The sequence below is a fragment of the Schistocerca piceifrons genome, chromosome 1 (genome assembly GCF_021461385.2).
Source record: "Schistocerca piceifrons isolate TAMUIC-IGC-003096 chromosome 1, iqSchPice1.1, whole genome shotgun sequence".
NCBI classification, from domain to species: Eukaryota; Metazoa; Arthropoda; class Insecta; order Orthoptera; family Acrididae; genus Schistocerca; species Schistocerca piceifrons.
The window spans coordinates 926878877-927167234 of NC_060138.1; the positions used below are offsets into that span (position 1 = coordinate 926878877).

Genomic DNA, 288358 nt, shown 5'->3' on the forward strand with positions numbered 1-288358 from the left:
TGACTGAAAGAAACTTTTTCATTTCGTTAAGTACAACATCTCAGCCGAAAATCAGCTCTACAGTAGTGGTATTAATTATGGACACTTTGTAGAGATTCACTGAAAATTGCATTCAGAGCTTTATTTTAGTTGAAATATGCAATACAATCCACTACAAATTTTCATAAGACGTGCCTCAATGTCCGCTATTTGAAAATTAAAGTTCAAATATAAAAAAATCATTAAAAGTTTTTAAAAAATCAAAAGATATTTTCACAATCGAACAATTTCAGAAAGTTACAAATTACGTGGCACAAAAGTTATTGCAATATTTCTTAGTATTTTGTTGAATGTCCTGATTAATCACTGTCTTCACCCTGCGAGACATCGAGTGCACCAAATGTCGAAGGTCTTCTCGTCTGATCTTTCTGCTCCATGAGCTGACAATGGCTTTTACGAGCTCCTTCTTGTTACTGGGATTCCGTTGTCAAACCACGATTTTAAGCCTTAACTACAAGTGTTTAATTGGATTGAGGTCGGTACTGTTGCCAGGTCAAGGCAGCATGCTAATCTGCTGGTCGCCGAACCATTTCTTGTCGATTTTCGCGGTATGATATGGCGCACTGTCTTGCTGAATGATGCACTGGTCGTTGTTTCCTTGAAATTGCGGGTAGACGGCAACAATTTCAACACTAAGACTTCGTCTTGGTACTTTCTTGCGATAGTACTGTCCTGTAACACTGCCAGACGCCCAGTGCCATGACTTGCCATGCAGCCCCGCACCATGACACCGATGAGACGCTCCATATTGGCAGTGGCGTACTGGATTAATAAGTCTTCGCGTGGTCGACGACGAACGAACTTAACTCCACCATATTCAAAGATCCTGATCTTAGCAAAAGATTCCAGGCCAACCTGCTTTCATCCATTCCTTGTGTGCTAATGCCCACTGCACACGTTTCTCCCTCTCCATTTTGTTCAGATAACGCTTCTTCCTTGGAGTTCTCGCTCGTAAACCATTTTCGAAAAGTTTCTGTCTGACGCAAATGGCTCTGAGCACTATGGGACTTAACATCTGAGGTCATCAGTCCCCTAGAACTTAGAACTACTTAAACCTAACTAACCTAAGGACATCACACACATCCATGCCCGAGGCAGGATTCGAACCTGCGACCGTAGCGGTCGCGCGGCTCCAGACTGAAGCCCCTAGAACCACTCGGCCACACTGGCCGGCTGTCTGACACATTTAGATCAGAATGTTTAACCGCCGAAGTCTTCATGACTGCATTTATGTACTTGGCGGTACGCCGACGATCCTGCAGTGAAAGACAGTAGATTCTACGACCGTCTTGATTAGTCAGTTCTCGTTTTCGGTCTGTTTTTGGAGCAGTTTTGATTGACTCAGTTTCTTCATATCGGCTACAAACTTTCCTCACACCCGACTTTGTAGCGCTATTTCTGCAAACGTATAACCTTCTTCACGGACTGTAACTGCTTTAAGCCGTTAACTTGACGACCAATCAGCACGTTTCGGTGCAGGGGACATTGTCTTCAATCCCTCATCCATCTCAACTCAGCTCACTCAAAGAGAACCTTACATTTCAACAACAACAATAGTGCATTGCTACTACTGGAGTTGCAACAATGATCAGAACCCTTTTTCTCTGTGGATAAGGCAACAATAACACGCTTCTCTTGATTGATTTGTCGGAACAGACCAAATTACAAACAGCTGCACAAGCAGATAAAACAGCGAAGTTCTTTAATCGTTTTCAGCTAAGTCTGTTTATTCATTTGTAATAAAAAAATATAGCACCACATTCTGTAAAAACGACAAATATTCAGTAGGACATATTATAACAAAAAATAAAAGCATAATTTATTAATTTAGCATACCAAAAATTACTTACATATCTCGTGATGTTAAAATGAATGAACATTTCAGCCAAGTGCCCAGAATTAATGCCAATACTGCAGTAAGAGTTGGAGTACCACTGTGTGGTTTCTTGCGTGTGAAAACCTCTCCCTGCATTGCGAGAGGCATTGCGAGAGGCAGTGAGGGCTGCGCGCCGTCACTCCCGTTAAAGACGTGGCTGCTCAGTCCGGCCGGGGCTTTCAGTGTAAGAGGGCCGGCCGCCCAGGGCCGATAATTTAGTGCGACCGGCGAGGTAGCGCATTACCGAGGTCGTACATCACCCGCTCCGCCCGATCCGCCGAACTGCGGAAACCCACAGGGCGGCGCTGGCGCGCTGAGATACAGTAGTCCGCCCGTGGCGGGGCAGGCGAGCGGCTTGTAGCTGCCCAGCAAAGGCGTCACATCGTGACACCCACACCTGTTTTCAGCGTATGGCAGTTCGGAGCAAGTGCAGCATTGTAGACAGAAGCGTACAGGCTGTTATTAAACCTGGATCATGAATGCCGGTGAAGTACACTACTGATCATTAAAATTGCTACACCAAGAAGAAATGCAGATGATAAAAAGATATTCGTTGGACAAATATATTGTAGTAGAATTCACATGTGACTACATTTTCACGCAATTTGGGTGCATAGGTCCTGAGAAATCAGTACCCAGAACAACCACCTCTGGCCGTAATAACTGAATTGATACGCCTGCGCTTGGATGGCGTGACACGTACAGCTGCCCATGCAGCTTCAACACAATACCACAGTTCATCAAGAGTAGTGACTGGCGTATTGTGACGAGCCAGTTGCTCGGCCACCATTGACCAGACGTTTTCAGTTGGTGAGAGATCTGGAGAATGTGCTGGCCAGGGCAGCGGTCGAACATTTTCTGTATCCTGAAAGGCCCGTACAGGACCTGGAACATGCGGTCGTGCATTATCCTGCTGAAATGTAGGATTTCGCGGGGATCGAATGAAGGGTAGAGCCACGGGTCGTAACCCATTTGAAATGTAACGACCACTGTTCAAAGTGCCGTCAATGCGAACAAGAGATGACCGAGACGTGTAACCAATGGCACTCCAAACCATCACGCCGGGTGATACGCCAGTATGGCGATGACGAATACACGCTTCCAATGTGCGTTCACCGCGATGTCGCCAAACACGGATGCGACCATCATGATGCTGTACACGGAACCTGGATTCATCCGAAAAAATGACGTTTTGCCATTCGTGCACCCAGGTTCGTCGTTGAGAACACCATCGCAGGCGCTCCTGTCTGTGATGCAGCGTCAAGGTTAACCGCAGCCATGGTCTCCGAGCTGACAGTTCATGCAGCTGCAAACGTCGAACTGTTCGTGCAGATGGTTGTTGTCTTGCAAACGTCCCCATGTGTTGACTCAGGGATCTAGACGTGGCTGCACGATCCGTTACAGCCATGTGAGTACGATGGCTGTCATCTCGACAGCTAGTGATACGAGGCCGTTGGGATCCAGCGTTCCGTATTACCCTCCTGAACCCGATTCCATATTCTGCTAACAGTCATTGGATCTCGATCAACAGAGAGCAGCAATGTCGCGATACGATAAACCGAAATCGCGATAGGCTACAATCCGACCTTTATCAAAGTCGGAAACGTGATGGTACGCATTTGTCCTCCTTACACGAGGCATCACAACAACGTTTCACCAGGCAACGCCGGTCAACTGCCGTTTGTGTATGAGAAATCGGTTGGAAACTCTCCTCATGTCAGCAAGTTGTAGGTTTCGCCACCGGCGCCAACCTTGTGTGAATGCTCTGAAAAGCTAATCAATTGCATATCACAGCATCTTCTTCCTGTCGGTTAAATTTCGTGTCTGTAGCACGTCATCTTCGTGGTGTAGCAATTTTAATGGCCAGTAGTGTAGTTAATTGCCTTGGCGATCAATTACCGTGGCTTTTCATACGTGGTCTGTAATAGGTTGACAGTTTGGTTTAAGGGAACGTCTTGTTCTGTCTCTTACGAGTACTTGTTATACCGAGCGAGGTGACGCATCATGAAGACAGAGGACTCGTATTCGGGCGTAACAGGTGTCAAATCCCAGTTTGGCAATTCAGATTTAGTTTTTCCGTTATCTCCCAAAATAGCTTGAGGCAATACCAGAATGGTTGGTTGGTTGTTTTGGGGAAGGAGACCAGACAGCGAGGTCATCGGTCTCATCGGATTAGGGAAGAACGGGAAGGAAGTCGGCCGTGCCCTTTGAAAGGAACCATTCCGGCATTTGCCTGGGGCGATTTAGGGAAATCACGGAAAACCTAAATCAGGATGGCCGGAGGCGGGATTGAACCGTCGTCCTTCGGAATGCGAGTCCAGTGTCTAACCACTGCGCCACCTCGCTCGGTTACGAGAATGATTCCCATGAAACGTACATAGTCGATATTCTTCCATGTCCTTCGCAGTCCGAGTTTCCGATCCACCTCTAATGAACACATCATCAACGATATGTGATACCCTAACAATTCTTCTTCCTTATAGTTGTGTTCTTACAGCATCAGTCCATGATATGTGCTTCACAGTGCAGCGAAAGGACTTAAGAACAATGTTATAACAATTCGCTAGTGATACTGTTCATAGGTAAAGAGTTTTGGGACATTATGAAATAGTTGACTGGACGAGCCAAAAGTACTTCTTAAATTTTTGTTTTAGTGACGTAACCGGTTTCTAGCTACGATACTCATCTTTAGATGGCTAATATTTTCAGTTACATAGGTCTTTTCATCAACAGCATGTAATCTGCTCCTACACTGCACAAGTATATTAGAATATTTAGTGGCACTTCATAACTTGTTTGATGAATAAAAACAAGGTGAAGTGCTTGCATCTACTTAGATGTAATTTGAAATAGTTGTATTCACTTACGTAGGTTCCAGTAGATGGCGTTTTGTTTTGTTGTGGTCTTCTTTGGTGCAAAATGGTTCAAATCGCTCTGAGCACTATGGGACTTAACATCTGAGGTCATCAGTCCCCTAGAACTTAGAACTACTTAAACCTAACTAACCTAAGGACATCACACACATGCATGCCCGAGGCAGGATTCGAACCTGCGACCGTAGCGGTCACGGGGTTCCAGACTGAAGCGCCTAGAACCGCTCGGCCACATCGGCCGGCTCTTTGGTGCAAATAGACAGCGGAGCAGCCATGATTAACAGCACGGCAGCGATAACGAAACTAACCTAGCAGCTTGAAAATTGCAGCAAATAAACAAAGCATGCGTCATGAACGTAAAATGACAGTACTACCAAAATAAACAAAAATATAACTAAATTGATTGCAATAAAATTTTATAAATACTTTGCGGATAATAATTGATTTACCGTCGTATAATGTTCTTGTGCAGTGTAGGAGCAGATGGCATGCTGTTGACTAAAACATCTGTGTAACTGAAAATATTAACCATCTCAAGATGGGTATAGTAGCCCTAAACCAATTATGGCACTAAAATAAATCATTTAAGCCGTTTTTGTGGCTGGTTCCAAAATTCACCTACTATCATTAATGACAACACGGTTCACAAGATCCAACAGGGATAAAATAAAATAATGAAATAGTGTTTGGAAACCCTAAGGTGACTTGTCATCTATGATTACTATTAGCCAAAATATTTGCCTGTTACCAACCATTTTTATGTATCTTTACTGTGCTGACTAAAAGGCATTTCCAAAACTTATTCTATTCGACGCAAACAGCCAGAAATTCAGAAGCGAACAGCGTCTGCCTCAAATTACAGAGTCGACTTAAATGATTTATCCAATCCCGACATGACACTGCTCAGGCACACGGGGTAAAACTTGTTAGGATTTAGTATAATTCAAAAACATCCTTAAACCAGATCAGCGCAGCGTTGAACAGGTACTTACAAGTAGAGATGACGTGAATTAGTGCGGATTGCAGGTGACAGTTTAAGAATATGAATCCCTCAGCGGTTCTGAACGAGTGGGGGAGTAGTATTAATTGAATATAGTTGAAATTAAGAGGGATCCGTCGGTATTAGAAACGCCCTTAGAACTTTCGTAATTTGCTATATTGATATAGATATTATTGAAATCGAAATTAAAGAAAAAAGAAATGAGAAGCAGTTCACACACATTTCATCAACATACATACTCCGCAATCCACCATACGGCGCGTGGCGGAGGGTACCTCGTACCAGACCTAGCATCTTCCCTCCCTGTTCCACTCCCAAACAGAACGAGGGAAAAATGACTGCCTATATGCCTCTGTACGAGCCTGATCTCTCTTATCTTTGTGGTCTTTCCGCGAAATATAAGTTGGCGGCAGTAAAACTGTACTGCAGTCAGCCTCAAATGCTGGTTATCTAAATTTCCTCAGTAGCGATTCACGAAAAGAACGACTCCTTTCCTCCAGAGACTCCCACCCGAGTTCCTCAAGCATTTCCGTAACACTCGCATGATGATCAAACCTACCAGTAACAAATCTAGCAGCCCGCCTCTGAATTGCTTCTATGTCCTCCCTCAATCCGACCTGATAGGGATCCCAAACGCTCGAGCAGTACTCAAGAATAGGTCGTATTAGTGTTTTATAAGCGGTCCCCTTTACAGATGAATCACATCCTCCCAAAATTCTACCAATGAACCGAAGACGACTATCCGCCTTCCGCACAACTGCCATTACACGCTTGTCCCACTTCATATCGCTCTGCAATGTTACGCCCAAATATTTAATCGACGTGACTGTGTCAAGCGCTACACTACTAATGGAGTATTCAACATTACGGGATTCTTTTTCCTATTTATCTGCATTAATTTACATTTATCTATATTTAGAGTTAGCTGCCATTCTTTACACCAATGACAAATTCTGTCCAAGTCATGTTGTATTCTGCTACAGTCACTCAACGACGACACCTTCCCGTACACCACAGCATCATCAGCAAACAGCTGCATATTGCTATCCACCCTATCCAAAAGATGATTTATGTAGATAGAAAACAACAGCGGACCTACCACACTTCCCTGGGGCACTCAAATGGTTCAAATGGCTCTGAGCACTATGGGACTTAACAGCTCAGGTCATCAGTCCCCTAGAACTTAGAACTACTTAAACCTAACTAACCTAAGGACATCACACACACCCATGCCCGAGGCAGGATTCGAACCTGCGATCATAGCGGTCGCGCGGTGCCAGACTGAAGCGCCTAGAACCGCTCGGTCACTCCGGCCGGCCTGGGGCACTCCAGATGATACCCCCACCTCCGATGAGCACATTTAAAAACATATTCGTTCCTTACATGGTCGCGGAATGGGCAGGTGCTAAACTTATGTCGTCTAATATATAACCCAGGAAGGGTCGGACCTCGCTTTGTCGAACCGTTAAAGTTTGAGCGAATATCAGGAACAGTTAAGTGAGGCAAACAAGGGCCGCCCTTCCTTCCTCTGTATATTGGATACACTGGCTGTGTTTAAGATCGACTGACGGGGCGGCGCTCAGATCCCAGCTGGTGGCTCGAGGAGGAGCCGGACGCGCCTTGTAGGAGGCGCGGGAGCGTAACCGTAGCCGCCCTTTGATGGCCTTTGTGGTTATCTCCCAGCGGCACCAAGTTGCAGCGGAAGCCGCCGCCTGCAGAGAGGCCGTGCCGTGCAGCTCATCCCCGTCCGTCCACATCACAGGACGCCCCGGCCGGCTCCGGTTCCCTGCAGGCGGCGGGCTGCTGGCCGTCTCACCAGACGCTCACCCTGTCCTTAAGTGCTGGCGCTTTGTTTTAGTGGCTTACAGTCAGCACATTTTTCCAACAGCAATTAAATGTGCGGCTAGCAGAGAACACGCGGCCAGAGAGTTAGTGTGCTCTGTGTAGAATACTGCTCAGTTGTGAGAGACCCGCACCAAACAGGATTAACGAGAGACATCGAACGAATACAGAAAAGTACAGCACAAATGGTCATAGGTTTGTTTGACCCTTGAAAGAGTGTGCACGGAAACGCCGAAAGAATTGAACTGGCCGTCTGTTGAAGACAGGAGTAAACTATCGCGAGAAATTCTATTTAAAAAGATTTAAGAACAGGAATATACTGCAACCGCCTACGTATCATTACCGCAGGGAACGTGAGGACAAGATTAGATTAATTGGGCACGCACAGAAGCATTTAGACACTCATTTTTCGAACGCTCGATACATGAGTGGAACGGGACAAAGCTCTAAAAACTGGTACAATGGAATGTACCATCTGCCATATGCTTCTCAGTGGTTTGCAGAGCATGCGTGTGGATGAAGAGTATGGCTTCTTCATGGAATGTCGTTGTCCTAGCACAAGTGTAGTACATTGGTCATGGTACGTTGCTTTTTATAAGAGGCTTTTATGGAATTGCAATGAAACAGCTTTTCTGTCGTCTACATAATGAAGTTGATAAGTCATAGGAATGGCAGCTAATTTTTGTTATGAATATATTCCGTCAAGGAAATATCTATTCTACAACGTTACACAACCATACATACGCTTATCAAGTTCATACAGTTAATAATTGTTCTTTGGTACTAGTCTAAATTCGGTCGCTTATCACTTTCTAACATATCAGAATACAAAATAAACAACTCTGAACTCATAACATAATTTGCTTTGCTCGTAGATGGCCGAGCTTAACCGCACACTTTCTATATACACTACTGCCCATTAAAACTGATACACCACGAAGATGACGTGCTACAGACGCGAAATTTAAGCGACAGGAAGAAGATGCTGTGATATGCAAATGATTAGCTTTTCAGAGCATTCACGCAAGGTTGGCGCCAGTGGCGACACCTACAACGTACTGACGTGCGGAAAGTTTCCAACCGATTTCTCATACACAAACACCAGTTGACCTTCGTTGCCTGGTGAAATATTGTTGTGATGCCTCGTGTAAGGAGGACAAATGCGTACCATCACGTTTCCGACTTTGATAAAGGTCAGATTGTAGCCTATCGCGTTGCGGTTTATCGTATTGCCTCATTGCTGCTCGCGTTGGTCGAGAAATAATGACTGTTAGCAAAATATGGAATCGGTGGGTTCAGAAGGTTAATACGGAACGCCGTACTGGATCCCAACGGCCTCGTATCACTAGCAGTAGAGACGACAGGCGTCTTATCCGCATGGCTGTAACGGATCGTGCAGCCACGTCTCGATCCCTGATTCAACAGATGGGGACGTTTGCAAGACAACAACCACCTGCACGAACAGTCCGACGACGTTTGCAGCAGCATGGACTATCAGCTCGGAGACCATGGCTGCGGTAACCCTTGACGCTGCATCACAGACAGGAGCGCCTGCGATGGTGTTCTCAACGACGAACCTGGGTGCACGAATGGCAAAACGTCATTTTTTCGAATGAATCCAGGCTCTGTGTACAGCATCATGAGGGTCGCATCCGTGTTTGGCGACATCGCGGTGAACGCACATTGGAAGCGTGTATTCGTCATCGCCATACTGGCGTATCACCCGGCGTGATGGTATTGGGTGCCATTGGTTACACGTCTCGGTCATCTCTTGTTCGCATTGACGGCACTTTGAACAATGGTCGTTACATTTCAGATGTGTTACGACCCATGGCTCTACCCTTCATTCGATCCCTGTGAAACCCTACATTTCAGCAGGATAATGCACGACCGCATGTTGCAGATCCTGTACGCGCCTTTCTGGATACAGAAAATGTTCGACTGCTGCCTTGGCCAGCACATTCTCCAGATCTCTCACCAGATGAAAACGTCTGGTCAATGGTGGCCGAGCAACTGGCTCATCACAATACGCCAGTCACTACTCTTGATGAACTGTGGTATCGTGTTGAAGCTGCAGGAGCAGCTATACCTGTACACGCCATCCAAGCTCTGTTTGACTCAATGCCCAGGCGTATCAAGGCCGTTATTATGGCCAGAGGTGGTTGTTCTGGGTACTGATTTCTCAGGATCTATGCACCAAAATTGCGTGAAAATGTAATCACATGTCAGTTCTAGTATAATATATTTGTCCAACGAATATCCGTTTATCATCTGCATTTCTTCTTGGTGTAGCAATTTTAATGGCTAGTAATTATGCCACCACACTTAACACAAGCTAGTAGGACGAACCATTTCGCCGAGCTGTCATTCGTTACACTGCCGATGTCGCACGAAGTGATTAGTGCCTCCATGGTATATCATGTATTTATCTAAATTTACTATAAAAACATGTTTTAACTACTACATAATACTTAAGTGCCGAGAACGTCTTCTATTATTGCCGGCCTAGGTGGCCGAGCTGTTCTAGGCGCTTCAATCTGGAACCGCGCGACCGCTACGGCCGCAGGTTCGAATCCTGCCCGAGGCAGGGATGTGTGTGATGTCCTTAGGCTAGTTAGGTTTAAGTAGTTCTAAGTTCTAGGGGACTGATGACCTCTGATGTTAAGTCCCATAGTTCCCACAAGGGAACCTCCCCATCGCACCCCCCTCAGATTTAGTTATAAGTTGGCACAGTGGATAGGCCTTGAAAAACCGAACACAGATCAATCGAGAAAACAGGAAGAAGTTGTGTGGAACTATAAAAAAAATAAGCAAAATATACAAACTGAGTAGTGCACGCGAAGATACGCAACATCATGGACATTCCGAGATAAGGAGCGCCGTGGTCCCGTGGTTAGCGTGAGCAGCTGCGGAACGATAGGTCCTTGATTCAAGTTTCCCGTTAAGCGAAAAATTTTTCTTTATTTTAGCAAAGTTATGATCTATACATTCGTTCATTGGCGTCTCTGTTCACTGTAATAAGTTTAGTGTCTGTGTTTTGGCGGCCGCACCACAAAGCCGTGCGATTAGTAGCCGAAAGGACGTGCCTGTCCAATGGACACCGAAAACATTTGATCGCAAGGTCATAGGTCAACCGATTCCTCCACAGGAAAACACGTCTGATATATTCTATACGACACTGGTGACGGCTTGTGCGTCACATGACAGGAATATGTTGTCGACCCATCTAACTTGAACACTTGGCGAATGGTTAAAAAGATTCTTCTACGTTGCCCGATTTAGGTTTTCTTGTGGATGTGATAATTACTCCCAAAAAAGTGATGAAAACATAAGAGTTTGTCACATAAACTGCAACAAATGAATCCAAAAGTCTCACACTCGCACACTTTTCCCTGTGCTCTGTCAAAGCATGTTTTTTACGTTTTCAAATTTTTCCGTGTGTAGACCGTCAAATCCTGCATATATCCAAGCAAATCTGGTCCTGGAATTTTCGAGAGCGAAGTTGATTATGTGTGAGTGCCTGAACTTCGATAATTGTCTGAAAATAAAAAATTAAACTTTTTGCTCGAAGGAAGACTTGAACCAGGGACCTCTCGTTCCGCAGCTGCTCACGCTAACCACGGGACCACGGCGCTCTTTTTCTCAGAATGTCCATGATGTTGCCTATCTTCGTGTGGACTACTCAGTTTGTATATTTTGCTTACTTTTTCATAGTTCCACACAACTTCTTCCTGTTTTCTCAATTGATCTGTGTTCAGTTTTTCAAGGCCTATCCACTGTGCCAACTTATAACTAAATCTGAGGGGGGTGCGATGGGGAGGTTCCCTTGTCAGAGCCTTTTGAGCCATTTATTTGATAAGTCCCATAGTGCTCAGAGCCATTTGAACCTTCTATGATTTTTGGACTATATCTGGAAATTAATGTAGTTCCCAGTAGTAAAAGAAAATTGGCGGTTTGGTGCGCAGACAAGAGGATAACTTCCTCTAGCTTTCAGTACTGGCGTCAGTCAGAACGCAAGTTTGCTTTGGCACAGTTTCCCACGAGCGCTGCAACAAGGTAGCGATAGTTGCTTTATCCGACATTGCGACATCTTAGATCCTCTATTTCAGGTTGTCTGTACTTAGGTGAAATGCGTTGGAATAAAGTAATGGCTCCAACAGCCAGAAATGCTACAAGCTCCTCGAAGCAGATCGTTAGTTGCGAACACGTCTTAAGACTGCACCTCATTTGCTGTTTGCATAATACTACATGTCATTAAAACCACCAGTGTTGTTGGCCCTACTACTTACTACCTGCAATTGAAACCGAAAAGGTTACAAGACCGAAATCGTCTTCGGACGAAGCAATGTTCAAATCCAAGCCCTGACATAAAGATTTAATTTTTTTGTTTTCTTTGAGTCACTTCATGAGGATGCAGACAGTGTGGTGCCACAAGAGAATGGGCAATTCCTTGTCACACCCAACTGAGCTGATCTTTCGACAAAACAGTCGACTCAAACGTTGTTCTGTCATCTTCCTTACGAATTATGTTCACATATAAAAGCGCATTACTGTGTATTGTGTCTTCTTCTCCATTAAAACGAATGCTTATTTCTGTGCTTTCAACGAACGACATGTTTATCTCTAGAATATTTCGATCAGCACAGCATATAACATTTCACAAAATGAATTCGATTTCTCTTCGGTTTTTAATTAACGTAGCTTTCAAAGTTACCAGTTTCCTATTAATTTGAATTAAAAGATGTAAAAAGAGTGGTACGAGAAACGCGTAATAATGGGAAAGAGTGGGTCATTTCGGATATTGGAACTGGTGACGATAATATGCAGTTCAGTGAATTTTAATCTTGACTATCAGAGTATCTCTTTCCGTATGCCATAAATTTTTGAAACATATTGCGCTAGCTGCCATAATAAATACAGTTATTAGATAAATAACGAAATCTCTTCTTAGGAATCTGTTCCATTTGTTGCTTAGCTAGATCATATTCTCCATTGAAAAGTTAAATTGGAAAACACTGATTTTTTTGTCGCTGAGCCTATAGGCAGAATTCGAATCAGTTGTTCCATACATCAATTCGACGGATACACCGGTGTGTAAAACGTCACGACGAAAGTATGTTTCGCATGATAAGTCACCGCTCAAAAACATAGCTCGATGAAAGTTGATCCATACGTAGAAATAACTGCTACACTATAGTACAGAAGGTAACTGGAAGAAGCACGGTACTCCGGACATTATAAACAGCGGGGCATGGTTCTTGATAGGGGGTGCGGCGCGCATACGTACGCGGTTAGAGAGCGTTCGGCACAACCCGCAGCCAGCACATTCACACTCCAAAGATGCTGACATTTACGGGCAGCATTGGCACTACAGTTCGCGATGAATTTGATAACCCTCAATAATTTTACTGTTAGGTTTGACTGACCACTGTGGTTGGCATAGTCGCACAACAACTTCACTTACATCCCAAGCATGAATGCAGTCACTGTTGTCGAGTCGCGGAATTGAATCAGTTAAAATTCAATACTTTAGAGAGCTGAACTTACCATCATGTGCTTCTCTTCCTGAACTTCGCCAGCCCTATCACCTCAGTTTGGTATTGTTTTGTTTTTATTATTATTTTCGTTGCATCTGGAGTAACTTTTACTGAATTATTTGGCAGTGTGTTTGACGAAATCAACTTGTGCTAGCAAACTCAGGGATGTATCGTATCTTCCATTTTCATTTCATGTCAGTCATCCCTGTGGACAATTAAAGAAACTATGTGGTTACCCCCCCACATTGATCCACTGCTGAGATGAAAATTAGCGTTTATTAACTCCGTTGCGCACAGTTTAATTAGCGTGGTTCATTTGGGGAGAGATCTAGATAGATAACTAACTAACGTAATTACTCTCTGTCTAATAGCGGGGGGAGGGGGGGTGAATCGCAAACGGAAACTAGTTGTTTCTGCCATCCTAGGTACTCTTGTATCCGAACTAGAACTCTTTCACTGCTTCCAAATTTTTTTATGTTTTCCACTGCCGTCTCGTTGTCACTTTTGATGCAAATTATGCCGTTAGTTTCGTTTCTGATACTCTTCATCACCTTCATACACTGCCCGGCAGAATAAGTGAAAGGCTTAGAAGACATGGTCGCACGTCAGTGCTAAGATCGTACACGCACACCCCACCGGAAAGTGTGTAAATTATTAGAGCTTCAGTTCTCTGTGACCAGTACAACGACCACCAGAGTCCATTAGTGTGATTTGTGTTTAGCGTTGTTACCGGGGCCTGGAAAGGTACGTAAGCGGGCGTGAACAGGGTCAGATGTAGAGTGGTGATTGTGAAGGACGTGGATGTACCACGTACTCTTGTGAGACAATGTTATCAGCACCTGACACTTTGAAAGAGTCCTCATTGTGGGCCTTCATTTGCCCGACCGGTCAAATGGTAGAATTTGTGGGAATTATTTCAACGTTACAGTGATCCGACGTTGACTTCATAGGAAAATGATGGCAGGCATATACTTCGACGGGGTTACAGTCACGTGTGACCACCACAATGGAGGATCACCGTGTTGTGCACCTAGCACCCAGTGACTCCTTCACATCTGCACTTGCCACCCGAATACGAATAATGGCCTCCCTGCAACGTTGTGTGTCAGACACCACAACACAAACGACTACGTCTGGATGGTGTCGTGATCCCCGGTGATCATCGCCGGCTAGTGTGGCGGCGACCTGGGGAGAGATCTAATTCTTCCAATGTTTTGGAGAGGCACAACTGTGCTACCTCTGGGATCATGATCTGGGGGAGCCATGAGGTGTGATTTCAGGTCACGGCTGGTAGTGACTGAGGGAACTCTAGGACACAAAGGTACGTCAGGGACATCCTGCGTCCTCACGTGTTGCCTTTCACGTGGCAGTATCGCGGTGCAATTTTTAAACAGTTCTGTGGTGTGTGATCAGTGTGCATGATGCTGTGGCCAGCAAAATTGCCACATCTGTCCCTGATAGAACACGTGTGGGGTCAGCTTGGACGCCAACCTCGTTCCAGTTCCAGTATCTAGAATATCATGGAACAGTTACATCAGTTGTGGGTCAGCTTGTGACGGCTTTATGATATACTTCGCAACCAAATCGGTCCATCATCCAGCCAGAGGGGGGTACAACGCCATACCTATAAGTGGGCTCATACTGCCAGTGGTTTTGCAAATTTTAGTCGATTTTGCGATCACAGGAATAACTTCACACATCCTTTCAATCTGTGATGTTTTATTTCGTTTCCTCCTCCCCTTCAGGGTGCTTCAACTCTTTTTGTCAGACAGCGTATTTCCTTTATTTATGCTGAAGTGATATTCTGCTGTAAGTGTGACGTCCATTAATTTTTCACACGTCATCTAAGTCATTCTTATAAGGGAACCTCCCCATCGCACCCCCCTCAGATTTAGTTATAAGTTGGCGCAGTGGATAGGCCTTGAAAAACTGAACAGAGATCAATCGAGAAAACAGGAAGAAGTTGTGTGGAGCTATGAAAAAAATAAGCAAAGTATACAAACTGAGTTGTCCATGCGGAAGATAGGCAACATCAAGGATAGCGTGAGCTCACGTGCGCCGTAGTCCCGTGGTTAGCGTGAGCAGCTGCGGAGCGAGAGGTCCTTGGTTCAAGACTTCGCTCGAGTGAAAAGTTTAACTTTTTATTTTCAGACAATTATTATCTGTCCGTTCAAAGTAGCGAACAGTCAACTGCCAGCCAGGGAGCCTCGTTAGCAAGAATACTCTCTCTTCCGTGCGCTGTAATCGACTGACGTTGTGTGTTTCGATGTTTGTTTAGGTGTAGCGTCCTCATACTGCAGCGCAGTTACCTCGCATCGTGCGGACGGACGGACGGACGGACAGATAATGATTGTCAGTCGAGGGAAGTCTTGAACCAAGGACCTCTCGTTCCGCAGCTGCTCACGCTAATCACGGGACCACAGCGCACCTAAGCTTACGCTCTCCTTGATTTGCCTATCTTCCGCATGGAGTACTCAGTTTGTATATTTTCCTTATTTTTTCATATTTCCACACAACTTCTTCCTGTTTTCTCGACTGATCTGTGTTCAGTTTTTCTAGACCTATCCACTGTGCCAACTTATAACTAAATCCGAGGGGAGTGCGATTGGGAGGTTCCCTTGTTAGCTCCGATCAGAAGGGCTATGGCGTCTGCCTACTTAGCACTGCAACCTGTTTCCACTACGCATTTCTTCCTCTTCTAAAACTTTCTTTCACTGTCCTCTTTGCTTGTCTGACTTGCAAGCTCACCAACAGTGGTGATAAGTAGAAATCCTCCTTTACAGCCGGCCGGAGTGGCCAAGTGGTTCTAGGCGCTACAGTCTGGAATCGCGCGACCGCTACGCTCGCAGGTTCGAATCCTGCCTCGGGCATGGATGTGTGTGATGTCCTTACGTTAGTTAGATTTAAGTAGTTCTAAGTTCTAGGGAACTGATGACCTCAGAAGTTAAGTCCCATAGTGCTCAGAGCCATTTGAACCATTTTTGAACCTCCTTTACACCCTTCTTAACACGCTTGTTTTGACCTTTCACCATTGTTACTCGTCCTTGTGTAGTGCAGATTTCGATTGGTCACTGTTTGTGCTTTCGCATTCTCTCTACAAAGAATTGTGAAACTCTAACATTCGACCTCATCACGAAGTTTGATATACTGAAGACACCTTAGCTCTTTTCATTATGTTACTTCAAATGATTAAGAGAAATTGTTTTGGTTCCTCATCATGAATGTATTTCCTAGCTAATGACTAAAAACTGTTATTAACTCGAAATATAATTTTTAGAATGACTCAGACGTTTTGTTCTTCAACTGTTCGTAAGTATAACCATGTGACGGAACTAGAGTGGGGCCTCTTATGAGAAATTAATTATCACTCTTAGTCAACAAAGAAATATGACAGCGTGGAGCAGCTGTAAAGCCAGGAATTTCATTTGTGTCGTAAACCGTACGTCGCGTCAATGGAGCGGCGTGGCGCGGCGCGGCGACTTAAGGCAGACGGCCTTAATTTGTCGTGATATAGCCGCTGTCATTTGTGGCTGCTCGGTAATCCTGGCAGGCCAGCGGCGTTGCCTGCTAAATGAAATTCTGCGCGTCGCGGGTCCGGCTGCCGCCGTCTCCTGCATCCCGCGTTCTGCGCTTTGCGCCCTCCCGCCTTCCCTTTTAATATTGGGCACAGTTATGAAAAGTTGCCGGCGAGACGAGTTTTGTCGCAGCCTCGCACGCTTAAAAATACTTTCGCACCGTCCCGGCGTGTTGCTTCAGTACCGCGTGGAACTGCTCAGCGAAACCTGGCCGTTTTCATTTACTGCGAGAGGACTGTTGACTGGAAATTTACAATCATTCTCTAGTGCCTGATTAAAATCTTCTGTTTGCTGAAATAAAAATATTTGCCCTGTAACAATTGTTTGGTATGAAAAGATGTGTACGAACAGAAATGGTTCAAATGGCTCTGAGCACTATGTGACTTAACACCTGAGGTCATCAGTCCCCTAGAACTTAGAACTACTTAAACCTAACTAACCTAAGGACATCACACACATCCATGCCCGAGGCAGGATTCGAACCTGCGACGGTAGCAGTCGCGCGGTTCCAGACTGTAGCGCCTAGAACCGCTCGGCCACCCCGGCCGGTTGTTTTGGACGTCAAAACTTCGTAACATCCCCGATTTTAGCAGACGACATGGTGTACTGAATTAGATCTGTTGCTAATTTCGGTTGGCGGCCAAAGGACACTGAAAACGTAAAATAAACGGTACAGTGCACGTATAATTTAAATAACAACAAAATATCGTGTAACATATTTCGTAACCTAAACATAATCAGTATGCGTGTATGTATGTGCTTCAGGAAAATAAAAGGAAAAAAACACTGAGGATGCCACAAGTGTGATGAAACATGGTTGTTGTTAAAACAAAACAATAATTTCTTGTACCTGCAAAAAGGCGAAACCATCCTAATTCAGCATTATTTTGTACAAGCACGGAAACAGTGTTCAGAACTCCGATATTAGTTTGAAAATGGAGGAGGAAGAAATACACACTAAGCGAAAAATGTGTCTGGGCGAAGGAAAAACGCTGATTTAGAGGACGCGGTAAATATGGGAAGAAATGGAGCCAGCAGACAGCCCTGACACTGGCTGCTGGCTGCCACTGCCCCATGCCCCGCCCCGTGCTGTCTGCATTTTACGGCCGCTTTACGCGCGCCCAGGGTATGGCCATCGATACCGCCAGCCGCCACAACTGCAGGCGCCAGGCAGCGACCTCTCTCCCCAAGTCTCTGCCTCGCCATCCTCTCTTCAACGCTCAAGGTAATAACTCCTCCAGCGCTCATCGAATAGGAAATCTAACACAACCGCGGAAAGACGGCAAAAATGAATGTCCTCCAAACTGACATCATCAGCAGTAACTAGGCCTATGTTTATTTCGTAATTATCAGCGTCAATCGTGGGCGAAGCCCCAGTCTGCACTTAAGTCTACACTCCGCAAAACTTCTGCAATACGAGTGACAAGAATCCAGACGTTATGCTTTTTTCTCCTCATTTTCTTCTTTCGTTGACATGCAGTTATGAATTGGGATTTGTCAGATTTTGTTTACTTGTGTTATTGCTAAGGCCGGTATTACACTACCAAATTTCTTTGTCAAAGATTTGATCAAAGATGTGATCAAATACTCCGTCAAATATATTTGACAAAGATCTTTGACGTAGCCCTAGAAGGCGTATTGCACTGTCATCATATTTTTCGTCAAAGTTCAAGATGGCTGACAACAACAACTTGTTATTAACCGCAGCAGTTGCATGTACCACAATTGCACTGTGTGCACATGCGGAACAGAAGCGGGGGAAAAAAAAGGAAACATACCTGGGTGAAGCCGTGGGTTTTACGACGACACGATAAAAGCATTCAACAAAACTTGTTACGTGAGCTTATAGTGGCGGACGTAAAGTCGTACATCAATTACTTAAGAATGGATGAGAATACATTTCTGTATGTGCTCAATGAAGCGTATCCTAATATCACAAAGAACAATATTCACTTAACAACTGCTACATCTGCAGAAGACAGGCTCACTGTAACACATTACAGGAGAGGGTTAGGTTAGGTTAGGACAGGTCTCCAATCTTCGTAATCTATTTTTGTATTCAGCGTGCCTCACGTTGTAAAGCGCCTCATCAGCTTCAATCATCTCTATTAATTTTGTAGTTGTCGGCACACACCAATTGTATTTACCGGCAATGCTTATAAAAACACTACAGACGACAGAATGCAGCGATGCTAGAGCTCCATGTGGTAACATGACACATTGCAGTGAACAGAAGACAAGCGACTTCTTTGATCAAATCTACAGCGAGGCCCTAGATTTGATCAAATATTGGACGACATTTGACAAAGTTCCCTATTACACCATCAAATATGTTTGACAAAGATATTGGACAGAGATATTTCACAAAGAAATTTGATAGTGTAATACCGGCCTAACGTGTACCGCAGCAATCGATACGTAAACTTGGAAATAATAGGTATTCAGTACATTGAGGTGAAAAAAAAAGTTAGCTGGCCGCGGTGGCCGAGCGGTTCTACGTGCTTCAGTCCGGAACCGCGCGACTGCTGCGGTCGCAGGTTCGAATTCTGTCTCGGGCATGGATGTGTGTGATGTCCTTTGGTTAATTAGGTTTAAGTAGTTCTAAGTTCTAGGGGACTGATGACCTCAGATGTTAAGTCCCATAGTGCTCAGAGCCATTTGAACCATTTGAAAAAAGTTATGCGATACCTCCTAATATCATGTCGGACCTCCCTTTGCCCGGCGTAGTGCAGTAACTCGGCTGTCATGGACTCACTCATTAGGCCGTGCTGTTGCTAATCTAAACTGCAAAGAGGGTCGGTCTCGACCGAGGTTATCTCTCAGATTTTCTTGACGTGATTGATTAATGGCTTCTGGGTATACAGCCGAGATACTTCCGTGTTATTTCCAGTATTTGGACAACCAAACCACTCAGTCTTCCTCAATGCTGCGAGTTCTGCTGTCCTGCGTTCTCCCGCCTGTACACCAACCAGAAAGGCCGGCGTACACGTAGATATTATGCAAGAAGATATGCACGCTATTGGTCTATAACTGCCTTTGGCAAGAATATTTTATCCATCCGGATGTACGTCATTGCTATTCCACACTTCAATAATGCAACAACACTTTCTAGTTAACGTCTGGAATTATCTGATACTACTGCACATCATTTTTTCCTGCGTAGTTACACAAATAGCGTTGAGACTCGGTATTCTCTCATCTCATTGCAGATTATGAAAATAGCAAAAAGGACAGCATGCAAATGAGAATGTTCATCTGCCTGCGTGTGCGACGTTGCTAACGGACCGTTCCTCAGTGACGCGTGACCGGGAAGCAGCTGTTTCGAACGTTAGTCATGTAAGCTAATTTATTCGTCGCAGCTCGTGTGACAGAGAAAGGGGAGACTGTTCGCCAGAAATTGCGTCAATGTCGTGGAGTAAACTCCACTCTACTATTTTTTCAGAGTAAAGGATAAAGCCCTGCCACTGATGTTACAAGACACTAAGTAAGAAGTTAATTTGGTACCGATCCGAACACCATACAATGTGAAGATTTTTTACATTTAAATGTAGCTACATGTAGTAAGCTCAGTAGCCCGTTAATATGCAAATGTATAAATTCATTTGGCACTTTCATTCTTGTCCTCAGAAGTAAGCAAAAATATTTCTTGTTCCTAAAAGTTTACAAAACTATTTTTCGGTAATATAATTGGTTCGAAGAAAATGCATTTTCATTTGATGGAAGTACGAGGATGCATTGGTAAGTCTGATAAATTTTCATGAAAGAATGCTAGTAACCTTCATTATTCCGAGGATTGTATACAGAATTTCAACAATGTACAGCATGCAGTTCATTGTTCACAGCTATCCGAATCGGTCAGTGTGTCGACTATGATTGAAAACAGAGAAAACTGAGTTTCGCTCTGTTATTAAACATTTCAATTTGAAGGTCTGGACTGCCGCACAAATCAAAACAGAATGCGATAAAGTTCACGTGGACTCTGCACCATCATTGAAGATCATTTACTTTTGGATTAATGAATTTAAAAGTGGTCGGACAAGCCCCGAAGACGAACCGCGCTCCGGCCGTCCAGATAAGGTCACCACTAAGGAAACCATTGACAGAATCAACGACATGCTAATGCAAGACCGCCGAATAAAAGTTTGAGAGATTGCTGAGATCGCAGGTATCTCAACCGAGCGAGTGCATAATATCCTGGACGGAGAATTGGTTATGAAGAACCTGTGTGCTAGTTTGATGCCACGGTCGCTCACAATCGACGCATCCTGCTCAGCATTTCAACAAACCGGTCTGGTGATGTTTAATAGCAATCCGCAAGACTATTTGGCCATTTGTGACAGTTGACAAAACCTGGAACCATCATTACACAAACGGCAGCCGAAACAATGGACAACTTCTGGTGAAAGTGTACCGAAGAAGGCAAAAACAGTTTTGTCATCCGTTAAAGTGATGGCCATTGTTTTTGTGAAATTCTCAAGAATTAATCCTCATGGATTAGTTGGAAAAGAGAGAGCCGTAACTGGATCCCATTATGTTTCTCTGTTGCATCGCTTGAAACTTGGGCTGGCCGGAAAAAAAGACCAAGGATGAACGGAAAAAAGTGCTCTTTCACTAGGATAATGTAGCAAATCACACATCAGCGGTAGCAACCGTGAAAGTACATGCACTGGGCTTTGAATTGTTTCTTCAACAACGTTCTTCATCCACGTTATTCACCAGACTTAGCTCCAAGTGACTTCTTACTATTTCCTACCTTGATACTTGGGCTTGCTGGGAATAAATTTTCATCAAATGAGGAAGTGATAGATACAGTCAACGAGTGTTTTTCAGTCTGACAGAACCTATTTTTCGATGGGATGAATAAGCTGGAGGATCGATGGACCAAGAGTATATCTCTCAGAGGAGACAATGTCGAGAAGTAGGGTGAGTTGTTCACGAAACAAACTTTTTTCTTCCTTTTTTACCGGACTCTTGAAACCACTCCCGTATGTAGTAGGTATTTCAGTAAGCAGAGCGAGAAATGATCAGAAGGAATGTAAACAATGCCTCCTCTACAGATTTTCCTGACAATTACTACGTTTCCATTTCACTAAGTGGTCTGATCTTCATTACCCCCACCTCACTTACTCGTTTCACTTCCTTTGTTCGTGTTTACCTAATCCTCTTCGTTGAAATCACTGTACGCAGAATAATTTCGGACTCCGTATGCCACCAGAAGCGTGTTTAGGTGATATGAAGGGAGAAAAACAGAAGCAGAATGGTAGTGTTTACGGAAGAACGCTGCATTATTGGTAAAAAGCAGTTACGAGGCATGAGGCGGCTGCAGCAACAATGGATGCCGCGCGTCAAGACAAGGTGGTGAGTCAGCCCCTCGCCGCACGTGACGGCCACTTGGTCGTGCCTACGCCTGGGATTGTCGGACACCGTTCTGTAGCCTAACGGCTAAAACCGAAAACAATGGAGCCGTCGCCGGCTGATAAAGGCGGCATATCTCCTCGTTAGCTGGCATGATTGCAGGAGCCGGCTGCCGGCGATGAATATTTATGCGGTGCTCGGGGCCCAGCTGTCCTCTCGCGGAGGAACTGCGCAATAGCGGCCAGTCGGTTAACGGGACAATCACCGAGGCGCCTGCCTGTCTTCTCGAGATCGCATAAACACACGGTCACGCGCGCACGTACGAGAACGAGGCACGCAATCACTCCTCGGTCAGGCGTTAACAGCCAAAGCCACTAAAGGCCTTTTCTCTGCCTCGTGACGACTGGGTGTTGTGTGATGTCCTTAGGTTGGTTAGGTTTAAGTAGTTCTAAGTTCTTGGGGACTGATGACCATAGATGTTAAGTCCCATAGTGCTCAGAGCCACTAAAGGCCACATACTGAGAGCACACCATTCAGAGTGATGTTATCTGAGAGCTTCTCCAGCATAGTAATATGCGACATTTCGCGACATACCCTTACCTAAGGTAGAAAAAATTTCACTCTCAATAAAAATTACTGCACATTTCCCTGGTTATGAAAAGCAAGATTAGAATTAACATATTCGTTACAGGAAAACTGTCTTTCGGGGACCCGCTTGAATCTTTAGGAGATGGTATTTACTTCGACGTTTTCCTATGTTACCTAACGTGTTCGGGTAACTTTCAGTAGGTTCAAATGGTTCAAATGGCTCTGAGCACTATGGGACTTAACATCCATGGTCATCAGTCCCCTAGAACTTAGAACTACTTAAACCTAACTAACCTAAGGACATCACACACATCCATGCCCGAGGCAGGATTCGAACCTGCGACCGTAGCAGTCGTGCGGTTCCGGACTGCGCGCCTAGAACCGCTAGACCACCGCGGCCGGCTCTTTCAGTAGGAACCAAGCCCGTACGTCTTGTGGTGTTTCGCATTTGAAAATGCACTACTAATGATTGCCCGGGACCTGCATTAGCATGTCTGGACCAGACTGAATTGCTAGGACAACAGTGTGGTAAATTCTCCGACAACAACCAAGCATGCTCCATGGAGACAAACTGAGATAGAGCATCGGTTTCGCGTTCTGGAGTCTAGGGTTTCAAATGCCCTCCCGAATTGTAACTCGGATTTTCCGTACTTTCCCTCAATCCAATAAGGTGATCAGGTGATGGGTCCCTAGAAACAGACGCGGTCTATTCCATTACCCATCTTACTCGTATTTTTGCACGTGCTCCGCCACCAATGACCTCATGGTCCAGGGGACGCTACACCTCAGTTCTTTCGCATTCGGTCGAATCACAGTTAAAATTGCCGGCACGTCGTGTTTTAGGTTTGCCGTGCTTTCCCAAAACCGCTTGACCTAGTTCCAGGATGATATATTAACCCGTCAAGTCTGGTTCCCATCCTCATATGAGCTTGTGCTTTGTACCAACAGAAGACCTTGTGCTTTGTACATATCTTCATCAATTCTCTCTCTCTCTCTCTTTCTCTCTCTCTCTCTCGCCGCCTCCTAAAAACAGTAAAAAACAACAAATATTTTCTGTATCAGATGTGGAGTGGAAGTTTTTGTTTCTTCCAGTCATGGGTGTCCTTTCGTATTTATTTCGAATAACGCACGGTTTTATGTACAAGATAATGTGAACCTATGATATGTAACGACTGGAGAGAGTAAAAATTTTGGTTTAGTTGCTGGGAGAATCTCGCAGAACATTAATGTGGTTTGAATATGTGTAGCAGCAACTTTCAGTGAAAGCTGGGAATCCTAACCTTCAAATATAAGAAATTAATGATTCCTTCCAGTGCAACAAGGTCCGAATTACTTTACTTTCGTGAAAGCTGATGTCCTACTGTATTTCTGTCTGCAGAAAACAAGGTGAAGGCAGCAGTGCCTGTACTCTCTGATGTCACCACAGCTCCCTCGCATTATTTTTGTCTACGGATTTACGCGGTCCAGTCATATTAATGTGACCACCGCCCATGACCGACATCAGCGTAGAATGACGACTCACAGACGGCAGATGGCACAACTAGCATTGGAGGGTGTATAAGGCATATCGGGCGGAAAATAGCGCAGTCGTTGTCATAATGCGGAAACGGAGCGGTTTATCTGACATTCAAAAGAGCATGACCATTGGCTTTAGGGCTAACGGTAGAAGCATTTGCGAAACGGTTGAGACTGTAAACTGTTTGCTTGTTGCCATAGTTAAAGCATATCGTCCATGGCAAAATGGCGCTATACAAAACCGGCGCCGAGGCAACTATTGTGCACCACGGGCCATAGATAACAGTGGTGAACGACGGCTGTGAAGATGACTCGGGTGAACAGACGTGCAACTGTTGAGCAACTGACCGCCTGGATGAACCAAAGGGCTACCAACACTGTCTCAACGAACTTTCAGCGAACCTTGATACGTATGGGACACTGCAGCAGGCGGTTGGTTCAAGCACACGTGCTTACTGCTGTTCTTCGTGAACGAAGGTTGGAATTTGCACGCCGATGCCACAAACGGCCGTCGACTGAGTGGCGACAGGTGGGCTTTCGACAAGAATCACGTTTTATGCTCCATGGGACAAATGACCTTTGGCGTGTACAGCCCTACAAAAATATTCAGATGGGTCCAGGCCGATGAGGGAGCTTGTAAGGTGCCTCTTAAGTGAGGAAGACATTTTTACCAGTTTTAATAAATTACTGTCTCTTATTGATGTATTCACGATAGTTGGGAAGTGCTGTAGTCCGTAGCCGGCCATGAGTCGGAGAGCATTTCCCACGCTGGCTGGCTAGGTGACATAGGTCGCGCGTAGTGGGGTGGGGCTCAGCGCTGGACCTTAGCAACAAGCGTCAGCCTGGGAAATACACATGACGGGAAGTACCGCCATCTTGGCGCCAAAGTCACCGATTTTGTTTATTTATATTGAATAATTAGTCATTTATGACAACATGAATACTAGGAGGAGCCTCTGGATGTTTAAAACTATTTATCATAATTTTGCCTCGTTAAAATTCACATCCGTTCATTAACAAATGCATATCATAGTAAGTACGAACTTGATCGGAAATCCACGAACTGTGACGAAACTAGTAAGAGATACGGACTGCGCGCCAAAGTCGGCAGTCGGCGTTAAGAGCTCTTCCTGTCTTGTTCGATCGTAGCCATGCTCTCGGTTACGAGTAGTTTGTGACATGAGTGTTTCATTATTGAATTAATAGGAATAAAAGTGATATTACGGCATTCTGAATGTTAATTTCGAGTGAATAGATATCCCAAAGTTGATCGACAGCAATTTCAGATAATTAGCTTCCACCGACGGAGACATCCAATGCGCCAATGAAGAATCTGCACGGGACGACATTTACGAGAGCTGTACCGCGCACAGGTAGGAGGAAATCCGACGACACGACCCACCAAGGCGGATCAAGGAAGGTCCGACTTAACACTCGCAAATTCCGGGTGGAAATGCTGACCAGTTATACTGTACGTCACATATACCACCCTCTACGGACTCACGGCTAAGCTGAGTAATAACAGTATCAGTTTAGAAGCGAGGGGATCTTGCAAGCTCTATAGTGTGGAGAATGTTTCCGTGGCATTCCCTGGGTGACTTCGTCATTCTGGACGACACAGTGGATCAACACAAGAATGTATCTGTCCTTGGGGACCACGTCCACCCCTACTTGCAGTTTGTTTCTCCTCGGCACGATGACATGTAACAGCAGGACAATGCAACGTGTCACACAGCTCGCAGAGTTCGTGCATGGTTCGAATAGCACCAGGATGAGTTTAGCCTACTCTCCTGACCACCAACCCCCGGATTTTCAGCCAATCGAGAATTCGCAGGACCACCTCGATCAGGCTGTTCGTGCTATGGTTCCTCAGCCGTTAAACGTAGCGCACTGGCCACGGCACTGCATTCGGCATAGCTACACGCCCCTATCGTTACGGGTCGCGTACGTATCACACTACTTTTTTCAAGAACTGACGTAATCGTGAGGTAGTGGGGCCGTGATGGCAACCAGAAACGGAGCTATCGATTTGTCGACCGCTATAGCACAGGGTTGAGTGTCTATGGATATGTTAGTGAGAGGAGAATAGCACAGCTGTACCGCTAACTGTTTACGGGAATGTGTTTGTGGTTGTAAAACTTGAGGAATATTTGTAACAAGGAAGAATGTGTCTGTTACTGCTCGTCGTTTCACTCGCAGCAATTTAAACTGTCCTCTTAGGTTCCTGCGTAACCACACACTCGAAAAACACTACATATTCGGTAATAAACACCCAAATACAGAGTGCGTTACTTAAGTAATGCGACCAAATCTTTTCTGACGCAACGGTACACCGCAACGTGTTGTAACCGGCTGGGCTAAACGCTCTTTGTCTCATTCGGCTGCGAGCTGCCGGACAGTCAGGACGAGCGTTTCTGTGTACCCTGTTTTCAGTTTATGTAACACGACACAATGGATCATTCTGTAGAGCAACGGTGCGCTATCAAATTTTGCGTTAATCGTGGGAAGTCCGCCACCGAAACGTTTCCATTACTTCAGCATGCCTTTGGGACTGATTTCTTGTCCGAATCACAAATTTCCCGATGGCACAAGTCGTTCATGGAGGGCCGAGAGGAGATCACCGACGAACCTCGCACGATTCGACGAAAATGTGACGCGTGTGCGCGATTGTTTGAACTCTGACAGACGGCTGAGCCTTCAATTGACAGCACAAACTCTAAACAAGTCAAAAACAACCGTTTTCCGCATTGTGACCGAAGATTTGAAAATGAGAAAAGTGTGTGCCAAACTCGTCCCAAAAGTGTTGACCGACGAACACAAGCACATGCGAGTGCTTCGGTGCCAAGAAATGTTGGAAATGTGTGAAAATGATCCTCATTTTTTTTAACTGGTAATGAGTCGTGGATTTTTGAGTACGACCCTGAGACAAAAAGGCAATGTTTAAAGTCACACACCCCATCGTCGCCCCGTTTCAAGAAGGCACGCATGAGCAAGTCCAGGATCAAAACCATGCTCATTGTCTTCTTTGACGTCAGAGGCATTGTCCACCACGAATTCGTACCTATTGGGACTACAGTGAACTCAGCTTTCAACTTGGAAGTGCTCAAAAGAGTGAAAAAGAGAGTCTCGCACTGCCGAAGCGACATCAAGGACATTTGGAAAGTTCACCACGACAACGCGCCGAGTCACAGCGCCTTCACTGTCAACGACTTCCTGGCCAGGACCAAGACCCCATTGGTTCCCCAGCCTCCCTACAGTCCTGACATGGCTCCCGCTGACTTTTTCTTGTTTACTCGGTTAAAAGGAGTCATGAAAGGAAAACATTTGGCTACAGTTGAAAGCATCCAGGCCCATGTTACATCAGCTCTAAAGGACCAGAAGTGATCGACGCAAGAGGGTGCTATTTTGATAATTTTTTATTATTTGTACGAATATAATCAACAAATGATTTTTTATGAATTTGGTCGCATTACTTACGGAACGCGCCTTGTATTTATTTCATCCTTCGTTCTCTAAACAGATGGAAATGTTAAATCAGAACATACTTGCATTACAAACCCCCAGACTGTGTTAACGCTGAGATGAAAAAAAATATTAGCGTGTTGTGGGTTGCGAACCTATGTCTTTTCACTCCGTATACGACGACATTATCCATTACACTAAGGCGTAATCGTACGACTAGTGTCTCAAGTCGTATTTATCATAATAGTTTTTCAAACCTTGTATGGTTGCTGCGTTATTAACTGACATTTAATGATAAAGGTGACGTGTTTATGATACACTTTCCTTGCGCCGTTGTTTTGAAACAGCGTACTGCAGCACACATACTACTAAGTAAATAAATAATCGAAATGCTTACAGTTCACACAGGGGTCGTTCACAGGCGCTCGCAAAAGTCGATAGACGAAAGCCCTAAAACAGTAAAAAGTGGTGGGAAGTTTACTCGACCCCTGATGGTACCGCTCACAACCTCACTGACTCTCTTTCTGCACGTCTGCTTTGCTAAAAGTGGTTATTCGGGCATACGGCGGGTGGTCACGTTAATGTGCATGGACCATGTGTTTGAATGGTGAGGTGTTTGTCGAATGTAGTAAGTGCAGAGATATTCGAATTAATGCGTAACGTACTGAACACGCCTGCGTAGATTGCTTTAATTCACAATAGGTGCCTCCTACCAATTTATACTCAAATTTTACTTGTAAAACATTTACGTATTCAATAAAATAAAAAAACTGTATTTGTTAGTTGATATAAATATTTATTTGTATGGTGTTAATTTCTATAAAGCACAATCCGAGACTGAAATAAGAAGTCGAATGGTGCAAGGTATTGATTTATTATCGTATTTCATTATTACACATCATTAATGAACGTAAACTAAGAATAACATTCATAAAGAAATACGTAGGCTACAAAACTACTTAAGTGAACTATCATTCGTATTCAAAAAGTTTTGAAACTATTCCATTAGTGAACTAGTCTGCACTGTATGCTGTATTGTCCAACTTTCTCCTCCACAGACGGAGTTGGAGAATGCTTAGTTTCCATTTATGCAACGAATCCGCTCATTTGCCCTAGTTGTTTCTCATTCGGTTTAGAGTTACCCACGATTTTCTAGGGAGATCAAAGACTGTCGAGTTTTCAGAGACATGTAGGAATTTTTTGAGATCCACAGATATAGTATCTTCGTAGGTTTTCTTCAGTATTGCACAACTGAGTTACTATTTCCTGAGCATATAGATGGTTTTCTAGAGAAGCATCATTTAATATTTATATAATCAGAGAACGAATGAAAGGAAGTTGTTGATTGCTTTGAATTTTTCCTAAATTCTCAAAGCAGTGTACGTGGCCTTCACATTGGAGGTATATGACTTAGGAATGGTAGCCAGAAGGTGGGAGTACCCTCAACCGTACCGAAAAATCATTCTCATAACGTAATTTGGTTTCTTCGATGTCTATTTTCTTGGTGTGGAAGCTGTTAAACAAGATGAGACAGCAGTTGCCTGCCACATAGCAAACAAGAGTCAAATTTGTTCGTATCGCAGACGTACCACATAGCTTCTCTCTGAGGTTTTTCTTTTTGCTGAGTTTTGCAGCTGTCATTGTCATGTGTACCTTATACCTTAATGTTCTTTCTAAAGTAACTCCGAGAAACAGGAGTTTTATTGTGAGCTACGGTGACACTGTTGAAACGAATTCTTAATTCCATGTTTGCAAATTTATTTTCAGGTGATGGCATGTAACCTCCGTCTTAGTTGAACAAGGCTGGAGCCTCCATTTATGGAAATAGGTACCCACTGCAACAAATCATTGTCAAAGTTTACGTTTTTTTAAGCTCCTTCTGTTATGTAGCTAGTTCTCACTCATCAGCTTATTGGTATTAGATATGTCGTTGCAGGCATATCAGCAATATACGTGCTAAAGAGCAGAGCTTAGTTTTAACTTACAGTTCAGAACCAATTAATTGTGTGCAGGGTCCTTACAATTCAAAATCTAATTTCGAAATCTCTGCCTTGCCACTATATAGTCAGTCTGAAACCTCCCATTGTCTCTAGTTCTCTTCCATGTATACAACCTCCTTACAAGATTCTTAAACCAAGTGATGGCAGTGCTTAAATTATGCTCTGTGCAAAATTCTGTCAGATGTTTTGCTCTTTCATTCCTTTCCCCCAGTTCTTGTTCACTTACTATTTTTCCTTCTCTTCCTTTTCCTACTATAAAAATGCAGTTACACATCATAACTAAGTTTTTCTCACCCTTACCTATCTGAATAATTTGTTTTATGTGATCACAAACTCAATATCATCATCATGTGCGAAGCTAGTTCAAATAGTTCTAAGCACTATGGGACTTAACACCTGAGGTCATCAGTCCCCTTGACTTAGAACTACTTAAACTTAACGAACCTACAGACATCACACACATCCATGCCCGAGGCAGGATTCGAATCTGCGACCGTAGCAGCAGCGCGGTCCCGGACTGAAGCGCCTAGAACCGCTCGGCCACAACGAGCGATGCGGAGCTAGTTCAGAGATAATTTATTATACTGTGGTGGATATTGGACTCGAGTCTACCTTGGGGCAGATATATCCCTTTAGTCGAAATGAGTAGCCACTAAACGTTTATTTTGGTCAGACGAAAAGCAGTCTAAACCGGACGTGTGTCAGCGAACTGTTTATTGGCAGTAATTCACGTACCCCATCTCGCCTGTCACGTGGATCGGTGATTGTGCAGTCGGCCGTCACACCGTGGCATCAGTATTCCGTTTGATTCGCAGTTATCAGTTATTTGCTTTTTCGCTGGCGTTGACGTTAATGAGATCGTCAGCAACCGCAAGTGACACGCAGGAGCAGGGCTGTATGAGTCCCTGCGCGCTGCGTGCCCGCAAATAATTACAGCCTGTCCGGCGCGAAGAGCTGTCCTGCGGTGCGCGACCTCAGGCCGCGGCCGCAATTTGTTTTATCATGTCGCTTAGTGTGAAGAGTTTGCATCGTAATACAGGAACGCTAATCGCAACCTCATATTTTTTACCTACACTCAGCTAAGAGTTCTATTGCAAGATTGGCAATCATTTTATCAGTGTCTGTAATTGCTGAAGTAATTTTCCAGATCTGTATGTGCATTATCAGTGACGGATTTACCAGCAGACTAGTACCTAGCAGACTGCCTAGGACGGCAGATTTTAGGGGCGCCAAATTTAGTGTCAATTTTTTTTATGGCTTACAAGAATTAAAAGGATTCATGTTTATAAAGGGTGAAAAGTATTTAAACCGACAAATTCTGGGAGGTTGTAGGGGACATCAACACAAATATTTTTCCCTAATGTCATTTTTTCCTATGAGGATTATTTAATTCGGTGCAGGCCGTATTACGCTCTTTAGTTGTTAGAGGCCGTTTTAAGATCTTCAGTTGTTAGAGAGCGTATTACGCTCTTCAGTTGTAGGCAACTGCTGTCCAGTGTAGTAGTGCATTGTCTCTGTTTACTAATGGAGCGATACACCTGGAGTGAGTACACTGATATGGTTAGTGCGTACTACGTAGCGCACCACAACGGACGAGCTGCACAGCGGGTTTATCAACAACAATATACTAATCGCCGTATCCCGCATCATACGACCTTTGCTGCTGTGTACCAACGTTTGCGTGAGACCAGGTCATTTAGCAGATTACCTGGACAGGGACGCCGTCGCACGGTAAGAACGCTGCAATTTGAGGAAGCTGTCTTGCAGCATGTGGGACGGGATCCTTCAGTCAGCACTTGTGCAATTGCCGTAACATGGGGACGAATCAGACGAATGTAAGAACAGTCCTTCGAGAGCAATTGTTACGTCCATTTCACTTACAGCGTGTCCACAACCTGGAACCAGTTGATTATCCACCCAGACCATTGCCAGAATTGCTGGAAGACGTCCCGCTCCCTACAAGACAACGCTTGTGGTTACAACATGACGGGGCGCCGGCACATTTCAGTCGTCGTGTGCGTCGATTCCTGGACCGACCCTGGCAGAGGTGGTCCTGTACCATGGCCTGCTCGATCCGCAGATATGTCCCCTCTGGACTTTTTTTGTGGGGAGAGATGTGCAACCTTGTTTACGCAACTCCTGTTGCATCAGAATAGGATCTGGTTGCCCGGATAGTAGCAGCAGCAGGAACGATTCAGGAATCTCCTGGGGTTTTTGTCCGTGTGAGACAGAACATGATCCGACGGTGTAACCTTTGTTTACGTGTCAATGGAGGCATTTTTTGAAAATCTACTGTAATTGAAATTTGGTTGTGTTAATGTGTTGTCTCTTGGTCATAAAAAAATGGAAAAGTGTTTCTTGGTTTAATTAATTTGCCGCCAGAGAAATCTTCCTCTATCGGTTTAAATACTCCTCATAGGAAAAAATGACACTAGGGAAAAATATTTGTTTTGATGTCCCCTACAACCTCCGAGAGTTTGTCGGCTTAAATACTTTTCACCCTGTATACCTAATGTCATTAGGTCCACACAAACAATTCAATATTTAAGATGTTTCACCAACTAGATAAGTTTTTCTACAGTTTGCGTAGTCGCATTTCATTGCGGGGTGGGAACGAGTGACCTGACCGTTCGCTAAGTGTGTCTGTGCGAATTGACTGCACGAGCGGGGAGACGACCCCCGCGGGAGCCGAAGCGGGCTCGTGCTGTTGTAGGTACCCGCCGCATAGTGGCACTGAGTACGATAGGGATGGATATAGAGCGGCTATACAAACGGGGAAGTCCTGTCCCGTATTTACTTCAAAAACAAAAGAAAAGCCTCAGTTGGTTGCATCCTGCAACTTCTGATGCTATCTGACCGTGATAACTTGACGATTTGCACTGTAGCTGCTGCGAACTGCTTTGACTCCACATTAAAGCTGTCGAGTGGAGAGAAGTGGTGAGGGGAAGGCAACGTCTTCTGCCTGCAGCAATGCTAGCACTATTATCCTTAACAACATGTACAATACCACTTCGCTTCCACTGGCAGATTAAAGTTGGCAGCGCTCGGAGACAAATGAATATCTTTCATCTAGTGTCGATTTTCTCAGCATGCGCCAGCACAAGCGCAATCTTCAAGTTATCGTGGCCAAATAATACGTCCGAATATTTCTCCGGCACATTGGTTGTGTGCTGTAATTTTTCAAACTGTTTCGTGGATTGTATGAATAACTTCATAAAATAACATCACCGGAGCGTACAAACTTATAGTAGGTAAGTATGCATAGTATATTACAATTAACCATCTGTAACGAATCTGTAAGACATAATTTAACTTGATAAACAGCTGTTTCGGAAGCTATGCAAGAACTTTAGATTTTTTTAGTTATATTGTACGTAAATAAATTTCTTGTCCTTATGTTGTGTAATTATTCAGTATCTGAACTCTGAACAAAGGAATGTTGTGTATGAAAGTTCTTGGATGAAAAATTGTTAGAATGAGTGATGGAATGCCGCGAACGTGTCTGGTGCAACAGCGTACAGGCTAAAATTCAAAGCACTTTTTGCTTCTTTCGTTCATTGCTCTGCCCACTCTTTAAATTTAGTGGCAGCTACAGCTACTGAATCTTGCATAGAAGCTTGTTGCTACAAGGAATTACGTTTTTTTTCGTAATTTCGACACGAAGATGTGAAAAATTAATGACTGAAATTGAGAAAGGTACAACGCTAAAGAGAGTAAATCTGACACGTTGGTCAGCTAGAGAGGACGCATGTAAAAGTTTGAGATATTCTTGAGACGAAGTTCTTAAAATTTTGGAATCAATCAAGGATGATTGTACCGAAAGACCTGTAACGCGAAACGAAGCGACGGGAACACTTTTAAATTTATAAAAACTGGAAACGCCGATAATGGTTGTTATTTGAATTTTTGTTTTGTTTTTAAAAACAAAGTCAGTGTTCAGATTCAGGCTCCTACCGCAGGCATTATCACTGTTGTCGATCTTTCCGAACCTTTCTGCAATTTTTTCGTAGCTCAGCGAGAAAATTTTATGTATTTAGAAGAATAGGCGATAGAATTAAGCGTGTCGAAGCAGTATACAAAAGACGTGGGAAAAAAAATACCGAAAAGGAAAGAAGATTATGACGAAACACCCGATGAAGAAATGAGAATGACTGAGAGTGATGCTTTCAGGGTTAACACATTTCTCGTTTTCATTGATAGAATCGTATCCGAATTTTAAAAAAAGGCAGAAGACTTGCGAAAGTTTTTATTTCTGACAAAAATGTGTGAATTGTCATCACCAACCCAAACGTAAAAGCCCTTTTCATGAAAGAAATGTATGCTGGTGATTTAGAGACTGTCTTATTTCAAGAACGCGTATATTTTCAATGCTACCATTCTTCTGAAAAAATTTTAGTAAAATTAGAGTCTGGATAATTGAAAAGTCTATCGTCTTCCCTGCGAAAACAGAGTTTGTAAAACGTTTATCCAAACTTATATATAGCAGTTTGCATGGCTCTATGTATTAAAGTGACGAATCATAACTAATGAACAAGATTTCATACGACGAAATAATTGATGATTTTGCGAATATACAATCGCGTAAAAAGGTATTGTAAAATTTTCGTATCTCAGTTAATTCAACTTTCTTTTAATATCTCAGAAAAATACCCAAAACTATATCTTGCGCAATCTTAACTAAATCTTTGGGTTGTAAAAAAGTCTAGGAACTGATACCTCGATCCGCTAAGTTCACAGTCACACTAATTTCGGGAAACACGTGGTGTAGTCAGGACGATAGCACACAAATCAATAAATTACAATTCACCTGACAAAAAAATTGTAATTAATATGATTGTGGTGTAGGGTATCGAACTGTAGAGGTCGTTAGGGGCGTCAAAATTTGAATAGCCTACTGGGGGCAAATATGTAAATCCGGAACTGTGCATTGTGCGTTATACTTGAAGCTACTTATTTTGAATTGATAATTTCTCGCTGCGTAGATAAAAATTCGAGTTTGAGATAGGATTTTATTTTTCAAGCTTTTAGACTGTATTGTGAAGTTTTCCTGTATCCCACAGTTGAGAGTAGTGTTTCTTGCGTGCCTTTGGTACACGAAGAGATCAAAATCTGAGAACTGCAGGTCTGGGAAGCAATTCACTGAGATTTAGTTCTCCATTTATTGGGAAACCCACGCTTCAGCAAGCCTCGTACATCAGATATAATACATGGTGTGGAGGCGTTGTGTTATGTACGTTTTGTTCTGTTAACAATAATTTTGAGCTATGTTTCACGGGTAACAGTTTCCTCGAGGAGGCAGGTGTAATCAACACGGTCATCCCATATTTCATTTAATGTCAGGACCTTATCATCGTCTCGTGAGTAATTATATGCTCAAAGGCAATTCAAAGGTGTGTGTTCATCAGAGTACCTCAAACTAGTACCTGAATTAAGAAAACCTCATGTACTCTGCTACCAGAGTAGCTGCTTCCTATTTGTAGTGCACCTCCGACCTATCATGGGGAGTCCTACAAATCCCCAACCGATAACACAGGTCTACAAATCTGCATTTAAGTATGTCACAGAGTAGACGAATCCTTTGGTTGAGATCCTTCACTCGGCTCCAAACCAAAGGATTCCGATCAAGTCTGGGAACAATGCTGCAAACTGCGAGCTCTGCTTGCACCCCGCGTGCGAGGCCAGCAGCCTTCACCACCTCCGCTAGCCGCCGGTATGACCTGAGGTTGGCCTCAGAACGCATGCGACAGATATCATTGGTTCCGACCAGGACCGCCTCCTCATCTCGGATGAAGCCCTCTGGCAGACATACCGAGTGCACATTGGCTTTGTTTCTAGCCTCGACAGGTGTCTGTCTAAGGGCTCCATAACGCGCTAATGTTGGAGCTCCTGATAACTAGGAAACCCCTACCCTCGTGTGCCTGTTCGGACCCTGCTGAAACATCGGTCACATGTCCACCCACAGGGTGAACGACTAACGCCAGATGGCCAGTCTCCACATTGGCCCTCCGCCACAAGCGACGCGAACGTGTTACCATCCGCCGCTCACTCTGCTGTGAGGGCGGATCCGCCGCCTTGAGTACACTGGGAGATAGGTGCCTCGGCAGCGAAGCCCGTGGGCGATACAAGCGACGCCTGGGGTATCCCAAGCAACGCGCCAAATTTTCCGCCACCGCTAAACCCCAATCAGCAGCCTGAAAGCTTTTAACTATAGCCAAAAGTGCCTTCAGCTGTTCGTGAACCGCGGCCAGCTCCTCCAGCGTCCACAAGCAGCATGTTCACATCCTATCAAGCCTAGCAAGACTAAAGAAGTAAACTGCAAAAGCAGACAGAAATCTAGATATGCAAATTGCTACCCTCCTGATGTGTCACCAATGGACGCTGATGCCTTAATGAGCTATGCATCTGACTGTTCAAAGGAAATGAAATCTACGTTACAGACTGGATGAATTTACACTTACAAAACGCGAGCTTAAAGCTTTTAAATAGAAAAACAAGCACGAAATTTATGAAACACATACCGTACATGGGAAGCACAACAGAAGATAAACATAAGACATGCCGCTATGGAGATGTTTATCAGCCGGAAGTTGGGGCCTATAGGCGGCTCGCGCATGCGCTTCTGATGCGCTGGCGCAACAATGTTCTGTGGTGTATTGGGAGAACGCATGAATCGTGAATGAGAACAAGGAATATTTGGATATCCAAATACAAAACATTTTTTTAAAAAACAATAGGTAGTGGCAAATAGTTACAGGTGACATTTATTTTCATTACTAACGCCTTTAAGTTACGATAACCTAAATGAAACTCTTAAACCACGGATGTTTAATGACTTAAAAGAGCAGCGCCGGATGCGTGTATTACAGGAAGCTTCGAAAGTTTTTTAAAAAACTTTTTTAAAATCTTAAAATATTTTCAGAAAATTATCGTATCTGTAGATGTCTTAGGGTTGTTATTCCTTCTTGATTTATTGTGATGGATATGTTGATCTGAAGATGTGGCTCCTAGTGCGACGAAACCGGTAGTGATCTAAAAATAAAGGACTAAACACAACTGAAGCGGGTTGTTAAACCGAATATCTTGCGAAGATATTTATAATTTAATTGTTCGTGCAGTGTGTTCAACCCAACCATAATTATTTGACTAATAACGAAAATTGTCCATTAACGTAAACTCTTCGACAAAATATGCCCCTATTTCTGAAGAAAATGCAATGAGTCGCTGAAACAAAAAGTCTTGTCGCAGAATTAAGTTAACGGATCTTAAAGTCTCTGCTGAAATTCTGTGCAGTTCTATAGAAGACAAAGAAATTCTTCAGAGACTGACGTAAAACTGACGTCAGTTGCTTTTGTGATATAAATGGTGTCCCAGAAATGTTGCGAAAAACTTTGAGGGGTTGTAGAGGGTGTCTTGAGGAACAAAGCGAGGACAGGAAGCCGCGTCTGGAAACGTCATCCAACGACGCTACATAGCGTCGAAGATATAGCCTTCGGCGCCCGCCGCAAGGCCATCCCTTCGGCGGTAAAACTGACTTTGTTCGCTGACGGACCGTATGCGGAACATCTCGTAATTTTGTCTGTTGTTCAGTTATCGGGACTAATTGCCACGATCGATGTCGGAGCTAACTGACGCATAGAAAAGCCTAGCCTGATATGAATTCGATGCTCCGTTGCCTCGGTTTTTGACGGTTTTCCCATCTAAAGTTTATTTTCTGCTGGAACCTCTCCAGTCTCCAAAGTTTTTCGGTGTACAGGAACAAAATAAACTGCATATGGAAACCCGTGTCCCAAACGATCATCCCAGAGCAACGAGCATGGCATTCATAGGAGACAAGGTGTTTCTAAGCAGTTACTGACTCCATCTTCTCCATTGGCAATCGTGGCAATTAGTCGCGATCACTAAATAATAAACAAAACTGCAAGACGTTCCGCCTACGGGCCGTCAGCGTATAAAGTCACGTTTGCTGCTGAAGGAGTGGCCTAATGGCAGGCGCCATTGCCTATAACTTCGGCACTCTGTAGCGTTGGATGACCTTTATGGATACAGATTCCTATCCTTGATTTGTTCCTCAAGACACCCTGTATGGCACCTCGAATTTGAACGCAACAGTTCCGGGACAACGGGACAACCTGTGTACTAACACTATCTGTTTTTTTTCCGGGATCTTCAGTTCATTTCAGTTTCCCACATCACAGATGATCGGTAGTATCATTTTCTTTGATTAACTCGTTGCGCTACAGGTCTCTACGTACCCTATTCTACCAATTAATGGGTTCGACAATTGATCGATTGCAGCATCGAGCAATAACAATTTGGTGACACATTAATTGATCCTTACGCATTTTACACAGTGTTGCTGTATCAGGAAAATTGAAGAAAGCTAACTTATAATTACACAGGTAAGTATGCACAGAGATTGCAACAAATTTCTTATAAATCAATAATGATTTACTTACTGTATAAAAACTAAGCTTTCTGTCAGCTGTTCATCCTATTCACGGTGCACGTTTTTTTTTTTCTTTTTAGTCACAGCGTATAAACGAAACATGGTCACAGTCTGTTTACCGAACAGCTGGTCATGGTATTGGGCAGAGACTGTGCGGCACGACATGTGCAGGGTGGTGGCCGGCTTCCGTGTGGAGGTGAGCCGCGTGGCGTGTCGAGCGCACACGCGGTGATTCACTGCTGGGGCTGCGGGCTTACCGCGTGCGAGGGGCTGCCTGTCACCCAAGGGCGCGGCTCATGCAGAAGCAGCACACACGGTGCCAACTGCGAGAGATGACTCCAAAACCCGCCCTCACTCAACGTGCTTCAGTGTATGTGGCACAGTAGCTACGAGTACAGTTTGCATTAGTGGAAGTACAATCTGTACCGTTCAGAAAAAATTCAGTGAAGCGTTTAACACTGAAAGAATAGTCCAGCCACTTTAGGAAAGCGTGAAAGATCGTTGACACATAAACTAATAGGAAATGTGGAAACGTGGACATACCTAAAGACGTAATGTAGGAACATAATATCCTGCCCGACGAAAATAGAGAAGCACGCAGAAGTGGAGTAGGAAATGAAATGAAACTTCACGGCTTGCGATAGTATGTGATGTTATTTCGGTGATTCCAAAATCAAGCCAAATTTACAACGAACTTGACAGTATGAGCCCACTTACCAGTATTACTTTGCACCCCCTCTGCCCTGGATGCATGCGCAGATTGGGTTCGGAAGGATGTCATGAGGTACTTGCCTTCTCTCTGAGGCAAGCTGGCCAACAACTGTCGTAGCAAGTCCTTGACATTCCTGATACTGGTAAAGGTACAGATTCATTCAAAATATTTGATGAGGCACGTATTTTTACGTCACGTGTAGAGGGGAGGCACAATAGTGTAACATTAAAATGTTAAATCCCCCATTTATTTGCGTCCGTAGTTACCGGATTTCGCAGAGATAAGTGTTCCTTCCCCCGAAAACCGGACAGAACTGAATGAATTCCTGAAGCAAATGCACTTATCCATGCCAACCTGATCTGATGATATCTATACACCTGATACAATAATCCTTCAACTGCTAACAACGTATATATCCATCGCTAACTTGCTCGCGTTCCCTGCTAGCGCCTTATAGGTGCGAAACGAGTACATTTTAATTTTTTAAGGCAGCATGAATACGCAACGTGACCTGTCGCGCTTCACAAAGTTGTCAGTCGTACTAATAATTACATTAATACTGCTCATATGGCAGAAAAAGTTTTACTAGTTGTCTTTCGTTCCTTTTTAAGGGATTACAGTGTAGAGGCATGTTGCGAATCAGGTTGAAGACGTACAATCGTGGTTTATCAAACAAGGCCTTAGAAATATTTCTTAAGAATAGTGATAGTGCGTATTAATTGAATTTTTCTTAATCGTCGGATGGTACACTACTGGTCATTAAAATTACTACACCAAGAAGAAATGCAGATGATGTACGGGTATTCATTGGACAAATATACTATAACTGACATGTAATTACAATTTCACGCAATTTGGGTGCATAGATCCTGAGAAATCAGTACCCAGAACAACCACCTCTGGCCGTAATAACTGAATTGATTCGCCTGGGTGTTGAGTCAAACAGAGCTTGGATGGCGTGTAGAGATACAGCTGCCCATGCAGCCGGCCGGAGTGGCCGTGCGGTTCTAGGCGCTACAGCCTGGAGCCGAGCGACCGCTACGGTCGCAGGTTCGAATCCTGCCTCGGGCATGGATGTGTGTGATGTCCTTAGGTTAGTTAGGTTTAATCAGTTCTAAGTTCTAGGCGATTGATGACCTCAGAAGGTAAGTCGCATGGTGCTCAGAGCCATTTGAACCATTTTTTCCCCCTGCAGATTCAACACGATACCATAATTCATCAAGAGTAATGACTGGCGTATTGTGACGACCCAATTGCTGGGCCACCATTGAACAGAGGTTTTCAATCGCTGAGAGATCTGGAGAATGTGCTGCAGGGCAGCAGTCGAACATTTTCTGTATCCAGAAAAGCTCGTACAGGACCTGCAACATGCGGTCGTGCATTATCCTGCTGAAATGTAGGGGTTCGCAGGGATCGAATGAAGGGTAGAGCCACGGGTCGTAACACATCTGAAATGTGACGTCCATTGTTCAAAGTGCCGTCAATGCGAATAAGAGGTGACCGAGACGTGTAACCAATGGCACCCTATACCATAACGCCCGGTGATACGCCAGTATGGCGATGACGAATACACGCTTCCAATGTGCGTTCACCGCGATGTCGCCAAACATGTATGCGACCATCATGATGCTGTAAACAGAAACTGGATTCATCCGAAAAAATGACTTTTTGCCATTCGTGCACCCAGGTTCGTCGTTGAGTACACCATCGCAGGCGCTCCTGTCTGTGATGCCGCGTCAAGGGTAACCGCAGCCATGGTCTCCCCGGTGATAGTCCACGTTAATGCAAACGTCGTCGAACTGTTCGTGTAGATGGTTGTTGTCTTGCAAACGTCCTCATCTGTTGACTCATGGATCGAGACGTGGGTGCACGATCCGTTACAGCCACCGGATAAGATGCCTTTCATCTCGACTGCTAGTGATACGAGGCTGTTGGGATCCAGCACGGCGTTCCGTATTACGCTCCTGAACCCACCGATTCCATATTCTGCTAACAGTCATTGGATCCTGACAAACGCGAGCAGCAGTGTCGCGATACGATAAACCGCAATCGCGATAGACTACAATCCGACCTTTATCAAAGTCGGAAACGTGATGGTGCACATTTCTCCTCCTTACAGGAGGCATCACAACAACGTTTCACCAGGCAACGCTGGCCAACTGCTGTTTGTGTATGAGAAAGCGGTTGGAAACTTTCCTCATGTCAGCACGTTGTAGGTGTCGCCACCAGCGCCAACCTTGTGTGAATGCACTGAAAAGCTAATCAATTGCATATCACAGCATCTTCTTCCTGTCGCTTAAATTTCGCGTCTGTATCACGTCATCTTCGAGGTGTAGCAATTTTAAGGGCCAGTGTTGTACCTTTCCTCATTATTGTCACTTGCGCGAATCGCATCACGTACTATCAACAGTAGCCTGTCAAAAGAAGTCACATCCATTCTGGCGAAGTTCTTAGACTTCTGTGCCTCTTCGGGCCTCAACTCCTTCATTAACAGGAAATATTTATCCCTGCCATCACCCCTTCTTCCTAGCCACGGTCGAACCCATTTCCTGTTCCTGGCGCTACGTCGTCGTTCCGCGCTTCTCCTAATAACGAAATTGAAGATTATCACGGCAGATGTTGCAAGGCAATAGCGTCCTCCCTGTTTAAAATGCTGCGACACACAAACATAGATAATCATTTGGTTGTCCAAATGACATAAAATGAACACTTTAATCCAGCTGCAAGGTAACAATAACTGCTTAATAAATACGAACCTGGAGCTCTCTTAAGTTTCATTGCGAGTAACTAGCAGCTTTACAAAAATATTAACTTTCACACTCAACGACGTAAACAAAGAACATAAGCCAGCAGTTTTGATTACAATGAGATGACGAAATCATGGGATAGCGACATGTACATATACAGATGGCGCCACTTTCGTGTACACAAGGTATAAGATGGTAATACATTGGCAGAGCTGTTATTCGTTCTCAGGTAGTTCATGTGTAAGGAGTTCCGACGTGATCAGGGCCGCACGACGGGAATTAGCAGACTTTGAACGCGGGATGGTAGTTGACGCTAGACGCATGGAACATTCAATTTCGGAAATCGTTAGAGAATTCAATATTCTGACATCCACAGTGTCAAGAGTGTGCCGAGAATACCAAGTTCCAGGCATTACCTCTCACCACGGACAAGGCTGTGGCCGACAGCCTTCACTTAACGACCGAGAGCAGCGGCGTTTGCGTAGAGTGGTCAGTTCAAACAGACAAGCAACGCTACGCGAAACAATCGCAGAGAGCAATGTGGGACGTACGACGAACGTATCCGCTGGACAGTGCGGCGAAATTTGGCTTTAATGGGCTTTGGGAGCAGACGACCAACACGAGTGCCTTCGAGCACGTATCGCCTGCATCGTAGCTCCTGGGCTCGTGACCGTATCGGACTAGGCGGCTGGATTTCACTTGGTAACAGTTGATGGTAGGTTTCGAGTGTGGCGTAGACCACACGAAGCCATGGACCCAAGTTGTCAACAAGGCACTGTCCAAGCTGGTGGTAGCTCCTTAATAGTATGGGCTTTGCTCACATGGAATGGACTGGGTCCTCTGATCCAGCTGATCCGATCATTGACTGGAAATGGTTATGTTCGGCTACTTGGAGACCATTTGTGGCCTATGATGGACTTCATGTTCCCAAACAAAGAAGGAATTTTTATGAACGACGGTGCGCCATGTAATTAGGCCACAATTGTTGACGAGTGGTTTCAAGAACATTCTGGACAAATCGAGCGAATGATTTAGCCACCCATCGAAAGTTTATGGAATATAATCGTTAAAATGCTGCGCCGGCACACTTTCGCAGTTATGGACGGCTACAGAGGTAGCATGGCTCAATATTTCTGTAGGGGAAATCCAACGACTTGTTGAGTCCATACCACGGCGAGTTGCTGCACTCACCAGGCAAAAAGAGGTCCCGCACGATAGTATGAGGTATCCCATGGCTTCTGTCACGTCAGTGTATGTGCCCTTCGGGCGCTGGTGCAGACTTGTGTAGGACAGACGTGTTGCGTAACATCAGCTTAACTCATGAGTTACTGATTTTGTTGGCTTTGACCAGCATATCTGGAATTAGAAGCCTGGCTGGACCAGTTACACTGATCCGGCCTTCGCTTATTCTTGGATTCACAAATTTGTATTCGCGTCTGGAAGAGTGCCCTCGGAATGTGGATCCTATTTCGCTGCGCTCTACGCTCTATGACATCCGCGCCGCTACCGTCCTGCGCTTTACGTGACTGTGTCAGACTGCACGGCAGGCGAGCAGGAAGACGCTGCCACTTGAGGAGATGGACGGAGCTACTGCTGCCGCCTTATCGGAGAGCGCCGGTGGCACTGCCTCCACCGTCGGCGGGGATTGCCGGCGGAAATGGAACGATTTAGTGGTGGCGCGCGTCCCCGCTGTATCCGCTCGCGCGATCGGACGCCTGCCACTCCTGTCTCAGCGCCAGCTGCCTCGTCCTCTCTCCTCCTATTCTCGCAGACACACTCGCCCAAAATTCCAGGCACCGACCCCATCTTGCGGAACATCCTCTCGCTTCCTTCGCTGCAGGACTTTCACCGTTTCCGGGCTTAATCCTCTGTTAATTAACGCGGATTCCGCGCAGCTCTTCCACTTCTGCCGACTGGGCGAGCACGGCTCTTTAGACTCGACCTTCTTTACACTGAGATATCTGGTGCTCCAGTAACTTCATTTGCAGAAACTTTACACTTCATTCTTACGCGACCCAGCCTGTCAAAATGCTATTCGCCCAGTGTCGTTAACAATACAGCGGCCAAATGGAAATGTAGTTATCGCTATTAATTTCATTACGACCATCCTTCAATTACTGAATTTCTTATCTAAATTTACTACACAAAGGTTACTGCTTCTACACCAGAGTCTGAAGTTCACCTTTCCATCCTGTTTAAGTCTGATTCTGATTATAATTAACCTTCTGTCGACTGAGAATTCAGGTAGCGGCAGCTCTACCCTTAAATATTATTACATTGGACCTAACAGGTATCACCGTTCAGATCCCCGTAACAGCGGTGCCCAGTTAGTGCAGACCACTAACCCCACTCCCGATTCTTTAAAGAATCCAGCACTAGATAAGTACAGTCTGAGTAATTAGCGCTCCGTTTTAAGAGAACCTAGCTTTCACACACCTCAATGTTTATGACGTCAAATCTCATGTACCGTGTATCGTACAGTGGCACAAAGGGCGTTCAATATCTAATGCAAAACATTGTTTTCCTATGCCAATTTCTGTTGAAAAAGTACAGAATTTGTCGTGGGACATGGTGGAATATTTCCGCTTCAGCCCCTATAGTTTCATAAAGTTCCAACAGCTGGCGACCCTTTACATAGCCTTCAAAATGGCCTCTGTAACGGAGGTGAGTTCCAAGCAGGAAGCTGTCATTGAGTTTCTTTTGGCGGAAACCCAGAGCTTCGCAGATATTCACAGACACTTGCAGAATGTCTAAGAGACTTGGCAGTCAACAAAAGTACAGTGAGTCGTCGGGCGAGGCATCTGTCACCATCGCAACAACGTTCCTCAAACGCTTCCGATCTGCCGCTTGCTGGCCGGCTGCAACAACTTCGACTCCTGAAATGAAGGAACGTGCGGGCACACTCGTTCGTGGCGATCGATATATTGCAATAAAACACCTCGGTGTTCAACTGGACGTCTCTGCTGGTAGTGCTCACACACTCGTCAACTGGCTGAGGTACTCAGAGGTGTGTGCCCGCTGGGGTTCCCACCGCCTGACAGAAGACCATAGATAGCAACGAAGGTCCGTCTGTGCGGAATTGCTTGCGCACTAGGAAGCTAATCGTGACAATATTTTGTTGAACATCGTCACAGGCGATCAGACTCGTGTTAATCATTTCGAACCGGAAAAAAACGGCAAGCCATGGAGTGGTGCTACACCGCCTCTCCTTCCAAGATAAAGTTCAAAGCCAGACGCTCAGCCGGTAATGTTATGGCGACGGTATTCCGCAAAAGTGGGGAATAATGTAGTGTATTGGAGTCTAGAATGAAACTAACCTGCTTTCAGGTAAAAGTTGTTATATTACTTATTGAACGCCCCTGGTATAATATTGCAGGTAGATTAAGATAAACACTACTGGCCATTAAAATTGCTACACCACGAAGATGACGTGCTACAGACGCGAAATTTAACCGAAAGGAAGAAGATGCTGTGATATGCAAATGATTAGCTTTTCAGAGTATTCACACAAAGTTGGCGCCGGTGGCGACACTTACAACGTGCTGACATGAGGAAAGTTTCCAACCGATTTCTCATACGCAAACAGCAGTTGACCGGCGTTGCCTGGTGAAACGTTGTTGTGATGCCTCGTGAAAGGAGGAGAAATGCGTACCATCACGTTTCCGACTTTGATAAAAGTCGGATTGTAGCCTATCGCGATTGCGGTTTATCGTATCGCGACATTGCTGCTCTCTGTTGATCGAGATCCAATGACTGTTAGCAGAATATGGAATCTGTGGATTCAGGAGGGTAATACGGAACGCCGTGCTGGATCCCAACAGCCTCGTATCACTAGTAATCGAGATGAAAGGCATCTTATCCGCGTGGCTGTAACGGATCGTGCACCCACGTCTCGATCCATGAGTCAACAGATGAGGACGTTTGCAAGACAACAACCATCTGCACGAACAGTTCGACGACGTTTGCATTAACGTCTACTATCAGCTGGGAGACCATGGCTGCGGATACCCTTGTCGCTGCATCACAGACAGGAGCGCCTGCGATGGTGTACTCAACGACAAACCTGGGTGCACGAGTGGCAAATCGTCATTTTTTTCGGATGAATCCAGGTTCTGTTTGCAACATCATGATGGTCGCATCCGTGTTTGGCGACATCGCGATGAACGCACATTGGAAGCGTGTATTCGTCATCGCCATACTGGCGTATCACCCGGCGTGATGGTATGAAGTGCCATTGGTTACACGTCTCGGTCACCTCTTGTTCACATTGACGGCACTTTGAACAGTGGACGTTACATTTGAGACGTGTTACGACCCATGACTCTGCCCATCAGTCGATCAGTGCGAACCCCTACATTTCAGCAGGATAATGCACGACCGCATGTTGCAGGTCCTGTACGGGCCTTTCTGGATACAGAAAAAGTTCGACTGCTGCCCTGGCCAGCACATTCTCCAGATCTCTCACCAATTGAAAACGTCTGGTCAATGGTAGTCGAGCAACTGGCTCGTCACAATACGTCAGTCCTAACTATTGATGAACTGTGGTATCTTGTTGAAGCTGCATGGGCAGCTGTACCTGTACACGCTATCCAAGCTCTGTTTGACTCAATGCCCAGGCGTATCAAGGCCATTATTACGGCCAGAGGTGGTTGTTCTGGGTACTGATTTCTCAGGATCTATGTACCCAAATTGCGTGAAAATATAATCACATGTCAGTTCTAGTATAATATATTTGTCCAATGAATACCCGTTTATCATCTGCATTTCTTCTTGGTGTAGTAATTTTAATGGACAGTAGTGTATATGTCGATGCTATCGGCGGAGTATATTGCGAATAGAGTTAGTAATAAAAACAAGGTAATAAATTAAAACGTCATGACTGATTCTGAAGTTTTGCTGCATGGACAGCGAAAATTTAGTACCATACATTTTTCGTTTCGTTATTTTGTGTGTTTGTGGGGGGAGGGGGTCGTCATTTGAGAAAAAGTTGCGGCTACCACGTACCGTATGAATACGACGAGTGATGCTGCAGTCGCTGAAGTTGTATTGGTATGACGAATTCACTTTCTTGAGTGTCATGTTATTCCTTTTAAAATTATTGAAGAAGCTACATGACTGCTCGATCGCTGTAACATAGCAATTTCTGGAAATCCAATATATCTGGAACGTTTCAAGGTGAAAAGCTTAGACGGGATGGAGATTAAACGCTGAGACAGTGGTTTCATTTATGTAAGATCTCATAGTCGGTGAATGGCTGATCGTTTTTTAACTGTAACAACTTAGACGTACTACGCTCTCACAGTGTTAATATTTATATGCTCCTCCTTCCACAGCACTATTTACATAATGGACTTTCCAAACCATAACATACTTTCCCTGTAGCATACACTTCAAAAATTTTCAAGTTGACCTTCAACAGTCTGCCTCCGTTTTACGCCACTTTGCACACAGATAATTAATTATTATAATTCGTTACTATTGCTTTACTGTTTCTCGTACATCATGCCACTAAATGAGCCAACAAACGACGTGACGTTACTGTCCACTCAACTATCCTTCAGCTGTCTCCTCTACCTGTTCCTCTTATTTTACATTCATTTTAATTTGTTTGGGGATAGCACTTCAACAACAGAAAATTCAAAATATACATTATTTTACATGTATTTACTTATGTTACGTAAAATAGATTGTATAAATGAAAGAAAGGTGAAAAAACAGTAAATATTTAACCAAAGAAAATTCTGCTGCAGTAAAGTGTCCCGTTGTGCTCTATCAAAATACGGTTCAGTAGTTTTGGTATGCACTTCATAAATGGCGCAGTAAATGATAGGATAGCCAGATATATTGGTGAAACTGGTAGAGAAAGAAACATAAATGAATGTGTAATAAGGAAAATGGGAACCAACGACTTATCTTTTTTTTGTTTGTTTGGTTGTTTTTTTGCACATAATTAGAACCGCACATTATTCAGTGCTAGTCCATTTTGTATCCTTACCGAATAAAAAATAGTTGCTCGTTTAACTTCTGTACTTTTATATAAGCAAAGCAATTACTATTGAAAATGGTTCAAATGGCTCTGAGCACTACGCGACTTAACTTCTGAGGTCATCAGTCGCCTAGAACTTAGAACTAATTAAACCTAACTAAGGACATCACACACATCCGTGCCCGAGGCAGGATTCGAACCTGCGACCGTAGCCGTCGCTCGGCTCCAGACTGTAGCCCCTATAACTGCATGGCCACTCGGGCCGGCAATTACTTTTGATGTGTGGACAGTTTACATGCACAAACATAAAATTATATATAATTATTGTTGTTATTTTGTACTCATTAGAACTTTCTTCATCATGAGCAAAGGCAGGAGTTTCATGTTATTATTGATAAATGCGAAAGTTTTATGACTAACAGCAACATGTTTTATATAAGTTCAACGAGGTATAGAAACATTCTTTGATATATTTTAATTTAGCCTTTTGTTGATGCAGCTGCGTTTTCTAGAGATATATAATAAAACTGTATTGTTTTCTTTATTTTTACTACAAAATCCCTGTGTTTCACGTTAAGAATCTACAATGTTCGCTGATCTCATATGTAATGGATGCGATCGTTATGATGTAACGCCTGATAAGTACGCAACACGCTTAATGTACAGGTAATGCTGGTACGATCTTAACTGGCCAAAGTTGCTAGGGAAACTACCGTAGTCTACGCTAACTTATGGTAGTTTACGGTGGCCTGCGGTATTTTTACAACTCTAGTTAAGTGTATTCTCTGTGATTGCCCCTTTTCTTGTGTTGATTTATAGCACCCAACGAACAATAGCTGAGCGTGCTGAACTGGCGTTTGTGTACGATAAGCCGGCCGCTGGTGGCCGAGCGGCTCTAGGCGCTTCAGTCTGGAACCGCGCGACCGCTACGGTCACAGGTTCGAATCCTGCCTCGGGCATGGATGTGTGTGATGTCCTTAGGTTAGTTAGGTTTAAGTAGTTCTAAGTTCTAGGGGACTGATGACCTGAGATGTTAAGTCCCATAGTGCTCAGAGCCATTTGAACCATTTGTGTACGATAGGGTTGAATTTACGATAGCAGAAGTATGCCGCAGTAAGTGTATCGTCTAGCGTGTACCCGGCTTCGTGTTTCAGCGGGAGGTCCTGCAGCGGGATGTGGACCGAGAGCGGCGGCTGCGCCTGGACACCGAGGTGCGCCTGCGGGACTGCACGGCAGAGGCTGAGCGCTGCCGCGCGCGCCTGCACGCCCTCCAGAGGGAGCTCTCCCGGTAAGCACAACCAACCACTACTGCGCACTGCCTTCTCGGCGCACCGTCTGGGTTTCACCACATATTCATTACACTGCATGTGCAGTGTATCCGAGCTACTCTCGCTGATATAATATCATGCAGTTGAAGTTTCATTGATTTCATCTCCATTGTCCATAAATTTCATTATAACAAATCTAGTTCAAGTTGCCGTTTTTTGGCAATGTGTAGCCGACGCGGCTCTGTCGAATAGACATGCAAAAATACGCTACAACATCTCTACTCGTCATTACTGTGTCCCCTATGCAGTATGTATCAGTCTTAGGTCCATTGATAGCTCTCATGTTGACTACAGTTAGGATCGCTACAAATGATTAATATAGAAAAGCCCTTTTATTTGGCATCAGATGCATATAAAGGCTGATTCAGCTGCCCCTACTCATGGGTTTTACACAACCTACGACGCCTTAAAATACCACATGCAAGATTTTCATTTTCCCTAGCTCACTACATGTAAACAGTCCTACAAAAATTACGAATAGGATCTTTTTTTGAGAAATTTAATGTATCTAAATTTTGTACTGGGATTTATTTTTCCTACAGGCCATAATTTTCGAATTAGTCAAGAGAAACGCGCAAAAGTGACTTTCAAAAAATGGCTCTGAGCACTATGGGACTCAACTTCTGAGGTCATTAGTCCCCTAGAACTTAGAACTACTTAAACCTAACTAACCTAAGGACATCACACACATCCATGCCCGAGGCAGGATTCGAACCTGCGACCGTAGCGGTCTCGCGGTTCCAGACTGCAGCGCCTAGAACCGCACGGCCACTTCGGCCGGCTAGTGACTTTAAAGCGTTTTTCTTGAATAACTCCAAAACCATGGCATCCAGCGCAAACATATCCCAGAACAAAATTTAACTACATTACATTTCCTATGAAAAGGTCCTGCAAATTCCTTTTAGGACCAAGAGTGTGCATGTAATGGGCGAAAAAATACGAAAATCTGGCACATGGTTTTTGAAAGCATTGCGGGCTGCATAAAACCTACTGTTAGGAGAAGCAGAATCGCCCTCTGTTGCGAGTATCTAAATACATTATATATAATGTGTGTACCATTTGTATTTGTATCCACTTTGCTTTATAATCATACGTAGTTGTAACAAAAATAAATAAAATCAGTTACTATTTACAGCACATGTCCGTTGTTTCTCCATGCACATTCACTCTGACACGCCTTAGAGTTTGGTAGTTCTGGGGTCTGTAAGTACTTAGTATAAGTACAACATATACAGCTGATACCAAATAAAAAAGCTTTTCTATAAATGAAATGATAATTAAATCAAGACCCTAAGCTGTAGACAGGCATTGATATGCATCAACAGGGACGGTTGAAAATGTGTAACCCAACCGGGACTCGAACCCATGATCTCCTACTTACATGGCAGACGCTCTATCCATCTTTCTTTTTTTGCATTTTGTTCCTTATTGTTCATTGTGTTTGGTCGTAGCGGACGTCACATGAAATCCGTTGCAGTTCGTTTTTTATCCCTTCATTCAGTTTTTATTTATTACAGAGAGCAGTCAGCTCTTTGACCGAGCACGCTGAGCTACAATGCCGGTCATCAGTCTCAGCCACCGAGGACACAGAGGATAGTGTGACTGCAGGGATTTATCCCTTGCACGCTCCCCGTGAGACCCACATTCCCAACTTAATGTCCACACACTACATTCGTAGTGACCCTGCCCATTACACTCATTACTCGCGGCAGACAATCGTACAGAGTCCCGTAAGAGCTCGGACAATGCATGTCCGAAAGAACAGATACCATCTTCATATATAGTTAAAGCCACCCGGCCACTGACCTCCTTCTTCTGTGCTGGATGCACACGCATTGCCCGAACTCTTACGGGACTCGGTATGATTGCCGCGAATAATGAGTGTAATGGGCAGAGGCACTACGAATGTAGTGTGTGGACATTAAGCTGGGAACGTGGGTCTCACAGGGAGCGTGCAAAGGATAAATCCCTGCAGTCTCACTATCCTCTGTGCCCACCGTGGCTCAGATGGATAGAGCGTCTGCCATATAAGCAGGAGATCCAGGGTTAGAGTCCCGGTCGGGGCACACTATTCTACTGTCAGCGTTGATGTATATCAACGTCTGTCGACAGCTTAGGGTCTTGATTTAATTATCATTTCATTCTAAGAGATCCGCATGGTCACCATGTCCAAAAGAACAGATACCATCTTCATATGTCTTCTATAAATGTCTCTCAGCTGTACCTAGTTACCTACACATTTTTTTATTTTTTAAATGTGTAATGGGCTGCTTGTCTTTTAGCAGTGAGTATTCAGATGTTTTGTAGGAGCGCCAACACGCTTTATATTTATCACGAGAAGTCTCCTAGTGTAACGTGTACCATTCATATTCACAATCCCTTTGAATCATAATCACGGGCAGTTGTAATATAAATAAACGAAATCAGTACTATTTACAGCTTGCACACCCTCTTTCTCGCTGCACGTTCACTCTGACACCTTAGACAAGCCGTCGTGTCATGCAGTTCTAGTGTCTATATTTTCGAGTGTTAGCCACAGGCTATAAAGGCAACATTTCCTTATAATGAGTATTCTGAGAGACGAGAAACGTATTTTCCAAGGACCCAGTGCCTGATCACGAGGCAATAAGTGTCGTGCAATTGAATTTATCTCATATTGCAATTTCGATATACCACATAACTTGGCTGGAATGACTTTCTTGCAATAAACCAGCATCAACTTTCAGATTTAGCAGGTATCAGCATAAGACAAGTTAGTGACAAATATTAAAACAGTTTTAACGACGGTTTGCTTGTAATGAGAACCAACCATTTTCCCGTCGACAGGAAGCATCGCATTTAACACCACTTCAACAATTTTTGTTTGGGCTTGACTCTACCTACCACGAAAACGAAACTGCATATGTATTTAAAAACACCATAGAAAAAGCACCCCACGACTTTGCCGTTGGACGTCCTGTTTGTTCAGTGTGATCCCTATGCACTATTCCCTATCCCATCCTGCCTGTACTATAGTGTATGATTACCATCTCCCAGATCACACACCAGACCGAAACATCAAATTTGATAGCCGTAGCAAACATAAAAATCCTGCAGCACGTGGGGAAATGACAGACAATTTAGTGTTACACTGTGTAGCACTATACTTGTATGTGGACGTAGTGTAGCCATAGCTACAAGAAAACAGTTCAGTCATTCTGAAGGGACAAGAGCTAGTTCAGAAATTTGTCGACGTTTCCAGAAAATCTTAGCTACTAAGGCTTTCGCCCAAATTAAGGAATCGAATTAACTCTGTTCAACCACAGAGAGTTCACAGTTGTCACGCAACGGATTATAAAAAAAATTGTCACCCGGTTATTATTCATGATGACACCGAAACAAAAGGTGATGAACTAAATGTTGCCTTGAGAAATTGTTTCACGACGTTTCCTGGTGAGCCATTAAATTCGCACTGTATTGGGAAGATCTGACTTAAAGAACAGGTGAGGCACCGTATTATGTGTACGAGGTGTGGCTATAAAGTAACGGGACTATTGCTATAAAACAACTCAGTATACTCTCTTCCTCTGTACCTACAACGCTCCATGCGAAGTTTCCCTTAATGGAAACGGTGCTGGAAGCCTTTGTCTACGAGCTCCTTGATGACTCATGCCTTTTTCCTTTCACTCCTTCAACGGACTGAAATCTTGCTCCTTTTAATGCACATTTGACCTAGGTAAATATATAATTGACACGTGCTGGTTCAATAGAATGAGGTGGGTGGTCTAGCGCTGGGATGATGTACTTCGCTAGAAACCTCTTAACAAACAACAAGATATGGCCAGGTGCGTTGTCTGGATGCAGAACCCATTATTTGTTCTTCAACAGTTCGGCTCGTTTTTTTTCTAATTTTCTCAAGGAGTTGAGCAAGAACCTGACGGTAGTAATGTTGGTTAACTGTTTCGCCTTCAGGAAGCCAGTGAAGATAAACAGTTACATGAATATAGAAAGAAAATCATCATAGAATCTTGATTTTTTTTTTTCATGCGAGTTTTTTCGCTCTCTGTGAAGATTGTCAATTCAAATGCATCGATTGGTTCTTATTTCCTGGATCATAAGTGAAAGGACCAAGATTCGTCACATATTGTCATTCTTTCTTAGAAATTAGGATAATTTTCAGGGATATTCAAAGTGTCAGTACAAACATTTTTACGATCTTCTTTTCGTTCGACCGTGGTAATTTTCGGCACCGGCTTCGCAAACACTTTACGATGTTTCAGCAATCGATCCAATACTCAGCTGATGGTCAGATAGAATCATTTTACTTATTTTTTCGACATTTTCATCCGGTTTTTTAGCCGGCCGGCGTGGCCGTGCGGTTCTAGGCGCTTCAGTCTGGAACCGCGTGACCGTTACCGTCGCAGGTTCGAATCCTGCCTCGGGCACGGATGTGTGTGATGTCCCTAGGTTAGTTAGGTTTAAGTAGTTCTAAGTTCTAGGGGACTGATGACCACAGATGTTAAGTCCCATAGTACTCAGAGCCATTTGAACCATCCGGTTTTGGTGTTGAGGGGCCTTCCTGGCAAAGGTCATCTTCAACTTCATCTCGGCCGTCTAGGAAACACTTGAACCACTCAAAAACTCGCATACACGATAAACAGTCTTCGCCATCGCTTCTTTTAGTAAAAGATAATTTTCAATACCAGTTGTTTTCACGTTTCACGTGAAACTTCGCGACAATTCGCTGTTCTGACATTACACTTACTATTTTTCCAAAAAAAAAAAAAACAACTCTTAGGCAAACGAAGGCCTCGGCCTCACTGATCTGTCTCCAGACACCGGAGAGGCAATATTCGATTGAGGAGGCTTCACAATTATTGGTCGTTTATCTTCTGTTCATACATCTTAATACATAATCTGTGACAAAATGAGTCCCATTGTTTTATAGCCAAACCTCGTAAGTCGCCAGGGATTCTCTTCTAGCAGTAGTTTATCGTTGCTTATAGTAGCTGTGCGATTGGTTGTAAGGGCAGAGACTGTCCGATGCTTGAGAAGTGTTTCCCGTGGGTGATGTCTCTTGTTTTCTCTTGAGACCGAGACTACACAAAGGAATTAAATTGCTTACGAGAATTCTAACTCTGGCCTTGCCTTCTTTGTGTAAATGAACTAGTCGATATTGTACTTGGCCCTTGCACTTATACCGAGCGAGGTGGCGCAGTGGTTAGCACACTGGACTCGCATTCGGGAGGACGACGATTCAATCCCGCGTCCGGCCATCCTGATTTAGGTTTTCCGTGATTTCCCTAAATCGCTTCAGGCGACTTCCTCCCCATCCTTCCCTAATCCGATGAGATCGATGACGTTGAAGTTTGGTCTCCTTCCCCCACATCAACCAACCAACCTAGCACTTGTAAGTTTCCTTGAACAGCTTAAACAGAACACAACTCTAAAGAAACGTATCGCAAATAACACTTGAATGCAACACAAAGTTTTCCCCTCAAATTACTATCATTTGTCACAAACGCTTTACCAAAAACTAAATCGATCAGTACAACTTCATGCTATACTTTCTCGGTTCATAATAAGAACAAACAGTTTCGTTGGCAAGTTGTTCCGTGGCTTCCTACAGAATTCTTAGAGACAAACAAGGACATTTGAGTTGTTCCGACGTAGTAGATCTTGAAACAGCGCAAAAAGTTTCTCGGATAGTTTTCATTTCTTTCCTCACTGAAGTTGCGGTTCTTTTCTTTCGAGCTGGGTCGTCTGCTCTGTCTAAGCCAGCGGAGAAGACCTACAGTTTCGACGGGCAAGTGGGATCAGGGGTAATGCTTTCACGTACACCGAGAAAACTTGGCCATAACTAACTTTTGTTCACTGAGCGGTGTGGTACACCGGCTTAAACACTGGAATTGTGTAGGAGGTAGTGTAGTTCAAATTCTCTCCTGAGCATGTAAATTTAGGTTTCCGTGGTTTCCGTAAGTCACTTCGATATGATTTCTTTGGATAGGCCAAGGGCGATTTATCGTTTCCGCCTAAATGAACAACTAATCGGCCTCCAGTGATTACGCAGACGACAGGACATTTATCTTCAATGTTTCTTTCTCCTTTTAAAGTTTGTTCCTAAGCCTTTCGTTATCTAGTCCGGCAGATGTTAATGGACGCGGAAATATCGCAGTACGTTTGTTGCTTCTAATGTTACCACGGCTTCGTTATTGTTCTTGACGCAAACGTTATTGCAATTCTCTTTGCTTTCATTGTGCTTCCTAAGGAAAATGTGCTACTCTCTGGCGTCGCTTCGCGGAATGTGTGTGTCACTGTCCAGTTAGTTCTCGAAATCTGCTTTTCCACACATATGACGCGTTCTTGTTAGCATGCTTCTATGGTTCGCAAATGCCATGCCTGTCCTCTAACAGGTTAATCGCCTGGAAGAAACCTTTCATCGGAATACGTTAATATGTATGCTAACGTGAAAATCTGCTCCCCTTTTGACATATACTGTAACAGTGTGATGGCTGGGTTCCAGTATATTGATCATTGGTTGCTGTTAACTTCATTTGGCTGGAACACTCATTCTTCTATGGCGAACCGTCGGAATTGTAGCTCAAAAACTGCGAGTAAAATAACGAAAAACTTCGCTGGCGAACGCAGATGTCAGTACAATCGCCTAGTTTCAGTCATTAGGTAACAGGCTTGGTTGAATGATACGATATTTCACAAAATAGATTACTTACGAAATGCTCGGATGATCTGTTCTGCAAAACCTTACGATGTTTGTGGGTCCTTCATCATATTGGAATCACAGTATGTAAGAATCGGTTGATATTCTGTTATATAAGACTTAGGGACCAGCATTGGGATGAGTGAAACAAAGAACATGGTAAGGAAGACAGGAATGGTAATAGTGGTGTCTTTCGGTGCACATGACTGCTCATGTCATTACATCCATTAATTGCTTGAATCAACACATATGTAGTTTCTATTCATCTCTGAAAGTTTTAGATAGGAGTTTACAACATCTATAAGAGGAGGAGCGCCGTACTGCACAAAGAACTTTGGTGGCGGGGTTCGTGATGGTAGTGGTTGTGGCAGTTCTTCGAATACTCGAGTGTATTAACCGAACTGCCGTGGCTTAGAGACGTGCAAGTTTTTAAAACTGGTTTCTATGAATGATGGCATAGTATCAAAGAAATACTGGAAGGTAAAGTGATATCGTGGTTTAAATTTTCGTTGATGTCGAGGTTATTACAGATGGAGGACACACTCAGATTGGGGGATGGGGAAGGGAATTGGCTACGTTCCTTTCAAAGGAATCACCTCAGGTGTTCGCCTTAAGTGATCTAGAGAAATCTAAATCTGGACGGCTGGACAGGTATTTGGAACATCGGTCCTCAGAATACGAGTCCAGTGTCTCACCATTTGGCCACCTTTTCCGACAGAAATGTTAGAGTGTATCTGCTAGCAGATAATTTCGATGAAAGAAGTTCATATCTTGTTGAACTATGGCTCAAAAATTTCACTTATCTGATTTTGCTGAGTACCTCAGGTCGATTCTGAATATTTACGATGCTACTTCACGCAGAGGGATATTAATTGTGCCCTATCAGCAATCGTAAACAGAACAAGGACAATCGAAACATATACTGAAAGAAAAGTTCCCTATGACAATCACGTTCCAGCACTTCCATGCAGATATAGAATATTAAGATCCCAAAATCTGAGCTTTTAGCATCTTTACAAAATTATACACTTAACCACTTAAAGACGAGATACGACACTTTATACTTGTACACTGAATCTGGTTTTGTTTAGAGGTACGTAATTGTTCTGGGCTGGAAAATATTTTCTGGGCGTCTGTCTCGCTTCTCAGGCAACAAGACGCTGGGATACGTTGCGAACTGATTTTGCAGTCGCTGTGCAGTGGAATCTGCAAGTCTGATAGCCGCCAGTTAGGCTGTCTGCTGTATTTTTGCTTGCAGATGCTACCTGGTTATTTAGCTGAATATTCCGTTTTTAAGTAAATATTAGCTAGCGCCCACACCCCAGGAAACACAGGGGCTCTGCTGTATTGAGAGAAAACACAAGATCCTCCGTTTTGTCTATTGTTGAAAACAGACATGTAAAAACAGAACGCACAAGTTCGTATTTTAGACGAAAAAAAGACACAGCAGCTAAACAGCGTTTTCAGTAGAGAATTCTGTGCTATAACTTTTTGGTACAACTGACGAATTTCAGTACCGACCCTTTTTCGACCTTTTTATGTCACGCGCGGAAGCGTGTGATTTCATGGCTCTTCTAAACTCTTCCTTACAATCGACGGATGTGAAGTTCGAGTAAAATGACTTTGGGATTGAGGCATTCCAGCGACGAGGGTATAATGTTGCCAGCATACCGATCTTCTCTCTTCCTTTTAATCCCACCTAGTAAGGTTCCCACATTCACGAAAAATACTTAAGCCTCAGTCTTGTGAGCCATTTCTTTCACAAATAAGTTACATTACACTAAAATCGGGTCTGTTTTTCTTGTAACTAGATTTACATGATCGATAGACTTTTGGTTGCTCTGAATGGATGTTATCAGATATATCGTAGATGTTACTGTCTTCAGTGATTTATCACCAAGAGCGTAATCGAATGATAATTGGGCTTTCTGTTTGTTTATGTGAAATGGAATTATTTATGTTGAGGTTCAACTGCCATTTGCTGCACCAGGAGTCGACCATCGGCGAATCTTGCTTCTTTTCGGTACAACTTCCATACATAGAACTGCTTATACGGAATAGCTTCACGGAGTTGCCTTAGTAATCCGTCACATCCTTTGTGTACATAGTGAAGAGAACGGTTCTACAGTGCTCATTTGGTACGCGTTTGGAGCTACACTTGCACCTAATCGGTTCTCGCCTTTACGGACGACGCGTTGAGTTCTGTCTACTGCGACCCTCTGAATGGAACCTAGAAGTCGAAGAACTTCTTTCACTAAGCGTCAGTGTGGATCCGTCTGGAATACTGCAAGGAACACTGAATCAACTTGGACATTATTATTTACGTTCCCCAGGTTGTCAAATCTCGCACGAAGAGAGACACCATAGTTTCACAAGATCTCTGTTTTCGGAAACCGTATTGATACCCTCATGGAAATCTTCGTTCTCCAAAAAGGCCGGTAATACGCATGCATAAAAAGTGACCCATAATTCTATAATAGAACGGCCAGTGATAATAGGCCTACAACTATGCCACTTATTGAACACGAGAATTATCTTTGGTTTGGTGATCCATGATACTGCTGTTTTACATAACATTGCGTAACGTTTCTAGCAGACAAGGAGAGCCGACAGTGGAGTATTATGTGGCGATATCGATTTATCCTAAGTCGTTCTTAGCCGTCCAGTTATCATCTGCCCAACAAGAAGACACGATGAAAAATTACCCACGCTATAAATAACACACTTGTCACGTATTACATGAGTAGCACAAGCAAAATGGCCAAAATGATTTTGTACCTTTGTTACTGTGGTACATATTATACGGCACCGCTCATGTTTTGATACAGAACTTGAAAAATATTGGATGCTTTCTCAACGGACTCACGCAACAATTTTTGAATAACCACTGTTAGCTGAATACACGCTTGAGAATCCTTTAGTGTCTCGAAATGTGATGTACAACATACTTCTGCTCTGGAAGACAAGAAAATGTTGAACTGATAAAATAAAGTGTACTTGCTACTCTCCGCTAACACGTTATCGGATAACTTAATGCAGAGCGCAACTACCACACAATCTAAGCAGACGCTGAGTAATGAATACCAACCATAAAGCACCACTTCGACTGACGATGCCCTATAAAATGAAATTAACCTATTGACTAAAGGTCACAGGACAATTTTCGAAATGAATAGAGATAAAATCCCACTTTATTAGTGATTTCTTTAAAAGTACCTGTTTGTCGTGTCCTGTTGCTTAATTGATCTCTGTGCCTTCTGTAACATGATTTACAGAGACATGAGTGACAAGAGCCACAACAGTGAAAAAAGGGAGTAGGAGGAGTGAGCGGAATTTTTCTTTGTGTGCTTGTTTATTTTGTGTATTTTTCCATTTAACATTATTTATGTTACCGGTATCTGAAATACGCAGATTTTATGTTTGTGTGTAAATGTCGTACAAGTACCTGTTTTGCAATTCCAGAGAAATTAATATCAACGCGTAATCAGAGGAACAGAGAAATGGAGACAGTTGAAGGAGAGCAGTTTGATGGACTGATTAGTGATTCGAATCGCGCAAAGGCACAAAAAGTTACATTAGATCACACTCAAAATTCCTTATTTCTGGATTTCCGGAAGGCTTTTGACACTACCACACAAGCAGCTCGTAGTGAAATGGCGTGCTTATGAAATATTGTCTCAGTTATGTGACTGGATCTGTGATTTCCTGTCAGAGAGGTCACAGTTCGTAGTAATTGACGGACAGTCATCGAGTAAAACAGAAGTGAATTCTACCGTTCCCCATTGTAGTGTTATAGGCCCTTTGCTGTTCCTTGTCTATATAAACGATTTGGGAGACAATTTGAGCAGCCGTATTCGGTTGTTTACAGATGACGCTGTCGTTTATCGACTAATAAAGTCTTCAGAAGATCAAAACAAACTGCAAAACGATTTAGTAGAAATATCGAAATGGTGCGAAAAGTGGCAGTTGGCCTTAAATAACGAAAAGTGTGAGGTCATCCACATGAGTGCTAAAAGGAACTCGATAAACTTCGGTTACACGATAAATCAGTCTTATCTAAAAGCTGTAAATTCAACTAAATACCTAGGTATTACAGTTACGAACAACTTAAATTGGAAGGAACGCATAGAAAATGTTGTGGGGAAGGCTAACCAAAGACTGCGTTTTTTTGGCAGAACACTTACAAAATGTAACAGAACTAATAAGGAGGCTGCCTACACTACGCTTATCCGTCCTCTTTTATAATACTGCTGCGTGGTGTGGAATCCTTACCAGATAGGACTGACGGGGTACATCGAAAAAGTTCAAAGAAAGGCAGCACGATTTGTATTATCGCGAAATATGGGAGAGAGTGTCACAGAAATGATACAGGATTTGGGCTGGACATCATTAAAAGACAGGCGTTTTTCGTTGCGACGGAATCTTCTCACAATATTCCAATCACCACCTTTCTCCTCCGAATGCGAAAATATTTTGTTGACACCGACTTACATAGGAAGGAACGATCACCAAGATAAAATAAGGGAAATCAGAGCTCGTATGGAAAGATATAGGTGTTCATTCTTTCCGCGCGCTGCACGAGTTTGGAATAATAGAGAATTGTGAAGGTGGTTCGATGAACCCTCTGCCAGGCACTTAAATGTGATTTGCAGAGTATCCCTATAGATGTAGATGTAGATGAAATACATGTCACGCGCATATTCCTTTTAGCGTGGAGGAACCCTTCATTGGCTCGATAGTGAAACGAGTGTCTTAATCGGAGAAGGGAACAGATCAGCAGCATCAGAAAGAACATTCGTCCTTGCAGCTCAGAAGAAGAAGATGTTAATGTGGTATTAGTTAACTGCAGGAGCGTCCACTGTGAAGTCTCAAAATTAGTCTTACTAATGGCAGTACTGTCCCCATAGTATTAGAAATACAACCCTGACTGAAACCAGTAGTGAATAGCAGGGAAATATTAAATTCCGATTAGACTGTATAAGCATAGACTGAATTCCAGTAGTGGCTGCTTATGTAGTGCTGCAAAGAACTCAAGAATATTTAGTGGGGTTAGTACAGATTTCGAATGCAAAGTAATCTGGATGAAGGTAAGAGGCTAAGGTAGGTTGAACATGGTGAAAGTATTCTTTATCGGCCACCTGCCTCAGATGGTAGAACATTTCAAAGAAAACTTGGGGAATATCGCGAGAAAATTTTCTGTTCGCGACTTTTAACAGGGGAGGAATTTCAGCTACCCGGCTATGGAATGGGAAAGCCATGCTCCTAAAAAGAGTACCAAAAAAGTGGAATTGTGTGACATTATTCTGAACGTCTTTTAGCAAGTATGGAAATAAACAAGTGGCATATTACCACTAGCTTCCTCGGTACTTAACTGGTGAGTATCTGTAGATAAAATTCGGAAGCACTGTACAGTAGACTTTATTTATTTATTTATGCATTTATTTTACCTGCCAAGATTAGGGCCTTCAGGCCCTCTCTTACACCTAACCAGGCATACTCAGATTCAACAAATTTCAGTTTCTACAGAACATTGAGGACATATAACATGTTATACAGTATTAATGTTAAAGAAAAAATAGAGATTATAAAAGTAGTACAATGATAATTATAACAATCAAAAAATAATTATAACAATCAAGAGTAATAATAATAATAATAATAATGACTATGTATATGAAAGTAAACATATTTTTCTTTTATGAATGTCAGTCCTATTGCTAGTTGGGAATTTTCTCGTTATATTCTTCTAGCTTGTGAGTTATTCTCATCAAGCAGAGACATAAGACGATAGAATGGGGTGAAAGAGATATAGAAGAGGTAGATAGGTTAGAGGAAGAGAAATAGAATGGTAAAATTCTAAGCTATGATGGAGAGGAGAAAGAAAAAGATGAGAGGGGCACAACAATGGTGGCTATACCGTCCCTAATATGTAAGTCTTGAGTTCCCTCTCGAATGTTGAGTGGTTCTGGATAAGACGCAGATCACAGGGGAGTGCGTTCCATAGTCGTATGGCTGAGATGGAGAATGACACGGAGAAAGATTTTGTGTTATGTAAAGGTACAGCCAAGACGCTAGACGTATCCGATCTGGTATTGCGGTTGTGGAATGATGATAGGTGTTTAATGTGAGAAGATAGGTATTGGGGGCACCAGTGGCTAAGAAATCGATGAAGTAAGCACATCGTGTGGAGATCGCGTGCCTTATGTGTGCGTATCCAACCTAGCTGGGAGTATGAAGGACTGATATGATCATACAACCGTATATTGCATACGTATCTAACGCAAGCATTCATCACTAGCTCGAGGCATCTCGAATTTTCACTATTTGTGCCGTGTTGAACTACATCACAGTAGTAAAGAATAGGCAAGACTAGTGTTTGGACTAATTTTTGTTTAACATGGGTTGGAAATACTTTTCTAAATTTTTGAATTGCATGTAGGGAGGAGAGCGATTTCCGGCAAGCTGTGACTGTTTGTTCTTCCCAGTTTAGGTGTTCATCCAAGATTATTCCAAGGTCTTTTACTGTTTTTTGGTATGGTAGTTGGGTACCATTGAGGAGTATTTGAGGGACTGTTTCGCGAAAGTACCGACTGATTAACTTTGGATGAGATATAAGTATGACCTGGGATTTCTTGGGGTTTAGTTTCAGACCTAGGTTCTGTGCCCATCGAGAAACAGAGCAAAGATCTGCGTTCATACTCGCTACTGCAGCAATGTTCTTGAGGCTTGCACTTATGTACAGTTGGATATCGTCGGCATATAGATGGTAGTTGCAGGAGTGAATCACTGAAGAAATGTCATTAATGTACAGTGAGAAGAGTAATGGACCAAGGACGGAGCCTTGGGGAACTCCAGAGCGCACGTTTTTCCATGATGACTTTTCCGACCCACAAATGACTTGTTGACTTCTGTTTTTGAGGTAGCTGTCGAACCAGTGTATTGCGCTGTTTGAGAGATTCAGCTGCTTCATTTTAATTAGTAATATATCAAAGTCAACTGTATCAAAAGCCTTGCTAAAGTCAAGCAGAGTTAGGATGGTAGCTTCACGTCTGTCCATAGCATGTTTAATGTCATCAGTTAATTTGATTAATGCAGTTGCTGTACTATGGTGCTTTCGAAAGCGTGACTGATATTTGTCGTGGATGTTATGAGTTTTGAGGTAATCCGTCAGCTGTTCATGGACGATGTATTCTAGGGCTTTAGATATTGCAGGTAGTATGCTGATCGGCCTGTAGTCACCTGGCGACTTAGGGTTGTCAGTCTTGGGTATAGGTTGAATTAAACTTTGCTTCCACTCAGTATGATATGTACAAGGGCAGTTCAATAAGTAATGCAACACATTTTTTTTCTCGGCCAATTTTGGTTGAAAAAACCGGAAATTTCTTGTGGAATATTTTCAAACATTCCCGCTTCGTCTCGTATAGTTTCATTGACTTCCGACAGGTGACAGCGCTGTACGGAGCTGTTAAAATGGCGTCTGTAACGGATGTGCGTTGCAAACAACGGGCAGTGTTCGAGTTTCTTTTGGCGGAAAACCAGGGCATCTCAGATATTCATAGGCGCTTGCAGAATCTCTACGGTGATCTGGCAGTGGACAAAAGCACGGTGAGTCGTTGGGCAAAGCGTGTGTCATCATCGCCGCAAGGTCAAGCAAGACTGTCTGATCTCCCGCGTGCGGGCCGGCCGTGCACAGCTGTGACTCCTGCAATGGCGGAGCGTGCGAACACACTCGTTCGAGATGATCGACGGATCATCATCAAACAACTCAGTGCTCAACTTGACATCTCTGTTGGTAGTGCTGTCACAATTGTGTACCAGTTGTGATATTCAAAGGTTTGTTCCCGCTGGGTCCCTCGTTGTCTAACCGAACACCATAAAGAGCAAAGGAGAACTATCTGTGCGGAATTGCTTGCTCATCATGTGGCTGAGGGTGACAATTTCTTGTCAAAGATTGTTACAGGCGATGAAACATGGATTCATCACTTCGAACCTGAAACAAAACGGCAATCAATGGAGTGGCGCCACACCCACTCCCCTACCAAGAAAAAGTTTAAAGCCATACACTCAGCCGGTAAAGTCATGGTTACAGTCTTCTGGGACGCTGAAGGGGTTATTCTGTTCGATGTCCTTCCCCATGGTCAAACGATCAACTCTGAAGTGTATTGTGCTACTCTTCAGAAATTGAAGAAACGACTTCAGCGTGTTAGTAGGCACAAAAATCTGAACAAACTTCTCCTTCTTCATGACAACGCAAGACCTCACACAAGTCTTCGCACCCGAGAGGAGCTCACAAAACTTCAGTGGACTGTTCTTCCTCATGCACCCTACAGCCCCAATTTCGCACCGTCGGATTTCCATATGTTTGGCCCAATGAAGGACGCAATCCGTGGGAGGCACTACGCGGATGATGAAGAAGTTATTGATGCAGTACGACGTTGGCTCCGACATCGACCAGTGGAATGGTACCGTGCAGGCATACAGGCCCTCATTTCAAGGTGGCGTAAGGCCGTAGCATTGAGTGGAGATTACGTTGAAAAATAGTGTTGTGTAGCTAAAAGATTGGGGAATAACCTGGTGTAATTCAATGCTGAATAAAACAACCCCTGTTTCAGAAAAAAAATGTGTTGCATTACTTATTGAACTGCCCTCGTACTACTGACAAGAGACAGGTTGAAGATGCCTGTGATAACTGGAGTAATAGTGTTTACGACGTTCTTAATCATGCCAATGCTCACTCCATCATTTCCTACTGCCTCGGAAGAGATTCTCATAATTGCCTTGTGTACTGTGCCGGTAGTGACATGTTTTAGGAAAAACTTGTCTCTCGAGAGATTGATATCTTGGGGCTGGTAATTTGTCGCTGCGTGGCAGTTTACAGCTGTTGAGAAGAAATCATTTAATTCTTCTGCAGACGCTTGATAAACAGCGTCAGATCTTCGCTTCCCTATACCGAGACTGCGCAGCTTTTTCCACAGTGCAGCAGGTTTTGATATGCCGCATACGACAGAGCGGGCATGTCTGATTTTGGTATTCCTCACGCTTTGCTTGGTTCTTTTTCGGGGTTTCCTATAAGCTTCGTACGCCTCGGGGGTTGGGTTACGCTTGAAGGCCCTATGTGCAGCATCACGTTTATTCATTAACTGGCGTAATGCAGTGGTGAGCCACGGAGCGGGAGCTCTCTTTAACTTGACAGTGCGTTGAGGAGCATGTTTATCATACAGTGCAATAATTTTGCGACATAATTCCCGAATTTTTCCGTCTAAGGTCGGTTCATTGCTTATATCATGCCAAGGGATGTCTGAGCAATCCTTTTGAAGAGCGTCATGGTTAACATTTTTTAGGTTTCTGTAGGTTACCAGGTGAGATTTTTCTTTGGTTGTATGTACTGAGTAATTTAAGAATATCACGTCATGAGCAGAGAGTCCTGGAGCGGATGTCTGATTGGCGCGAATTATTTTATCTGGTCGCTTTGTTGCTATTGTATCTATGAGTGTATGGCTGTGTGGCGTGTGATGTGTTGGGTCCAGCGGTGTTAAACTCATATCATTGGAGTGGAACAGTCTCCTTAGTTTTTCTGCAGAGGGAGATTTTAACTGTAAGTCGATGTTTGTGTCGCCCATAATGATTATGTGTTCATACAGTGTCACGAGCGAGGACAGGGCAGACTGAAAGGAGGACATAGCACCGACGTTTGGAGGTTTATAGATTACTCCAATTAGCAGTTTCTGATTTGATGTATTTATTTCGAAAAACAAGAACTCTGCTTCTTCTTCGCCCTTTGCATCAGATGTGCATAGTATAGTAGGTCTCAGATCAGAGCGAACATAGGCACCCACACCACCACCGCGTCGTGTTTCACGATCTGCCCTTAGGAGAGAGTAACCAGTGATTCGGATAGCGCCGGAAGAAATGTTTGGTTTCAACCAAGTTTCAGAGACGAGGATAATATAGAACAGCGATTGGCAGAACAGGTCACAGAACTCGTCGAAGTGAGCCGTTAGCGACTGAGCATTCGCGTGGGCCACAAAGAGCCCGCCGCCGGAACCGGTCCGTCCCATTGTGGCCGCCTGTAGGACCGAGCGCGCTCCGTCTACCTGCTGGCCGGAAGAGGGACAAAAGCTGGATTTCGCGGGGGAAGACATATTTACAGGTGTGTCCAAGGTCGTGACTGACTCAAGCGTCTGTGGGCTAAAGGTGAAAGACAAGCTGGAGGTATCGGAGAAGGGAGCGAAAAGAATGATGGAAAGTGGCAGTAGTGGTTACGAAAAAGATAATAGTAGTAGTGGTGGTAGTGACGGGGATGAAAATAACAGATATAGAAAGGCGGTTTTAAGGAGATTCCTGTTAATGGAGAATGTTAATTCCCGTTTGACTGACAATATGAATATACATGAGCACTTATGATAGACAAATAAAGAAGCAATATTTATGTGAAACAATTGACTGATTTTAAATAGAATACTTATGGCACTTATAGAAATAACGAAGCAATATTTACGTAAAAAAATGAAAAGAAAGAATAAAAATTAACTTATATTAGACAGAGTACAATATGAGACTTTGTGTCTCACGAGATTTCGCTCAGTCTTTCAGTTCGGACATGTTCGTCACCGTTTTCCTCCCTCCTTCCGTCTTGACTACGATCTTGCCATCCTGGGTCCATACATTTTGAAGGCCGAACTGTGTGATCGCAGTGTTCAAAACTTTTAGTCTTTCGCGCGTCAGATCTTCCCTCAGGGTAACCCCACTCTTGGTGAGTTTTCTTTTCTGAACAAACACTTCAGCTCTTTTCCGGTATGACACAAATTTAATTATTATGGGCCTGGGTTTCATCGCACCTGGTATCCTGCGCCCAACACGGTGGCTTCTGTCAACATCGGCCACGTCGATCTGCACGCCAAGTTTCTCACGCACGAGGCTAATGGCCAGGTCGTCGGTGTTTTCACGATCGTTTTCAGCTACCCCGAACAAGCGCAAGCTGTTCCTTCGCTGATACTGCTCAATTTCATCGGTGGCCGCAGACAGTTTAGCTTCTAGGTCGGCGGCTTTTTTCTCTTGTGCGGCCAGGGACTTTTTAAGAGACTGGATTTCGGTGCTGTTGCGCCCGACAGACTCTTGCAGTTTGTCCATGACCGCGGCCGTCACAGAGTCCGTGATGGATTGCACTATTACGTCTAGCGTGTCTTTACTGTGCAGCGCCGCACTCACCAGGGACCGGACGAGCTCCCCGATGTCGGGAAGCGAGGCCTCACCTGCCGCAGGAGACCGGGCGCCCGCTCTGCCTGCGCCCCTGTAGCCTCGCCTGCTGCCGCTTACTCGTGCTCTTCCCATTTTTCACTCACTTATCACTTATCACTTGTGGTAATCAACGGAGAACAACACACCACGGCAAGTAACACTTGTTCAGTCGGATGCACACGTTGTGGACTGCCGCACTTCTCTGTAACACCTTCAATGAGCGGAAAAACTCGCGAGCCAAAGAAACGCGCGTCACTCAGTGGCCGCCATCTTTAGACGTATATGTTGATAAAGACTGCGAGGGACCTCGTACCATGGATCAATAGCCGTATTATAAAGTTACTACGAAAGGAATGAGAGCTTTATCATAGATATAAACGAAATAAAATTCTTGTTGGGAAACAAAAGCCAAAACAACAGTACGAGTGCCATGCAAGAAGCCTTCGGTTAGTATGAAAGTAAAATTTTGCAGTATGAGCTGACGAAAATCTTTAAAAGTTTTGGTCTTACTTAAAGACAATAAACAGATAAAAAGCCATATACTGTTTCGCAATTCCTTTTACAGTCTTCTAAGTGTTATAGAGGGGATTTTGTGGATAAAGATTCGATCAGGAACCCATGTCCGGAAATGTATAATATTGAAGATCGGATCTCTTTCAGATCTGTACGCACGCAAACGGAGTCCCTGTTGTAATTACGACATCACGTACCATTTTAGTCCCAATACTACAGTGGCTGTGAGCAACTGGTATGTTGACAAGTAGCAGGGTTGATCGTGGTGCTCCAAGGACACGTCGTTCTCTCCACATGAGGAGGGCGTCCTTCGTCTCGCAGAAGAGAAACCGACGATGAGTAATCGAGACATTGCCCAAGCCACTGGCTTCTGTGGAGCACACGGCTCAGAACTCATTGTTCTGGCTCTGAGCACTATGGGACTTAGTTTCTGAGGTCATCAGTCCCCTAGAACCTAGAACTACTTAAACATAATTAACCTAAGGACATCACACACATCCATGCCCGAGGCAGGATTCGAACCTGCGACCATAGCGGTCGCTCGGTTCCAGACTGAAGCGCCTAGAACCGCTCGGCCACTGCGGCCGGGAACTGATTGCTTCCGCTTTGTAATTACCGCTGAGGGGAAGAGTTGAAATTGATCAGATCTTCATATTTATTTTGCATTCAAACGGTACGTTACAGGACATAGGTTCTTCGTCAAAATTTTCTGTGTTAAGCCTCGTCTACAACCTCTAGAAGCCAATAGTAAGAATTCCGAAACACTCTGTACACAGTCTCTCTTTGAATATGATAGATAGTTTTAATGAATTCAGTCTACCAAAATTGGCAGGATCGTAATACAGGTCATTCTTTCACCCAGGCATTTTTCCGTGCGGGTTTTAGGAAAGCCACAGTAGACATAAACCTGGGTAGCCGGTCAGCGATTTAAATCAGCGTCTTCCTCTCTCGAAGACGCATCAAAGGAAAAGCAAATGTACCTGATCAGATACCAGTACGATTTTTTATCGATATTTTTAACAGCAGTTTATCACAGGTCGCTGAAGAAACCAAGTGTTCCAAGTGATTGGAAAAGGCACAGATCATTCTTGTTTTTTAAGAGGTTCGTCTTGACAGACATCAATAATAGGCTTATATAAGTGACAGAGATACGTAGTGTCAAAATTGTGAAGGCCTACATTCGAAGATGTGTTAGGCAATTATTACTTCCTCCAACATACACCCAGCGATATGACCATGGCGACATAAATCACACGAATCTGATCCCAAAAAGAAGTTTTCCAAACAATAGTTTTTCCCACGTTAACATTCGCTGTCGTCCGCTACACGCGGAATGGTGGCTTACGGAATGCAGACGAATTGCTTCTGCAAATTTTCACTATATTCATTACATTTCAAACATCGTTGGTTCAGACTATCAATGCAAATGGCGTCTCGTTTGAGATGAAATTATTGATTTTAATATTTGTAGTACTGAAAAGGTCTCTTACTAGGAAGCATTATTTTAAGAGGGAGCCGTACTGCAGGTATAAGGCTACTTTAATTTTCTCTTGCGAGCAGCTCTCCTCTTCGCAGAGAGGAAATTACGTTCTGCGCTGAAACCAAACGCAGCCAGCCTCGTTCGGGAGTGGAGTTCAGCTATCAGAAGCAAACTCTCCTGTTTGTTTATTCTTTCGCAAAGTAGCGTTGAGTGTTCCGAGTTACAGACAACAGCGAGGAGTGATGTTACATCGGGATCACTACCGGTGGCAAAACAGCGCTACTCTCTGCGTTACCCGACGCGGAGAACTGGCTAATTAAAGTCTTTCTAGCCCTCTACAGTTTCTTCGTAGCAAAAGCAATTTGTAACGGTAGAACGTCTGTCGGCTACAGTTTATGGATCTTTAAACATGTCTAAAACAGTACTGCTTACATTGGTAATTAATTAAAAAATACTGGTCTAGACAACAAAGACTTCATCCTAGAGATCTTTTCGAGTATTCTGTGCCTGTATCCATTAGTGTTTGCTTCCTCATTTTTCGAATGAAAGTTGTGGAAACTGCAACAGAATTTTCGTGGAATACGTATAATTATAACAATAATTTCCGTCCCGGATATATTGCTTGTCTTTCCGTTCAAGAAGGTCGCATATTTAACATACAGAACGAAACCACACTGTTGTGATGAACTTCATTTGAAATACTATATATCTCCATGACCATTCCGCAGTTCACACGTTGTGCCAGCCAGAGTGTTCATCGAACTACCTTAACACTATTTATCATTCCACTCTCGAACAGCAAGCAGGGGTGAAACCAACACTGAAATCTCGCCGTGAGACATCTGAGTTCTCTTATTTTATTTCGATGATTATTTCTCCCTATGCAGGTTGATGACAATAAAATGTTTTTGCATTCAGAGGAGAATGTTGGTGACTGAAATTTCGTGAAAAGATCTGGCCGCAACTGAAAATACCTTTGCTTTAAAGATTGCCACCCCCAACTGGCTTATCATATCTGTGACACTCTCTCCCCTATTTCGCGATAGCATAAAACGAGCTACAATTCTTTGGACTTTCGCAATTTCCTCCGTCAGTTCTACGTGGTAAGGACCCCACACGTCACACCCCACACCGCTCACCAATACTATAGCACAGGACGGACAGGCGTAGTGTAGGCAGTCTCCTTAGTGGACCTATTGCATCTTCTAAGCGTGCTGCCAATGAAACGCATTCTTTGGTCGCCTTCTCCCACAAAATTTTCTACGCGATCATTCCAGTTTAAGTTCCGCAAATGTTTAGTTGAATGCCGTCTTTAGATAGTGTGACTTATCGTTAACCGAAATTTAACAGATTCCTTTTAGTACTCGTATGGATGACCTCACACTTTTTGTTGTTTAGCCAACTTCTACAAAGCTATCTTATCTAAATCATTCTGCAATTGCTTTTGATCTTCTGACGACTCTGCAAGACGGTAAGTGACAGCATCATTTGCAAACAATGTAAGACACCTGCTCAGATTGTCTCCTATGTCGTTTACATGTATTAGGATCCGGAGAGGACCTACAATACTTCCTTTGGGAACGCCAGATGGCACATCGTTCTGTGATTTTCGATCAATTACTACGAATTTCCTGATATTACTGCAATCGGCGGTGTATCATTAGTTCAAATGGCTCTAAGCACTATGGGACTTAACATCTGAGGTCATCAGTCCCCTAGACTTAGAACTACTTAAACCTAACTAACATAAGGACATCACACACAAATCCATGCCTAAGGCAGGATTCGAATCTGCGACCGTAGCCACAGCGGCCGGTGTTGTACAATTACTGTTCCGCCTTGCAGTAAGGAATCTAAGAGTCAGTAAGCAAAATTAATGGCAACACAGTCATAGATTGTCCCATTTATTCACAGTAACAACGTTTTTATTGTTGTTCTTATAGTCAAATGTAAAAGTATTTTCTGCTTTCGCCTTTTATTTTTAATAATTCTACTTTCATTCAGTTTTATCTCACGAAATACACTAAGCCGCTAAGAGGAGTACTTTTAGTAACCTTGCCTGCAGCTGTTCAGGAATAACGGTGAATGAAATTATTACCTGTGATTTTGCTTTTCGGCAATATGACGACTGTGTTCTGCTTCACCTTTGTCTCTTTTTTACTCCGACCACTTACAATACAGACCGTGGCTGACATCATTGTATTGGAACCAACATCACGATTAACTGATCAGTGGTGGCATGTACTTGCAGACGACTTCTCGGATGCCATATATTCTTACATACGTGCTTCGCAAGCCGTGGTACGGTGCATGGCAGATAGTACGGTTTACCACATGAGTCATTCCCTTTCCTGTTCCACTCGCAAATGTAATGAGGGAAAAGTATCTTTATCTTCGTAGCATCATTCTGAGCGGTGTTTCGTTACATCGAAAGATATGTGAAAGGAAGTAATATTTCGTTCCACACGTAAAGTTGTTTCAAGAATACGAAAAAAATGTGCGAACAGTTTTTGAAAGTTAGAATTTATATTGGTGCCCAGATTTAAAGCTCGATGAGCGACGAAGATTTTGAGACAGTAGAGTATCAATACATAAGTCTAATTCACTACAAGAGTTTTTAGTTTAACTATTGTTTTCGGATACAGGGTGTACGACAAGATGGTTTACACTTTTTCAACTTTAATAACTAACAAAAGTAACAAAAACTATGTTTTTTTTAAGTTTCGTAGATTGTCACGATATTACTGATGTTTTACTGTTAATTTTCCAAAGTCATCCATCGACAGAAATGCAGCGCCTTCAAGCTGCGGAACAGATCGACACTCATGTGTTATGCTTGCCACTGGAATGGATTCACAGGGAGTCATAATAGCCTCATCATGTCATCAAGCTTTGTGGCGTAGACGGTATCCAGCGTTCCCCACAAAAAGTAGTCTAAACGCACTAGATCATGAGTTGTGTGTGGCAACACAACACTTCGTCGTCGAGCTGTCTGCCTCCCAAAAAGTGTTTCATACAGGAATTGCCGCATGTCGCGATGGCAGTGCACGGTGCACCGTCTCGATGAAAAGAAAGTCTTCATATCATACAGTTGGTGAACAGCTGGTACAACACTTTCATGGAACATGGTAAGGTATTTTACACGTAGCACTATTCCTTCAAAAAAGAATGGCCCTACAAGTCCTCCGGCAGACATAGCACATTATACTCTAAACCCAGAAAGATTAACAGCTCGTTCTTTCGTAACATGGGGATGATCTCTTGCCCAGTACATGCAATTACGACAACTGGCGATTCCATTCGGCCTAACCGTCGCCTCATCAGACCAAACAATGACATCAGTGAACTGTTCTTTATTGCAAATCTGTTCACAAAATTCGAAGGCACCTATCCGGATTGTCCTCATTCATCGCGTGAAGCTACCTGGGCATGTACGGGTTCTACTTTGCTTGTTTTAAAATGCGGTAAAAGCTTATTTTAGCTTACGCCTGATCCACGCGCAACTCATCGTACGGACTTCTTTGGGGATCGTGTGAAAGCGCGCACCACTGCGTCCACCGCTCTTTCGCCTGCAACTGATTTCTACTTGCCACACTTCCTTCAAATTACGCACACGTCCTTCGCTCTCAAATTTGACGCATAATTTCGTTATTGTCATACGTGACGGTGGTGCAGTACTGAACTTGCCTGCCATGGTCTCTGCACTTCTTTCATGTTTTCATATCCCCAGTAACACCTCAGAATCCAGAGAGCACCACATAATCACAGTTGGATCAGGTTATCATCGACACCTCCTCACTTACTAAAGTTCAGGCAGCATAAATCTAATCTGAAGCCAGTTACTATTTCAAAAATATTAAAAGGTTTTCAAATATCGCTACAAGTAACAAGATTTATTGACCACTAAATTATTTATTTAGAGACATGTTTCGGAGTGATAAGCCATCATCAGGCAACAATGGCACCATAAAACATTAAATATAAATGTTTACAGACATTAAAGTTGCTTTATATGACTGCTGTAATTATCATGTGGAGAAAGAGAGGAACAGGGAAGCTCCAGACACAGTACCCCGAGAATTTGATGTTACATTAAAATAGCAACTTCCAAATTCTGAAACGCTTACAGATGCTGTCTGAAAAGGAATTTTGTGGGGGAAATTTCTAAAGTTCTTTAAAAATAAATACGGGCGTAAGACAAGGTGATGGCTTATCTCTAATCGTCTTCAGTTTCGAATTAAAAATAGTAAGAAATTGGAATAGAAAATTAAAAGAATATCATGTACCACCAATAAAACTGCGAAGAAACAAACAATGTATTAAGATAAATTGCCTGGCATTTGCAGACAATTTTCCTATACTATCCTAAAATCTAGCAGATACAGACATTCAAGTCGATTTCTTGGAATAGGCAGTCAGTAGAACAAGTTTAAGAATCACTACAGACAAATAATTAACAAAAAAGCTTAGAATTTTTTTTACATTCGATCAAATAGAAAAAATCGAAAAGTTAAAGGTGTCTAGGAGAGAGAATTCAAGAAAATGGATTAGAAAAACTTGCCGTAAACGATAAGATATACAAAACAGAAACGTCATATAGAATAACAAAAAATATTTATAATAATAAGTACATATCAAAAAATGCAAAAGTACTTTATTACAACACGGTAATGAAACCAGAATTCTTCTATACCAGTGACAGCCAAGCACTGAATTATAAGTTAGAGAAACTTGAAATATTACAGAGAACAATGATAAGGAAAATCTTAGATGCAATATTAATCAAAACAATCGTGAAATATATGAAAATGTAGGGAAAAATAACAGAAACAACAAGGAAAAGAAATTTGATGTTGGGGTGGGGGGCGTGTATATACAGGACGACAATAGGCTGACAAAATAGTTATTCAAATATCTCTGTGAGAAGATATTAACAAGCTGGATCCCAGAAGTTACAAAATATTTAGAAATACACAACGAATGTGAAGGCAGGAGATGTAGCAGAAAGAATTATATTCAGAACTAAAGTGCTACAGTTAGAACAATTCAGAGGCAAAAACAGAAAGAAAATAGGTGTGAAGTGGTCTGAAGAAAGAAAAGAAAAACTTGGTGGAAAAAAGATAGAAGATGGAGGAAAAGAAAATAGCAAATGGGTGGGGAGGGTAGGAAATTGGAACTGTCACAATGTCTTTAGTTGCCAAACCGGAAGGAAATAACAATAACATAATAGTAATAATAATAATAGTTATTATTATTATTATTAGGCTGGGCGTTCAGTACGGTAATAATGCTGCAGCCCCCCCTCCCGCCCCCCTCGTCACCCGTCACCCGACCATTATCTCTTCTTGACCGGGAGTCTGCTCACGCAGCAGAAAAGCTCCGGACTTCCCTTACTACTTCCTGGCTGCGCATAAACCGAGTAGCACTTTGAGCAAAGACCAATAATCAAGTTTACTGTGAAAAGTAATTACGAATACATCAATCGAATTTCGTGAGTGAATGCACAGTGGAACCTGTTACATAGTGGCAATTACAAAAATTTACATAACGAACCGGAACTTCGCCTAGACCCTCTACGGAACACTGTGAAGGAGGAACTTTGAATGCAGTCTGTTAGAGCGTCTCGAGGCAGCAGATAAAGAAATTACGTACGTTAATGAAAAGTGTTATTAGTTTGATCGTAAGAAGCATGCGTAATAGGGCGACACTATAACGCTTGTTTGTAACTTCCACGAGAAATATTTTATATATGAATATTAATGTACACATAACTCAGAAACGTGTTATTTAATTTTAAGAGAATTCAAACTTTGACAAAATTGCATCAAGTTGGAATTACTAAACAAAGAGGGCGCTGAGCTTCCAGCACTGACGGCCTGGTATTAAAACCAGTCGAAGTCGCTGATTAATTCCTTAGTCAGAAGTTATCCCTGTGCATCAAAGCATAATGGTAATATACAAGAGCAGGCTTTCATTTTTTGTGACGATTGTGCGTTTTTCAGAAGAATTTCTGTGGTCCGTTTTTCCATTTATTACGTGAAGAACCACCGGTGATTTCATTAAGGCAGGCAGACTTTTAAGGCAGCTGGTCGCACTTTTCTCCGTAGGCTTGTCTTTCGGACATTATGTCTATTGCCTGCAGTTATTGTTGCTATTACGCAGGCAGGAATGCATAATCGACATGCCTGAGAACTTACGGAGAAAGAGGTGAGTCAGAAAGGGATCAATTCGTCCTGCCAGATTAACGACAGTTGTCTGCTGCCATGGTCAGTCTGGACGTGATTTTTGGGCAGTTTCGGCAAACGACGGTTTGGTAGCCCATTTAACCCACAGAAATACAATATCGAATCAACGAAATGACGAAAACACACAGGCCAAACTTGACAGATACCGTTCACTACTGTCCCTTCTGTCTTTTGTTTAGTGATTAAAAGGCCACAGGAGCGGAAAATAAGAATTAAAATGGGTAAATGCAGAAAGGCCGACTACTCATCACATGTGGAACCAAGAAGAGACGTGTTTCGCAGCAAATGGTTCAAATGGCTCTAAGCACTATGGGAACATCGGAGGTCATCAGTCTCCTAGACTTAGAACTACTTAAACCTAACCAACCTAAGGACATCACACACATCCATGCCCGAAGCAGGATTCGAACCTGCGACCGTAGCAGCAGCGCGGTTCAAGACTGAAACGCCTAGAACCGCTCGGCCACAGCGGCCGGCTGTTTCGCAGCAGCAAAGATGAAAAAGTTCTTATAGACTTTCAGGTATGCACTTCAGAGCCCATGTTCGCGGGACAATTTTTTGTTTTGGTACATAGTACCACCTCTCAAAATATGGAAAAAAGAGCTTGCAATAGAAGACAATTGTTTCACAGTATCGAAGACGAACAATGTTCATAGCTCTTAGAACCCGTGCTTATTAGAATTTTTTGCCTCGAAGGACAGTTCCCGTTATATCCCTGAATATCGATCATTCCTCCTGGGACACCCTCTATAGTACATTAACATTAGTTGGGCTATAACATATGACTCACGTATCGCAAATATATTCTAAGCTCTGGCATAAATTATATGCTTGGAACTATTTTTTCTTCGTTTATTTAAGCTCTATCATCTGTTTTACACTGTGATTAAGTTAGACACTGTTTTTCTTGATTTGCGGGAACCGTTGTACCCTTGTCTCTCGATAACGCGCGGAAGAGTGAGAACGTTTGTGACGCAAAGACACGTGTCCACCGAGGAATGAGGGGCACTTGGTGGTCGGCAACTGCGACCGTCAGCTGTAGCAGGCGGATCCTCAGGAGGGCGCCGGCAGATTTACGGGCATTCTTTTACGAGCGGCGCCGGCTTGATCTCGCGTGTTACGGCCCGCTGATGTCGCTGCGTTCCTTCCCGGGGCCAGGGCAGCCCCGCGCAATTAAAGACCGCCGTAAAGCGAATGGCGCCGCTTCAACTTTTATTCCCGTTCTTTGTGCCCTTTGCGGCGGAATAGCTGGCGCCAGCGGGAAATGTTCTGCGCCGTCGCTTAGGCGGTCACGGAGGCGGCGCAAGGGCGGCCTCGTAGCCCGAAGCCGCTCGCGAGAGGACACTTGGCTCTAAGCAAACACAGACGACACCACGGTAGCACTTTGCATCACCGCCTGTAGTCTTGATAATGGTCTCATTTCGGCAAAGCAGAATAAATTTAAGTTTCTTCAGTTATGCCAGTCATTGATAATTGGATCCTGCAAAATAACCTAATTACGGGGATGTTAACTGCTAAGTTTAACCTGGTCTTCTAAATGTCTCACACGCTGTTCTTAGTGCGTCTTTCGCCCACCAAGGGACGTAGGCGTGCAGCTCTGTGAATTTCCGAAGAAATTCTGGTCGTATGTAAAGCACACAAGCGGCAAGACGCAGTCAATACCTTCGCTACGCAGTGCCGATGGTACTGTTACCGACGACTGTGCCGCTAAAGCGGAGTTATTGAACTCAGTTTTCCGAAATTCCTTCACCAAGGAAGACGAATGGAATATTCCAGAATTTGAAACACGAACAGTTGCTAGCATGAGTTTCTGAGAAGTAGATACCTTAGAGGTTGCGAAGCAACTCAAATCGCTTGATACGGGCAAGTCTTCAAGTCCAGATTGTATACCGATTAGGTTCCTTTCAGATCACGCTGATACAATAGCTCCCTACTTAGCAATCATATACAACCGCTCGCTCACCGATAGATCTGTACCTACAGATTGGAAAATTGCGCAGGTCGCACCAGTGTTTAAGAAAGGTAGTAGGAGTAATTCATCGAACTACAGACCTATATCATTGACGTCGGTTTGCAGTAGGGTTTTGGAGCATATATTGTATTCAAGCATTATGAATCACCTCGAAGGGAACGATCTATTGATACGTAATCAGCATGATTTCAGAAAACATCGTTCTTGTGCAACGCAGCTAGCTCTTTATTCGCACGAAGTAATGGCCGCTATCGACAGGGGATCTCAAGTTGATTCCGTATTTCTAGATTTCCAGAAAGCTTTTGACACCGTTCCTCACAAGCGACTTCTAATCAAGCTGCGGGCCTATGGGGTATCGTCTCAGTTATGCGACTGGATTCGTGATATCCTGTCAGGAAGGTCGCAGTTCGTAGTAATAGACGGCAAATCATCGAGTAAAACTGAAGTCATATCAGGTGTTCCCCAGGGAAGCGTCCTGGAACCTCTGCTGTTCCTGATCTATATAAATGACCTGGGTGACAATCTGAGCAGTTCTCTTAGGTTGTTCGCAGATGATGCTGTAATTTACCGTCTAGTAAGGTCATCCGAAGACCAGTATCAGTTGCAAAGTGATTTAGAAAAGATTGCTCTATGGTGTGGCAGGTGGCAGTTGACGCTAAATAACGAAAAGTGTGAGGTGATCCACATGAGTTCCAAAAGAAATCCGTTGTAATTCGATTACTCGATAAATAGTACAATTCTCAAGGCTGTCAATTCAACTAAGTACCTGGGTGTTAAAATTACGAACAACTTCAGTTGGAAAGACCACATAGATAATATTGTGGGGAAGGCGAGCCAAAGGTTGCGTTTCATTGGCAGGACACTTACAAGATGCAACAGGTCCACCAAAGAGACAGCTTACACTACACTCGTTCGTCCTCTGTTAGAATATTGCTGCGAGGTGTGGGGTCCTTACCAGGTGAGATTGACGGAGGACATCGAATGGGTGCAAAAAAAGGGCAGCTCGTTTTGTATAATCACGTAATAGGGGAGAGAGTGTGGCAGATACGATATGCGAGTTGGGATGGAAGTCATTAAAGCAAAGACGTTTTTCGTCGCAGCGAGATCTATTTACGAAATTTCAGTCACCAACTTTCTCTTCCGAATGCGAAAATATTTTGTTGAGCCCAACCTACATAGGTAGGAATGATCATCAAAATAAAATAAGAGAAATCAGACCTCGAACAGAAAGGTTTAGGTGTTCGTTTTCCCCGCGCGCTGTTCGGGAGTGGAATGGTAGAGAGATGGTATGATTGTGGTTCGATGAACCCTCTGCCAAGCACTTAGATGTGAATTGCAGAGTAATCATATAGATGTAGATGTACGGCTGTCGTCATCTTGAAGAGGGCATGCTTCGCAGCATAGTCATCGTGAAGATATGGAAGGAAGGTTGACACTCTAGTCATCGAGAATACTGAAATATAAGTCGTCGCTCATACGAGGTGTGGCCGTTAAATAACGGGACTACTCCTATAAAACATTTTATTTCAAAAAATACATACTTAGTTATTGTCACTCTTACTAAGCTTCCCTCCTCTGTCCCTACAATGCTCCATACTAATTTTCCATTGATGGAAACATCGGTGGAAGTCTTCTTCTGTTAGCTCCTTGGTGACGCGCACTGCTTTTTCTTTCACTGCTTCAGCGGACGGAAATCTAGTTTCTTTTAATGCTGATTCGACCTTGAGGAATAGAAAAAAGTCACATGGTGCTAGATGACACAAACATGGTGGGTGGTCTAACATTGGGATGCTATACTTCGCTAGAAAACGAACCGTCCACTATAAGTCGGTACGTTGTCTTGATACAGAATCCATTACTTGTTCTTCCATAAGTGGGATCGTTGTTTTTTTTTCTTTTCTTATTTTCTGCTGGAGTTGAGCAATAGCCACAGGATAGTAATGTTGGTTAATAATTTGACCTTCAGGACCCCAACGAGGATGTACAATTCCATAAAAACTAGAACAAAAATTAGCATCGCTTTGAGTCTTGATTGGCTCATTCCAGATTTTTTCTCTCTCGGTAAAGTTGGTTCCTTCCTCTGCATGGAGTGGCGCTTTTTCTCTCGATCATAAGCGAAACACCAAGATCCGTCACATATTGTCACTCTTTCCAAGAAATTAGGATCATTGTCAGTGGTATTCGAAGTGTGGGTACAAACATTTTCACAAGCTTCTTTTTGTCGATCGTGAGAATTTTCGGGACCAGTTTCGCACACATTTTTCTCATGTTAAACTGGTTACGTAAAATTTGCCTTGCTCATTCTTTGTCAGTTCCCTCTGTTTCAGCAATCGATCGATTAGTCAACCGACGGACAGTTCGAGTTGGATTAAATACTTTTTCCATAATTTCGCCCACTTTCGATAGTGAAGGGCGTCTCGGACGTGAGTCATCTTCGACTTTTCCTCGGCCATCTCGGAAACGCTTGAACCCATCAAAAACTCGCGTAGTGATAAACAGTCTTCGCCATCACTTTTTTTTAGTAAAAGATAGGCTTCAGTAGCAGTTTTTCCAAGTTTCATGTGAAACTTCACGACATTTCGTTGCTCTGTTGTTACACATCATTTTTCCAGCGAAACAAAATAACGGCTTTTACACAAACTAAGGCCACTTCCACACTGATTTGTCTACAGACATCAGAGATGCCGCATTCTTCTGAGAAAGCTTCACGCGTCACCGGTATTGATTGTTCCTCTTTGGCGTATGCATACTTACTCTGTGACAGCATCAGTCCCGTTATTTAATAGCCACATTTCTTATTCAGAGTAACATGAATGAGCAGGCCTAGATCTTGGTACGGGGAACGAGGTACGAGGTACGTGGTACACGCCCGATAACCACCAGCAGCCTGAACGGCACCCTCAACACACTTGGGTTTAAACGCCTAATTGGTCCGTCAGTGCACGAAGGCGAAAAGGAGAAAAATCGCTAACTGTCTCATCACAGAACGCGCTTCCAGTCAGCTACGGTCCAGCTTCTGTGTTGTTTGTCCCATTGAAGATTTGCAGCTTCATATGCCGCTGTGACCAGAGTCCTTTTGTGAGGTACGCGATTCTAAATGTCCATTGCATGTAATTCTCTTCACAACGCTCGCTCGGAAACTAATTGAGATAGCCTTGGTTCATAGACAGCAGCAATTTCTGTCGGGTGTGAAACCAGCTGTCTCTGATGAGGCGTCTCATAGTCTCCGGTCCCTGGCGGCTAGGATGTCTTGTATGATCACTGGTCTTGCGCCTCGTTACACGGCTGCAAGTGGCACACCATTCCTTGTAGACACGATGGACACTGCGCGTTGACACACCAACAAGCCAGACAACGTCAGTCACGGTGTGGTCACGGGCAAGTCCAAACAGGAGAGTCCTTTCTGTCATTCTGTCACGTCTACACGTCTACTCATCTTTCTGCGCTGGCACGTACACTCGTAGGACAAAAAGAAAAAGCACCACGAAGGAATTTTTCGATTGGGACGGTAATCAGTAGATATGATGTACAAGTACAGACAAACCAATGATTACAATTTCAGAAGAATGGATGACTTATTCGAGAGAAGAGCTTCAAAAATTGAGCAAGTTATTAACACGTTGGTCCACCTCTGGCCCTTATGCAAGCAACTATCCGGCTTGGCATTGGTACAGATTATGGGTTCCTCCTGAGGGGTATCGTGCTAAATTCTGTTCAATTGACACGGTAGCACAAGTTTGTTGGAGTGCTCTGCCTATAATGTCCCAAACATTCTCAAATGTTCTATTGTCCGTGGGATCAAACTGCTGAGGTCACCGGTCCCTACACTTACGCACTACTTAAATTAACTTATACTAAGAACCACACATGCACGCCCATGTCCGAGGGACGGCTCGAACCTCCGACGGGAAGGGCTGCGCAATCCGTGACATGGCGCCCTAGACCGCGCGGCCACTCCGCGCGGCGACATTCTCATTTGGAGAGAGATCCGGCTATTTTGCTGGGCAAGCTAGGGTTGGGCAAACACGAAGACTAGCAGTAGTAATTCTCGCCATGTGCGTGGCGGGCATTATCTTGGTGAAATGTAAGCCCAGGATGGCTTGCCTAGAATGGCAGCAAAGTAGCAAAATGGGACGTAGATTATCGTCGACGTACCGCTGTGCCGAAGGTGACAACCAAAGGAGTCCTGCTATGACTTGAAATTGCACTCACACCATCACTGGTGGCTGTCGGGCCGCATAGCGGGCGACAGTCGGGTTGATAGCCCACCGCTGTCCGGGACATCTCCAGATACGCCTTCGTTGATCACAGGGGCTCAGTTCGAAGCCGGATCATAACTGAAGACAATTCTACTCCAGACAATGAGATTCCAGGCCGAATGTGCCCGACGCCACGGCAATCGGGTTTGCTGGTGTACAGTGGTAAATGGTGGTCGGTGCAGGGGACGCCGTATACTCAACCCCGATTCTGTGAGCCGCCTATTAGGAGTAATGGTCCTTGTGGTCACTAAGGCACAGCTTACACGTCGCATCGATGATAACGATGAATCCGGGGCTCTGAGTGCCTCTCCGACGATTGCTCGGTCATCGCGTTCTGTCGTCTCTCTAGGTCGACCGCTTGACCCATTCCTGTCAACATCGTCCAATAGTGACATAACTCCTGTTCAAACGTCGAGTGATTCTCTGGTTACCCGAACCGGCTTCCTTAAGCCCAACTACACGTCCTCTCTCAAATGCCGACATCTGCGTGTATTGTTCACCCGCCTGCCTGCGAGGCATAGCTACCGTACAAGTGGGTTCACGTAATGTGATTCGCAAAGACTTCATGCCGTGTCATCGACAGGTCCCCTGTTTACTATCGTTGCCACATGGCTATAATATATATGGCGTGTGAGCCGGCCGCGGTGGTCTCGCAGTTCTAGACGCGCAATCCGGAACCGTGCGACTGCTACGGTCGTAGGTTCGAATCCTGCCTCGGGCATGGATGTGTGTGATGTCCTTAGGTTAGTTAGGTTTAAGTAGTTCTAAGTTCTAGGGGACTGATGACCACAGCTGTTAAGTTCCATAGTGCTCAGAGCCATTTGAACCATATGGCGTGTGACGAGGGCCTCCCGTCGAGTAGACCGCCCGCCTGGTGCAAGTCATTCGATTTGACGCCACTTCGGCGACTTGAGCATCGATGGGGATGAAATGATGATGATTAGGACAACACAACACCCAGTCCCTGAGCGGAGAAAATCTCCGACCCAGCCGGGAATCGAACCCGGGCCCTTAGAATTGACGGTCTGTAGCGCTCACCACTCAGCTACCAGGGGCGGACGCTAGAAGACTTCACTGTATAGTATTTACTGCCAGTAACTTGTGTCACAGGTCGTCCAAAGTAAATTGTAGGATATCTGTCCATTTGTATGTGATAGAGAGAGCTTTCCTGCAGTTATTCACCCTGTCGCTACCTCTCTTTGGTTTCCAAAGAGTCTGCAAGATATACGACGCTCCCCTTCTTTGCAAGAGAGTTGCGAACAGTGCACCAAAGTGTTACGGTGGTGTTGACCCCGTTGCAGACTGCAGACGTGCAAAAGACTCGAAGTGACGTCAGGTCTATAGGTGGGTAATATACCATTTAATCTAAGTATCATACAAGAGTCTTCTTGCATTTGCAGGATTACAAATTTGGACACTTCCCATAAAGACAATGCTTGGCCTATAGCAGCCCCAATGTGGTGATCAAAACACAGGCACTTTCTCCGGTCTTTGTGCTCGGATGGTACATCGAAGGCCAACGTCTGGCAACTCCAGCATTAAATTCTAATGTCTCACAAGCCGTCGCGGTTCTCGAGTATTTTGAATCATTCTTAGCAGTTTTCGCTGGTCTCTACCTTGATGCTGGCGTGATACTTGGCTTATGTGTCCACCATTTCCTTTCATACGTGACACTGTGGATTCAGAAATGTAGAGCAACTGGGGAGGATGCGTTCGTTCGTAAGCTGTAGAAAGGCGAAGCCCAACACTTCGACTGTTCTTTGCCATTTGAACTGTGCTACCTTTCGCAGCCTAAGTACCTTCACGTGTCCTCTGCGTCTTTCCTACTTCATTATTATTAAAAGTCAACTATCCTGATGCCTTTACTTTGGTGGTCGTGGTTTGTGCTGAGACACATACGTGTAGCTTTCGGATACAAGCGGGAACTGATGCCACCATTTTTCTTTTCCTTACGATGAAAATTCCGAACTCGCATTTCTCCGAGTCGCAGGCTTCAGTACAAGCGAGTTAGCGACCGTGGCTATTTTGAGACACATTCGGTTACTTTCTATTGAGGAGTAATTCATTTGTGAAAGAACTTCCGTGTCTAGCTAATCATGGCGAACTAAATGCAATTATACAACCAGTGAAAGGCATTGTGGACAGTATACAGTTTTTAGACGTAAAGCTTGTCTGTCTTCCAAAAGTGTTTTTCAAATAGGCGGACTGTAACTATACTTCTCGTTTTGTTTCTTTGTCGTTTTGCGTCAAGCTCATTCTCTGATGAATGAAGTCTTTGTTAAATGTCTGGTTGTAGATATGACAACAGCATATCATTTAATTAGACGAATTGAAAGCTCATGACTGCAGCAATATCTCTACTTACAGTCACTTCGTAAAATTTCGTGCTGCGATGAAGAAAAATATTATCTCTGACCTTTGCTACGCAAGTGTTGTTACTGTAAGATAAGAAATAAGTTTTATCAAATACAGAGTTAACTGTCTTGAATGGCGATGCTGCAGTTAAAAATGGGTCAAATGGCTCTGAGCACTATGGGACTTAACATCTGTGGCCATCAGTCCCCTAGAACTTAGAACTACTTAAACCTAACTAACCGAAGGACAGCACACACATCCATGCCCGAGGCAGGATTCGGACCTGCGACCGTAGCGGTCACGCGGTTCCAGACTGAAGATGCTGCAGTTAAAGTGAAATTTAGAAGAACGATTTTCAGTTCAATAGTCTGTTACGTGTCGATGTATAACAGTTCCTCTGTTCCTTGGAATTATAATTATTCTTTGTATCATGGTGTCGACGTGACTTCTGCTGTTCGAAGAACCACGCCGACATGCAGGTGTTACAAAAACACTTCCAAGGTAATTAATTTTAGATGACTGTTTACAGATATTACACTTCATTTGCGTTTCTCATAACATACTGACGTTAGTGACTGTACACATGACTGTTCCCGACGGCTAAGGAAAATACATAACTTCACTCATTAACAGACTATACTTTTCAAGTCAGTTAAACAACCAACAATGATAGCTAAGTTTCTCTTGATAGACTATGTGTTGCCAGATTCTAAGTTTATAGACCGGTCGAGACCAAAGGGAAAACGAATGAGCGCAGTCAGTCTGAAGCGAAGTATCTCGTAAAAAATCATTGGTAACTTGGTGCTGTCAGTTAATTGTTGGTAAATGAAATTATCCATTGTGCTGTTTCTCGTATTAAAACTTATATTCGTATTATTTTTGTTACATTTAAGGCTCTACAGCAATTTAGAGCGCGTCCCCTAATGTCACTATAGTACTTGGTTCGCTTTCAAAGTATTATCCGTTCATAAGTATTTTACGGCTGAATTCCACTATTAATGTTTGCCCAGATGGTAATTTCCAAGAACGTTTGCCTATCGAAGCGGCGGGCTCCAAACGGTCGATATCGAACGTGAGATTCTAAATCGATCACGCCACCGTGTCCTCTGCGACGCTACACTACAAGCAATTCAAGTGTTGCTACTGTGTGCGGAACTCAACTGTTCTTATTTTCCTGGCCTCTGTGTTTTTGGGAGAAAACGGAACTTAATGAGTCGGAACAATCTCGAAATTACCAGTATAACAGCAAGTTACTTGAAGGCAGCGGACATAAATCTCTGACGCAGGAAATATTGAGTAGAGCATCGAATTTATAACTCTAGAAGGACCTGTTTTTGTGAAAAGACCAGAACGACCAGAATGCAAATCGTGGAATAGCAAGGAATATATAATTACTTCGGCGACTCACGCAGTAAATGTTATAGAACTGTCTATATGTTCACTACGACCACTCATTCTGGCTACCGTGAACCGGGATGTTTATTTCAACATTCTCGGGTAACAAGCGTGGTCCTTTCTTCTACGTCTTCGTAATGAGTGTCCTGTGGACACTTCCGTCTTCGAAGATGAAAAAAGCAGGGTTATCGGAGCTGCACGCCTACGTTCGTAGTTTGACCCGACCAGCCCGCCAAGTCACACGATCTGAATATAATAGAAAATATCTGGGGCTATTTGGAACAGCTGATGAAGCGTAGCTTACACGATACAAACATCAATGAGTAGCTTGAGGTATATATGGCATACCTGAAAAATCTTGTGGACCTTTCCCATTGCCGAACTGTGGCCAGTGTCAGGTCTAGCGGTGGTGTTACACAGTTTTATTGTGATATCTTCTGGGGGGGTGACTAAATTGTTCGTACGCCATGCTTGCTATATCGTTGGCATGAAGGGTTATAGGACCGCTCACAGATCTATCGACAGAAGCCTTATCGTAATACACTGATTTAGAAATAAAGTGCATTATGAAGAAATTCTGATAGATAGTAATAATTGCATAGGCGAATCATTGTGTATTTTCTCTGCTAATAGGGTGGTTCTGTGTTGTAGGATGGAAGATTCGATGCGGAGCATGCTGCAGTACAAGGCACGCAGCGAGCAGCTGAAGCAGGAGAAGACGAGCCTCACCGTGGCGTACGAGGTAAGCATTCTCCTCGCACTGCGTTGTTTGCTTGTTCGAAGGTTTGCCCTAACTTTGCAGACGCGCACAGTGTGTATCAACACGGTAAGTTCACCCCAGGAACTAATCAAGGGCGTACTCAGCGAGGGGCACGGAATGGCAGCTGCCTCCCTCACTCCTCCGCCCTCCCCCCCCCCCCCCCCCCCCACATTTTCTTACAAAAAAGGTTATGATCGCGAACCGAGCTTACATCCTGCCCCGACTCACAGACGGACGTATCAGTTCAGTATCAGTCTGAAGAAAACAAAACATGTAATGGGTAATGACTTCCTTAGTAGCAAGTGTATTCAGCGCCATTTGTCATGAAATCTCAAAATCATTTCCCGTTAACTCTATTTTCCTTGCAACAGAAAATGTCCGATGTCTCTCTCCTGAAAGATTGCAGTAGCATTTTACGTTCAGTACACCGTGTTTTTGTGTTAACCAGTTGTGACCAAAGTTACAAAAAATGTGGATATGAAAAGAATTGACAGCAAAATAATACGTACTAATCTCATATAAGCTACTCTCTCCGTTACGTAAATTGTAGATAATAGATACGTGCTGTAAAGTGGTGACATTAGTATGTCTGGTGACTGACAAATACAGTTCTGAGTTTTATTTTGAAGACACTACGCTTCGTTTCCTCCCAATCTTCCCACTTTCACGAAACATGTATGAGCTGGCCCCCTCTATAGCTCGGATCCTAGGTACGCCCTTGGGAATGTTTCCTAACACACAGAGAGTAGTCTGCGAGTCTGCTCTGTACTCGGAGTACCGAATGACGCGATGCAGTGGTTAAGATGCTGGACGTGGTTTATTGTGAAGATGGGTTCAAATCGCTCTGTGGAAATCCAGCGTTAAGTCTTAACTTAGTTCTCCCAATTAATGCTATTGGTGAATCGTGGTCACCCGTTGTTCGATACCCGCGTCATTGCAGGAGAAGAGACCTGGTGCCACCAATGCCATCGGGAGACCAATCGCCATTCAGTGTCATGGTGTTCATTGTCTTCCCTACCCCTCAAAAAGTGATCTGATGAAACTCAAGACGATGTTGATCTCCTGTTTCGACAGCATGTGCTTGATCCAACGTAAATTTCTACCCAGCGGAGGCGGGGAAGACGATGAACACCTTTCCGTTGACTGTCGCTTGGTTTCCTGCCGTTGGTGGTACCAGGTCTCATCTCCCGCAATGATACGGATACCTAACAAAGCTTGACCACGGTGCCCCGAGCGATTCCACAACAGGCGTACGATGGCAGTTCCCAGCAGCTTTACAACCGATGTCAGAAGCGTGTTGTAGCTTATGGCGATTACTTTGAAGGTCAGTAAGGATATTTTGTTTGTAACTCTTGTTTTCTTTATTTTATGATACTATTCACCGACTTTCCAGGCGCACCTTCTAGAAGTATGCGAAATAAAGGACCTAAATCACAGACTATTGCCGAAATCACAAACAGACAAAGACCAAATTTGCGGCAAGTTCGGAACACCGTCATCGATTAAAAAAAAAAAAAAAGGTTCAAATGGCTCTGAGCACTATCGGACTTAACATCTGAGGTCGTCAGTCCCCTAGAACTTAGAACTACTTAAACCTAACTAACCTAAGGACATCACACACATCCATGCCAGAGGCAGGATTCGAATCTGCGACCGTAGCGGTCGCGCGGTTCCAGACTGAAGCGCCTAGAGGCGCTCGGTCACAGCGGCCGGCTACTGATAAATTTGCGTTGTATTAACTATGTTGTTTGAAGTTACATCCTTTAAATAAAGTTTGTATCCCCTGTCTTTTGCGTTGTGTTAACGTACCGCTGCATTGCCTCTGCGACGTGGCTATCGACGACGTTGGCGGCGCAGTGTTTCTGTGTACAAGTCTTTGAAAGCAATAGACACTGACTTGGCTGGACAATTCAATAAGCAGCAGCTTATTGGTGGCCCAAATGTGTTTCGTGGACTAAGAATGCAGTTCACGTGTGATGTTTCTGCTGTGTTTGGAGGCAGTACATGGCTAACCTTGGCTGTTGTATGGGGGAATCATGCTGACTACGGTGGCCTTGAAGCTTTCCCTGATGGAAACATCTTGGCTTGGAATTCATGGAGTATAGCCGAGAGTACAGGTCTACTGGCTACGGTTTCCCTCGTAGTAAATGGTTTCTCATCAACTCTCACCTCTCAATTACGCGTGTCTTCATGAGCGCTGCTCGGGCTACGTATCTGGAATGCCTTTCTGCATTTCTCGAGTGAGGCGAGGTCGTTATTGAAAGGGCCCACCCGAGGTGTTGTTGAGCTAGCTAATATCCGTGCTGTAGAACTGCCATTAGTTGCTGTTCCGGAACAGCGTCTCTCTGAGCAATGAGCTTATCCAATCAGCGTCGGTTATTAAGCCCTCACAGTGCACTTCTCCCACAGCTTCCGACGGGAGGGTGGGAGTCCGTGTTAGCCTGAAGGGGGCGAAGCAACCTCGCCCGGTCGTCCGGTTTGCAGTTTTTGATGATGCAGGGAATGCGATACGGTACTACATACTACTTTCGTTTTAATTCTGATGAAGGCCGAAGCCGATAAAATTGTATAAGGTGCTTAAACGAAATTGCTATAGAGACTGGACAGTGGTTAAAGAGGTAATAAGATCGATGAACTTCACATGGAATATTTATTCTGCATTGTCATCGGGATAGCGCTTTTAGAGCAGTACACGTCAAAACTAAGTCTTCGTCAGTTCTTCAGAGAAGTTCGGCTCACAGCCATTTCTTAGGAGCGCTGATACTGATGATTATTACAAACGACATCGTATTATATTTTTCATTGTTGCCAGAGGAATTCAGATCATCATAACTTGCATACAGTTCGCGTCTCAGTACCTTCACTAATTATTTTTGTACTACATGCTTATCTACATTATGCTGGAAACTTTTATGTGTAGCACCGATAAAGGATAGCAAATCAGTGCTTAGTTGAATGGCACTTTTTCTGCAACATTCGAGCTATATCAGACACTGACTTTATGATGCCTGAAGCTGCTTATCGTTCTTATTCAGCGTCTCACTACGTTTTCCTATACAGAATGCACTGCTCCGATGGACAACGCTTACAATTGATCTTCACCTAAAATTAGAAGATAACTATCTCCAGAGGCAAATGATATATTCCTGTGTCTGTGGATCTGTACCATTTTGAAGCAGTGCTTAACTAATGATGCATTTCAAACACGACTATTGTAAACCTAAAGGAGCTGTCTCCGAAATTTTATGAGTGTGCGTTTATTTTGTTTCTGAGGCTGCTGGACGTTTTCATAATGCCAGCACTGCCTTATTTATGGCCAAGGAGAAAGAGACGGCGATAGAAACGGCGCGCGCTCCGAGGTTCCGTAGAAATTCGGATTACACACTACGGCTCAAAATCTGGTCAAGTGAGCGGAAGTGCCCACATCGATGCAGCAGATATGCAGTATGGATGATACAAACTTCCACCGGTAGTGGTAATAACTACAATAGAGCTGCAAACAATCTTGGAAGTGCTTAAACAAGCAAAAAACGCGTCAGAAGATGCAATGGTCGTATTGTTCTACTCCAGGCAGCCTTGTCCCTGCTGAACAACTGCTGAAGCATAATCATAATAATACTCGTATGTGGATTATTTCGAAACTCACAAGGTAAACTGTAAGCTACGTCCGCGGTTTGCAGTAAATGTTTCCGCCACTTACCCATAGGCTGTGCTGACGGCACCGCAGACCTAGCCCTGGCAGCCACGACGCAGATGGAGCTACTGTACGTGAGACACTCCTTGCCTGTTAACTGCCGTCCTGTTCGTGTATCGTAATAAGAAATCATCAGAAATATACATAGGTATCCACTTGAATTAAAATTAAAATAATAACTAAAATCTCTGGCACGTGGTGACAGGAAGTGTAATGAAACATCCCAAAACAAAGGCTTTGTAATATATTGTCCTTGAACATTCCAGATGTCAAATGGTTCAAATGGCTCTGAGCAGTATGGGACTTAACTTCTGAGGATATCACACACATCCATGCCCGAGGCAGGATTCGAACCTGCTACAGGAGCGGTCGCGCGGTTCCAGACTGTAGCGCCTAGAACCGCACGGCTACCATTCCAGATGTCAAATCGAGCTTCAAGATTAATATTTATCTTGAACAAGAAAGTTTATTTAACAGTCACGCGTGGTCAGTATTCGTTGTGGAGTTACGGTCAGAGAAGATAAAATAGAAGGGTGTCACCTGAGACTCGGCGGCACGTATACATTTTTTCCCACGAGGACGACCGTCAAACTGGTTTTCGTAACGTACTTATTCCAGTGGAATTGGCGCTAGACCCATCAGTATGAAGAAAGACAGTCATCGGTGTGGGGTTGTCATTGAAATTTTTGGAGTAAGAAGTGTCTTACAATCCATAAGACATAGGCAGTGCAGTTAGCCTACAATTGAATAAAATACAGTGGTGCAACTACTCGTCATACATGTGAGATCGTATCAACAACATTGCGTAAGACATAAAACAATCCTGGAAAAGTTTTAATTAAAACCAGTAGTTCGTGTGAAGCAGGATGAATAGGGCAAAGATATCGTTAGAGTTTAACGGCCCTTTGACATAAACTACTGTATTTAGAGACAGAACAGTAATCATTTGAAATAGGTGGATAGGTGAAGGAAACAGCCTTTGCCTATTTGAAGAAAAATCTAACGAGGAAGCGTGTGACCTCGAAGGTTCAGAACTGCACGAAAATGTGCTTAGAATACAACTCTCTCGTCCCAAAACAGGATGTATGAACCATTCTTATACAAGATGCAGCTCTTGTCTGCTAATGTCATGCAACGGTCGCAAGACGATAGCAAGATCGTACTCTGTCAGGATTTTACGCTCAAAATGTTGCCAAGGAAACCAGGAAATATGGACTACCTCTTAATGTGTCTTCTTTAGATAGTACGAATTCTACATGAGAAGGATCGTTGATTTTGTGAGACTGCAGTGTGAAGAACCACAATTAAAATTACACGTTCGTTATTTCCTCATCAAACTATACTCTCTGCTACACAATCTTCCCGGGTTCGATTCCCGGCGGGGTCAGGGATTTTCTCTGCCTCGTGATGACTGGGTGTTGTGTGATGTCCTTAGGTTAGTTAGGTTTAAGTAGTTCTAAGTTCTAGGGGACTGATGACCATAGATGTTAAGTCCCATAGTGCTCAGAGCCATTTGAACCATTTTGCTACACAATCAGTTTTTTGCACCGAAGTACGAGCCTATGTTACAGTATGCCTGGCAAAAAACAGGTTACGAAAATGTGTTGAATGTGGAAAGGAGGGATTAGGCAGATGTGCACAATGTCTTGTTTCACATCGTTTTGACCACTTCACTGAAATCCCATACCTGCCCTTTGAAAACTTAGTAGCTTTGCGTTGCAATCAGGTCAGTAAAAAAGTTTGTTGCTTAGCTAGCATAATTATTTCAAGCAGAGGGAAGTAAAGCAGAAAGTCGTAACAGTTAAATATGTCTGTCTTTAGTCCTGTTGTATGAACACTTTGTTTCTTCTTGTTATCTGAGGTCCTCTTTTAGACCCTAAGTAGGTGATACTTCAAGTGTATCTCGTAGCAAGACGCTCAGTTTTGCATGCGGACGGCTCATAACACGAGCGATTTATATTCTAAGCTTATTTTCGTGCGGTTCTAAGCGTTTGAGGTGACGCACTTCACTCGTAGGCATCGTCTGAAACAAAAACAACTTCGAATGAATAGCCAGGGATTTGAACCTAGCTTTCCTTTTTTGCTTGGGTGTTTTTTTTCTTTAAACTTAATATGTATATATGTCGTGTGACGAGGGCCTCCCGTCGGGTAGACCGTACACCTGGTGCAAGTCTTCCGATTTGACACCACTTCAGCGACCTGCGCGTCGATGGGGATGAAAGGACGATGATTAGGACAACACAACACCCAGTCTCTGAGCGGAGAAAATCTCCAAGCCAGCCGGGAATCGAACCCGGGTCCTTTGAATTGACAGTCTGTCGCGCTGACCACTCAGCTACCGGGGGCGGACTTTGAACTTTATAACTTACCAGTTATTTGTTGTAAAGAAAAGAGTCTGAACCACTGACAGAGACTACGATATGAAAATTCATGTACCAGTTAATGATTGCTGGAACTGTATCGTGGCGTAGATATGGGAAAGTGCTGTCAACAACTTTGTTTGGAAAAAAACAGCGTTTTGCGTTTTAATGGCTGAAATGGCTCTAAGCACTATGGGACTTAACATCTGAGATCATCAGTCCCCTAGACTTAGAACTACTTAAACCTAACTAACCTAAGGACATCACACAGGTCCATGCCCGAGACAGGATTCGAACCTGCGACCGTAGCAGCAGCGCGCTTCCGGACTGAAGTGCCTAGAACCGCTCGGCCATAGAGGCCGACTGTGTTTAAATAAAATACACTAATAAGGCAGCAGATTCGTTTGAATATCCGCAAAAATAATATGCCATTACGACAGTAGTATCCACGTAGGAGAAGGGGCAAGGTAGCTCATTACCTTCGAAATTGCTTTTGTGTCCAGTTAGGACTACATTAACGTTCGGTCCCGCACCGTTAATTGGTAAGGAGACGGCGATAGGCGAGACGTTGCGGGAATATCGCCATAAACGACTGGCGCGGGCTCTGCGCAATTAGGCTGTGCCGCCCCCACCTCGCTAAGCGGTAATAATCGATGGGGGCTGCCGGGGGCAGGGATTCCCGCTGAGCATCGGCGTTGCCAAGCCAAGCCAAGCCAAGCCGGGTTGTGCCGCAGCCGGAGGGCGATGGGCGACAGGCGCCGCACCGCTACCATCACGACAGGACACGACGCACCGACCACTGTTCTTTTCCTAGAAGGCACAGTCAGACAATACAGAAACGCTACTCAGGCAGCTGCACCTTTGAGAGTCTACTGTAGGTATTGTTTAAGAAGATATTGTTCGAGATTACACTGCTAAAGGGGCGAGTTAGAGGACGGAAGACTATCTTGAAACTATGTCGCTATAAAGGAAATTTTGAAGCTGCTGTTGTTGTGGTCTTCAGTCCTGAGACTGGTTTGAGGCAGCTCTTCATGCCACTCTACCCTGTGCAAGCCTCTTCATCTCCCAGTACCTACTGCAGCCTACATCCTTCTGAATCTGCTTAGTGTATTCATCTCTTGGTCTCCCTCTACGATTTTTACCCTCCACGCTGCCCTCCAGTACTAAATTCGTGATCTCTTGATGCCTCAGAACATGTCCTACCAACCGATCCCTTCTTCTAGCCACGTTGTGTCACAAACTCCTCTTCTCTCCAATTCTATTCAATACCTCCTCATTAGTTATGTGATCTACCCATCTAATCTTCAGCATTCTTCTGTAGCACTTGTTTTCTGTCTCATCGTTTATCAATGGGCAAAAGAGAGCGAGTGTTTAATGTTAACCTGCAATAGGAATACAAATTTCTGAAAGTATGTAATGACAGTAACAATAAACATCTTTATTGGGCTCTATGTGCTGGAGAATTGTTTGTTTCGCATAAAGGTAGAGATAATACTGAAGACCACGTGAAAACAGCTAAATATAGGAATGCTATTAATGCTACTGCTTCACCAAACATAAGAGATTTTTTTAAAGCTAGTGAAAAATACGACTGAATAAACTGTTAAGACTTTCAAGTAATTGAAAAAAATATGTCCTTCCGATTAACAACATTGTGCTTATTTATCTGCGAATCCAAATATTTGCGCAAGGCTTTAGCGTGCCGTGTGCATTTCGAACAACAGAATGTAATTATCATTTTCCCCTAAATGTGTCTTTCAGCTGCGTAAATGTTAGCATTTTTCTAATTGGATTTAGATATAATTCCTTTGTTTCTGTTACCGAGTGGGGAAGCAGCCCTTCTGGCCCATATTCTCCACACCAGGATAAGATACTGTGAGTTCATCACTCAATATATTTCGTACATTGTTTCCCTTACCAACCCCCCCCCCCCCACCCCCAAATATCAAACATACTTTTACACTCACTATCTTGTACATCAGGTTAAAGATGGAGATCTAAAGAGAAGCGGCCTACACTTTTATGCGGTGTACTGACTGCCTCTCTCCTGGGCCTTGGTACTAAAATGTGAATCGTCACTTGATTAATCATGATAACATGTATTACACACATGGTTCTGATTTTACGTGAGCACTCATTCAAGCTGTTTTAATGTTATGACCAACACTTAAGTTAGTGGAAAGTGTGTATTGATGGCGGCAATAGTGTCAGAAAACGAATACAAAAATATGGTGTTCGATATCTTCTCAGTCATAGGATTTTCTGGCTCTCAGACTGCAAAAAATTAAAGTTGCACTGTGTTTCGGAATACACGCTGAAAATTGGGCCACCCAGTAACTGGATGACATCCCAGTTGGAAGGCAGAGCACATACCTTTAGTCGGGCTACAGCTAGTGAAATGCTATCGTGTTCAAATCATGCAGCACATGATACCTGTTTTACATTTATTCAGTTATAATTAATGCACAGCTAATTTCTTTGCAAACGGAAGCCTTTCAGGATTGTTTTATTTATATAAGGTTTTGAGGGCCGTACGTCGCTTTGTTAACCGATCTAAAATGAACTAAAATAGGTCAGCTCTATTTTTTTTGTAACTAAAGATTCTGCATTATTAGTCATGCCATGTTTCCACTCTAGAACAGCACCGGATTAAGAACTAAACTAAAACATTGTTTGAATACGTTCTTTAATGCCTATGTATTGTGACGTTTTCCATATATAACGGCGTTCTTCACTATTTCCGATATTAAGACGAAGTATGAAATCTGAAAGGCCTGCATAATTGTAATTTAAAAAAAATCGTTAATTTATGTACTCATGTTGCACCATATTGCTAAAAATTTCGAGAGATTGGTATCTGACATTCAGGTATTTGTTTTGGGAACGCAGTTTCAGTTTCATGTGTTTCAAGCTCTAGTTAGAAAACACTTCATTACGTTTGGTGCACGGAGCTTTCCTTTCATTCTTCGCCACAACAGATAAATTAAATATAGAATAACTCTTGTTGTGAGTGAATAGTGGCTGTTCTGTGTCGCACTAGCTGCTCTGTATCTACTGCGACATCGAGGACACACGTCCACTGTCTGATTGTATCACAGTAGTTTTACGTTCCACTGGCAGTTTTGACATCAACATACTTGTTGTATACGCGAGCAATTTTTACTTCTGCAGTCTATTCCAAATAAACTGTTCGAAAGAAAATGTATACATCAACGTTCGCGGACTCCTTAGAAACGAATGTGGTTGATGCTGATTTTCTTACACACGATTCAAGGGATGATTTTTTCCTCAAATGCGTACACAACACTCATACGATGTACATGTTGATAAAGCACAAAAGGTCAAAAAAAGGGTTATAAATACTGTGTTGATAAAGCACAAAATGTCAAAGATTTATCACAAACCAAATTAGAAAACACACGCACACACACACACACACACACACACACACACACACACACACACACACACACACACACACAACGAGAGAGAGAGAGAGATAGAGAGAGAGAGAGAGAGAAGAGGGGGGAGGAGGGTGGGAGAGAGGGGGGAGGCACTTTCCACGCTGTCATTCAATATTTTATTTGAAATACATCGACTAGCATCATCTTGCGTCTGTTTTTGGTGTAATGTTATATGTGGAGAGCTAAATCAACGTGGACTAATATAATAAGAACGAAGGCAAGTCGGAATGCGTTGAACGGTACCATATACATAATGACGTTTCATGTAACTCGTTGAAGACTACTGTGAGTGGCAAAAAGTCGATGAACTTACTGTTTTCACAATGAAACTTTCACTCCACAGCGAAGTACTCGCTGTGGCGGAGCGAGATTGGAACACAGAATGTTGACTTTCGCGGACAATATTCTTAGCAACTGATCTATTCAGGCACTACCCGCCCTCGCAGTTAAAAAAAAAAATGGTTCAAATGGCTCTGAGCACTATGGGACTCAACATCTTAGGTCATAAGTCCCCTAGAACTTAGAACTACTTAAACCTAACTAACCTAAGGACATCACACACACCCATGCCCGAGGCAGGATTCGAACCTGCGACCGTAGCGGTCCCGCGGTTCCGGACTGCAGCGCCAGAACCGCACGGCCACCGCGGCCGGCACTCCTCGCAGTTCACTTGTGCCAATACCTCCCTCCTGCTTCCCAAGGTTCACGGCGGAACTGTTGCATATCTTGTAAGAGACAGGGAATAGTACCCGAGTGATCTAGTCTATCCGTCTGAGCTTACAGATCTGCTGCTGTACGTTTCTCCAGCCAAAAGATTAGGTATTCGAATATGTTTTCGAAAATAGTCCACCATAAAATAGCCTAAAACGAGATTAAAAATGACTTAGATCATCTGGCGTCTATACAGGATGGTCGGAAACAATCTGTAAAGCTTGTAAGGATGTTGCAGGATGGGTAGTGCTGGGAAACAATTGTTAAGGAAAAAATCTATACGTTTCATCGTTTCCTAGTTATCTAGCATTGAAGTGAGCCAGTCAGGCCGTTGTGCTCACAAATTCGAGGGACACGCCAGATACAATTAGTGCCAGCTATTCTAAGAGCAAGTGAAACCGCACGAGACTGCTCAACCTTTGGCTTGAGTTCGAAACTTAGTAGCGCCTCACGTCCAACTTTTGTGTCGTTCCCTTGTTCGGTTTTAAGAAACCAAACGAAGAACACGTTTGGCGACAGCGTCTCTGGCGGGCCACTTCAAAATGCGCGCGCAACGCCCTGAGTGGCTAGCTTAAATGCTAATTAACTCATAAACGGCGCAACGTATCGACTTTTTTGGTAATAATTGTTGCTCAACACAACCTACCCTGCAACACCCTGGCAAGGTTTCCACACTGTTTTTGACCACCCTGTACAGCACGGACGTCGCGAGTACGCTAAGTGTACGATTGTGTGTATGGTAGGACGGTTATGAAAGCGAAGAACAGAGGCGGCTAAATCTTTGTGCAGGGATATTCGTTATGTGTAACTCGTTGTTTAACACATTTCATTGTAATAAGAGTGGTGTAATAAGAATGATGTAGTAAGAGTGATAATTTTCTCGGAGATTTATTGTCGTATTCGTGACAGTCAACCTATTTTGTAGTGTGTTAAATTGGTTTCTATTGAAACAGACTATCTTATGCACTGACGAACGAGTCTTTTTACTTGGTTTATTTTAGCCGTACTCATATTTATTTCTCTTGGATGTTATAGAAACGGTTTTTTGGTCGTTATTCAAGTGATTTACGATATCCAATTACGTCTAGATCTAAGGGGAAAATATGAACATGAATCAGTTGTAATGTTAGGAGGTTAATCGTGCAACATTTGTATTATAATTTGTGGTTAATTTTTTTTTTTTAAAGGGACGTTAAAAAATCTGAGAATTTTTAACCGGAGCTAAAAGTAAAGTGTAGGAATGGTTAGCGTTAGACAGGAGCATGGCAGCATGCCTTTAAGACTCATTAAAATTTATTTTGACAGAAGACCAGGGCGTATATTTTATCTAAAATTAATCCATGTCAATAAAATCAACTTTTTCGTTAATTGTTGCGGTAAATATGGATCTCTCTATAATAGCCACAGCGAAAGGGAGTGAAATAGAAACCTTGGAATGAGTTTGTAACATAGGTAATGTCTTAAGAAGTGTTGTTTTCATAATGAATTAACACCTTGACACCTCGCTGGAAATTGTTAATGATGGAATTGCAGCAATTCCTTCCTCAGTATCGTCTGATTTTTATAAAATTCTAGGAACATCTCGTTCTTACTCTCTTATCGATCTGAGTTGTAATTTTCATCTATCTCAGGAATTAATATTTTTTCTATTGATATGCATCCCGCTCCTTACTTGGTAAATCATCAGTCTTACGACTAGTTTAACGTTATGCGTAACAGTCCTGTGCTGATACTCGTATCTTACATCTGCATGCTTCCTATACAACGTGTCCTTTTTTGCAAAATTTGACCCGACAACTTGTGGCTCCTGCTGCTCTTCTGCCAAACTAACTAGTTTCGGAAACCTTAAGCGACGACATACTTAACAGCCCATTCTTCAGATAAGGGTTTCCATTCTCATTTTGTCGCCTATATGTCTGGTATATCTTCATTTCGTACAATGTCAACTTAATTTTTAGTATCCCACTGTAGCAGTACATTAGCTGCTAGGACATGAAGGGTTGGCAACCCTTAGTCTCAGTTTACTCTTGTTACTTATTCCACCCAGATTTCCCAGTCGGAGCTGAATACAGTATTTCGAATTCCAATGAAACAAGACACAGAAAAGAACGCGGAAGGATAAGTTCACTTTTCTTGGGATTTATTTTGACAGATTTTGACAGTTTCCTTTCTATAGGCCTTTATTAGCATCAGTATTAAATTTTCGATACCTGAACTAAAATCGTAAACACGCGAATTAATAATGAAACGAACAAAACTTCAGCGTTGTTCGCTGTACCCGAACCGCAGGGCACGAGCTGCGTTTTAAGTATATGGTACATATGGAAATGAGAAGGGTGGGTTTTTGGTTGAGCATCCATGGACCTGAAAGCGTAAAGAAATTTGTTCTAGAACTTTCCAAAATTTAAATGAGAAGATTTTGAAGATGTTCAAAACATACTGCAATGAACGTTACTAACTACAAAGAGAAAGGAAAACGTAAAACGAGAAAGAATACGTCGCTGGACCTGCCCCAGACCTAGATTTCTGAATTTCTTTCCCACTCGGCTTCGCTGCCTCGGCGCCGTAGCGTCGGTGTGGGGCTGCAGGCAGGGCTCGTTTGGCCGTTAGCTGGACGCGGCAACCTCGCTCCCTTGCTTACAAACAAGGGTACGTCCCGACCCTCGCAGCGCAGGCCGGCCACAATTTGCATGACGCCTGTCTGCTACCTCTTGTCGCTATTGGCCACGCGTTCGAGTGCTTTGGAAACGGCTGTGTCAGTGGCTCGTCTCCAGGGTTGACAGTGGGTCACCTATGGAGACAGCTGTGGTCTTGATGATGCCTTGACGGGGATAAACGTTATCAGACTGCGCCAAACTCAGGAACGTTGTATCCTACGGCAAAGTCAATGCGTCACAATTGCCATCAGTCACCTCTTAGAAATACCTGGGTGTAACAGTTTGTAAGGATGTGAAATGGACTGCTCACGTAGATTCAGTCGCAGATAAGACAGATCGCAGACTTCGAATCATTGGCGGGATAAAGGGACAAATGCAGTTTTCAAAAATCAAATGGCTCTGAGCACTATGGGACTTAACATCTGTGGTCATCAGTCCCCTAGAACTTAGAACTACTTAAACCTAACCAACCTAAGGACACCACACACATCCATGCCCGAGGCAGGATTCGAACCTGCGACCGTAGCGGTCCCGCGGTTCCAGACTGAAGCGCCTAGAACCGCACGGCCACATCGGCCGGCTGCAGTTTTCAAAGGAAACTACTTGCGAATCACTTGTGCGTACCATCTTAGAATACTGCTCACATGCCTGGGACCCATACCAAACAGGTCTAACACAGAATAATAAATACATACAGAAAAGGGCGACACAGATAATCGTAAACTTGTTTGAATCTCGAGTGAGTATATCCGATATGGTTGTAAATCTGAATTGGCAGATGCTTGAAGATAGACGCCAATAATCCAGCAAAACCCTATTTACAAAGTTTCAGGTAGCGGTATTAAGTGAAATACCCCCCCCCCCCCACCTCTCCCCTTCGTATCACTCACGTAGGAAGAGATCCTGTGGCACAATGCTAAAACCCCTCTGCCCTGCACACTTCACAAAATATGTGTATACATAGATGTTTCATCCGACGACAGTTCCTGCTGCTGTCGTACTTTCCCCGTTATGATGGTACAGTGTGTAGCAAACGGAGCTCGAGTTACCAGGTGGACGATTGAAATTGGTGTTACATGTTGTGTTCCACAGCCTTCAAGTATTTAAGGGAAGACACTTTAAAAGTGAACAAAAGCTTCTATCTGAATCTTTCTATCAATTCCACAGCTAGTTTCGATCGATACCTGCATACTTGGTTTCATTCAGAATTCCACTATACCATATTATTCGCCTCTATTTTGGCTACAAAACCCTATTTTCAACATAATTTCCTTTCAATACGACGGCCTTGCGCCATCCTTCTGGGAGGGCCTGTATGCCCGCATGTATCACTCTCCTGGTCGACGTTGGAACCACCGTCTTGCGGCATGAATACCCCCCCACCCCCCCAATTACCCTCGTACTGTTTCCTGCGGAGTGCATATTTCATTGGGCCAAACAGAAGTAAATCGGAAGGTACGAGATCTAAGCTGTAGGTTGGATGAGGAATAATAGTCCAATGAAGTTTTGTGAATTCCTCTCGGGAACGCTGACGTGTGTGAGGCTTTGCGTTGTCATGGAGAAGGAGAAATTCCCTTGCTTTTTTTTCCAATTTTCCCAATATTGCAGGAGTCACATCTATGTGCGGCCGGTTGGCACATGGGACATCGGACAGATTTGCCGCAACCTTGTTGAGATGATGACAGACGTGTCGCCCAACGACTCGCTGTGCTTTTGTTCACTGCCAGGACTCCGTAGATATTTCGCCTATGAATATCTGCGGTGCTCTGGTTTTCCGCCAAAAGAAACTCAATGACAACTCTCTGCTTGGGACGCACTTTCGTTACAGACGCCAATTTGACTGCTATTTATCGCGCAGCCACCTATCGGAACTTCGTAAAACTATAGGGCTGAAGCGGGAATATTCCACAATGTTCCACAACAAATTCCTAACTCTTTTGCAGCCGAAATTGGCCGATAAAAATTACTTTCTGACCGTCCCTCGTATGATAAGATACATATACACAAAATACCTTTATGCAGTCACCAAATACAGAGTCCAACGGGTGCAAGTGCAGATATTTTTATACGTAATACCTTAGTATGTACACACACCAGTGTGCTGCTGGTTTTTTCTCTATGTCAGACAGTCTTTCTCCAAACACATAACATAATGTAGAGGTAGATAATTCACTGTCTGATGTTTTCTGCATGATTGTAACTGCACCACTAAGTGGACTATGCCTGTCAGTATAGACTAACAATTTTGCTTCCAAGCATCCACATTTCAACTACTTACCTACTACCCAGGAGCAAATAAACATTAATTGCTTGCTCTTGCCACACGTACTTGGAGGTACTAATCAACTTAAAAATGTATGACTTCTAATAGCTATAATCATTAGTCTGCAAGTGACATAAATACTGATGTAATGTTGTTCACTACGCGGTCCTCAGCCACCAACAGCAATATCCGCACTTGTGCGCGTTACACCCTGCATGCTTGCTAAGGAAAATAAGGACCAGACTAATGTACAATAGAACCAGGCATGCAAGATGCGAAGCATGCCTTCAGAAATGGAGAACTGTACTCAAGATCGAACAGTAGATCTCATTATTAGTGAATGCCCAATCAGATTATTTCAAAGGGATCTGAACGAAGGCCTCTAAAAAGCTATTGCAAGGTTGAGTTCCGTGCCGTAGACTTCTGACGCCTTGGAATATCCACTCTCGGAATTTGAGAGCAAAAATTTTCGTGACACTCGACCTCTTTCTAATCGCTTGTCCCACTGGACTTGTTGTAATGTCTGTGACACTCTCCCACTAAATAATAAATAGACCTGTGATGAAGAGAGAGAGAGAGAGAGAGAGGGAGAGAGAACGAGGACGGAAGAGGAATGGGGAGAACTGGTAACAGATACCTATTCTAGATGTGTAGGGCACTTACAGTCCACTGGTTTCTTAAAATAATTTCTCACTTACACTGGCCATAGACAGCTGCTACAGTTACAAGCTTCTGTATTCTCAACACATCTTCCGACCGACATACTGTCAGTCTGTGTGTTGTATTTATTGTTTATTTAACTTGACCAGATTAGGGCCTTCCAGGAGTAACACATGCAAACACAGACACATACACTTACAATAATTCGCATACGATAATAATAATAACTGACATTAATAATAATAATAATAATAATAATAATATAACAATAATAAGTAGAATCAAGGATAACAATAATATTGATTAGCTTAGCTCAAATGAGGCCGTGTTTAGTATCATTTGAAACAGAAGAGATAATGAAAGAGAAGAAAAATAAATGACAGTGACTATGTCTGTTAAGAAATAACAATCTTTAAATAGAGGACTGCATGGCAAGGGCGATGGTTGGTTGGTTGGTTGGTTGGTTGGTTGGTTGATTGGTTTGGGGTATAAAGGGACCAAACTGCAGCTTCATCAGTCCCTTTTCCCTGACGCAAGCAAGGCTCAAGGTACAAAAACACCCAAAGTACGTTTGAGAAGTGAAAGGGAGAGAAGGAATCGGGGACCACATCTAAAAAGTAAACGAATGGAACGAATAAAAAATAAGACAAAAGAAAACGGGGAAAACGAACACCACAAGGAAAATTAGAAGGTATTAAAACCATAGAGCAGATGGTCTGGGCTGGCTGATCACAATAATAAAAGAGGATGAACCAGCCACTCTGTAACACATTAAAATGTCCATCCCAAAATGACAACGCGAGATGAACACATGTAGGGAAAAGACGACCACCAAGACAAACAAATGCAAAGAAAGTGCGACAGAATTAAAACGGAGGGAGGGTGGTGGCCTCTGAGAGAAGACTAAATGCCCACCCTTAGATGGTACGATAAAAACCCCCATCATGAATAAAACGTAACACTAAATCTGCTGTTGAGGCATTGTCGCCCAACAACGAATGTAGGGTGCTGCGAAAGTTAAAAGTCCGCCGCAGAGGGGCTAAAAGTGGGCATTGGAGCACGATGTGGACGACAGTCATATGTGAGCCACAGTGACACCGACGTGGGTCATCGCGGAGGAGGTAGCCATGTGTTAGCCACGTAAGGCCAATGCGGAGCCGGCAGAAAACCACAGAGTCCCTGCGAGAGGCCCACATGGAGGACTTCCACACATTCGTAGTCTCCTTAATGGCACGCATTATGTTGGGCATACTGGGATTATACCATTCCGTCTCCAAAAGCTGGAAAGCCTTGCGGCGTAATAATGATCGCAGGTCAGTTACGGGGATGCCGATCTCTAGAAACGGTTTCTTTGTTGCGACTGGACCGTTCCAGGGCATAGATGGACTCTTGGATGGTCGCTTCCAAAGGAAGGCGGGGGTAGCACTGGTCGATAGTTTGTTGGCTGCTCAAGGAGTCAGTACAGACAAGAAACGACTCACCAGGCATAGGCGGATGTCAACTCTGCCGTGAAAACACTGCAGCCATCTGGCAAGGAGTGCTCGTCAATATGTTCTCCAGGAGCATACGCGAAACTAACGTGACCATCAGCCATCGAGCCGTCGGTGTAAACCACTTCATGGCTCCGGTACATGTCAAGAATCGAGAGGAAGTGACAGCGGGGAGCCGCGGGGTTAACTGAGTCCTTAGGACCATGGGAAAGGTCTAGGCGAAGCTTCGGCCTGGGTGGTGTACACCATGGAGGTGTACGTGAATGGACCTCGAGTATAGGTGGTAAAGACAAGGACTCCACTTCAGACAGAAGAGATCGGACGCCAACCGCAATCGTAAGCCCTGACCTGGGCTTCCGATGCGGGAGATGAACCGCCATAGGTGGGAAAAGGAAATGGTAATTCGGATGCTCAGGAGAATACGAACGTGTGCAACGTAACTGGCGAGAAATTGTGGTCGCCTAAACTTCAGTTGAGGGACTCCGGCCTCCACCAGGACGCTGGTCAGCGGACTCGTCCAAAAAGCTCCCGTTGTCAGTCTAATTCCACAGTGGTGCACTAGGTCGAGTAAACGCAACGCTGAGGGCGCTGCCAAACCATAAACCGGACTCCCATAGTCAAGGCGGGATTGGACAAGGGCTCTGTAGAGCTTTAGCAGCGTAGAGCGATCTGCACCCCAGTTGGTGTTGCTTAGGCATCGGAGGGCATTGAGGTGCCGCCAGCACTTTCGCTTAAGCTGACGAAGGTGAGGAAGCCAAGTCAACCGGGCTTCGAAAACCAGTCCTAAGAATCGATATGTCTCCACTACAGTGAGTGGATCGTCATTAAGGTAAAGATCTCGTTCCGGATGAACGATACGACGCCGACAGAAGTGCATGACACACGACTTTGCGGCTGAAAACTGGAAGCCGTGGGCTAAAGCCCATGACTGCGCCTTGTGAATGGCTTCCTGCAGGCGCCGTTCAGCAGCACCAGTACTGGAGGAGCAGTAAGAATGCAGAAGTCGTCTGCATACAGAGAAGGCGAGACGGACGGCCGACAGCTGCTGCTAGACAGTTAATGGCCACTAAAAATAGAGATACACTCAATACAGAGCCCTGCGAGACCTAATTCTCATGGACATGGGGGGAACTATGGGAGGCACCGACTTGATGTACGGAGCGATAGAAAATTGTGGAAAGATATGATGTCGCCAGGTCGTGTCGTAAGCTTTTCGTAAATTAAAAAAGACGGCAACCAGGTGTTGGCGTCTGGATAAGGCTGTTCGGATGGCAGACTTGAGGGCCACAAGATTATCAGTGATAGAGCGACCCTGGCGGAAACCGCCGTGGCATGGAGCCAGTAGGCCACGTGACTCCAGGATCCAACACAACCGCGACTTACTATACGTGCTAACTGATTACAAATAACGTTAGTGAGGCTGATGGGTCGATAGCTATCCACAACAAGCGGGTATTTGCCGGGTTTGTGCACTGGAATGAAGGGAGATGGTAAAGTGGAGGGAGTAGGGTGGGGGAGGGGGGTGGAGTGTTGACGAGAGTGAGCTGCGCACAAGTACAGGGTGGTTATCATTAAACTTTTGTACTTGAGAGAGCTCCCGTGAAAATGGAGTGATCGTAGTATGATGAAACTTCGTGGAAACATTAAGTAAGGACACGTGGAAGAAAAATAAACTACTGAAAGAAACACATTTCAATTTCCACATGAGACGATAACATTTTTAAATGAGATAACCATGTTTACGTTCCAGATTAGAAACGTTGCTCAACGTGACGACCGTCTTGCATCCACGACAGCCTGAAACCGCACTAAAAATATCATTCCACAGTTCTTCGCAGCACGTACCGAAAACGGTGGACCGTGGAGTGTTTAGCTGTTGTGACAGTTCGTGAACTGCTTGAAGATTGCACATCGCGTCCAGCATTTTCAGCCATGCCAACAGTAACTTCTGCAACAATTTGTGGGGCAAATAGTCGTTGGCCTCTCCAAATCGCCGGCGACTTCGAACTTCCGAATCATGTTCTTCAGCTCCGGAGCGCAAAGAGGACCTCTACGCATTCCTCTGATGCACTGATGCTGGCGAAGAGCACAGCACTGTTGCTGTTGTTTTGATAAAACAGTTTTACGAGTAAAGCCCTGCTCACCCACTGTGACTGCAACTGTAATGCAATCGCTAATTCGCCGTACTCGTACGGAGCACCTAACGGCAATTCATGACATCTACATCTACATCTACATCTATACTCCGCGAGCCACCTTACGGTGTGTGGCGGAGGGTACTTATTGTACCACTATCTGATCCCCCCTTCCCTGTTCCATTCACGAATTGTGCGTGGGAAGAACGACTGCTTGTAAGTCTCCGTATTTGCTCTAATTTCTCGGATCTTTTCGTTGTGATCATTACGCGAGATATATGTGGGCGGTAGTAATATGTTGCCCATCTCTTCCCGGAATGTGCTCTCTCGTAATTTCGATAATAAACCTCTCCGTATTGCGTAACGCCTTTCTTGAAGTGTCCGCCACTGGAGCTTGTTCAGCATCTCCGTAACGCTCTCGCGCTGACTAAATGTCCCCATGACGAATCGCGCTGCTTTTCGCTGGATCATGTCTATCTCTTCTATTAATCCAACCTGGTAAGGGTCCCATACTGATGAGCAATACTCAAGAATCGGACGAACAAGCGTTTTGTAAGCTACTTCTTTCGTCGATGAGTCACATTTTCTTAGAATTCTTCCTATGAATCTCAACCTGGCGCCTGCTTTTCCCACTATTTGTTTTATGTGATCATTCCACTTCAGATCGCTCCGGATAGTAACTCCTAAGTATTTTACGGTCGTTACCGCTTCCAATGATTTACCACCTATGGCATAATCGTACTGGAATGGATTTCTGCCCCTATGTATGCGCATTATATTACATTTATCTACGTTTAGGGAAAGCTGCCAGCTGTCGCACCATGCATTAATCCTCTGCAGGTCTTCCTGGAGTACGTACGAGTCTTCTGATGTTGCTACTTTCTTGTAGACAACCGTGTCATCTGCAAATAGCCTCACGGAGCTACCGATGTTGTCAACTAAGTCATTTATGTATATTGTAAACAATAAAGGTCCTATCACGCTTCCTTGCGGTACTCCCGAAATTACCTCTACATCTGCAGATTTTGAACCGTTAAGAATGACATGTTGTGTTCTTTCTTCTAGGAAATCCTGAATCCAATCACAAACCTGGTCCGATATTCCGTAAGCTCGTATTTTTTTCACTAAACGTAAGTGCGGAACCGTATCAAATGCCTTCCTGAAGTCCAGGAATACGGCATCAATCTGCTCGCCAGTGTCTACGGCACTGTGAATTTCTTGGACAAATAGGGCGAGCTGAGTTTCACATGATCTCTGTTTGCGGAATCCATGTTGGTTATGATGAAGGAGATTTGTATTATCTAAGAACGTCATAATACGAGAACACAAAACATGTTCCATTATTCTACAACAGATTGACGTAAGCGAAATAGGCCTATAATTATTCGCATCTGATTTATGACCCTTCTTGAAAATGGGAACGACCTGCGCTTTCTTCCAGTCGCTAGGTACTTTACGTTCTTCCAGCGATCTACGATAAATTGCTGATAGAAAGGGGGCAAGTTCTTTAGCATAATCACTGTAGAATCTTAAGGGTATCTCGTCTGGTCCGGATGCTTTTCCGCTACTAAGTGATAGCAGTTGTTTTTCAATTCCGATATCGTTTATTTCAATATTTTCCATTTTGGCGTCCGTGCGACGGCTGAAGTCAGGGACCGTGTTACGATTTTCCGCAGTGAAACAGTTTCGGAACACTGAATTCAGTATTTCTGCCTTTCTTCGGTCGTCCTCTGTTTCGGTGCCATCGTGGTCAACGAGTGACTGAATAGGGGATTTAGATCCGCTTACCGATTTTACATATGACCAAAACTTTTTAGGGTTCTTGTTTAGATTGTTTGCCAATGTTTTATGTTCGAATTCGTTGAATGCTTCTCTCATTGCTCTCTTTACGCTCTTTTTCGCTTCGTTCAGCTTTTCCTTATCAGCTATGATTCGACTACTCTTAAACCTATGATGAAGCTTTCTTTGTTTCCGTAGTACCTTTCGTACATGATTGTTATACCACGGTGGATCTTTCCCCTCGCTTTGGACCTTAGTCGGTACGAACTTATCTAAGGCGTACTGGACGATGTTTCTGAATTTTTTCCATTAACACTCCTAACAAAACAAATCCTGCAGAACACATCTCGAACATATGTAAGTTGGGTACCCACACGGTAAATAACTTTCCGCCTACACTGGCTCAAATATCGGAAAGTCAAATTCTAACCATCCTGTATAGGGAAGATGCAGGTGTTGTGATAGAAGCTGACCATTAGCTATCTATTGAAGTCTGAAAAGAATTTAGTTTCTCTGTTATTTTGCGTAAGATAGTTCCGAAGTCTGAATCCTGATACACAAAATGATTTTGAGATGATTGTTGTTATGTAATGGTGTAGGGAGGGTTGCTGAGAGCGAGTATTTCTGGTGTGCTGTTCAGATAGAAGTGTGGTGTTGAAGATAACTAAGAGGGAGTCGAACGATTGAGAAGATGATAAAGAACAAACATAGGATATGATAGTCTCTATGGCTGTCATCAGAAAGCTGTGAGGGTCTTCAACTCTGGACATCATGCAGGTCGCCAGAGGTCGACGATGAATACGCTGGCCTTCTTAGTAGGCGTTCAGCCTCGCTGACATCATTCTTATTTATGTTGCCGTATAATTTTTCCCTAGTAATGCGGATGTACATGTCTCTTGTCGGTTCAAAATTGACGCAATTTCCAGTACGTGTTGGTCCTTTTAAGCTCTCTGCAGCAGGAAGTGTCCCGTTCACAATTCCCACAGTTAGCCGGTTTCCTATGTCTGTTTTTATCAAATTAACCTTACTGAAAACTCGCTCGCACTCAGCATTTGTATGAGGTAGGGATAGTGCATTTAGAGCAAAAAGAGCCCGCCCAGAAAAATATCCAGTTTTCAGTAAAAGATCCCAAAACTTACCTGGTACACTAATTTAATTCAATCATTTAAGATACCGAGCATGTGCGATTGGCAGCCATCTCCATTGATCGTCTATTATTTGCTTTTTGTGTGTGTGTGTGATCATCTGGTGCAATTATAAGCGGAACCACTTCTATAAGAGGCATCAGTGTTGGGAAACGGCTTCTGAAATTGTGGGAGGGCGCTAATTCTGGTTTGAAAACTTACAACTTTGACAAGACAGGGTCCTCCATGTTGTATCTTTTTTTATTATTATTATTATTTCTGTGGCAGGAACTTTCTAGAAATTTTTGCAACATGAGAAGAATTGTTCAATATTTGCAGGACGTCTGACCACATCTAAATGTTTTAAGAGCTCTTACACTTTGACGCCAAGATACAGTTCAGTGTTATGAAGCAGTCGCAGACTTTCAGGGTCTCTTTCACCTAGGTTTGGCCTCATGACATATCCACGTTGTAAATAAAGTTATAGGATTTCCTGGTAGAGTTCACGTATTTTCTCATGTAGGTTGTGAATAACTGCTTTCTCGTTTTAAAATTCCAGATTGAATTTATTAAATAAAGGGAGGGACCATTCAAGAAAACAAAAATAAAGTTTGTAGAATGGGTTGCTGAGTTTTTCAGAAATAAATACTGCCCGGTTTCGCACATAGGCTTTGGCTTTATGTGCACGATTTGTAGTGAAATCGATAAAGAATTGACGTAGGGCTTCCCACTGCTGTGATATTCTTTCAGCCACTGCTGACAATGAAAGCCATCTTGTCTGAGATGGCTTAAGATCAACAAATGACTGGAAGTTACGAAAATCAAACTGGCATTTATCATTGTGTTCAAAAAATGTTATAAATATCACTAACTAGCTGCTCTACATTTTCAGGTAACTGTTTACATGCTTCGCTGGCACACAAATGGTCTGAGTGACAACACATTTCACCATTATGATTCCTTTAAAATCACGTTGTAATCTAGTTTTTACTGAGTCGTTTTCACCCATCATGAAGTTACGCTCATCTGAGACAAAGCCTATAACATATTTCAGTGGGACATTGCAGCTGGTGAATGAATCGATAAGAGATGTGTATAAAATCTCGCCACTGGCTGTGGGAATATCATCAGCATCGGTTCTTTCCGTAAAAGCTTGTGCAGCTCCCAAAATGTGCTACATATTTTTTCAGCATCTTGATCAAAGCAGCGTACCACAACGCAAACAGTTTTGACCCTTGAAATGTCGGTTGTCTCGTCCGTCATGACCGAAAATTTATTATTTTGTAGTTTTTGGGCTAATTCTGCTTTATGACATTCTCCAAGAACGTTCTTCACCACTCCTGTTACTTCAGTTCGTTTGAGCTGTGTTTCCTTAATTAATGTAGACCCGGTCACAACTGCTTTTTTTAAAAAAAGGTGTTAAATGGTGAGCAACCGAAAATGCAATGTTATGCTCTGCGAAAAAAGCAGCAAGTTTAATTTATGCATGTGCTTCTTCTTTATTTTGTGGAGTTACACTTTTTTGGAATCCCAGCGATGTTAATGTTTTCGTGTTTACACTAGAACTAGGTTTTTTATTTATGTTTTTTGGTAGTTGCGTGAGTCTTCAAATTAGATATTTCAGCTACCAGTCCTTTAAAGCCGGATCCTTTAACCACTGATGTCTAAAATTCTGTGAGCCATGCTGCGATTACTTCCATTTTTTTTTTTTTTTTTTTTTTGTCCAGCCGCCTGTTTTGGGTGTTTTTCTTGGTGGATAAGAGTACACGACTGGTCACTGTCTCCCTCACAATCACTCATAATTATAGGTAAATAGGTAGACACAAACAACTATACAAGAGACACAACACTGCACTTATGGGACAGAGAAAAAGTAGTAGGCGGCCTATTGTCAGTGCCGGAAACACACCTGCGCTGAACTATTGATGACATGTTTATTTAGGGATAGCTTACAAGTTAGACTAGACTTTCAGTATACGATTGAAAGTGTTAGTCAATTTTTGTGTGACTGAAGGTCACTGAAACGAAAATTATTATCAATGAGAAAAAAATGATTTTACCTCCATTGGACTTTCTTGTGCTCATTGTCACGTACTCTAGTGTGAAAATTCGAAACTTAGTTAAAATGAATTCCAGCGATAGACTTTATCAAGTAATTATTTTTTATAAATTGCAAATAAATAAGGATTGATTAATGTCATTATTACAATAAAATATTTAATTTCTTGATTAATAGGAAAGTCACAGGCATGTTGCGTTTATGTCAAAATTTTAGAAATTTAAATTTTAACTAAAAAGTACAAAAATCTACCAACAGAAGGGCTAATTTGAGAGAACACTGCTCCATATTGAGGAAACGAACGAGTCTAATGTATTACCATGGAGAAAATAGATCTATTCTCCATGTGTATCGCATTTAACAGTTTTTGAATTACTGAGTGACATTCTGTTGCGCATGTGTAATTTCCATACAAATCAGAAGTATAACTTATAATATGCATGAGCATGGGCCACTATTCCCTGTAAAGTTTTTCTAATTTCCTGGGATGCGGGGGAAGCGTGGCAAGGAGGTACGACAGCAAAAGCCAGCTTGCCACAGCGGAATGGCTTCTTCGCAATATCGCTAACGGCACGCAGTCCTCGCTTACTGTGGCGTAAACAGCACTAAAGTACACACATTTGCTGAAAGAGCGTATTTATGCAAGTTTATATTAAGTTATGGTACTTTTTTATATCAATGAATATGAAATACAGAAAAAAGTAAATCATGATGTGACAATTATTCAATGAGTGAGATACGAATTAGATTGAAAACCATATAAAAATTTATTTTAATACTCAGAACGCATATAATCATTAACACGTCAGTCGCAGGCGCTGCATTCTTCTGGACTCTAGATTTCAGTGTTATCATTCATCATCACTCTCGGCATCACTAAACTATCGCGTCCACTGGACACTGAACTAGTGATGGGGAGCTCGTGAATGAGTCGTTCAAATGAACGCTTCACTCCAGTGAAGTGTGAACTAACCACTCAATTTCAATAAACTGGTACTTCAAATTCTCCACAGATAGCACACTCCACACTTTTTTTCTAGTTCGTTCACTCACTCTCCCTCTCCCACTACATTGGCGCTACGTCACTCATTCTCCCTTCACTCAGTCCTCCCTCTACTGCGTGTCGACGAATCGCGCAGTGAAATACACTTACAACAACAGTTGCACTTTGCTTTCCCATCACCTAAATCGGCGAAGAAACCCCAAATTTCACTACTTCTACGCGATCGCGAGTTGCTAGCCATTGTATAAGCGTGAACAGACACAAAAATTGCTTTCCGAATAAAATAAAGAGGGATTTTACCTGAAATCGTACCAATGACTACAGGTGACAGTTAACGTTTTGAATTTAGAGGGTTACTATTCTCAACAAAAATAAAATCTACAGGAAAACTTCTGAATAATTACTTAACGTAGGTATATAGACTTTGTGACAGTGGTAAACATACTCATTCTATTTTGGATTAAATTTTAAAAGGAACATAAAATTGGACTTAATTTCGTTAGTAGCCCTAGTTTTCAGTCCATAAATACAACAAATAAGGTTTCACTTGGCAGATGAAGACTCTTTTTGGCGCTTCATGAGAAAATGCCGAGCAAGGTTAAACGTAATACCTTCTTCATATGTGCAGGCTTCTCTATTTATCTTTCCTTTGTCCCCTTCGACCATGCTGTATTTAAGTTAACTCAGACGCTGTAAGACGCAAAACGTTACGTGGACGTTACTTCATAGTTCGGCCATCTGTTGGTAAAATTATGAAGTATTACGAAGCTTTATTGTACGAGCGAGGCGAAGCGAGCGTAGCCGCGGCTGAGCGGCGAACTGGACAACTTCGCCAGGCTTCCGTACTTCATGAATGAACTACTTCATTTGAACGCTTCACGGCAAAGAGTGAAATGAATGAAGTACTTCACAGGAATGAACGAGTTCGACCCATCTCTACACTGAACTTCTGTTCATTGTAGTGCCGCACATTGCAAATCGCATTCGTTGGCAGCAGTGCGTAAAACTACGGAAAGATCCGAATTCTGCCGACGAGCTCCGAAGAAAACTTAGAGAGCTAAGGGAACTAGGAGTGTATGGACCCATTTACGCTATAAATTGTTGCCCACAATTACAAATAATGTTATAAAATTTCCTGTGTCAAAAATCTCCTACATAACTGTACGAACCTGACCGTGTCCTCGTACCTCTACAGCAGACCACAAATCTCGTATTTGTGCGAGGAACCTCGTACGTTTGGCAACCCGGCCACAGTTACACCGTGATTGCTGCTGCAGTTTAGGATCAAAGGATACCTCGACAACAGAGACATCTATCGGTGCATTCCTTTCTGCAGAGTGCCCGGTTCTGCTGCAGCTAGGCGCTTTTACATATGATGACAGCAGTGCGGGCAGAAAACTGAGATTGAACCGCAGTCACTGAACTATGACAGTGTACGGATGGACGAAGTAAAGGACACGACTTGCGAGCTACCATACAATTCAGAACAATACTTTGTTGTGAGTAAAGGTAATAAAGGAGGCCACAGTGAAAGTTTTATTTATGTATTTGCGGCTCTGTCTCTTAAGAACCGCTCTCACGGGTTCCTAAGAGGTCTAAGACTCTTGAAACACCGATAAACGAGCCGGTATACGTTGCTTTGCTTACTTTATAAAGTTCTTTGTCAGACATAATTAAATTAGTTCTTATGTATTTATTAGTTTTTACATCGATTCTGAAGATAACAACCACAGTTTCACACTAAATGACTGTTATTTGTCCTCAACTCTGATTTTAACCCAAAAATCATAAGAAGAGGGTTGGAATTCGGCGTCCCATTAACATTACAGCCATAAGAGATTGTGCACTAGCTATTCCTTTGTTATTTAGCTAGTCCTTTGTTTTTGTTATTAACAAATAACCGGGTCTTAGTGACCGAAATGGATTTTGGTGTCATTCCTTCAGAACGAAAATTCTAGTGCCTACCAACTGCGTCATATCACCTGCTGCTGTAATGTAAGTGGTGATGTACATGACAACAATCACACTGACGTGGGCAGTTATCAGTTGATTAGTTTAATAATTGAACGTTCTTGGTTCATATTTTAACAATGAGTGGGACCTGCTGCAGAACATCTAAAAGAATTAGGAATATGGCAGATCCTACTGTCAGTTTAACAGGCATTTATTTATTTGGTAACCTTATTTTTAACATACCTTGTTCTCAGAGTTAAATAATTAGACATTTTTATGGTGTGGTTAAAAACTGTTGGGAGGGGAATGGCAATTAGTACGGTATTTAATATTCTGTCGATAATGAGGTCATTGGAGTCGGAGTGCAAGCTCGTACTGGGAAAGGAAATAGGGTGTCTCCTTTTCAAAGAAACCATTTTGTCATTGGTCTAAGTGATTTAGGGAGACAACATAAAACCCAAATGTGAATTGAAGAATATGTATTTGAGACGCCTTCATTCTGAATGTGAGTGAAGCGTCTTCAAAACTGTGCCAGCTTCCTTGGTTTGTGGTGTAGCATCATGGGCGAGACACATTTTGCACACAGTATGAAAGCGTTAGATCAGCAAAGTATTACTTTATATCATTGTTGGGTCATTTTGTAGCAACAATGTCAGTACTTTGGTTGCCTCTATGTCACAATTATTCTAAAATCAGGAGAGCTGTACTTTTTGCGATAAAACAGTCTGTACAAGCATTATGTTGTAGAATCGTGAAGCATTATGTTGTAGAATCGTGATGCCAACAACTTTCTAACGACGTCACCTTACCCGAGCCTTTAATTGTGTGGAACATAAAACTGTATTTGAGAGACATAGAATGTAAGTACCAACGACATTGCTCTTACATGCATTCCTCTTGCAAGCATACTTCTGGTAATTAGCTATGCAAGTAGTTTCTCACAGTATCAGTAACACTCAGATGCAAACCATGCTGTTTATGATGTGATCTAGTGAGTGCTGACTCTTTAATTTCACCTATGTGTGACCATTTCTATCTCCTGACTAATTTTCAAGCTCTATTTTAGCATGTTGCATCTAGATTTATCCAAATGCTCAATGAGAATGCTTGTATATGGAGCATTCTTGGCAATGTGCCCAGTGTCATTCACAGTTACATGAGAGGCATTCAATACCTAATGCAACACTTTTGTCTGAAAGAAAGTTGATTTTATTCAGGATTTCAGTATAACATATTATTTCCCACTCTTTTGGCTATGAAACTCTATTTTTCAATGTCGTTATTGTTCAATCTGATAGCCATTTGCCACCTTACTTGGAGGGCTGTCATGCCTGCATGGTACCTCTCTACTGGTCGATGTTGGAGCCAACAACTCCATGCATCAATAACTTTCCAATCTTCCATAATCAATAATAAGTTTGAAGGTTCGAGAGTGTGACTGTAAGGTGGATGAGGAAGAACAATCTGATGGAATTTTGTGAGATCCCAGACTTGTGTTAGGCCTTGTGCTTGATCGTTATCTGTCATTCATCTTGAATCAGAGTGTCTGCATGTTCCAACATTGCAGAAGTCACAGTTGTGTGTGGCCAGCTGGCTTGTGGGAGATTGGACAGGTTTGCACGACCTTGTTGCGACGATGACAGCCACCTCATTGTGTTTTTGTTCTCTGCCAGGTCTCTGTAGACAACAAACACCTATGAATATCTGCAGTGCTCTGCTTTTCTGCCAAAATAAATTCAATGACAGCTCTTCGCTTGGAACACACCTCTGTAACACATGCAATTTTGAATGCTACATGTACTGCCGTCACGTGAATTTCGTGAAACTATAGATGCTGAAGCAACAAATACTGTATTTATTCAATTCAAACTGGCCGAGGAAAAAAATCTGTTGCATTACTTATTGAATTCCCCTTGTATAATTCGCAGTGGCAATCTAAACTTATGCCTGCACCTCCATCTATTTGTACGTGATCTTCCTTTCCAAGATCTTTCATCAAAGTGCATATTTCACAGGTGACTAATGAGCCCTGCACCTGGCTTCAGATTTTTTTAAAAACTTATGATCACTTCCCAATGAGTTCTACACTGCTTCTGACATTCTCCTTCCATGGCTACTGGGGAGCATTAAGACCTTGCTTCTGGTAATTAGCTGTGCGTGTTGCAGCACACAGTTGTGCCTGCGAAATCAGCTCAGAGTGTAAGACCGGATACTTAGTTTTATGTACTCAAAGTGTACATATGTTGTGCATGCTATTAACATGGCAGGGAAAGAAGTCTGTGACCACTGGAAGACAGCACCACAAGTTATACAGAAGTTGTACTGTGCATCAGTTCATCCACACATTAACTGACGTAAATCCACCTGGTGATGGAGATTTAACTTTCTCAGACATGTAGCAGATATAAAAATAAATTTTGACTGGTTATGTCCATAGTTTCAACTGGTTTTCATTGTCATTTTTACTTATTTATTTTTCATTTGTAATTTTTTCAGTGATTTTACAGGCAAATCTTATTTAATTTATAGAGCTGTGCACATATCATTGAACTGTTGCTAAATTTTTGTGATTTTGACCTTCATTGCCATCTCTAGTTTGAAATGAGACAGTTAATGCTAAAATGATTGCACATGGCTCTGCTGCCTGGCTGGCCAAATTCAGAGAATTTTTTTTAAAAAGATCGTTTGTAGTTCAAAGCTGCTGTAGTAACACATTGTATTAAAACAGTGTACCAGACTGCCAAACCTAATCTTATGTGGCAAAAGTTCAGATAAAAAGAGTTTTTATGTTGTTTCTGAATAAACCTACATTGTTAGAAGAATAATGTACCTATACTGTTTTTGATGGGTTACTGATGTGGCCTCAGTTATTCCAACTTGTCTATCCTAAATTAGGTAAGAAAGGGAAATTTAACTTCTAATGGAATTAAATGTAACTGTTTGAATCAGAAGATGATTTTATTCAAATCGCTGATGTAGGATTAAGATATTTAAGATATTTTTATAGTAAAACTATTGACTTGCCCAGGCTTTGCATGGCTAGCACTAAGTAATCTGCAGCCAGGCCACTGCTCCGGTGTAACGATAATAAAATACATACATAAATATTCCTCATGAATCAATCTATCTATTAGTGAAAACTCTATCAAAAGCCATGCAGTAGTTGACGAGATTATCCTTCATATACAGACAGAAAAACGTGGTGGGAGACTAATTTAGTAATATATATGGACAGAGCATGTGTACCTAAATTTATGAAGCAATAATTTTTAAGGTACATGTTTGATTTTCAGGTCTTACAATTACACATATTTGAAGACAGGAAAAGGTTTTAAAGTATGGCGTGCACAGGGGCCATGTTTTATCTTATTTTTTTCTAATATTATTTGTTGATTTTTGGTTTCAGAATCGCATACATCAGTTCCAGAATACATTGGTTAAGTTAGGAAATGAAAATGAAGCTCTGAGGAAACAACTGCGGGCACTGGAAGCAGCTGTAAGTTGTTGTGGTATTAAAAACATGACTTTCCTATCAACATTTTGATATATTAATCCCGATTAAATGGAGTGAAAAAATAGTTATAAAGACAAAAAAAATGCTATTTGTATCACATAATACTTCAGCCATAGACTTTTTGCTATATTGCAAACATTCCTATTCAATTTTTCAGCACTAAGGAAAATATATGAAATAAATTTTCTTATTTATGTCCTGGAATTCATTTGATTTGGTCACAGTACTTGGTAGTGATGAACTAAAAGAAAAGCAGTATGCTAAAATATACACTGAATGATATATTCCAAAATCTGCATTGTGATCCCTCTAAATGCTACTGACCGATCAAAGCAGAAAGAAACTCAGCCTTGTGGTTTTTAAGATGCCTTTCTGACTTTGTACATTATAGGAACAGTTTGACTCGAGATCTACACAACCTGAGTCAAGCTAATTCTCAGTCACTAGATTATTTGAATATCAAAATACAAAACCCAACATATATTGTAGTTTCACATTCATAGCGACATATTGGCATGATCTAAGTACAAATTTATATGTTATTCACTGTTCATTCAAATTAGGCTGTGAATGTCAAACTTGTAGCATGTATCCCCATCTATAGAGATGCTAATTTTATTCCAGTTCACAGTTTTTGTATTTTCTTTTCTCCCATCTTCTCTCCCTCCTTTGTACAGATATTTTAGCCTGACTCAGACATTCACTGCATTGTGTGTACCCATTTAATTTTTACAGTCTTTTTTCAGTGCCCTTTGTTAACATTTTTACAAATGATAATATTCACAAATAATGAACTCAGGAGAGAAAAATAGTTTAAGAATAGCAAATTTATTTTACTGCACTTAAAACTGGATTGTTGCTGTTAACAGATATTTCATTACTTCACTTTTTTTAAATTATTATTGACGCATCATTCACTTTTGTGCTGTGGTCTTTTCAGGGAGCAGGCGAAGTGCAAACTGCTCTTTTAGAGAGGCTACGTGTACTAGAAAACGATAACTGTTCACTCAGCCGTGATGCAGAAGTACAGAGACGGCAGTATGAGCGTTGTCTTGATGATGTGGCAAATCAAGTGGTGCGAGCTCTTCTGTCTCAGAAAGTAAGGACAGTAGATGACATGCTATGTTTACAAAATATTTATCATGAAACAGAATTCATTTTATAGTATTTAAAATAAAATTAAATTTCACTAGCATATTTTATCAGAAATAATGTGATTTATTAGAAGAATAATGTTTATGGTTCCCTTTTTCTGTAGTGTTACTTTAAGTGTCCTTGTAGTAAATTGACTGTAACCACGAGGAAATGAAGTGAGACCTACATAAATCACCACTGATACATTTTCTTGTGTGATTATCTTCCAGTGTTTTTCTGTCTTGCACTTGTCCACATGGACTCTCATAGTTGAGGCCAGTTTCTTGCAGAAAGTTAGTAATGTAGTATATGAAACATATGCATGGCTGAATTATTTCAGTGTTCTAATCCATAGGTGACATTTCTTTAAGTGTGATATATTCTTTCACTCATAGCAATGGTTTTTGACTGCAAATTTGCATTATGGTTCTCAGTGAACAGTAGATATTCCTGTAAATGGATAGGTAGATCAGCTATCAGGCTTGAGGTAGGTAAGAGCATAGCATGAGCAATGTGCCCAAGCCTATGAAAAGGGAAATACGGAAGCGTCTGATTCCACCTGTCTGCTTTGACCCGTGACGTCACAAATATGGCGGAAACGACCATAAACCACGAATCCAATATGGCGCTTAAGACGTCATTACGTAAACATTATAAACACGAAAATACATTGAAAAACAAACACACACACGTTCCACAAAAAGCCTAATGACACTAATGGGACAAGCGCGGGAAATTGGGGTTTTTTGGGTGGGGACAAACTAAATATAAACAAATTTAGACACACACCCCCATACAAAACGAAACAAAATGACGAAAAAACCGACAACACAAAACTCCCCAAATTCCACTAAACATAATATCATCTGGAATCGGACACTTCCCTTGACCTACATAGCTCAACAGCAGCTCCCGATCCCACAAGTTAGAATCTACCACTTCCCTTGCCTGTATAGCTAAACAGCAGCTCTCGCTCACATAAATTGAGATCAAACACTTCCCTTGACCTGTATAGATCAACAACTCCCGATGCTGGAACACCAACAGCCACAACCACACATTGTAATGGAACACTTCCCTCGACCCCAACACACAACAAATACACTAAAACAAAAAAAAAATAAAAACTTACCACAACAACGTTCCGGCGCTACAACCTAGGTCAGCCACTACAATCGCGCGTGCACACACACACACACACACACACACACACACACACACACAAAACCAACGAAAAAATACACAACCAAAAGAAAGACCCAACCCTCCCACACCCCACCCCTCCAACCCAACCTCCCCCCTCACCCCAAAATAAAAAACCCATAAACAAAAGCCAAATGCAAAATAAAAAAAAAATCTCAATCACACACTACAACTCAGCAAAAACTTCAACAAAATAGATCCTCCACAACTAAATCACAAACCAACACCCCCCCTCCCCCCCGTGCCACAGCCACCCACCCACCCAAACTAACCACTTTCGGCCTATACATATTACTAATAGCCCTGAAAAAAACAATAGCCCTCAGGGACGCTCTTCTGCCAACAGTACTCATCTAAATGAGACTGAAGCTTGGACGAGCGCCTCTTCCCCCTCCCAAGAACTGACTTAATGGCTCCCCACATCCCCTCTATAGTATTTGTACAAGCCCCCGTCTCATAATTTTTAAACTCTAAGCTGTGATTAACAACTAAATGATTGTACCCCCTCTCACCCAAGAAAATGTTGCATTTGAAGCTACTGTGGAACCCGGTTCTGTATACTCCTCAATTAACCCCACTAATTCCACCTTAGACCTCCCCTCCACAACCCTGAAAACACATTCGTAACACCCACCCCCCGAAACAACAGCCCCCCACACCCAGACACCAACCACAGACTTACCCCTCCCATATTTCCTTTTCCCAAACTGCGACTTGTCCAACTCCACAACAACCCCAGGCCCACTCAACTTACCCCTGTACTTAATAAACTCAGAACATACTTCACGACAAAACGAAAACCAATCAAGCACACGCCTCTCACTCACACCAGTCTCATGCGCGCAAAAACTATGTGAGGATCTATAACAAAAATAATACGTCATCAATACAATCTCGCACATGCCCAACCTAGACTTCTCGAACCAGGAACTGCGCCATATGGAACACCAAATGCCATCCTTACGGCAATACCGCATGTAACCGTCCATGGTCCGAGATGTCGGAACTTTGCCCAATTTCATTTCTTGCTCACCAACAGAGCACTTCACAATCTCCGCTAACAAACTAAAGATCTGTCAAAACTTAATAAGCTCCAACGGAGTATTGCCCATCATTGCATGCAGGCGAGTGCTGTTGATTTTATCCTTCGTATTCATACCTGACCAAAAACAGCAACCAATTAATTTACTCAAATTAACACATGACCTACAGCGAACAGCACTACAATAACTTTCACACAAAACCACTAAATAGTTAACTTACTAAAACGAATTCTGCTAGAAACACAGCCAAAACTTGAACAACTCAGTACAGTGAGCAAGACCAAACTGAACCCATTATACCACACTACACAAAACCCCTAAACACACCACCAGAGGGCATAACGGACCACAACACGATGACACCTACAAACACGCCACACTCACAAATCAAACTCCGCGCCATCATGACGTCATACACCACAACAGCTTTACCTCATGGGTCAAAGCCGACGGGTGGGATTGGACGCTTCGGTCGACCCATAAAAAGTACCGTGCTGTCTAAACGAGCCATCATGATAACAATGTGACTTTCAAATTTTTTTTGTAGTTTTTGGTAATTATATTGAATAGGAAATGTGATTTTCTCATTAAAATTGACACCAGGAATGATGGAAGTGAACCATTATCACACAATGTTGAAAAAGTCTGGCAAAGGCCCATCAATTGAGCCTTCTGCCCATGCAGTAACTTCAACACGTGTGCGAGTGAAATCACATAAGTCGAAGCCTAGCATGTTGATGTTACTCACAAATGTGGAAGTGTGTACACCTTGCACATAGTATCCAAATAAAAGTGTTCCTGTAGCCCACTACAGAATTATATTGTAATCATAACCCAAAATGACATATTACCTGCAGAAAACACTTTGGAATAATAGTGCTCCAGTCATCATAACTATCAACTGTACAAAACTGACATTTCATCAAGTAATACAAAATAATGTGCTTGAAAATCTTTTCATCCTCCATTTTCCTCTTGGGTGGGAATGAAATGTCATCTGTTATTTAAAAATTCGTACTGGCTTTACCTGTACCTGAACCTGTTGAGTACCAACTGATATAAAATGTTGTATGATACTGTGGCAGTTCATTAAATTATTTGCTGACAACTTGTGTTTTGGACATTAGGTATTGTTAGTATACTTCATGACATCAGTTATGGACTGTTAGTAATTCTTTTGTAATTTATGTTCTTTAACTGAGATCCATGTTAACACTAGGAATCTTTTACAGGGCTTGCGAGAAGAAATAGGCACTCTGCAACGACGTATTAAAGATCTTGAAGCTCAGAACCGAGCACTTACAGCAGTTTTAGTGCAGCAGTTGCAGCCTCAAGCCACTCCATCTCCGGCATCCATGGTTAGTTTCTTGTAAAATTCCTGACTTTTTAATGTGAAGTTCAGAGAAAACCATTAACTCCACATATTACTGATTTGATTCTAGTTAAAGACAATAACCTCATTGAGTAAAATAAAATGTATTGATTTAATGTTGTATGATAAACCGAAAACAGATGTATATATTAGTAAGCTGTGGAAAGCTTTACAAGAATATAAATAATTTGTAAATAAAGGTAACAACTTGCAGAACAGTGGAAGTTTTGAGTCGTCAACAGGCACACAAACAATACAGGAAATATTTATTTACCAGCCATCAAAATAGGAACATGAGGTACAGGACAGATACACTATTCTTATGCAATAGAACTGCCAACTGTTACCTCTTTGTTTTAGGTTTTAAGTCTGTTTTTATTTGTCATTCAATTTTAGACTAAAATAATTCAGTTTTATATTACTTGGACTTAGAAATCGCAAAATTATTCTTATTAGAACATTTTTGTTATTTATTTATGGTGTTCAGAATCATTTTTAAGCCTTGGCATTTATTTATTTATCGACATTTCTTTTTGCATGTAATCATCAATTGTTGGCTCTGATAATGTCACATTTATGTATAAAGGTTAATACATGTTGTTGTTGATTATGATGATGACGTCGATGTCTGGGCATCACTAACCAGCACAGTGTACAACAAAGGGCATTACAGAGATTTGTTTGACCTTTCCATAGTGCCCAAATTTCTCTCATTCTCTCAGAATGTACACTTCTCCTATTATCATGTTAGATTGTACTGGTTTTCTTAAGTTTTTCTGTCAGGTCAACAGTTCAGTCGTGAATCTTCCATGTAAAAAGTTTTTTGTGTGGCATATTTTGTTGTGTTTTTGCTGCATTTTTCAGGTCTACTTTTACTGCACCAATCCATTTTACTGTACCAATTTTAGCTTTACTGTGACTTCTACATCTAAATCCATACTCTACAGACCGCCCCAAAGTACATGGTTGAGGGTACCCCTCTCAATTCTATTCAGATATGGAGTGTGGGAAGAATGATTTTAAATGCCTCTGTGTGTGCTGTAATTAATAATTGATCTAATTTTGACCACATGTCCTCTACAGAAAGATAGGGGCTACAGTATATTCCTAGATTTATCATTTAAAGCTTGTTTTCGAAACTTTGTAAGCAAATACTTTCAGGATAGTTTCATCTATCTTTAAGTATCTGGCATTTTAGTTTCTGTAGCATCTCTATGACACTCCCTCACAGGTAAAACAAACCTGTGACCATTCCTGTTGCCCTTCTGTGTATACATCCAGTAGCCTCTGTTAGTCATATTTGGTACAGATCACACATAATTCAGTTATATTCTATGATGGGTCATGCAACTGTTATGTAACCAGTCTCCATCATAGACTGCTTTCAGGATATTCTACCAGTGCACTGAATCATGTCACCTTCTTTACCTATGACTGAGCCTATGTTATCTTTACATTTCATATCCCTACAAATTGTCACACCCAGGTATTTGTATGAGTTAACTGATTGTATTCTAAACATTTAAAGCTACTGCCAATTTTTGCATCATGTTGAAATCTTGTCAAGATCTGACTATTTGTGCAGCACTTTTCAGACATAAGTACATTATAGATAACTTTCAGAGAATTCCACAACCTGTCTACTGGTTGGTTCCATTGTTCTAATATGCCTGTAGAATTGTAGTTGCGTTTTTTCCTCATGTGAATAAGTGCTGTATACTTTTCAGTTCCTGTATTTGCTCTTAGTTTTTTAAGTTGCTTATTCAGTCTAATTTGTACCTAAAATTTTTTCCAGTTACATATCTTGCCCTGTCAGTCTGTTTGAAATGTGTTTCAGCCTCATAAAGGCATCCTGATTTGATGACTGTGTTGTAATATCTTAGTTTTATGTGTTACGGGATTAATTTTTTGCTGTAGATATCTTTTATATATTTGAAGTCTGTTTCCATTTTGTGGCAACAAATTTCAGAACTATTCTTTTCCAGGCCAGTCACCTGAACTACTTTGACTAAATATTTGAACTGAGACACTGTCAGTTTTTCCTGTAATTAGTGTTTAGATTTTTTGGATGCCAGATTTTTGCAAGGCATGCATTTTGTTTTTCATTTATATAAATATAAATGTTTTTACAAATTTTGCAGTACAAAATAAGGTAATTATTTCTATGCTTATTTTCAGTGGTGTATATCTGCTTCTCATAAGTGCACATCTGCTTCTAACAAACAGTTCTGCCATGCAGCACAAGTTCTTCCATTGTCTATACCTAATTTTGTATCTTCTTTCACTACTTACAAAAATTTATATACGATAGTAGCTTGCAGATCTATTAACAAGTAGACTTTGGTTTCATAGTACTTACAGTAGTTTGGAATTATTTCAGCCTATAGAGGTATTTATTTATAAGAAATGATTTTAAATTCATTTTAGTAATTCCTAAATATGTGCCGTTGTGTATTCTGGTAGTTTGTTGTTTGACAGTGTGCCACTGATATGTTTGTATGAGCTGTGGTGTGTTATTTTTAATTATGTCATTTGCTTGAAATAATAGAGCTGTAATAATTTATTTCATAACATTTGTGTTTATCACACTTCTGAGATTGGTACAAAAATTTTTCACCACGTCTTTCTTGCCTGACCTTTCACATCTCATGTATTGGACCACACCACACTGACTGACTGCTACTGCCATATGGCAGTGCAAGTCAGTTTTTGCTGGAATACTGGTTATGCTTTGTGTTATTCCTTAGACTGAGTATCTCACCAAAGTAATTTGGAACCATTCTAATAAATGGCTGCATAAAATCCTAACAATAAGAAAAAAACTGATGTTTTCCTTTGGCACCGGACACTGCATGAAATATGACCAGATGTTGATTTGAAAATGGATGATGATTTATTCAGGTTTGAGGTTTCTGAATTATTTCAGAAAGCTTAGGAAGCCTTACTCATACATATTAATGGACAATACTGATACTACTTTTCTCACATGCAACTGCATGTCCATGTGATCGGAGGCTTTCCCGGCGTATGCGTTGTGTCCAGGGCTCTTGGGTGTCCAGCCGGATGCGATCGTTCAAGTCCCATGATATCTCAGCGAATAACCTTCATGCCATCATCAGGTGGTTCTGATGGAATGGTCTGTCTGCTCACTGTCGGCATTATTTGTGTCTGTCAGTCGGGCTTTGATTTCCCTGCGCTGACAGTTCGATTGCAGCCGCCGACATTCTGATTGCAAGCACTGACACTTCAATTGCGCCCACTGACAATCCATTTGTGGGCACCGACCCAGGTCTATGCTGTCCATGGCGTCGCACCAGGTGGTGGAAGGTGCAGAATTCCGTGGAGTGTACCCGGCGGCCATCGTGGAAGGATCTGGTGTCCGCTTGAGGCGTGACTTCTTGATATAGCTAAGTCATAGATTCCATGCGTTGCTGAGTTGAAAACCTGTGTCTCGATTTATGAGATTGTTCGTTATGCAAATTTAAATGGCCTGCTTGAAGATGCTGTCACAGTAGGAGCTATTGGGGGGCTGAATCTTGGTATCTTCTTATTTCACATTGCGTCCAGTTTCCAAGCAGTGTTCTGCCAGTGCTGATTTGTTGGGCTTGCCTAGGCATGTGTGGCATTGGTATTCCTTGCAGCGGTCTATGGTTGTTTGGATTGTTTGGCCATGTAAGATTTGCCGCAACCACATGGAATATTATATACACCCGCTTTCTTGAGGCCAAATCCGTCTTTCACTGTCCCCAGTAAGGCGCGTATCTTGGATGGTGGTTGGAAGACCATGTCAATTTTGTGTGGTTTTAGCAGTCTCCCAATTTTTGACATCACGTTGCCTGCATACAGTAGAATGGCAAGGCCTGGTTCCTCATCTTTAGACTGTTTTTCATCTGGGCTTCTGCTGTGTTTCCGTCATCTGAGGGCTGTCTGGATCTGTCGATTGCTGTACCTGTTCTTGCGGAACACATTTTCTAGTGCAAAGAACACCAACGCGAAACGGACCCAGGACAGCCCAACAAATTGGCACTGGCAGAACACTGCTTGAAAACTTGACAGAATGCGAAATACGAAGAGACCAAGCTTCTGGCCCCCTACAGCTTCTACTAGGACATCATCTTCAAGAAGGCCATTGAAATTCATGTAACGGACAATCTCATAAACCGAGACACAGGTTTTCAACTCAGCAAGGCATGGAAACCATTACATTGCTCCACCTAGGAGTCACACCTCGAGTGGACATGAGATCCTTCCACGATGGGCACCGGGGGCACTCCGCGGGATTCTGCATCTTCCACCAAAAGGTGCGACACCGGGGACTGTGTGGACCTGGGTCGGTGCCTGCAAGCGGATTGCCGGTGGCCACAATCGAAGCGTCGGTGCTCACAATTGAAATTTTTGCAGCCACAATCAGACTATTGGCACAGGGAATTGAAGCCCAACTGACGGACATAAACAACACTGACAATTAGCAGACAGACCATTCCATCAGAAAGGCTATTTGCCAAAATATCGTGGGACTTCAACGATGCAACCGGCTGGACACCCAAGAGCCCTGGAAACTGCATGTCCATGTTTTTTTTGAACAATTGTAACAAGGGAGGATCCAGACATATTGTCATTGGAACAAATTGGCACAGACTTGTTTGCAATATTTGCAGTGTTGAATGTTGATCCTTGACCTACCTGAATGAAGTCTCTGAATTATCTATACAGAGAACTTTGAACTTTGAAAACTTAGCCATCTTTTCCTGCTCTAGTGTTGTGTGTTTTGGTTACGGCTGTTGCGGGACTTCCTGTCATGTTCATAGAAGTTTATTTAATATCTGAGGTAGGTGTATAAACAAAATACCCTTTTCACCAAGTGGTGGCAGGAGTGAACGCATAAAAGTCAGCAAAATGCGCAAGCTTTCGGAGCCAATGGCTCCTTATTTAGGTTTAAGGATTGAAAAGGAAGGAAGAGGTATGAAGGGAAAGCCTTGTTGAGGTTTAGCAAATTGGGAGAATTATGGAAAAGTCACCCAGAACTGCAGGTCAAGGGCGACTTACCAGACAGAATGAGAAGCAAAGACAGTCTGTTGGGGACTGCTCCAATGTCGTACAGCCTCTCTCCGAGGGCTGATGTAGTCAAAACTGATTCTACTGAATAATCCCATGTACAGATGATCAATTTGTGTACCTTCACTGCTCTTACCTAACACATCTATGCCATAGGCTGCACAGTTTTGGAGCAATAATTATAAATATGATATAGTATAGACACTACCCACAGCTCTTGTCTTTTGTTAAGTTTTCATCACTTGGCTGATCACATGTGCATATGTAAACAAATTATTTTAGTTTATATATCTAAAAACAAAGATGATGTGACTTACCAAATGAAAGTGCTGGCAGGTCGACAGACACACAAACAAACACAAACATACACACAAAATTCAAGCTTTCGCAACAAACTGTTGCCTCATCAGGAAAGAGGGAAGGAGAGGGGAAGACGAAAGGAAGTGGGTTTTAAAGGAGAGGGTAAGGAGTCATTCCAATCCCGGGAGCGGAAAGACTTACCTTAGGGGGAAAAAAGGACAGGTATACACTCGCACACACGCACATATCCATCCACACATACAGACACAAGCAGACATATTTAAAGACAAAGAGTTTGGGCAGAGATGTCAGTCGAGGCAGAAGTGTAGAGGCAAAGAAGTTGTTGAAAGACAGGTGAGGTATGAGTGGCGGCAACTTGAAATTAGCGGAGATTGAGGCCTGGCGGATGACGAGAAGAGAGGATATACTGAAGGGCAAGTTCCCATCTCCGGAGTTCGGATAGGTTGGTGTTGGTGGGAAGTATCCAGATAACCCGGACGGTGTAACACTGTGCCAAGATGTGCTGGCCGTGCACCAAGGCATGTTCAGCCACAGGGTGATCCTCATTACCAACAAACACTGTCTGCCTGTGTCCATTCATGCGAATGGACAGTTTGTTGCTGGTCATTCCCACATAGAATGCGTCACAGTGTAGGCAGGTCAGTTGGTAGATCACGTGGGTGCTTTCACACGTGGCTCTGCCTTTGATCGTGTACACCTTCCGGGTTACAGGACTGGAGTAGGTGGTGGTGGGAGGGTGCATGGGACAGGTTTTACACCGGGGGCGGTTACAAGGGTAGGAGCCAGAGGGTAGGGAAGGTGGTTTGGGGATTTCATAGGGATGAACTAAGAGGTTACGAAGGTTAGGTGGACGGCGGAAAGACACTCTTGGTGGAGTGGGGAGGATTTCATGAAGGATGGATCTCATTTCTGGGCAGGATTTTAGGAAGTCGTATCCCTGCTGGAGAGCCACATTCAGAATCTGATCCAGTCCCGGAAAGTATCCTGTCACAAGTGGGGCACTTTTGTGGTTCTTCTGTGGGAGGTTCTGGGTTTGAGAGGATGAGGAAGTTGCTCTGGTTATTTGCTTCTGTACCAGGTCGGGAGGGTAGTTGCGGGATGCGAAAGCTGTTGTCAGGTTGTTGGTGTAATGCTTCAGGGATTCCGGACTGGAGCAGATTCGTTTGCCACGAAGACCTAGGCTGTAGGGAAGGGACCGTTTGATGTGGAATGGGTGGCAGCTGTCGTAATGGAGGTACTGTTGCTTGTTGGTGGGTTTGATGTGGACGGACGTGTGAAGCTGGCCATTGGACAGGTGGAGGTCAACATCAAGGAAAGTGGCATGGGATTTGGAGTAGGACCAGGTGAATCTGATGGAACCAAAGGAGTTGAGGTTGGAGAGGAAACAGTACCTCCATTACGACAGCTGCCACCCATTCCACATCAAACGGTCCCTTCCCTACAGCCTAGGTCTTCGTGGCAAACGAATCTGCTCCAGTCCGGAATCCCTGAAGCATTACACCAACAACCTGACAACAGCTTTCGCATCCCGCAACTACCCTCCCGACCTGGTACAGAAGCAAATAACCAGAGCAACTTCCTCATCCTCTCAAACCCAGAACCTCCCACAGAAGAACCACAAAAGTGCCCCACTTGTGACAGGATACTTTCCGGGACTGGATCAGATTCTGAATGTGGCTCTCCAGCAGGGATACGACTTCCTAAAATCCTGCCCAGAAATGAGATCCATCCTTCATGAAATCCTCCCCACTCCACCAAGAGTGTCTTTCCGCCGTCCACCTAACCTTCGTAACCTCTTAGTTCATCCCTATGAAATCCCCAAACCACCTTCCCTACCCTCTGGCTCCTACCCTTGTAACCGCCCCCGGTGTAAAACCTGTCCCATGCACCCTCCCACCACCACCTACTCCAGTCCTGTAACCCGGAAGGTGTACACGATCAAAGGCAGAGCCACGTGTGAAAGCACCCACGTGATCTACCAACTGACCTGCCTACACTGTGACGCATTCTATGTGGGAATGACCAGCAACAAACTGTCCATTCGCATGAATGGACACAGGCAGACAGTGTTTGTTGGTAATGAGGATCACCCTGTGGCTGAACATGCCTTGGTGCACGGCCAGCACATCTTGGCACAGTGTTACACCGTCCGGGTTATCTGGATACTTCCCACCAACACCAACCTATCCGAACTCCGGAGATGGGAACTTGCCCTTCAGTATATCCTCTCTTCTCGTCATCCGCCAGGCCTCAATCTCCGCTAATTTCAAGTTGCCGCCACTCATACCTCACCTGTCTTTCAACAACTTCTTTGCCTCTACACTTCTGCCTCGACTGACATCTCTGCCCAAACTCTTTGTCTTTAAATATGTCTGCTTGTGTCTGTATGTGTGGATGGATATGTGCGTGTGTGCGAGTGTATACCTGTCCTTTTTTCCCCCTAAGGTAAGTCTTTCCGCTCCCGGGATTGGAATGACTCCTTACCCTCTCCTTTAAAACCCACTTCCTTTCGTCTTCCCCTCTCCTTCCCTCTTTCCTGATGAGGCAACAGTTTGTTGCGAAAGCTTGAATTTTGTGTGTATGTTTGTGTTTGTTTGTGTGTCTGTCGACCTGCCAGCACTTTCATTTGGTAAGTCACATCATCTTTGTTTTTAGATATATATTTCCTACGTGGAATGTTTCCCTCTATTATAACCAAATTATTTTAGTTTAACGGAATTCACAATGATCAGTTTTGAAAACTGAAGATAATTTGATGCTGCATGTACATAGTTATGAAAAATGATGTGTTTACTGTACTCAGGGCCTGAAGATGGTATAATGTAAAACCAAAATTGATTGTAAATAACATAAGACCTATAAGTGTGGTGACAATGTCATTCCCACTCCAAGAGGTCCTGTTGGAGATTGTATAACCATGTCTCCCTCCAATCTTAGAACAGACTTACCCAGTCAACTAGTAAGGGGACCTGAATAGTAATATGGACTCATGTGACATGGTGTAACTGAACATTTCTCGCATTAACAAATCATTGGAAGAGATGGCAAAAGAAGTGTTACAGGAAAAAAAAGCTCCAAGCTGAACTGGGAATTGAACTCTAGATATTTGGATTTTTAGTCAGGCACTACTCACCGAGCACACTGTTTTGATGTAACTAAACATAATTTATTTTACGATTCTGCAATGCAGCCATATTCTGACAGAAAAGTGCTTCTCTATGGGACACACGAAGTATTCAACACAAACTATGGGGAAGAGACAGGGCACATCTGCTCTAGTTTTATAGGAATTTCGTTTGATTGTGGCTGGAGTTATAAGTGCACAGTGTACGGATCAGCAAAATCTTTGTACCTGAAAGTCATTACGCTGTACACCATGACGGAATTAGGCTGGACATGGGTGCTTGCAGGACCAGCCCCATACCCATTGAGACGCTCGTGAACTGCTACTAACCATCCAGCAGCAGCTTCTCATCGTTCGTCAGATGTGTCAGCTACTCACGCTCCCACTTCCACACCGTACCTTACCATTGCTCATCCTGCTATGGAATGCCTCTTTATGAATCACCCACAGGTAATGAGGCCATTTTGGGTCTGCGCGAAATGTATAGGAGTCCCTTCATGTGGGAAATGTACAGGCTCAAATCCTGAGTTTTAACTGACTGTCATCCTCATTACTGTAGAAGCCCAGAGCAGTTTTAGATTTAGTGCAGCACTAGAGAGATTGCATTTCTGATTATGTTTTTAATGTGATGTTTTCTGATGTTTTAAATGGGCACCACAACCATGTAGCTGTATTTACAGATGGGTCTATCTAAACAGGGGACTCTGTTGGTTGTTTTGTTGTTTTTGCTGATCATTGTGTCCTCAAGATTTGGTTGTCTTCAGAGATCACCGTCTTTGATACCAAATTATCTGTGCTCTTCAGGGCACTGGAGCAGATGAGGTGTGCCATACCTGCTAAATTTTTTATCTGTTCCAACTCCATGAGTGCCCTTCGGTCTCTGCAACACTTGTATCCAGCTCAGAAAATTGCCCTCCTCTGGCTACAATGGCTGTGGAAGGAGGTGTGTTTCTGCTGTGAGCATAGGCAGATGTAGCAGACAAGGAGACATGTCTTGATCCTTGGTTAGATCAGTGTGCACTCTCTCGTCTGACTGTTGAGTTGCAGCTTCATGTGCTGATGGGAAGATGAGTGGCTGGAAGTGATGGACAATAAGCTCTGTCTAGCAAAACCTACAGTGCAGCAATGGTGTACCTCTTTTCAGCCATGTGGATGGGACAAGATTCTCCTTATTGTCTTCACATAGGCCACAGCCATATGATGTATGGTTTCTTGTACCCTCCAATGTGTAGTGCTTGTTGTGTACATATCATTGTGCACCACATTATATGAGACTGTGGTTTTTTTTTCTGCCCAGAAGGCAGCAGCAGATTTGCCAGCACATCTGCCCTTTATTTCAGGTAACATACACACAGATGTGGTGAGAGTTTTAAGGTTCGGTGATATGTCCAACTTGTTTCCTAAATTTTTGGGGATATGTTCTTAATGTGTTAATGGGGAGACTGGCTCACCCATGCAGCTTATAAGTGGTCAGCCACTCAAATTTCCCTTCCCCGCCTTTTTATTATTATTTTTTGGTTGTTGTGTGATATTACATTGTTTTAATCACAGGCATAGCACCTTTCACCCTTTCTCAGTTGTCTTCGGGCATATGAGATAAGAGTGATTGTGTGGCTCAGTGCGAGCGAGGTGAGAGTGAGTGAATGAGTATCATTTTATGGATTTCCACCTTGCTGTATGAAACAATTTTGGATACTTTATCCACATTTGTTTGTTTCAATGACGGTAAGGGTGCTGACATGCTTGCCGTTGAGTGCCCATAAGCTCTGAAAACACACACACACACACCAAAACAAACTAGATAAAATAGTTAGTAGGGCCATATCTCAGTGAGGAGCTTAAAACTTTTAGCACAGAACACAAGTATGTAGTGGAACTGTGGATCAGGTTTGAAAGAATAGTTAACCACAAACTGCATAGATATATATCCAGTAGAACAGTTCATAACGGGAAGGACCCGACATGGTATACAATCACTGTAAAGAAACTTCCAGAGAAACAGGGACTGCTGTATAATAGATGGAAAATAAGGCATAGAGATATAGGTAGAAAGATGCTAAATGAAATGTGTTTTGGCTGTCAAGAGGGCAACATGTGAAGCCTTCAGTGACTACCATAGCAGAAGACACTGAAATGATCTTTCACAAAATCCCAAAGAAATTCTGGTGAAATGTAAAGGCTGTTAATTGGCACTGAAATTAGTGTCCATTCACTTGTGAATGAGACAGGAACTGAAATTGAAAGTAGCAAAGCAAAAGCATTTACAAAGAAAAAACCAGTAAAATTGCTCCACTTTGATCTTCGTACCACTGAAAAGATGAGTGAAATAAGTTTTAGTGTCAGTGGTATTGAGAAACAGCTGCAATAATTAATGTTGAATGAAGCTCCAGGTCCCAATGGAATCCCTATCAGATTCAATCTTGAGTTTGTGGCTGAGTTAGCACCCTTCATTAACTACATCATCTCACAGATCCCTCAAACAAAAACCTGTCCCCAGTAGTTGGAAGAAAGCACAGGTCATGCTCATTTACATGAAGGGTAGTAAAAGTGATCAACAAAACTAGTGTCCAGTGTCCTTGGCATCAGTGTCTTGTAGAGTCTAAGAACACGTTCTAAGCTCAAACACAATGATATATATCAAACAGAATTACCTCCTCAATGCCAACATCATGGATTCTGGAAGCATTGATCATGTGAATCCCAACTCACACTTTCCTCACATGACATACTGAAAACTTTGAACCAAAGAAGCCAAGTAAATGCAGTATTTCTTGATTTCTCATAGCACTTGACTGTGTACCACATCTATACTTCATACGCCGACCGCGGTGGTCGAGCGGTTCTAGGCGCTTCAGTCCGGAACCACGCAGCTGCTACGGTCGCAGGTTTGAATCCTGCCTCGTACATGGATGTATGTGATGTCCTTAGGTTTAAGTAGTTCTAAGTCTAGGGGACTGATGACCTCAGATGTTAAGTCCCTTAGTGCTTCGAGCCATTTTTGATACTTCGTGCCAAAAGTGCAATTGTATGTGGTATTGAGGGAAATTTGTGACCAGATTGAAGATTTTTTTATTGGGAAAACACAGCATGTTATGCTGGATGGAGAGTCATCAACAGATGTAGAAGTGACTTTGGATGTGCCCCAGGGATGTGTGTTGAGGCCGTTGTTTTTCATGTTTTATATTAATGACCTTGTGGGCAATATTAATAGTAACCTCAGACTTTTTGCAGAGGATGGAACTATCTATAATGAAGTACTGCCTGAAAGAAACTGGATAAATATTCAGTCAAACCTTGATAAGATTTAAAAGTGTTGCAAAGATTGGCTTTAAATGCAGGGGAACATAAAATTGTGCACGTCACCAAGAAACTGAATTCGTAGACTCTTGAAGACAGATGTAAACTATCCTGAGAAAGCTTACATAAAAAGCTACAAGAAGCGGCTTTAAATGCTAACTCTAGGAATGTACTACAGCACCCTACATATCACTCCCATAAGGATTTTGAGACAAGATTAGATTAATTACAGCACATATGTAGGCATTTAAGCAGTCATTCTTCCTGCACTCCATACGTGAATGGAATGGGGAGAAAACCCTATTGACTGATACAATGGGACATACCCTTTGCCATGCACTTCACAGTGATTTGTTGAGTGTAGATGTACACATAGATAGATATGAAAGTCCCTTTGTTGTTTTTTGTCAGATGAGTGTTGCCTCTGTTTTCTGATAACATCCTATAATCTTCTATGACAGCAATAGAAATAAGTTTTCAGAGTGCAGTAGTCAGTATCTCGGAATCCCCTGACTGGCTCTACTTTTGTTAAGTGAGTGCTTCCTGCATTTTCTCTGGCTAGTCCCCTATTTGCTCTTCACCTCCTGTGATAGTACTTGAAATAACTGGAGGGGATGAACTAATTAGAAGCTCTGATCTACTCACTAGTTAATCAGATTTGTTGATCATCTTTAATGAACTGAGGCAGTGTGTTGATGCGCTGTTTATAACTAATAGAGTGGTTTTCTGTCATGAGTGCTTTTTGTGAATTTGCATTTCATATTGACTGAGTACTGCTCTTATAAGTACCTGTTTTGCATTTCAGAATGTACTGCTTCCCGGCTTGTGCTCAGCTACTCCATCACCTGACACACCTGCCACTTCTCTTTCAACTCCAAGCAGTGGGGCACTTTGGGAAGACATGTCAGTGGAACCTTTGCTCTGGTTACCAGTGACACGTCCAAGATCACTTCCATTGGGTGTTGGAACCAGCTCTGGAGCTGTGTCACTGGCTAACAGTACCACAAAATGCTGTCAGCATAGACGTTCGCGTCCTCTTCTTGGTGAGTGTTAGATTATTTGAAGCTGACTGAACAAAGTAATGCATATAAATGTTGGCAGCCAGTTTCTTAGGGAATATGTGCTAGCTTGCAAAATCACACAAGTTTTCTGAGAGCTTGCATTCAGAATTGATCACTTGCTCCCATAACTACTGAAATGTTTGTGTGCATCGTATCACTTTTTTATCTCATTTTATTTATTTTGCAATTTGTAACTGTCTGGATGAGCCAGTATTTGAAATGCAGTGGTTTTTTTTCAAAGATAATGGTAGAGCTTTTACTGACTCTGCAATTAAGGGAAGTATTTTAAAATTAGTAATTTTATGAAAAACTATGAAAGAGAGAAGAAAAGTCTCTTTTGTATAGCCCATATTTGCAATCCACCACTGTGCAAACTAGTGTAGTTTGAATGAAGCAGAAAAACATGGGACAATATGAGGACAAAAGATAAGAGGCAGTGTGAATATTTTGATCAAAACTGTTGTTGTTATCTTGAAGGCAAGAAGCATTGCTGCACTGTCTGAGAGACACGATGAAATAAGCAAGAAAACATATGAAATTTCCTGGCAGATTAAATCTGTGTGCTGTACTGGAACCTGAACCTGGAATCTTGCCTTTCATGGGCAATGCTGTTACTGACTGAGTTATGCAGGCATGACCCACAACTTGTCCTCACGCCCTTCCTTCTACTAGCACTTTTACCCTACCTTTGAAACATGGTAGAAGCTCTCTTGCATAACTTGCAGGACAAGCATTCCTGTAAGAAACGATGTTGTGGAGAAACGGCTTAGTCACAGCCAAGTAATTGTTTCCAGAATGAATAATTTCAGAAATAGTATCTATTTTAGAGCTCATGTAGTGTGCATACTGTAATATAAAATTGTTGAAGATATCTCATAGATGTAAGAGATGGCTTGAAGGTTGTAATCTTACCAGGGCAAATAAAGATAAGGCAAAAATTCCACTGTGCTGCTACTAAATATGATTTGCTTTACAGACCAGTTTCAAACAATTATCACATGGTTTAAAGTCAAAAAGAAAAGAAAAAAATGTTTGGGCTTGTTCAACTAGTACACATCCACCAATCAGACTAACATCCTTTTGACATTAATAAAAAAAAAACCGTACAAATGACATTTAAAGGCTTATTATTATTCATGCAAATTACTCTGACCTAGTGTGTACTCATCCTTGAAAAATCATTTTTATCTATGTTAAGTGTGTTTTTTTCCTCCACTGTGGAGAACTATGTTGTGGCATATATGCATGACTTGTGCAACCCCAAATGAATTATTAGTGTTTGAAATGAAGCTCTTATGGGTAGAAATTGACATATAAAATAAACACATTTACAAAATATGTGGTGAAATTTCCTTTCAGAAAATGTGTGTCAGAATTTCTCTTTATTGTACAGTGTCTCTTTTGTCTTAACTTCCTGGTCTTATCTTACACAGTACCACCAGTACTTGAGAAAATTAGAAATACGTAAATCTGTTCAGACTTAGTAAAACTCTCACCACAGTTGAGTACAGTTGAAGTTATCATGGCATTGTAGTTTTATGTAACAGTCTTTCAGTGTACATTATACAAATAATTATTGATTAACACTGAATATTGATGTGGTCATTTAGACATTAAGCTACCAGTAGGAGATCAACTACAACTGAGAAAGCAGCATTGCTTTTCAAAGCACTGTCATCTCTGTTAATTTCAGTACATTACATTTATCTTCACTAAGCACAGTTTCACAACATTTTATGGGTAGTTGGTTATTAAGACAATTTGTAACTGTCATTTCACATGATCAATATATATGTTGGTTCACTCCACGTTCCTGAGGGGTCTAAAGAAGACTATACATCAACAAATTAATGAAAAATGTAATTAGTGAGTTTTTAGTTCATACTGAATAAAATACACTGACAGAAAAAATTGCAATACAAAAAAAATTAATGTAATGAAATTTCAGGAATATATTTGTCTAGGTAAAATATTTAAGTGATTAACATTGCAAGGTCACAGGTTGATGAAAGTGCGAGGTAAGCTATTGCGAATGTGAAATGCTGGTACATTAGTAACTGGTGTAACTGCCAGAATGTTGAATGAAAGCATTAAAACGTGCATGCATTGTGTTGTGCAGGTGCCGGATGTCAGTTTTCAGGTTGGTGTTCCATGCCTGTTGCACTTGGTCAGTCAACATAGGGACAGTTAATACTGTTTGTGGATGACACTGGAGTTGTCATCCTATGATGTCACATATGTGCTCAACTGGAGACAGATCTGGTAATTGAGCAGGCCAAGTCGTGTAGACGCTCTGTAGACCATGTTGGGATGCAATAGTGGTATGTGGGCAAGTGTTATTCTCTTAGAAAATACCCCTGGACTGCTTTTCATGAATGCCAGCACAACCGGTCGTATCATCAGATTGATGTTCAAATTTGCAGTCGGGGTGCAAGGGATAACCACGAGAGTGCTTCTGCTGTGATATGAAATCACACACCAACTCCTGGTGTACCGACTCCTGGTGTAGGTCCAGTGTTTCTAGAATGCAGATAAGTTGGTTGCAGGCCCTTCACTGCCCTCCACCTAACCAACACACGGTCATAACTGGCATCAAGGCAGAACCACCTTTCATCAGAAAATACAATAGACCTCCACCCTGCCCTTCAATGAGCTCTTACTTGAAACCACTGAAGTCGCAGATGGCAGTGGTTTGGGGCCAGTAGAATGCATGCTACAGGATTTCTGGCTCTGAGCTGTCTTTGCAGTAGCTAATTTGTAATAGCTAAAATTGCTGCTGCCCATGCAGTCTGAAGCGCCAGAGCTGTACACTGAACAAGATCACCTTTCCTCTCAGTAGTGCCACATGGCTGTCCAGAGCCTAGTCTTCTTGTGACTGTACATTCTCGTGACCACTGCTGCCAGCAATCATGTACAGTGGTTGCATTCCTGCCAAGTCTTTCTGCAGTATCACAGAAGGAACATCCAGCTTCTTGTAACCCTAATATACGACCTCATTCAAAATCAGTAAGGTGATGACAGTGGTATCTTTGTTGCTTTAAATCAAAGGTAACTAATGCTGTCGAGAGTTTCAGTGTGTACTGAAAGCAAACCTAATTTGCATCCTCATAGTGGTGCATCTAGCACCACTTTCATGCAGCGGATTTGAAATTAATCATACCTTTCAGATGTAGAAACTAGCCTATCCACTTTTGTTTATGTCGCACAACTCCTCCTTGGGCTTGCTACCTTTTTTTCTGTCAGTCTCTGATGCAATTAGTTTATATCATAAATGCATAGAAAAAAAATTTAGTTGCCACTGTTTTATAGACTTCAAACACTTCAGATGAGTTAAATTTTATAGTGTGTAGAAAATGGTCATTAATGCTATCCTCACTGTAATTTTTTGTTAAACTAGCTGAGAAACCAGTATTGCCTGAGTATTTGTTTATTGTTGGGCTTGAGACTTCACATGCTTGGAATTTATTTTTGATTTGTACAGCTTCTTTGGATGCAGTGGGGACAGAACCAGATCGTCTGCTTCACTAATATGGGAGCGAGCTACATAGAGCTGTCCAGTTCACTCTGGCAACATGCATTATCTGGTCTTGTGCTTTGTTTATGGTTGTGGCATAACTTAAGCTCATCAGGAATTGTACATGTTCAAAATTAAACAGTACATTGTTAGGATTAAATGGGATTTAGGGTATAAAAACTCACTTGCCTGCACCACTTCACATCAGAATTTCTGCTTCTGTGATTTTACTTTGGAGAATCTCTATGAGTGAAGGGTTCGGAAAAGCGAGATAATGCGGGACACTGTCGATCAGAGTTGCATCACACATCGTTTTTGGAAAGTGTTTTCAAAGGCTGAGTTGAAGCCTGTGAGACAAGACTTGCTGCAGCTTGAGAAAATCATTGGATTCTTGATACCACATAGTCCTTGGTCTCTTAGCCACTCTGATGTATTCAGGAAGACTCAACCATTTTCTAGGTAATCTTATTCGTAAACAAAACAAAATCAAAATGTAATGAGTAGGCAGACAAATCAAAAAGCAAACTTGATATATTTGTTTCTTCCAGCAAAGAATAAAAATAAAACCATTTGAAAAAAACAAGGCAATGTTGTTACATTTTTAATACACAAAGCAAAATCACTAAATCTTTATACCCTAGCCCAAGTAAAGTCATTGTTAGTGCCTTTTCGTAAAGATCATATTGTGGAGCCTAATACTATCACTGACGTAGACTATCAAAACTGCATCTGTAACTGAGTTAAACAAAACCAATAGTGCCATTTGGTGGTTCTTTGATGTACTATGTCATGATGATTAAGTATCCAAATTACTAAGCTGAGTTGACCATTTTAGATAAAACTTTAAACTACAATATCTCTCCTTTTTTGTGATCCAATTTTGATGGAATAAAGCATATATGTTGCCCCAAGCTACGCTCAAGTTACCTGTGAAAAGCTTATGAAAATTTGTCCGGTAGTTTTGGAGATTAGCATGCTTCGACTGACAGACATGACAGTTTTTACCCGTTTATTATTAGTGTAGATTGGACTGATGGCGTGCAGTGATATTCATTGCATCTGATGTATGAGATTAATACTCCAACAATCATAAAAATAATATGAAATTACACAATCCTTTGACACTGTGAATTGTATAGAAAATATTGCAACCCTGAATCGCTGTAGCACCTGAGAACAGCAATAACTTTGTGAAAACAGGTACATTAAATCACATAATAATTGTTATGGCAACGGTCTGTACCTTTTAGACTGAGCATATGTTCTTTTTTATGTTTCTTTCACATTGCATGTTATACTGTCAAATATGATCTTACACATATCTCTGTTCCTCAACAGTATCAATATACATTTGGCCCATTTACACCACAATAATGTAAATAATTTTGAAAGGGGTGCCCACATTGTTGTTGGATATATCATTTTGTTTCACAAGTTTCTTACAAGTTAATACTAATAGGAATGCCTTTCAGGCATCTATGATGACAAAGCCGTATGTCATAGTCATCTTAAATTATTTATTTCTAAGTACAATATGTACAGTATCTGCAGTAAAATGTAAAACACATATTAAACAGAAAAACAGCTTTTTTTGGCTAGCCATTTCCTGTGTTGAGAAATTTTTCAGATAACTATGTACAGACTTAATATAAATATTGGAGGAAAATTTTAAATTGGACATTTACAATGCCAGTGCATGAGTTTTATAAAGAGTCAGCCGTCAGATACTCAAAGTTTTCTAACTGTGAGATCTGATACTTTGCAATCACTGTTTGTATTCTGGCAAGTTGTGTGTAAAGGATTTTGTTGTAAATTTATTTGCCATAATGTTATTAAAATGAATTAGCCCACATGCAATCCTTTGACTTTCTTAATTATGTATATATATATAATTTATCACATTACCTTCAGTAATCAAATTGATCTTTTTCCAGCTACTGCAACTTCTGCAAAAAAGACAGAAGATGTCGGGAGTGAAAGTCCTGAGAGTGGAAATAGGGATGAAGGTTATTCAACCATGTCAAGTGATGTTCAAGCAGAAGCAGCACCAAAGCCTCTGGAAGCAGCTGGTGCCGGTTTAGAAGACGTGAAGGAAGCTTCTGATGAAACAGAAACTGTGGCAGATGTCCGGCCCATCAATTCTGGTGGCTGCCTGCTGGTTGTAGAAGATGCTTGTGATCCTGATGTACTTTACATTCCACTTGGTCTAACGGTTGGCATTAATCCAAGACACAGCTTTCCCCCAGCAAAGGATCTCCTCCCGTATCAACATATAATGCGCAGCTTCTCGGATTCTCATCTCTGTCTCAAAATTACCCCATGTTCACCTTGTGCCCCATTCTCAGCTTGTTCCCTGGCCTCCAGTGCTTCCTCTTCTCCCTCAGTTCTAGCACTAGAAGCTGCCACACCAGCCAGCAACTTAGCTGCAACAACTGCTCACCCTCTCCGTCGAACAAAGGCGACTGTCAGCCTCAGCTCAGCAGCGGCGACATCTTCACAAAACAATGAAATTGCAGATGATGATGAGGCTGGAGTGTGGTGGGATTCTGATTATGTGCAGCATTGGCTAAAACTGGATGAAACACGTGGTGCTCTACAGCAACAGCATCGAGATATGCTGGAACTTGAATATGATCAGGCTGAACTAGAAGACTGGAGTATGTCTTGTGATGACTTTGCACCAGTTGTTGAAGGAAACACAGGAAACATGTGGAGAAGAGATCTGCCACAAGCTTTGCCAAGTATACAAGAAAATAACCAACTGGAATTGGAGGAAGACACAAATGATTATCAGTGGAATAGCTCTAGCCATCTGTCTAGCACTGAGCTAATGACATTACTTCTTGATGTTGACCAGAAAAATTATTGGCAAAATAACAACTATGGGCTGTCTTCGCCTGGTGGAAGCTGGTCAAGCAATTCCGAGGACTGCTGTCACTCATATGACTGTTCTTATGCAGCTGGCTGTGAAAGCTCCTCGAAACGTTCATCAGCAGCGATGAGTGGTTGCAGTGATGATGCAGTGAGCTCAGAATCACCCGCAGTGGGGACAGATTTCACAAGGGACTTTTATCGTCTAGTCAAATTTGAAAGTACCAAAAGTTTGGCATCAACATCATCACGAAGTCTTGTTGATAATGGAGGCTCACTAAAAAGAAATCAGGAACTATTACAAACAGCTCCCGACAGAGAGCAGGCTCTTCAGAGTGTTCTCACATTCATTGCTGAACAGCAACAGTATTGCACTTCAAGGGAGGAGGAAGATTTGGAAGTCACTGTTCAACCAACACCACTTTTACAAGATGAGAATCAGAACACTGTTAGCAAGGGCAGTGACGATGATGATCTTAATGAAGAAAATTGTGCAAGTGAGATGAATGATTCAAATTCTCATGAAGCTGATCATGAATCATGCTGCAGTAAGCCATCATTGGATTTAGAAACATCAACAAATGACGAAGATGATATTATATCTGTTGTTTCAAACCCTGGTGCTACCAAACCAAGAACTGATGAGGCCATTTCAGTTTCTCCAGAACACTGTATTGACAATGAAAACAGCATTGTGGTCGCAAATGAAAGCTGTAGTCAAGGCTGTGCAGCAGCAGAAACTTTTCAAGATAGAAACTATTTTAAGACAAAGCAACAAAATGTAGAAATAAGTGTACAGAATGGCCACTCAGGTGATTTTATTGATGGTGAGATGGATAAGGCATCTGAAAATGTATATAGCCAAGCTTCAGGTGCAGTGAGCCTTGGAGCAAGAGAAAGAAATTGTGCTATTCCCTTGGGTGAGAATGATATAGCAAAATCATCTAACAGGAAGCAAAAGTGCCCTGAATCACTGCTTAATCAACAAAATGACACTGCCCACAAAAATATGTTGAATTCTTTGAAAGATGAGGCAAAGTCTGAAGTGGACAGCTTTGATCTCAACAGAAAATCAATGTGTGCTACAGCGAAACAGGACAGTTCTTTGTCTTGTAACACAAATTCAGGTTCGGAACAGTCCTCAAATATTAAAGACTGTAATTCATATGACATAATTGCCTCAAATTCCCAATCCTTACCAAATTTCCCCATTCATCATCTGCTGCCTAGCAGTGCTGATGATTCAGTAAAGACCAAAAGTAGCCAGGATGGTGCTTTTGGAAGGGAAGGCTGCACTGGTGATGATGAATATAATGTTCCTGCTCCAAAGGAAGTGATGTTAAAAGACATGAATATTGCTTCGTATGATTACAGTAGGGCTGTGCACTCTTCAGGTAGGGTAGATACACTGATGACTGTGATAGAAGAAGATGAGCAGACTGGTGGAATGTGTCGAGAGATGTCAGAGTCCTTGACATCCACTGTTTCGACTCCTGACACTGTAGTGAACCGTTTGCAGTGTGACAATAGTCCAAACAGTGTTCTTATTATGGATGCTAGTGCTGTTAGTTTTCATGAACATGCTACGTCAAAGGATGTTATTGAAGAACTGAACCGCATGATCCGAAAAGGTGAAGATGGAATATCTGGTAGTGAAAATGATGTCACTGCAGTTGGTGCTTCGAAGCTGGATGTTGCCTGTTGTTGTCCAACAGGTTGGGTTCATGTTGAAAGAGATATTGACTTCACAGATCCAAAGGTATAATAAACTACTCACTGTTTTCCTTAATCATTAAATGTATTTATGCAACATCAGCAGTTCAACAAGTTTTAATTATTTATGGAAGTGTGTTCTGGGAAACGGTCTGTGTAGCATAATGTAAAAAATAAACAAAATTAAAGTATAGTTTTTAACCATGTATTTTAATCTCATAATTTCATTACTCTTCAGTTGCTGTCCTTGGTGGATGTTACTAAACTGCAGTGAAGTTCATATACTAGTTATTTGGCTGATACAATAGGAGAAATGCTTGGATGCAATTCCAAAGCATGTCTTTACCTCCCACACATCTCTGGAATGTAGTACGGTAGAGGACATAAGGTCCTGCTGATAGTAGTTTGTAAACTAGACAGAGATGTTAAGGTTGGTGGACCCGCCTTTCTCTTCCTGACAAAGAACATATGTCTGCAAGTACACTACAGTTGACATTGTTCACTCTTGTTCGTAAGTTAAGTAGCTTTTTAGATTTGAACAGTAAGAGAAATGGTGTTCACATGTGCATGAAAATTTGTTCAGCAACATTGTGTGACTAAGACATATTTACATACAAAACATAAACAGAGGTTGTGATGTCTTCACATGGTAATATAAGATAGGCAATAATTCCCCAGACTGTGGATCAGAATCTCTGATGTGGTTTGCAGAAATGCCCCACTTTTGAGGAAAAATATACTTCTTGTAGTCAGTACTGGTCCATTGTGCCAGTGTTAGGGCACCAGTCTTTTGGCCTAGACTGTTCTACATATATTCTAGAAGATGTAAGTCCAGTGAGAGGGTGAACAGTTCTTATATAGCACATACTCATCCACCAAGCCAGCCCCTGCATTCTTTAAGATTACCATCCTCCAGGTGTGCATACCATTGCAAGTTGTTATCATTATAAACTCCAACCTTCAAAGTCTCCACAGCAAACACATGAAATGATGCACATGTCCCTAATTTGATGCTGCACTTCAAAAAGTACACTGATACCTCCATATTGAGCTCTTTCCACAGTATTGACAGGACTTTAAAATATCCATGGGTGATGGGTGATCTAGATGCAGCAGTCAGCAATAATCACCCTTCAGGCCGTGAACAGGACTCTTATCTCTCTGTCCTTGGGTCCATACAAAGGGGACAAGATCTATATTCACCAAGCTGTATGGTTGGTGTCTTTGTGTGAAGAAAATGCCTTCGGCAGGTTACCAAGCATATAGGCCACCAATACATCCCTATCCATGGCAGATGATGTACTGATTGAATGTCTTTAGGGGTTTATGACAAGATAAAAAGCCATGTGGTTTACTTTGCTCATTCTGCTGGTAAATGTTTTCTCCCACTGCATAGTTAACGATTTTTTTCTGAGTGTTGAAGATTCTTTATCTTTCTCCACCCTGACTAACACCCGTAGTGCTTCATACATTATGTTGTGTTCAACAAAGGTCTATCGTGAGTTGTGACGCAGTCACAGTAAAATTGCACAGCAATCCAGAAGAGGATTTTTTAATGTTTATGCCATTTATGGACCGCAATAATTTGCATCAGGTAATTAATTGTGGAGTATGATGACCATCTTTAGACCTGAGTACAAACAGATTGTCGATCACATCAAGCCAACATATCTAAATGCAATACAGTCAAATATCACGGTATAAGGAAAAGATAGATTGCTAATCACCACAAAGATGCCATGTTGAGTCGCAGGAAAGTACAATGAAAAGACACTTATACATTAGCTTTCAATGAAAGCCTTTTTCAGAAAAGGAAACACACACACACATCCACACACAGAAGCAAGCACACCTCACACACACACTTTACCACAATCTGCAGCAGCTTGGACAGGAATGCAGCTGTTACCTAGAACGGAAGCTGCAGTCTGGAGGGGGTGAATAAAGGGAAGGGATAGTAGAGTATGGGTGGTGGGAGAGAAGAGCACCGTTTGGCGGGGCGTGCAGGGACTAGGCTGCCAACAGGTGCAGTGTTGGGGGGCTGTGGAATAGACCCGAGGGGGGGGGGGGGCAGGGAGCAGAAAAGGAAAGGAATGGGGGGGGGGGGGAGATGGATAAGTGCATTGGCAGAGGGAGGGCGGCCCACAAAGAGGGTGAGGGGATGAGAATGGGAGGATGTGATTAGACAGAGCAAGGGGGGGGGGGGGGGGCATTTTTTTGTGTGGAAGGGATGGCAGCTGTTAAAATGCAGATACTGTTGGTGATTGGTAGGTTCATTGTGGACAGAGGTGTAGATGGAGCCATCAGAGAGGAGGGGGTCAACATCCTGGAATGTGGCGTGTTGAATTGAGGAGGACCAAGCGAAGTGGATGGGAGAGAACATGTCAAGTTTGTGAAGAAATGAAGATAGGGTGTCTTTGTCCTAAGTCCAGATCATGGAGATATCGTCAGTGAACATGAACCATACTAGAGGTTTGGCATTTAAGGAGGCCAGGAAGGTCCCCCCTAGGTGGCCCATAAACAGGTTGGCATAGGAGGGGTGCCATGTGGGTATCCATAGCTGTGCTGCAGACTAGTTTGTATACCTTCCCCTCAAAGAAGAAGTAGATGTGAGTTAGTACAAAGTTAGTAAGGTGTATGAGGAATAAGATAGTCTGAACGACATTCAGTAAGGTAGTGTTCAGTAGCAATAAGACTCTGGGTATGAGGAATGTTGGCGTATAGAGATGTGGCATCAGCAGTTACCAGTAGGGATCTGCAGGGTAAAGGGATGGGGGTAGTGGAGAGTTGGTGAAGGAAGTAGTTGGTATCTTTGATGCAGGAGGCTAGATTACAGGCAATTGGTTGGAGGTGTTGGTCAGTGAAGGCTGAATTACTTTCAGTGAGGGCACAATAACCAACTACAATGGGGTATCCAGTATTGTTGAGTTGGTGGATTTTGGGGAACATCTAGAAGTGTCATAGTGGTGAGGGGAAAAGGGGGTTCAAGGGAGAGGTTCTGGAAAGGGCCTAAGGCTTTAAACAGGATTACGTTGGACTTCTGCAATAGGATGACATTGGCAGAGTTTATAGGTGGAAGAGTCAGATAATTGGCAAAAGCCTTCCAACAGGTAGTCAGTGCAATTTTTAACAACAGTGGTGAAACCTTTGTTTGCAGATCTTCATGATCAGGACACAAGACCAAGACATCCTATCCTCATTCCTTCACAAACTCAACACCTTTTCTCCCATACACTACGCCAGCTCCTCAATCCAGCATGCCACCTTATCTCTGATGGCTCTATCTACACCTCTGTCCTCATTAAACTAACCGACCACCACCACCACCAGTACCTGCATTTCAACAGCTCTTATCCGTTCCACACCAAGAATCCCTTCCATATGGACTGGCTACCTAGGGAAGGCACATGTACAACAAGAACTCCTTTTTCCAGTATGCTGAAAGTTTCACCGCGGCCTTCACAGACAAGCACTATCCTCCAGACCTCATCTGCAAACAGATCTCCTGAGTCATTTCCCCACACACCCCCAATTCCCTACTATCCCCAAAGACCACCTTCAAAGAAGTGCTCCCTTCATCACCCAGTACCACTCTGGAATGGAACAGCTGAACCACTTCCTTTGTCAGGGTTTTGATTATCTCTCATTATGCTATGAAATGAGGGATATCCTACCCCTCCTAAAGTGGTGTTCTGTTGCCTACCCAACCCTCATAACATTTTATTCCATCCCTGTGCCACTCCCAATCCCAACCCCCTGCCACAGGGGTCATACTCCTGTGGAAGACCTAGGTGCAAGACCTGCCCAATCCATCCATCTAGCACTTCGTATTCCATTCCTCTCTCAGAATTATCCTACCCCACCAGAGGCCAGGCCACCTGTGAAAGCAGCCATGTCACATACAGGTTCTTTTGCAATAGTTGCACAACTTTTCATATTGGTATGATTACCAACCAGCTGTGCATCAGGATGAATGGCCACTGACAAGTTGTGGCCAAGAGCAAAGTGGTCCACCCTGTGGCACAACAAGCATCTGAACATAACATGCTTGATGTCATTGGCTACTTCACTACCTAAGCCACCTGATCCTCCCCTTTTCTTAATTGCACAGTTGGGAGTTATCCTTAACAACACATTCTCTGCTCCCAAAATGATGCCTGCCTCAACCTACAGTAACCTGCTGTCTCCACACCCTTCATCCAAAAGTTTCACCCCCTCTGTCCTATTACCTCCTCCCTATTCTTGTCCCCTCACTCTCTTTATATGCCACATTCTGTCAATGCACCTGACCATCTTTCACCTTTCCCACTCCTCCTCCTTTCTCGCTCCCCATTTCATACCCCCATCATGTCCCCACCTCCCTGCTCCACAGCCTCCTGATGCTTTGCCTGTTAGCAGTCTAGTCCTGCATGCTTCCCCAGACAGTGCACTTCTTTCCTTGTCATCTGTACCCTGCTATCCCTTCCCCCCCCTCTAGATTGCTGCTTACATTCTGCTTGACAGCTGCATTCTGGTCTGAGCTTCCAGAGATGACAGTAATGTGTGTATGAGGTGTGCTTATTTGTGTGAATACGCGTGTGTTCTGCAGCTCACATGCCATCTTTCCAGTGAGTAGTAGTCTATCTTTTCCTTAAAGTGTTGATATTCCAACCAGTAGTTTCTGTTGTTTGATACAGTCAAAGTAATAAGCCAAAAATGCTTGTTTGTACTCAGGTCTGAAGATGGTCATTGTAGACCAAAATTATAACTTGGGGTAATATCATGTATTCCACAACTATGATCGTACAAAAAAAAAAAATAAAATAAAATAAAATAAAATAAAATAAAATAAAACCATCATGTGCACTTATATGACATATTCATGACCGAAACAAATTATTAACTTCTTCTGAATTATTAACTCACTGTGATAGTCCTTTGTGTGATTGCAACCTCTTTCTCGCGTACATGTTCACGGCCATTTAAGAGCTAAAGTTACATCTGTAAAGCCCGACACTCGATCTTCATTAGTTTTAATGACATTCACGGTCTACTCAGAAGTTCGTGAATGTTACGCATTTCATGATATCTCAGTGGAGTGAAATAAAAAGTATACATGCAGAGTGTGTGTGTGTGTGTGTGTGTGTGTGTGTGTGTGTGTGTGTGTGTGTGTTTGTAATATAAAACTAACATTGTGTATATACACATGAATCACTACTGATAAAGTGTCTAAACATACAACATTTTTGTTTAAATAGGCCCGTGCTAATTTACTTGATGTGATGTTAGCATCAAGTGGTTCATCTGGTGGTAGCAGTAACAGTGGTAACAGCAGCAACAGCAGTAGCTGCAGTGAAAGTGGTGATGAACCTGCCGATTATCAGCACTTGCATAGGTTGCATCGTTTTCGTCGACAAAAGAAAGGTAAATTAAGTTCTTCCATAATTTAAAACATCCGTCATACTTAGTAATCATTATCTGACTGTAGCCATAATAGCACATCTTGACATAGGTAAATGGTTATTATGCACATTTACAAACCATATTAAATGACAGTTCCATGGTGATGTACACTCTTTGACATAAAACTTGACTGGTGGCCGGCCGCTGCAGAGGCTAAGTCCGCGCCGATCGCGACACTGGGACAAATAAACTGACCAACTCGCTAATTTTCTAAGTCCGGATATCTGCACAATCTGCCAACACTGTAGACTGCAGCACTTCCTGGAGGACGTATTGTCCAATGTTAGACCAAAGGGAAACTATATACGCACGTGGTCTAGCGGTAGCGTGCATTGTATTTGTCTACAACGTCTGTGGATCGAGACCAGTTGGCGCAAAAATTTTTTATAGTCTCTTGTCTCTGAATGCTAAAGACGTGAATGTAATGGTAGTGCAGATTCAATCTGTTTCACTTTCTGTCACACTAATAACAAAATTTTATCCAGTAAGCATTTTGCGGCATATTTCTTGCAGACTGTCCTCCTCTGGACGCCGTATGCGGTAAAGCTCCGGGATTCATTTGCTGGCTACCGGCAGCGGCCGTGGCGGCAGCAGCCGCGCTGCACTCCCCCGTTCTGTATTGAAAGTGCCTGCTACCGCTCATCGCTTTTGATAATTTAAAACGCTTTATTATTATTAAATGTTGCTCCCCAGAAAATTTCTACGATTTCCATTCTCGCTCGAAAGCAATGGAGAGAAACGCCCTAATTAGTAGATGGGTATTGTCCGTTTCTCGTGGTCTCGCGGTAGCGTTCTCGCTTCCCGAGCACGGGGTCCCGGGTTCGATTCATGGCGGGGTCAGTGATTTTTCCTGCCTCGAGATGACTGGGTGTTGTTGTGTCATCTTCATCATCATCATTCATCCCCATCACGGTCGGAGGAAGGCAATGGCAAACCACCTGCGCTTGGACTTTGCCTAGTAAAGTGGTGCGGGTGTCCCGCATCGTTCCCCTACGCTCTGTAAAGATGCATGGGACTTCATTTCATTTCGCTGTATTACATTAATCGGCAAGATATGCCGCACATATGGATAATGAGGAAGTCTGCGTCTTCATACGTTTCCTCCTTGAAATCTGTATGGCCCGAAATTAATTTTATAGACTGAGACGAAATCAAACCATCTCACTACATTAGATGATAGGCGAGTGTGAGAATACTTTGGCGTGACCGCGAAAAGTAACTTGAAAGTTAACGGAATTTGATATTTTGTTTGAGTAATTCGGTGAACAGTAAAGTGTTAGAATTCAATTGTAAAGCAGGTACGACACAAATAGGATTCATATGACAAACTACTATAGCCTAAGGACCAGGCACTCACCACATAGGGCTGATGAAGAAAATGATGAAGAGTGGATGACGGAGTGCTATGATCCATTAGTTTATAAGTAGGAATATGTTGATTTACCATTATTCTTTTTAGTAAAGTGATTTTGGTTAGTTTGTTTCTAAATCTGATCTGGAAGTGTAGGAAAATATTATCTCATGGTTTTAACTAATCGAGCTGCTAACAGAAATTCATGGTATAAATTAATGCTCTTAGTTTTGATCTGAAAGAATTAGTTTTCAAAGAAGCCATTTGTAGCTTGCATGTGTTTCAATTTGTAATTTGACGAGTTTCTGAAATTCATGGATAAAGCAAAGGTTGCTAATTTAGTATGAAAGAATAAGAAGTCACCTTTTGTGAAATCGGTCAGTAAAATTTACCTGTGAAGCTAATTCTACGAACAATGGGATTTGAAAGATATGTGGGAATCAGTGAGACCGCTTTCCTCAGTTAAATAAAGGGGAAACAGCATAATAGTAATTCCTGTAGCCATGCTATGCACACTGTACACGAACTGTAAGTATTGTGAAAAATTCTTTGTGTGTATTTAAGTATCTTTTGGAGGGGAGGTTTTGGATGGTATATTATTTAATGGTGCCTAGGTATAATTAGGAAATCAGTCTAGGTAACTTGTGGAGGTTTTTTTCAGTTGCGACAACGTGCCGCGCACGAATATGAGGGAAACATAAATTTCGGAATTGCGACTACGCGAACTTTCCGAGCACGCGAGAGTTAGTGAGTTAACGTCGAGGCACGTCAATAAATGAGAGGTGTTTTTGGGATCAGACAGGGATTGAAGAAGTTATAGAATTTTTCTAGTACTGGTCCGCGTGGAGATACCATCATTGCTTTGCCCAATGGTAATAAGAGAGTGTGTTGCTGTGACGTTATGAATCAAGCAATGTGGGTTGTCCTTCATTCCTTCCCGTGGGTGAGAAAAAGGTTATTTTCGTAAGAGACCATAGGAAGTAGAAATATCTTTATATGTGCTGTTAGAAGATCAGCTGTTAGATAATTTTATCCTTTATGTTACTTGTAATACCGTTATTATGTTTTGAGAAATGAAAGGAAGACAGAATGAAAAGAAATAGCTTACAGAACGGAGGAATTATTATGCAGGCCCAGTTACAATTCCGGTTACTTACACATTTTCTTTAAACACAGTCGGGTGATTAACAGTGTACCATTGCGCACACATTTGCTTATTTATTTGTTTGAGTAAAGAATTTAATTAGTAGTTACTATGGGTAACAACCATGCAGTGACACATTTAATGAGAATACACAGGGACCATTTAGCTTTAGTAGGTTTCCGGAACAGTTTAGGACCTCGCAACTAGTTTGTCCTTTATTTTTCTTTCAGTACCCTACCCATCCTCCCTCGTTTTCTGTAATTGCTCGGTGTCGGGGAAGTGATAAGGCTAAATTCCTTGAGAGATTATGATGATCATTTATCTCCCACCATGTATTCTCTATATTTTCCCACAGAGTTTCTGAATTCCTTGACCCCGGTGGTAACAACCTCGTAACCTCCGTCCACATAGTTTCAATGGGGTTGAGGTCTGGTGATTTTGGCAATACAGAGTGAATGGTAATATAGTTTAAGGTGCCAGTTATAACACGCAGGTAGGCCTTCTTTCAGAATATACCGTCCTCCTATGCTTTGGTAATGATGAGATGGGGTGTAAGTTGATCAATACAGTGCAGCAGTCTGTTGAACTGTTGGACTCTGTTGCATGGTTGTAAAGCTAATCTGCTTCGCCTATTCAATTCTTTTTTCTATCTTCCACTGACAAGAATATATAGGAGAAACAAATCTGTTTTAAAGGGAGATATTCTCTACGGACATTACACGTACTCGTTCGCTCAATGTGTTGCATTTACAGAAGGCGACCGCAACCGCTGACGTCGCCTGTTCATACCTCGTGTCAACGCGGCCCCATGCTCTGAGCAAACGACTACAGTTGAGATAAATAGCTGATTTCAGGAATGTTAATGAGATAAGTCTTCCCTCCATATTAGTGAAAACTAAATACCACTATGAGAACGTATCTCCATGTAATGTTCATTGCTCAGGAACAATTCGTGTATGCAGCGTTGCTGTTATGATTAAGATCATAAAATCTATAAATTGTAATCCAATTCATATATTTTCATGCGCCTATGGAATATTAAACAAGAAAATAATTTGTTCCTTTGTCATATAATTTTTAATCAAGGCAATGCGGTCAGTTGCCAGCTGATATCAAAATTTAATGTAAAGGAGGAATAAAGAAAAAGATATACGAGAAACAAATCTCGAATCCATGAACAACTGTGTACTATCCTGGAAACGTGCTGACACAGCTATCTCACAATTTCAAAGGATAAGAAAACCATCCTGTCCTCTTTTCGAGGATGATATTTCCTGACAGAAAGCACACCAGGGTGAACGGCTTTAGGTTGAGACACCAGCAACCTCAAACTACGTCACTATTACGTTCATTCTCTGATTCCTAGCCCCGTCATCACGCACTTCCCTTGTCAAAGTGGCTGGCAGAAACGAGCGCGAACGACCTGGGATTAGGTGATACAGACCTACATCCATTTAATATTTTCTTGTCATCTCGAACACATATTGAGAGTAATCACCACAGGAGGAGTGGTATTTAAGTTCAAAATGGTCGCTTCATGCAAAAGGTGGCCAAATTCTCGTGTTTCACGTTGCGAGCTGTATACGTCAGCTCTGAGCTCTATGGGACTTAACATCTGAGGTCAACAGTCCCCTAGACTTAGAACTACTTAAGCCTAGCTAAGCTAAGGACTGCACACACATCCATGCCCGAGGCAGGATTCGAACCTGCGACCGTAGCAGCAGTGCGGTTCCCGACTGAAGCGCCTAGAACCGCTCGGCCATAACGGCCATCTGCTACGATTATGGTAAGGGCAGTATTTACTGGTGTGCGAACAAGGCACCGATGCAGTAAAGTGCTCATTTTTCACTAGTTCCAGTTTTTCTACAAAAGCTTTAGCTTATCAATTCCTTCTGCTACAGCTCTTTTTTAAGTTGTAATGCTTAAGGGACCAAACTGTTAGGGCCATCAGTTCCTAGGCATAGAAACTACTTACACTAACTGAAACTAACTTATTCTAAGGAAAACACACACATCCATGCCCGGGGAAGGACTAGAATCTCTGGCGGAAGCGGCCGCGAAATCTGTGACACGGAGCCCCAGAACGTGCGGCCACCCCACGTGACATCTGCTATTCTTAAGGTCACAACTAAGAGACTATTCATAACCCCCCGTATCATATGTGTTCTGTAAACCTCCCAGGATTTTTGGCAGTAGTATTCTTCGCGGATACCAATTTACATCAACAACAAAACAAGACTAAATCCCTGAAGAGACTAGAATTAACTCTCAGCGACTTGAATTTGTGTTGTTTACATCATCTAGGTGTCAAACAAGATGGTAACAGTCACTGAAGCCATAAACAAGGTTATTATTGATGTATTAACTATGGTAGCTATGAAGATAAAAACGTATGAAAATGCACATCAGCGCATTTTCCCATTGTTTCTTTTCTTCTTCAGTAGTCTCACATTACATTTTTTGTTTTTGTGAATCCACCATATGAGTTCGATGTGTTGGACTATTATCCATAATAACACCTGATGTTCTAGTCAAGTATAACAAATTTTACTGAAGCTAATGAGTATAAGTACACAATTCATTCGTAGATTTCAGTGGTGTAATGTGCTATCGGGTTGGCGTCTGGCAGCTCAGCTCCACTAGGGCTGACTTCAAACAGGCTGTGGATAGCAGTGAGGCCTTTCTGATCTGTCCATTGCTTTCTTCATATTAATACTGTTTTTGGTACTTGGCAGACGTTTTGAAAGTGTTTGACACACCTGTGGTCATTCACTCTCTTTCAGTATTGGTGCCGAGGGACCATGCTCAATTCCCATAACATTACGTTTTTACATTGACGAGTAATCTCGATAGTCGTCACATTCATGTGCCATCTACATTGCAAATTTAATATTTCGGTCCTAGGAACTACCCTGCAATAAGTTTTGTATTTCATAATCGGAACTATCTGCATTAATTGTCATCAGAACAATGTCAGGGAACAGATTGCAGCATTGCCTTGGTAGCTACTTGGGGACCTCCTTGAGTCGTGATCTAAGGAAAGGGTAGTTGCTGGTTCACATTATATTACACTAGCAAGAATTGCCGAATTTTCCTTTTTGATCAACCTAATTTTTATAGGTTTTTATTTTCACAGCCATTCTCGTTCTGCATTGCAGTGAACTTCATTCATTATTTGCTTGTTCTCGTTACGATTATTGTTGTCATTCTCTCACTTGCAAGAGTTTTCACATCCCTATTTGGTATCGATGCACATGAAGAGTGTCTATGAAAGGAGGGAATACTGAATGTTACGTCATGCAGAATACACTCATTTACCTCGGCACCTCGTGATCAACGCTACAGGAGAAGTGAGATACATAAAGGTGACAATGGGAGGACAGATATGGTGGCACGCTCTGCAACTACTCCTATTGATTTAACACAGCGTTACCAGATAAACTGTTGCTCCGGAATCGAAAATGTAGTGCGGGGTTTGCCACAGTAGCAGAGAGCTGCTAATTTCGGACCATGGCTGTGGATTACCCTTTGGTCAGCTGCTAGTTAGAGTGTTGCAACTGTAAATGGAAGGCTTTGTTTGATAGTCTTGCGCTGATGCTGATTGAATAAATTAGGCCAGTGGAAAAATAAAAATGGTTTAACTTTGAGTCCTAACCCTCGAGGGGGGAGGGAGCACAGCGGTCTGCTTCGTGAATTCCGAGCAAAAAAAAAAAAAAAACAGCGCAGGAAGGGTTCGAACAACTACTTTCATGCAGAGACATGCATTTGGAATCTGTTCATCGTTTAAGAGGCCAAACAAGAGGGTAACATTACGGGAACATTGATCAGGCTACTTAGTATATAATAGAGCATACATATTTCAAGGAGGAAACGTATGAAGACGCATACTTCCTTATTATCCATATGTGTTGAACATCTTTCGTGTTAACGAAAGTAATATCCCACTTTACCTCTTCTTAAATCTCAAATGAAATGAATGCCATAAGGAATGGAATATTTGTTGATTGCATCTCTTGTTGTTTCCATCCCTACCAACATATTTCTTCACTCTCGTGGTAATCATGTCATTCTATATGTATGCTGCAAAAGATTGCACGTGGACACATTCGACATCGATGTGCAAAGCGTTTGATATCTTACATTATATTCAATTCAAATAAGCTTTCGATGTATTTTTACTTTGTTTGTATTTTGAGATGATTATGAACGTTACGGAAAATTATCTCACGTGCTTTATGCAGAATGAGAAACACTGAATCATCCATTTTGCTTTCCCTACGTTGAAATGATATAATGTCAGAGTCACAGCGTTCTTCCACGTGAGAAGCTGAAACTTGTATCATTCTGGATTAATGATAATTGAATGCGTCAGATGTATACATAGCCCACAAGGTGACGTCAGAAATTATCAGGGGAGAACGCCGCAAAGAAATCAAACGTGTGCTCGCGTCTCCCCTCTGAAGAACTGTATCGGACAATCACGAAAAGCATTTTGCTAAAGGGCTGCCTCATAAGAGAGCTGAGAATTGGCAGCGTCGTAGCAAGTATTTGTCAACACAGTGAGACTGCATTTACTTCCGGGTGTAGCTCTGCATTGCCTCGCTAAATTCACTTGGCATTCGTTTTTCACATCGAAGACTCATACGATATAATCTACTATAAGATGAGACACTTATGAAGTGTATTTAATTTCTGGACTCTAAGAACGGGGTTCTTCACATAAGTAACACCAGTTTGTGTGTTTAATGTTGTGTTTTGAGGCTCAGGCAATATCGCAATGACTATAGTCCGCCTGTTACACCCAGTGTGTCGTTAGCTCAGTGGTTCACTTACGTGTTGCGGTGCTATTGCTGTATGAGATGGCAGTTCCAACATTGGTGAAAGCCGCTGGACACAACCTCTTATTTTCCATTTTAATTAACAGAGTTGTAAACTGACAGTAAAAATTCCTTATACGAAATCTGAAGAATGCCTTTACACATAAATCTTCGCGCAATTTCGAATTATGTTGATATCATGGGTGTCTGCTTTGCAAATGCCAAGGTGCTTCACTGCAAAATAGTTTCTGAAAAGATTCAAACCGACTGTCAACGATACGAATTTGAGCTTTGTTCGTCATATAGGTCTAACACGTCAGGAGGTTGTTTATGAAGTGAACATGTTGATTAATGTAGTTCCTCTCTTCTACATTTTTGCAATAGAATTTAACTGTAGACATTTTATGACACCGACGTTAGCAATTCCTTTCCGTTCTGTGAAACCTCAAAAAAGATAAATTTTTCTGGTTTAAATTTGATGACCTTAACTGTCACTTCCGATCGACATTAAATACCTTTTGAATCCATACATGGAACTCCAAATGTTCAGTGTTCCTGCATTGCTACAGAGCATGCATTGCAAGATATTCACACAGTTTATTGCATAGACTTACCATAAGGAATGAAACAAAAACTGTAATACACTGGCCGGCCGGGATGGCCAGGCGGTTCTAGGCGCTACAGTCTGGAACCGCGTGCAGGTTCGAATCCTGCCTCAGGCATGGATGTGTGTGATGTCCTTAGGTTAGTTAGGTTTAAGTAGTTCTAAGTTCTAGGGGACTGATAACCTCAGAAGTTAAGCCCCACAGTGCTCAGAACCATTTCAACCGTTTTTTTGTAATACACTTTACACCACAGACACACACTCTGGCTTGACGAAAGCATCCGAATATTGGCTAAAATTTGCACAAATAATTGAATTTGCCTCCCCCTTGAACCATGGACCTTGCCGTTGGTGGGGGGGCTTGCGTGCCTCAGCGATACAGATAGCCGTACCGTAGGTGCAACCACAACGGAGGGGTATCTGTTGAGAGGCCAGACAAACGTGTGGTTCCTGAAGAGGGGCAGCAGCCTTTTCAGTAGTTGCAAGGGCAACAGTCTGGATGATTGACTGATCTGGCCTTGTAACAATAACCAAAACGGCCTTGCTGTGCTGGTACTGCAAACTGCTGAAAGCAAGGGGAAACTATGGCCATAATTTTTCCCGAGGTTATGCAGCTTTACTGTATGATTAAATGATGATGGCGTCCTTTTGGGTAAAATATTCCGGAGGTAAAATAGTCCCCCATTCGGATCTCCGGGCGGGGACTACTCAAGAAGATGCCGTTATCAGGAGAAAGAAAACTGGCGTTCTACGGATCGGAGCGTGGAATGTCAGATCCCTAAATCGGGCAAGTCAGTTAGAAAATTTAAAAAGGGAAATGGATAGGTTAAAGTTAGATATAGTGGGAATCAGTGAAGTTCGGTGGCAGGAGGAACAAGACTTCTGGTCAGGTGACTACAGGGTTATAAACACAAAATCAAATAGGGGTAATGCAGGAGTAGGTTTAATAATCAATAAAAAATAGGAGTGCGGGTAACCTACTACAAACAGCATAGTGAAAGCATTATTGTGGCCAAGAAACGAAGCCCACACCTACTACAGTAGTAAAAGTTTATATGCCAACTAGCTCTGCAGATCACGAAGAAATTGAAGAAATGTATGATGAAATAAAAGAAATTATTCAGATAGTGAAGGGTGACATAAATTTAATATTCATGGGTGACTGGAATTCGGTAGTAGGAAAAGGGAGAGAAGGAAACGTAGTAGGTGAATATGGATTGGGGCTAAGAAATAAAAGAGGAAGCCACCTGGTAGAATTTTGCACAGAGCACAACGTAATCATAGCTAACACTTGGTTCAAGAATCATAAAAGAAGGCTGTATACATGGAAGAAGCCTGGAGATACTGACAGGTTTCAGAGAGATTATATAATGGTAAGACAGAGATTTAGGAACCAGGTTTTAAATTGTAAGACATTTCCAGGGGCAGATGTGGACTCTGACCACAATCTATTGGTTATGAGCTGTAGATTAAAACAGAAGAAATTGCAAAAAGGGGGGAATTTAGGGAGATGGGACCTGGATAAACTGAAAGAACCAGAGGTTGTACAGAGTTTCAGGGAGAGCGTAAGGGAACAATTGACAGGAATGGGGGAAAGAAATACAGTAGAAGAAGAATGGGTAGCTTTGAGGGATGAAGTAGTGAAGGCAGCAGAGGATCAAGTAGGTAAAAAGACGAGGGCTGCTAGAAATCCTTGGGTAACAGAAGAAATATTGAATTTGATGAAAGGAGAAAATATAAAAACGCAGTAAATGAAGCAGGCAAAAAGGAATACAAACGCCTGAAAAATGAGATCGACAGGAAGTGCAAAATGGCTAAGCAGGGATGGCTAGAGGACAAATGTAAGGATGTAGAGGCTTATCTCACTAGGGGTAAGATAGATACTGCCTACAGGAGAATTAAAGAGACCTTTGGAGAAAAGAGAACAACTTGTATGAACATAAAGAGCTCAGATGGAAACCCAGTTCTAAGCAAAGAAGGGAAAGCAGAAATGTGGAAGGAGTATATAAAGGGTCCATACAAGGGCGATGTACTTGAGGACAATATTATGGAAATGAAAGAGGATGTAGATGAAGATGAAATGGGAGATACGATAATGCGCGAAGAGTTTGACAGAGCACTGAAAGACCTGAGTCGAAACAAGGCCCCCGGAGTAGACAACATTCCATTGGAGCTACTGTCAGCCTTGGGAGAGCCAGTCCTAAGAAAACTCTACCGTCTGGTGAGAAAGATGTATGAGACAGGTGAAATTCCCTCAGACTTCAAGAAGAATATAATAATTCCAATCCCAAAGAAAGCAGGTGTTAACAGATGTGAAAATTACCGAACAATCAGTTTAATAAGCCACAGCTGCAGAATACTAACGCGAATTCTTTACAGACGAATGGAAAATCTAGTAGAAGCCGACCTAGGGAAAGATCAGTTTGGATTCCGTAGAAATGTTGGAACACGTGAGGCAATACTGACCCTACGACTTATCTTAGAAGCTAGATTAAGGAAGGGCAAACCTACGTTTCTAGCATTTGTAGACTTAGAGAAAGCTTTTGACAATGTTGACTGGAATACTCTCTTTCAAATTCTGAAGGCGGCAGGGGTAAAATACAGGAAGCGAAAGGCTATTTACAATTTGTACAGAAACCAGATGGCAGTTATAAGAGTCGAGGGACATGAAAGGGAAGCAGTGGTTGGGAAGGGAGTAAGACAGGGTTGTAGCCTCTCCCCGATGTTGTTCAATCTGTATATTGAGCAAGCAGTAAAGGAAACAAAAGAAAAATTCGGATTAGGTATTAAAATTCATGGAGAAGAAATAAAAACTTTGAGGTTCGCCGATGACATTGTAATTCTGTCAGAGACAGCAAAGGACTTGGAAGAGCAGTTGAATGGAATGGACAGTGTCTTGAAAGGAGGATCTAAGATGAACATCAACAAAAGCAAAACAAGGATAATGGAATGTAGTCTAATTAAGTCGGGTGATGCTGAGGGAATTAGATTAGGAAATGAGGCACTTAAAGTAGTAAAGGAGTTTTGCTATTTGGGGAGCAAAATAACTGATGATGGTCGAAGTAGAGAGGATATAAAATGTAGGCTGGCAATGGCAAGGAAAGCGTTTCTGAAGAAGAGAAATTTGTTAACATCCAGTATTGATTTAAGTGTCAGGAAGTCATTTCTGAAAGTATTTGTATGGAGTGTAGCCATGTATGGAAGTGAAACATGGACGATAAATAGTTTGGACAAGAAGAGAATAGAAGCTTTCGAAATGTGGTGCTACAGAAGAATGCTGAAGATTAGATGGGTAGATCACATAACTAATGAGGAAGTATTGAATAGGATTGGGGAGAAGAGAAGTTTGTGGCACAACTTGACCAGAAGAAGGGATCGGTTGGTAGGACATGTTCTGAGGCATCAAGGGATCACCAATTTAGTATTGGAGGGCAGTGTGGAGGGTAAAAATCGTAGAGGGAGACCAAGACATGAATACACTAAGCAGATTCAGAAGGATGTAGGTTACAGTAGGTACTGGGAGATGAAGAAGCTTGCACAGGATAGAGTAGCACGGAGAGCTGCATCAAACCAGTCTCAGGACTGAAGACCACAACAACAACAATTGAATTTGAAAGGAAAAGAAGCGAAGTATAAAGCATTTATAAATTCATCGCATATAGTGAGGTGGTGTGATTTCGTCCCAGTCTATAAAATTAATTTCGGGCCATACTCAGCTCTTGCCGGTTAATGTAATACAGTACCCGTCTACTAATCAGGGCGTCAGCCTCCGTTGCTTTCGAACAAGAATGGAAATCGTAGAAATTTTCTGTGGAGCAACGTTTAATAATAATAAAGCGTTTTAAATTATCAAAAGCGATGAGCGGTAGCAGGCACTTTCGATACAGAATGGGGGAGTGCAGCACGGCTGCGGCCGCCACGGCCGCTGCCGGTTGCCAGCAAATGGATCCCGGAGCTTTACCGCATATGGCATCCAGAGGAGGACAGTCTGCAAGAAATATGCCGCAAAATGCTTACTGGATAAAAGTTTGTTATTGGTGTGACAGAAAGTGAAACAGATTGAATCTGCACTACCATTACATTCACGTCTTTAGCATTCAGAGAGAAGAGGATATAAAAAATTTTTGCGCCAGCTGGTCTCAATCCACAGACATTGTAGACAAATACAATGCACGCTACCGCTAGACCACGGGCGTATATAGTTTACCTTTCGTCTAAGATGGGACAAGACTTCCTCCAGGAAGTGCTGCAGTCTACAGTGTTGCCAGATTGTGCAGATATCCGGACTTAGAGAATTAGCGAGTTGGTCAGTTTATTTGTCCCATGTCGCGATCAGCGCGGACTTAGCCTCTGCAGCAGCCGGCCGCCGGTCAAGTTTTATGTCAAAGAGTGTACACTACATGAACTACAACACTGAAACCAAAAACATTAAAAATAGGCAACGTACTATGAGAAGGAACAGAGTTTGCTGCTATTGATATTGTAGAGTCGCAATTAATGACTTTGTGACATTTGCTAGTGGGCAGTCAAAAGTTTCTCATGTAAGTAAATGAATATTAAATACCTGAAACAATATTTGTTGTGGCACAAGGTGGACCTTGTCATGGATGACAAATCTGAAAATGGGGAAAAAAACATCAAGTCCAAACACGTGCTCTGTAACTGTACTGTGAAGCAGAAGGAAAGTGAGGTCTTGCATGACATTTTTGAATGTCACTGCGATCGTGAATTGTCCTTTGAATTTGTTATATGCCTGGCTAGCTTGTGGATTGAAGAGGCTGCGGGCACTCCCAGCTGGAGGTACATTTCAAAGTTTAACAGGAATTCAGAGGCACTGGTATCAACCTGTAGCTGAACTGGCAGAATTAAGGCTGTGAGGACAGGTTGTGAGTCGTTCTTGGATAGCTCATTTGGTAGAGCACTTGCCCACGGAAGCCAAAGGTACTGAGTTCGAGTCTCGGTCTGGCACAGTTTTAATCTGCCAGGAAGTTTTATATCAGCGCACACTCCGCTGCGGAATGAAAATCTCATTCTGTAGCTGAACTAGTTTGCTGCACAAAGTCAGCGAGCATGATGAATAGTTCCTTAATAGACATCAGTATGGTCTGAGACTGTGATGAAATCAAATTACTGTCCATTAGGTCCTATCTAGATGAGTACTTTTTGTCCAGAGTGTGGCAGACAGCGTGACTTGCACTGAGCTCACCTGTCGGGCTTTTGTGGAATGTGTTCAAAAACAGTCCAGGCATGATGGAAACAAGTGTGGTCAGGAGGCAGAACCTTCTTTCCTTGTTTACGAGACAGTGCTGGAGTGCGACAGTGTTTGTGCTCTGCTGTTCCCACGTTTGCTGCGTCCGCAAAGTTGAATCCCTTTCTCGAGTCTGATGCTGAGGAACTTTGAAGGATTGGGCAAATTTTAAAACATTCTCCAAAGTTCTGTCCTCAGATTTTAAAGCTATCTACTGCTCCTCCTTTTATGGAGCTGCCAGCTTTATTGCATCCCTAATCACCACATCTGCATATCACTGGACTCGCATTCGGGAGGACGATGGTTCAATCCCGTGTCCAGCCATCCTTATTTAGGTTTTCCGTGATTTCCCTAAATCGTTCCAGGCAAATGCCAGGATGGTTCCTTTGAAAGGGCATGGCTGACTTCCTTCCCTAATCCGATGAGACTGATGACCTCGCTGTTTGGTCTCCTCCCTCAAACAACTGAACCGAACCGAACCGAACCGAACATCTGCATATGGTTCCTTATTTTCTGCAATCACAAAATGTCATTTCCTACTGAGACCATGCAGTTCAGCTGCCCATGTGCAGTATAACTAATTAGCCTATTTACTACATTGATAAAAGCCCATGCAGAATGCGATGACATGGCAATATAGGTGGAAGTAGATAGTTAATTTAACCGGTTCATGAGAGGGGCCAGTCCGCACAAAAGCTGGTATATACTTGGTGAGATCCATGACAGAAATAGTGATTTTATCATGGCTGGATTCATTTCCTCGAATGCAGAAAAGTGCTACTGGAGGCACTACTTGTTTGCTTCCCAGTCTTCGGCTGCCTCATCTTAAGGCCTGAACAGTGGCAGATTTGTAGCTGATGACCAGGAGAGCAAAGTGGACAGCAAGGCTTCCAGATTTTTGTGTGTCTCTAATTGCTGTTGCAGAAATGCCTCTAACATCACATCCATCAACACACACAACCTGTAAGGTGGCCTGTTTTTCAGGATCCATGGTCATGTGGCGAACATGAAAACTGCTCATGATAATCACCAATTATGTTGTAACTCATGGCATATAAAACATAAGATGACATCTCCAGAACAAGTATACTTAATTATCTCACAGGACAGTGGTTCACAGTGGGTACAATGCATGGCATAGCCACATGTTTAACAGATTCAGTACAATTCTAGCTAGCTTAGTAAATAGCATGATAAGCAAGAGCAGAGTTAGGGCGATTGCTTGGCAGTGATCAAAAATGTAGACAATGCATCGCAAGTGGTGCTAGAGGTCCCTGCACAGCCATCATGCACAGTTTCTTGGCTGTGGTGACTGCCCCCGGTGGCCACACACAAAAGTGGTGGACACAGAGTAACTGTTGTGTCATATGTTGGCAGTTGTAAACATTTAGAATATATGGAGAGGTCCTGAACTTACACAAGTGGTGGTTTTTATTATTATTATTATTGTTGTTGTTGTTGTTGTTGTTCTTTGGGTTCCGTACCATCTTTGATCATGTAGAAAACAAAATCATGTCCTTGCTATGTGATACTGAAAAATATAAGTGTTTGTAACTGCTACTTTATACTGGTCCATACTGGCAGTTGAGAAAATTTTAATGAACAGTTTTGATGCCCTATAGACTGTCTGTCAGACAGAAAGAGATTATTATATGTGTTAGAGATTTTAATATCAGTTTCTTAACAAAGTTACTGATTAATGACATAACAATAGAAAATGTCAAGAAAAATTAAAAATCTGCCTAGGATGAAGTTTAAAATAAGTTTAATGTTAGTTGTAATTCTGCCATATTTGTTTATAAATTACTATAAGTATTAGGAAAAGTAATTAAGGAGAATGCATATCTTTTCTGAGACTGACATCTCAAACGATAAAGTGAAGCAACTTTAGACTGTTGATGAAGACAGTTGTATCAAATCTTCTTAGTCACACATGTAATATTTGTAATACATCATAAACTCTGTATTTTTGTAGACAGACTAAAATATAGAATTGCCAAACTTCCATACAAGAAGAGTGACTACATACGTGTTAGTCTCTAAAAGGCTAGCCCCATAACATAATTTACTCCAATTTTTAAGGAGATAATTTACTCATGGATTGTTACCTATCTCCGCAATAATAGGAACTTGGCCAATCACAGTTTGTATTTCACTATTATTATTTTACAATGACAGCTGTTTATACATTGAATGACCACATAATAAAACTTATCAATAATAAAATTGATTGATTCATGCATTGATTGATGCTGTTCCATAGATCCCATCATAAAGCATAACTTCCATCAATGTGGAACAATTCAATGTATCATTGTATACAACAACAGATTAGTTAGAAACTAATTTTGTGTTTGACAAAAGCTGCTACTCCCTCAGGTGCTAAGTAGATGTTGTTTAGTCATTAGTGGTTGTATAATACAGTGAAATCTCTGTACAACATTTTTTTAAGGGACCACAAATTCTGAACACCATATATGAGGAAACACTATAAAGAGGAAGACTTCCAATGGATAATTATAAAAGTAGAGTCAAATTTTACTGATGATATACAATAGAAAAACACAGTAATGATAAAAATTAAAAAAAGAATCAGCTGCTAAGAATTCCTTTAATAATGAAGTAAAATCTATGAAACAGCATAACTTTTAACATCACATACCTAGGATTTTTTGAAGTAGTCGAGCAAACATGTTTGTATCCTGTTCCTTCTGGATTGTATCAGAATCAAAAGAATGACTTTGCAAAAAATCACTCATTCCTCTTCCATTTTCAAGTGTTATTCCATCTGCGCGCATGCATGGATTTGCACCAGGAATAACCTATGTGTATTGTGTAATCGATCAACATGAACCAGTCTGCTGTTCTAAACATGCGCATGGGGCATACCTCAGGTGTATCATGTAATAGGGATACAGTGTTAAACACACTGTGCAGATGTTCACCATTTGCTCACATAAAAAACAAAAACATACAGTAGCGGCAGTGAGACAAATGACAAGCATGATGTGAGTCATATCTCGTGTGGCTTGGGCACAGACGCTGACGTGTGACTCACGCAGAGCACAGCCTTCTGAGCCTGTGCAGATTCACAGAACGTAAAATGAAGCATCTACAACAGTGACTTAAATGCCATAAAGAGGGAAATAATTGGTTAGAGTTACAAAAATACAAGCGTTACCCGGAGGAAATTGTTGTATAGAGGAAACATACTAAAGAGGACACTTAAGCATTGTGCGTATGGGCTTTTGGTTGGGACCAGAAAAGATGGATGTAGTATTGAGGAAAGCATTTTAACTGGGATCTTCTGGCAACTTACTGTAGACATTTGATTGTGCCAGTCGCAATATTGTCGGAGACAACAAAGGAAGTAATTAGAATTATGTACACTGTTCACATCCACACATCTTGTGGGCACCTCTTGAAGCAGTTGAGGGTATTAACTACAGCCTCTATGAATAAAGACAAGGAAATCAATGTGTCTTAATTCAATGTAACTGCTAGATCAAGTGTCCGACACCATATGTATATTGTAACTGTATAGATAAAAAATCTGCTCACCAAGCTGTGGCAGGAGGACACACAAATAAAAAAGAGGTTTTACTTAAGCAGGCTTTTGGAGCCAGTGGCTCTTTCATCTGGCAGAAGGATTGAAGAGGAAGGCAGAGGTGTGAAGGGAAAGGAACTGGAGAACTTCAGGAAAAGGAGCAGAGTTTGGAAAAGTCAACCAGACTCCCGTGTCAAGGGAGACTTATCAGATGGGATGAGAAGGAAAGGCTGATTGTTGGGGACTGCACCAGATGACATTTGAAAACCCGAGAGCTTAAAGGTGGAAGACAGGTTAACATGCAACACAGGGATTAGTATCCAGTGCAGTCTCCAACAATCAGTCTTTCCTTCTCATCCTGTCCTGTAAGTCTCCTCGACCAAGGGTTCTGGAGGACTTTTTCTGAGCTCTGCCCCATTTCCTAAAGCTCTCTAGTTCCTTTTTCTTCCTTCCCCATCAACCCTTCTGCCAGAAGAAGGAGCCACTGGCTTCAAAAGCATGCATACGTAAAACCTTTGTCTATATGTGTATTCTCCTGTTGCCACTTGCTAAGTAGATATTTTTATCTATACAATTACATTATATTGTCAAAAATTGATTATTATGTTGTTATAGACACTACAGTCCTTAGAATTAAGATACAGAGGACCATAAACTGGGAATTTTGAGATAAGGAATCAGTTACAGGATATGAAAAGAGGGCCTGGGTGGATAATGTACATGATACGTGTTTTTTGACTGCCTACGTTTCATAACAGATAACTGCCTTCTGCATTGACATTGGTGAGACCAATTTGAAAAACAGTACACTATTGTTTATGATGTGTCTGTGCCAGTGTTTACCAAATTTAACTGTTCATGTCTGGTTTCAATGATGGATGATTACTGTTAACAGTAACTTGCAGGCATCCGTGTAAGCTATGGTGCATTTGGATGCAGTGCCTAGAAAGATAAATGAATGTACAGAGAAAACTCTTGTAATGGTCATTGTCCTAATTGTGAGAAATTAATCACCATGGATACAAATTTATGAGAAATTGTGCCATTCAAGTGAAGTGTTTCAATAAAGAGGGTCCTCAGTAAAGAAATATTCACATATTAGAATTTGAGCAGATGGTGTTGGACCGTGAGGGATAATTTATGAATAAGGACTAGTGAACTTGCCTGTGGAATACATCTTCAAAAAATACGGTGTGGAGAGTACTGGTGAAACAGCAGTAGCACCACAGCGATTAGCAATGTGTACAAACAATAAGGCTAATTGATTGAGAACACAGAGTTCTGTGATCTCATTGGATTGTGTTTAAGGCGTATGTTTCGATTTTTTTTGTCACCACTTGGAACACACTCAATGAGGTTACTTCAGAAGAAATGCCTGAATATTTATTTACGGCTATCAGTTCTTTACCATACAGTTTAGCAATTTCTATGATCTGTATAATTTTGACCCAATTTTCAGTCTGTTGTGATCATCAGTAGTCATAATTGATTCTGAGTGTAATTTATAGAAATAGTCTGCTGTTGCTGTTTCTCCCTGTTAATGTATAACTTGATGTTATTGAAGACTCTGCTTCATGACTGGAATATATGGAATATGTGAATAAATGAATGCAGATGGATTTTATTCTTGTATGAAATGTAATGATGTTGTATATTCATTGTTCTGAGAGATGACACTGGTAACTTCTTTGGCAACCATTCAGGTAAATGGGGTACATATGTTGAAGAAACATCCTGACCAAAATTTGACAAACTTTTTGACATACCAAAATGAAATTTTCACTCAGCAGCAGAGTGTGCACTGTATAAAACACCCTGCAGATTAAAACTGTGTGCCGGACCGAGACTCAAATTTGGAACCATTGCCTTTCGCGGGCAAGTGCTCTACTAACTGAGCTAACCAAGCATGACTCGTGAACTGCCCTCAGAGCTTCACTTCCACCAGTACCTCATCTCCTATCTTCCATACTTCACAGAAGCTCTCCTGTGAACTTTGCAGAGCTAGCCCTCCTGGAAGAAAATATATTGCAGATGGCTTAGCTAGAGCCTTGGGGGATGTTTCCAGAACGAAATTTTCACTTTGCAGTGGGGAGCTTCTGTGAATTTTGGAAGTTAGGAGATGAGGTACTCGCAGAAGTGAAGCTGTGAAGGTGGGTCGTGAATCTGCTTTGGTAGCTCAGTTGGTAGAGCACCTGCCTGCGAAAGGCAGAGGTCCCGAGTTTGAGTCACAGTCCAGCACACAGTTTTAATCTGCCAGGAAGTTTCATATGTGACTTAGATCTTCTGTCACCTCTATGAATGGTTGATTGGATGGATCAGTAATTTAGTTTAGGTTGCTAATTTGTCCTGCATTTGATATCCTGTATATGAAGCAGATGAAAATTATACCAAAGAACAAAAAGCAACAAAATTTTTGATCCAACTGTTCATGGGTATACTGTTGGTTCTTATTGTTCATTGGGCATGATATTTTGGTGAACAGGCATGTTACCATCATCAGGTGTGTCCTCACTCAGGGTGTTCCATATGCAATCTGTGCCCTGTCGGCAGCAGAAGAGCTGGTTGTATCAGCTACTGTGGCTGGAAATGTCCACTGGGGTGTCATAATTGTGCCAGCATGATTGTAAGCACTCCTTCCGTCCTGGCTGCCAGCTTGTTGTGTTTTCTAACTGTCTTCTCCTTATTAGACTGAGTACTGGTTCCCAAGCCTTGCTGAGACCACAGCTGCAGTCTCGGCTGGTAAGATTGTTCCTGGTGCATATGTTGATGGTATTTCTAATGATACTGTGTCAGTACTTAGATGCTTGTGCTAAAATCCGGGTGTGTTCATATTCTATTGCATGTGTCTCAGATAAACAGTGCTCTGCAACCACTGACCTGTCAGAATACATTATTCTAGTGTGCCACTGGCAGTGATATTTCATGGTGTAAACTGTTTGTTCATTGTATATCTTGCTAGAGCAGTATTGCTCTGTGTACACCTGTTATTAGTATGTTTGTTGTATATTGATATTCAAGACATGCTTTACACATTATTTAAGTAATGACAAATGTAACTTGTTGCTTAAGCCTTTTTAACTTTTATTCGTGAAAATGGTCCATGACTGAAACTGGTCAGTATTTGGGTTTAAAATAAAAGCAGCTGATGGTTAAACATGCATTTTATACATTACTTGACAGCTGTTATAATCACCTTCCAAAAATGTTCAAAAGTTCTATTGAGTTGTAGAGGCATGCTGATCAGTACAGAAATAACATTAAAGCTCATCAGGATGTGTGAATGCTTGAGCCTGAATTTGCCGAGATGTTTTAGAACAAATATGAAGGAGGCATGGTGTTGGTGACAGTATTGCATAATGGCTCCACTTCCTTGCGTGAGAGTCTGTAAAGTCTTGGTGGGTAGGCCTTTGCAGTAATAATTTCTTGATTACCTCTTTGAGTAAATTGAGGACCTTTATATTTTTCGTGATGTCAGCATTGATCTTCCTGGACAACTAATTATCAAGCAGGCCCCTTATCTTTACTAACCACCACTACCGATGCAGCCTCCTTTGCACCTGTCAGCATACACTCCCAGGCATAGACCTTGCACAAAGTCTCCTTTATGAACAAACTCTGCACCCCAGGGAGCTCAGTTCATCAGCACACACTAATAATGGCTGTATGTGCAAGTGTTGAAATTTTGGCCTGTCTGTCACTATGAACCAGCAGTACACCCAAGGGCTGTTTGAGCAACTAATTTGCTGTGAGAAACAGAAGAATCACAACAAAATTTCTAAGTTTTTTCATTTGTAACTAAGTGAATATTACAATTATAAAGTGTATTGACAATGGAAGTGAAATAAAATGAACTACTTCTGAGACATAGATACTGTAGGGACTGAATTCTAAAGATAACAGTATGAAATTGAAACAGTGAACCTCTGACAAGTAATTTGATCACTACAAACAACAATACATTCCTTGAAGGCTGTGTACTCTCGATATGTCTGATATTGTAATGTATGTTGAGTGTCAGCTGATAGCGCATCATATATTCTATATAACAGTAATGTCTATTGACCTTGTTTGGTTACTTTGTTCCTCATATTATGTATTCTTTCAAGTACTGGCTTAGACCTAGCTTGGTCGATTTGTTCCTCAGATTGTGTGTCATTTCAAGTACTAGCCTAATATAGTTTTTGCCATAAAGGAAAAAGTCTCTTTGTTCTTGAATGAACTAACATAAGGACCAAATGTCATCCCTAACATCTCTGAACTGTCTGTAAACTCTCAGTCCATAATTTTAAGAGATCTACCATGATCTTAATGGTTGGCTATCAGATTATATGGAGAGAGACTGACTTCAGCCACAGTCACACAGGGAACTAAACTGTAGCCTAACTGTACTTATCAAAACTACAAAATAACCATGAGAGCTGGTAAGATGCTTCCTTTAACTTAATTTATTCATCGTAAAACAGTGGAAAACGTACCTAACTGTATTGCATTAATTTCTTTCATGATACTGACAAATTTTAAAAGTAATTCACCCAATGTGCTGGTAAACACTTAATAATTCAGCTTCACATTTTTCGACTCTTAGCTCTTTCACTACATGTTCACTCAGTTGAGTCTGCACCACTACTGCCTCATGCACTCACTAGTAACTTTCACTGGTGTTGCAACACAACAATGCCCTGTTTGCCAGAAAAGGCAAAAGGCTACAGAAACTTCTAGAAGCTAAGGTTCACCAGCTGCTAGGTAGTTCACTGGCAAGGATGTCAATCATGGATATCAATCATAGTGTCCTTGCATTCCAACCCTTAATTGATGTGAAAACTGGCAACTGAGGCCACTGTTGCCTGAGACTGCAGTCATGTGTGTGTGAGTTGCATTTGTGTGAGTGTGTATGTGTGTGTTTGTCATCTAATTTTGCTATATTTGTGAAAGTATTTTTGTTGTGCCTATCTGTGACTCAGCATCTCCACTATATCGTGAGCAGCAATTTTCCTTTTCACAGTATTGTTACATTCCATCCTGTATTTTCCTTTATTTGAATTTTCCCTGATGGCTTTTCTTCGATCCTAGTGTAATCACTGGTCACCTTTAATGGCAATCGATGCTAACTTTATATCTCTGTGAGGAATTTTTGAGATGTGACCGTGAGATAACCTAATGGAAACAGAATAATCAAACTGGGATTCGTATCCAACATACTCCAGCAGAGTATAAACAGTAGTAAACAGTTTGTGTAGAACAGACGTTCTCCCAGCACAAAAGCAAGTTGTAACATTACATATTAAAACTGGTCGCCAGCCTAATTAGGCATTCTTGTGTCAAGCAAAACAATAAAGCAGAAGGCAGTGCTAAGGCTAACCTAACCTTTCTTAACACACACTAAACTCTTACCTTATTACTGTTCATACTACGCTACAGTAACCTAACCTTGTAGATAAATGTGCTACTAACTAGTAAGTCAGATAAACAAACGGCCATGAGATATTAAACAGCAACATATGCCTCTCAACAACACATACCTTAAATGAAGTAGGTGCAACAGTTTATAAAACCAATTACTGTCTCACATTAAAGTAATAGCAATACTGAACAGGGAAAAGCTTGAAATGGTTCTGAATTTAAATCAGTGGGTCTGATAATGATCATAATGTATAACTTCATTGCTTAGTACAGGGTCTCCATGCCTGTACATTAACCAACTTGCATTACAATAGATAACACAATAAATAGTTCTTTCTCAAATGTGACTTCAAGCAACCAAACAGAATGGAGATCTAACTACACTGGCTCTGAAGGAGCCTTTCATTTCTTCATTAACTAACTAGCCTATTACATGAGGAACATTAAACTTCTATGGTTTGAAGAACCATGCTCACTAACAAGACTACACCAGTATGTATGAGAAATGGTAAGTATTCATATAATTAATTATTAATTATGGAAAGCACAACAAACTATAACTCTTTAAATAACAAATGTGCTTTCTTAGGCAGTCTTTTGACCTTATCAAAAATATAATTGGCTGTCAAACTGACAACACAACATTAAATTCAAGTTCAACCACATTCTTCTAATAAATTAGGACATTCAGAATTAAATTCACTAGGGTAGGATTCCTGTCCAGGTTTGTGATTTGGGATAATCACGGGTGTAAGATAGAGTGTTTAGCAACACCGCTGTTATTACTAAAGTCAACCAAATTTCACAAATACCTGGTCCATTTGCAGAGTGCCAAATAGAAAAAAATTTGTGGAAGGCTGGTGGCACTAGTGGCATAATTTGCAGTGGCCGTTAACCTGGCGGCGATGCAGTCATGACAGTACTGTTTGCCTCACCCTGTTACATAACTTCTTGGTGTCGGAGTTATATTTTTATACGGCCAAAAACCATGCCATGATAATGGTATTACCAATTGGAGCATCCGAGGCCCATGAATACTGCCCTTATGCTCTTCTTAGGGAGTAAAATAACTGATGATGGTCGAAGTAGAGAGGATATAAAATGTAGACTGGCAATGGCAAGGAAATCATTTCTGAAGAAGAGAAATTTGTTAACATCGAATATAGATTTAAGTGTCAGGAAGTCGTTTCTGAAAGTATTTGTATGGAGTGTAGCCATGTATGGAAGTGAAACATGGACAATAACTAGTTTGGACAAGAAGAGAATATAAGCTTTCGAAATGTGGTGCTACAGAAGAATGCTGAAGATAAGGTGGGTAGATCACGTAACTAATGTGGAGGTATTGAATAGGATTGGGGAGAAGAGAAGTTTGTGGCACAGCTTGACTAGAATAAGGGATCGGTTGGTAGGACATGTTTTGAGGCATCAAGGGATCACAAATTTACCATTGGAGGGCAGCATGGAGGGTAAAAATCGTAGAGGGAGACCAAGAGATGAATACACTAAGCAGATTCAGAAGGATGTAGGTTGCAGTAGGTACTGGGAGATGAAGAAGCTTGCACAGGATAGAGTAGCATGGAGAGCTGCATCAAACCAGTCTCAGGACTGAAGACCACAACAACAACAACAACAACATGCTCTTCTGGCCTCAAAACTCCAGGAATATGAGCCACAATGATCCGCTACTGTTAGTGAGGTGTTAACCACAGCACTGCTCATACCAGACTCCTTACCCTCACAAAGGTTGAAGTTCCACTTGCACACCAACCACATCTCCACTTGCATGCCAATGACATCTTTTCAACTCCGCCAGGCTACTTCTGGAACTGCGGGGCTTCCCCACATCTTTTACATTCAACCCTATGTTCTCTAATTATGGACCAAGTCATTGATAGTACATTATATAACAATCATTTCATTAGTTATTTAAATTCACAAGCATAATTTAAACAGCATCATTCAAAAATTCACGTAACTGAAACATGTATACATAGTCAAAGGATTTCCATGACAGATACAACATTATACATACAGAATACTACAAATTGACAAGAAATATCAATACAGGTACAAAATAAGTCAAAAATAGGTGTTACACTAGCCCAGTGCTGTTTTCCTTTGTTAATATTTTCTGATGCAGCACTATACTCAATGTCTGTCCTTTTTTCTGCATTTCTCTTGTCACCTTACAAACCACACTGCATGCTCTACTTATAGGCCACACTGTATCAACCGTCTCGATCGCGCACAACAGATGGCTACAAGACCATGCTGATTGTTGGTGCAGCGTCTTATGTCCCACATCAGTCTCACCGATACCATTAATCCATACCTTCTAATTTATCACTCTTCTTGCATCTCTCTCCCGTATTTTTGCATGTTAGTTCCTGCACCTTTCCAGTGCCACATGACCTTGTATCTCATTGTACGAACCCCTCCCCATTGTATCCCAGTTCACACTCACTGTTTCCACCATATCCAGTCACATCTGTCATCCCCCTTCTTCATGCTTATCCACCCCTGACCTGCTGCCTACAGTTAAATAATGTATATTTATATATTATTTAATCTTTTCTTTGATCTCATTGTGACTTCTCACCAATTTTAGTGAGTTTTCACTTTTTGCTATTTTCGACTCCCTCAGATTCCATCTTGTTTCCCCCTTTTGCCTCCGTTTCATCCTTCTCATGATTATTCACACATATTTGGGTGTATTTTTGTGATTTTTTTTTAGATGTAATTCTATGTACTTTACATAATTTTTTTGCATTTTTTCCACCACCATGGATCCTTGGTCTTCCTATCTGCATCAATACGGAAAAGTTCTCTTATCCCTAGGCAGAACCAAGTCCCACATACTGGTTCCTGCTTTGTTGCTTGGCTCATAGAATCCCCCAGATGGCCTTGCCATCGAGTTACCTTCTCCAGCTGCCACCCGTCCTTCCATAATGACCTCCACCTGTTCAGATTCTGCCAATTCTTAAGCCTCACCAACACAGTCCTGCAAAACCATATCAACCAAGCCCAAATCTCCTTGCAGTACCTTCTCTCCCTCTGCAAAATTCTCCTACTATGTAATCCCCAATTCCTGGAACCCATAACACACATTGAAACTCATGCAGTCTCTCACTTCCTACTTCTGCCTTTGAGTACAACTGTCCACCCCATGTACAACAACCTTCAAACCTCCTCAACATTCCTCATAGCTGACAAACCCTGTCTCGCAGACCTTCTACATTTACCACACCATCCAAAACTCCCTCCCACCACCACCACACATAATCCTGAACTTAAACAGACTCATAACACAGTCATGAACCTTTCCTCTGGAAGCCTTAGCGCCACAGAAATATCAATCCTTTCCAAAGGTCTTACCTTTTGCCCGACTCCCAACTGCAATCATGCAGGACTTGCTGAAGACCACCTCTCTTTCCCACGGTCCTTACAGTGGAAACACTTTTTTGCCATCAACCCTACCAATCAGACTCAACCATAGACTTATGGTGAACCCTGGCTAACTCAGTTCATTCCTCCATCCAACTGCGATCCACCCCCACTGTCCTCAGACCACCCCTTGTTAACTTTCCAGAATTTCTTAACCTCGAACCTTGCCTCACCATCATTCCCCAATTCTCTCAAAATGTAGACTAACCTTACATCTGCAGAAAGAACTGCAGTCCACCATCTAAAAACTGATCCTGACCTTATAATCCTACCTGTGGATAAAGGCTCCACCACTGCTGTTTTGAACAACAGGCGTTATCTTGCATAAGGGTTCCGCCAGCCGTCAGGAACATCCATTTACAAACCTTGCTGCAGTGACCCTATTCCAGAAATCCAGCAGGATCTGCAGTCACTCCTCATATCCTTGGGACCATCCTGGAACCTCTCTCCAGAGTCCATCTCTCTGCTCACCCCTACCACTCCCCGCACTCCTGCCTTCTGCGTGCTTCGTTAAGTCCATAAAACCAACCACCCAGGACACCTCATTGTGGCCAGCTACTGTGCCCCCACTGAGAGAATCTCTGCTCTTGTAGACCAACACCTTCGACCTATTACCTGGGATCTACCCTCCTATATAAAAGATACCTTGCTGCAGAATTCGACACATTGCATCAGCAGATTGAATGGCATAGTGGTCCAGCCGGAGGACATATTGGTCAGCTTCGATGTGGTATCGCTGTTTACCATGGTTCCACTTAATGATGTATTGAAACAGCTGGATCGAATTTTTCCTGCCGATATTTTAGAACTGTTTAAGTGTTGTTTGACGACCACATACTTCAAGTGGAATGAACAGTGGCTATGGGAAGCCCCCTAAGTCCTGTAATTGCAAACTTCTTTATGGAGAAATTTGAAGAACAGGCCTTAGGTACTGCCAGCAAGAAACCAAATGTATGGTTCCGATACGTGGATGACACGTTTGTGCTGTGGAGACATGGTAGGGAGGAACTAAGCCGGTTCCACGAACATCTGAACAGTATAAACTCGAGAATTCAGTTTACAATGGAGGAGGAGGTAGATGGCAAATTACATTTCCTCGATGTGCTTGTTTTTAGAAACGAAAATGGTAGTTTGGGCCACTCAGTGTACTGCAAACCCACGCACGCGGGCCGTTATTTGCGCCGGGATTCGAACCACCACCCACAACAGAAGCGGGGTGTTATCAAGACGTTAGCAGACGGAGCTAGAAATATTTGTGAACCTGAGTTGCTCGACGCTGAGATGGAACATCTCCACAATGCGCTAATGAAGAACAGATATTCGTCCGCCGAAATAAAACGTGCATTGAGGCAGCCACGCAGAAATCATACTGACGTACAGGCTACTGCAAAATCTAAGGTTTTCCTGCCGTTTGTTAAAAATGTAACGGAAAGAATGGGGAGGATCTTGACGAAGCGGAATATTACCGTAATTTACAAGCCCACCAGGAAGATACAGGAATACCTTAAGCCTGCCAAGGACGCTCGCAAACAATTGGAAAAATCTGGAGTGTATAGGATCCCATGCAGCTGTGGTGATGTTTATGTGGGTACCACTAAAAGAACTGTGTCTAAACGTTTGGAAGAGCACAAGGGAAATTGTAGAAGAGGAGAAACGGAACGATCAGCTGTTGCAGAGCACGCTTTCCAGCCAGGGAACCACAATATTGGTTTCGAGGAGATGCAAGTACTAGCGGCCACGAACGGATATTACGAAAGGCTCTACAGGGAGGCAATCAAAATCGCTAAACACCCAAATAATTTCAACCGAAAGGAGGAGGGCATCAAATTAAACGGTATATGGATGCAGGTGTTAAAGAAGATGTGTACCACCCGTCCACTACTGGGTGATGGCAACGGCGATCGACGGCGACGGACAGCGGCCAATTGCACTGACGTTTTCAAAACACGTGACGTCACGCCGCGGCGCAGAGGCGCGCGGACATGAAATTTAGCTGCAGTCAGTAGCGAGCCAGTGTGTGTGTTGGACCTTCCATCAAGCTACGGACCCCCCTGAAGATAGTCTCCCGCAGTCGGAGATGAAACGTTGGGAATCACCACAGATTTCATCAACCGACCACGGCATAACAGCCCGGATAATTGCAATGGACAAGATACTAACCATTTCCTCCACTGCCTCTCCACAGTTCCTGTCCCTTTACCACACAGTGCCCTGCTCGTCACTATTGATGCCACCTGCCTTTACACTAACATCCCTAATGCCCATGGCCTTACTGCTATTGAACACTACCTTTCCAAATGCCTGACAGATTCCAAACCAACAACCTCCTTTCTAGTCACCATAACCCACTAAGCCTCACCCACAATTACTTCTCATTTGAAGGCAATACCTACAACAAATCCAGGGTACAGCTATGGGCATGTGCATAGCACCATCCTATGCCAACCTTTTCATGGGCCATTTAGAGTAATCCTTCAAAAACACCCAGAATTAGAAACCCCTCACCTGGTTCAGATTCATTGATGACAACTTCGCAATTTGGATTGAGAGTGAGGACACCTTATCTACATTCCTCCAGAACTTCAACAACTTCTCCCCCATTTGCTTCACCTGGTCCTACTGAACCCAGCAAGCCACCTTCCTAGATGTTGACCTCCACCCAAAGATGGCTACATCAGTTCTTCCATCCATATCAAACTTACTAACCACTAGCAATACCTCCACTTCAACAGCTGCCACCTGTTCCATACCAAGAAGTCCCTTCTACACTGCCTGCCGCCTGTGGTCGTTGCATCTGCAGTGATGAGTGGTCCCTCACTAACTATACTGAGGGTATCACTGAAGCCTTCACATACTGTAATTATCCTCCCAGCCTCATTCAAAAGCAAATCTCCTGTGCCTTATCTTTCTAGTCTCCCACCGCCTCACAAAGTCCCACTGTCTGGCTACAGTGGAGCATTCCCCTAGTTACTCAGTACCACCTAGGACTGGAACAACTGAATTACATTCTGTGCCAGGGTTTTAACTACCTCTTGTCACGCTCTCAAATGAGAAATGTCCTGCCTGCTATCCTTCCCAATCCTCCCACAGTGATATTCCACCATCCACTGAACCTACACAATATACTCATCCATCCCTGCACAGCCTCTGCTCCCAACCCCTTACCTCATGGCTCATACCCCCGTAATGAACCTAGATGCAAGACCTGCCCTATACATCCTCCCAACACCACCTACTCCAGTCTGGTCACAAACATCTGCTATCCCTGTGTGTGTTTGTCATCTAATTTTGATGAAGGCCTTATTGGCTGAAAGCTACATTTGTGACAGTCTTTTTGTTGTGCCTATCTGCGACTCAGCATCTCCTCTATATAGTGAGTTGCACCTCTCCTTTTCACAATATTGTTATATTTCATCCTGGATTTTCCATTGTTTGATTTTCGTGTAAAATCCATGACACAGTGCATTTTTTTGATGTCATGTTGATTCCGACCTGTTTCAGTCTTAAACTATCATCCAGGGTAAAAGAAAGGTAAAAAAGCTCTCACATGTTATTTGTTATAAATGTTCAATTTGCCTTTTGCCTCTGAATCAGCCACATCATCGTGTTGAATGCTGTGATATTATGTTGTGAACAATAGCTGTGGTTCCAGTAAGGATGGTAATCTTGTGTTGTAACATGTATGACATGCATGAGCTTTTTACTTTTTCTTTTTTCTCGAATGATGGTTTGGGACTGAAACTGGTTGGACTAAATACCAAATTAAAAACAACACTATGTTATGCATTTTATTCAGTATATTTTGGTTACTGTCTGTCACACAAAGAAGTATTGAATATGTAAAATTGCAGAAAGGCGACCATTCACCTATAGTGGATTGATGTGTGGAGCACAGTAACACTTAACAGAAAACAGGTCATACCAACTTTGAAGGACTAGCTCTTTTCCCAGAACAGTACACACACACACACACACACACACACACACACACACACACACACACACACACACACACTAGCTCTTTTCCCAGAACAGTACACACACACACACACACACACACACACACACACACACACACACACATTCCTGTGGCCATAGCAAGACTAGGTATTGACACTTGATTATTGAAAGTAGTTGCTCAAGCAAATAGAGGTGGGGATGGCGGAGGGAAGGACACAGAGATGGGCTAGTGAGAAAGGGGCAGGCCTTCGGACAGATGAATTCATGGCTGCACAACAAGACAAGAAAAGAGATGTAGGAAGAGGAGAGAGAGAGAGAGAGAGAGAGAGAGAGAGAGAGAGAGAATATGCCCTCATGGGGGAGGGGGGATGGCAAGAAGAGTAGTAGTAGTGAGAGAAGGTAGTGCATGATCTGGACAGAAGAGGAGTGGTATGGACAGAAGAGTGAATGGAAAAGACAAGGTGAGACAGTGGAAACATGTTTGGAGGTTTAGGCCAGGGGTGTTACGAAAGTGCAGAATGTGTTGGAGAGACAATTCCCATTGTGTGGTTCAGAGAATCTTCTCCTGGAAGGGGGTATCCAATTGACCCACATAGTAAAGCAGCTGCTGAAGGCATATGTGTTGTGGTATGCAGCTCAAATGGCAACTTGATGGTCAAATTTTCAGTTTGCCATGGTTCGGTGGTCGTCGTTCATGTGAGCAGACATTTTGTTACTTGTCATGCCCATATAGATACAGTAACTGCAGCATAGCTGGTGTATAACATCGCTGCTTTCACTTGTGGCCCTTTCTTTTACTGGGTAGGAAATACCTGTTACAAGACTGATTGGAGGTGGTGGATGGGTGGGTGTATGGGAAGGATCTTGCACCTGAGCTAACAAGGAAATGATCTATGGTGTGCAGAATTGGGAGTACGAGTGGAAAAGGGATGGAGAACGGTATTCCGTAGGTTGGGCAGATGGGATGTGGGTAGGTATCCCTCATCTTGGGACACAGTGTGAGGTAGTTTAAGCATTGGTGGAGGTTTGATTGAGCTTTGGAAGGCCAAGGTGATAACAGGCGGTCATTGGAGTACTGATTGGTGCTTTGTTAAAAGCTTTACTGGTGTCAGAGGATCATCTGGCACAGGAGACTTCTTTATGGATGAGCTGAATAGGATACTGTCTGCCAGTAAATGTTCTGGTAAGGTTATTGGTAAATTTTGTCAGCTGCAACCTTCCTCTGCAGGTGCGGCATCCCCAGATGGAGAGGCTGTAAGGAAGAGACTTTGTGACATGGAATGCGTCACAGCTATCGTTGTGGAGTTACTGTTGGTGATTGGTGAGCCTGATATGGACAGATGTACTTTTGGTGGAGATTGAGATTTAGGAAGGTGGCTTGCCGAGTTGAGAAGGGCCAGGTGAAGCAGCTTTGGGAATAGGTGTTGAGGTCCAGATCAAAAAAGTATCATCACTGAATGTGAACCAGGCAAGAGATTTTAGGCATTGACAGGATAGGAAGTATTCCTTCAGATGGCCCCTAAATAAGTTTGCATAGGATGGTGCCATGCAAGTACACATGGCAGCACCACAGATTTATATATAGATTTGGCCTTCAAAAGTGATTTAAGTGTGGGTCTGGATGTGGTTGGCTAGGAGGATTAGGAAAGAGCTGATAGATTTGGTATCAGGAGGAAAATACCTTTTCTTTGAACTTAAATATTAGTTTGGAATGAACTTTTTGCACCTGATGCAATATGTCATTGTTTATATTTCCTGTGAGTTTCTCCATAATCTATTTGGAGTCAAAGGACTTTAGGTTTTCTGTAATATTGCAAATAGATGTCCCACTTTTTTTGCTGTTGCTAGGAAACCTGATATTAAAGAATTTTCTTCATTACAATATATATGTCGTCCCATTTGATACTGAAATATTGTATCTTTTGGATGTAGCTCCCTCTTTTCTCCGGATATTGGTAATACAGCCCTAACATTGCCTTTGTTAACATATTTCACTAAGTTGCAATACTCCACATTTATGTGCACTTGACATAACTTTGAGAGAAGCAGGTTGTATGGCATCACTTACTGAATATCTACTTCTATCACTTGGCTCCTTGCATTTGTGTCTTGGCAGTGTAACCAGCATTTGTTGGAGATTGTCTTTTGCATTACCATAACCATCTTTTCCCATGTATGTCTCATATATGTATGCTCTTGGATATCTATTTGTGCACTTGCCTTTAGGCAAACCTTGTGAATTCAAATTTAATCTTCCACATTTGTCATGAATCATGTTTTCACTATTATTTGATATAAATCTGGATTGTCTATTGGGTTCAGAAATTCAGCTCCAGCTACTTGGTCAATTTGATTTGGATGGACTTTTTCACGTAACTAAATTAAATTGTATGATTCCTTTTGGTGACAACCATGAAATTCTATTGTTTCTGCTGAAAAACTTGAGCTTGTCAATAAATCATATCTTCTTTGTCTCTGGCCATGACAAACTGCAAATAAATTGTATGAATAAATCAAGGGATCATATTTTCTCACATAGGTCATAGCATCTTGTGTGCATTCATGCATGTGCCATAGACTTCCTATTTAGGTTGGTGATACAGTCGCCAGTCTTCTAACATCAAGAATATTGCTGTTATTCGTGATTGTATCTCTCAAATGAATGTATTCTTCTTGCACAATTTCTTTTGCTTCTCTCGTGTAATATCATTTATTCTGCCTCTACTTTTGAATAAAGATCAGCTAAAAACTGTTGAAATAAAATACAGGAACTGGTATGTGTACCTCCTTGTTTCTGATCATGAGGTGATATGCATAAAATTTGTTTGAAGCTATATGTTTCTGCACCTTATTTTGGGTCATTTGTTTGACACTGAAATTCTAACCATTTTCTTCTCTTATAAAAATTAATGGATATTGAATTGCATTGTAAGAATGATGTGTTTCCATGATATATTGTACTCCTTCTCATATTTTTTGAATAATTATGATTTGTGTACTCACTGTCCACAATTACATTGACAATTTCATTGATTCTAGGTGCACTGAATCAACATTCATGTTCTCCAACTTGTCTTTATTCAATCAGATCACATTTTTTTAGTCATTGGATATGGTATCATTTGAGCCATTACTGTTTTGAATACATGGACTGATTATACATGAGTTCTTCAAGGATTTACTGTCTTAATCCACTTATATTTGTGCAACATTGATTTACTTCAATTTGTTCATTGCCAGTCAAATACACCAACAAAAACAATGACAAATTTGACAATGGTAACAATGATCCCATTCTATGACAGACTTGTCCTTTAATGAAAAACAGAGGACTGAATTGATGTTCTTCATTGCTCACAGAAGTAACACTAAATAATGTCATTCAGAAGCAAGCACGTATGCTCCAATATTTTGTACAAAATAGATATCCTCCTCATCTACATTTCAGCATCCTCTTAAATGTTATTAGTTAATACACTAAAATTCCACTTAATATACTGTTCACTAATTTAAGCAGTTCACTTCTCTTTTTCTTGATTCACTCTAATCCATTTCCAAAAGTATGTTGCTGCATGTGTCTCATCATCATCTCCATATATCCCTCAGAGCTGGAATGTATCCCCCACCACATTATAATGGAACATTCTAGAACAATCTTGTACACTTGAGAAATTTCTTGAATATTTTTGAAACTTATGGAATATTCTGTAACATTCTGGAATGTTATTGTACCTTTTGGAAGATTCTCTGACATTCTCTAGCATTCTTGAACATTCTGGAAGGAACATTCTGGTTAGTCTGGGCCAGTTCAGGGGTAGCCCACAGCTGATTCATTGACTTCCCATAAGAAGTCCATGGGTGTAGTGCCCTCTTCTGACACCAAAATCTTCTAACCCAACCCCAAGCAGTTTGAAACTGAAACCTTCTTCATGGATGGGGGCTGGAGGGCTATCATACTGTATAACCCCTATGGGGCTGCGGGAGTGGGTGCAGAGTTATAGCAGTATGCACAGACTAACCACATTTACATATATTATGTATATTGATTTACGAAAATGTAAATGCTTTCTTCTGTGTTGGATATGTAAATAATATACACTGATGAACAAAAGCATTGTGGCCACCCAGACAATAAGCATTGGGTCCAGCTATCATCATGCAGAATGGCTACAATTTATTGTACTGTGGTACTTGTTCATTATTGATATGTAGCTGGAAGTACTCCATATGAAGTATCCATCTAATACTCATCTTATTTACACTAGATTTTGAAGTGGTGGTCATTGAATTTTTTACTTTTTTATGAACTTTAAGATTTGACCAGTATTGTTGATACCGAATAAATATGAACACAAGAACATCAAATAGAATTTACCACCCAAACTAGACACTAGTATTTCGGCTTTGTAACACAGAATTTGATCAGGTGTGAATGGCGCAGTTGTCCACAAACAGGCAACACAGTTCCTGTAGATGATGAAGAGATGGCTGGCACAGAATTAAAACTCTAATGATTAAATATCTAATAAGGTAATAAGTGGCGAATTTGAAAGCCATGAAATTGGCTGAATTTATTATCCTTCTCAAACAACTGTAATAAATTTCTGACTTATGGCATGGACAATGATTCTAATGAATTGAGTAGACATCACACTAATGAGATACTTGTAAAGCAGTAATCCTGAAATATCGACACTCAAGTCGACGAAGTGGCGTCACATCGAAAGACTTGCATCCGGCGAACGCCCTTGTCACATGACATTTCTTTTTTTCATCCTGACATAGTGGACATCTTCTGTGGCACCGTTTATAATGATAATAAATCTCAAAGAAGTCTATGTGGAAGATGACACACTGAGCCCTGCATGGCTTGTATGGACATACAAGCAAATTATGTTGTTCATGAATACTTAAAATGTATTGGACTATGTCTGACCAAGTGAGTTGGCACAGTGGTTAATGTGCTGAACACACATATGGGAAAAAAGGAATTAAAGGACACTGATATGGATGTAGTTTTCTATGGTTTTTCCAAATCACTTGGGGTGACTGTTAGGATAGTTTCCTTAAGAGGGCTGCAGCTAGTTGCCTGTCCTATCCTTGACCTAGCTAAGCAGTCACTTCATTTCTAATGGCCACATCATCAACAGAACAGAAAAATCCAATCCTGATATTCTGACTGATAGTGTAACTGGTTAACCTTCAAGCGCTCGCGCGGGCGGTGAAGTGACCGCCGCCTTTTTGCAATTTCGCTCCATACTTACTCCACAAAGGTAAGGAGGCGGCGGGAGGGACATGTATTCTCTAGTTGCACCTTTTTCCGACAGATGCTGCTCAAAGTTCGTCCAAGTCGCACATCTCTGCTTCTCAGGACAAGTTCAAATAGGTCCGAACACGAGACTATTTCTAGCGCGAGCGCATGAAGGTTAAAAATGACACCTTGAGTACATTTTATGTGTCATAAACCCCCATATACAACCTCAAGGAATCATATACTGTCAAACACTTGTTCCCTCCCCAGCATTCGACTGTATCAGCTGCACCAGTAATCTATGCACAGTATGTTTACTCTCAAACTGAGAGGTGTGTTAGAACTCATTTAAATCATCTTCCTGGAATACAGCTGATTGTCTGGCACATGATGCAGCATAAAACTGATTTTCAGTTTACCGCTGTTTGGTGACGTTCTTATTTAGTATATGAACTACATGTATTCTGCCATGTTTCACAAAACTTTGTTTTCATGCAACATAGGTGTCACATTGTAAGCCCCCTTTCCAATACGTAATGGACTGCAAATATGGTATCCAAGCATAGATGAACAGATGTCAACTCCTTCAATCTACTGCTTCTCTACTTAAACCATAAAAGTTATCTCTGTTGATATCTCAGTTATGAAACAGCTTCATCTGTGAATTGAAGATGGAGGGGGGAGAAAGGAAAGGGAAGGAACTGATGACATCAGGTGCATCATGACTTGATACAGAATTGGTGACAGTGAGTGAAAAGTATACCAGACTGGTACTCGAACCTGTGATCCCTTGCCTGCTAGGCAGTTGAATTAACCACTGCGTTATCTGGACACAGTATTTATTGCAAATGCATGGACTATCTCGGCATGCTCAGCACTTAACGCACATTCCCACCTAGTTCCACCTATCTGTAGTCTCCGTCCATGTTCTCCATGCTCACTAATTTTAGATTCCCACTGGAGGTCGAAAGATTTTGTGCATCCACACTAAAGGTTGTGGGTTCATTGCTCATCAAGGAGCCAAATCAATTATATCTGTATTGTACAACCTCACAACATACATTAGAATAAAATTTACCCTATTACTAAACATACACTGGAATCGAGCTATGTAAACAGGAGTAACAATGTCAGATACGTCAATGGTCATGTGTGTAATTACCTATTTATAGTGATGGCTTCATTTACATAAGCAACATCGCATTTCAGAGTAAATGTTATCCTAGTGAATGTTATGAGGTTTTACAATACAGAAGTAACTGTTTCATTTTTAAAATAGTCAACACAGGTAACTTTTATAGTTTTAAGTCAAGAAGTGATAGAGTAAAAGAGTTTACATGGGTTGTCTGTGCTAAGATGCCAACTTTGAAATCAGTTGTGTACTGGAAAATAGACTTATGACTGGATGCTTAGGTCATACAACTATAATGTTTTGTGAAACCAGGCAAGAAAATCTTTCATTTAGCTTATGAAATATAAATGTTTCCCGAGAACCCACGGGTGAATCTGTTAAAGTTGGTATTTAGTATATTCTTTCATGATTGCAGCAAATACGAGAAACCTAGTAACAGAAAAGAATGAAGACAAACCACTAGCAATTAGCATAAGTTAATACAAGGCAAGTTTGAGCAGAACAATTTATTAGGATTGACAGGCCAGTAATTTTAGATACTGAAGATAAAGATTAGGAAATATAAGTCCAAAATTATGAAGTATTTCAATACTGATTTAAGCCAAATAATACATTATTTCTAATATTTCTGTTTGTGCCCAAGTGATTTTCTTAAAAGCAGAAGGTACATCTGTACTATGGATTATATTTTAAACCATAGCCACAACACTGTGTCAATAGTGTTCAGTGAAATTAAATATGGGTTTGAGTTTGTTGGAAAGTGGTAAATAAATGGCTGATGTGATGTGGAATTTACATGCACATGCACGCACGCACGCACGCGCGCACACCACATCACACACACACACACACACACACACACACACACATATACGTGAGAGAGAGAGGGGGGGTGGAAGGGGGGGATAGGATTCATTCGGTAATGTTGATAAAATATTCTGTTACCTTTGTATTTTGAAAGGTGGCAATAAAATGACTAATGCACACATTAAATTTCAGCGTCGGCAACCCGTGACCAGCTGGGTGTACTTCGTTACCCTGCATCAGCACCTAGACCTTCCATCATAGGCAGAGATGATTTCTTTGTTCGATATGGTGAGAAAGAACGTGAAGCTGTGGCAAGTTTCGATTTTTTGGAAGAGATGTCTACTACTTCAGTGAGTGGTGCTTCTTCATGTGACACTTTGGGATCACGCAAACAGCTGCCTGCTGCCTCTGGTCAACATGCAACGACTCCAACCCCGAATGTGTCACCCACTAGTGATGAAAGTGATGAAAAAGTTGGAGGGCCAATCTCCTTTAGTGATTCTTGTGCAGCTAGCTTTTCTGGATCATCTAACAGCCTTGAAACACCAGGACAATAGAAAATCACGTCTATCAACTTTATTTCTCAGTACCTGCTCACCAAAACCTGTTACATCAATAAAAGGCAGCCAAGTCCATTACTAAACTGATATCATGTCAATGTAGGTCCATTTATTTTCTGTGTCTGGCTCTTTTTATGCACAATAAGGTCATAATGCTAATTCAAGGAAATACTCAAGTCTTACTTTGTTTATCATAACATATGAATAAAAATGTTTTCTGTAAATTAAGCATGAGAGACGAAAGTATTTTGTTCCTATGAGTGATGAAAATAGACATCTCTCAGCTGTAGGAGGAAGAGAAGTGTGTTTGACAACAAAGGTAACTCAGTCTCATCAACAGAGCAATAAAAGACTTCAATTTATTCATAGCAATATTTTGTTCATTATCAAAATGAGTCGTTTTATGCTTATGTGAGTTTATTATACATTGCCACACAATGTGATTTGTGTTACTTTTGCGTGAGAACCATTTCTTTCATTATTTTTTTCCCTCTTGTGAATATATTTTGTTGAAATGAAGATTGTTTATGCTAGAAATAAACAGTGTACACCAATGAGTCAAACATCCAGCAACTTACATAACCATAGATTAATATTCATGTTTGGTGGATGTTAAGCTCTGGGTGATTTGCAGTGATGTTTTATTCAACTACGCAACTGCTCACTTGTTGATATCTCTCTCTCTCTCTCTCTCTCTCTCTGTATATTATAGTATTTGTTATTCCAGATAAATGACTATTATTTTCAAAATTCTTTCAACATCTTCTGACTCAATAATCTGACAGATGAACTGCAGATGTGGAATTTACCCACAACTGTTATTCATTTTTAAAGACAATTGCTCTTGAATTTCTGTGGAAACAATTCCATCCATGAAACTAGAGAATAAAAAATCAGAAAATTCACAGGAACATAAAGACAGTGTGTTCTCTGAAAATATGTTGATACTTTTTATAATAGTATAAGTGTAACATGGGAAGCACTTATAACTTAAGAGAGCATCTGGGCATCTGTTATTTCCAAATTTACTCTAGAAAGAATGCAATTTGTCCCAAAATGTCAACTTATATCTACATTTTTGTTTTAATATTTATGGCAAGCAAAATTTATTTGAATGAGTTATTTGAATAATATGAAAACAACAAACTGCACTTTTGAAAAAGTGTAAAGGAGCTGAGGTTGCTGGTTATATTATTAAACACTTACCACTAGCTAGAGATAGACAACCTATCTGAAAATAATAGATAACACTAATTAGGAAAGAACTTATATGAGGCTCACACTGACAAAATAAAGTTTCAGTTAGCAAAGCTCACTGATTTTCACTTCTGAATGTTCTGCAGAATTGAAGTGTGACCTCTTGAAAGGGGATTTCAAGGAAGATAGATGCATATAATAATGATCTTGTTTATTGGCTGTCATTCAAGATTTGTTTTAATCAAGTCCCCATTTAGTTACCACATTCATAAGTTAGCTTTCTGACCATCAACTGTTATTGTTGCCCCTGTGATCCATCTCTGTACCTTTCTGCAAATACCACTGACACTGCATATGCTTACTTTTCTCGGCAATGGAAATAAATTAGAGAGTGTAGCTTTTCCTTTCTGTTCTTGGGACACTTTCATTTTGTATGGGGCCCAAAACTAACATTTTTGTCACCTGAATATTGAAATGAAGTACTATGTTAAAAGCACCAAATAGCAGCAGTTTTTCAGTTCAAAAATGTTTGTCATGTGTTAGAATTACATTAAGTTCTCAAGATGGATGAAATATATAAATCACAGTATTTTCTGAATATTTAGATTACCGAAGTATTTACAATATTTATCATTTGCCAGTGTTAAAATGGCAGTTGTCCAAACTATTTTGGTGTTTTTTCATAACAAAATGTTGATGTAAATGTCTCCTATATGCAAAGTGGTACACTAAAATTTAACTCATAAATAATAAATATTTTTTGCAAAATGAGAAATAGCTGAAATTTTATCAGACTCAAGCGCAGTTTCTTTTGTGTGTGCATTGTTTATTTTTTAACCAAGAACTCATGTCTTACTGTAATTAATTTACTTTCTTATTTTGTGTTTATGTTAACTCATTGGTATATATTATGTAAAACAATGGATTCCCTATAACAGTGAAAGAATCTGTTGGCCTAAAAGCAGTGAGCTTATGTGGAAAAAGACTGTATGGTAAGAGTACAAGAATTCAGGAACCATAGAACTATATTAGTATCTAAGTTCACTTACATTAAAATAGTATTTTTTGAGGAATTTTGTTTTAAAAGCTCATACAACAACAAAGCTGTGTCATTCAATTAACATTATTCTGTACAATGCAATGTTTAAGATATCATGTTTGATGACTCTTCCTTGCACACAGCAGATTCTAATAATACTGATGATGGTGTAATCTGTCTGAGATTCATAAAAGTAATGTTTAGAACCTATGGGTAATATAGGCACAGTAATAGTTGTTTGAGCATAATTTTTCTGCCAACTCATGAAAGTGGATATTTTATCAGTAAAAAGACAGTTGTCAGAATTAGTAATCAAGTAATAGAATCAGCAAAACTTAGCTGTAGTTGCAGAAGTAGGACGAGTATAACTGCTGACACAGAGGATGGAAATATGTTGCAGATACCATTTTGTAGACTAGGCTGAAGTGCAATTTTAATGTCTGTGTGACTCTTGTCAACACAGTGTGTATTTTCAGATGTAAATAGTGTTTATAATAGAATGAATATGTAGCTGTACATGTCCTTCAATAATTAGATGTTTCCTGATTGCTAGTGATTCTGAGAGTGAAAAAAAATTGTATGAATGAACCGAAGAATGAGTTTGTTATTTATTTTATTGTGACATTATTTTTAATTGTAATGTTGTCATTGTACATGATCTGTAATTCTTAACCTACCGTGTTTATATGTTTATAAATATTCACACCAGAATATTATATTTGTTTGTTTATTTTTCACCCAGAAATATCCTAAATAGGAACAAGAGCTAAATCTGCTTGAATTGGGAATTTAGATAGGGATGAATGAACAAATGGAAAGTTTTATTTTATTCTTCAGTACTTTGATACAGTGTGTCTAACCCATTATTGAAGAGTTATTGGGTTTATAATAATTACTAAAAGTTGAAGTGATAATTTTCTGATATACAACAAGCTATTTATACCAAGCAGTTCTAAAACTGTGATAGTAGTTGATAAAACAAATTTTATTGATCAGGGACACAAACTCAACCTAGTCATATGTTTTACTCACAGAATTTGATAACACATGATTAAGTGAATAAAAATGATTCACCAGTACCAGAAATAGAAATTAAAAGCCATTCACTAAATAAAGTGATGTGTGTGTCATTTCTTCATATCATGCTGGATTATGAACACAGTGGAGCAGCACTCAGGTAAATCATCAGGAAGCTCAGTTTGCCATGGTTTACAGTCAGAAGGGTGTTGATTGGTTTTCTTGTCTTCTATTATCCACACATTCTCTCCACATTGTTTTGTGGTCATACCCTCTGGGATGTACAACCTAAGTAAATCAGTTATTTACTCAGCACAAGCAAACTGTAAGAATATTATTTAACAACAAAAACAATCAATTTTTGACAACATAATGTAATTAGATAGATAAAAATATCTACTCGCCATGCGGCAGCAGAACACACACATGAAAGAAAGTTATAATTAGGCCAGCTTTTGAAGCCAGTGGCTTCTTCTGTCATAAGGGTTGAAGGGGAAGAAAGAGGGGTGAAGGGGAAGGACTGGAGAGGTCTAGGAAAATAGGTAGATTTCAGAAAAGTCACCCAGAACTGTCAGTCTGGGGAGACTTACTGGACCGGATGAGAAGGAAAGACCCATAAGCCTCCCCTGACCTTCAGTTCTGGGTGACTTTTCTGAAATAAACCGCTTTTTCAAGACCTCTCCAGTCCTTTTCCTTCACCCCTCTTCATTTGCCGTCAACCCTTCTGCCAGAAGAAGGGCCCACTGACTCAGGAAGCATGCCTATTTATAACCTTTTATGTTTGTGGATTTTTTATCTATCCAATTACAGAATATTATGTAAACCACATAGCAAGTGAACTTTGCTTCTGTGTAAGAAGAAACACACACTAAAGTTAAGTATATTCTGCAACAATTGTAATCTGCTTACAAACCAGTTTTTGGTTCCTTGGAAAAAAAGGGTTCCATGAATTGAAACAAATTGTTGCATTTCAACAAAAGCACTTTTTCTTTTGAAATTTCAACATAGTTTTGACTCTTGGCATAAGGTCAAACAATGGTTCAGTATGTCAGTGTGGAGATCATTAAGTAGTTGCCAATGTTGAAAAAAGGAAATTTGAGATCTCTGCAAATTTAAAAACAATTAAGAAATTATTTATCAGTCTCTCTTCTTACACATCATATGGTTACTGATATTTGTAGATTAAAAAATTCTAGTTGTAGTTGACTGATTGAATGTTCATAGTGTGGTCAGATTGTTCATGCTCCAATATAAGAGCGAAGTGATAATTTTTTGCCATATTAATGATCTGTTTATTCAGAAAATGTTATTTCTTCCCATAGCACCCTTTCAGTCGATAGATTTTTTTCCAGTGCTTTTTCGTTTCTAAATTGCTCTTTCTGAAGGTCTCAAAAATGATTGTCTCCAGTGGCTGTAAATTCATTGTAATAAAAATTTTTTTTGGTAGAAAATTTCTTGTGTGAATTGGTGAAAGTCAGTGGATACCAAATCTGATGAATGGGTGGATGAAGATATGTATCCCTCCATTTCCCATTGCCAGACTACCTTAGGGGATACATACAGGACAGATTGCAACTCATCATATAGTGGAGATATTGAGTCACAGACAGGCACAACAAAAAGACTGCTAAACAAGGAAACTTTCAGTCAAAAGGCCTTCTTCTGAAGTAGACAAGATACACACACACAAAACTGTCTCTGGCCACCAAGGCAACCGTGCATGATGAGGAAAGTGATCTGCATGGTGGGGGTAAGGAGAAGACGGGCAGTGAGGAGGAGGGATGGCAAGATATGGTCAGGGTCAGTAAAGTGCAGCTTGTAGAAGTGTACAGAGACATGGTGAGGAGAGGATACGGAGCTATGAGCAGTCAGAAGGTTAGACTGAGGGTTGGGGGGAGGGGGGGGGATGGAGGAAGGGAGCGGAAAAGGAGTGAAGCAGGAAGACTCTGGATGCACTGCTGGGATAGAAAGCTGTGCAGTACTGTAGTGGGAATGAGAAACACAATTCAGAAAAGCTGGATTTGGTAGGAAGGGTCCTGGTGGCTTAGGCCATAAAGCAATTATTTAAGTGAAGACTGTCATGACTGGCAGCATGCTTAGCAACTGAGTGGTCCCACTGTTTCGTAGCCATAGTTTGTTGATGTCCATTCATGCAGACAGACAGATTGTTGGTGTCATGCCCACATAGAATGCAACACAGTAGTTGCAGCATAGCTTGTAGTTCGCTTGACTGCTTTACAGGTAGCTGTGTCTTTGGTGGGATAGGTGATGCTTTTGACCAAACTGGTTTAGGTGGTGGTGGTGGTTGTGGTGGAAGGATGTATGGGACAGGTTTTGAATCTAGATCTATTACAGGGATATGAGGCAAGGGGTTTGGGGCAGGGTTGGAGTATAAATGAATGACAAATTGTGTAGATTAAGTGGCTGACGGAATATTGCAGTGGGAGAGGTTGGAAGGACAGTGGGTAGGATATTCCTCAATTCAGGCAACAGCAAGAGGTAGTCGAAACACAAGCAGAAAATGTGATTCTGTTGCTCCAGTCCTGGGTAGTACTGAGTCATGAGAGGAATGTCTCTTTGTTTCCAGATGGTGGGAATTTAAGAGGTGGCAGGTGATGTGAGAGAGAAGACTTGGATGATCAGTTTCTGTACATAGTTGAGAGGGTAATTCTGGTCTGTGAAGACCTCAGTAAATCCCCTGGTATGCTTTGAGATGGCTGTTTGTAACTAAAGATGTGACAGCCAAGGATGGCTAGGCAGTATGGAATAGACTTATTGGTATGGAATGGGTGGCAGATGTCTAAGTGGAGATGTTGCTGGTGGTTAATAGGTCAGGGGAGAGTTTCTGGGATGGTCCTAAGGATTTGAGGAAAGACTGGAGATCCTGTTGGATTTCTAGAATGGGGCCACTAGCAGGGTTCGTAGGTGGACAAATATGACAATTGGTAAGAGTCCTGCTGTCAGGTAATCCTTGTGGTTCAAAACATCAGTGGTGGAGCCCTTATCAGCAGGTAGGAATAAAAGGTTGGGATCAAAAAAATTCAAATGGCTCTGAGTGCTATGGGGCTTAACTGCTGAGGCCATCAGTCCCCTAGAACTTAGAACTACTTAAACCTAACTAACCTAAGGATATCGCAGACATCCATGCCGAGGCAGGATTCGAACCCACGACCGTAGCGGTCGCGCGGTTGCAGGCTGTAGCATCTAGAACTGCTCAGCCACTCGAGCCGGTGGTTGGGATCAATTCTTAGGTGTTGGACTGCAGCTATTTCTGTTGATGTAAAGTTAGCTTGCATGGTGAGGGACTTATGGAGTGATGGTGAGGGAAGGATCAAGGTTAAGAAATTCTGGAAAGGTAACAGAAGGTGATTTGGGATCATGGTTAGTTGGATGAGTGAACTGAGTCAGATAGGATTCAACATTGGATTTTGGTTGAGTCTATTTTATAGGTAGAGTTGGTGGTGGAAAAAGTGTTTCCTATGTAAGGACTGGGAGAAGGAGAGAAATTCTTTAACAATTCCAGGTTGATTGAATTTGGGAGTGGGGCAAAAAATAAGGCCTTTTGAAAGGACTGATACTTCCATAGGACTAAGGCTTTTGGAGGAAAGGTTCATGACCGTGTTTCATGTCTGTACAGGTTCTGGATTCTTTATGGTGGTGGAAGGAGTCTTTGAGGGTGTGGCAAATGTAGTAGGTCTGTGAGGCAGGGTTTGTGAGCTATGAATGGATTTGGAGGCTATTGTAGGAGAGGTGGATAGTGGAAGTCCAAGGTGGGAGTAGGAGGTGAATAGATTGAAGAGTTTTTTGAGGTGGCATTGTGCATGTTGCTGTAGTACCTGGAGGGCAAAACTTTCAATGTGAAAGAAGGAGACATACACTGACCTTAAGTTTACTGCCTGACAAAACAAGAGAAACACCCAGAAGACATGGTTGAATGTCAGTGTAACTTTGTACATGTACACGCTATCAGCAGTTATGTAAACAATTAGGGTTGGAATACTCTGTGACAGAATGACCACCAGAGTGCAGTAGTTCTGTTCGCACTTAAGTGTTGTGAACAGTCCTGGTAGGATATGTAAGGGGCATGAACAGGACTAATGTTAAGTGATCATTATGAAGGAGATGAGTATGCCACATACTTGAGTAACACACAGTTATTGGCACCTCACAGTGTTTGAAAGAGGCTTCATTGTGGATTTCCATTTGGCCAGCTGGTTGAATTGTGCAGTATCCAGATTTGTGGGACATTCAAATGTGGCAGTGGCCTGATGATGGACTGTGCGGAATGTGAGAACGGGTATATGCATTGTCAATTTTGTGATTGATGATGTCTGATCACCACAAGGCACACTGTAACACCTTCATGTCTGCATCTGCCATCCGGAAACAAGTAATGAACTTCCTGTAACTTTTTGTGTCATGCTTCACCATTGCTTGAAGACTAGCAGCAGCCAGACTAGGGAATTATCATCCTATGTGTAGGCTGCCAGAAATACCATAACACAAATGGCTGTGTTTGGGTGCCCTGAACTGGAAGCACAGACTGCTGGTGGATGGCATCACACTTTGCTGAGCTGTAAAACACAATTTGATATTACCCAAGATGACCACTGTCAATGAGTATGGTGATGAATTGGGGAGAGGTCCATGACTATCGTCGGTGAGTATTGTGGCAAGCTAGAGGGAGAGGTCCCGTTATATCAAAGGCGTTACTCCTGATGTCGTGGTGTTTGGAGTCATTGGGTATGACAGTATGTCATGGCTGGTAGTGATTGAGGGATCTCTGATGACAACTGAATGTATCCTGCATCCTCATGCGTTACCTCTTGAATGACAGAATCATGTTGCCATTTTTCAACGTGACAATGCCCATCCATCTGAGGCACGCATCTCTATGAACTGATAGCGTAATGTTGAGGTATTCCTATTGCCAGCAGGATCTCTATATCTGTCCCCAATAGAACATGTGGGACCAGCTTGGATGTCAACTCTGTGCCGTTACCAGTATGCAGGACCAATATCAAGGACCAGTTGTGCTCAAAGTGTCATGCAAGGTGTTGAAAGCTAATCTATGACTGGTTTTAGCCTTCTCCACTATTACCTTAGTTGTGTTATGCCAGTCTGTGAGAACCAGAGCCTCTACTTTTCGTGGAACTCATTTTTACTTCATAGTGAGGTGGTTTGATACTTCTTCATTCAGACTGTGCCACCTAACGATTGTGTCATATCATGGTGCATTGTTACTGTACACTTCCAACAACTCAGAATTATTTATTTTAAGGTTGTTCCCCCTGCAATGCAGAAAATAAAATACCACACAACATCCCACTTTATCAGTGGGCTGCACCATTTTGTTCTGTTTCCTTTAGTGGCATGCTATGGTACTGTGGAACAAGGATTTCATTGTGTACCAGTACTACACACATTACCTGCAACCAAAAAAAATTATATGACTGTTTCTGTAAAGTGAGGATTAAAACTTCTTAACTAGTCCTCTTAAGAAGAGGTGGAAACTGCTCAATGTGTAGTAGATAAGTGGCCTTCATCATACATCACAAGCAGCCACTGTTTTGTCCAAATTGGCAATCTTTGATATGGTGAGTGGACAGGTTTGTTGTGGGAGAACTGGGACAAGTAGAGGATAGGAAATGTGGATATGCTTACCAGCAGTAACATAGAAAAGAAAAATGGGGGAAGGATACATATTAGGAGAAATAGCTAATGCATAACCAAAGGTTTTAAGGAAGGAGCTTGGATAAGTAGAACAGAAAATAAAAAGAGGGCCTGATCCTGGTGGAAATACAAGAGGCAGACTGATGCAGACCAAGTTGAGGGCAAACGGGAAGGCTGAGAACAATGTACATGTTGCAGGGAGAATTCTGCCTGCTGAATTGCAAGTTACACAGGCCATGAAGTACCTATTCACTCAGCTGTCAATAAAACATACCCCTACAGTTACATCTTCAATGCACATGGTCTCACTGCCATTAACTGTTGCCTCTCCCAGTGCCCAGTACTCCATACCCATAAGTTCCCTCCTGCTAATAATCAGTCACCCACAGTTACCTCTTCTTTGAAGGTTCCACCTACAAACAACAGTGTGGCACTGCCATGGGGCTCAGAAGACATTTTACTGCATCGGCCTGTTCATGGGCCATCCTGAGGAATATTTTATAGCCACTGAGTACGCCAAAACTGGCAGCAGATTCAGATTTATTGGTGACATTTTCTTGACCTAGAGCCATTTCTTATTCCCCCTGAACGACAACACCTCCCAAATTAATATCATCTGGTACTCCTTCCTGCACGTTAAATATCTATTCCTAAGAACCTCTGTTTGTATAATTTTCATTAATCATAAGAAGTACCTTCACTTAGACAGCTGTCATCCATTTCACACCAAAGAAGCCACCTAATACCGCTTGGCAGCCCACATTTTCAGTGAAGATCAATCTGTCTTCTTAGGGTCTTGCTGAGAACTTCCTTCCAACCATGCCCAAAATCAAATATTGTGTGTGCTATATCCTAATACATCTCACACTCCTCCTACATCTGCTGATCAACTTGAAATGAAGCAAGCCAGAAAAAACCCACCTGCTATTATTGCACCCCTAATAATAATCAACTTTTCTTGCGATCATTTCTTATTTTCAGTCTATTCATACACAGTGCAGATAAGTGGTGTGTGCCCACATCTGCCATAATGTTATTCAGACCATATTTCATACAAGTTCATTATTCAGATGCTAAGTTTCGGTATGCTTACTGTAGTAATGTGTTTAGTTTTCCTAGAAACCATATTGATTAAAAGCAACTAATAATTAAAATTATTGCCATAGAACATAATGGTAAATTTGACTGAGCTAATCAGTAATTTTGAGAATACTGGCACCTACCATTAGAATGCTAGGATTGCAGACTTTGCAGTACCTAACATGTTTTAATTTTTGAAAAATAAATTGAAAAATATTAGTATTGCATCCAAAATTATCCTTCCATCTTAGGAACAAACAAGCCAAACGGAAACTCCGAGCCATGTGGCAAGGGGAAGAGCTGAAACATACAAACAGCCCAAAATACCTGGGAGTAACATTGGACAGAGCACTTACTTTTAAGCAGCACTGTCACAACACTAAAAAAAAGGTCTGTGCCAGGAACAACATACTGCGGAAGCTAACAGGTTCATCGTGGGGAGCTCAACCACATGTTTTGCGCACCACGGGTCTGGTGCTGAGTATCTCAGCAGCGGAATATGCGGCGCCAGTTTGGAGGAACTCTGCTCACACTAAGCAAGTTGACGTCGCCGTAAACGAAACTGTACGTATTGCCACAGGATGCCTCAAACCAACTCCCACAGACATCATCTACCCCATCATAGGCATAGCACCACCCACTATCCGCAGACAAGTAGCCGCCGAGATCGAAAGATCAAAACAAAAGAATGATCCTCGACACCCGTTGCATATGCACCGAAAACAACGTGTCCGGCTGAAATCCCGCAGGAGTTTCATTGAAACTACTGAAGAGCTCGTCACCAAACCCGCCGCAAGGCGGCTATCTCTTTGGGAAGAAATGGTGCCACACTCCACAATGGATCTACTTGAGGAGGGATCTGCAGGATTTCAACTACCTTTTACAACTTGGAGGTCATTAAACCGGCTGCGCACTGGAGTAACTGGGTGCAAATCAAACCTATTTAAATGGGGTTACAGTGATGGCGACAGGTGTGAATGCGGAGCAATACAGGACTTGGACCACCTACTGATCTGCCCAGATATGTCTATGACATGCACTAAAGATGATATTTTGAAAGTCAATGACAAAGCAATCTACGTTGCTAATTTCTGGGAAGGGAAGATATAATTGGTGCATCCGGACACGGAAGAAGAAGAAAATCCAAAATTATTGTTGCCTGTTTCATTCCCAAGTTTACAACTATAGTTTTATTGTCTCTACTTTTTTTGGGGGCTAAATGACACATTTCATTAATCAAGTAGGCCACTAATTAAGAAATTACATAATTTGTAATAATTACAAATATGCCAATTGTACTCATAAATAGGTAATTTCCACTCTAGACATACAAAATAGTTCAGTCATATTTTGTGCTTTACTGTTTAACTATGTGGTGGTAGTTAAGGTGGTGTGGGGTTGAGAGATCTGCAATAACATTTAGATAACATCTTTATTAAAAACTTAAAAAAATCTCAAATGACAGATCAAAATCAAGAAGCTGATTCCTACCTCACAATTCAGTACACAATTTCTAATAACCTCAATGTATAGCATTGAAAAAAAAAAAAAAAAAAAAAAAACAAGGCCACATGACCTACTGAAATTTACAAAATTTAATTCTCACGACACCCAGTTGCCAATACCGCAAATAAAAGAAATATCCCAAAGATCTAGGTCTATGACACATTTACATAAAAAAAGAAACACATAACACACATTCATGCAAGTAAGTTAGCTACCTTTTCACAATTACTAGTACACCGCACAATCTTTGTTACTCCAAGCAGTCAGATCATTATGACTTCAAATCCAGTTTAGTTTTTCCAAAATAAATCATCTCCAAACAGTAATCACCAGAGGTTTGAGGGAACATTTTTTAATCTAAATGGTGCTGAACAAAACACAGAATAGCCAAAATGTTAGCAATAAAGACCGCTACCAATTATCGTAGAGCCCTCAATGAAAACCACAACTGCCAATTGGCAACATGAACTACCATGGAACCTGTGACTATTAGTTAATAATGAGTAAAAAACCACATGTACAAATTAACTAGAAATGCAGTTACTTATGAGCTTGACAGCAGCACCCACATGGGCATGTATCTTTGTCTGGATCACGGTACATCTTTCTACAATCACCTTTTAACAAGTTTTTTAGAGTGTCTGCAACCCATTTCTGCTGCAATGTAACAGGTTCCCAAGACAATATGTTTGTGGTGAATCCACTTGATGAGTCCAATTTCTCATCAGGTTGAGGCATGTGGCACTAAATCCATTGACCAGCAGTGTGATGGCAGATGATGTTTCCATCTTGACAGATTAACTGGGAAGACCTGATCACCTGAAGCAAGTCCTGGATCCCCTCCACCAATTACAGCCAGCATATGTACTTCTCCAACAGTGTGCGCATGATCTGCCAGAATCGTTTGGTGTGTTGAGACAGGTCCACATCCAGCCATTACACAAGCAGTTATTCTGCTTGGTATTGGCTAATAGAGTTTTTGGATGATCTCCTGAGGGATATCATGCTAAATTCTGTCCATATAGTGCATTAGATCATCAAAATCCTGAGCTGGTTGGAGGGCTCTGCCCATATTGCTTGAAACATTCTCAACATTTTCACATCTTCGGCCTGGAGTCTCATTGACTGGAGTGTAATTGTCTTCAATTATGAGTCCTGCTTCGAACTGAGGCATGATGAGCAGTGAAGATGTGTCTGGAGACAACCTGGACGATGGTGAGATACCAACCTGCCTGTCACCTGCCACTTGGTGCTACAATCGGGAGTGATGGTCTAGGGTGCCAATTCTTTTCATGGCAGGACCCCTTTGGCTGTCATCCTCAGAACCCCTATAGCACAGTAGTACATCAGTGATATTCTAACATTTCAGTTAGATAATGCCCACCTGCACATGATAAAGAGTTTCTACTGCTTGTCTTCATGCTTGCAGACTCCTACCTTGGCCAGCAAAGTCACTGGATCTCTCCAATTGAGAATGTTTGTAGCATTATGGGAATGGTCCTCCAACTATCTCAGGATTTTCATGATCTAATGCTCAAGTTGAACAGAATCTGGTATGATATCCCTCTTCAGGAGGCCATGTAACAACTCTGTCAGTCAGAGCCAAGTCAAATAACTGCTTGCATGAGGTCCAGTGCTTTATTAACTTGCTCAGTTTTTGATTCCCATTTCTTAAATAAATCATCCAGTTTTCTGGAATCGTAATCAATATGTATGTCACATACATTTTATTTGGGTAGTTCCTTTGTCATGTGTCTTTTTTTTCTGTCTTGGAATATGTATACAATGGGATTGGTTAATCATTTCAGATGAGAATTTTATTATTGTATGCCAATGGAGAGACCACTGGTTGCTCTCGTGGATTGTTCATCAGTTAATATAGACACTTAATATCCTAATTTGCAACAATTAGGCATACGAGCTACAATCACTATAACAAGGAGGACTCACTGCCATAATTTACAACAAAAAGTTTTGGAAGGGTGCCCTTTTAGCATGTAATTTAATGAACTTTGTGCTTACTTGGAAGAGCCATCCTTTTGAAATGGTTTGGTTCAGGAAGCATGGACCCTAAAGATTTGCCTGGTCTGAAAGTTTTGGACAAGCAAGGTGGACAACATCACAAAGCAGAGGACCTGGGCTGGGCCATAAACTTGGGCAAAAGGTTCCCCATTAACTTATGCATTCCCTGGCTAACTGCCCCAAAATTCTTTACCCATATCCTGTCACTCAGCTTTAATGAGATCAGCCACCTCCCAGCATTATAACAGTGCTCCAATTTCGTATAAGTGAGTTTTAGGTTATTTTTGCATGTGTCCAGTCAGAACTAATCTGTGTAGTATCAACTTTCTCCAAAGAAGATCGTTCAGTGACCACAGGTTGGACAAGGGAGAGTTCAGGCTACAGGCAAACATAAGGGTGGCAAGTGTTTACTGATGAGCCTCATGTACAGCCATAAGAAGGCAGACCTCAACCATGGGAGGGAGCTATTCCAGCAGCTATGGTCTTTGATGGAATGCAGTAAGGGCAGCACATAAATTCTACATTTACATCTAAATCAATAGTCTATAATAGAGGGAAACATTCCACGTGGGAAAAATATATCTAAAAACAAAGATGATGTGACTTACCAAATGAAAGTGCTGGCAGGTTGATAGACACACAAACATACACACAAAATTCAAGCTTTTGCAACCAACGGTTGCCTCATCAGGAAAGAGGGAAGGAGAGGGAAAGATGAAAGGATGTGGGTTTTAAAGGAGAGGGTAAGGAGTCATTCCAATCCCGGGAGCGGAAAGACTTACCTTAGGGGGAAAAAAGGACAGGTATACACTCGCACACACACACACATATCCGTCCGCACATACACAGTCACAAGCAGACGTTTGTAAACATTGTAGACATTTGTAATAGATTCGTTTACAAATGTCTGCTTGTGACTATGTATGTGCGGATGGATATGTGTGCGTGTGCGAGTGTATACCTGTCCCTTTTTCCCCCTAAGGTAAGTCTTTCCGCTCCCGGTATTGGAATGACTCCTTACCCTCTCCCTTAAAACCCACATCCTTTCATCTTTCCCTCTCCTTCCCTCTTTCCTGATGAAGCAACCATTGGTTGCGAAAGCTTGAATTTTGTGTGTATGTTTGTGTTTGTTTGTGTGTCTATCAACCTGCCAGCACTTTCGTTTGGTAAGTCACATCATCTTTGTTTTTGGATAAATCAATAATCTGGAAGACACCTGATGTTGTGGGCAGTGGAGGGTACTTCTGGTACCACTAAGTGATACCCCCTTCCCTATTCTGCTCAAAAAAGGTGTGTGCAAAAAATGATTGTCAGTAAGCCTCTTCATTAGTTCCAATTCTCAAATTTTTGCAGTGTGGTCATTTTGTGATACATTTATGAGAGGAAGTATATTGTCTGTTCCTGGAAAGCACTCTCTCGAAATTTCAATAGTGAAGCTCTCCATCATTCACTATGCCTCTCTTGTAGCATCTGCCACTGAGGTTGTTGAGAAACTCTGTAATGCTTTTGCACTGACCAAACAATCCTGAGATGAAATGTGCGGCTCTTCATTGTATGTTCTCTCTCTCTCTCTCTCTCTCTCTCTCTCTCTCTCTCTCTCTCTCTCTCTCCCCCCCCCCCCCCCTCTCTCCCCGTTCTCCTCTCTCTCTCTCTTCTAACAGTCCTACCTGGTAAGGGTCCCGGACTGATGAACAACATTCAAGAATTAGTCAAAGAAACTCCCTGTAAGCCACTTCTTTAGGCATCTGTTCTTCCTACTATTTGTTTTATTTAGTCACTCCACTTAAGGTCACTCTTCTGGATAGTAACTCCTAGATATCTCACAGTGGTTATTGTTTCCAGCAATTTCTCGTCACTAGTGTAGTTGTACAGTATGTATGTGTGCAATATTTACATTTATTTACGTTCAGGGTCAGCTGCCAGAGCCTTCACCATTTATCAGTCCTCTGAAGGTTGTCCTGCAAATTTATATTGTCTTCTGGTGTTTCTACTTTCTTATAGACAAGTGCATCTTCTGTGAACAGTCTTAAAGAGCTTCAAATGCTTTCTGCTATAACATTATTTACCTTGTGAACAGTAACGGTTCTACCACATTTCCTCGGCTTACATTGGAAATTACCTCTACATCTGTAAATTTTGTTTCATTTAGAGTACATATTCCATTCTGTCTGTAAGGAAGTCTTGAATCCAGTCATAAATCTGGTCTGGCACTCTGTAAGCTTGTATATTTTTCACTATAAAGCTGAGCGGGATGGTGTCATATGTCTTCCTGAAGTCATAGAGCACAGCGTCAACCGGATTGTCATAGTTTACAGTGCTGTGGATCTCATGGAGGAACACAGCAAGTGGAGGTTTGTAAGTTCTCTGTTGTGGAATCCATGTTGATTTGTATAGAGTAGATTTTCACTCTCCAAAAACATCATAATTCTTGAGCATTAAACATGTTCCATAATTCTGTGACAGATTGAGGTCAGTGACAGAGATCTACAATTATGTGCATCTCTCCTTTGTCCCTTCTAGAAAATGGGAATGACCTGTGCTTTTTTCCAGTTGCTAGGTACTGTTCATTGCTCCAGCAAACTATGATAAACTGCTGCCATGAGGGGTGCTAGTTCTTTTGTATAATCTCTGTAGAAACTGACAGGTATCTTATCTGGTTCTGATGTCTTTCAACTACTAAGTGACTGTAGTTGCTTTTCTACTCTATGATTGGTTATTGAATATCCACCATTTCAACATTCATTTGATGATTGAAAGGAGGGCCTTGTGAGAGTTCAGTTATATTTTAAGTTACCTCATTGTGATCTTCAGATTGGAGTAGTCTGCAAAACACCAACTTCTTAAATATTATTCTTATCCACAGAATAACTTAATTTTTACTAAAAGCCAGTACTTGTCAACTCCGATCTTTTAAGGCTTCTATTAAACTTTTAAATACAACAAATATTTGGTGCTAAGTATCTTGTTACAGGAAGCCTTCTGGGTAATGAGTAATATGTACATATATACACTATTGACATAAACCCCTGGTCATTGGTATTCCTTGACAGCGTGGCTGGCAAAGAAGGCTCTTTTTTCCCCCCTTTGACTACTTTGCCCATCAAGACTCCAAGTGCCTCTTCAACTGTCTTGGAAAGGCAGAATACCTCATAAAAATAATAAAATGCACAAAACAGGACCTGTGCCATAATAAATCTTCTTACAGAATAATTAAAACTTTATATTTTGAATAATTATTCTTGATAACAAAAATGCATATAATTCTACTAAGAAAGCTTGTTCATTTATATTCAAAATTAACATGAGATTTCACTTCCACTCAATGAAATTATTTATTTCTAAGTTTGGCTACAGAATATCTGGATAATCTCATACTCTTACTGACCATATTACGATCTCCTGCAGTGAAACAATTTCAGAAGGCCAAATTCAATATTTCGGCCTCCTCTCTGTTACCTTCTATGTCGATGTCAGTATGGTCATTGAGTGACTGAATAGATGTTTTCTAAACACTTACTGATTTTCTGCAGGACAAACGCCTCTAAGTGTCTCTGGTCAGATCGGTTGACAAAATTTTTTAATTTCAAAGTCATTCAACACTTCTCTCATTGCTCCCCTTACTCTAATTTTTGCTTTGTTCAGCTTTTGTTTGTCTGTTTTGTAATGTTCACCTGCTTTATTTCTTTCTTGATAGTCTTTGGTGTCAAAGTACTGCATTGTTATAATGGCTGAAAAATGGGGGGTGGAAGTTCAGCACTGACTACTGTAAAAATGATGTAGCCAACAGTTGCACAGTTGCGTTTCACAGTTCTTTACTTTCACTGTTCATAACCCCCGAATAATACACAGTTAATATGGCCAGTTCGCCATCGGTTAACTTCTGATAAGCCTCATTAATAGTTTGCAGGCAAACTGTTGAACATCTATGAGCAGTAAAACCCTCACCACACAGTTCACAGTCTTTCAGAATAATATGTTATGTGTGACACTATTGAACAGACACTGTCATTATTTTAACACATGACCTATTTCTGTTACACTTATTTCATGGTTAAGTTGATGCATTGTTGTTGATCTAACCGAAAATCGTCTGTGGACTGATTGTCTCGGGACCAAAAATTGGACCTTTATATATCTTCACAATAAAAGGCAGTGAAACTATACATTGTTTGATGTTTAATTTACAGAAATTACAATGAAAACATTACTAATTCAATTAACTGAATATATAGAAAAATTTCTTATGTTTATCAGTTTCTTCTACTACAAGGATTAAACCAAAATTATTTGTTTGAATGATGAAATTAACAGATATAGTTACACAAACAGTACTTTTGACAAAACTGATAATTTGGAATTAATTGCGGGCTAGCTTTGCTAATATATTTTTGAACAGAGCCAAATAAATACTTTAAGGATCCTAGTCATTCTTTTTCCAAATGTTTATAATTAGTACAGAATTTATATTTCTTTATAAGTCTACAATAGAATCTAAGTCATGAAACAATTACTGATTTCACCCTATAACAAAAGGTATTAACTAGGAATAGTCAAAATAAATTAAGAAATTGATGAAATACACAAAACTAAGCACAAAATTAGATCTGGTGCTATATTCTTTAAGACTGTGGGCCAACCTTTCTGTTTTATGAAAATGCAGATTATATTCATGTACATTAACAGTAATCAGTCAAAAATGAAAAAATGAATTTAGTGAGGTAGATGGTAAAACAAGAGAGGAAGTAAAGAGATCCCAGCTTGCTTCACCACATTTGGTTTTGACTTATCTTGAATCTGTAATCAAGCTCTGTTTGTTTGTTGTTGTGCTCTTCCAGTCCAAAGACTGGTTTGATGCAAGTCTCCATGCTACTCCATCTTGTTCAAGCCTCTTCATGTCTTAATAACCACTGCAACTTACATCCTTCTGAATCTGCTTGCTGTATTCATCTCTTTATCTCACTCTTATGGTTTTAGCCCCCGCCCCCACACACACACACTCTTTCCTCCAGTATTAAATTGGTGATCCCTTGATGTCTCAAAATATATCCTACCAAATTAAACCACATTGGGTCTTTCCCATCCCTTAAGACCTTGTTCAGAATATACTTGTCTAAGGCATAACAAATGATGTTTCTGAATTGTTTCCATTTGTGCTCCATGACTTCATCATCAGCACTGAATATTTGATGCTGTCTATGCAGATACTCTGAAATTTGTATCCAGTCACTGTTGTTAAGCAAAGATATTTTCCTACCCTTTTTAACATTCCTTGTAATACCTGCAGTCATAGTTGCTTTCACAGGCTTGTCATCACTGATATTTTCCTCTTTATTAACTGATTCATTATTGCTAGGAGGAATAAGATGTTACTTTCACAAGTGGGTTCTCTAGCTATCTGCTCAAAGTAATTTTTGGATGAGACATTCAGAATTATGTCACATGAATCCCTGTCTCTGGTATCAGTTTTAATTGCATGACTCTCCCAATCTATACCTGGCAAGTTGAAATCACCCCCTATTACCATGGTATGATCAGAAAAGTTGTTAATGATATTCTGCAAGTTCTTTCTGAAACACTTTACCCAATATGCAAATGACAACTTAAGGTAATATGATATTGTGGTATAGGCAATACCAACCTCAAAGCAGAAATTGCGGGAAGATGCTGAGGCGAAGTAAGGGGCATTATCTGTCACTAAGACCATTCTATGAGATGAATAATCTTCTAATCCATGGCCTTCCACAAGAAGTGCTCTCTAATTTTCATTCTCGGCTTAAAGATCCACAGATGACTATTCATGGTCATTTGTGGTAGTATTTAAAAACAAGACAGACTAAACCCATAGGTAACACTGTTTTAAGACCACAGTTTTCCTGAATGGAGGAACATGGAATATTCCCCTTCATGAAATATGATCTAACAGTTTCCCCTTTCCTAATTCTATCCTTCAGTCTGTTTAGCTACTGTCAGAATCTTGGTGTTCCCCATCTTTAAAAATGAGAGGACACCCTGTTAATAATGAGCAAACTTGATGATCTAAGTCACCTGATTTGTTGAGTTTATAGGACTTTTTTCTATGGAATTGGATCTTGTTTTTCCTCAGATATCCTGCCTGAGCCATTGTCAATCTGTATCACAGATGTATTTGACCTGGATCTGGGCAGCAGAAATACTCGCTGCTCACCTCAGAACACGTCTGCCCCCGGCAGCTGATTGGTCGGTACAGCAGAAGGTCAGTCCCAAGGGCCCGGGTTGGATTCCTGGGCTGGGTCAGAGATTTTTTCCGCTCAGGGACTGGGTATTGTGTTGTTCTAATCATCATCGTTTCATCCCCATCGATGCACTAGCCACCGAAGTGGCATCAAATCGGAAGACTTGCACCTGGTGAATGGTCTCCCTGATGGGAGGCCTTATTCACACGACATTTTTACCTCAGAATACAACCTGTACATGTTGGCCTTGCCAACACCCAGCTAAGGACTTGTTTATCAGTTTAGAAAAGAATGGATAGTGCTCAAGATAGATTTTGAACTTCTCAACAGCAAACAAAATGGACAAGTCCCCTAGCTTGTACACAGAATATTTGGCTTCAAGTGAGGAGAGGGCAAGGAATATGTGGTAGGCTACCTCCTACTGCCATCATCCTATAGTGTGATGCAGGTCTCCATCTTGTTCAAGCCTCTTCATGTCTTAATAACTACTGAAACTTACATCCTTCTGAATCTGCTTCCTGTGTTCATCTCTTTATCTCCCTCTTATGATTTTACCCCCCCCCCCCTCTCCACCCCCCCCCACCCCCCCCCCCCCCCTCACACACACACACACACACACACACACACACACACACACACACAGAAACTTTCCTTCAGTGCTAAACTGGTGATCCCTTGATGTTTCAAAATATATTCTACCAAATTAAACCACATTGGGTCTTTCCCACCCCTTAAGACCTTGCTCTGAATATACTTGTCTAAGGCGTAATGAATGATACTTTTGAATTTTTCCATTTGTGCTCCATGTCTTCATCCTCAGCATTGAATATTCGATGCTGACTATGCAGATACTCTCAATTTCTACATACAGTGTGCTGTACAATGGCACAAAATATTCACAAGTTATATTTTTAATAAAAATAGGCATCTTCATCATAAGTGATGTCCTTCTCAGATAAACAAAGATTACATTCCAAGATACCTATTACTTTATGCAAGTCCTGTCTTGCTTCACAGAATAAATGACCATGGGTAGTAAAAAATTAAATTACACTGTGTAGTGCAGTTCATTTTCAGACAGAAAATTTCACTTTCTCAATGTTTAGTATTTTTCACAAGCACATTCACTCTTTTAATATGAGCATTAACCCATTTTCTCACCAAGTCAATCACACCTTACAGGTCCAAGTGACAGTTAGTAATGAAGGTTTCCTTGGAGGTGGTTCTCCTCTGCCACAGTACATGAAAATATTTGACAAAATACCCTACATTAGTACACTCACTTTTACTTCTAACTAAGTATAAGGAAAAAATGTTTCACACTGACGGCAAATAATAGTCATTACTTCACAAATAAATTCATTAGATAGTTCTCATAACATCACAATAATTAGCACTAAAATTGACTATAGTATGAAAGGTGGGGACTAGTAAAAATTTAAAACAAAATGCATATTATAGCACAAAACATTACACAATGTTATAATTCTATCTTAAACTAGTTAAACTTGAAAGATTCAGGTTTCTTTTTCATTTGCAAAATAGCAAAGACGCCAAGTCCTGGTCAGAAATTTGCCACACGTTAGCAAAAACTCAAGATGTGCAGTAGCATAGATTTACTTATCATTACATTATGAAAAAAAGAATAGAGTCACCATCACATAACTTGATTACTACTTAAATCGAAATTAAGTGGATGGAAGTTGTACCAAATCATTACCCCACTTCTCCACTCAGCTCTGAGCATTACTCTCACTAAACCAGAAAATTAAATCCTCATAAAATGTTACCAAATAGTTGACTTGTCAGAGTATTAACATCACTCTAGTACCACAGTTATTAATTTGTGGCGTCAATCCATGGATCGATAGGCCAGAATATCATATGTGTATTGTGGTGTCACTGCCAGACACCACACTTGCTAGGTGGTAGCTTTAAATCAGCCGCGGTCCATTAGTACATGTCGGACCCGCGTGTCACCACTGTGTGATCGCAGACCGAGCGCCACCACAAGGCAGGTCTCGAGATACGGACTAGCACTCGCCCCAGTTGTACGGACGACGTAGCTAGCGTCTACACTGACGAAGCCTCGCTCCTTTGCCGAGCAGATAGTTAGAATAGCCTTCAGCTAAGTCAATGGCTACGACCTAGCAAGGCGCCATTAGTAACATTGCATGTATCTATGGAGTCTCACTTATATCGTCAATAGCGATGTACCAAGGATGGATTAAAGTTAAGTATTACAGAAGCTACGTACTTTTCTTTATAGCATTCATTACATATCCTGTTTCAGACCTCACGCCATCCTGTTTTAACTTAGCGCGTGCCTTTCGGCTTCCTCTCATTGTGTCTAGGCTGTCTTGTCTAGACACAACAAGTTTGGCGACGAGTCAACGGAAAGGGTCTTGTTCTTTCTAATTGCTTACATTTACTTCTGTCATGGCTTCGCCAGATGTACTGTCCGAATTTTATCGCTTGCAGAATCAGCAGACGCAGGCGTTATTGGATGCCCTTGGACAGCTCGTCCAGGGTCAACGTGCACTGCAAAACGATGCGGCAGCCGCTGCTTCACCGCTACCACAGCCACAACAAGCTGTTGCACCTCCTTTCCAGCCGTATAATGAGGCCCTCGAAACATGGACGGAGTGGTCACGCCAATTTGGATTCCATCTCGCCGCCTACAGAATTCAAGGTAATGAGTGGCAGCCTCACTTATTATCCTGTGTCGGTGTGTCCACCTACCGTGTGATAGTGAAATTGTTTCCCCGACGCGACATAGCCACTCTGTCCTACGAAGAAATTTTGTCGGCATTAGATGCCTATTTCAAGGAAACAGTTAATGTGGTTGCAAAAAGGTATACTTTCTTTCGTACAAAACGTACGGCCGGTCAAACTAATAGGGAGTGGGTTGCAACATTGCAAGGCCTTACAAGGGATTGTACTTTTGAGTGTGAATGTGGACTCCCTTATTCAGATACAATGGTACGTGATGCAATTGCACAGAATGTTTCTGATGTTCGTATACGGGAACAGATTTTGAAACTAGTTAATCCCTCTCTTCAGCAAGTGATAGACATATTAGATAGACGAGACACACTTGACTTTGCACAGGAATCATTTGAAACTTCGCCGGCCGTGTGTCACATTAACCGGCCCGCTGGGCGCGCTGCACGGACCGATCAACAGCCCTCGTGCTTGTCCACGCAGCTGCCGCCTAGCTCTCCACATGTGCCGCGTAATCGAGCAAATGCAGTGAAATCATGCCCGCGGTGTGCGACTAGACATTCGCGTGACAATTGCCCGTCACGCCAAGCTATTTGTTTTTACTGTAATAAAAAAGGACATGTTCAAAGTGTTTGCCAGAAAAAGCTCAGATCAGACACTCTTCATCATTCCAGGCCCTTTGCTTCGCGCCGGTATCGAACCAAGAATACTCAGGCTCGTGCACCTTCGCCCATGGACATTCATGTAGTTGATTCCACTTCGTCCAGTGCCACTGTCTCTACCAGTGACTGTGTTCGTCCCACACACAGTGTGCGTCGACGTCGCCGGAAATCCCGTCAAGTCGCAAGTGCTTCTGTACCAGTGTCCGTTCAAATTGCACGCGAAAGTCGCTCTTGTCGTCGGCAGGACAATAAACTTTTTGTAGATTTGGACTTTGAAGGCAAAGTGATACCATTCCAGCTCGATACCGGAGCTGCAGTTTCATTGATCAATCCCGACACGTACAAACAACTGGGCAAACCTCCGTTGCATGCCGCAAATGTTAAGCTCACTACATATTCAGGACAGCATATCCCTGTGTTAGGACAGTGCAGCCTTCTTGCAACATACAAGGGACAAACAAAACTTGTTTCATTTTACATTCTTCATTCTTCTACTGCAGTGAACTTGTTTGGTTTAGATTTATTTCAATTGTTTAACTTGTCTATTGTAAATCAGGTCCTATCAGTGAATCAGACTGTGCCTTCAGACAGTGTTTCTCGTCTGTGTGAAGAATTTGCAGCCATTTTTGCACCGGGCTTAGGTTGCGCTAAAAACTATGAAGCACATTTGGAACTGAAAGTCAACGCGCAACCGAAATTTTTCAGAGCGCGCAATGTTCCTCACGCATTGCGTGATGAGGTCGCAAGAACGTTAAACGATTTAGAATCACAAGGTGTGAGTGAATGTGCGCAATGCCTCTTCCCTTTCAGCTCCGCTTCATCGCTTACACCGTACAGGTGTTCCGTTCGTCTGGACGACGGAATGCGAACGCGCCTTTCGCCAGTTGAAATCGGCGTTGCTTTCAAATACTTGCCTTACGCCATTCGATCCCCAGAAACCCCTTTGGTGATGGTAGATGCATCGGATTTCGGGATCGGTGCTGTGCTTGCGCACAGAGATGGGTCGCATGATCGCCCTATTGCCTTTGCGTCCAAATTGCTCTCGTCTGCGCAAAGAAATTATTCACAGATCGAGAAAGAAGCTTTGGCTCTCGTGTTTGGTGTTACTAAGTTCCATGATTTCTTGTATGGTCGTCACTTTACCATCATCACGGACCACAAACCTTTGACATCGCTTTTATATCCGAACAAGCCTGTACCTCCACGTACAGCGGAGAAATTCATTCACTGGTCTATTTTCCTCTCGCAGTACCGCTACGATATCTTGTATCGGTCCACTGCTAAGCACGGAAACGCCGATGCGTTGTCCCGTTTGCCTGTTGCTGAGGATAGAGCATTCGATTCTTCCGAACTTGCTTGCATGTTCATTGATTCCGAAACCGATGCAGTGGTCGAATCGTTTCCGATTGATTTTCGTCGTGTAGCTACAGCCACAGCTGCTGACCCGGTCCTTGCTACCGTTTTGCGTTTTGTTGCTACGCAATGGCCTTTGTCAAAGTCTCGGATCGAGGATCCGTTGGTTCGCCGATTTTTTGCTCACAAGGAGAGACTTTTTGTTCGACGTGGTGTTTTGTTGTTGCGTTCTGATAATGATCAGTTCAGAGTCGTGGTCCCACGTTCGTTACAGTCTGCTGTTTTACGGCTTCTTCACCAAGGACATTGGGGTATAGTGCGAACGAAACAACTTGCTCGTCAGCACTGTACTTGGTTCGGAATCGATGCTGCGATTACGAATATGTTTTCTTCTTGCATGGCGTGTGCCGAACATCAATCTGCACCGCCGCGGAGTCTTTGCATGGCCAAAAGCCACTTCCCCTTAGCAACGCTTGCACATCGATTTTGCTGGTCCATTCTGGAATGCTCGATGGTTGGTTCTGGTAGATGCCTTCAGTAATTTTCCTTTTGTTGTTCGGATGTCTTCCACGAAGTCAACTGCCACCATCCAGGCATTGTCTGCTATCTTTTGCATTGAAGGTCTTCCGCAGACTATTGTTTCCGACAATGGCCCACAATTCATGTCCGCAGAATTTCAGTCATTCTGCCAGGCCAATGGTATTCAACATCTGACATCCGCGCCGTTTTCGCCTCAGTCAAACGGTGCCGCTGAACGATTGGTCCGGACTTTCAAGTCACAGATGTTGAAGTTGAAAGAGTCGCATTCTCGGGAGGACGCGTTGTTGCTCTTTTTGTCATCGTATCGCTCTCAGCCCCGAGATGGTCGCTCGCCAGCTGAGTTGCTCCACGGTCATCCTCATCGAACCTTGATGTCTTTGCTGCACCCGCCGCATCAGGTTCCTGTGCAGCGGCAGACTTCCGCTTTTGCTCCAGGCGACGTTGTATTCTATCGCAACTATCGAGGTTCACGGCGTTGGCTCGCAGGGTGCATTCTTCGCTGCATCGGCCGCGCGATGTATTTGGTTTTGGGGGCCTCTGGTGAGGTGCGTCGGCATCTCAATCAGCTGCGCCTCTGTCGTCGCACGGGTTCTGCCGCTCCCCGTCTGCTTTCAGCGACGGTGCCGTCCGGTCAGCGCCCTGGGGACCCATCTACTGGCTCGCCTCATCCCCAGGTGTTACCGACGATGCCTTCCATTTTGCCCCATGGCGACGCGCCGCCGCAGCCGCCGCCGCCGCCGCCTGTTCTCCCGCCGGCGCCGCCCGCAGTGGACGCTTCGCTGCAGCCGCCAAGCGCCTCCCTGGGTCACGCGCCGCCGATCGCTTCCTGTGACCAGCTGTCCTCCGCCATGGAACTCTTGCCCGCTCCAGACCAGACGTCGTCATCGCGCGTCGGATACCCCGACACAATGGAGGTCGACCCTTTGGCCCCTCCTGTCTCTTTCCGGGCGCATACACCGCATGTTGACGTGCACCCTGGACTAGGTTTTCAGGCGTTTCCTAGATCCCCTCAGACTGAATGGCCAGGTGCGGGTGGCACAGCCTCGCCTGTTGTTAGGCTCCCCACCTCATCGCATACGTCAACATGGGGTCCTCCCCACGGCGGGCGGAAGCCTTATAACACGACCGTTCGTCGATTTGCGGGGGAGGAGTGTGGTGTCACAGCCAGACACCACACTTGCTAGGTGGTAGCTTTAAATCGGCCGCGGTCCATTAGTACATGTCGGACCCGTGTGTCGCCACTGTGTGATCGCAGACCGAGCGCCACCACAAGGCAGGTCTCGAGATACGGACTAGCACTCGTCCCAGTTGTACGGACGATGTAGCTAGCGCCTACACTGACGAAGCCTCGCTCCTTTGCCGAGCAGATAGTTAGAATAGCCTTCAGCTAAGTCAATGGCTACGACCTAGCAAGGCGCCATTAGTAACATTGCATGTATCTATGGAGTCTCACTTATATCGTCAATAGCAATGTACCAAGGATGGATTAAAGTTAAGTATTACAGAAGCTACGTACTTTTCTTTATAGCATTCATTACGTATCCTGTTTCAGACCTCACGCCATCCTGTTTTAACTTAGCGCGTGCCTTTCGGCTTCCTCTCATTGTGTCTAGGCTGTCTTGTCTAGACACAACATGTATTATGTCTTCGAGTTGATCTTTGTTTTGTATACTTTCGGGACCTCAGTTCCTGCCTAGTCTTCGACCTGTATGTTTGTCGTGTAATAAAAGTATTGATGATTAGAAGAGAGAACTGTGGTCATTACCTTACCACCTTGATATCTCCTTCAGTGGTGACCCCAAAGTTCAAATAATCCATTGAACCAAGTGCAAAGTGACTACCTCGCTGGCTTCCACGTTCTGCATGGACCTTTGTCCGCTACACAATGGCCTTCTACAACACGCCGCCACCGCCTGGTTTTCACCAGCAACAGCAACTAAATTCAAGCACGCCAGCTATAGTCAGTGCCCGACATGAATTTCCACAATCCTATAGCCTCGAGAACCCAGGGGCCTAATCAGGTTTTGAACATGACGCCAGTGGTCTCCGACTCCGGCTTTGTTAGCCCCAAAGTGCTTCAGTTTTCGCCACACAGCAGTACAAGAAACCACTACACACTGATGCCAAACTTTAATGCAAGTACTGTAAATAGTGGGGAGCATAGTTTTCATGATGTGCCACAACAGGATGTCTTTTTGAATGTGCAAGCTCCACATGTGTATCACTCCACGCCGGTTGCACACTACGTTAATGACATTCGCCAGCCTGTTACTCCAAGTGTTCATCAGTGCAGTAATTTGAGTGCATCAGTTTCCACCAAGCTCATCAATGACTCTGGGATGGACAATTTTGCTGCAGATGTGGAGGACCAATTGCATAATAACCTGTCGAGCAACCACTTTGACCTTTCGCTGCAACAACCGGTCCCGCTTCGCTCCACGCCGGGCTTCCTGCTAACGGATTTCACTTCCCCTCCAGCTACTATGTACACGGTCGGCACGTCTGCTTCCTCTCTACCACCCTCATGACACAGAGTTAACTTTGACTTGCCTACTCCTGCGTTTGCGAGTGGCTGCCTGCATTCTTCGACCGCCAGTTCGTCGAATCTACCGTAACATCCGGCATTCAAACTTGCCCACCTGAAATTCTGGTTCACCCTGGTCAGGCAAACTTTCAGTGTCTGTGCACTTGATGACAACTCCCGTTTCACATTCCTCATGAACCACCTACACGACCATGTCGACTTAATTTATGACCTGGTTAAGTCACCTCCTCTGAATGAGAAGTACGCTATAGCTAAACAAGCAATACTGGAATGTGTCTCCAAGACAAGAAGAGAAAACGTTCAACAGCTTATCTATGAAGAACGCGTTGGTGACAGATCTCCATCCCAGCTGTGGTGATGCCTTCAACCTCTCGTCGGTGAATGCGACATGCCAGATGCCATGCTCACCAAGATTTGGTCGGAAAAGCTGCCTCTGTCTGTCCAAACGGCCATCTCCGCCTACAAAAATGGACCAAATAGCGAATGCTTGAGTGCCACCGACCAAGCTTACTCCACCCTACTATGTGAATGCCGTGCCCAGCAGTCCAGCAGCTACACCAGTTTCCAACCACAACCAGGGCCCCAATGTGGACGCCCCACTAAACCTAAGTCTGTCAAGCTCGCCGCACTACCAGTACCTTCACGTCCGCACAAAAACAGCACATCTGACTCTGCGGAAGATTCTGGGCTGCCGCTGTCTGACCACTCACAGGAGCAGACGTCCGCCCATAAATACTGTTTCTTCCATGCAAAATTTGGGGAACAAGCACACAGTTGTAAGCCGCCATGCTCCTACCCAAACTTCAACTGCAGGTAGGCAGCGGTGCCACCTCCTGCAACGTAAAGAACAGGCGCCGTCCCACGCTCCATTCTGTATCCAACACTAATGCTTTGATTGGACGAGTCTATGTCCAAGACTTGAACTCTGGAACAAACTTTCTCATTGACATGGGCGCAGATGTTTCCCTACTTCCATCTCGTCTTGCTACCGGAAAGATCCAACTACACAAAACTGTCCTATGTGCTGTAAACTCATCTAATTTGTCGTGCTTAGGTTCTACTTCATATGTAGTGTCCCTCTCGCCAGAGTGCAACCTGAAGTGGTCCTTCCTGGTGGCTGATATCGATGATCCCATTTTGGACATCAACTTTCTACATCACAAACTGTGGCCTGACTTGTCAAGAATACAATGTTCTACCACCCTACACAGGAACACGTCCCATGTACTTCGTTGAGTGTCGATAGTACTGCTAAACAGGTCCACCTGGCTAGGAAGTGTAATAACCCCTCCTCCAAGCTCTTGTCATGGACAAATAAATGGCTCACGGAGCGTGTCGAGTCCACACGCCTGTGCTTGAAACAACTTGAGCAACGCCGTCACCTCAATGACTTAAGTAACGAGTTATCTTTGTCATGGCAGCAGCTTGCAGCAGACGACGCCTCAGCAACACGTAAGGTTAGTCGGTGCCACTACAGTGTTCTCACACCCGAGTGCATTTGTGACAGTGTGCCACATAAACTGTACAGTGTTCGTGTTCCCGCCAGCTCTAACTCCCTGCCAGCTCGAACTGTGTTAATTCGAGCACACACTCATCCCCCTCCTCACTTGGGCAGCTAACTTCCCAGGTGCAGGTTAATGTTTTAGATTTACCACCATCAGCTGTTCATTTGTGCCTGCTACTGCCACCAAGCTCGACAGCAGTGCCTTCGGTTACTAATAAACATTGTACCAATCTTGTTTCGTGTAGCTCACTTGTTTGTCACTCCCAGCCACCCAACAGTTGGCACTTATGCAAACTTTCGCTGTCCACGCCACAACCCAGCCTAGCAGCTGCCGTGCACACTATACCACAGACAGTCGCCTTGTGTACCGCATAGCACGTTTCCATGGTTACAGACAGCACTGCCCAAAAACTTCGCTTCCAAGACGGACTGCCTGTCTCTTGCCGACCACGTCGTCTCAAGCCAGAACTCATGAAAGTGGCTCGTGAACAAATAGACGATCTCTTAACAGTCAGCATCATCGAACCATCTACCAGATGCTGGGACTCGCCTATCCATTTTGTCATAAAAAGCGACGGCACCTGGCGTATGGTTGGCGACTATACTAAGTTGAACTCTCGTACTATCATAGACAAGTACCCGGTTCCTAACGTCGCAGATTTTAACCATGCTCTTGCAGGCGCCAAATATTTCTCGCTAGTGGACTGTAGGAAGGTGTATCATCAAATTCCGATGGCTCCAGAGGATATTGAAAAGACAGCTGTTACAACACCTTTCGGCCTTTTCCAGTACCGGTTCATGCCCTTTGGCCTCCGCAACGCTGCACAAACTTGGCAGAGATTCATAAACAAGGTGGTGTTTCATCTGGATTTTTGTTTTGTTTACTTAGACAACATTCTTATTTTCAGTCCTACTTTGCAAAAGAACAAGGAACATTTGCAGATTGTTAAAGACACTCTTACCACTGCCGGTGTTGAACTGAATAATAAGAAGATCCAGTAGCACCAGACTTTGGTAAGATTCTTAGGCTACATCATGTCAGCTAAGGACCTCACTCCTCCCGAGAAAAAAATCAAACCTGTTTTGGATTTGCCATGCCCTCACTCGTTTAAGGAGCTGCGCAGGTTCATCGGAACAGTTAACTATTATAGGAAGCACTTGCCTGCCGCAGCCGGGGTTCAGGCTCCCCTAACAGACACCCTTGCTGGCAAAAATACGACTGGTATCTGCCCGGTCCCCTGGACACCTGCCATGGAACAAGCTTTTGACAAACTGAAGCACCTACTAGCAAACTCAGTGACTGTTGCCCACCCTCAACCAGACGCTACATTTTTTATTACCACGGATGCCAGTGATACCGCAGTAGGTGCTGTCCTCAGACAAACCATCGGAGATACTACCTCTCCTTTGCAGTTCTTTTCTAAGAAGCTCAACAGCGCTCAAAAAAAGTACTCAGCCTTTGATAGGGAGCTCTTGGCAGTTTACGAGGCTGTGAAACACTTTCACGCCGAGGTTGAGGGTAGGGACTTCTACGTTTTAACCGACCATAAACCTTTGGTTGCTGCTGTAAAGAACCCCCGACTGACCCTCCACCTAGACGCTTCCGCCATTTGGACTTTATATTGCAATTTACCTCTGGCATACGATACAACAAGGGTGCAGATAATGTGGTTGCAGATTTTTTGTCTCGTGTCTGCGCTCTCACAACTCTGATAGACCTTTCTAACTTGCCTCAGCTGCAGTCTGCCGACACGGACACTATGGACCTTATTTCCGATCACAGCTCATCACTCAAGCCTGTGCGATCCAACTTTTGGTGTGACAAATCAACTGGTACACTGCATCCCTTCATACTCAAGCCTCTACAGAGACAAGTGTTTGACAAATTACACAACCTAGCTCATCCAGGTGTGAGAGCCTCTACCAGACTTATTTCAGAGCGCTTCGTCTGGCACGACATGTGTCACGACTGCCAAGCCTGGGCCCATGCCAACAAAATAAAGTTTCGCAGCACACATCGCCCCCACTAGGCAGCTTCACCGCTCCTCCCAGTCGCTTCCAGCACGTTCACACCGACTTGGTGGGCCCCCTCACCCCCTCTGAGGGTTACAGATACTTGCTATCTATTATAGACAGAACCTCTCATTGGGTGGAAGCTGGCCCGATACCCAATATTACATTCGAATCAGTGGCACGATCCTTCATAGACTCTTGGATTTCACGCTTTGGCTGCCCTGTTTACTTGATGACTGACCAAGGCCGTAAATTTGAGTCTGCCTTGTTTTCTGAACTATGTAGGCTGTGTGGCATCAAGAAAATTCATTCAACAGCATACCACCCCCAAAGCAATGGCCTCATGGAACGTTGGCATGGGACGCTTAAGACGGCCCTACGTTGCCATGGCCTCCTTTGGACAGAAGCCCTGCCATTCGTCTTACTCGGTTTGCGGACCACTTTCAAGGAAGACCTTAAAGGCTCAGTTGCCAAGTTCGTCTACGGCCAGTCCCTTACACTGCCAGGTGAACTTGTTGCTCCTACTCCAGTCACCAAACCGTCCGAACTCCCATCCTCGGTAGAACGGGTGAGGTTACACTGTAACTAGCTTCAACCCCCACCTCCTTCCAGCCACACTCCGCCGCACACATATGTTCCCAAGGCACTTGACACTTGCGAATTTGTGTTCCTTCATGACGACACTGTAAAAGCCCCGTTACAGCCCCCTTACACAGGCCCCTACAGAGTTGTCAAATGAACCAGTAGCACAATGGACATCGTAATTAAGGGCTCAGTAACTACTGTCTCCCTCAACAGGGTTAAACCTGTTCTTGTCAAGTTTTCCCCTACCTCACCCACCGTTGAAGTGACCACACTCTCTGGCCACCCTCGCCCTTCTTCCTCTGCTCATGATTCGAGTAAACTCATGCCTACACCGGCCCCGTCAATGAGCCCACACTCATTCCAGGGTTTCTGCCTCCCGGCTCCCATAGCAGAGGCCCCAGCTCCCAGGGCTCTAATATAATAGTTCCATCTTCGTGCGACAGCACACCGCGCCGCTCTTCTTACCAGTGCTGCCCGCAGGTTCCTGCTAAGCCCACTCAGACCTCACAGTGTGACACTCACCCCTCTACTCATAGCACACCACCCCACCGTGCTATGGTTTCCCCAGCCCACCGGCTCAGCATACCTCTCCATTAGCAGGTGCCACTTATGAGCTCTCTACCCATGTTCACCCTAATGACATTTGTGGTTTATCTGTCATCGTTAGTGGTAATACCACATTAGTGCTGCTTGCGTGTGATGATTCATGTGACTCTTAGGTGGTGTGTCACAATGTGTAATGAAGCGTTTCAAAATCTCTCGAAGTGCTACATGTGGCAACCTACGTGCTTACGTTAGGCCAAGTGGAAAGGTGATCATTAGGTTCCCTGCCGATGACACGCTTCCACACCAGTGCTCCCGCACTGGCTGATGACTACGACCACTGACGTCATATCAAGACTTCAGCATCAGTATTCCAGGATTTGCTCCACGCTCTTCTCCCACACGACCCGTGCTGTTAGATGCGGAGGAACTCACTGTAACCCACTTAAACTCTGACCAATCCCCCCACCTTCGGTTACGTACTCCATACTGCATGGGGGGGGGGGGGGGGGGGGTGGCTATGTGGCGTCGATCCCCGGACCAATAGGCCAGAACATCATATGTGTATTATGTCTTTGAGTTGATCTTTGTTTTGTATACTACCGGGACCTCAGTTCCTGCCTAGTCTTCGACCTGTACGTTTGTCGTGTAATAAAAGTATTGATGATTAGAAGAGAGAACCGTGGTCATTACCTTACCACCTTGAGATCTCCTTGAAATTAATCAGTAAAATTACTTTTCTTCATTCCATATTACCACTTTAAACTCTTAATTCCTCAGAATACAAATAGAAGTTTTCATATAACCTATAGATGCAATAAGGCAGCTTTATATGACTTGTACCTCACTAAAATATTGCTTTTTCTGTTAAGCTCTCATTCCCAGCTGTAGTGTCATGAATTACACAATATAAACAGTACCCAATGTTGCCTAGTTCAAAAATAGATCCTCAATATAGTTACACCACATTTATTTGTATACAGTTATCTTTTTCATTAATCATGGCTGTCAGCACCATTATTTACATTCCTTACCTTGGTAGCTAGTGGAGTGCATTCTCAAAAAATATCCCTACTGCAGAGACAGGTTTCCTAACCATTAAGACCCTAACTTTATTCATTATTTTATTATTTCATTATTGCTTTATTATCTAATAAATAAACACCTGCTCTGCTTATCCAATGCAAAACTGATGCTACTGAAAATCACTCCACAGTAACATATCCTTGTGCTAAGGCAAACTTAACTCTCATTACTGATCAGACAAAATTATCACTTAGAAAAACTATTATTTCACTGCATTTCATCAAATTGCTTAAGATTCTAGCCTGAAGGGTGATATACATACAAACCTTGCTCATTCTTTGCACACACATTACTCCAGGCAGTTATGTTTAAAGTTTTATTTACTTACTGATATAAGAGGCTGTACTATGAGACACTTCTATAGGTAGATAGTTATTTCGATATACTGACTGCACTGAACATAAACACTTCTGTTATACCACTGAACACAAACACTTCTATTACACCGCAGTTAACATTAAGACCTAGTATTCAAGATGGCTTTTTACTGCATGTTGCCTCTACTGCTGCACCAAATTATACTAACTTCACACACGAGCTGATTACTTCAGATTTTATAGTTTTCAGATACTCTGCACCTTCTCCTCCATATATGCTTTCATTTTCTGTTTACCTTACCTCTTTGACAGAAATTCTTGAACCATGATACCAATTTACTTTCATCATAAACACAGTATCTCATAGATTTTTACAAAATACCACTGCTTATCTTCTTATATTGCCTTTTCTTCCATCCTCTTATGATTCCATTACTTATCCTTAACATAATATAACATATATAAATAATACTGGAGAAACAAAATCACATGAAAGTCGAAGATAGAATGTTTCTGGTTCACTTATAAACTACTGATAGGAGAAGAGAGTGACTGTCTCAGGAAACACAAAATATGAGACAGATAGCTGGGTTAAGCATTATTGCCACATAATTAATCCAACACAGAATGTTGAGCCCCTCTACTCGCTCATAGGTCTTACTTCCAGTCCAATGCATGTTCGTTCTCCTAACAAAATCAATACTACCCAAGCTTAGAAATGTTTTTAACTGTCATGGATCAATATTCAAGCTTCTAATTGGTGATACATAGGGTTTAAGGTCAATCTTTAATCCAAAAATCCTGGTAGTCTTTGTGTAAGCCAGTTAATAAAAGTTGTCATGGGCAATGCATACCACTCTGAAAGGACCACGATACGCATGCAAAAATTTCATTATCTCATCATTTACTTTGCAAGATTTTTCTTTGGTTTTGACAAGGACAAGGTCATCTATTATGAAACTAGTGAGATTCACTCCTTTGCCATGCCTTCTCTTCCTTCTTGCTGCTTTCTTTTTCATCATCTCTTTAGCCATCTGATCTTTCTTTCCTGTGCTACTTCACTTTCCTGAGGGAAATCCACTTCTACTCTGACAATGTTGCTAGGTCTCTCATTGAACATAAGCTTACATGGGGCATATCCTGTCGATTAGTACCACAAGTTGTTGATAATATTGTCAAAATGTCAAATATGACCCGCCCAAGCAGTGTGTTTCTTACTACAATAAGCCCTGCACAGGCTATTAATTTACCCTTTCTCTCATGTTGCCTTGTGGAAAATAGGTAGAGATCTTTATGTGTTTTGTCTTGTGTATTGTCAATGTTCAAACCTCTCAGAAACAAATTGTGGACAATTGTCAGACAGAAGTGATTTTGGTATCCCTCCAGTGCAAAAATCAGATGTCAGCTTCTCAATTATAGTAGTAGTATTTGCCTTCTTGATTGGATACAGTTTTAGATATTTTGAGAATGTGTCCAAAAACAAAAATATATTTACAACCTCCTATAGACGCTGGCAACAATCCTGGAATATCAACTGCTATAAGCTCTTTAGGTTTGCTAGGAAGGACAGAATGCATTAACCCTTTTGATGGCACACCAGTTGTCTTTACTCTCTGACATTTATCACTCCCTTCTAGTCTCTGCTGAACCCTTCTTCACAAGTTGTTAAATATAGCTGTCTCCTGTATCTTAGCTACTATTTTCCTGGCCCCATAATGTCCATAACTCTCATTCAAGTAGTCAATAAATTTATCTACATGTTGGTCAAGGAAGCATAACTTCCAGCCCTGATCACTCAAAATTTTTCTCCGAAACAATAACCCTTTATGTATAATGTAGTACAGTTTCACCTTTGGCATGTTGTCTGAATTATAATACTGCTTTAAAACCAACCTTAAATTTGGATCCTCATCCAGCTCTCTTCTTATTTGCTTGCAAATTTTCTTAACTCTCGGTTACTCACACAAGGTACACATGTACTCCATTGTCCTTCTAAACGTTATTTTCTTTTTGTTGGCAAGAGTGGTGGAGCTAAAATTCTCTGAGTCTGGCGTTCTTGTTCTACCCTGTATCTACAGTAAGTGGCATATGCCATCCTGCATGGATTTTCTCATAGGAAAGTCTTCAGTATTCCCTGTCGTGTTTGGTGCACACATGTACTCCACGTGAGTCTCAAACTACCAGCACATATTTTATATAGTAAGTAAAAATTTTAATTTCCATTATATTTAAAATATGTTTGGATTGCTATTGTAATATTAATTTATCATTATTATTTAGGTATAATGGCAGATCACACTTCTGATGAAAGGATTTTGATACAATGGCTAGAGGAAGAACTGCAGACTGACAAGCCTTCCAACTGAGAATCTGATCTGTGCGATGGATATATGACCGAGGGTGATGATTGAACAGATGAGCAAACTGGAAACAATTTCATGAAAGCATAGGAAGAAGACAATGTGGGCATGGAAGAGAGCTTCAGCAAGGCAAGTGATGAAAAATTGGAAGAAGGTGTGACATCAATAGGTCATATCGACCATGAACAACACAATCTTTGGGACTCAGATTGCTCATGTTAATTCACTCTGTTCTTGTACCTTGTACTGTGGGCATGTGTATGATCATTGTCGAAATATATGTATGTGCAGATGTTAATGGGGACAGTTTATTCTGTATACAAATACTCGTATTCTGTTCCCATAAAGGTAATGTTGACAAGGAAGAGAACTTCAATAAGGCAAGTGAGGAATCTGATTTTTATTTTGGAAAAGATAAAACAAAATTGAATAAATTAAAGCCTTGTCCTAATGTTAAAACGAAGTCCAGCAATATCATTCTGCATGTTCCTGGTCCAAAAGGAGAGGCAAAAAATGCAAAATCGGAAATCGATTGATTATTGATGACAGAATAATAAAGTTGATCACGAAAAGTAAATATTTTTATAGAAACCATCAGGCACAAATTTTCTAGAGAACGAGATGCAAAATTTACAGACCAATGTGAAATGAGTGTCCTTTCTGGTATACTTTTTCTCACTGGTATGCTTAAGTCTTCCAAGTTTAATGCTTGCAAAATATGGAACAATGAGAAAGGTAGTGGAATTGAAAGAGTCTATTTGACTATGTTGAGAAATAGATTTCATTTCTTGCATCGTTGCCTCAGATTTGATGATGTAAGCACCAGAAGTGAGAGAAAAAAGCTCAACAAATTGGCACCAACACAAGAACTTATTGATTTGGTGTTACAAAACTTTCAGAAGTACTATACTCCTGGGGAGTACCTCACAATTGATGAGCAGCTGGTTGGTTTTCATGGAAGATGTCCATTCAGACAATTTATACCTAGTAAACCTGCTCATTATGGCCTGAAGGTGTTTGCATTAGTGGATTGTAGAATAATGTATACTGTGAATATGGAAATTTATTGTGGAAAACAGCAGGCAGAGGCTTTTGATGTAAGCAGTGCAGGAAAGGAGGTCGTCATGAGAATTGTGAAACCAATTTTAGGCACAGGATGTAACATCACACGCAATAATTGGTTTACTAGCTATCCACTGCTTCAAGAACGGCTTGAGAAAAAACTAGCTTATGTTGGAACGAGCAGACACAATAAGAAAGAAATACCTCAGGAATTTTTACCCAGCAAATCTCGAGAAATAGACACCTCTGTTTTTGGCTTTAGACATGATGCAACACTTGTATCCTACTGCGAAAGGAAAAAGAAAGCTGTAATTTTACTTTCAAGTACGCACAATGATGCAGTGGTTGATGAGTCCACCAGTTCAAAAAACAAACCAGAGATTGTTACATTCTACAATCACACAAAAGGTGGAGTAGATGTACTCGATCAACTTTGTTCAAATTATGATACAGCAAGACCTACTAACAGATGGCCAACAACAATTTTTTACAATATTTTAAATATTGCCATATCAATGCTTTATGCATTTATTCAGCAAACAAAAACTACATCAGAGTGAAATGAGCTAATTTCCTTGATGAAATTAGTTGGCAAATGTTGAAACCAAAGATTCATGAAACCATGAAACAGTCCTTGATACCCAGACAACTAAAAATTCGAGGACTGATGTTGTTAGGAGAGGACTCAGAAGAAAAAATGGAAATAGCTAAACTAAAAAAAGGGGGCAAAGGACATTGTAAAATATGGGACAGATCAAGAAATAAATCAATATGAAGAGTGTGTGTAAAATGTAATGAATGGATGAGTGTTGAACATTTGACAACTAGTGTTTGTAATTATTGTACGTGATTTCTTATTGTCCATATCTACTATGATTACTTTTTTGTGTATTATGAGCTTCTTCATTAAAGTTATTTTGAATCGTGTAATTAATTCTTGTGTAATGTAGCATGTTGTGAGTAATAAATGGGTGGAGTGACAAAAACTCATTTTGCATTTAAAAAATTAAATGTCTAATTCCTACCCTCACTCCAAAAGTATTAGTAACGAATTTACTTATGCATCACAAAGGACATAAAAAGAAATAAAATAATTAAATAGAGAAGAAATGTATTTGTAACAAAACAGGTGGTGGAGTACATTTGTACTCCATGCGAGTATCTGTGTCCTCAAAACCTGCATGAATAGTGGAGGGATAATAATCTTCTCATCCTTCACTCCGTGCAAATAAAACAACCTTCTTCATGGTTCTCACTACATTCAGTATCCTTCTTCTCTTCTGGCATCCTATGTAATGCATCAGCTGCAATATTGTCTTTTCCTTTTGCATACCTTACCTCCAAATCAAATTGCTGCAAATACAACGCCCACCTAATTAACCTGGTGTGTTTCAGTCTGCACTTCTGAAGGGAACTCAAAGCCTTATGATCCATATACACTATGGTCTTATGTTCAAGGAAATAGTACTCAACTATTGAAATCCAAAAATAATTGCCAAAGCCTCTAATTCTCAAATGTAATAGTTCTTTTCACATGGCTGTAATGTTCTACTAGCAAAAGCAATAGTTTTGAGTTTAACCCCCATCTCAGTAGGTACTAATTGGAAAATTTCTACCTCCAAACCAGAAAAACTTGCATCAGTACTCATACAGAATGGCAGCGAAAAATTTGGATGTCCTAATATTTTACTATTTACTAATTCTTTTTCAGACTCTGAAATGCCTCTTCACACTCCTCTGTCCAAATCCTCACCACATTCTTTTCCAACAAATTACCAAGGCAAGGATGGTTAAATGACTGATATGATAGGAACTTTTGCTAGAAGCCAAACAGCCAAACATAGCTTTAAGAGCCTTCTTTGCAAATTCAGATTTACTTAAGTTTAGTTTCATAGCTCCTTCATACATAGTTCTCAGTACTTCATTCAGAATCATACAGTGCTTGAACCATTCTGCACTCGCTACTAGGATATCGTCTACATAGACCGTTATTTTATTGGTTAATATATCACCTAGCACCTTGTCAATAGCTCTGATAAACACCCACACAATTAAGTTCAGACCAAATGGCACCACACAGTATTGGTAACACTTACCTTCATGTAAAAATGCTGTACATGGCCTAGATTCCTTAGCCAAACTGATATTCCAATAACCATAAGACACATCAAAAGAATTCAGAAACTTACATCCATGGAACTTTTGCAAAATTTCATCTATATTAGGTGGCCTTTCACTCTCCCCTACTACAATTTTATTAACTTCCTGGCATCCAGAACCAACCTGACACCACTATTCTTCTTCTTTACAACCACAAGTGGGTTATTATATCTGCTAGTTGACCTTTCAATAATCCCCCATGAGACCATCTTTTAAATTGCTTTTCTCACCACTTTCTTTTTTGAAATTACGCTACTGGCCATTAAAACTGCTACACCAAGAAGAAATGCAGATGATAAACAGGTATTCATTGGATAAATACACTCCTGGAAATTGAAATAAGAACACCGTGAATTCATTGTCCCAGGAAGGGGAAACTTTATTGACACATTCCTGGGGTCAGATACATCACATGATCACACTGACAGAACCACAGGCACATAGACACAGGCAACAGAGCATGCACAATGTCGGCACTAGTACAGTGTATATCCACCTTTCGCAGCAATGCAGACTGCTATTCTCCCATGGAGACGATCGTAGAGATGCTGGATGTAGTCGTGTGGAACGGTTTGCCATGCCATTTCCACCTGGCGCCTCAGTTGGACCAGCGTTCGTGCTGGACGTGCAGACCGCGTGAGACGACGTTTCATCCAGTCCCAAACATGCTCAATGGGGGACAGATCCGGAGATCTTGCTGGCCAGGGTAGTTGACTTACACCTTCTAGAGCACGTTGGGTGGCACGGGATACATGCGGACGTGCATTGTCCTGTTGGAACAGCAAGTTCCCTTGCCGGTCTAGGAATGGTAGAACGATGGGTTCGATGACGGTTTGGATGTACCGTGCACTATTCAGTGTCCCCTCGACGATCACCAGTGGTGTACGGCCAGTGTAGGAGATCGCTCCCCACACCATGATGCCGGGTGTTGACCCTGTGTGCCTCGGTCGTATGCAGTCCTGATTGTGACGCTCACCTGCACGGCGCCAAACACGCATACGACCATCATTGGCACCAAGGCAGAAGCGACTCTCATCGCTGAAGACGACACGTCTCCATTCGTCCCTCCATTCACGCCTGTTGCGACACCACTGGAGGCGGGCTGCACGATGTTGGGGCGTGAGCAGAAGACGGCCTAACAGTGTGCGGGACCGTAGCCCAGCTTCATGGAGACGGTTGCGAATGGTCCTCGCCGATACCCCAGGAGCAACAATGTCCCTAATTTGCTGGGAAGTGGCGGTGCGGTCTCCTACGGCACTGCGTAGGATCCTACGGTCTTGGCGTGCATCCGTGCGTCGCTGCGGTCCCTAGACGGCACGTGCACCTTCCGCCGACCACTGGCGACAACATCGATGTACTGTGGAGACCTCACGCCCCACGTGTTGAGCAATTTGGCGGTACGTCCACCCGGCCTCCCGCATGCCCACTATACGCCCTCGCTCAAAGTCCGTCAACTGCACATACGGTTCACGTCCACGCTGTCGCGGCATGCTACCAGTGTTAAAGACTGCGATGGAGCTCCGTATGCCACGGCAAACTGGCTGACACTGACGGCGGCGGTGCACAAATGCTGCGCAGCTAGCGCCATTTGACGGCCAACACCGTGGTTCCTGGTGTGTCCGCTGTGCTGTGCGTGTGATCATTGCTTGTACAGCCCTCTCGCAGTGTCCGGAGCAAGTATGGTGGGTCTGACACACCGGTGTCAATGTGTTCTTTTTTCCATTTCCAGGAGTGTATATTATACTAGAACTGACATGTGATTACATTTTCACGTAATTTGGGTGCATAGATCCTGAGAAATCAAATCAGTACCCAGAACAGCCACCTCTCACCATAATAATGGCCTTGATACATCTGGGCATTAAGTCAAACAAAGCTTGGATGGTGTGTACAGGTACAGCTGCCCATGCAGCTTCAACGCGATACCACAGTTCATCAAGAGTAGTGACTGGCGTATTGTGATGAGCCAGTTGCTCGTCCACCATTGACCAGACGTTTTCAATTGGTGAGAGATCTGGAGAATGTGCTGGCCAGGGCAGCAGTCGAACGTTTTCTGTGTCCAGAAAGGCCCATACACGACCTGCTACATGCAGTCGTGCATTATTCTGCTGAAATCTAGGGTTTTGCGGGGATCAAATGAAGGGTAGAGCCACAGGTCATAACACATCTGAAATGTAATGTCCACTCTTCAAAGTGCCATCAATGCAAACAAGAGGTGACCGAGACGTGTAACCAATGGCACCCCATACCATCATGCCGGGTGATATGCCAGTATGGCGATGACGAATACACGCTTCCAATGTGCGTTCACTGCGATGTCGCCAAACACAGATGCAACCACCATGATGCTGTAAACAGAACCTGGATTCATCTGAAGAAAATGATATTTTGCCATTCGTGCACCCAGGTTCGTTGTTGAGTACACCATCACAGGTGCTCCTGTCTGTGATGCAGCGTGAAGGGTAACCGCAGCCATGGTCTCCAAGCTGACAGTCCATGCTGCTGCAAACATCGTCGAGCTGTTCATGCAGATGGTTGTTGTCTTGCAAAGGTCCCCATCTGCTGACTCAGGGATCGAGACATGGCTGCATGATCCATTACAGCCATGCGGATAAGATGCCTGTCATCTTGAGTGCTATTGATACGAGGCCATTGGGATCCAGCACGGCATTCCGTATTACCCTCCTGAACCCACCGATTCCATATTCTGCTAACAGTCATTGGATCTCGACCAATGTGGGCAGCAATGTCGCGATACAATAAACCGCAATCACGATAGGCTACAATCTGACCTTTATCAAAGTTGGAAACGTGATGGTACACATTTCTCCTCCTTACACGAGGCATCACAACAACATTTCACCAGGAAACGCCAGTCAACTGCTGTTTGTGTATAAGAACTCTGTTGGAAACTTTCCTCATGTCAGCATGTTGTAAGTGTCGCCACTGGCGCCAACCTTGTGTCAATGCTCTGAATAGCTAATCATTTGCATATCACAGCATCTTCTTCCTGTTGGTTAAATTTCGCATCTGCAGCACGTCATCTTCATGGTGTAGCAAATTTAGTGGCCAGTAGTGTAGAATAATATAAGATTTCTTGAAAAACAGTTCATGATCCTTAAATTTTAATTTGCACTCAATAACTTTTACCAAGCCTGACCTGTTTGAAAATGCCTTACAGTTGCTCAAGAGAATACCTTTTAATTCCTCCCTTTGATTATTTGTAATACCTTCGATATCCTCAACTCTCTTTATTATTTCAACTTACTGTCTCCTACTATTCTTTCTCAGTAACCTGCCCAGTGGTCAAAACTCCTAATGGAAAATCTAGTTCAGTTTGCTAACACTTGTCCATACCTTTCAAAAATGATACTTCATACCTACTTCTGTTGTACTTAAAACTGAACTTACCACTACCAAAATCATTATTTATGCACCATTTGCACAAGAAATTAGTCCCAAATATTACATCAATGCTGAGATTTTGAATCACCAAGAAATTGCACTCCAACAGCTGTCCTGCCAATTCCACAGTTAATAGTACTCCTTGTTTCACACTCTTTGATAGCTTACTAGTAGGACCAGTAATTTTTATTCCAGAAACATACATCACTACTATACACTCTGTGTTCTTAACAGATTCAAAAAATGCCTTTGAAATGCCATTCAAATCACTACCACTGTCTAGTAAACACTCAACATGTATACCTTATAAATTTGCTGTTATTACAGGTTGTCACACTTCCTTTTTACTTTCCATGTGATCCTCTTCACACAACAGATCCTCATTAATCCTTTCCCCGGAAAAACTATCATCCTGCTTACCAAAACAATTATCAGACACAGTCAAATGACCGACAGCATGGTCCTCTTTCTTGGTACTGCTCTCAAACTCTCTAACTCTAACTCTTCATTAGGCCTAATATTATTATCCTTTATTTTTTCTTTACTTATCACATTGCCATCATTATCAATTATAAATTCAAATATCTCATTCTCATCACTACTGGATTCATCACTGCTCTCATCACTACAACTACTGTCAGAATCAGACCCATTTTCACTTTCACTTTCCTCAAATACGTGGCTAATTAGTTGATCCTTGTTCCCAGTATTAGACCACAAAGCAAAACACCTGAATTCCTTATGTTATCTTAAAAATTTACCATCCATTATGACACTTTGGACATCATGATCAACAGCAACACATTCTGTTTCATCACTTAATTTTATTATGGTAACTTCCTCCTCTATCTTTACAGGATAAACATTGCTACATTCACCATCATTCAACATCTCACTAGAATACAATTTACACTTGCATTACTACTATCATTTACATTACCCTTACCTGTGATTACAGCACATTTATATATGCGTGGCTCTCCATCGCTACCTGCTCTAGTGCCTGCCAAAACTGGAGCATTATCTAGTTTAAATGGTTTGATCCAGAATTAAAATCATCTCCTTCATTTCTGTTACTTGAATTTCTCCTACCATTTCCATGTCCATTCTGGCTATCCTCCACCCAATCATTCCATGAATTTCTACTACAATTAGTTCTGTTCATCCTATATACCTGAAACTCTCGCCCTGGTTGGTTATTGTCATCAAAATTCCTCCTACAATCTTCCACTGATGGCTTCACCCTCTTCACTTTATCAGTATAACTTAAGAAATCACTAGTATTAACTCTAGGGGCAGGTACAAGCAATTCTCTAAACCCATAATTACTGGTACACTACCTAGTTCTTTGTCCATATATTTCAGTTTGTTTATCCAAAGCTGACAGAAACCTTTCACAATACGCTTCCTAGAGTTAAGTCTCTCCCCTCTTGAAAATTCACTCAAAATTCTCTGCTGCTTCTCTTTAGACCAATATTCCAAAGGATATGTGGTAGGCTACCTCCTACTGGCATCATCCTATAGCGTGGCCATAACATCTGCTATCAATGCCTCGGTCGGGGTAATAAGTTCTCTATCAAAGTTGGACACTGCCAACTAAGGGGCACTCACCAAAGCTACCTCAAGGCTTTGAATGCTGCATGGTAGGAAGAACCCCATTCAAATTTCCACCCCCTTTTCCTGGGGTTGTTAGGAGGTAATGTGAGCCAAGTAAAGATGGGGCTAAATTTCCAAAAAATATTGAGCATTCTAGTAAAGTATACTACTTACTTTGTATTCTTCAGAGGTCAGCATGTCTGGATGGCCTCAGAGTGGCTCTGGTGTACTCTGACACGCTGAGCAGAGACTAGGGGACCCTTAAAGGAAATCTCAGGTTGTGCAAAATTCAACTATGATGGCTTAACAGTGAACACAGCATTGCAAAGATGCTGAAGGGCTTTGCTGGTATGCTCAAGATTTTGTCAACACCTGTAATAAAACTTACCAAGTCATCAAGGTAGTAAATGCACCAAGATTTCAGATCTGAAAATTTGTCCAAAATTCTAAAAAGGATGGCAGATCCTATGCACAGCTGAAATGGCACTTGATTGTATTTGTAAAGATTACAATCTGTGACAAAAGTTGTGGCAGGTTTTGATTCTTTGGCTAATGGGCTCTGGAAATATATCTGATTATGGTTGAGAGTAAAGAAAATTTTCACCTTCTGAAACAAGTTGAAGCACAAGTGAAACTTAGTTAATGGTACTCACTGAAGAACAACCTTTTCATTTGAAGTTTGATAATCCACAATGGGACATATCATATCCTTCACCTTCGATCAACAAATATGGGAGAAGACTAGGGCGATTCAGGTGGCCTAATAATACCCTCTGTCAACATTTCATCTCATAATGATCTTAATCTGAGGTGGAGGCAACTGATATGGTGAGTATCTTATAGGGATGCATATCAGTTGTGCTGAAGCTATGCAAATCTTGATCCCTTTTAGCATAATGCACCACCTGGGGCCTGGTTCCACTAATTTCTGAGTATATGGCTAAATAGTTAAAAAAAAGAAAAGAAAAAAGCGCTAATGATATAAGCTCCTCTAGCACACACTGAATGCTGGTAACGGTGTCGCTCATCTCAGCTGGGCCCTGGCAGGGCTGTGATGCAGTCACTTGCCTCCCTCAGCCAGTATGCCAACTCAGCCACGCTCCCAGAAATATGGTGATATCAACAGACAATTTGTGCACAGGTGGTCTGTTTTGCTTAGAACAGCTCAGTGACAGTTAGACTCAGAGGTGTACAAATTCCCTTTGCAGCCTGCTTGCCCCTAGCTCCTCTGCAACCATTCATGCAGGTCAGCCTGCCGCGGCGTAAACACAAGAGTGCGCGTGTACTGAGGCATAGTGGGCAATGCGGGCGATACGGGCTCCCGCAAGCCCGGGCTACCTGGGTTCCCGCAAGCCTGCCAAGCTTCACGGGACCTGCTCAGCTTGCTGCGCCTGACAACAGGTTGCGCTGTCAAGCTACCGTGACTAGAGTAGCCAGGTAGTTAGCCTGCAGTTCATTTATCGCAACGGTGGAGGCAGCACAATGAATAGGTCGAACTTTAGTGAGATTGAAAAAAAATTGACAACTGGCGAATACATGCTGGTAACGAAACAGAGCACAAGTGCCGCATGGGAAACGTTTTCGAGTGTTTATGAGGCCGCTTCAAATAAATCGGTCGGTGTGTCTCAATGCAAACTATGTAAAAAGCTCTTAAGTACTTATTCGGGAACCTCGAGTATGTTACGACATGTGTGCAAATTTGACAAGCAGTTCCCTCACTCCGTAAATATCTTGAAAGAGGACAAAGATTTAGTGGCCGAAAAGTGCGTCGAAATGTGTGCTAAGGACCTGAGACCATTTAGCAGTATAGAGGGAGAAGGATTTCTTAATTTAGGGCAGACACTGATCGACATAGGTAAAAAATATGGCTCAGTTGATATTAAAAATGTTATGCCTTCCCGAGTGACAGTAGCTAGGAAAGTTCAAACCTTAGCTGATAAAGTGCGCAGCAAAATGCTCCCAGATATAGTGCATGCGATTCGTTCTGGTATATGTGCCAGTACAATTGATCTATGGACAGACAATTACAAAGGGGTGCATTACATGTCCGTGACAATGCATTAGATAAATTCAGACTGGCGTTTGAATAAATATGTACTGATGTGCTCTGCGTTTCCTGACTGCCCAAAAACTGGCTCGAATATTCGAAACGAGTTGGAAGATGGCTTAGAAACTATGGGTGTTTCTCGTGAAGACATTGCCAAAATTAAGTTTGTCACAGACCAGGGCAGTAACATTGTCAAAGCTCTCGAAGTATATCAGCGTCTTCCATGCATGGCTCATAGTATAAACACAGTCTTGAAACATGTTCTGAGCGAACAGTTTTTGAAAGAAAATGTTCCAAATATATTAGCCATTCTTAATACAGTGCGGGCTACGGTTTCGTGCTTCAAGAGAAGAGGTCTCTGTGTGAGACTGAACTCATCTTTAAAGCAGTGGGTTTCAACTCGTTGGAATAGTTATTTTGACATGCTTGTATCAGTCCATTCTCAGATTGATTCAGTGAAGGCTGTTTTACATAATGAAGGTGCCTCTGATAAAATGCTGGGTTATGACCACCATATAACTGGCCAGCTTATAGAATTTCTTAAGCCGTTTAAAGAAGCCACAGTTGATCTAGAGAGTGACAAGGATCCAACCCTACATTTAGTTCTACCGTGGTTTTATGCCTTAAAAACTCACTGTACCGTACGGGATAACGATGAAGAGGTTTGTAATTTTATTCCATCTGAATATTATAGAACCACTTGTGAAATATGCATGTTGAGAAAATGTATTTTCAGGACATGAAACCTTTGAAACAAGCCGCTGATGCCTTCCTAGAACAGAAAATGTGCGTTAGTATGTTTCTTTCAAAAACTGTTCGCTCAGAACATGTTTCAAGACTGTGTTTATACTATGAGCCATGCATGGAAGACGCTGATATACTTCGAGAGCTTTGACAATGCACATTAAGAAAGTTAACCGAGGATGAAAAAATTGAAGTTTTGTGGCGGTGTTCGTAGCGACAAACACTTGGCTGTAGAAATGGCTTACGAAGTCACCGCCACACTTTTAATAGCGGGCCGACCGGTCCGCTGGAACAGTAAACAGAAAGATGAAACCCCCAAACACTCTGATTAAATAGAAGTCGGTACTTATCTTTATTGATGAAGATACAGAAACACAATAGTGAACTCGGTGTCTACATAAATCTGTCTAGTTCGAGTCGGAGCGGCTACGTCAGCGTCGGCTGACGACAAACAACAACTCTGCCGCGATGAACACACAACTGACTAGCAAGTACACAATTCGGTGGCGAGTATACAACTGAGCGGCGAATACAGATCTGTCCTAGCGCTCGCGACTCCAGCGCTTAAGAACCCAGAAGCCAGCGGTGGCGCGCGCAGACTTGCGGCGATTTGCTGTCTCGCTGGCGCTGCTTATGCGGACGGCGTCCGGACTTTGATACTGCCAACCTTTTGGCAGCGGGCTCGGGTGGCATTACTGGCTGGAATATAACACTCCTCCCCCCCAAATCGCCGCACCGTCGTTGAATAATGACGTGGCGAGCGTCGACGGCGGGGGAGGGGTCTGGCCGCAGGCGTAGCAGAAGAGACCGGGGCTGAGACTGTTGTCGGTGGCAGTCCCCGGTCCGCACCCCAGCATTGGCTGCGCGGGGCCTCGGGAAACACCGACTGAAAACCGAGGTCAGGGTGCACGCCTGTGACCACGGGCGCAGCTTCTGGTACTGGACGCGACGGGGCGTCGGGACCCACGAAGAGAGGCAGCGTCTCCTGACGCTGCGTCGACGGCTGCTGAGAGGGCGCCGGACAAGGCGCTGCGGTGTCAGACTCCTTGGGGGTGCCCAAGGAAAGCGGCTGCAGGACAGGCTGCACAGCCACCGCTTGGGAAGGCGGCCCGGCTGAGGGGTCGACGTCCAACAGCTCCGAAGGCGGTGGCGACTGAAGAGGGACCGCAGGCGCCGGAGCGACCACCCGGGGCGCTCCCGGCTGAAGCTGCGCGGGAGGCATCAACGGGACGGGCTGTCGGCGTGGTAGCGGCGACGGCTACTGCTGCTGCCCTGGGGGCGGCAGCGAAGTCGGAAGGCGCGGCTGGAACCCGCCGCGGACCAAATCTGTGGACAAAGAACGAGCGGCAGAATCCGGGCGGCCAGCGCGGCGCAACTGGTTCTGATGCCTCCTGTGCACCCCAGTAGCACCTTGAACAGTATAAAAACCGCGACCCTGGACACTTATCACGGTACCACGTTCCCAACGACGGCGACCGTGATAAACTCTGAAAAAAACGGCGTCGTTGCGCTGAAAACGCGTGCGATGCTCAGAAGCGGCGGGTCGATCCGGGGGGTGCAACAACCGTAGTAGGGTGCGATGACGACGGCCGTGGAGAAGCTCCGCAGGCGAAGGGCCGTCGCGTGGCGTGGTCCGGTACGACGACAGGAACGTGATGAGGGCCTGCTGACGAGAGTGCGTAGCACGAAGGCGGTCCATATGATCCTTGAATGTGCGTACAAAACGTTCCGCTGCACCATTCGATTGAGGGTGGAACGGCGGAGTAAGAACATGGCGAATGCCATTGGCAGAACAAAAACTTTCAAATTCAGCAGAGGTAAATTGTGGACCATTGTCAGACACTAAAACTTCTGGAAGACCCTCAATACAAAAAATTGAAGTCAACGCCTGTATAGTTTGTGCAGACGTTGTAGACTGCATGGACACAACAAACGGAAAATTACTAAATGCATCTATCACGATGAGCCAACGAGAATTCCAATATGGACCAGCGAAATCAATATGTACTCGCTGCCAGGGACCGGCAGGGCGTGCCCACTCAAAATATCGTTGAGGCGGAGCAGCTTGGTGTTCGGCACACGTCGAACAATCTGTAGACATCTGCGTAATCTGCTTATCAATGCCGATCCATGTACAATGACGGCGGGCAAGCTGCTTGGTGCGGACCACTCCCCAATGACCTTGATGCAACAAGTCGAGGACCTGGGATTGGAGCACTTGGGGAACCACGACACGAAGCTGGTCATTCTCGGTGCGTAACAGCAAAACTCCGTGCGAAACAGACAACAGATGACGTTGCGGATAATAGCGACGAACCACAGGATCCGATATGTCCTTTGCCTTGGACGGCCAACCACGTTGAACAAAACGTAATAGTAAACTCAGATGAGGATCCGTAGCTGTCTCACGTGCCACCTGACGATAATCAATCGGAAAATCCCGGAGGGATTGATGCTCATCGACGTCAATCTGATGGCAAGAGTCGTCAGAGGAATCGAAGACATCATCCGCAGCAATCGGCAATCTAGAAAGCGCGTCAGCGTTTGCATGCTGAGCTGTAGGACGATACAGTATCTCATACTGGTATTGTGATAACAAAAGAGCCCAACGTTGTAGTCTCTGAGCTGGCCGCTGAGGAACTGGTTTAGACGGATGAAACAGTGACGTCAGGGGCTTGTGATCTGTTACTAAATAGAATGGTCTACCATAGAGGTAGTGATGGAATTTTGTGACACCGAACACAATAGCCAACGCTTCCTTGTCCAATTGGCTGTAATTACACTGAGCTTTGTTTAGCAATTTAGATGCGAACGCAATAGGACGTTCGGTGTTACCGACTCGGTGAGACAACACAGCACCGAGGCCGAAAGAAGAGGCATCACAAGCTAACACCAGAGGCTTGTTAGGGTCGTAATGGACCAGACAACGATCATTCAATAAAGCCTCTTTAAACTGCTGAAAGGCTGATTGGCAATCAGCTGACCACACAAACGGAACATTCTTACGGCGGAGACGATGCAACGGTGCAGCAATCTGTGATGCATTAGGTATAAACCTAATATAATACGTCAATTTGCCAAGAACTGCTTGCAATTCATGCAGATTGCGAGGGGCGGGCAAATCACGAATAGCTGCTAAATGCGACTGGGAGGGATGAATGCCTTGAGCATTAATAACATGTCCCAGATACTCCATCTCCGTAAGGAAAAATGAACATTTATCGATGTTGCAACGTAGGCCTGCCTGAGACAACACTTTAAACAAACACTCCAAATTACGGAAATGTTCAGCAGGCGTCCGACCGGACACAACAATATCGTCTAAATAGTTGCAACACGATGGCACATTAGCCAGAAGTTGAGACAAAAAACGCTGAAAAACAGCTGGAGCTGACGCACAACCAAAAGGCAAACGCAGAAAACGGAACAACCCCAACGACGTGTTTATGACAAAATACTGTTGTGATTGCTCGTCGAGGGGCAATTGCAAATATGCTTCACGGAGATCAATTTTGGAAAAGAAACGAGCTTCCCCTAACTTATCCATCAGCTCGTCCGGTCTAGGCAAAGGAAAAGAATCAATGACAGTCTGAGGATTAACTGTCGACTTAAAATCAGCACACAAACGTAACTTGCCAGACGGTTTCTTTATAATAACTAAGGGAGAAGCCCACTGGCTCGCTGAAACGGGTTGAATGACACCGTTGTTTTGCCAACGACGAAGTTCATCTTCTACAGGTGCCCGGAGGGCGTGAGGCACTGGACGAGCATGACAAAATCGAGGCTGAGCATTGTCTTTTAACGTAATATGAGCGGCAAAGTTCGCAGCACAACCTAGTTCGTCTTTAAATATGTCACCGTATCGTTTACACAAATCGGTTATGCTGTCTTGAGGAACAACAACAGAAGTAATTTGCAACACATTGTCTTGGATAGACAGGCCAAACAAGTCAAAACAGTCTAATCCGAAAATGTTTACACTGTCTGTAGCGCGGAGCACTGTGAATGAAACTGTTTTTGTATTGCCACGGAATGTGGCTGGCACGCTACATACACCTAACACAGGAATTTGTTCTCCACTATAAGTTGCCAAAGAATGTTTTGCCGCTGAAAGTTTAGGGCGGCCGATAGCCGCATACGTAGCACTATTTATGAGAGTCACAGACGCACCAGTGTCTAATTGAAAATTGAAGGTCTTATCCTGGATGCGTAGCTTCACAAAGAGTTTATTACACTGTCTCTGGATCGGTGCAGTGGAGGCGGAAGACACAAAATCAGCGCGTTTAGCGCGTGTTCGCCGCTTACGACAACTCGTGGGTTGGGCGGGTGGAACAACAACTCCCGCTTCACTTGCAGTCTGTACATTACTTTTTACAGCGTTTGAAGTACGCTTGGGTCGCATAGCAGAGGGCTGGGTGGGTGGCTTATTGCGAACAAGTTTATTACCCACACGAACCGTGGAAGAGTCTTTAAACGCGACCTTCTGGGCGGGCTGGCTTTGAAGAACATGAATATCCATGGTCTGGGCAGCACTAGAATTGTTCTTGCGTTTACGCAAACAAACAGTCTGGATGTGTCCTTTTCTTTGACAAAAGTGACAAACCGCGTTTCTCAACGGGCAACGTTCACGAGGATGAGCAAGAACACACTTAGGGCAAGACTTAACTCTATCATTTTGCACACGCGGCTGACGAATGTGTTTAACATGGCGCGGCCGGGCAGTGTTTACAGTCTGACTCTGCCGGTGGGGCCGCGGGCGTGACATAACTTGCTTAGCACAGGCAATTTGAGAAATACATGGCTGATCTAACTCACACTCAGCATAGTCAAAAGTATCTTGGGCTTCAATGATGTTCATCACAGTCTCTAATGACGGGTCAGGCAACTTTAAGATAGCAGCACGAATACGAGAATCTGCAATGTTTTGAGTAATAGCGTCTCGTAACATGACATCACTGTAGGAAGCTCCACACTGACGGGTGAGACCCCGTAAATCTGTTAACCACTGTTTATTAGATTGATGTGGCAGTTTCTTTAATCTGAAGAACTTGAATCTGGCTGCTGCCACATGAACTCGCGACTCGAAATACTCATCAAGCTTGTTAACAACAACGTCATAGTCTAAAGCTTCTGGCTGGGATTCCGGGAACAACTTACAAAGTAGTCGATAGATTTCCACGCCTGCAGTGGAAATTAAATAAAGCTGCCGCTCAGTACCTGTGATTTTGTAGACTGTCATGTGCGCCTGCAACTGCGCGAAATATTCTCGCCATTCTTCTCTGGATTCATTAAAAGCCCGGAACTGTGGTGCTGCCTGTGCTTGTTCCTTTTGTGTTGGAGGATTAGCCGCTTGTTTGGCGATTGCTTCCACCAGACTTTGTATTTGCTGACTCTGTAACAAGATCAACTGTTGTAATTCGGCAGACATAGTGAACACAAATTAAACCAGCCCCCAAAATTTTATCTCTATAATTAGTATAACAAGAACAAGTTGAACCAGCCCTGCACACGAGTTGGGAAGACCTCGTCGCCAGTTTTGTGGCGGTGTTCGTAGCGACAAACACTTGGCTGTAGAAATGGCTTACGAAGTCACCGCCACACTTTTAATAGCGGGCCGACCGGTCCGCTGGAACAGTAAACAGAAAGATGAAACCCCCAAACACTCTGATTAAATAGAAGTCGGTACTTATCTTTATTGATGAAGATACAGAAACACAATAGTGAACTCGGTGTCTACATAAATCTGTCTAGTTCGAGTCGGAGCGGCTACGTCAGCGTCGGCTGACGACAAACAACAACTCTGCCGCGATGAACACACAACTGACTAGCAAGTACACAATTCGGTGGCGAGTATACAACTGAGCGGCGAATACAGATCTGTCCTAGCGCTCGCGACTCCAGCGCTTAAGAACCCAGAAGCCAGCGGTGGCGCGCGCAGACTTGCGGCGATTTGCTGTCTCGCTGGCGCTGCTTATGAGGACGGCGTCCGGACTTTGATGCTGCCAACCTTTTGGCAGCGGGCTCGGGTGGCATTACTGGCTGGAATATAACATGAAGTTTACCAAGCAGCACGACAGATGTGTGCTGAAGGTAAGCTCCTAAGATAATGCATATATTCTTCATCTACATGCACATGGTTACTCTGCAAGACACACGCAAGTGCTTAGTTGAGGGTTCATCGAACCACTTTCAACTTATTTGTCTTCTTTTCTCGAATTTCGCGCGGGATAGAACACCTACAGCTCTCCGTCTGAGCGCTGCTTTTTTGTATTTTATTCTGATGATCATTTCTTCCAATGTATATGGGACTCAACAATATCTCTTCGAATTCGGAGGTGTAAGTTGGTAAGTTGGTGATCGAAATTTCATATATAGATCGCGCCACGTCAAAAAACGCCATTGTTGTAATGATTACCACCCCAACTCTTGTGTAATTTCCGCGACACTCTTTCCCCTGTTTTACGATAATACCAAACCAGCTGCCCTTATTTAGACTCTTTCGACCTCTTGCGTCAATAGTAAGGCTCTCCAACTTCGTAGCAATGCTCCAAAAGAGTGTTTTGTCATTAAAACGCCTACAGTATTTTCTGTGTGTCCATTCCTATTTAAGTAGGTCGTAATTGTAATCAGAGGTATTAAGTAGAATCTACAGCCTTTAGATTTGACTGGTTGATCTTGTAAACGAAGTTTAACGGACTTAGTTTAGTACACACAGGGATAACCTCACTCTTGTCATTATTTATTGCCAACTGCTAATTTTCACACCAAAAATATATACCTCATTTAAATCGTCCTGCAGTTAGTTTTGATCTTCTGGTGACTTTACAGGACGATAAATGATAGCATCATCTAAAGCCTATTATAATTTCAACTATGTGTAGTACGATCTTCACATTATTCTGCAAATATTAATTGGAACCTGTACAGTTTCAGTACAAGTGCCCAATCACAGCAACCAAGAAACAAATCCAGGGCCGTACAAAATGGCGAAATTTGAGGACTGGGCAGAAGAGCCTCCTCTCCTACATGATGAAGTCAGCAGATACTTGCAAGAACACTGTGTGAACGAGGGAGATATTCTACAGTGGTGGAAAAATAACTCCCAACGACTTCCTCGACTTGCGTGTGTGGCAAGAAAAATATTAAATATACCAGCCACTAGTGCGTCTAGTGAGAGAATTTTTAGTTGCGCTGGAAACCTAATTAGCGAAAAACGATCACGTCTTAATGCAGACAGACTTAACGATCTCGTCATAATTAATTCAAACACTAATCAGCAGACACATTGAAAATACAGTAGAACATTAAACGGGTAACTGAGTTTGAGCGCAAATGTACTAATTAAGAGTGCAGATTTCTTTCTTGTGCTTTCTGGGCGTCAATTTCTGAGATAGAAATTTTGTAATGCATACAGTTCATTTTTATTTTAGACTAAACTTTTTGATTTAAATCCTCCCAAGTGACATTAATTATTGTTTGTAAACCATTTTCTGTTACTTGGATTTGCAAAAGTAGCCAAATATTTTTAGGAGTATCTGGTTTGGCCTAAATAATACTTTCAGGGGAACTGAAGGAAAATTTGTAAAGATTTTATGTTGAAAAGTGTTCTGCAAAATAAAATATTCATTTGTGGAGTAATGCAATACACATTATGAGTTTAAATTACAATTTATTTTGTTGAGTTCCACACACATTGCAAAATGTAATTTTATTTTTGTATTTCTATACTAAGGGGAATCCCACATGCAGAGTCAAGATGCTGAAGACCTAGACACTACAAATACTCCTAAAATGAAGAGCGTCTTTTCCCATGAATGTATTGTAGTAGGAATATAATGGAAACTCTGAGCCACTCTCCACAGCGTCTATATCTGTGTCATGAGGATTCAGACTCGTCGTTTAGGTCTGTGTTATGAGGGTCTAGAGTCGTCGTTTGGATTTGCATCATGCAAGTAAACACTCGTCGTCTTAGTCTGCATCATGATGGTCCGAAATATGGTCCCTCATGTTGCAGACCTATACTACAAGTATGGACTCCCATGACGCAAACGTAGGAGCCGCGAAAAATGAGTCAGGGTCGCCATTGTATTCCCAGTACTATAGTTTTTAGACGAACTGGATACGAAACAAGTCCTTAGATTTTGTTAAAATGCATTTTGGCAATTTAGAATGATTTTGCCAACTTCGAATGAATTCACAGAACCAGTAAAATACATCCTGGAAACGTAGTTAAATATTTATGTAATTGGTGTCATACTTGGCTGAAACATACTGAAGTTAAAGAATCTAGACTTCCAAAATCTTAATTTGGTTCTCATTGCAGTACAGTGGTTAATAGGGGCGTAGATAATTTATTCTTCTGGGGAGGTGACCAATCTTCTTTTTGGGGGGTGGAGGTTCACTTCTTTAGTACAAATATCCATCCGTTTCGGTGTTGAAAACTGCAGCACAGAGCCGGCCAGAGTGGCCGAGCGGTTCTAGGCGCTACAGTCTGGAGCCGCGCGACCGCTGCGGTCGCAGGTTCGAATTCTGCCTCGGGCATGGATGTGTGTGATGTCTTTAGGTTAGTTAGGTTTAAGTAGTTCTAAGTTCTAGGGGACTGATGACCTTAGAAGTTAAGTCCCATAGTACTCAGAGCCATTTTTTTGCAGCACAGACTGCATTGCGTTGCCTGGGCATTTATTTATTCCATACTCTCGTTGTCCATCTTCCCTCCCGTATTTTCTCTCTATCCATTTAGTCCTCTCCCACTATCTCTTTGATCACCTCCCCCCCCCCCCTCCCCATCCCGTGGCCGGCCGAAGTCCTCAAGCAGTTCTAGGCGCTACAGTCTGGAACCGTGCGACCGCTACGGTTGCAGGTTCGAATCCTGCCTCGGGCATGGATGTGTGTGATGTCCTTAGGTTAGTTAGGTTTAAGTAGTTCTAAGTTCTAGGGGACTGATGACCTCAGAAGTTAAGTCCCATATTGCTTCGGGCCATTTGAACCATTTTTGAACCCATCCCTTGGCCCATCTCCCCCCCACCCTCTATCCTTCTCCTCGTCCTCTCTCTGTTGGATTCCGCCACCTCAGTTCATCTCCTCTTCACCTATCTATGAAAATTCATATATATCTGTCAACGTTTGTGGTGATCAGTGAATCAGTGTCAAAGTTTATTGCTAGGTAGCATTTATTGTAATACTTTTTGATAGCAGCATTGATAGTTTTGTTTTCTGGTGCGTAAACAAATGAAGTTGAAGGTGTCCCGACAGGGGAATATACGAAATACAAATAGCCATGTGAAAAACATGATTTTCAAGATTGATGCCACAAACATATAACAACTGCCCTTGCGATTTATCTATCGACATAGCAAATGTAAGCTGCACTGGAAATTATAACCGTTTAAAGTCGAATGGCATGTCGGTCGGAATCTTAGTGATATTGGAATCAAACTGTCCTCACCTTTGTACTTTTAAAATTGTGGCTTCGATTACGTTGTTCTTTAACTTCTTCCCCGCAAGCCGGGTGCCATTACAAAGACGTGGCTGGTTTACCTTTCGCAACATGATTGCCGATCCGACTTAATTACAGATTGGGAGGCGGTAATCCGGGGAAATCCAGCGGATTTTAAAAATTCCGTAGGATAGTTGAGTACATCATCTTGGTTAGTAATGGAATAAACCGACTTGTATGTCAGCAATTCGCCAGGTGTCATATTTTGAATCTGAAAACTCATTTCGTTAACATCAAGGTTTTTGCAGCCAATATAACACGTTCACTCAACCAAAAATGGTTTGCAACTGTTAAACGACATTTGCTGTGCGCGAATTGTCCAACATGATGACTGTGAATGTGTCAGACAGCTCTCAAATTTCAAAAAGATCATAGACATTTCGTGTAAAAGAAATATATATATATACACTCATAGCCAAATACATACACACACACACACACACACACACACACATATATATATATATATATATATATATATATATATATATATATATATATATATATATATATATATATACATGCACATGAAAATATTCAAAAACCTTCTCCATGGAAACATGCGTACATAGTGAACTTTCATGGTAACCCGCAAACGATGTCAAAATCTTTTGTAAGGTACTCTCTTCAATGTACTGTCCGAAATTTTATGTAGACAGTGATGTTCCTCTTGATGGTCAAGTGTGCAAAATTTCTTCAAGATCGGAATAAAATTGTAGGTTGGTGTAGAAGTGTGTAAGTAAAGTACCCTCCGCCATGCACCATTCAGAATTTTAAGCAGACAGCGCCCTTCATCCTGCTTTGAATATCAAGTGTGCCAAATTTCATCAAGATCGGAATAAATACGTACAATTTGTCGAATTCCGTTATGTAAAGGAACCTCTGCCATGCACCATATGAAATTTTATGTAGACTGTGACCTTCCTCTTGGTTTCAAGGTATAGTGTGCAAAATTTCATAAAGATTGTATGCAATACAAACACACGGACACAATGAAAACGCACTTCCAGTTTCTGTCAAATTTTCCAATTTTTCGGTCGATTTTCGAAAAATTTTATTTCATAAAAACCTTGTCCTGAGAATTACGAACACAGCAAAATAAATTTTGCCGAACTGGTCCAGGCGTTCTCAAGTTTTACGCTTATCAACACATTTGGCAATTAATTTTTATTTATGTAAATAAGAAGCCCGAAATATACGCGTGAAGGAAGAATATACAAATAAAACCAATATTTTTTTGACTGAAATTAGTACATATATATAATGTTGGGGTTTGTCTTTTGGTGCTCAGGTAAAATAAAAACTTTTGATTAACGTTCATAATACGGCAATGACGCGCGCAGACTAAACGGCTGCGTAGCGCAGCTCAGCAGTAATATGGGCAGGCAAGCAAGTTTCCCGCAGCCTGCCCGGGTTGGGTTCTGCTTGGCTTGGCTGGGAGTGAAGCAGCCTGCCCGTTCTGTTGACAACGAGCGGCGGCCTGCCCGCCTGGCCACCGGGCAAGCATGGGCGGGTTAAAAGAGGGACATGTACACCTCTAGTTAGACTGTCAGTGACAGAGCCTCTCGGTTCCTGCTGCTAATAAGTTGAGTACACCGTTTTGGTTATTACATATTTTTATGAGATTCAAGCAGGAGCAACTGATTTTCAGTTACCTGTGTAGTTACTAGCATATTTTTGTAATTTCTTGTGTGTTTGAGTGCTTAATAGGAACAACCTTTTATTTTAATAACAGTGTAGCGTAGAGCACCGGCGTTGCTATCAACTCTTGTATCCTACAGGCTTTTGTTTGTTTTGCGTAGAACAGCTCAGTGTCGGTTAGACCATCAGTGACATCAGTGACTGTGTGTGGCGGAGGGTACCTTAAGTACCTCTATCGGTTCTCCCTTCTATTCCAGTCTCGTATTGTCCATGGAAAGAAGAATTGTTGGTATGCCTCTGTGTGGGCTCTAATCTCTCTGATTTTATCCTCATGGTCTCCTTGCAAGATATATGAAGGAGGGAGCAATATACTGCTTGACTCCTCGGTAAAGGTATGTTCTCGAAAATTCAACAAAAGCCCATACCGAGCTACTGAGCGTCTCTCCTGCAGAGTCTTCCACTGGAGTTTATCTATCATCTCCATAATGCTTTCGCGATTACTAAATGATCCTGTAACGAAGCGCGCTGCTCTCCATTAAATCTTCTCTATCTCTTCTATCAACCCTATCTGGTATGCATCCCACACTGCTGATCAGTATTCAAGCAGTGGGCAAAAAAGCGTACTGTAACCTACTTCCTTTGTTTTCAGATTGCATTTCCTTAGGATTCTTCCAATGAATCTCAGTCTGGCATCTGCTTTACCGACGATCAACTTATATGATCATTCCATTTTAAATCACTCCTAATGCATACTCCCAGATAATTTACGGAATTAACTACTTCCAGTTGCTGACCTGCTATATTGTAGCTAAATGATAATGGATCTTTCTTTCTATGTATTTGCAGCACATTACACTTGTCTACATTGAGATTCAATTGCCATTCCCTGCACCATGCATCAATTCGCTGCAGATCCTCCTGCATTTCAGTACATTTTTCCATTGTTGCAACCTCTCGATATACCACAGCATCATCCGCAAAAAGCCTCAGTGAACTTCTGATGTCATCCACAAGGTCATTTATGTATATTGTGAATACAGATACAAGCTGAATTGGTGACCCTTCACTCACAACTCCAGGCGGTGTTAGCTTCCATCACACAGCTTGAGGCTGGTGCAAAGGGACATCACTGTGGGGGTTCGGATGCAGGGATGTGAAGGATGTCGAGGACGACTCACGTGTTCCCCGATTGGTCCACTGCTGTGGCCGGCCCGGGTACTGCCTACACTGAGGTAGACCCTTCACCTGTGATCGAGTGGGATATAATTCCAAAGACTGGCAGACAGTAAAAGACTTTCCAAGTGGCCGATTGTAGGGCCTCCCTGGTTTGTTTGATGAACAGGTTTTGGGTGTTATCTGTGACTGACAAAGTCTCTGAGCCAAATGCTGTCATCCACCCTATTCCTGAGGAAGCTTCTCAGCCCAAAAGGTCTGGGCATTCACAGAGGGTGAGTTTGCTGGTGGCCCATGTCGGAACCAATGATGTGTGTTGCTTTGAATCAGAGGAGATTCTCTCTGGTTTCGGGTGGCTAGTGGAAATGGTAAAGACTGCCCTGCCTTGCTTGCGAGATAATGGTGGAGTTCACCATCTGCAGCATCATTGACAAAACCGACTATGGTCCTTTGGTGCAGAGCCAAGTGGAGGGTCTGAATCAGAGGCTCAGGCAGTTCTGTGACCGTGTAGACTGCAGATTCCTTGACTTGCGCCATTGGGTGGTGGGTTTCCAGGTTCTGCTTAATAGGTCAGGAGTCCATTATACACAGGAAGTGGTTACAGGGGTAGCGGGGGCTCTATGGAAGGGACTGGGCGGTTTTGTAGGTTACAGGGTCTCAGGAAACCACAGAAAGGGCATCTGTCTAAAAGGGAACAGGTAAAAAACAGTAAGGTAATTGTAGAAATGGTCAGTATTGCAATTGTAAATTGTCGTAGCTGTGTTGGGAAAGAACTGGAGCTACAAGCCCTAATAGAAAGCACTGAAGCTCAAATAGTTATAGGTATGGAAATCTGGCTAAAGCCAGAAATAAGTTCAGCCAAAATTTTTTCAAACAACCTAACAGTGTTCTGAAAGGATAGATTAAATATAGTTGGTGGTGGAGTATTTATTGTTGTCATAACTTGTTTCATTACAGTGAAATTGAATTAGATAGTTCCTGTGAAATAGTTTGGGTAGAGGTTATACTTGACAATCAGAATAAACTATTAATTGAATCGTTTTACTGACCCGCTGACTCAGGAGATATAGTTGCTGAACATTTTAAAGAAAACTTGAGTCTCTTTTTAAATAGGTGCCCCACTCATACAATTATATTCATTGGTGACTTCAATCTACCCTCGATATGCTGGAAAAGTTATACATTTAAAGCTGGCGGCATGCATAAAATGTCATCCAAAATTGTATTGAATGCTTTCTCAGAAAATTATTTTGAACCATTAGTTCATGAGCCCACTCAAAGCATAAATGGTTACAAAAGCATACTTGACCTCTTATCAACAAATAATCCTGGACAAATAGGGAGTATCATGATGAATACAGGGATTACTGACTACAAGCCAGTTGCTACTAGGCTGAATACCATAACACCCACAACCATCAAAAGGAAATGCAAAGTACGTCTATTTAAAAAAGCTGATAAAAATGCTCTTAATGCTTTTTTAAGAGACAGTCTCCACACTTTTCGATTTGATCACATTGGCATAGAAAAGATGTGAAATGATTTCAAAGAGATAGTATCAACAGCAATTGAGTGATATTATACCACATAAATTAATAAGTGATGGTACTGATCCCCCATGGTACAAAAATTGGGTCAGATCACTGTTGCAGAAGCAATGAAAAAAGCATGCCAAATTTAAAAGAATGCAAAATTCCCAAGATTGGCAAGGTTTTGCAGAAGTTCGAAATATAGTGCAAGCTTCAATGTGAAATACATTTAATAATTTCCACAATGAAACTCAGTCTCAGAATCTGGCAGGAAACCCAAAGAGATTCTTGTCATATATAAAGCACACCAGTGGCAAGACCTTTACTGCGTGATAACAATGGTGAAGTCACTGATGACAGTGCCACTAAAGCAGAGTTATTAAACACGGTTTTCTGAAACTCCTTCACTAAAGAAGACAAAGTAAATATTCCTGAATTCCAATCAACAATAACTGCCAAGATAAGAAACATAGAAGTAGATATCCTCAACATAGCAAAGCAGCTTAAGTCACTTAATAAAGGCAAGGCCTCTGGTCCAGATTGTATACCAGTCAGGTTCCTCTCAAAGAATGCTGATACAATTGCTCCATATTTAGCAATTATATACAACCACTCTCTCACAGAAAGATCTGTACCTAAGGACTGGAAAACTGCTCAAGTCACACCAATACCCAAAAAGGGAAGTAGGAGTAATCTGCTGAATTACAAGCCCATATCACTAACATTGATTTGCAGTAGGGTTTTGGAACATATACTGTATTCGAACATTATGAAGGACCTCGAAGAAAATGATTTATTGACACATAGTCAGCACGGATTCAGAAAATATTGATCTTGCGAAACACAACTAGCTCCTTATACTCCTGAAGTAATGAGTGCTATCGACAGGGGATGTCAAATTGATTCCATATTTTTAGATTTTCAGAAGGCTTTCAACAACATTCCTCACAAGTGTCTTCTAACCAAACTGTGGGTCTATGGAATATCACCTCAGCTGTGCGACTGGATTCATGATTTACTGTCAGAAAGGTCACAGTTTGTAGTAAAACAGAAGTAAAAGAGAAGTAATTTCTGGCATTCCCCATGCAAGTATTATAGGCCTGTTCCTGTTCTATATTAATGACATAGGAGACAATCTCTTAGATTATTTGCAGATGATGCTGTCATTTACCATCTTGTAAAGTCATCAGGTGACCAAAACAAATTGCAAAATGATTTAGATAAGATAACTATATGGTGTGAAAAGTGGCAACTGACTCTGAATAAAGAGAAGTGTGAAGTTATGCACATGAGTACGAAAAGAAATCTGCTAAATTTTGGTTACCTGATAAGTTACACAAAATTCAGCTAAATGCTTAGGGATTACAGTTACAAATAACCTAAACTGGAATGATCACATAAATAATGTTGTGGGTAGAGGTAACCAAAGACTGTGTTTCATTGCAGAATGCTTAGAAGGTTCAACAGATCTACTAAAGAGACTGCTTACACTACACTTGTCCAACCTATTCTGCAGTATTGGTGTGCGGCGTGTGATCGCATCAGGTGGGACTGATGGATGACATCAAAAATGTTCAGCGAAGGGCATCTTGTTTTGTATTATCATGAAACAGGGGAGATAGTGCCACAGACATGGTACGTGGATTGGAGTGGCAATCATTAAAACAAAGGTGTTTTTCTCTTTGTGACAGGATCTTCTCATGAAATTTCAATCACCAGTTTTCTCCTCCAACTATGAAAACATTCTGTTGGCACCCACCTACATATGGCAAAATGACCACCACGATAAAATAAGAGAAATTGGGGCTCGCACAGAAAAATTTAAGTGCTCATTTTTCCACATGCTGTTCGAGAGTGGAATGCTAGAGAGACAGCTTGAAGGCGGTTCATTGAACCCTCTGCCACGTACTTATTTGTGAATAGCAGAGTAATCATGTACATGTAGATGTAGATGAGAGACCTCATCATTCTGCAACTGTCCAATACCAGGCACCTCCCTGGAAAACATTCTGAAACACAGTTATCCACAAATAGTTTTTGCTAGACCAAGTAATGACAAAGGAAAATACCATTATTAAACTCTAAAAATTTCATTGTTTTGAAAATTAATGCCCCTGCTTCTACTAATTTTTGTCATGCACACCACTCACCAAACTTGTAACTCGACTCTGCTACATCTACGTCTACATACATAGTCCACAAACCACCATATGATAAGTGGTGGAGGGTACCTTGTACCACTACTAGTGATTTTCTTTCCTGTTCCACTCACAAATAAAGCAAGGCAAAAGTGGCTGTCTACATGTCCCTGTATGAGCCCTAATTCCTCTTCTCTTTGTGGCCCTTAAAATGTTCATCGGCAGCAGTAGAATCATCCAGCAGTTAGCTTCAAATTCTGGTTCTCTAAATTTTTTCAACAGTGTTCCTCAAAAGGAACTTCACCTTCCCTCCAGAAATTCCCATGAGTTCCCAAAAAATACTTTCATATCGATTAAAAGTGCCAGTAACAAATCTAGCAGCCCCCTCTGAATTGCTTCAGTGTCTTCCTTTAATCTGAACTGGTTGAGATCCCAAATACTCAAGTAATATACAAGAATGGGTCTTACTAGTATTCTATAAATTGTCTCCTTTACAGATAATCCTCAATTTTCTAAAAGCCCCCCCCCCCCCCCAGTAAATGGAAAGTTGACCATTTGCTTTCCCTACTACAGTGCTTACATGCTCATTCCATTTCATATTGCTTTGTAATGATATGACTAGATATTTAATTGATGTGACTGTGTAAAGCAATCCATTACTACTAATATATTTGAACATTACAGGATTGTTTTTCCAACTCATCTGCTTTAACTTACATTTAGAGCTAGCTGCCATTAATTACAACAACTAGAAATCTTACATACTTATACAGACACTAAATGACAACACCTTCTTATACACCACAGCATCATCAGCAAACAGTTGCAGATTACTACTCACCCTGTCCGTCAGGTCATTCATGTATATTAGGAGAAATAGCATTCCTAACACACTTCCCTGGGGCCCTCCTGATGACGCCCCTGTCTCTGATGAACACTTATGGTTGATGACAAAGTACTATCAGTGTATGGTGGGAGTTAGGAGTGGTGGTGACAGGTTGAAGGGTGAGCAGTTATGTTTAGGTAACATCTTTATCAACAAAAAATCTCACTAACATATCAAAATCAAGAGGCAGAAGCCCAGGTCACATTTATAATTTGGTACACAACTTGTAGTAACCACACTGTACAGGTAATAAAAAAAAGAACATATAGCACAGCATGAGTTCTACTGAAATTTACAACATTTAATTCTCACAGTACCAAGCTCCCAAAGCTACACATAAAATAAATGCTATAAAGATATCAGATCTCTGACACTTTTTATTTTTTTTAACAGTCACATAACACGCAATCCTTTGAGTATGTTAACCACCTACTCACAGGTATTAGTATGCTGGACAACATTTGTTGCTCCAAGCAATCAAACTATTATGACATCTGACTAACACATACATACATGCATGATTCACATACGATATTTACATTGGCCGTAAACACATTACTTACATCATGATGAGTTCCCACCATTGCCACAAGGTGTCACTTCAAACGCCAATTTAATATGGAACATCTAACATTTGTGCCTCCAGACAACATTTCTGCCATGTGCTGCTTATATCATGTAAGTTATGTGAAAATGGTGATATTCAATTACTTAATGTTGTTCTCTGAAATGTATTTATAACTCTACACATTGGCCCACAAACAAAATATACTATGCCACCACAGATATGTATCAAGCTGGGCTGGTGTAACATCTCTTTCCCTACCAGTGTAACAGAAAGTGGAAGAAATATTTATATTGATGAAGGTTTCTTGGGTCTCCAGCCGGGTGATAGCGTTGATATCTTGTGATGTTTCGGGAAGTGTCATACTACCCATCTTCTGGTGAAATGTCGAGATTTGCAGAGAGCACGCTATTTATATGCGTGGTCACCCCCCGCCACTAGACCTTGGGTGGCTGCAGTGGACCAGCAGCGTGCATGTGGTGGTGGGGATGGCGGCCGTCCCCGGCAGCCGCGTTTGGTTCTTGGTGTAAGCATACTGTCTGTGTTCACAGCGGAGGACGTTGAGGGGCACGCTCCCGATGAATTGCTGCTATCGCAGGGTTCCATGCTGTGCTGAGTTGGTATCCCTCATCTCTGTTGACCAGATTCTCGTGAATCCTTATTTCTACAGATTCTTTGATAACGCTTTCCCAAAAGAAAGATGCTCGGCGCAGTACTTTCGTGTTTTCGAAGTTGAAGGTGTGTTCTTCATTGATGCTGTGTTCTGCTACGGCTGATTTTTCTGTGTGGCCTAGTTGCACACATCTGATATGTTCTTTGCAGCATTTAGATATGCAGCGCTGTGTTTGCCCAATGTATTGCTTTCCGCATTCGCATGGTATACTGTATACTCCTGGTGTGTTAAGGTTCAGCGCGTCTTTGGCAGAACCTCGGAGCTCACTCGTCTTCGGTGGTGGTCGGAGAATGGTTTTGATCTTGTATTTTCCCAGAAGGCGTGCAATTTTGGCCGAGAGTGGACCCACGTACGGAAGGAAAGTGAGTCATTTATGTTCTTCTTCTCCTTCATTATTTTCTTCTGGGGTTCTCACTGCTTCCTTCTTTCTTTTAAGCGCCCTGTTAATCTGCATTTTACTGTAGCCATTTTGTTGGAAGACTTCCCGCAGGTTTTGCAGCTTGGATGGTAGGCTGTCTTTGTCGCAGACGGCGCGCGCCCTATGTACCATGGTGGTCAGTACTGTTTGTCTTTGTGCTGGATGGTGGCAGCTTGTTGCATGAAGGTACAGATCTGTGTGTGTCTTCTTCCTATGTACTGCATGGCCTAGTGATTCATCTGCCTTCCTCTTAATTAAAATATCAAGGAAGGGGAGGCATCCATTTGCCTCCATTTCCATTGTAAATTTGATGTTCGGATGGATGCTGTTGAGGTGTTCAAGAAACTCATCTAGCGCCTGTTTGCCATGTGCCCACACAACAAAAGTGTCGTTGACATAGTGGAAGAAGTGCTTCAGTTTCTGTCTGGCAGTTTGAAGGGTCACCTCCTCAAAATGTTCCATATAGAGGTTTGCAATCGCATGAGCCAATGGGGAGCCCATCACCACACCTTTGATCTGCTCGAAGGATTCCCCATTGCACTGAAAGTACATGGTTGTTAGTGCGTGTTCGAAGAGGCTGACTGTTTGTGGTTCAAAATGCTGGGTTAAAAGTGCCAAGGAGTCTTGAAGAGGCACTTTCGTGAAAAGCGACGTCACGTCGAAGCTCACAAGTAGGTCCTTCCTTTGTAGTCGCATGTCCCTGAGTATTTCTACGAATTCGGCTGATTTTCTCACATGGTGGCTGCAGTGTCCCACAAGGGGTTTGAGCAATGTCACTAGGTATTTAGCAAGTTCGTAACTGTGAGAGTTGATGGAGTCCACAATTGGTCTCAGAGGTACCCCTTCCTTATGGATCTTGGGGAGTCCATAGAGGTGTGGTATCGCTGGAGCTCTGGGGTACAGTCGCTTCTTCATTTGCTCTAGTAAGTCCAATTTCTTCAGCAGAGCTATCGTATTTCTACTCATCGTTGGGGTTGGATCCTTGTAGGCCTCATCTTGCAGCAGAAGTTTTATTTTCTGCCAGTACTCAGCAGTACTTAACAGCACTGTCGCATTCCCTTTGTCCGCTAGTAGGATCATTATATCGGGGTCATCTCTCCACCGTGGACGCAGACAGAATGCTTACACCGAGAACCGATCGCGGCCGCCGGGGGCGGCCGCAATCCCCACCACCGCGCACACGCCGCTGGTCCACCACAGCCACCCGAGGTCTAGTGGAGGGGGGGGTGACCGTGCATATAAATAGCCCGCTCTCCGCGAATCTCGACACTTCACCAGAAGATGGGTAGTATGACACTTCTTGAAACGTCACAAGATATCAACGCTACCACCCCCCTTCTGGGCGCTAATGACCATAGAAGTTTTGCGCCCTAAAAAAAAAAAAAAAAAAAAAAAAAAAAAAAAAAAAAAAAAAAAAAAAAAAAAAAAAACGCTACCACCCGGATGGAGACCCGAGAAACCTTCATCAGTAGTTTACGCCGGGAAAGCCTACAGTCAAATATTTATATTTGGTAAAAATTATGCAGTGCATTAAAATATGTTTGCTTTGCGAGAGACACACCAGACATTGGATGATATGATGTGGTTACTATTTTTACGCACATTAAATAATCTCCAGCTTATTTATTATATTTCATTATCTTTAATAATTTACATGTGCCATCACTCATTTCTTTTCCTCTTGATGTGCTGGGCCCTGGTGGCTACGGAACATCATCAATGGCAAAAGCATTGACAGTGAAAAGTATCATAATGACTTCCACACTTAAAGTGTTAATAAGCATAGAATCAGACGTCATAGTAAAGAATGCAAAGGTTTGGTTTTATAAGCATGTAACATTCTAATGACAAGATGTGATAAGCTATAAGCTGTTTTGCTTTGCAACATTGTGTACACAATCTTGATACACTGACCTGTAATGTGAAATTCATAATACAAAATTAATGTGATAATTAAAAAACAGTCTTGATCGCAAATTTCTTTTTATTGGAGTGACCAGTTCCAATCCTGAAGTATCATCTTCAGACCCCAGAAGAGCAGGTGATCTTCCATGTAGGAGGCAATCTAAAAGAAATTTGCGATCAAGACCATTTTTTAATTATCACGTTAATTTTGTATTATGAATTTCACATTACAGGTGGGTGCATCAAGATATTGTACACATTGTTTCAAAGCAAAACAATCTATAGCTTATCACATCTTGTCATCTGAATGTTACATGCTTATAAAGCTAAACCTTAGCATTCTTTACCTTTGAATTCTTTACCGACTGTTTGAGCAGTCACTTCAGCATCGTGGATTGGCGCAGCCTGCTCCATGGAAGTCCACCTGCTGTTCCGGAATCTGAAGCTGATCCTTAAGGACTGAAACTGGTCACTCTGATTAAAAGAAATTTGCGATCAAGACTTTTTTTATCATATTAATATAAGATCACTGATAATGTTTTTAAGAAAATTTCAAAATTAATGTATTTTTTCTAAGGGATTTCACAAATAACTGAAGTTGCATGTAATAAAAAATGACAATTATTATTCAATAAGAATTAGAAATTATACAGAGCACCCAACACATACCTCTGATCACTTCACAACTGAAGGGAATTAGAAAAAGAGGAAGCCATTGCTTCCCAAAATTTTGTTTTTGAAAAAACTGAAATAAATTTAGAAGTTATATTTCTAATGTACACAGTCTGTGGGTTACACCTGATATTCATTCCCTTATGCATGACATTATGTGTCGTTTTCATCAATAGCTCTCATACAGAGCAATTTTTTCACCAGAAAATTAAAAAAAGAGTTTTTTTGTGTTTTATAATGTACATTTTACTGGGTTACTACACTGGTATAAAGGAATAAAACAATGTATTTTGAAATAGTAATATGATATTTGGAAAACTGTTCTGCTGAAAAAAAATCATGTCTCATGAAAAAAATTAAGCAACTCATAATCAAGAGATTTATATGGCTCATCAAATTTTGTTGTTAAAAATATGACAGACATTATATAACCACTTTGTATACTGATAAATTCTATTGTTTTTTTCTGAATCACTTGAAGATAGTAATAGTTGTTGTTCTACATAAAAGGGTGGCAGATAGTTTTTTGGTAACTGCAGCAGAAATGTTATTTCAACAGTACTTAATGCCTTTGAAGCAAAATCAACTGTCATTGCTCTACTGATTGATCCAAATAAAGCAAGCGAATCTGAAAATCATCAAATTCTAATGCATGAACTATGGTACTACGGCATTTGAGATTTAGAAATCTCTTTAGTAGAATCATATTTTAGTCATGAATATAAGGAGGTACAGTTTAACAATAAGAGCTATGACTTATTACGTATTTCAAGAGACATAGCACAAGCTTCTGTGCTTGAACCCTTATTGTTAGCAACTTCCATAATATCATGCCACTCAAATCTGTTCTTTATGCTGATGATGCCATATTTGTTGCAATTGGAAGTGACATACAGGACTCAAAGGAACAGAGCAGAGCCAACTTTAGAATACTCTCCCTCCCTCACACACACACACACACACACACACACACACACACACACACACACACACACACACACCAGAAACTTTTCGTGGAGCAGAAGGAATTTTCATTATTATGTATGTTATTATTATATGTGTGGTGGCCAAAGATTTTTATGGCTAAATATGTGTCTGTTCTGCATCGAACTAAGGATGAGTGATGTATATCACAAATCATTTGTCTTCCTAGTATTATTATTATAAATGTTACTATTGTTTTCAAACTGTAATTAACTGTTGGCAACAAATTTCATGAAGGAGGAAATGCACTATGAGTCTGTTGTCAGTATGGTGAACTATTTAAAGAGCTGTCCAAAAGAGGTTCTGGAGTGAACACCAACATTATCCTTATTAGGCACTTCTGTTCTAGAAACACTGTTTTCCTCAATGATGAGTGAACAGTTAACGTACAATATGGTTCCATAACACATTAGTGGATGAAAATAGGATAAATCAGTCAATATTATGAATTTTCCTTTTCAAAATCTGATATAAGATATTTAAGTAGTTCTGTAACATGTAACCTTATTTTGGGCTCTAACCAATGCAAACACACAATAATTTAGAATATAGTTTCATTTATCAATTTACCATTATGTATTGTGTAATATCCACAACACTATGTTCTAGCCACAAGATGTTAAAATGAACTAAGTGTACAAACTTCAACAAATATTATCAATACTACATATAAAAAAAGACTGTATCGTGTAAAAATGACGATAATTATTTCATTATTTCTGTAATAATTTAATTTCTGTGTGAATTAAAATTATCATCAGAGAACCACATTCATAGACAATGACAATTATAATTTTTTTTTGTTATCTGTGATAATTGTGGTTCAGTTGTTCTTCCTGTGCTAACCGATGAACTGTTCAGACGTGAGACGTGTGAGGTGTGTAAAAAGAAAACCTGTAACTATATTGTTAATTATTATTTGAAAAATAGAGTCACTATCCCCCCATGAACCATGGACCTTGCCGTTGGTGGGGAGGCTTGCGTGCCTCAGCGATACAGATGGCCGTACCGTAGGTGCAACCACAACGGAGGGGTATCTGTTGAGAGGCCAGACAAACATGTGATTCCTGAAGAGGGGCAGCAGCCTTTTCAGTAGTTGCAGGGGCAACAGTCTGGATGATTGACTGATCTGGCCTTGTAACATTAACCAAAACGGCCTTGCTATGCTGGTACTGCGAACGGCTGAAAGCAAGGGGAAACTACAGCAGTAATTTTTCCCGAGGACATGCAGCTTTACTGTATGATTAAATGATGATGGCGTCCTCTTGGGTAAAATATTCCGGAGGTAAAATAGTCCCCCATTCGGATCTCCGGGCGGGGACTACTTAAGAGGACGTCGTTATCAGGAGAAAGAAAACTGGCGTTCTATGGATCGGAGCGTGGAATGTCAGATCCCTTAATCGGGCAGGTAGGTTAGAAAATTTAAAAAGGGAAATGGATAAGTTAAAGTTAGATATAGTGGGAATTAGTGAAGTTCCCCCCCAGGGGGTCCACAACTCTTTTGTGGATACGTGCGTGGCGAGCACGGGGCCCCGAGCCATTGCAGCCTTCTTTCTCTCCCGGGCTGCATTTCCTTTCCCTTCCCCTCCTTTCCCCTCCATACCCCTTTCCCCTCGCCCTCTCCTCTCCCTCTATTGGTGTCCTTGCTTATGTTGGCCCCCGCTATCCTCCTGGTTCTGTTGGGTTTACACTCCGGCTTTGTTGCGTAATCATCTCCTCCTTTTGGCATTTCTTGGTCCCCCTCTGGGGTTTGACCTCCATTCCAAAATTTCTCTTCAGTAGTGTGAGCCATTTGGGGAAGAGCACCTTACCTAGTGTCTCCGACGTGTGCCCTCCTAGTACATTCCACCTTTTCTTTTACGTCGTTGTCTGATGCTAGGGTGCATAGCCAGCACGGTAGCCAGCCCGTGTGGTGGGGTCGCTACGTACCCTTTTGGTTGAGCCCCCTGAACACACAGGGATCACACTTCTGATACCTGAGCTGTGACCTCCTCATGCATGCCTTGGAGTGGTTGCTCGTCATCCTGGAGCATCGGAACTCCCGGCAATGGCCGCCGTGCCAGATGGCCCTTGCTGTGGCTGGGTGGCGCCCGTGAGGAGAGCCCCTGATCGGAGTGGGTGGTATCAGGGCGGACGCTATGCAGATGAAACGCATACGGGTCCAAAACTCTGGCCGCTCTTCTGCGGCCGTCTCTCTGCGTGGTACTGATTCCTCAAGTGCTGCTTCTCTTGCCCCTTCGGCCTTCCCTTCCGTGGCTACCCCCTGGGAGGAGGGTCAGGCCCGTCGTCTAGGGGCAAAACCTTTCCCCCGTTATCTAGTTTGCACCAGGACTGATGGAGATACTTTCACCAGTGTCAAACCTTTATTCTTTGTGAAACACATTGAAGACAAGTTCGGCGAAGTGGACTCCCTGAGCAAGATGCGGTCGGGTTCGTTACTGATAAAAACTGCTTCGGCTGCCCAATCTGCGGCCCTTCGTGCCTGTACCCATCTTGGCACAATTCCCGTGTCCATTACCCCTCACCAGTCTCTAAATATGGTACAAGGTGTGATTTTTCACAGAGACCTCATCCTTCAAACTGATGAGGAACTTCGGGACAATCTCGGACGGCGGGGTGTTCACTTTGTTCGGCGTGTTCAGAAGGGTCCTAAAGATAATCGTATTGATACTGGTGCCTTTATCCTGGCCTTTGAAGGGGATACCCTTCCTGAGAAAGTTAAGATTATGGTCTATCGCTGTGATGTGAAGCCGTACATCCCACCTCCTATGCGGTGTTTTAAGTGCTTGCGTTTTGGCCACATGTCTTCTCGCTGTACCCAGGACCCTCTCTGTGGTGACTGTGGACGTCCACTCCATGAGGGGAGTCCCTGTGTTCCCCCTCCTGTATGTGTAAATTGTCATGGTAGTCATTCTCCACGTTCAGCAGATTGCCCAGTCTATAAGAAAGAAAAAAAGATACAGGAGTATAAGTCTCTTGATCGTTTAAGCTACACAGAGGCCCGTAAGAAATATGCACGATTGCACCCTGTGTCCATGACATCTAGTTACGCCTTGGTTACCTCTTCATCCCTTCCTCCCCCTTCCTTACCCCCATCCCGGACCCCTCTCCTTCCCCCCTCCCCTGCGGCTCCCACACCTTCTCCTCTGGGCGCCGCTCCCCCTCCCCAGCCGGAGAAGTGTCCCACTCCTTCGGCATCTGCCGGTCAAGGGCGCCTCTCCCGGGATGCCCCTTCCCGGCACCTTCCAGGTCAAAGGTCTGCTGCAGCGCGGCGACCGCGAGAGCCGCGGTCTATCGGCCCCCAGGTCGCCCGGTCTCTTTCTGTTCCTGATCTTGCTGCAGCTGGCTCCATTATGCCACACAGCCCTCCTCGATCTCAGCCTGAAAAGAAGAAGAAACATAAGTCCCGGGACAAAGAGCCTCTGGTGTCACCGGAGGTCCCTTCCCCGGCTTCACAACCGGATTCTGACCTGTCGTTTATGGATGTCGCCCCCTCCTTGTCGGTGATGGGTGGGGACCCGGCGGTATGACTGGATTTAGCGTGTTCAGCCCTCATTTAAACCATCGTTCTGTGGTTCTCCAATGGAATTGTAATGGCTACTATCGTCACCTTCCGGAATTGAAATCCCTTCTTTCGTCCTACTCAGCAGCTTGTGTGGTTCTCCAGGAATCTCATTTTACTGATGCTCACTCACCGACCCTCCGTGGGTTCCGTGTTTTCTGTCGCAATCGGGTCGGACCCTTGCGGGCTTCTGGTGGCGTTTGTACGTTGGTCCGTACAGACATTGCTAGCACGTGGATTCCTCTCCAAACTACATTGGAAGCGGTTGCTGTTAGGGTCCACTTAGACTCTGCAGTCACAGTATGCAATCTTTATCTCCCTCCTGACAGGACTCTTACACCTGCTGCCTTAACCACCCTTCTTCAGCAACTTCCTCCTCCCTTCCTCCTCCTTGGGGATTTTAATGCTCATCATCCTTTGTGGGGCAGTGCCTTTCCATCTAGACGAGGTCTTCTTATAGACCAATTTATTGCAGACCACGACCTGTGCCTTCTTAATGATGGCTCCCCTACTCATTTCAGTGCTGGTCATGGTACTTTTTCTGCCATTGATCTTTCTCTTTCTTCTCCCTCTCTCCTCCCTTCATTACACTGGTCGCCACACGACGACCTTTGTGATAGTGACCATTTCCCGTTGATTATCACGCTCCCTTCCCGCTCCCCGATGGACAGGTTACCTCGTTGGTCTTTCCACCGCGCCGATTGGCCTCTATATACTGCACAGGTCGAGTTTTCTCCCTCTTTGTCGGGTTCTATTGATGACGTCCTACGTGACGTGTCTGACGCGATTGTTCGCGCTGCTAACCTTGCTGTCTCGCGCTCATCTGGACAATTTCGTCGTCGGCAAGTCCCGTGGTGGAGTACGGCCATTGCCATTGCCATCCGTGATCGCCGTCGAGCTTTGCAACACTTTAAGAGGCACCCATCTGTAGCCAGCCTTTCTACCTTTAAGCGCCTTCGCGCTAAAGCCCGTTATTTAATCAAACAGAGCAAGCGGATATGTTGGGAACGATTCGTTTCTTCCCTTGGTTCCACTGTCCCTCTGTCACGGGTATGGGCTACACTTCGCTCTCTCCAAGGTTGCCATCGGCAGTCCACCCTCCCAGGCCTTCACCTCCCAGATGGCATTTGTACGGACCCATTAGTTCTCGCAGAACATCTTGCGACCCATTTTGCAGTGGCATCAGCGTCGGCCTCCTATCCAGCTGCTTTCCTTCATCACAAACACCAGGCTGAAGCTGTCACCTTATGTTTCACCACTTGTGAGTCAGAATCTTACAACGAACCTTTCACTGAATGGGAATTTCTTTCTGCTCTATCTTCTTCTCATGATACGGCCCCTGGCCCAGATTCCATTCATAACCAGCTGCTTCAACATCTCAGTGCTCCACAACGGCACCATCTTCTTCGGGTGTTTAACCGTATCTGGCTCCAGGGTGACTTCCCTTCTCAGTGGAGGGATAGCATTGTGGTTCCTGTCCTTAAGCCTGGTCAGAACCCCCTATCTGTTGACAGCTATCGGCCAATTAGTTTGACCAATGTTGGTTGTAAGTTACTTGAACGGCTGGTAGCCCGTCGACTCACTTGGGTCCTCGAATCTCGGGATCTATTGTCCCCTTACCAGTGTGGCTTTCGAGAGGGACGATCTCCAATCGATCATTTGCTTCGCTTGGAATCCGCAGTTCGGCAGGCTTTTTCCCAGCGCCGCCATTTGGTTGCAGTGTTTTTTGACCTTCGCAAGGCCTATGACACGGCCTGGCGCCATCACATCTTACTAACCCTTCATCAGTGGGGTCTTCGGGGCCCACTCCCGATTTTTATCCGCCAGTTCCTGATCCATCGGTCATTCAGAGTTCGAGTTGGTACTGCTTTTAGTTCTCCACGGACCCAGGAGACGGGCATCCCACAGGGTTCTGTCTTGAGTGTCCTTCTTTTCCTCATTGCTATCGATGGACTTGTGGCCTCTGTCGGTCCCTTGGTTGCCCCTGCCCTGTATGTGGATGATTTCTGCATTTGGGTTAGTTCCTCCTCGATGCCATCTGCAGAACGGCAGCTCCAGGTGGCTATACGGCGTGCCTCTGCATGGACCCTCTCACACGGGTTTCAATTCTCTCCTTTAAAATCGCGGGTGGTCCACTTCTGTCGCCGTACTACGGTCCACCCTGATCCAGAGCTCTATCTCGCTGCACAAAGATTGCCTGTGGTTCCACAGTTTCGTTTCCTAGGTCTTCTTTTCGACAACAAGCTCACTTGGCTGCCCCATATCAGACTCCTGAAGGTAGGTTGTTTCCGTAAACTCAATGTCCTTCGCTTCCTTGCCCACTCCTCCTGGGGTGCGGACCGTTCCCTCCTCCTCCGTCTTTATCGTGCTCTAGTTCTGTCACGTTTGGACTATGGTTGTCAAGTTTATGGTTCAGCTGCTCCTTCCACGCTGCACGTGCTGGATCCAGTCCACCATCGTGGTATCCGTTTGGCCACCGGTGCCTTCCCTACTAGCCCTGTTGATAGTCTCCTGGTTGAAGCTGGGATCCCCCCCCTTTCTGTTCGGCGGTCCCAGCTTCTGGTGTCTTATGCCCTTACTATCCGTTCTTCTCCCGCTCATCCTTCCTATTCTATCCTATTCCCAGACCATGGACGTCGCCCGCCTGACTCCCGCCCTCGGGCGGGTTTACCGGTTGGACTGCGCCTTGCGTCTCTTAACCGTGATTTTCGGCTTCCTTCTTTGTCCTGTCTTCCTCGCTCCCTCCCCTCCACCCCTCCTTGGTTAGTTCCTCGGCCTCGAATTCGGATGGATCTCCGCCGCGGTCCGAAAGATTCCATCCCCCCGGTGGTGTTCCGTTCCTTTTTCCGCCAAATTTTATGGGAGTTTCGGGATGCTGTTGTTTTTTACACTGATGGCTCTAAATCTGCTGATCACGTTGGGTATGCCTTCACGTCCTTTGTTGGAACGGAAAATCATCTACTGCCACCCTCATGTGGGGTGTTTACTGCGGAATTGATGGCAGTTTCCCGGGCCCTTACCTTTATTAAACAATCCCAACACAACCGCGTTTTGTTATGTACGGACTCGATGAGTGGCCTTCTTGCTATTGACCGGTGTTTTTCGCGCCATCCCTTGGTCTCTGCCATCCATGACCATCTTGCTGATCTTCACCGTGCTGCTTGTTCCATTGACTTCCTATGGGTCCCGGGCCATGTGGGTATCCCGGGTAATGAGCTCGCTGATCGTTTGGCTGGGGGAGCAGTTACTTACCCCCCGTTTTCTGTAACCCCTCCTGCAGCGGATTTACGGCTTCACATCAAATCCCACTTTGCACAGTCATGGGCCAATTCTTGGGAGGCTACTCCATTGTCTAATAAACTTCGTGCCATTAAGGTGAATCCAGGCCCATGGCGTTCTTCCTTCCGCCTCTCCCGCAAGGACTCGACCACACTGTGTCGTCTCCGCATTGGCCATACCAGGCTGACCCATGGTTTCCTTTTGCGTGATGAGCCACCCCCGCTATGTGGTTGTGGAGCCTTCCAGTCAGTGGCCCACATTTTGGTTGAATGCCCCCTTCTTTTGGCTCTGCGTGCTAAGTACAGACTCCCCCACACTTTACCTTTGATGTTGGCTGACGATTCCCGGATGGTCTCTCTGGTTCTAGGTTTCCTCCGGGAGAGTGGTTTTTATTCTCAGTTTTAAAGTTTTTAATCTCCCTCTGGTGTTGGGGCAGGGCGGTGAGTGTTTGGGTGTCTCCCACTGTAGGCAGTGTTCAGAGATTCCCGATTCACCTCCCTGACCGGAATCCTCTTTTCTTTCCCTTTTACTCTGTTTTTACCCCTTCTCTTTAAGGCTTGGTTAGTTTTTCTATTCCCATACGTACTTTCTGCATTATAGCAGTTGTACCTTTTAAGTCACCGGTGGTTTTGCCTATGCTGCTTCAGCATAGTGTTGGGTTCGTTCTCTTGCCAACTTCCCTCATTTGTTTTTACTAATGACAACGTGACTGCCCTTTTACGTTTCCCCTTTATCCGTTTTATTTTTCTGACTATACTGAGATGTCCCGTTAGCAGAATGGAGTCTATTTGAAACAAGGGACTGATGACCTTGCTGTTTGGTCCCTTTAACCTCAAACAACCAACTAACCAACCATTAGTGAAGTTCGGTGGCACGAGGAACAAGACTTTTGGTCAGGTGATTACAGGGTTATAAATACAAAATCAAATAGGGGTAATGCAGGAGTAGGTTTAATAATGAATAAAAAAATAGGAGTGCCGGTTAGCTACTACAAACAGCATAGTGAACGCATTATTGTGGCCAAGATAGACACAAAGCCCATGCCTACTACAGTAGTACAAGTTTATATGCCAACTAGCTCTGCAGATGATGAAGAAATAGATGAAATGTATGACGAGATAAAAGAAATTATTCAGGTAGTGAAGGGAGACGAAAATTTAATAGTCATGGGTGACTGGAATTCGTCAGTAGGAAAAGGGAGAGAAGGAAACATAGTGGGTGAATATGGATTGGGGGGAAGAAATGAAAGAGGAAGCCGCCTTGTAGAATTTTGCACAGAGCGTAACTTAATCATAGCTAACACTTGGTTCAAGAATCATAAAAGAAGGTTGTATACCTGGAAGAATCCTGGAGATACTAAAAGGTATCAGATAGATTATATAATGGTAAGACAGAGATTTAGGAACCAGGTTTTAAATTGTAAGACATTTCCAGGGGCAGATGTGGATTCTGACCACAATCTATTGGTTATGAACTGCAGATTGAAACTGAAGAAACTGCAAAAAGGTGGGAATCTAAGGAGATGGGACCTGGATAAACTGAAAGAACCAGAGGTGGTAGAGAGTTTCAGGAAGAGCATAAGGGAACAATTGACAGGAATGGGGGAAAGAAATACAGTAGAAGAAGAATGGGTAACTCTGAGAGATGAAGTAGTGAAGGCAGCAGACGATCAAGTAGGTAAAAAGGCGAGGGCTAATAGAAATCCTTGGGTAACAGAAGAAATATTGAATTTAATTGATGAAAGGAGATAATATAAAAATGCAGTAAATGAAGCAGGCAAAAAGGAATACAAACGTCTCAAAAATGAGATCGATAGGAAGTGCAAAATGGCTAAGCGGGGATGGCTAGAGGACAAATGTAAGGATGTAGAGGCTTGTCTCACTAGGGGTAAGATAGATACTGCCTACAGGAAAATTAAAGAGACCTTTGGAGAGAAGCGAACCTCTTGTATGAATATCAAGAACTTAGATGGCAACCCAGTTCTAAGCAAAGAAGGGAAGGCAGAAAGGTGGAAGGAGTATATAGAGGGTTTATACAAGGGCGATGTGCTTGAGGACAATATTATGGAAATGGAAGAGGATGTAGATGAAGACGAAATGGGAGATAAGATACTGCATGAAGAGTTTGACAGAGCACTGAAAGACCTGAGTTGAAACAAGGCCCCTGGAGTAGACAACATTCCATTAGAACTACTGATGGCCTTGGGAGAGCCAGTCATGACAGAACTCTACCATCTGGTGAGCAAGATGTATGAGACAGGCGAAATACCCTCAGACTTCAAGAAGAATATAATAATTCCAATCCCAAAGAAAGCAGGTGTTGACAGATGTTAAAATTACTGAACTATCAGTTTAATAAGTCACAGCTGCAAAATGCTAACGCGAATTCTTTACAGACGAATGGAAAAACTGGTAGAAGTGGACATCGGGGAAGATCAGTTTGGATTCCGTAGAAATGTTGGAACATGTGAGGCAATACTAACCTTACGACTTATCTTAGAAGAAAGATTAAGAAAAGGCAAAGCTACTTTTCTAGCATTTGTAGACTTAGAGAAAGCTTTTGACAATGTTAACTGGAATACTCTCTTTCAAATTCTGAAAGTGGCAGGTATAAAATACAGGGAGCGAAAGGCTATTTACAATTTGTACAGAAATCAGATGGCAGTTATAAGAGTCAAGGGGCATGAAAGGGAAGCAGTGGTTGGGAAAGGAGTGAGACAGGGTTGTAGCCTCTCCCCAATGTTATTCAATCTGTATATTGAGCAAGCAGTAAAGGAAACAAAAGAAAAATTCGGAGTAGGTATTAAAATCCATGGAGAAGAAGTAAAAACTTTGAGGTTCGCTGATGACATTGTAATTCTGTCAGAGACAGCAAAGGACTTGGAAGAGCAGTTGAACGGAATGGACAGTCTTGAAAGGAGGATATAAGATGAACATCAACAAAAGCAAAACGAGGATAATGGAATGTAGTCAAATTAAATCGGGTGATGCTGAGGGAATTAGATTAGGAAATGAGACACTTAAAGTAGAAAAGGAGTTATGCTATTTAGGGAGTAAAATAACTGATGATGGTCGAAGTAGAGAGGATATAAAATGTAGACTGGCAATGGCAAGGAAATCGTTTCTGAAGAAGAGAAATTTGTTAACATCGAGTATAGATTTAAGGGTCAGGAAGTTGTTTCTGAAAGTATTTGTATGAAGTGCAGCCATGTATGGAAGTGAAACATGGACGATAAATAGTTTGGACAAGAAGAGAATAGAAGCTTTCGAAATGTGGTGCTACAGAAGAATGCTGAAGATAAGGTGGGTAGATCACGTAGCTAATGAGGAGGTATTGAATAGGATTGGGGAGAAGAGAAGTTTGTGGCACAACTTGACTAGAAGAAGGGATCGGTTGGTAGGACATGTTCTGAGGCATCAAGGGATCACCAATTTAGTATTGGGGGGCAGCGTGGAGGGTAAAAATCATAGAGGGAGACCGAGAGATGAATACACTAAACAGATTCAGAAGGATGTAGGTTGCAGTAGGTACTGGGAGATGAAGAAGCTTGAACAGGATAGAGTAGCATGGAGAGCTGCATCAAACCAGTCTCGGGACTGAAGACCACAACAACAACAACAACAACAACAACAGAGTCGCTATTGTCTAGACATGGATTTGTATATACTTCAGTTGTAATCCAATCTAATTAATGGTTTTAAGTGTTAATTTTCAGCTCCACAATTAGGAGCACAGCCATTAGTGCTAGTAACTTACAGCGGAGTTTACTAGTAGCTAGTATAAAAAATATGAAACATATTTCATTGAGAATAATTTTAAATGCTAAAGAATAGAGAACAAAGGGCTTAAAGACTTTTATCTGAATATATTAACTTGATATAAAAGGAATCAAGAATAACAATAGACAAATTGACTACCATCTGTCTGCTGCCATCTTAGCAATAATATCTTGGCGGCAGTATTGAATCGAGAATTTTAGCAAATATAAATGTTGTTAGATATAAATGAATGGCAATAAATGTGCACCGGTGTTCCCTAATCTACTTTAAAAGACATAATTCAACTCAGATTGAATTTTTAAAAATAGTGCCCACAGCATGTTACATAATATCATTTTTTTGCTTATGTATGAAGCCTAATTTTTTCAGATGATTTACATGAAATATTTTAATAGGAGACATACGTCAGTGTTGTGCAAGGGTAGTATTTTGTGACTAAATGTTCCTTTTGCTAGAGAAAAGTGTTTCCATCTTAAGTAACAGTTGTGTCAAGTTGATAAATGATATGCAATTTAGTGCCATTCACACAACTTTACAGACACCATTTCTACACAATGTCAAGTGGAGATTTCTTTAGCAGAGTGACAAGTATTAGCCAGACTAATCCTTTTTGAGATCAAACTAATTGTTACACTGACAATAGGTACTGGTTTTATATATTTTTTGATCTACCTGAAATATCATTTATAAGTAATTAAAGTCACAAAATACTATAAACTGGGTCTGCCACAATTATTTCTAATAGCATGCTCACACATTGTGCAGTACCACATTGCACGTATTTCTTTTTTTCTTAATTTAATGACTCCCATTTGTAGAGAACCAATTATTAGTTTAAAAAATATATTATTTATATTTTTATGCGTTTTAGTTACTCCATTATTCTTGATTATAATACTTGCCAAAACAAATTATTTCTGCTACTCACGTATCTGACTGAAAATAATATATAAGAAGACCAAGAGCGGACCAAATATTGACTCTTATGGTACTCATGTAGTGGTTATTCGCAATTCTGAAGATGTTGTTTCATTGTGAACATTCCTTGAGTTTCTCACTGGAACACTCTGCATCCCTTTTGTTAGACAGGCTGAAAACCAGTTACGAGCAATATCTCTTTTAATGGTTTTATTTAAGACATTAAAATCAAATATTCATCGAAACCTGCCCCTGCATGGTTGATCAAAATAACAATAAAGGGGAATAGATGTAGGGCTTCACAGTATGATGCAGAATGTTAACACAGCTGGGGCGAGAAGCTGGCTCAGTGTGTAACCCACCCTACAGGCCTGTGTAGCAGGAGAAAACCAACCTTACATGCCTGTGTGAGTGGGGGGTGGGAGGTAGAGAGGGAGGGGGACAGTGGGGAACCTCAACCCAGCCAAGCTATAGCCCACCAGGATGTAATCATCTGCACAGACCTAAGCCATCCAACAGGCTGGCCCACACACAGTCCAGGCCAGGCAGCAAGGCACTGGTTTGGAAAGCTGAAACCAGAACCATGTATATAATTCTAGTTAGAAAACAGCTGCATCAAGATAGATGGGTCCATACAGATTGTCTGGGATCTCCTGGAGGATTTACAGCCATCACTGAACTGTCTGGGCACACTCTTACATAAATTCTGCAGCACAAAATCCTGTAATGACAAACTGAAACACTTTTCTCGCCATCTGATAAAATCATAGTGCCCTACTTTACAACTTGGAATCAACTTTTTGAGAGATAAGGTTTTAATATATAAAGGAACAATGCCATATATTGTGAAGAAGATGACTTTATGTAGGAAGTAGTTAGTGTTATTTCATGAAGGAATGATGTGACAGAGATGTTTTCCATTGTATGGGTAGAGCTGAAGACCCCTCTTTCTGAGAAAATTGAAGTAAACCTATTCACAGAGTGAAAATTTAAAATAAAGGCATCTGACTCCAGAACACAACATTTATAAAAGATGGATTTATTGGTGAAGACAACTATCCGCAATAAAAAAGATATCAATTACACATGAGGGCACACATTTATGAATGGACGTGGTATCATTTCCTGCCATTTTGTTTCACCCTGGAGAAATCCTGATGAGGCCATTAATGGTTATAATGTGTGTAAACAATCTAGTGAATAATGCCTGATGCTCAATGAGGCTGTTTGCTGATGAACCAATTGTCCCTATGAAGGTAGAAACGCCAGAAGACTAGTGAATTGGAGGAATAACCTCAGAGGATTGATGAGTGGAGCAAGGACTGGCAGTTGACCGTGAACTGGGCAGATCCATGGTTTGATTCTGAGGGAGAGGAAGAATCAGTGTCACTGTCTCTCCTCCTCCCCAGCAAATATTAACTGTGGTCACCCATCCTCACCCTAACTTGGCACAGATGCCTCCAATTTTAATAATAATAAGAATATAACACACTAGAACATTTTAATATAATAATAATAATAATAATTTGTCCACCTGTGGTGCGACTGAAAGCTCTTCAATACTCAGCCTAGCCTCAGAAACAGGGGCATGACACAAGCAAGAAATAGGAACAAGAGATATGATTTAATGAAGCTTGGAAAGTTGCTGTCTCACATGTTAGAGGAATTGCTCTTACTTTACTTTTTTACTTTACATGTGGCAAGGGCCTTATCGACCATACACCTGCTCTATGAGCCTCTTCCACTTCTGCCTGTCCAATGCTCTGTTTGTCCAGTTGCTGTTGATGTTCATCCTAGTTGTGTCCTCCCGAATGTTATCCCGCCATCTGATTCTGAGTCTCCCTCTTCCTCTCATTCCATCTATTGTTCTGCTGAATGCAATTCTAGGTAGTCTATTCTCTGTCATTCTTGCTATATGGTCTGCCCAATTGAACCTTCTCCTCTTGAGCACTTTGACAATGTTACGGTGTTTGTACAGCCCTCTTAATTCTTCATTTCTTCTTATTCTCCAATCCATGTTATTTTTGTCGTATACAGGTCCAAAAGCTTTCCTTATTACTTTTCTTTCGAATATTGACAGTTTTTCTCCATCTTTCTTTCTAAATATTAATGTTTCACATCCATATAACATCACAGGTATAATGGTCGATTGATATAAGCAGATTTTTAAGTTACTGCTAAGTGATCTTTTTCTTAGAATTTTGATGAAACTAAAAAGTTTCTTGTTTGCTGTTGATAAACAGGCATCTATTTCTATACCTGTTCTGTTGTTATTACTAAAAAGACTTCCTAGGTACTTGAAGTGGTCAACAGTCTTGAAATTGAATCCATCTACAGTCAGAGGTGAATCTTTTCTGGTTTTCTTACTTATGGGCAGGTATTCCGTCTTTTCTTCATTAACATGTAATCCTGTTTTCTCAGGAATTGTTCTTAAGGAAGCCAAATTAGATAAACATCTGAATGAAAAGGAAACTGATTTTATGGCAACTACAGAAGCAAAGAAAAAAATCTGGAGCTACATACATAGGTAGATGACTATATTATGGTCTTCAGATGAGTAAAACAGTAACAAAGAGCAAGGAAGGTGTTGCCATCTACGTTCATAGAAACTGGAAGATAAAATACTGAACTAAAATATATAAATGAAGGCATTGTGTCAGGAGGAATTAAGTACCCAAGAGGATTTCTAAGAATAATAGCAACTTATGCCCCAGAAGAAGGAAAAACTGATGAGCCAAAGTCCATTTACTGTCAATTACAAATGATTATAAAAAGGTACAATAAAAATCAGATTTTATTCATTGTTTATCTCAATGTTAGAAGTGGAAATATACCAGTTCCCAAAAATTGCAAAATTTTGTGAGATTTGACTACCTTTAATCACTTTAAAATTACCACTAGCTTCTTTAGGAAGAAAGACATACACAAATATACCTGATTGGAAATATGATACAGATCTCTTATAGGTTACTTAACAATAAACAAGGTATTTCCTGATCAGGTTGGAGACACCAGAGTTTTCTGAGGAATAGATGTTGGATCAGGGTGTTTCTTATTGGTGGCAATAATTGACTTTACCTTTTGGCAGTGCTTTCGCACCCGCCATTTTCCAATGGTATTTGGAACAGCTGACTTCTCAGGTACCAAACTTTTCAAACTATTTGGACGATATTGTCGTAGCGGTTCCTGCATCTGAAGAACATATTGAAAATTTGCATGGTTTGGTTCGTGTGTTATCTGATGCAGGATTAAAGTGCAGACTGGACAAGTGTGATTTTTTTTTAACATGAGTCACAGTCTGTTGGTCATGTCATAAACAGTCAAGATGTACATCCTCTTCAGTCGCATTTGTTAGCCATATGAGATATGCCAGTTCATTGCAATGTCAGAATTGCAGTCAGTTTTAAGGAAAGTGAACTATTATATTCGGTTCATACAGAATGCTACACAAATCGCAACTCCATTGCATCGCTTGTGTCGCAAGAATGTCGCCTTTGTTTGGACACCTGAGTGCCAAGAAACTTTTCAAAAACTTTGCATTGCTCAGTGATCGCTGCTTAGTTCACTTTAATCCTGACAAACCAGTTGTGTTGCAGGTTGAAGCTTCCTCTTATGGAATCGGTGCAGTGCTTTCGCACAGAATTGGTGATAAAGACAGACCTATTAATTTCGCATCAAAAATGGTGTCCAAAGCTCGGTGTAACTATTCACAAATAGAGAAAGATGCACTGGCTATCGTATTTGGTTTCAGAAAATTCCACCACTATTTGTGTGGCAAAATATTCTGCTTAGTAACGGATCACAAGCCATTGCAGTGCAGTCCTTGTTTCATCAGACGAAGCGGGTTCCTGTACGAACTGCCCAAAAATTGCAGCGATGGGCTCTGTTGTTGTCTCAATGCCAGTACGAGATTGTGAATCGTCCGACAGCTCAACATGGTAATGAGAACGCACTTCATGTCTTCCGATTGGCACTGATACAGACTTTGACGCTTCTGCTGCTTCTTGTTGTCACATAGATGCTCAGGACTCTGAATTGCTTCAATCCTTTCCTCTAAACTATAGTAAAATTTCACAGAGCACGGAAGCTGATTCAGATTTGAATATTTTGCTGCAATACATTCGCACATCTAGGCCTCGCTCATTGCATAGCATCAAGAACGCTGTAGTGCGGAAATACTTTTCACGTCGGCATAGCCTCGCTATACCGGTACAGCAAGGTGTGATTCGTGTTCAAAATGACAGTGGACCGTCACGTGTGTTGATCCCTAAAGCTTTTCAGAAAGAAGTGTTGCAGTTACTTCACAAAGGACATTGGGGGATTGTTGGTAAGAAACAGCGCGTCGACACTGTACCTGGCAGAGTATGGACCAGACCTACGAGAAAGACAGGCCGAGGCGCATACGTCACGAAGGTAGTCCTGCGCTCGCTCGCTCGCTCGTTCAAATCAGCAGACAAACTACGTTTCTACACCTGTCAACTCGTAACCAGGCGTGTCCGTACAAACGAAAACTGAATCTTCTGCTGGAATCAGCTATTATGGAATCCTATAATGATGGGAAGTCCATGGGCCGACTTATAATTTGTTACGGCTGTACTGGCGTACAATAAAATAAAAACATGCTAAAATTATTATCAGTTGCATAAGGCACCATTTCCAGCACATAATGAGTACTGTTAAGCAGAAGAGACTAAATGCTACACTACTGGCCATTAAAATTACTGTACCACGAAGATAACGTGCTACAGTTGCGAAATTAAACCGGCAGGAAGAAGATGATGTGCTGTGCAAATGATTAGCTTTTCAGAGCATTCACACAAGGTTGGCGCCGGTGGTGACACCTACAACGTGCTGACATGAGGAAAAATTCCAGCCGATTTCTCATACACAAACAGCAGTTGACCGGCGTTGCCTGGTGAAACGTTGTTGTGATGCCTCGTGTAAGGAGGAGAAATGCGTACCATCACGTTTCCGACTTTGATAAAGGTCGGATTGTAGCCTATCGCGATTGCGGTTTATCGTATCGCGACATTGCTGCTCGCGTTGGTCGGGATCCAATGACCGTTAGCAGAATATGGAATCGGTGGGTTGAGGAGGGTAATACGGAACGACGAGCTGGATCCCAACGGCCTCGTATCACTAGTAGTCGAGATGACAGGCATCTTATCCGATGGGTGTAACGCATCGTGCAGCCACGTCTCGATCCCTGAGTCAACAGATGATGACGTTTGCAAGACAACAACCATCTGCACGAACAGTTCGACGACTTTTGCAGCAGCATGGACTATCAGCTCGGAGACCATGGCTGCGGTTACCCTTGACGCTGCATCACAGACAGGAGCGCCTGCGATGGTGTATTCAACGACGAACCTGGGTGCACGAATGGCAAAACGTCATTTTTTCGGATGTATCCAGGTTCTGTTTACAGCATCATGATGGTCGCATCCGTGTTTGGCGACATCGCGGTGAACGCACATTGGAAGTGTGTATTCGTCATCGCCATACTGGCGTATCACTCGGCGTGTTGGTACGGGGTGCCATTCGTTACACGTCGTGGTCACCTCTTGTCCGCATTGACGGCACTTTGAACAGTGGCCGTTACATTTCAGGTGTGTTACGACCCGTGGCTGTACCCTTCATTCGATCTCTGCGAAACCCTACATATCAGCAGGATAATGCACGACCGCATGTTGCAGGTCCTATACGGACCTTTCTGGATACAGAAAATGTTCGACTGCTGCCCTGGCCAGCAGATTCTCCAGATCTCTCACCAATTGAAAACGTCTGGTCAATGGTAGCCGAACAACTGGGTCGTCACAATACGCCAGTCACTACTCTTGATGAACTGTGGTATCGTGTTGAAGCTGAATGGGCAGCTGTACCTGTACACGCCATCCAAACTCTGTTTGACTCAATGCCCCTGGCGTATCAAGGCCGTTATTATGGCCAGAGGTGCCTGCCTGTTCTGGGTACTGATTTCTCAGGAACTATGCACCCAAATTGGGTGAAAATGTAATTACATGTCAGTTCTAGTATAATATATTTGTCCAGTGAATACCCGTTTATCATCTGCATTTCTTCTTGGTGTAGCAATTTTAATGGCCAGTAGTGCATAAACAAGCTGTTATACCATTTATATCGAGTATTGATCTTAAATTAAATTTTGCTGTAGGACAGTTAATCAGTAAGGCTTCATAACAGCAGATTCCAGTGTATGATGCAATTCTCCTTAGTACTTACACGCCAAGTTGCGAGTTAACAGGTTGAGAAACGCATTTTGTCTGCTGAGCTGAGCGAACGAGCGAGTTCAGGACTACCTTCGTGACGTACGCGCCGCGGCCTGTCTTTCTCGTCGGCCTCGGGTATGGACAGATGAGGTCACGGTGTCATGCATGTGCGGAATATCAGTCTGCTCCGCCACAAAAATTCTGTGCGCGGTATAAGTCGCAATCACATAGACTTTACGGGACCTTTTTGGAACACTCGTTGATTGATTGTGGTTGATTCGAATAGCAAATTTCCTATTGCTGTGCCAATGAACTCGACAACGTCACTTAGCACAGTTCAGGTGTCGTCGTCTATTTTTTGCCCCGGAGGTTTAAATGAAGTCATAGTGTCGGACAACGGCCTTCAGTTCACGTCAAATGAATCTGAAACATTCTGTAAACGCAATGGCATACAGCATCTAACTAGTGCACCGTCCCATCCACAGTCAAATAGCGAAGTTGAACGTTTTGTCAGAACCTTCAAGCAGCAGATGGCCCAACTTCACACCGCACACACCCGGTATCAAGCACAGCAACTGTTTCTCGCCTCCTATCGTTCGCAACCACGAGATGGACTATCGCCGGCGGAATTGCTTCACGGTCGCCGCCATCGTTTCCTGCTCCACTTTCTTCACCCTGCTTAGCATCCGGTGACGAAGTAAGGCCGTAGTATTGCTTCGCGCCGCATGATACTGTGTTTTTCAGAGTTTTTAGCGGCAGCAGACGGTAGGTGCGAGGCGACATCCTTCGTCGACTTGGCGCATGCATGTATCTCATTTCAGGCCCCGACGGATTGCAGCGTCGACATCACAATCAAATTCGCCACTATCATATGCAAGGTGATCCTTCTGTGTCTCTCCCCCAGATTTGCGGATCCCCAGGACAGCGCAGCCACAGCAGCCGCAAGAGGGTATCAACACGACATCGCGGGAGGACCCCATGGAGACGGAGCCTTCGCCTCCTCCGCCTCTTCTCGTCCTACCGATGGAGCAGGACCCGCCCACACCGCAGCAGCCGACACTTTCTCCATCTGATTATAGGCTTCAGAAGATGGACGCGTACCCTTGTGGTCGTTATCCGGGGGACGTTTCCGCCAGAGCGAAGGCCATATGGCTGGGAGGACCGGAAGCCTGACGTCCCCTGCAGCCACAGCTCCGGTCCAGCGCTGCATCACATTCTGCCTTCCCCACCGTTGTCGAGCTCCTTGTACGACGATCGTCCGTCACTTTGGGGGGAGGGGGGAGAGCAATGTTCCTGAGTAAAAGTCAAGCACCGGCACGACGATAATGCAGGTTTCCTAGTCACCCCATATTCAACGAGTAGGCAGGACACGACACACAACATTTCAAAAGTTTGCATTCTCTTCTTGTCTGAACTGTTTATCGTTCATGTCTCACTTCCATACAAGGCCACACCCCAGCCAAAAACACCTTCAGAAAAGACACCCTAACCCATTTACACTGAAGAACCGAAGAAACTGGTACACCTGCCTAAAATCGTGTAGGCCCCCTCGAGCATGCAGAAGTGCTATAACGCGACGTGGCCTGGACTCCACTAATGTCTGAAGCGGTGCAGGAGGGAATTGACACCATGAATCCTGCAGGGCTGTATATAAATCCGTAAGAGTACGAGGGGGTGGAAATCTCTTCTGAACAGCACATTGCAAGGCACCCAGGTATGCTCAATAAAGTTAATGTCTGGCGAGTATGGTGGCCAGCGCAAGTGTTTAAACTCAGAAGACTGTTCCTGGTGCCACCATATAGCAATTATGGAGGTGTGGGGTGTCGCATTGTTCTGCTGCAATTGCCCAAGTCCGTCGAAATGTACAATGGACATGAATGGAGGCAGGTGATCAAACAGGGTGCTTACGTACGTGCCACCTGTCAGAGTCGTATCTAGACGTATCAAGGGTCCCATATCACTCCAATTGCACACACCCCTCACCATTACCGAGTATCCACCAGCTTTAACAGTCTCTTGCTGATGTGCAGGGTCCATGGATTCATGAGGTTGTCTTCATACCCGTACACGTCCATCCGCTTGATACAATTTGGAACGAGATTTGTCCGACCAGGCAACATTCTTCCAGTCATCAATAGTCCAATGTCGGTGTTGACGGGCCCAGGCGAAGCGTAAAGCTTTGTACCGTACAGTCATCAAGGGTACACGAGTGGGCCTTCGGCTGCGAAAGGCCATATCGATGACATGAATGGTTCGCACGCTGAACTTGTTGATGGCCGAGCATAAAAATCCGCAGAACTTTGCGGAAGAGTTGCACTTCTGTCACGTTGAACGATTCTCTTCAGTCGTCGTTGGTCCCGTTCTTGCAGGATCTTTTTCCAGGCGCAGCGATGTTGGAGATTTGATGTTTTACCACATTCCTGATATTCACGTTACACTCGTGAAATAGTCGCACGGGAAAATCACCACTTCATCGCAGTCTCGGCGATGCTGTGTCCCATCGCTCGTACGTCGACTATAACATCACTTTCAAACTCACTTAAATCTTGATAACCTGCCATTGTAGCAGCAGTAACCGGTCTAACAACTGCGCCAGACACTTGTTGTCTTTTATAGGCGTTGTTGGTCGCAGCGCCATATTCTGCGTCTCTACATATCTGTATATTTGAATACGCATGCCTATACCAGTTTCTTTGGCGTTTGAGTGTAAAATACTACGTTTTTCCGTTTTTTGAAGCGCACAATTTTACATTTCTGAACATTTAAGGTTAGTTGCCAATCTTTGCACCACTTTGAAATCTTACCAAGATCCGAATGAATAATTGTGCAGTTTTTTCTGACTACTTCATTATATAAGTAAATGCATTACCTGCGAAATGTCTGAGATTACTGTTAATATCGTCCCCACGGTCATTAATACATAACAGGAATAACGAGGGAAGCAATACACTTCACTGGGGTACTAGCGAAGTTACCTGTATCTCTGTCGTTGACTCTCCATCCGCGATAACTTGCTGTGCCTCCCTACCAAGAAATCTTCAATACAGTCACAAACTTCGCTTAATAATACTTTTGATAACAAGCGTAGGTGTGGTACCAAATGCTTTCCATCGGATCGGAACTTCCACAATCAGTGTCCCTGAAACCGAAGATTCCTTCCTTATCCTTGATATAAGTCAGTTTCTTGTCTATGATTCCTTTGAGATATATAAGGATTCGCTTAGCCCCTTGCCGGTGAACGGCTATTATTGTACTGGATTAGCTTATAGACTGCACAGCATCTGTTGTGTCGAGTATCGATGGCGACGTACATCATTGCTCCAACCAGTTCTCTGACAGCATAATGAATGTCATCTCTTGTAGTCATAGCTGTTACATCCAATTTGCTCGAAATTTTCAGTGCATCCTTATGGATATGTGGTTATCCATTCTGAAATGGTGTAAAACGTCCTTGATGTAACCACTTTGACACAAAATTCTGCCAATAGATGGATTTATCTCGTTATCCAGACAATACATGTTGGCACCAAGCTCCTTGGTTTGTTTCGTTCTTTCTGGGTCTGATGAAGCGATTATGAGGTCATCTACGAGCTTAATCCCAAAAGTAAGGTCTCCTATTTTTTATAAGTACATAGACCTGTTCATTTCTACAATGGTTTACATCACTTTACAGCTTGAACATTTATCTATGTTTCGACATAATAATCATTTCTGTCGACCCATTTTTGTAGACGCCGTGGCAGTTTTTGTATGACCATGTCATACCAGGTCGCTGCCATTCTGTTCAGAGAGTTATGAACCTCTTTTTTCACCTCGTCGTTGGAGCTGAATCGCTGGGACCACAATTAACGCTCACAGGTACTGTGAGACTCTGAAGAAACTCAAGCGAGCAATTCAGAACCGGAGAAGAGGAATGTTGAGCAGGGCGGACACATTCTCCATGACAACGCTCGCCCACACATCGCCCGATGATATTCGGAGAAGAAATTAATGTTCAGGGAGAAGAAGTAAAAAATTTGAGGTTTCCCTATGACAATGTAATGGTCTTAGAGACGGCAAAGGACTTGGAAGAGCAGTTGAACGAAATGCAAAAAAATGGTTCAAATGGCTCTGAGCACTATGGGACTCAACTGCTGAGGTCATTAGTCCCCTAGAACTTAGAACTAGTTAAACCTAACTAACCTAAGGACATCACACACATCCATGCCCGAGGCAGGATTCGAACCTGCGACCGTAGCGGTCTCGCGGTTCCAGACTGCAGCGCCAGAACCGCGCGGCCACTTCGGCCGGCTAACGAAATGCACAGTTACTTGAAAGGAGGATGTAAGATTGACGATTACAAAAGCAGACCAAGGTAATGGAGTGTCGTGGAATTAAATCAGGCGATCCTGAGGGAATTAAATAAAGAAACTGGACACTGAAAGCAGTTGTGAATTTTTCTGTTTTTGCAACAAAAAAAAAAAAAAAAAAAAAAAAAACTGATGATGGCTGAAACAGAGAGGATGGCAAGAAAAGCCTTCTTGATAAATAGAAATTTCTTAACATAGAATACATATTGAAGCGTTAAAGAAACTGGTACAGGTGTGCGTATTCAAAAACGGAGATATATAAACTAGAATACGGCGTTGCGGTCGGTAACGCCAGTATAACACAACTGTCTGGTGCAGTTGTTGGATCGATTACTGCTGCTACAATGGCAGGTTATCAAGATTTAAGTGAGCCTGAACGTGATGTTATAGTCGGCGCACGAGCTATAGGACACAGCGTCTCCGAGGTAGCGATGAAGTGGGGATTTTCCCGTGCGACCATTTCAGGAGTGTACCGTGAATATCAGGAATCCGGTAAAACATCAAATCTCCAACATCGCTGCGCCCGGAAAAAGATCCTGCAAGAACGGGACCGGCCGGCCGGTGTGGCCGTGCGGTTAAAGGCGCTTCAGTCTGGAACCGCGTGACAGCTACGGTCGCAGGTTCGAATCCTGCTTCGGGCATGGATGTGTGTGATGTCCTTAGGTTAGTTAGGTTTAAGTAGTTCTAAGTTCTAGGGGACTGATGACCACAGAAGTTAAGTCCCATAGTGCTCAGAGCCATTTGAACCATTTTTGAGAACGGGACCAACGACGACTGAAGAGAATCGTTGAACGTGACAGAAGTGCAACACTTCAGCAAACTGCTGCAGATTTCAATGCTCGGCCTTCAACAAGTTCAGTGTGCGAATCATTCAACGAAATATCATCGATATTGCCTTTCGGAGCCGAAGGCCCACTCGGGTACCCTTGATGACTGTACAGTACAAAGCTTTACGCCTCGCCTGGGTCCGTCAACACCGACATTGGACTGTTGATGACTGGAAACATGTTGCCTCGTCGGACGAGTCTCGTTTCAAATTGTATCGAGCAGATGGACGTGTATGGGTATGGAGACAAAGTCATGAATCCATGAACCCTGCACGTCAGGAGGAGACTGTTAAAGCTGGTGGAGGCTCGGTAATGGTGTGGGGTGTGTGCAATTGGAGTGATATGGACCCTTGATACGTCTAGATACGACTCTGACAGAGGGCACGTACGTAAGCACCCTGTCTGATCACCTGCATCTATTCATGTCAATTGTACATTCCGGCGGACTTGGGCAATTCCAGCACGACAATGCGACACCCCACACCTCCAGAATTTCTATATAGTTGATCCAGGAACAGTCTTCTGTGTTTGAACACTTGCGCTGGCCACCATACTCCCCAGACATTAACATCATTGAGCATATCTGGTTGCCTTGCAACATGCTGTTCAGAAGAGATTTCCATCCCCTCGTACTGTTACGAATTTATAAACAGCGCTGCAGGATTCATGGTGTCAATTGCTTCTTGCGCTGTTTCAGACATTAATCGAGGCCATGCCACAGCGTGATGCAGCACTTACGCTTGCCCGCGGGGGCCTGCAAGATATTAGGCAGGTGTACTAGGTCTTTTAGCTCTTCACTGTATGACTATAAAATCAGTGAGTCACATCTGGAATCGGTAAAATCATAGAAATACGTAGATGTAATACTTTGTAGGGAAATGAAATGAAATGATCAGACAGTCTCTGTCGTGGGTAAAGCAGGCAGCAGCTTCGGTTTATTGGTAGAATACAAGGGAAATGTCGTCGTCTCAGATGGGATTGCTTACAAATCACTCGTGCGACCCTTTCTAAAATATTGCTCAAGCATGTGGGACCTGAACCTGAAGGCACTGACAAGGGATACTGAGCGTATACAGACCTGGAGAGAGTGTCACAGAGATGTTGAAAGAGTTGAACTGTCAGATTCTTGAAGAGAGACCTCAGCTATCTGGAGAAAGCCTACTTACAAAGTTTCAGGAACCGTCTTTTAATGATGACTCTAGGAACACAATGCAACCCCCTCATATCGCTCCCATGGGGATCACGAGGATAATAGCAGACAAATTATAAAATGCACACAGTGATTTAAACAATCGTTCTTCCCGCGTTCCAAATGTGAATGGAACGGGAGAAATCCCTAATAACTGGTACAGTGGGACGTACCCTCTACCATACACTTCACGGTGGTGTGCACAGTTTGAAAGCAGATGTAGATGTAGATGTGGAAGAAGTCATTTAAAGGCTACAACTTCACATTATACGGAATAAAAGACGGATTTTTTAAAAAATCGTGTGCATTTCTCTTGGAGTGCCCCTCGTAGTTTTCGTACTTTTTTATTTCTGAAATATATACTTACAGAAACTTATGTGAAATATATTTTTAGCTTATTTTATAATAACTCAAAGATGAAGCAAGTTCATGTACAATATCACTTCATATGTCAAGCTATACAAGAGTATCCGTCAACAGACGATATGATGACAAATGTACTGACGAAGGCTCTTCCTACCCCCCCCATTCCGGTAACCCTGAAGCATGATAAATGTGCAGAAGGATTTGGGCTTCAGTCACAGAAGCCAGAAGCACGAGTTCAAGATTCAGTTCTTAATTTATACCCCCAGTCAGAGGTTCGAGTTCTTCCTCGGGCATGCGTGTGTGTGTTGTCGTTAGCGTGAGTTAGGGTTCAAATGGCTCTGAGCACTATGGGTCTTAACATCTGAAGTCATCAGTCCCCTAGACTTAGAACTACTTAAACCTAAATAACCTAAGGACAGTACACACATTCATGCCCGAGACAGGATTCGAACCTGCGACCGTAGCAGCAGAGCGGTTCCGGACTGAAGCGCCTAGAACCGCTCGACCACAGCGGGCGGTCGTAGGTCAGTTTAAGTTAGATTAGTGTGCAAGCCTTACAGCTCTTACCTACTGAAATCAGGACTCATCTGACCACGCCACGGGTCCCAACTCTCTAGGGTTCAACCGATATTGTCACAAGCCCAAGAGAGGCGCTGCAGGCGATGTCGTACTGTTAGCAAAGCCAGTCACGTCGATCGTCTGATGCTGCCATAGCCCATTAACGCCAAATTTCACCACACTGTCCTAGCGGATACTTCGTCGTAGGTCCCACATTGATTTCTGTCGTCATTTGACGCATGTTGCTTGTCTGTTAGCACTGACGACCCTACACAAAATCCGCTGCTCCTGGTCGTTAAGTGAAGGCCGTCGGTCACTGCGTTGCCCAAGGTGAGAGATAATGCCTGAAATTTGGTATTCTCAGCACACTCTTGGCACCTTGGATCTCGGAGTCTTGATTTCTCTAACGATTTCCAAAATGGAATGTCCAATGCGGCTAGCTCCAACTACCATTCTGCGATCAAAGTCTGTTAATTTCCGTCGGGCGGCCATAATCACACCGGAAACCTATTCCCATGAATCACCTGAGTACGAATGACAGCTCCACCAGTGGACTGCCCTTGTATACCTTGTGTATCCGATACTATTGCAATCTGTATATGTGTATGTCACTAGCCGATTACTTTTGTCACCTCATTGTATAATGAATATAAAGAGAAAAGAAATAGTGTGACACACGTAATCGACAAATACGTGAGGAACATATTAACGTTCTACTAGTAAAATACAGCATGATTTACGTGGCAGACAAATGTTTGCTTACAAAGCGATGAAAACACGTGGTAAACAAGAAAAGAATTGTACAGATTGACCACAATTAGAGCTGAAGTTTCAAAACGCTGTAGAAAGAGAACCACTGCTCAGAATGGTGTCGAATTTGATCGGCATACTATTGACGCAGGGGGAAACGTGATGGAACAAAAAAAAAAAAAAAAAAAACTTTACCAATAGATAGCGCTGTTAGCGTCTTAATGTAAGTGGGGTTGACTACAAATGACAGTTGTACTGCAATACGACCGCTAGGGTTTGAATTGCACAAGTAACATCTGTACTTTTCAATGTGCATGACTCTATAAGTTCGGCTGTCAACAGTTGTGGGACTGTTAGTTATGAAAGCCCACCCACACGACGAGATCATGCCACGTGGAACGGGAAAATTTGGGTTTTAATTGTCCTGAGGTCAAAAACCGCACAAAAGCAGAATGACATGAGTTTTTTTATTGTCCTGAGGCTAAAAACAGCATAAAAGCCAAATGATGGCGGTTTTTAACTGACGTGAGACTGATACAAGATATCTTCAGCGTGCTCTCCACCATTTTCTGCCAGAAGTTGAAATAGGAAGAAGGGTTCCACAACAGATCAGAGAGTCTCGGGGCCACGTTCAGAATGCTTTGAGTAACGCGTGCCTTCAGTTCAGCTACGTTCGTAAATTGGGGCACTGAACGCAGCATCTTTCAGGTAACCTAGCAGCCAAAAGTCACCCGGATTAAGATTAGGTGACCTGGACGGCCAGGCTGTAGCATTTCCAAAATGCCTCTGCAGCAGCCACGCCACTGGCTGTGCAATGTGCGGAGGAGCGCCATTTTGCATGAAAATTACACACTCACATATCCAAGCTGTTGACGGGTTGTAATGACGTTGGTGCGCGAACGACTCTCATACCGTTTACCAGTGACGGTACCGGTAACAGGATCCGAAAAATTACGGCTCTGCGATAAACTATGCCGTAAACCCGCACCACGCATTCACCTTTGCAGAATGAAGTTATAGTTGTTGATGTGGGTGCTAATTTTCTGTTGCTCATATCCTTCAATTCTGCGTTGACATATCATTGGAGATGGAAATGGACTTCGTCTGCCCACGTCATTCATTGTCCGCTTGCAAGAAATTTCAGAGTGAACGTTTCTCTGGCTGACAAGTCAGCAGGAAGAACTGAATCTACGTGATTTTTCACGGATAGCAATGCAGGATGTTCCGTAGGAGTTAATAAACCGTGCTCGCAGGCATGTCCAATGTTCGGTCAATTCCGATTGCGCTGCATGTTTGCAAACCACCGCTCGACCCCTCCTCCAGGGCTGTGGCCACATCTTCGACAGACGTCGGATCAACTGCTCTTCTTCCTCTGCCACATTGCTTCTCAAAAGCACCTGTCTTCTCAAATTTTTTAATGATTTTCTCCAGACCTTCAGCAGACCACGGACCAACGCCTTTTTTTATACTCTTCATGTCTGGAACATCTGCAGGGCTACTGGCGCACAATAGCCGTTCTTGTATAAGAGCTTTATGAGCACCGCACGAACCTTCATAGGGACAGTCAAGTTGGGCATCTCGGGCACAAACCGTTGGTGTTCATATTCTGGCGCTTGCAGCACCATCTGTTGGTTAAATTTTTATGATTATTTTTGTTGTATGACGTTTCCCCCTGCGTCAGTAACATGTTATTCAGATTTTGATCAGTGGTTCTGTTTCCACAAAGATTTGAAACTGGAGCTTTATTTATGGACACTCTGTACATGTGTCAGTAACACAGAGAAGAAAGAATGAACGGATTGTTATAAAAGTTATGATATGTGATAGAGTAACTCAGACATACCTGAACTAAGGCCTGGATTATGCTGATACAGAAAATTAATCAAAGCTCGACAAGTTACAAAGAACAGAAAAGCCACTGGTTTAGGTGGAGTTAATATGGTACTGTGGAAATAAGGAGGATTATTCTTGCTACTGTGGCATCTTGAATTTTTAATAAACTCTGGAAAAGAAAGAAATGGAAAAGTAACAGGGTACGGTACCAAAGACTGGCCAAAAGCCAAAGTAATATCTATCTTTAAAAAGGGTGCTAAAAATGAATGTGACAACTTTAGAGGTAAAACTTCCTGGCAGATTAAAACTGTGTGCCGGACCGAGACTCGAACTCGGGACCTTTGCCTTTCGCGGGCAAGTGCTCTACCATCTGAGCTACCCGAGCACGACTCACGCCCCGTCCTCACAGCTTTACTTCTGCCAGTACCTCGTCTCCTACTTTCCAAACTTTGCCAAACTGGCAGAAGCAAAGGTGTGAGGATGAGGCCTGAGTCGTGCTTGGGAAGCTCAGATGGTAGAGCACTTGCCCGCGAAAGGAAAAGGTCCCGAGTTCGAGTCTCGGTCCAGCACACAGTATTAATATGCCAGGAAGTTTCATATCAGCGCACACTCGGCTGCGGAGTGAAAATCTCATTCTGGAACTTTAGAGGTGTAAGCTTCCTGGATTCAATTTCGTTATTATATGTCAAAATACTTGACGGAAGACTAAAAAAAGGTTTTACAAAGGGACGATCAACTGTTGGCAGTGTTCTTCCTCTACAACAAGTTAGAGAAAAGAGCCGAGAGTTCACTAGAAAAACTCATCTTGTGTTTATAGATACTGAAAAGGCATTTGATAATTTAAGCAGAGAAATGTTATGGTATATAATGGCTAAACAAGGTTATCCATCTCATCTCATAAAACGTGTTAAGAGTCTATACAAGAACACTAATATTGTTGCTGATATGGGAAACATAATAATAAAGACATTAAACACCAACACAACAAGAATGCTGTACTTCCCCGACACTCTTCAAATACACTCCTGGAAATTGAAATAAGAACACCGTAAATTCATTGTCCCAGGAAGGGGAAACTTTATTGACACATTCCTGGGGTCAGATACATCACATGATCACACTGACAGAACCACAGGCACATAGACACAGGCAACAGAGCATGCACAATGTCGGCACTAGTACAGTGTATATCCACCTTTCGCAGCAATGCAGGCTGCTATTCTCCCATGGAGACGATCGTAGAGATGCTGGATGTAGTCCTGTGGAACGGCTTGCCGTGCCATTTCCACCTGGCGCCTCAGTTGGACCAGCGTTCGTGCTGGACGTGCAGACCGCGTGAGACGACGCTTCATCCAGTCCCAAACATGCTCAATGGGGGACAGATCCGGAGATCTTGCTGGCCAGGGTAGTTGACTTACACCTTCTAGAGCACGTTGGGTGGCACAGGATACATGTGGACGTGCATTGTCCTGTTGGAACAGCAAGTTCCCTTGCCGGTCTAGGAATGGTAGAACGATGGGTTCGATGACGGTTTGGATGTACCGTGCACTATTCAGTGTCCCCTCGACGATTACCAGTGGTGTACGGCCAGTGTAGGAGATCGCTCCCCACACCATGATGCCGGGTGTTGGCCCTATGTGCCTCGGTCGTATGCAGTCCTGATTGTGGCGCTCACCTGCACGGCGCCAAACACGCATACGACCATCATTGGCACCAAGGCAGAAGCGACTCTCATCGCTGAAGACGACACGTCTCCATTCGTCCCTCCATTCACGCCTGTCGCGACACCACTGGAGGCGGGCTGCACGATGTTGGGGCGTGAGCGGAAGACGGCCTAACGGTGTGCGGGACCGTAGCCCAGCTTCATGGAGACGGTTGCGAATGGTCCTCGCCGATACCCCAGGAGCAACAGTGTCCCTAATTTGCTGGGAAGTGGCGGTGCGGTCCCCTACGGCACTGCGTAGGATCCTACGGTCTTGGCGTGCATCCGTGCGTCGCTGCGGTCCGGTCCCAGGTCGACGGGCACGTGCACCTTCCGCCGACCACTGGCGACAACATCGATGTACTGTGGAGACCTCACGCCCCACGTGTTGAGCAATTCGGCGGTACGTCCACCCGGCCTCCCGCATGCCCACTATACGCCTCGCTCAAAGTCCGTCAACTGCACATACGGTTCACGTCCACGCTGTCGCGGCATGCTACCAGTGTTAAAGACTGCGATGGAGCTCCGTATGCCACGGCAAACTGGCTGACACTGACGGCGGCGGTGCACAAATGCTGCGCAGCTAGCGCCATTCGACGGCCAACACCGCGGTTCCTGGTGTGTCCGCTGTGCCGTGCGTGTGATCATTGCTTGTACAGCCCTCTCGCAGTGTCCGGAGCAAGTATGGTGGGTCTGACACACCGGTGTCAATGTGTTCTTTTTTCCATTTCCGGGAGTGTATATATATAGATGAAGTGATTAGTAAATGGAAAATAGCAAACGAAAAATGAATATTTTTATACAGTAACGCCAAACTAAATGCAATCCTATATCGAGAATACCGAACACTAGGGCCGGTTTAAGGGACAAGCGACACAAGCTACCGCTTGGGAGCTAAGCTGGGACGAGCGCCAGATGCACCACGAGTGTTAAGACTTTTATGCAGGACATATCAGCAGTAGTAGCGGCCACTTGGGACGCCAAGCTGAGAGGGGCGCCAGGGTTGTCCAAGTGCAAGATCGGTGTGCAGTATGCATCAAAAATCGTAGCGAAAACTGAGACGGATGAAACTGTACGAAAGAAAAGGGGGTGGAGTAAATGATAAGTCGCTTGAGTGGAAAAATGTTCTCGAACCTGCACTGCCTGACATTGACGGCAGAGAATGAAGATAAGCTTCAGGTGGGAGTCTATAATTTGCAGGTGACAGATTGCAGCAGACAGACTCGGAACACTAGGTTCAAATGGCTCTGAGCACTATGGGACTTAACATCTATGGTCATCAGTCCCCTAGAACTTAGAACTACTTAAAACTAACTAACCTAAGAACAGCACACAACACCCAGCCATCACGAGGCAGAGAAAATCCCTGACCCCGCCGGGAATCGAACCCGGGAACCCGGGCGTGGGAAGCGAGAACGCTACCGCACGACCACGAGATGCGGGCGGAACACTAGGTAAAATTGCCTGTAGGTAAAAATGATGGAATTTCAGGGTACACGACCAATAAGATAGAAAGTAATCTTTAATAATAAAACCTTGGGGGAAGTTAAACATGTTAAATACGTAGGATGTGACATCACATATGAATAAAACCATGATAGTGACAAAAAATTAAGTAACTTTGCTTCCATAAGGCAACGGCCTTGCCGCAGTGGATACACCGGTTCCCGTGCGATCACCGAAGTTAAGCACCGTCGGGCGTGGCCGGTGCTTGGATGGGTGACCATCCAGCCGCCGTGCGCTGTTGCCATTTTTCGGGGTGCACTCAGCCTCGTGATGCCAATTGAAGAGCTACTCGACCGAATAGTAGCGGCTCCGGTCAAAGAAAACCATCATAACGACCGGGAGAGCGGTGTGCTGACCACACGCCCCTCCTATTCGCATCCTCATCTGAGGATGATACGGCGGTCGGATGGTCCCGATGGGCCACTTCTGGCCTGAAGACGGAGTGCTTGCTTTCATACCTGAAAAAATTGTAGGACACTTGCAGAAGAAGGCCAGGAAAGAATCTGAGTTGAAGTATCAGGTACAAAGTGAAACATGGGCAACAGCAAGGCACCAGAAAATTTGAATTCAGGCTCAAGAAGTGAGATTTCTAATAAATATGGAAGGGCGTACAAGAGAAAATACTAAAAGAAAAACGGATACAAGGAAATATGTAGACATATATAAACTAAACGAAAAAATAAGAGGAAATGGAAGGGACATGTAGACCATGTGGGTGCGGAAAGACTCCCAGTAAAGTTTCAGAGTTACAAATGTACCGAAGGAATATGTAGGAGGACCATTCAAGAGCCGGCCAGAGTGGCCGAGCGGTTCTAGGTGCTATAGTCTGGAACCGCGCGACCGCTGCGGTCGCAGGTTCGAATCCTGCGTCGGGCATGGATGTGTGTGATGTCCTTAGGTTAGTTAGGTTTAAGGAGTTCGAAGTTCTAGGGGACTGATGACCTCAGCAGTTAAGTCCTATAGTGCTCTGAGCCATTTGAACAATTTTGAACCATTCAAGAGGTGGAGTATCGATTTTGCAACAAGCAATTTGCCTAAAACACGAAAACAGTAGAAGAGAATAATAATTTGTTCGCATCACTTTAGCTTAGCACCCATAAAAATGCAATACAGGTAAATATAGCATTTGGAAATCATTCATCCAAAAATTTGAGAAGAATATGTGCCTTTAAACTAAGTTAAGAACTACAATAGTAAAAAACTCTCGCAAACTTTGGTAATGTCGCAATTTACACAATATGAAATACAAATGTGCCTTCGCTATCACCATAATTTCTCCCAGCACTACGAATGTAAAGGCAGGTCTACAAACCACCGCTATGCGAGGTTCTAAATATGGGGAGTGCTGTTTCTTTCAGTCGTTTCCGCCTACGTTCGTGAAGTCGCTCTGTCTTTTATTTATTTTTTTATGGGGAGGTCGAGTGGTATCATCTCTGACTAGTAATTAAAATGGATCGGATGCCGAGTTCGATATCAGCCACTACTTAAATTCTGAATAGTAATCATAAGCAGTAGCGGCCGAAGAGTTGCGACACAAAGATTCACCCCAATTCTGCCAACGGCCCTGTCAAAGAAGGCGGAGAAGTGGACGCGGACTCATAGCACCCTCTTGCCGTTAGATTGGGAAACTGCCCTTGAAAAGCGGAAGAATCACCAATGATCAAGGGCATAAGAATAGAGAATGCAACTGGAACCGCTACATTTAAAACACACAATGTTATTCTACAGAATGTGTGGCATGTAATTCAAAACATACCACGATGGTTTCTCCAGTGTCAAATGATTATGGATAAATCCTGCATTGGAATCTCCGGGAGGCGACGGCCGAGGGGGAGATGACCAACAGAAAAGGATGAAACAGACAGCATTTACGAGTAAGGGTAGGAAAATTCGGAAGTCAGAATGTCATAGGGAAGCTAGAAAATCTGAGAAAAATGAAAACCTGAGCTTAGGTATAGTAGGGGTCTGTGAAATGAAATGGAAAGGAGATAAGGGTTTATGCTCAGACGAATATAGGATAATATCAGCAGCAGCGGAAAATTATGTAATGGGAGTAGGATTCGTGATAAATAGGAAGGTAGGACAGACCGTAAGTTAGTGAGAGTATTTCAGTGATAAGATTATTATCACCAGAACTGACAGTAAATCAACGCCAACAACAACTCTTCAGCTATACATACGCACTTCATAAGATGAAGATAAAGAATTAAAGGAAGTACAAGGGGGTGATGAAAAGTAAGGCTCCGAATTTGCGTGTGGAAAACCTTAAAGTTTTTTTAAATAAAACAAACTTTATTAACTTTCTACATCTTTATTCTTCATGTCTACATATTTATTTGTCAACAAAGTCACCATGGCAATGAATACATTTCTCCCAAGTTAAGTGAAGGCCGTCGGCCACTGCGTTGTCCATGGTGAGAGATAATGCCTGAAATTTGGTTTCCTCGGCACACTCTTAGCAATGAATACATTTCTCCCAATGAGAGACCAGTTTGTTCACACCGACACTGTAGAATGTTTCACTTCGTTAACGGAGTCACAACCTCATCTCTGCTTGCCCCACTTCATCACTGTCACAGTGAAGTCCTCGAAGGTGTTCTTTAAGTTTAGGAAACGGAAGAAAACCGGACGGGACGAAGTCGGGACTGTGTGGAAGGTGATCTATGACCCAAGGCAGATGTCGCAACCCTCGTGTGCGGTCTGGCATTGTCGTGCTGAAAGAGAGGATTCTCCCTGTGTGGACGAACGCTTCGAATTCGAAGCTCGATTACAGCACGCTGTTTCTCACGCACCAGTATAGTTACGTTACACACCACCATGTTTCACTCTATAATCTGGAACCCTCTAGTGGCAGAGAGCTCAAATATGTAGACATGAACAATAACGATGTACGTAGAATGTTAATAACGTTTATTTCACTTAAAAATCTTCAAGAGTTTTCCCGTATATGAAGATACTAAATCCATAATTCAGTATAAAGGGACATAAAAATCTAATAATCACTGAAGGGAGATCGAAATGCTGTAGTAAGGAAAGGAAGAGGAGGCAGAGTTAGGGGAGAATGTGGACTCGTTTATAGGAATGGAGAAGTAAACGACCAACTGAGTTCTGCAATGAGTGTCAGCTGGTAATAGGGAATACACAATACAGATCTCACCAGAAAATACATGGCAAATTTAATTGGAAAATACATGGGAATTTATAACTGGATTCCTTCATGGTGAGACAGTTTCCGATAGCAGATAATGAATTTTGGGATGCACTCATGAGCAAACATAGTCTTAGATCATATTTTAGTAATGATGAAGGGTGGAAGGTAGATTTAAGTTTAAGAGAATCATTCGGAAGAATCAGTGTGGTAAGAA

At 42.6% G+C, this 288358-nt stretch overlaps 1 protein-coding gene across 1 annotated transcript; it reads left to right on the top strand.

Moving 5' to 3' along the window:
* The first annotated feature begins 38271 nt into the window (after positions 1–38271).
* On the top strand, positions 38272–188010 carry LOC124776545. Its single transcript, XM_047251580.1, has 10 exons — positions 38272–38304; positions 48708–48841; positions 85687–85777; positions 116554–116643; positions 117602–117760; positions 121274–121399; positions 134016–134253; positions 139720–142415; positions 147607–147772; positions 184709–188010. Exons 1-10 carry the CDS (start codon positions 38272–38274, stop codon positions 185071–185073), a joined length of 4098 nt encoding a protein of 1365 aa, XP_047107536.1. The 3' UTR covers positions 185074–188010.
* The last annotated feature ends 100348 nt before the right edge of the window (positions 188011–288358 follow it).

Coding starts and splice junctions, on each gene's coding strand:
- LOC124776545 (XM_047251580.1), top strand. CDS start 38,272: ATGTGCAGGGTGGTGGCCGGCTTCCGTGTGGAG. Junction 38,305..48,707: donor TGGCCGGCTTCCGTGTGGAG/GTGAGCCGCGTG, acceptor TTCGTGTTTCAG/CGGGAGGTCCTGCAGCGGGA. Junction 117,761..121,273: donor GAGCTCTTCTGTCTCAGAAA/GTAAGGACAGTA, acceptor AATCTTTTACAG/GGCTTGCGAGAAGAAATAGG.